The sequence below is a fragment of the Melanerpes formicivorus genome, unplaced genomic scaffold (genome assembly GCF_026170545.1).
Source record: "Melanerpes formicivorus ecotype bairdi unplaced genomic scaffold, bMelFor1.0.p_v2 SCAF_10, whole genome shotgun sequence".
NCBI lineage: Eukaryota > Metazoa > Chordata > Aves > Piciformes > Picidae > Melanerpes > Melanerpes formicivorus.
This window is the reverse complement of record NW_027142362.1, coordinates 12,710,852-12,921,449: the sequence shown is the minus strand read 5'-3', so window position 1 is coordinate 12,921,449 and position 210,598 is coordinate 12,710,852. Positions and strand designations below refer to the sequence as shown.

At 40.4% G+C, this 210,598-nt stretch overlaps 5 protein-coding genes across 15 annotated transcripts; 1 reads left to right on the top strand and 4 right to left on the bottom strand.

Moving 5' to 3' along the window:
• Window positions 1-11,737: 11,737 nt before the first annotated feature.
• On the bottom strand, window positions 11,738-36,655 carry CEP152 (centrosomal protein 152). 6 transcript variants are annotated; one of them, XM_068143771.1, is made up of 27 exons: window positions 36,573-36,655; window positions 35,239-35,358; window positions 34,988-35,088; window positions 34,684-34,750; window positions 34,124-34,465; window positions 33,522-33,690; window positions 32,611-32,751; window positions 31,559-31,698; window positions 31,041-31,241; window positions 29,540-29,687; window positions 28,685-28,776; window positions 27,686-27,849; window positions 26,907-27,114; window positions 25,985-26,089; window positions 25,718-25,848; window positions 25,407-25,535; window positions 25,147-25,282; window positions 24,180-24,359; window positions 23,399-23,671; window positions 22,746-22,877; window positions 21,828-22,478; window positions 19,907-20,081; window positions 15,223-15,304; window positions 15,020-15,126; window positions 14,095-14,251; window positions 13,496-13,599; window positions 11,738-13,228 (listed from the first exon to the last, which is right to left on the bottom strand). In XM_068143771.1, the coding sequence occupies exons 2-27, from the start codon at window positions 35,323-35,325 to the stop codon at window positions 12,267-12,269; spliced, it is 5,184 nt and encodes a 1,727-aa protein (XP_067999872.1). In that variant the 5' UTR covers window positions 35,326-35,358; window positions 36,573-36,655; the 3' UTR covers window positions 11,738-12,266. The 6 variants fall into 6 exon arrangements, with proteins under 6 accessions (XP_067999872.1, XP_067999873.1, XP_067999874.1 ...); XM_068143772.1 differs by having other exon boundaries at window positions 33,522-33,687; XM_068143773.1 differs by lacking the exon at window positions 22,746-22,877.
• A 1,357-nt stretch (window positions 36,656-38,012) lies between these two features.
• Window positions 38,013-72,401, bottom strand: SHC4 (SHC adaptor protein 4). 2 transcript variants are annotated; one of them, XM_068143779.1, is made up of 13 exons: window positions 72,233-72,401; window positions 71,093-71,715; window positions 63,931-64,001; window positions 55,970-56,033; window positions 54,937-55,056; window positions 53,254-53,307; window positions 50,861-50,912; window positions 47,884-48,010; window positions 45,789-45,966; window positions 44,546-44,606; window positions 42,962-43,141; window positions 41,106-41,359; window positions 38,013-40,408 (listed from the first exon to the last, which is right to left on the bottom strand). In XM_068143779.1, exons 2-13 carry the CDS (start codon window positions 71,669-71,671, stop codon window positions 40,253-40,255), a joined length of 1,896 nt encoding a protein of 631 aa, XP_067999880.1. In that variant the 5' UTR covers window positions 71,672-71,715; window positions 72,233-72,401; the 3' UTR covers window positions 38,013-40,252. The 2 variants fall into 2 exon arrangements, with proteins under 2 accessions (XP_067999880.1, XP_067999879.1); XM_068143778.1 differs by having other exon boundaries at window positions 71,093-71,855; window positions 72,233-72,251.
• Window positions 72,402-79,699: 7,298 nt separating this feature from the next.
• Window positions 79,700-111,356, bottom strand: SECISBP2L (SECIS binding protein 2 like). 2 transcript variants are annotated; one of them, XM_068143770.1, is made up of 18 exons: window positions 110,997-111,356; window positions 100,231-100,409; window positions 98,571-98,895; window positions 97,927-98,062; window positions 97,296-97,525; window positions 97,186-97,210; window positions 96,217-96,332; window positions 94,315-94,446; window positions 93,707-93,790; window positions 92,863-93,030; window positions 92,588-92,729; window positions 90,301-90,470; window positions 88,430-88,562; window positions 87,340-87,502; window positions 86,446-86,666; window positions 85,797-85,951; window positions 85,114-85,333; window positions 79,700-84,232 (listed from the first exon to the last, which is right to left on the bottom strand). In XM_068143770.1, exons 1-18 carry the CDS (start codon window positions 111,012-111,014, stop codon window positions 83,559-83,561), a joined length of 3,291 nt encoding a protein of 1,096 aa, XP_067999871.1. In that variant the 5' UTR covers window positions 111,015-111,356; the 3' UTR covers window positions 79,700-83,558. The 2 variants fall into 2 exon arrangements, with proteins under 2 accessions (XP_067999871.1, XP_067999870.1); XM_068143769.1 differs by lacking the exon at window positions 110,997-111,356 and adding an exon at window positions 110,231-110,453.
• Window positions 111,357-118,278: 6,922 nt separating this feature from the next.
• On the bottom strand, window positions 118,279-141,571 carry COPS2 (COP9 signalosome subunit 2). 2 transcript variants are annotated; one of them, XM_068143763.1, is made up of 13 exons: window positions 141,090-141,571; window positions 130,987-131,100; window positions 129,965-130,042; window positions 129,252-129,377; window positions 127,948-128,058; window positions 127,759-127,836; window positions 126,892-127,066; window positions 125,669-125,847; window positions 125,481-125,533; window positions 122,641-122,738; window positions 120,999-121,081; window positions 119,837-119,895; window positions 118,279-119,045 (listed from the first exon to the last, which is right to left on the bottom strand). In XM_068143763.1, the coding sequence occupies exons 1-13, from the start codon at window positions 141,141-141,143 to the stop codon at window positions 118,901-118,903; spliced, it is 1,353 nt and encodes a 450-aa protein (XP_067999864.1). In that variant the 5' UTR covers window positions 141,144-141,571; the 3' UTR covers window positions 118,279-118,900. The 2 variants fall into 2 exon arrangements, with proteins under 2 accessions (XP_067999864.1, XP_067999863.1); XM_068143762.1 differs by having other exon boundaries at window positions 127,948-128,037; window positions 141,090-141,197.
• A 1,150-nt stretch (window positions 141,572-142,721) lies between these two features.
• Window positions 142,722-194,668, top strand: GALK2 (galactokinase 2). Of its 3 annotated transcripts, none has more exons than XM_068143758.1 (10): window positions 142,722-142,883; window positions 145,419-145,507; window positions 147,180-147,303; window positions 151,499-151,589; window positions 154,419-154,565; window positions 167,513-167,611; window positions 170,794-170,946; window positions 177,336-177,546; window positions 186,787-186,988; window positions 194,176-194,668. In XM_068143758.1, the coding sequence occupies exons 1-10, from the start codon at window positions 142,831-142,833 to the stop codon at window positions 194,381-194,383; spliced, it is 1,377 nt and encodes a 458-aa protein (XP_067999859.1). In that variant the 5' UTR covers window positions 142,722-142,830; the 3' UTR covers window positions 194,384-194,668. The 3 variants fall into 3 exon arrangements, with proteins under 3 accessions (XP_067999859.1, XP_067999860.1, XP_067999862.1); XM_068143759.1 differs by lacking the exon at window positions 142,722-142,883 and adding an exon at window positions 144,931-145,115; XM_068143761.1 differs by lacking the exons at window positions 142,722-142,883; window positions 147,180-147,303 and having other exon boundaries at window positions 145,435-145,507; window positions 194,176-194,667.
• Window positions 194,669-210,598: the final 15,930 nt, after the last annotated feature.

The following is a 210,598-nucleotide window of genomic DNA, read 5'->3' as shown; positions in this document are numbered from 1 at the left end:
TAAGATCTGAATGAGACAGATGTTCTTACTCTTCTAAAACACATGAATTCCTCAGTATCAGTGCCAAAGTATGAGGAAACTCAAGAGATGCCCTGAATTCAGACAACTCCTTCTTAGTACTGTTTTTGGAAAGTTCTGTGCCACATTCACAGCTATTTTCTTCTCTAAAACTCGGTCTCATGTTAAATCAACCCTTGCCTAGTAAGAGTGAAACTGATACACTACATCTCCCATTACTAAAGACATACAAGATTGCATTGACAGAGTTACTCATGGAGGTCCTAAAGAAAGGATAACTAACCCAGAAGAAATCCTCTGACTTCTATTCTGTCTTACAGGAAGGGGAAGCACAGCCTATTTTTGTAAGGCTAGAGCTAAACAGAAATACAACTAAAGTAGCAGTGGAATGGATTATTTGGGTTTTTTATCCTAGCCTAATGCAGTATATACACTGACATACTTAACTCTATGCATACAGCTAAAAACCCCTAAAGTTTAACAGTGATTATTTGACTTCAAAAGAAAAAAACAAAAATCCATCTTTAGTAAAAAAAAAGGAAATATATACTACTACTTTCTGTCAGCTGTGGCCCTGCCAAATATAAAAGTAACTTTGCCAGAGTAACAGTTGCAAGCTGAATTTCCTCAATCTTACATTTGTCCCAAATGACATCTTAAATGCCACCTGTAAACTCAGGAGCAAAGTGGAACTAATTTCAGAGCTTAGAATGACATGCCAACAGCTGGGTGAATTTTTAGGCTAAGGCATTGAGGAAAACAGATATAGCTTTTTATTAGAATTAATGCATTCCAAGTGGGTGGAAATCAGTAACTAGGAGCCTCTTCTTGTAGTTCTCATTTATGCAGAACTCCCTACTGACTCAAACAAAGACAGCTGAATCAGGCCCTACATTCCTTCAAACATTGTGTCAGCAAGGGATTGGGTGTCTCTGCTTCTGTTTTCCATCCCAGTGTTCTTCTAGCTATGAGATCCCTTGGTTGATAGGGAGTTGCCCCATGATGTAGTTGAAATAATAAAATAGGTAATAAGAGACCAGGGATTAGACTCTAGACCCACCACATTCCTTGAAATAGAAGTATGAGAGCATTGCATACAACTTGCATAGAATCAATGGTGAATTTAGGTTGAAGGGACTGGCAGAGGTCATTTGGTCCACTCCTCTGCTCAGAGCAGGACCAACTTAAGAGTAGGCTGCTCAGGCCCTATCCAACTGAGTTCTGAATATCTCCAAAGATGGACACTTTGTTAGAGTAATCTCATCCATAGTTTTACGTCCCTCATTGTAACTATTTTTTCTTAACACTTGGCCAGAATTTCCCTTGTTAGAATTTGTGCCTGTGCCTCTCATCCTACCACTGCTCACCACCCAGAATAGACAGGCTCTACATTCTCTATGCCCTGAAGACAGCAGAATGATCCTCCTTAACTCTTGCTTCTTAAATCTGAATGAATCCTTTCCTCAATGAGCTCTGCTTTAGCCCCTAACCATTTTGATGGCCCTCTGCCAGGCTTGCTCCAGGTTACAATGTTGGGTTTTTTTGGTTTAGAGGTAGGGAGTGGGGATTTCATTTTGTTTTGTTTGTTTTCAACAGAGTGCACAGCACTGAATACAGTACTGCAGATGCAGATTCTCAAGTACTAAAGGAGGGGAAGAATCTCTTCGTTATGCTGCCCGGCTACACTCTGCACTAACACAGCCCCAGACGCAGTTGACCACCTTCATGGCAAGGGCACACTGCTGACTCACGAGTGATAATGATGAGTCTCTAGACAGTGAACAGCTCAGTACAGCTCTGATCTACACTTTCCTTTATTCAGTAACTTTCCAAAGGCTGACTTCATTTCCTCAAGTTTTCTAGATACCAGTAAATTGAGACACTCATCTAGAGTCTGAGATTTCTTACTGGGTATAAAAGCATTTGGGGATTTCCCCACCCACCACACCCCATGTCTGTTGAAAGTATTAAAGTTGACTTACTGAGAAGCACAGGGAGGCTGTGTTACCAGGTTCATAAGTTAAACAACCAGTCTTTATTGCCTTAAGATGTCCATCAGACGCAAGGTCTCATACACCACACTGGACAGAACATGACCCATTTAGTAATGCATACATTACTAATATATTTAATATATTGCATCTTACCCTTTCAGTATTGTTACCTGGGTGCATTCAGCCCACAGAAGGCAGGAGAAAATTTTCTTTTAGGATTATTTGGTTTCATTATTAGCCCCCTCTTATTCGTGTACTGGCTCAACTCACAGCAAGCCGTGTCCTTAAACAAATGGCTATAAAGCAAGCATATGAACGGTGCAAATAATCAGGTTGCCTTTCTTTATAAGGAAACAGGAAGTAATAATTGCAGTTACTTCAAAAATATATTGATTGTCTAAGTAACCAACTGAAGTTATGGAAGCTATTTGAATAGGTAGTTGCAGTAGATTCAAAGTTAGAATGAGAAGGGACAGGAAGAAAGCTCTGTTTTTTTTCCTTACAAGGAGGATTGAGATAACTTTAAATTTATTACTTAGAACACTTGAAACCTGAGTAACTTTTACCAGTGTTTCTAGTATAAATTATTCAGAGAACATAATTGGGGGGAAAAAAAAAATCATTAAACCTTTTTTCTTCCCCCCTTATAAAAAAACCCCAAAACCTAACAAAGGCCTGCCTCTAAAACATCCCTAGTGGTTTTCAAATTATCAGCATCAGATCCACCCAAAATTGTTGCTGTGATGAATGGGGTGGAGTTCAGAAGAAGTCTGCTGTGTTTCTCTAAAAGGGACAGGCTTTGCCACTTTACAAGTTTTAAATAAAAATGGTGAAAAGTGGTTTTAGCTTTGTGAACTCCCTTCAATACTAAAAGAAAAAAATACCACATAACTTCAGAGGAATAAGAACAGAGGTTGAACAGGCACACAGTCAAAGGAAATGTCATCTGACACCAGTTAAGGGAGAGCCAAGGAAAAATACTCATGAGCTGGAGATGCTTGGGAAAAAGGACATCTATATCTATCTATCTATAGATATATGGATATATACTAAGGCTGACTTTTCCAACTCCTGTTCATCATTAAAAGGAAGGAAGTCTAATTTTATGGATGAAACACTGAGTGATGTAAATAAGGAGATTCATGCTGCCTTTTCAAGATAAGGAAGTCTTTCAGAGGCTCCAGTCTGGACACATTTTATGATAAACTATTGGGAAAAGAGAGTTTCTCTGTACTGCAGTGATCTGGAGAAACTTCCTTTGGCATTACAAGCCTAGTCCAAAGCCTGAGATAATTCTGCCCCCCCCCCCAGCCCCCCCTCTCTTTTTTTTTTCCTTTCATTTCATTTCAGTGGACTTCAGAGCATGCCCTGACTTCAGTGCAGTGAACGCTATTCCATCAGTTAAACTAAGAGACTGGTGAAGTTTCTGGGAAAAAAAATAAAAGAAATTATGGATTCAACTGCATCATGGAGAACTGGAAACAATTCCTTCCATAAAATTAGCTACAAAGTCTTTCCTCCTTTTCAAAACACACAGCCCTCTGCATTGTTTGCCCCACGCACGAGGCTCCTCACCTCCCTCTCTGAGTTTTGGTCACAAACAGTAGGAGCAACAAGTCTATGCAGTCTTGATGAGTGAATATTCAGAGTCCTGCACAGTGAAAACACAAAGAGAACTCTTGGCAGTGTTGTCTAAAACAAGGAATTCATGTTTTTTGAATTTACTCCAACTTGTGAAAAAAATAAGCTTTTAGAATTCACATACATATCATGTTCTACTACACATGTTCAACAGTGACAAGTCCAGAGCTCAATGTGTTGTAGAAAGAACTGCACTGCTGTATCAGTTCCATAGATCACTGATATGCACGTGCTGACAATATTCATTCCCCATGGAATCCTGGAAAAAGTTGCCTTTTCTAGGTCATTTCAGCATTTTAAATCTTATTAGCCTTTTCTGTGTGGGCTTTTTTTGGCTTGGTTTCCACCTCTTCTCCTCTCGTCCAGTGGTATCATAAAACTGCATTTTAAGGGTAAGTTGATTTAACCAATCCTGGCAGCTACTTAACCTGCTTTGACAGGTTTGTTTCACAAGCTGTCCTTCCTCTTTCTGTGGACAAAGTCTGTATAAAACTATTTAGAAGAAGGAAAACAAAACAAAACAAAACCCAACCAACCAACACCACCACAAAACAAAACAAGAACAATTTAAATACATTAAAGAAACTGATTAAACCCCAAAGTATGGGAAAGGTTGGCCTTATGCTTAACCAAATCCTATCCTGGAGAAGGGAGGTCTTCTAACACATCTGTAACTAAATTCTATGTTCTGTTAACTGTGATCAAAGGACCTGAGTGGAAAGGAAATCTGAGGAACTCACACTTCTGCAGTACGCAGGTGGGATTTTAGCCTGGGAAGATGCTGGGAAATACAACAGTGTGTCAATCCCAGCTATAAACCTACCTGAGTCTCCTTTGTTCAGCCTTACTCCTGAGCTATCACAGCCAGCCATGTTTCAAGAAAATGTTGCCTGACAGCTGCAAGGTGTAGAAGTTGCTGTTCTTCAGATGATTGGTAAAACACACCCCAGTTACCAGCACTTCTGCAAGAAAGCATTCAGCAGACAGTGTGGTGACTTAATTTATAAGGTTGTCTATATTCCAGAAGCTCTCAGAAACCCCAAGTGACGCTGTGGTCCTATACTAAAAGCACAGAAAGAATGCTCCAGGCTCATGAGCTTCACATTGGGAACTATTCAATCACTTCCTCCCTGTTACTTCTACTGGGGCAGTGTTTCAATAGATTTATTTTTTCCTGTATTGGAGACCTAGAAACATTGCGTCTGGATCCACACTGGCCAAGTTCCTGTTCTCCTAAGCACAAACCCCCAGAAGGTCTACTTTGGCCTATATATTAAGCTGCAAAGCTTTTAAATAGCTACATCTACTTCTTGGAGGAATGTACTGGAGCATACATTTGCCAGAAACTGCAATGCTGTAAGGACTACTACTCAGATTTGATGCAGAGAGCTAATAAACTGAACCTGCAGAGAAGAATAACGGTAATACCACCAAAGGAATCAGGGAAACTTGTTTCATCTATTAAGCCCACGTGTCTGCATTGCAGTGCTGGAGTGGCAGAGCTGGGACAGGCCCACCTGGAGAAAGGTCAGGTGTCAGGCAGGATGCCCCATGGAGCAGAGGATCCTTCTCTACCCAGGCCCACACACTCCCTGCCGCATCATTTCAGTAACTACTGCACCAGCTGCCTATTGGTGTGCTTTTCACAGCTGTACAGATCATTTTATATCAACATTTTGTATCTTACCTGCTTCTTTCATGTGTACATTTGAATTATTTTGATTGTTTGATTGTTGACACCGTTGTTCAAGACAGGAGTTAAGGACAAGTTAAACTCCCTGGCTAATGAATTGGTCACAAATTCCCAAAGGAACTGCTCAGACATCCGCAGTGATAAGTAGAGTCAAAGCCTCTGCTCGCTCAACTCGTGTTTATTAGAGCTATCTGCTAACGACCTAAAAGGAACTGAGAAACATAGGAAATAGTTTCCCCAGATATTGGTTATTCTAACAGGCTTCACCAACACAGGAAAAGTCTCTTGCAAGAATATTGCAAGAAAAGAGTCACATTTTATGAAAGACTTTGCTCTACACATTTGATTTCCTTCCAGCTTGGAAGGAAACTGAGATACTTAAGTTTTCCACAAAAGACAGTATTGAAGAATAGAAGATGAGTTAGGATCTCCTAGGCTGTTGCTGTTTCAATTCAATCTTGACTTTTCAGAGTTACAAAAGTTTACAAATGAAGACTTGTTTTAAAACAAAAGGTTCCACTCAAATAGTGTTAAAATGTTTTGATTCTCAGGACATTTCATTTCTTTCATGGCTAAGTATGAAGATAACTGTCTTTTCAAATGGAAAATGGTCAACCTTTATTGACACTATACTCCTGTTAGCCCCCACTTCTTTCCTCCAAATATTAGTCCAAGGCACTCTAGATGAAAATGGAGAAGTCGTGAGTGAATAGTTGGAAAAACAGCAGCTAGCTTCTGATAAGAGTATCCTCTATCTACAAGGAAACAAGCACTATAAGGTACTCCATCTTCTCCAAGGACAGTATTAGGCAGTCATTTCAAAACTTTCAAAATGGACTACAGGAAGCAACTTAGCCAAGAACTTATTCATTAACTATTGTTAAATGAAGCCTGTGCTGCACTGTATACTCAGTGCCTGTATAGCACTGATTACAACATCAGTAGCTTGAGCAAAGTACCAGGGAGTTACTTGAAAAGTTCAAGTTTCCATTTTGTTTCTGTTCTCACCTGTTTGCTGGTTAGTGGAAGCCACATCCTACACAGAATGGTCACCTGGCAAGCCTGAAGGAGGAATCCAGTAATTTGGCAGCCTATGTCCCATAATTTGCACAGGCCCAAAGAGCATCAAACATGCACCAAAAGCAGCACATCCCACAGAACAAACATATAGCAGCATTAGAGATATGCCTGGGCTCTGCTGATGATTCTGCAGGCTTGGCTGCAGTCACCGTGGTGTTGACACCACCACCACTTGTGAACAGGTTTGAGGACACCAAAAAAAAATGTTTAGTACATGGTTTTAAGATTTTTCTGTACAAATGATTTGAAAGCTGTAGGTACAGTTTGACCTTTAATTAAAGACAATATCTAAAGCACAGTTCTCGTTCACAGAGTTACATTGGCAAGGATCCCAGTCACTGAAGTGGTTCCTCTATAAGGATGATGAGCAGAAGGAAGAAGTTACTAGCAGACTTCTGGATTTTACAGAATATTACCACCACCCTCAAATCTATTGTGATGAAGTGTTACATAAAAAAGCATGTATGATACAAGACCACTAGAGGGGAGTAAAGTAACTTACAAGTGAATGTTTCCTCTGCTTGGTTTTGATGTACAAATTGCATTTGCACATGTTAATTAACAGCTATAGTAAAACCAGAGTATTAAGGATTGCATTTGCTTAACATTCTAAGCAAAGCTGATTAGATAATTACAGTATTTCGGTACCATTGTCCCCTCTCACTAGGCTGCAGGCTGACAGGGAACATTCATCATCTGGTTGAAGCCAGAACACCAGGGATGGCATTCAGCCAAAACATTTGGCAATAGACATGGATTTCTTTACTTTAGATTCATAAAGAAGCAACACTACACGATGAAAACAGACTCATTTTATCAAGTGTGAAAAGGGAACTGGGCTTAAAAGCTTGCTTGGTAGGTAACCGCATGCAAGAGATAGGAAGGAACCTTAGTTCTCACATAGATCACTGCCTAAGTCTACACAACAGTGAAATACTTACCCAAGCAACAAGAACCCAGAGAGAAGCATGATTAATTTGGAAATGTGAAGTACTCTGCATCAAAATGCTGGGTGAAATCTCACTACAGCTGCAAGTAATGTGCTCCTGTATCACTGCCAGGTTGCCATCGTCTCCATTGTAACCCATCTACACTGTGGGAGACAAGGATGTGCGGGGAAATCTACACAAAAGAGCAAACATCTAAAATAAATTTCAATGGGAAATCTTAGCAACTCCCACAGAACAAAGGGAAACATGAAAACAGGGTTCCAACAGTAGAATGGCTTTGACAGCAACTTTTAAGGATAAATAACTTATATATGTGTGACTGTGTATCTAAATCCTTCTGAGGTTACTCAGCTTGAGATTGTATGGGAACAGGAATGCTATAGGGGGTAAGTGGACCTCCGAGCTTCAGTCAAAAGTACCAACTACAAAGTTAAGATAAGAGGTAGGGGGATAATGACATGCAAAGTTCCAAAGGTGTTAAGGAAACCCTGGGAATGCAAGCAAACTAGAGCTCTCCTCAATTGCATATCCACAGGTTACACTTAGAGAAGTTGGATTTAGTTATAGCAGTTGAGAAAGGCTTTCACAATCACAGACTGTGTTTGGCAAACATGGTAGGAATTCTGCAGAATGGACAACCAGTTGAACCAGTCTGAAAACTAGCAAGCATGGTAGGACCAAGACTACTGGATTTCAATTTTCTTCCACTTACCATTTGCAGTCCTTTAGAGTATTTCCACATTTGCATGCAACAATAGCTATATGCATCTTAAAAGGAATTAAAGAAATGGTGTTACCTCAGTAAAAGAAGACTGAGGAGGAAAATAACAGTTTTTAAGCAAGACAAAATAAACCTCTGTTCCATGTCCTTGATACACTGGAAAAGCAGTAATAAGTTTAACTTGCAGCAAGAGTTCAGGTAAGACAGAAAGGGAATGAAGGGACCACCCTCCAGCAGTCAGGGTAATAGTGGAAAGGATTTAGTTAGGCGAGTTGTACTCTCTCTTGAAGACATCAGACACACATCCACTAGGACCAACATCAGCACAGATGATTTTGCCTTGCAGCAGTGTAAACTGTAATTTCACAAAATCATGTAATATGATGGATTATAGCACAAGAAAATCATGGTGTCTGTCACTCTGGAGGGGAAGTACCTAAGAATAGAATAAACCAGGTTGGAAAAGACCTTCAAGATCATCGCGTCCAACCTGTTATCCAACCCACCTAATCAACTAAACCATGCAACCAAGCACCCTATTGAGTCTCCTCCTGAACACCTCCATGCAAAACCAAAAAGAGTCCAAGATCAAAATGGTATGAATAACAGCAGCAAATATTCAACTTCACCTATGACAGCTGCAAAGCCAGAGAAAAGAAGACTAACTGATATAAAGACATAAGGAAATTTTTTAAAAGCATAGTTGAAGTAATGTAGAAGCACAGTAAAGCCATGAAGTAGAAAGAAAAAGTAATTTAGTGGTCAAAGTACTGGCCTAGGACTTAAAAGACCTGGTTTTAATTCCATGTTAGGCTTCCTAACTTTCTGAACAAGCCACTTAAACTCCCATAGCCTCAGTTACTATTCATACAATTATTCTCGTCCACAGCAACTTGCTGTGATAGGAGAGAGTTTCAGATGTGCATATGTCCAACACAAGTAAAACCCATGGGAATTTAAACATGGTTTATGCAAAACCTGTTCTTTTTTTCCCATTACTCTATAGGTGTGGTTATGCCAGCTGAAAGAGGCCACAGAAGAACATAAGCTAAAACACTGGAATTAATGTATTCATTACTCAAAACATGCTGGAGTTGGAGAAATCCTGTGCATTCGTGTTATGTACATCTGTTGCAGTTTGAGCTGGGTGCCCCCCTGTAATGTTTACTTCCTGTGTCCAGAGGTCCAGCCCAGAGGGGTGGACACAGGAAATTATGTAGTATTTCATACCACAATCCTTTGCACCACTGTAAGATCCAGTGCAGAGTCTAGCACTGTCTCTTTTCTTCCTCCTCCGTCAGCCAGTAACTGGGGGAGATGTCTCCTGGCTTTGGGCCTGGCTAGGCCCAAGGCCACGGGGGGATGGGCAGTCTCAGATCTGCCCAGCTGAGACTAGCCTAGCAATGGGAGGGGGAAGAAGGAGCCCTGGGGGTCTCGGGTGTACCCTCAGGTGGGGATGGGATCTCTCTGGGTCTGTTTTGGGATTTTTTTATTTGTCACTGTGCTTTTGCTTTTCTGTAAAAGTTCACTGCTTTCTATTTAAACTTTCCATCACTTCTGCAATCCGTTTGTCTGAGTGTTTATTGTTGCCAGGGGTGGGGAAGGGGGCTGCCTCAACCCAGCACAACATCACATATAACCTAGCTTGGATGAAGGATTACTTGGAAAAGTAAAGTCCATACAAAAGGGATGATGGGCCTTCAGCTGCTCTGTCTGAATGGTCAGGGACATCCTACAGAACAGCTGCTTGTTTAGAGATGCAAGCTTTCTGCATCTGGGGAAGGTTTCTGGACTAGCCCAAGGAATGAAATCATCTGCTGTATTGGTTTAAACACTTGTACAAGCATCTCTCACAAAGGAAGAATTGTGCTTCTGCTTTGTGCAATTTGGGAAAATGTTTGAGCTCACCAAAAAAAGCCACTCATTGAAAAAAACAAAAAAATGAAAACCCAACCACCAGCAAGAAAAACCACAGCCCTCGGCATGGGGCTTACAGAACTAGTAAAAACTTTCCCCTGCAGACAAGGCCACAGCTATTTCCTCAGCTAAGAGGTCGGAATTTGGCCCTTGAACTTAACCACTACCCGTGTTTGTTTAGGCACAAGCTGTCTCATGCCCTCAGTTTGCTCCCACTGATGATGACAAACCCCCACCTTCACTAAAGAGGAAGTGGGGTTGGATTTATGGCCAACATTAAAGGCCACCAAGAAATTTAGAAGTCTCTTATTAGATCGCCCAAGAGCCTTAAGTCACAAACCAGTGCTGCATAGCTAGAGCTGTAATGTATTCTGCCTTGCCAGTTGGCCTGAAATATAAACAGGCAGGACGTTTGTGTAAAGGAAGTTAAATGCATTTTTTTCCCCAAAAGATCTCTGCTGAATCTTGTACTGTTTTCTTCTTAAAACTCAAAAGATTCTCAGACTATACTGTGCTGCCACCACTCTGAAAGACCAAAGGAGCATCCTTATAGCAGTTAAATATTGTTACATATGAAAGGTACCTACACCATCTTAGAGAATACTCAGTCTTTTTTCTCCTTATAGCAAACAAAACCTCATAGGATCACTAGAAATAAAACACCATCCCAAGGAAAGCAAAAAAAAAAGAGTCTAGGAAATAAGAAAAGGATACATTTCCTAATTCTCTTCAATATGTGAGCAAGCCTTTAAAATAGAAGCTTTCTAAGAGACAGGAGTATATTTGGTTTGGCTGAGCTGGAGCTAATTCTCCCCAGACCATCTTTTGTGGTGCTGTGTTTTGCAGTGGTGTAGCTGGGTGTTGATAACACACCAGTGTTCTGGATACTGGTGAGCCAAGCACCAAGGGGAGGTTCAGGTTGGATGTCAGGAAGAAGTTCTATACAGAAAGAGTGATTGCCCATTGGAATGGGCTGCCCAAGGAGGTGGTAGAGTCACCATCGTTGGAGGTTTTCAGGCAGAGACTTGATGGGGTGCTTGGTGCCATGGGTTAGTTGTTTAGGTGGGTTGGATTGGACGCAATGATCTTGAAGGTCTCTTCCAACCTGGTTTGGTTTATTCTAAATAAAGGTTTATTCTAAAGGCTGTGCCTTTGCAATATAGCCCCTCCACCAACAGTAGGCTGAGGGAGGTGACGCAGCTGGCCCAAACTGACCAAAGGGGTATTCCATGCCACATGACATCAGCTCAGCTATAAGAACTAAGGAAAAGAAGGAAGTCTGGGGACATTCATTGATGACATCTGTCCTCCAAAGCAACCACTACATGTATTGGAGCCCTGCTTCCTGGGAGTGACTCATCATCTGCAGATGGGAAATAGAAAATAATATCTTTGTTTGCTTTTACTTCCATGCACAGCCTTGGCTTTTGCTTTTCATGCTATTAAATGGCTTCTATCTTGACTCACAGGCCTTGGGTTACATTTTCCCCTCTCTCCTGTCCATCTAAGAATGGAAGTCGATAGAGTGGTTTTGGTGACCATTTGGCCCCCAACCAGGGCTAACCACCACATGGAGAAACACCAGGTCTTCAGATTACATTGGTAACCCATACTGTTTAAGGAACATCTGCAAAAAGAGGTATATATTAGAATATCCATTCTGATGCCCATCAAGTTTTTGCTGTACAAAAGGGAAGAATACTTCATACGTGATTTGTTTTAATAATTTAATAAAAAACCTGCAACTATTTCTGCTTTTATTATGGGGATAAACATAGAGGCTTACAAGGGGCCCTTTAAAGTGGAAAAGCCAATCAAAATACTTCAAAACAACTCTTAAAACACCTCTCATTGATCTCTGAAAAGAATGTTCATAACTATTTAAAGAGGTTATCTAAAACAAAGCTACTATAATTTGTGGTAAACACTGCACTCCAAGCTAAATTTAATATAAAAAATATATTCTATTTAATAAATTTGTATGTAATACAATATAAACAGTCATGAAAGTGTTAAACAAAACTTTGCATGAATATTTCAAGTAGCATTTATAGAATTCACATCACATTCAAATTGTGTCACACTGACCACGAGATGGACACAGTAGAACAGGTTTTCCCCAATCCTTAAACTTCTACTTAAAAATCAAGTTATGTCTTTATTTTTCCGTCAAATAAGGAATTGGTGGTATTGGTTCAAGTTAGAGTGGGCTTCCAAAACCACTACCTGCTGAAGAGACAGTGGATTCCACATCACTTCTTTTCCAAGCATTTGTTGCAGCATTTTCCTACATTTGAATCTGGTGATACATGCAGTTGTGCGACAGCAAGATCTGATCTGTCAGAGTTGAGGAATAAAGCATGCCCTGGGTTTGTCAGGTGGCCTCTACTACAAACTTTAGTGCTGCTTTTTGTGCTGAGATTTGTGCCATTGGAGGTGCTGCTCCAAGAGCCAACATTTTCATCTGCAGGGGAAAACAACCTGACGTGAAGAAACTCTTCACGGCGTGCAGCCTGTACTTGCACATCACCGCCACCTTTCTGTTCAGAACATAAAAGGGGCATGTCACTATGATCCAGACGGTGGCTTCCATTCACAGTGTTCCATTCACTGCAGCTTCCATCATCTCTCCCTGGAGTTTTTTGAAAATCAGATTCCTGAGTTGTTTTAGATTTAGTTTTCTGTTTCCCACATGACTGGATACACATATCCTCTTTTAAGATCATTCTTGCACTCTTGGTCTTAAGCAGATGATGAGTTGTCCCAGAGATGGCGCAGCCGGTTGTACAGCTGGGTGCATGCGTATTTTCTAATGCTGTTTGAAAAGCAGCCAGAGGAGCATTCTGAAGTGCCATACTACTAGCAGCATACAGGAGTCCTTTGTCTGCAGTTATGGTGGGGGTGTGTTTTCCTCCTCTTCCACTTTCATTTGGATAAAACTCTGGCAGAGCATCTCCTGAAGCACCACCCAGATTCTTAGAATTATTCCTGCTCTGAATATTTGAAGTAACTTTTTCATGAAGTGTGTGTTGAGTTTCAGCCTGCACTGCATCAAACTGCTGTCTCAAGTCACGTGCTACACCTTTTTCACTGGCTTTTTTGGCAATGCTTTCACCACATGATTTGCTTTCCACGTGGTTTGACCTAGTCTGAGGCATGCGATCTCTTTTTGAGTGCTCAGCGCCAGGCAGTAGATCAGAATTTAAGAGCAGAGCTAAGGGAAGAGGAAAGGAAATAGATTAATTGAAGGAAAGGTTAATGCTGGAAAACCCCCTAGGTTCTTCTGTTTGCTTGTTTGTTTTAATGCAGAACTGTATGCATTGTCAAAATAAGCAGCTCATATTCACATCACCATTAGCAAGCTTATAAATAAACAGTGGCTCACTTTCCTTCCCCAATTTCATAACTACATGCATTAGTAGTATTGCTATATTAAATCAACATGGTCAAGAAGAGAACACAACTACAGAATCCAACATACCTGAGCGAGCAGATTTGTTTTGGGGAATGTGTTGAAGAGGGGTTTCAAGTCCTTTAGCCATTGTAGCAAGCTTACTGGCAGCATTCATTATTTTCTTTTCAGCTCTGCCAAGAATTGCAGAACATGAACAAAACAACAACAAAACACCCCTCCCACCCCCACAAAGTTCAGGGGCAATTCCTCTTCAATTCCACATTTTTACTTCAAGGTAACATTATAGCTCTTGAGTAATTTTTATATACTCCCCAAGGTTCTCACAGCTTCCACTGGAAAGTTTGGGGGTTTATGACTCATTCCATCAATGTTTCCAATGGCACTTGACAGAAGAAACAGAGCTATTCCTACCTAGACATGGGCCAAGGTCAGACCTTTACCCTAGAACCCTTTTCTGAAGAAACAAAACACTTATAAAATTACCATGGTTATAAACATGCCAGGCAACAGAAGACCCCAAAGAATACTGCAAAGACAGTATGCCAGGCTGCTCAGCAGTGACCCCATGTCAGGCACCTTTTGCTCCAAAGTGGACAAACATCAGAACAGTGTCTACACACACTATTACAAACCCAGCAATCATTTCCAAACATACTTGAACTTACCCTTCCTGCTTCCCATTATCAGTAAGCAGTTGTTGAAGGCACGTCAAATAGTAGTTGCGCATTTTCCGTGCCGTTTCTTGGCGCTCTCTTAAAACCTCCACTTTAATCATTTCAGCAGCTCGCTCCTTACTTTCACGGATATAACAAAGCATGTCACCTACAAATAGACTTCATTAGTACCAGTTTTCCCCTAGGGGTCGAAGAAAGCCAATACAACAAATTGGGATTGTCTAGCAAACCTGGAGCAAGTCAGTCAGGGCCTGGATTTGCCTGCCAACATTCTGCCCAAATCCTTCTGCCAACTGTTACCTACTGCATAAGTGACACTGACAACCAGAGCAGGCTGGTGTGAAGGATCAGACAGGAATTCAGCTGTCCATTTCTGCATCTTCAGCAGCAACAGAAAACACTAGGCATAGGGACTTGGGAGGAAAGTTGGCTGGTAAAAGGCTGGTATAGGAATTCTGCAATGGCAGTGCAGCTGGTATTTGTGGGCCTGCTGTGCTCAAATAAGACCTGGCACTACACTTAAGCCTTGCTCCTCAGCCAGAAGGTTGTAGATTAAACCAGAAGGCAGGATACACCACAAAAGAGCAGATTGTCCCGTAGGAAAAGTCCTAAGGTATGCGGATTGTTTGCAGGAGATGAAACATCAGTTCCCCAAACACGCTTTACCACTTCTAAAGACATAATACAGTGCAACAAAGCAAGGATGGCACAACAAGGCTTCATCCATCACAATTAATGTTGTCCAAGACTATGGTGACAATACCATTTCTCACATTCACCCTAGTATGAGGGGAAAAATTTACTTCCCACGTGCTTCAGCTGTTAAGATTCCTGTGCAAGTTGGCTGGAGGAGGAGAAGGTGACAAAGTAAATTATTGTACTCTCCTAACTTTTCAGAAAAAGGTTTACTACTTACACTTAATCTTGTTCACAGCTTTAATGTACTGAGCACGCATTTCTTCCAGGCCTTTCACAGCATCACAGGACATACAAGGTTTTGAGATGCCTCCCTTTGACAGTGACCTGAAATGCACATAAGTCACACTCCAAAAGAAAAGCAGCTTGTATCTTACCAAAAAAAAAAAAGACACAAAGAGCTTGGTTAGATCTTTTAAATACCTTGGTGGTGTTCCCAGGTCTTTCAGTTTAGTCTTCATCTCAGAGTTGTCTACAGTTAAAGTTTCTGGAACCTTCTCATTTTCTGTTAAAACAAAGAAACAAACCCCAAAAAACCCCAAAACCCAAGGATGAACCATCATTTACTATGCTTCTCTCAATTTGAGTTGGACAGAAGTTATTACATAAACTGCTGTCTAAGAGCTCAATGTCAAAGCATCATCAGTAAACAAAGTTGTTGCAGTAATAAGCACATAGGAATCAATCACAATACACTTCAATGAAACTTATTCAAGACATAAAGCCATCTCATACAGTAATTAAAATAAACTTAAAGGCTTCCTGTATCATTACTAACACTGTGCTGGAGATGAAACTTCAGAGATACCAGGCATGTATGAGCATAAAATTTATTACAGCAGGCAACCAAGGCTTTTCATTAAAAGCCCACACACCAGAAAAAAACCAGTGTCTTTGGCAAGTAAGACTATTTAGCCACTCAGTACAACCTACTGCCTCCTATCTGCTTACTTCAAGCTGACCATTTGCCAAACCTCCTTACAGTGGCCAGTGACCTTTCCCTGAGACAAGCTCAAACAATTCTATTTGACCTCAGGATGCAGCCTGAGACCTCTCCTAAGCCAGAACCTTCACAGCAAGTTCAATTCCTGTCATACTCTAAGGAGAGCCTAAACCAAAACAATTTGCAAAAGAGCCCTGAACACTGTTATGTGCAGCTTCAACTGATTACCACGCTGCAGGGAGAACGATCCTCTTATTCAAATAACCAACATGTTTTCTTTCAGAGAAACCATCATTCTCTTTGTTCAGCTCCTCAAAACAAAGGCCTCTGCTGACTTGAATACAGCTGAACAACAGGATAGAGCTCCTCAGATACCAACTGAATGGGAACTCTGTTCCATATGGCACATCATGCTCAAGTAGGAAAGAAAAAGTTCTTGAGCACAGGAATGAAGCTAAACAGCCATTCCTCCAACAAATCTCTCAGAACTAAACTTAGACAAAAGGAATTCTTGTTGACAGATGAATCAGTATGACTTTCTCTGCAGGAGAAGCCTGTAATGGGAGACCCAGCAGCAGCAAACTTACAGGTACAGCGAGGGGGTTCGATATGCCAATGATTTTTCATCCTCATTAAGCCCTCACAGACTTCTACCAAGTTACATGAAATAATACAGGAGAGAGTCTATTATGCTGAAAGGATGACAGATGTACACACTGTAAGAGCACTATAATAAATGCACATGCCAAGTCAGATAATACTGCAACTGACTAAACCGATGGTCGAGTCTAAGGGAAGTTTTACCAGAGGGTGCTATCAGTTTGCCCACAGAAAGTGATACAGATATTGGAAACACCAAAAATAAGATGTTGGACAGCAAAGACAAGGCAATCACAACAAAGCAACATTATCTCACAAGCAATGTTGTGAGAAAGTACTGGATAACACTATTACTGAATGAAAGAATCTCAAGAAGTTACTTGATATAATCTTTTTCCATCAGAAATTGCTTCAGAAAAGCCTCATTTCCATACTACAGACAGAAGCCTTTCTTTCAGCAACTTCCAAAACCAGAGTAGGTATTTCATATCCATCATTGGAAGAGACAGTTGTCACACAGGAAAGAAAGAATTAAGAACTAAAGACCTTTTTTCACTCACTCGTATTTCTCTTTCAAAGTGACACAACAAAGAAAGGAGTTCTTGACTTAAGGCAAAGAGACTAAATAAAGCTTACTGAAGACCTCTTTAAGGTTTACCAATGAAAGAAAGTAAGCAGAACTATAGCTTCAAGCTATTATTAACTGCAGGAACGTACAAGAAATCTGGTCAATGGCTTACCACTACTGGTGCAAAGAACCACTAAGCAACATTTGGGGCCACTCTGCTCTTCATACTCCCACTATAGGGGGAGATGTATGCAGTAGCAGTAGAGACCCAAAGCAGGGAGTTAAAGAACTCCCTGACTCACAGATGTTTGTGTATGTGCATGTGTCCATTATCTGCACAACTCTCATCAGCAACAGGATCCACGTATGCACATACTTTAACATCTGCCATGTGTTGAGTTTTCCTCTAATCTTTTCCTGATACACATGAAAAAGTACTAAAGCAGCAAAGACAGGTTTGGAGCAGCGTGGATAGAAAGCTGCCCAGCAGTGAAAGACCTAGGGGTGCTGACCAACAGCAAACTGAAATGAGCCAGTAGTGTGCCCAGGCAGCCAAGAAGGCAGCAATGCCCTGGCTTGTATCAGGAATACTGTGACCAGCAGGACCAGGGAAGTGATTGTCCCCCTCTACTCAGCACTGGTGAGGCCACTGTTGAGTACTCTCCAGTTTCAGGGGCTTCACTACAAGAAAGACATGGAGGTGCTGGAACAGATCCAGGGGAGGGCAATGAACCTAGTGAAGGCTCTGGAGAACAGGTCTGGTGAGGAATGGCTGAGAGAACAGAGGTTGTTTAATCTAGGGAAAAAAGGGGGCTGAGGGGAGACCTCCTCGCTGTCTACAACTGCATGAAAGGAGGTTGTAGCAGGATCAGAGTTGGTCTGTTCTCCCTAGTACCAAGTGAAAGCACAAGAAGAAATGGCTTCAAGTTGCACCAGGGAAGGTTTAGATTGGATGTTAGAAGGAAGTTCTTCACTGAAGGGGTTATCGAACACTGAAACAAGCTCCCCAGGAAGGTGTTTAAACAACGCACAGATGTGGCGCTAAGGGACGTGGTTTAGCACTTGACTTGGTAGAGTTAGATAATGGTTGAACTCAATGACTTTAAAAGTCTTTTCCAACAACAAAAAAATATTGATAAGTACTGTTTAAAACAAAGAGGGTGGGGATGTGAGGCGTATGGGTGGTCAGTTTCTGGGTTTTTATGTCGGATGGGGCTGTTTGGTTTAAGTATGCACACACACTCCATTCTACCCGCTGAAAACTAAATCTTATATGACAGAATAAAGAAAATAATACAACAGATAAAAGAGCCTTATGCAGCCAACAAAGCAGAGCCAAAACTGTCCTTAGGTGATAAACAATCCTAACCTCAGATTTGATCTGACTTCACTTCATGTTCCCTCCTAGCAAGCTGTAGATGTTTGTTTCTAGTTTGGAACACCTACTCTCTTGTTTCAAGCTCTTGGCAACAGTGTTCACACGAAAAACATTCCTGAGACCCAAGGTTCCTTTTTGTACATTTTTGATCTGCAACAATAATTGCTAAAAGTTATATAATCAATCATGGGACCAAAAAAAAAAAAATACTGAAGTCCAACCTTACTATTTCCAGTGTTCTACTTCAGTCTTTCTGTTGCTGGAAAGCATACAACACATTAGTCTAATTAAAGTAATCACAAGAGGCTGGAACCCTGTCATGATAGATGCTGCTGCATCCAAGTCATTGAGCCCTCACAGTCTCAATCCACTCCCATCAGTGAAGATTTGGGTCTTCAGTCAGTGATATGAGACTTGTAGGTCGAGTATTTTTTAATGAAAAAACCCCACACCACACCAAAAGAAAAACAACAACAAATAAACAAAAAAAATCCAAACACCAAAAACCCAACAAACCCACAAAACAAAGAAAACAACCCCACATCAGCCAAGTAGGGTCTTTCAGAGTCAGCTGAAGGAGACTCTCCCAGCTGAGAAGCCTCACATGCAGCTGAGTCTAGTTAAGTTAGGAAACTCACAAAGACTGGGCTACTTCCAAGAGAGCCAGGGCTGCTCTCTATAGCCAGGACAGGGAGCTCTAGAGACAGAAGAACGGCACTGCTTGTATTGTTTTCATAGATGGTTTGTTGTTTTGGTGTTGAAGGAATTCAAGCCATGCTACAGGCATAAAGCCAAAAAGTCCCTTGTGTTTTCCTGCTTTATGTTTTTTGGTTGCACAAGAACTCAAACTAAACAGAAAGCCCCAAAGAGATTTCTGTGCCTCCCATGAAGTTTGTCATCAGCTACACTGCCTCCAGTTTTGCTGTACTACATGTGACAGCTCTGGGAAGAGCTACAAAGCTAAAGCCTATATTGAGGGCAGGAGGGAGGACAGAGGAAAGGAAGGAAAAAAAGAGAGAAACACTACTGAGGGATTCACGTTTTTTCAACTACTTGATCAAAAGAATCACAAAAAACTGCCACTCCAGGTCAATATTATACTTACAAAGATATTATGAAGAATTCCTTTTCTGAAAGAGCTGATTTGGTATATCATTTAGAAAACAGTTTAGACTATACCCTGCTTATTGTGATCAGCACTGGCTTACAAGCTGTTAAACACCACAAGCATTAATATTGATAACGATAACCACATCCTCCAAAACATTTATGTCCACAACCCCCACCTGAAACAAATTCAGCAGCTATTCTGAAGCATGGCTTTAAGCAGCTGAAACTACTAGCATTTAATAAAATCAAGCCTCAAAGCTTAGTAATATGTCAGTAAGCTGGAGACTAGTACCATTTGTTGCTCACTTTGTGATTTCAACACAGTACAACCTAGTGCAATATTAAACAACCTCAGTCAAAAAAGTGCATCTTTCTCTGGAACCCAAATATTTATGAGTTAACTAACTTCAAACTGCTGTCATCAATAGGACATCAGCTATGAAAGACTGTTACTAACAACCTTAACTTGATGATATAGAATTGGCCAGATGAAAAACAAACCAAATACCTTTCTCTGTTCCAGTTTCCTGCAAGGGGGGCTGTCTCCTCAGCCTCCTTTGTGCTTCTGCTTGGTGCTCAACATTGTACACAGGAGGTCTTGCCACAGTCCCAGTTTGTCCTTCATCACATTGCAGGCAAGAGCATGATTCTTTATTTACACTACTCACTAGCTCTTCATATTTCTGCAATTGAAAAATAACTTCCTGAAAACAAAAAAAGGTAAAAAACCCAAACCAAAACAAAAAACCCAACAAACCAAACCCAAACCAACCCCCAAAGTGTGCCACACTATCTTAAAGTGGGTAAGTAGTATGTTACTCATGAAAACAAGCTACCCTGGCCACCAAATGGCTTTAGTAATTGGAATGTAGGTGCTATGAATTTGCTATAGAACTGTACATTGCAGCTTAGATCATAAGATAAACGCATAGTCTAGCATGGAGAAATTTTACTTAGTGTAATGCACTGCAACACCAATACCTAGCTGTCTTTGAGTGTTATTTTGGAAATCTAAGTAGCCCTTAACGTTGCAGAACTATACAGTGTCTTTAAATAACTGACTCTAACATGTGGGATTTTTTTAAAGCATATACAGGAGTTGGAACCATTTAGAGTTCCTGAACAAATACTGGTAGTAGAAGGACAGGAAAATGATCTTGCAAAATGTAGCTCCTTTGTTTACTGTTATTATGGTAACATAAGAGAGGACATTACTAAGAAATTATGAAACTGGACTGGATGAGGTGGTTCAAGCCAACCAATATTTTGAAGTTCAAAGGCATATTAAAAACAGTTTACCAAGAGACATCCACTTCTATTAGAGAAGATACATCAGGCAGAGAAACTCCCAGTTCTCCTTACCATCGTGAAAGTAACACATAAAGGTACACTTTCTGAACAAAAATATATTATCACTAAATAAGTAATACTGTCATGAGAAATCACTTCATACTCCTTTTCATTTCCACCCATCATTTCTTGAAAAACAAACCAGTTTCTCCCATTGTCCTATTCTTGGATAATTCCCCAACTACTAAATGCTGGATGGCAATGGCATTTCCGGTGGGTTGCTCTCTGTAATCAAAAGCTTACTATAAGCATAAACACTGCAAAAGGAGGCATCTGCCAAAACAACAGAAACAGACACTTCTGGACAGAATTCTTCTTAGCTCCAAGCTCCTCTACAAGAGAGTAAAATGTCTTTCCTCATTTGGACAGGCACACTGAAATGTATTTCCTGGAGCCACAATAAAGTTAAGCAAGACTCTTAATCCTAAGATAAAGATCAGTTTATCGGTTATTCATTTCTACTACAAGTTATTTGCTCAAAGTATTTACTGCTGTCGTCTTTGTCTGTATCATAAGCAAGGAAGGAAGGGGACAAAAAGTGGCACGTTCTACAATTGTTATCTGATCAGCACTACAAATTGCTTTAAAAAATAAAAATTAAAAAGCTGCACAACAATCTCTAAAAATCCCAAAACACCCCAAAAAACACCACCACCAAAAGCCCCCAAAACCAAAACAAACCTCAGTGACAGAATCCATGTAACAGGTCACAAGGGACATTCAACAGGTTCCCAATCTGGGGTCGGAGTGGCTGGAGAGCTCCCAAACAGAGAGAGACCTGGGGGTGCTGATCGACAGCCACCTGAATATGAGCCAGCAGTGTGCCCAGGGGGCCAAGAGTGACACTCTCTTTGTTAAAGACTGCAGGGGTCAAAGCTACACCCATCCTTTCCCTTTCCACTTGCTAATGGTAGACTTAGCCCTCTTTTATGGTTAAGGACTGCTATCCATCAACTCAAGTTCAAGTGTTGGATTCTCCTCAGGATTACATAGATATTTTATAATGGGATAAAACTGTTATGAATCTAACTTCTCAAATCCCTTTCTTGGTTGGCAATTACAACTTACAGAATTATTACCTCTTTCCATTCTCGCTCATTCTGTTCCAGAATTGTGTACATGGTGGTCCTATAAGCCTTTCGTAAGCAAGCCTTCAGTTTGTCCTTGCATTGACTGTTTAATTGAACAGGAGTGTCAAAGCACTTATCCTTCCAAGACTGCTTATTATGTGTGCACTTGACTAGTTCTTCGTGGATTTCGCTCAACAAGTACTCAAGCTCAACCAAAATCTTCTCCTCATACTGATTAATTTCATCCTGCAGTCTCTTTGTTTCCTGTGCCTCCCACTCTTGCTGCTTTTGGTCTAGTAACATCTTTATTTCTGCCTCTTTCTGAATGGAGAGCTCATTCCTCTGCTTTGCAAGATCCTCCCTTGCTGTTTCAAGTACCTCTTTAATTCTGTTTCGATGATCATCCAAGAACACCCGATAGTCTCTTTCATTTTGCTCTTGTATCTGCAGGATTTCTTCTTGCTTTTCTTTGTTCCACTGAGCACGGGCTCTTGCTAGTTCTGCTTTAATAGCTACAGGAATTTCTTCTTTCTTGAGCTCCAACTCCTTCTTAAGAGAAATTACCTTTTCTTCAAGTTCTTTCACTTTTGGTCCAGATTTCTCTGCATTCTCATACTCCTTCTTCCACTTCTCTTCAGCAGCTGAGAGAATTAGAGCTAGCTGGTGAATATAGAATACAGTCATTATAAATATATATACATAAAATATAACCCTGGGTCATTATCATTCTATTAGAAAAGATTTTCAAATCATTTAATGAAAAATATAATCCTATATAGGCAAAAAAAATGGTTCAGAACCAGTGTACACTAGAAACATCTTTCTTGAACAATTCCCCACCCATGTCTACATTTATTCCTCAGTAATACGTGGACACGGAAGACTGAACCGTTTATCACTGCACACATAAGAAGTATTTTGGGCTACCTGCTTTGCTGCAGTCTCTTTGTGTTCTTTTTCCCACTTTTCTTGTTCTGCCTTTAGATTTATTCTGTACTCTTTGAGGTCTGTTAATTCTTGCAGCCACTTGGCACGGGCTTGGGCTAAAGCTGCATCTACCTACAAGCAGATTAAAAAACCTACTTCAGCCACCACCACTGACTAAATGTTTATTGTTACTTTCATATAGCACTGAAAGAACTGTCTTTGTTTTGAATTGCTTATGTTCACAGAAACTCAAGGAATCAGACCCAGCAGCATCTGATACGTTTTCCTAATGCAAAAATAAAAGCAAAACAAGGACTACTAAATTTATTTCTTAACAAGATGGTATAAAACCTAAGTCAGTGTTGCTCAGTTCTGCTCAAAACTCCTACAAAACCTGTTCAACTGTGTGAAAAAACTAAGAGCTAAAAAGAAAATAAGATAAAAAAACCTCACACATAAACAACAAAAAACCCCAAACCAAAACTAAACCCCAGCTTCTTCAGAACTTTTTTTTCCCCCCCAAAATGTGTATTTCTAATATACCCCATATCAACTACGGAGCTTAAGAGAAAGTAAGTGGACTAGTTTTTAGGTGACTTAGTCACAAGTGGCAGTTTCACAGGCACCAGGCAGACAGAACAGTTATTTATTACCTGTCTGGCAAGATTTCTATGGTATTTATTTTCCAGTTCTATTTTAAATTCTTTTAAGGCCTCTTCAGAGGCCATATTTTCTTTCAGAGACTTCTGGGTCTGCAGCCTTTGGTCTTCAACAATCCCTTCTAACTCTTTACTTGAGGCTTCGTCCACAATTGTGACTGGATCAGTTTGGCTGCTGCGGTCATTACACTTAACTACAGTTCTTCGCACTTCTTCCAGCCTACTTTGCCATTCTTTTTCTATTTTTGCAATGACTTGTTCTTTATTCTAAGGAAAAAAATATTTTTTTTTAAGAAAACCTTCCCAGTGTCCAAGTAATTCGAATTTTACTGTTATTTCACAAACAAAATTCTGTTTACATCAGTAATATTCCCTAACAGGAGAAAAATCAAAAACATGCTCCGAGAGGAGAGAGTTTGGGAACTCATCACAGCTTTCTTCTATGGGGCAGGATACACAAATGATAGCTGAATGGAACAATAGAAAGCATAATCAGGGTGGAAAAATCCAGCCTATTATCAGCTGTGACATTCACAACCTTCTGCATGTTACTCTACAAGGTTTTGTTTGGGGGTGGGTCTCTCCCCCAAAATCTGAGGCTCATGCAATACCTAATGACTTCTTCAGAAGCTCCTAAAACAACAGATCCTCAGAAGCCACTTCAAATGGCAACAACAGTGCATAAGTCTATATACACACAAGTTCTCCTTCTGAAAATAAGCAATGGGGAAAAAAATGGAAAGAAAACTTTAACCCCCTAGTCTAAACACCACACCTCTTTTTCTTCCTTCTCCCAGTGAACTTTGGCTAATGCAATTTCCTTTGCAATTTGATGTTCTTTCTCTTCCAGCCACTGCCTCTTGGTAGCCATCATAGAACTGCTGTGTTTCTCTTCAAGCTCAGTCCTCAAAAGGTTAAGAGAACATTCTTTTTCTTCTAGTAGCTGTTTCTTGAGCTGGGGAAAAAAAACCAACCAAACAAAAACTACATTTAAATTTCTTTTTTCTCCAAGGCACAGTGAACTGCTCTGGTACAAAGTGATGAAAATGCATGTGAGACATGAGTAATTCTTTAGAGTCTGTGCACTGATCTTACTCTTGACACCTGTACAAGAGATTCCAATCTCCACAGGAGATGTTTTATGGCATGATATCAAAGGTTATATTAGGCTATTGCTCTAAAGAAAGTTTTTTTCCCATCAAGCATCTTTATTTCTACTATACTTTGAATTGCACCTTGTAAAGGCATAGCCTAAAACTGCCACACACCTGTTTACTGTACTTGCTTAGCAAGGCAACTGACCAACTTTAGTCATTTCACAATGAAATCTTCAGAAAAGCAAAGTTTTTACTCAATACAGCAATACCAATTCATTATTAAGGTACATCAGTTCTACTTAGGCAAAAGAAAACCTGCATTATCATTTTGGGGGGGAGGAGGGGGGGAGCGTCTCACAAAGGGTAAATCTCACACTGCTGACTAAGCAGTTCTCAACAGCCAAAATTATGAAAGCTGTGTGAAAATGAAGAGCAATTGAGAAGGATTACTTCCACAATATTTAAGCCCAGGACACAACAGCAGATTAATTTAACAACCAATAGGTCGTATGTATTAATTTTTAAATACAGTTGCATCTTTCTAAGTATCTTCCTCAAACAATTACAAAGTGCAATACACTTTACAGACAGCGCATCTTAAAAACAGTCTGAAATTACATGGTTCATAGGTATTTCCATTAGTACCTTCTCTTCCTTCAGCCGCTGCTCTTGCTCAAATTTCTGCCTTAAAGTAGCTTCCAAGGTGTCCTTCTCCCCACAGACTCCGATGTAACATTCTTGCACTGCAGTCATCTCTCTGTTCAGCTCCTCTATATTAGCCCTTCACAGGTTAGATTAGTTATTATTAGTCTTTACACAAGTCTGTTTTAAAGAAAGCGTAACTAGCACTGAGGGCCAGACATGAAATGGGAAACTTCCAGTGGAAGTGGAAGAAATGGTCTTACTTCAACTGTGAAATGGTCTCTTCATAGGTTTGAACAAGCTGCTGCTTTTCTGCAGCACACCTCTCCAGCAGGTCTTTCTCAAAATGTGCTTTTGTATCCTCATGATGCTGCTGATAAGTTCTTTCACACCTACAGTTTCCAGAAAGAAAAAGCTATCTACAATTTTTCAACTCTTTTAAACGCAATTCAACTTTTTCTTAAGAAAGAAATTAGCTTTCTAATGCTGACTGTCCTTGTACCAGATAACTGCTGCAAGATTATAGATGCAGGCTAAAAGCTCACAAAATGGAACTAAATAGACTTAGGCTTACCTGTAAATTGCTTCTTGTTTATCCTGATCAAAATCCTGAACCATCTTTCTCATCTGACAACAGAGATCTTGATTTAAGCTCTTCAGTTTTTCCTCATTTGCTTTCAGTTCTTCAATAGTTGAAGTATGGCTCTGGGTGAACAAGAGTCAACTGGGTTGTATGGAAACTTTTCTAATTTCAGGTTTTATCATGGGGTGGGGGGTTGTGGGTGTTTTTTTGGTTGGTGGGGTTTTATTTTGGTAGGTATAAGCAGCATCTGTGTCTCACCTCAACTTCTTGCAGCAAATTTTCATTAGCAGTTTTAAGTCTCAGAATTTCTTCCCTAAGATTATCAGAAGTGGCCACTGACTGACCGTTCAGATTTGTGACAGGCTGAAAACAAATCAAATTAAAATGACATTCAGAAAATGTTATTAAAAAAAGTAAAATCTGTTAATTTTTTTTTTACTTAAGAGAAAAAAATTAAAAGGAAATCACTGGAGTGTAAGATCAGAGCAGTATCTCTCTTACTCTAGATGAATTCCTGAAACTTGGAGCACTATGAAGGTTTCAAGAAATACACACTCTTGTTTGCAAACTGAGTGACTATTCTCATCCAACAGAGAGCACAATTCTCAAGCGTATTATATTTCTATCCCACATCCAGGTCACAATGTACAGATTACAAGAGCAGATGTTAACAAGTCTGATGAGTTTATAAAGGGAAGTTAATAATGGGCTGAAGAGAGAGACACGATCAAAGAGTTTCTTTGTTAAGCAGAGCACACAGCAAAGGCCCTCTGAAGGCAATCTGTTTAATGTTCCATTTGTATAACCTGGTGATACTATCACCTTTCTCAGAGAAATGACAAGGCCTTTTTGGTAAAAGAAAACCTACTTTCTCCACTGAAGATTAGTTATGAAGAAAGGTGAGTGGCTTTTAAGTTCTATCAAGCAAGTAAGCCACTATATCAGAACTCACACTGCCCAAGTTGTGCTATTCAGTTTGTCTCTTATCTTTGGTGAAAAAGTAGCAAGGTATCATCTAAATGATGATACTTTCCTTAAGCTCAAGGACAGATTTATTTAGTTGTTACAAATACTCTGCTGCAAGTAAATTTTTTAGGCTGTTTCCATAAGTTTAAATATTGGTTCAGTTCACTAAAATCCAGTGTACCTTCACCTTTATAGAAGTGTAAACAGAACAAACCTCTGACTCTTTTGATGCTTTTTCTGCTTTCAACAACTGCTTGTATTCCTCTAATGTCTTCTGACAATCTTTAAGATCAGTTTGCAATCGAGTAATCTGGTTTCTCTTCATTTTATTACTGCTCAGTAAACGTTCCAGCTCAGCTTTTAATTCTGCAATAATTTCATCTTTAGACAGCGCTTTATCCACGCCTCTGTTCTGTATTGCACTATTAGGGAAAACAACCAGTTCAGTAGTTAAAAGATAAAAACCATTCAGCTGACAGGCAGCAGTAGCAAAGAGAAGAGCAACTAATGCTACCAGAAATATGGATGTTTGAGAGGTCACAGTAAATAGAATGAGAGCATGAGTACAGAAGCCATATGCTTTTTCACCAAATTGCAATCAATGCAGAGGAAGCTAATTTATTCTGCTGTTTGCCCCAAAAGATTCATTCTTGCATGACACAAGGTATTTTGAGACAACTCAGTTGGTTGTTTTAAAAAAACATCTGTGGAAATTTTGAGGGGGGGGGGGGGGCATGGTACCTATGTATATAATCCTTACAATCCAAGGAACAGCAATACAGTCCTTATAAAACCAGAAGATTTAAGCAGTAATTAGGCATCCAATTAACAGTATTAGTTCAGTTTTCTGTTTGACATATTCCCTGACAATACATGCAGTATTCCAAGTATCCACCAAAAAACAATATTGATCTGTAAGGCCACCTTTTACACATCACTGGTATAAGATCTTCAGCATTTTAAATTTTCCTTTCAAGAAGAATCTCTCAATACCTGCAGAGCACTGGTTTCTTCCCAGAGACTTTTTTAATTCCTAAATCTACATAGGAATCACTTAGGTTCATGTGCAGCTCTTCACTTGCATCATTCAAAAATACTCCAAGTTTTGCAGCAGATTCATATGAAGCTATTTCTTCCTTCAGTTCTGCTAATTCTTCCTTAAAGGAAAACACACACAAAAAATATTTTAAAACCACCACATTGAGAAGAAAATCTCAGCAAACACACTAGGCCCATGATAATTCTTCCAAAGAAAACAAAGCCACAGAGCTATTCCTTCTAAACATTGTTGTATTTAGCTGCATTTACACAAATCAACTAGAATGAGTTTTATTTATACTATCGTTTTTTATATCCCTAGCAAAGCATATGTTAAAAGAAATTAGGGATTATTTTTCTGTTGATCAGTATATTGTATTACTCTTACTACAGTTCATATAGGAAGTACTATTTCTTTTGCTCTTACTCCTTTCCTGCTACCCTCATACAGTGAAATAGACAACAGAAAAGCACCTTACTGAATAAACAGCCTATTAGTCTAGTACTTACTAAGTTTCCTAATTTCCAGGACAATATGTTTAAGTCAAAAATACAAACTGAGTTGCAAACACAAACCTCCACTCCTATTTTACAGGGAACACTGATACTCCCTTCGCTGGCAAAAGGTAAATTTCTGAATGTATTATCTCTGACTAATCCTCTGGCTTCCATGATGAGATTCCTAGCACACAGAATTTACATTCTTCTTCCACAAGCAGATTAGATAGATGTATCACATGAGATCTGTGCCAATACTATTTTTTAATTAGAACTCATCAGACACATGTAGTAAAAAAAAAGGTCCCAACATGCAACACTGAGAGGCAAAGTTGCTTTACTGAAATGAGATGTCCTTGTTTCCCCAGCATAGAAAGTTTCAGCCATCAATTCTCTTGTCTATAATGCACATCTCCTTAAAAGCAAACCAAGAAAATATTTTAAAAAGTTTACTACCTGCAAAGCTTTGTTCATGTTATTGCTTATCATGTGTGCAGACTGAGCTTGTTGCAATTGAAACCGTAACTGATTCATCTCCTGCATTGAGCCTGTCGCAGGAAAGAAGAGGGGGAGAGAGAGAGAGAAGGTCATGAATGTGCAGGAAAGACTGCAATCTGAAAATAGATCACTCTTAAAAACAGAGATGTTGGTTCTGGTAAGAAGCATTACTCTGTTTCCATTTTCTTGTGCTCACTAATGGCTACAATACACATTACTGGTGAAAGGCTTGGATGTGTAAGGGTAGGCACAAGTTAAATATACAAATCACACGCTAGTCCTACTAATAAAAGTTTCCAGGAACCAGCCTCCAGCCACAAACCCAATTAGTTTCTCATTGAGATTTGAATTTAGAATGACAACTCAAGTCAAATGCTTCAACACAAAAACAAGTAGCTTGTTCTTAAGGGCTGTTGTTTCATCCAAAACTAAAATTACATGCAGGCAGCACAAAGTGCATATAAACATATTTCCATCACTGCTGCACAGGGCTTTAGTGTGTGTTTGGTTGTGGTTTTGTTGTTTTGTTGTTGTTTGGTTTTCTTGAGGGGGGTGGGGGGATGCTTTGGTGGGTTTTTTTCTTTTTTTTTTTTGAGGAGGAGAAGGAACAGTGGTTTGGGTTTTATTTTTCTTGTTTTTTACACTTGAGTCCAGACTTCACTTCAGCCTGACTAATCCACTGGAAACAGTCTACTACAGTTAGCTAAATGTTGATTATTCCACTTCAATAGGAGCACAAAAGTGCACTTTCATACTTCTCAAAAATTAGAGCCATTTCTGGAAGGAAAGATAACGTATGAGTACAAGGCTGACCTGTTTGCAGTAAATTTGCACATTGCTTTTGGCTTTCTTCTAGGCTTCTTGTCAGTCTATTTATTATTTCAGTTTTTTCACATTTGGTTTCTTCCAGTGTTTTTTCAAGTTGCTTAACATGCTCTCCTAGATTTTTGCAAAGCTCTTTCTAGGAAGAAAGATGATGTTTATTAATGTTAAAAAGCATCTAGCCATCTAGGACAGGTCTGGATATAGAAAAACAATAATCATATATATATAAGACACAGAAGAAAAAGAATCAAGGGGTAGAGGCCAGCTAAATCTGTCACAGATCAAACACTGTCCTTGGCTGACAAGTGATGTCTTACAGTATCAGTTTTCACTAGGGGACAGTAAGCACACTCACATATAAACACATACATAGATGTGAATAATCACATTGTCCCCTGTAATTAATCACATTAAGTAGTTTACTGCAGAAAAACCAAGGTTTCACGTTATTTATAGTAAACCTGAGCTTAACTTGGTTTATTTTGACTGTGCTTCAGCCAAGCTAGCAAGTTCCAATGCTCTGTAAAGGTGGAACTGTAGATTATTTTCACATGATCTACAAAGCACACCTTCATGAGGCATTACTTGCAGTTACCTTCACAGAGCTGAGAAGCACAGTACCTCATCTTCATGGTTTCAGACTTCATGGTTTTTTTTCCCCAAACCCAGGAAATCTGTATCCCAGTACCATGAAAGCGTGGGGGGGAGTTGGTGGTGGTGGTGGTTTTGGTGGGGTTTTTTAAGTGCACTCTTGATTACACGTGAGTGATAGCTACCCTTTCAAATGTGCAAACCATGTATTTGTTCAGACAAGAATTATAGAACTAGAATTCAGGAAATTTAATTCTGGGTTTTTTTATGTGAAATAGGAGGAGAATTTATTGTGACCTGCCTAAACTACATTGCTTCAGTATTTCTAACAGTGTTATGGACTCTCATGACATGTCAGGTAAGATAATTTTAACAAGCTCTGTGACTATGTGACACAATTCATATCAAATGCCATCTTAAAGCAGGCTGCTTCTCCGTTCTTTTAAATCTGTACTTCAAAAATAAAGTCACTGTTCAGTGGTTAATTATCCTTGATCATTCTGAAACTAAAGCTTAGGAATAAACTGTTTATTAAACAGTTTTTCTTACAAAAATATCACTATTTATTTTCTTTCCCAGATTTATTTGCTAGTATTCTTGCAAAAAGGGTTTCACACAGAATGCAAGATCAGGAGAGAAGCTAAGACAATGAAGTCCCACCTCTCTGCATCTGCTATGTACAAACACGACTGGAGCTCACAACTGCCTGGATATGTTTATAGAAACATGACACACAGGCTTCATAACCCTGAGACTTATGCAGAATTTCCTTTCCATTTGCTTAGCACATTCCAGAAGCAGTTATTAAAATTATATGTCAAGAGCAGCCATTTAGGAAACATGAAGAGCTCTACAGCCTCTTCAGTATAGTACACAGCATCCTAAATTATCATCTCACCTGCTCACAGAGTGCAGACTTTGTAGCATCAAGATTCTGCTCTAATGATAATACTTGCTTTTCATACTTCTGCTTGAGTGCAGAAATAATGGTCTCATGTTGTTCTCTGGCTCGCTGAAGGGCATCTGATCGCTGGAGTTCCAACAGCTGCTTCTGCATGCTTTCCATGGCCACCTCTGCAACTTTGGATTGCTTCCGCATCTGTAGCAACGGTATTAGAGTAACACACAGTTACCTATATTTTACTTTAGCTCCAATATTCTGTACATCAGTTAAGGTTTCTCTGTGCAAGGGTTCCTCATATAATGCCTGGATTTTAATACTGCTTTGCACCAATGCATCCTATTCATTCATCATATATTCAGCTTCTGCAATGATCACAGACAGCGTTTCAAGAGGACAGCACTTCTGTTTAATGCAAATGCATCACAAACAACTGCAGGGATCTTCCACAATAAGCTGTTTAAAAAATATTTATAATTTAATTTATTAAAAAAACATGTAAGTAATATGTTTACCTGTTCCTCATTGGTAGTAAGAGTCTGAATTTGAGTTTCAAGGGCCTTTATTTGACCTTCAAGATGTGCTTCCCGTTCCTTTCCATTCTGATAGAGTTTTTGAGACTCACGAAGACTAACAGCCAAGCCATCCTTCTCATCTTAAGAGAGAGACATAACAATTGTGTGAGAAACATGGCCAGTCACCCACTGATTTCACAGAACGTGACTGTTCAGTATCCCTGTTCTACATAACTGTTCTGTAGAATAAGTCTTTGGTCTCATATTGCAGGCAGCACACAGATAACAGAACAAAAACACTCAGTCTCTATCCAGTAACCACTTTCTCCCTAGTAGCTCAAAGCACTCTGATATATTGTGCCTTCAGAACCCCAGTGGAAACAAGCCCCATTCTGTCAGCAATAGGAATTAGCATTACCCCTTACACCATTTACAGGGAAAACAAAATAATTCCCCAGAAGGAAAAGCCAAGACACAACAAAATGGTAAAATGGTTGAGAGCTGAAGTTTTCTCCCTCCTTTCACATTCTAACAATTATATGTTTAGTTCTTTAAACTCATTACTCTTTTTTGTCTGTTCCCATAAGAAAGGGAGAACAAAACAAGTACCAGTCTTTTTTGGAAGAGCTTCTCTCTGCATACAGTTCAGGAAGTGGATTGTTTAACCAGAGAGTTCAAAAAGGAAAAAAGTCAAAGATACACACTTCAAATAAGGTTTAGTTTTGTTTGTTTTTTTTTCCCCCCTACTTCTAACACACTATTTTAACAAACTTCTCACATTTCTGTACGTTTTTAATGCCTGGCACATGTAAACTCTGGAATACAATGGTGGTCTTGAGAACCCAGTAAAAGTTAAAGACAGTTCTGCAGTCAGGCACCAACCCACAGAATTTCTTCTAGAAGAGTGTTGGGAAAGAGGGTTAGGTCCACATAATCCCAAATCAAGTTTATAAATATGAACAATTCCTGCAGAGACACAGAGAAGTTTCAGAATAAAATAAAAAAGGTTCTATATATGAATAAAATTTAAGAATTAGTTGAAAACATTTTACCTCTGACCATTGAAAGCTGATGATCCAAATACCTAATCTGCTGTGCACTCTTTTCTAGCTTTTCATTAAGTTCTTCCAGTTGTCTTTCTCTGGCTTTATTTAGAACTTGAAGTTGAAGAATCTGCATATTTTCTGAAGAATCTGCCAAATTTCAGACAGTGTACAGACAAGTTAGCACAGTCAATCAACCAAGACAGTCATTGTCATAAGTAATTTCTGTCCCCAAAACACTTCTGTCATGCAGTGCCAAATTCACTGCTGCTTCACAAAATTGCATCATGTTTTAATCCATGTTTGATTCACATCACCTGGGTTGCTTTGGCAGCAGTGGCTGAAGAATTGTAGGTACTACTAACAAAACACAAACCTAACAGCAATGCCAGATAAAAGTTTACATGCTGTGAATTCACCCACAGTCTTGTGGCAACTATACATTTTCATATGATGCCTATCAAGCATGTTAGTCTGTCATTCAAAGTGTACCTAACAGTAAAAGCCCAATGTGGCACCAAGCAAAAGATGTTTCCTAAGGTACAGCAAGCCATTATTTTCTAATATTATAAACAAGACAAACTACCAGCAAGACTTCAAATCAAGCCATCAGAAATAATTTAGTTCAGTTTCACCAATCAAAACCGCATTTTTAAATAGCCTGAAATTCAAACCCTTTTTAATCAAAGGGATGATTTCTAGATAAAAAAAAACCCAAGAGACCACCAAAAAAAAAATCCTCACCAAAACTGGAGCTATCCCAACGTAAGCTTAAAAGCAAAATAAAAGATCATTATACATCACAAAGCTTTTAGATGTCCTCTTAACAAAAATCTGATGAAACTAAGAGGTTTTCTGCTGCTGATTTCCAGTGGACTTTTCATACAAGTTTATTTCAAGTCTACACAGTAAACACTTACTTTCATCATTGCCCAAGAACTCATGTTGCAAATCTTCAAACATCTCGTTTCTTCTGGGTCCTTCTTGGACTACAGGAATTTGTTGATGAATGCCATTTTGGTATGGTTTATAAGTCACTTTGTAAGACTCAGGTGATTGGCCACTGACAACATCAGATGTAACAAACTGCTGTTGTGACAGTATATACATAAGAGGAAATAAATTAAAACTACAACTGTAGCTTGGCTTAATTAAAATACATTTCATTTAACAGGTTGACTTTAAGAGGTCTAGCATGTACTCTTTCTCAGGCTCAAATTTAGCATGTTGTTTAAATATGACAGAAATTTGCATTACAGGGTAAGGGTGAAGCTTCATTTTTGACAGAGCAAACAAAGTGAATCACATTCACTCATTCTACCTCATGGAATTCTACCCAGCCAACAAACAAGAGAAAAAATAAAATCATAACATGCACATATGAAAATCCAGTTATTTAATGCTTTCACAGTTTAAACTGATAGCAAGAGACTGAAAACATGGAGTAACAGTATTACACATAATTAAAGACCTGTGACAGTTTTCTAAAAGAGAGAGGAAAATACATCAGTTTCTCAAATACCTTAAGATGTTCCTTTGGAGTATCTGGAAAATTTATTATTTTACTTTGCTGACTGTTAAATTCTGCTTTATGGCCATTTGTATATGGCCTGAAGTTTTCAGGAAGATGATAGACGTTGTTCTGTTGGTAACAACTTGGTGTATTAAACCCATCTCTACCAAGATACACATCATCAGGATCCTCCTGACCGTTCTGACCACAGTAATCTTTAACATCATACAAATGTTTCTTCTCTTCATCTTTATGTAGACCATTCCAATTCTTTCCATGGTTTTCAACATGATCGTTTTGCTGGTCACACAAAAACTGTTCAGGGTACAGATTTTGTCCTTGTTTATAATCCTATGAATGGATGGGTAAGAAGTTTAGAATTGGCCTCTCAAAACTAAGGCTCCACCCCACTCTTTCTGGGGATACCAGCCCTCAAGTTAGAACTACTTTCAAATTAATAGCAAAGCTGTCACCTACATGAAAACTAATGAATTTGAGTAATATTTAACATGTTTGTGTGAACAAGACTACATGAACTTCTGACTGCATCACTGCTCGTACAAGCTTACATTTTGAGGACCGCTTATCAACGGATGATCATTCCACCTTCCATCATGATTCCCAGGGTCATGTGATCTGTAGAAAGACAAGCAGCTGAGCTGTATGCTTAGAACTTCAGGGGAAAAAACAGAACAAAAGAAACCAAATGATCTCTTTGTTAAATTAAATGGCATCCAGTTTCTTGTGGAACACAAACCATATTGTAAGCTGCACGACAGTTCCCCCTTTACTTGGACTGCTTTCAGACACTTCATCAGCTGAGATTTTACTCTATTCTCAAGAGCTCAACATAAACAATAAAAAATTCCTTACTGCTCCTCAGTCTCATGAATGCTGCAGTCTGAATAGCTAGAGAGCTGGTCTCCACTGTCCTCCAGCATATCATGGGGAAGGTCTGTCAACAGTTTTTGCAACTAGAACAGAAGAATTATATGCTTTTCAGAAGAACACATAAAAGTTCAGTCCAGAGACAGACAAAATTGACCTTTTTTTAAAAGCAGAAGAGGTAAGAGAAAAAGCCACATGCACAAAGCCTTCAAATTACATGATTTAGGTTTTTTCACCTCTTGTTCTCTTGCATAATCCTCTTGGTCATAGTCTTCATCTTCATGTTGAGTTTGTAGAGCTCCACTGTCAAAGTCAAGTGACATTGTTTCCTAATGTTTCTCCGTGTTCAGTGAAACCTATCATGAGGCAGGAAAACATGACACATGAGTGTGAGGACTCAAAAGGTACCATCCCTCACATCCTGAATTAAGTGGACAAAACACATACAACCATGTATTTTTTAAAACAAACATTGCCCCTTACCTATATCATTCATTTGAGCTTTTGTTTCTCTACTTTTAAAAATATAGGCTTTTCACACGTTGACATTATTAAATTACTCAAGCCAAATTATGCCCAAACACTATTTTCTCCAAGTTGCAATGCTCTATGTTGTGCATATACTGTTTTGCATGTTGATAGGTATGTACACTTTTGTAACCCCACTGCATTTCTTTCTAGAGAATAACTGTATTTTGTACTTCTTGTGCATTTGGATAATAGCTCTAATAAGAAAAACAGGAAAAGTTAAGACAAGTGGAGTTAAGAAAAGTATGGTGTCAGTTCCAGATTTAACTGCGGAATGAAGAGACTCAAGGACTTGTCTGCACTGAGCAGTGAGTGCCACCTTTGGTTGTGAGTTACTTCATGAGGACTCTTGACAGGCAGTGATGAGCTACAGCTGATCAATTGAGGTTGTATAAAATGGCACGTTCTTTGGGCACGCAGGTGTGGCACATGCTTTAGTCTTAACTCAGTGTAAAATAAGCTTTACAAGAGCATTCTTCCTAGGTTAAAAGACATGTGTCACTTCATACTGTTTAAAGGACCTGCTCGCCCACTCCTATTCAGGGAAACACTATAACACAGGTAGCAGGAGTCTTAACAATGCAAGTACCCGTCTCTGTACAACCCTTAAAACACGAGCTTCCACACTGTGGCCGCCTGCAATCTTCACGTGTGATGCTGGAGCAGCTCAGCCATCTTACCCCGAATCCGCATCAGCTGTAAAAGCCCCGTGACCCTCAGCGCCCACCCCCTCCGCTTCCCTTGAAGCCCTTCCCACCCCCCTGAGCTGAGGTGGATGGACGGGAGCAGAGAACTCCGTTCCACTGTCTCAGGGCCTGGAAAAAGCTTAAGGGTGGGTCACGAAGGAGCAGACCGAGGTGCGGGGACGAGCTTGTTAGTCTCTCGGCCTGACGGCGCGGTGCGGCCAGCACACATGGACGACTACCACTGTTATCCACGGCACGGCCAAGGAAACACCTCCTACCGGGGCCTCCTTGGCCAAGTTCGCCCGGCGTAGGCGGGACAGAAGAAGAGAGAGCGGGGTCTGACCACCGAGACTCACCCGAGTCGCCGGCCGCCACAGTTACCCGCTTCCTCCGGGCACAACAAAGGCGCGACCGCCGCTCTTCCGCCTGACAACCGAACCTTCCGCCCGCCGCACTGACTGACAGCCACGAGTGCCAATCGACGGCCGAAACATCGCTTCGCCTTGCGCAGAAAGAGGCGGGCGAGCCAAGCTCGCTCCATTCCATTGGCTTTGGGCTGCGCTACAGGCCCGCCTCTGCCGGGGTTTGAAAGCAGGCGCGCGTGGCAGCGGGAAGCTGCCCTGCTAGCTGATTGGATAAGTGGCTGACCAATAGTGGTTTTGCGAAGCAGCGGGGTCTCCCCTGACGCTCGGTATGCGCGGGCCGGTGACGTCATGGCGCTACAGAACGTGGCAGTTGCTTGGCAACATGATATGCCCTCGTGAGGTCACAGCCCGAGGGGGTGGTGTTATGTGCAGGGCTGCACGGTAGTGATGGATGCTGGCAGTACGGCGCCAGCAGCTCTGACTGCAGAGCAGGGATGTCGCTCGGGCGGCTGTGACGAGTGACCGCCCTTCGCCTCACACGGGGGGGAGCTCCCCGCAGCCTCTCCCCTCGTCACCGCCCTGAGCGGCACAGGACACTGCTCCAGGGGTCTCAGGCTTTGGTTACTGAAGGCCACAGATCGCGACCACTTCGTTCCCCAGGAGGCAGCCTTCCCAAGGCAGCCGCCGTCATCAGGGTGCCCAGGGAGCCGCTCTGCTTAAAAAAGGATAGAAATTCGAAGTTTCTTCCACAGCAAGCATTTAAAAAAAAAAAAAAAAAAAAAAAAAAGGTGTATTTTCGAAGCGTGTTTGCTGGGAGCTGCGGAATGCTGGTAACAGCTCCACCTGGTGACACTGGCCCTCAGCACTAGCAACGCTAACTGCCTCCCTGGTAGCAGAAAATGGAAGTTGTGGTCGGAAAGAGGCGTTTTGGTTGTTACATTCTTATTGACGGAGGCAAACGGGTATGCGTGTTAATGTGCTGCTGTGACATTTATAGGAGCTCCGGAAAAGCACGAACATGCTCTGCCTTGTCAATGTGACATTACAGAAAAATGATCTGGTTTTCCCAGGGGTTCCTAGTAACCACTAGGAGAGATGAAACAATTCCTCGGCATTTTCACAGGCATGAAATAACTTAAAACAAAAACGCACAAAGTGGAAACATGCCTGACAATGCATATTGACTTCCTCAAGAACAATGTTTTTGATAATACTTTAAATTCAGGGTTTGTGGTTTGTTTTTTTTAGCATAGTCACTTCTTTTCTAGCTTGTACACAGGAGCTGACAGTGTCCATTACATGAGATGGTTGGTCCACAGAGGCTAAAACCAGTGTTACTAACTAAGGGAAGGCACATACATGTTAGAAATGAAAAGTTCCTAGATCCAGCTCCAGAAGAATTAATGTAATTTATTCTAGGAAAATGTCTGTTGTATGTAATACATAGATGTGTTGTGTTTGAATTTTATCTGTAATCAGTTGGATTCTTTGCTTTCTCACACATCAGATTCTGAGAAACTTGCTTATTGCAGTAGCACCTGATTATCTCCCCTTCTTTTCCTTTATCCTTCAAAGTTTTATTTCAGACACATACGAAAGAGGCAGGAGCAGTAAAACAAAGATCCTGGTCTTAGTTCTGTTTAAGTTAGTGATACTCGAAGAGAGAGAGCTGACTGTGTCACACTATGATCCAAACATCAGATGCTAGTTCTGGATGTTTTATGCATCGGTAAATGGGAAATTGCTGAAGTGAAGAAAGTCCCCAAGTCAGCATCTTGACTGGGACAGTCATACCACTTTGATCTTACACTATCACAGCTCCAAACACCCGAGTAACTTTTATTTGTGCTAAATAAGCTTCAATGCAAAAATAAAACTGGCCCTGTGAAAGTCTTTGTCCCCTTGACATGCCACAGGAGTAGCTGGTTTTGCTTCTCTGTCTGTTGAGCCTGAGGACTTGCTGGGGTTCCTCTTCACAGGTGAAAACCTTACACAGGATACAACATGCATAAAGGTGAGCTTCTAAGGTATCAATAATGCCTGACTATTAGCAAGGGAACAAACTACTAATGTGTTAAAGCTTCTCACTGCTTCAGTATATGTAATTGAGTATTTTAATCATTATCAAGGAATGAAATATATTTTATACCTATTAGTTGAGGATAAGAATAAAGATATTTTTAGGCAGCTTGAAGTGTGGCTTTTTTTACACCATATTTTCCCCACCAAGGAAACTTACGTCTTCAATTATTTTATGTGTGTATGACTACTCTTGTTTTCTAAGGGAAAGAGTTCCTACTATAGTGTCCAATTTAGAACAGAACAGAGGCAAAAGAGCAGAATGTATTTTTTTGTAGTCAAGTCTTCCAGCAATTGCTGAACTGTACAACAATTGTCTGCCTAATGGAACTGAGCTGGTGGGCTGGGATACAGAGAGAACGTCCCTGCTCGTGCCAGAAGACATTGCTTACCTAAAAGTGACAACTTTCTCAGGCTGTCACACAGACCACAGGTTCATTCCACAAATCCCCTCTGGAGAAATGCCCTTCTCCATTAGTTATTGAATCACTGTTCCTTCAACAAGAAGCCCAAGACATCACTGATCACTCTGAATATAGGATTGGCCATATTTAAGAGTATTTATTGTGGCAAAACAATTCATAGCTTTCCTTTAAAAGACTTTTTTCCATGTTTAAGACATGAAGAAAGGGAAAACCGTATCCTTGTTTTGGAAAGAATGGTGAATAAGGGCACATGCAAAGTTCAAACAGTCTTTTAAATAGTTTTCTCTCAAAATGTACCACTAGCTTTGATCAGCTTCTCTAGTTTGTAAACAACTACGTAATCAATGAAAATAGATTTAGCCTACCTTTAAAAAGAGATATCTCCAGTATTAATTGGTAATAATAGGAAAATCATATGCAAGACAAAAATATTAGGATCTAGCATGCTTGTCCTTTAACAAGTTCTATTCCAAAATTATATTACATATATTAATTTCAACTTTGTAAATGTTGCATCCTCACAAATCTTTGAGTAGTCAGACAGTGATAAAAAAATTATTAAGAAACCGGACAATCGTTCTGCAGTGTGAACTCTATTCACTTCCAACATTACTTGCTAGTAAAGTGCTGTTACAAGCAAAATGAAATTGTTAGTGTCTAACGAAAGCAGGTGACGTTTTAGTAATACTGAAATTTTGGCAAAGAGTTAAAAGCTTAGACGTGTTTGTTTAACCATCCCAAACTAATTCAGTATAAATATTGGTTTCCAATAATTCTATGCTAAAAGGCACATACTAATGTTCCAGCAGTTTGTTCAAGTGAGCTGTTGCATGTAGAGGTTTAATTGTGCTTTTAAATCGTTACTGATTCAGTATGACCTTGAAAGTGACATTTGTGCATGTCTAAAATACCTTCTCACAAATGAATCTCACACTCTGAAGGTGTAATTTCGTTAAGATTAGGATTATATATATCTACACAACTATGCTTGTTGATCTCTACAGATCTACACATATACATATACTCATACATACACACTCAAAAGGGAATCTTCTGGAACAGCAGCAGAAAGTGCAGTCTGTATGCTTTTTCAATTGTCTTCATAATAAAAGTTCTCAGTACAGTTTTCAGATATGAATTGTCTTGGGATTTGTGAGATCCAAGCGACTATTTGTGATACTGTATGTGTCCCATATTACTTTCTTTCCTTACAGGCTGCTTCAAGCTCACTTCACTTCCAGAAGAGATGATTGGCAAATTATTTTCCATGTGATACTGAATAAGATGACCCACGCTGTCAAATATACGGTCTTTGGTTCTCACCTAATGATAGAAGCAGAAAAATATACTTGCATTAGATGTGCTTGTAACTGGTTGGACATGAGCCTAGTGCATTAAAGTCAAAAGGTATTTAAGTCACTGAACTTACTGAAGCAGGAGCACTAGGCTGTAGACAGCAATTTAGACCTAACCTTTGACCTACCATTAGCTGACATGGAAAGCAAAGGGCCACGTTAAAGGTACTCTGTATAGAACAGGGCTGATTCTGATGGGAGAAGAGAGAATTTCTCTAAATTACACTGAGGATTACTTTTCTGATTTATTCTCTCATCTGGAGATGTCACTTGAGAGTGCTCTTCTAGCCCTTAGCAGAAGCTTGTAGAACTGAAGTGACAACAAACTAGCTCTACCTTTTCTGTATCCAGAAGTGTGTTATTAATCAAATTCATTCATGTTAGGGTTATTTTTCTAGCAAAATAATAACGAGTTAAAGGATGCATTAAGTGTACATGCTAATCATCAGCACCTGGACTAACAATATTTATGTACCTCACTTCTATTTCCGTGGTACTTCGGTGCTTATAAATTCTTGAACTGACTTTTCTAACCTAATGAAGTCACTGACTAAATTTAAATTAACCTGACTGGAATCAGGTCAGTTCCACTTCCTGGAATGCATCCAGGCATTCTGACTGAAATATCTGAGCACCTGAAATTTCAGTATATGAAATGTTCATACCTTGCCCTCGGGATCCACCAAGAGCAGATGCTTTGCTTGCCCTCCCTGAAGTCCACTGAGGACATACTGACCAGGTGACGTTGTGCTCTCTCGCACCAGAAAATCCCCATCATTGACTAAGAGGCTCTCTGCTGCTTTCCTGTTTAATTTGCCATGGTAACAATCTTCATTCTTTAGCTGTTGCTTTATTTGTGGCAGAACAGAGAGACCAGCTGTGTTGCTTGTGGGACTCTGCTGAACAGCTTCTGGTAACTCTGAAATAAAGTGAAAGGGAATATATTGGACGTTTCACCTAGAACTTCATCCTAAAAGGATGCAAGACACTATTTGTTTATAGTGTTCAAAAAATTCAAGTGCTTCATTCTTGAAGCTGTGATCAAAGCAGCCTGGCAGACTGTAATAATATGCACGCATGAATGCTCACAACCCTCCAGTGCATTAGGTAAAATTATCACACCATCACCTCCCATACCTTAGATGGGAAAGCTTTGAGTTGCTAGGCAATAGGGATTGGAAACAGGAAATTTTCTGATGCTCTACTGTTTTGGGACTGTATTTCTTTGTATTACCTTCACTGTAAAACCAAGATTTTTGTTGGGTTTTGGCTACTGGGATTTGTTTTTTTCTTTTTAAGATCTAGTTTTTCTTCTCCCTTAACAAGCTTTAAAGAGATTTTCACAGATCATTGTGAGAGTCATGTTGAGTGGCTCCAGCTATGTGCAGGAATGTAGGACAACATAGCCAATGTAGCCAGAAGGGAAGGATTACAGCATGATGCATCTGCTGTGAAAGAAACCCGAACAATTACTGAATGTACTAAGAGAGCTGGGTGGTTTGGGATATAGCCAGTCATACTGCAAATGATTCACAGGCAGGATTTTTCTAAGGAAAACAAGAGGATACCACTTCTTCAATGGAATTGTGCAACCTAAGGCTCCTCAGGATATAGCTAGTTCCTTTTAAAGCATAACACAGCCTGGGGTTGTTAATGTCTCAATGGTTACCGATTTCCTTTACTGTAATTCTGTCCAATCTTTTGCCCACTCCTTTGTGTGGAGCCACCTCTCACAGAGAAAACACTTGATGGGAAATCATAAAAGGCAATGCTAATAAATATGTTCAATTATGGGGACAATCAGTAGGAACTATATAGTCATTTAATGGATATTTTAGAATAAACCTTTATTTTTAGAATAAACCAAACCAGGCTGGAAGAGACCTTCAAGATCATCGCGTCCAACCCATCAACCAATCCAACCCACCCAAACAACCAACCCATGGCACCAAGCATCCAAGATATCCACCACTTTGAGTCTTTAAATCAAGACTTAATTTGATATACATTTAATAGCTACTACAAACAATTTGATTTAGAGATTACTGAAGAGACTCAATGGTCAGTTTTGCAAGAATTGGGAAAAGATGGACATAATGATCCCATGATGATCTTGCATGCTATTGCCTGTGAAGCAAAAGCATCTGAGACCAATTCCACCTTAGAGTGGTTAAGATCTTGATCACACACAGAACTCTCCTTCTTAAGGTATGGTGCATTCCCAAGCTTTCATATAATCTAAAAAGACTTATTACCTGTGGAACACTATTTATTGTCATCAGTCAGCTACAGAAGATGAAAGGTTACTCCTCTTGCTTACCACTACTACTTTTTCTCTTTAGTCTCCTTTATCTTGAATTTAACAAGCAAAACCAAGCAAACAAACAAACAAAACAACAAAACCCCCCTCCCTGTCTTTTCCACATTTTTTTCAGGGAAAACAAAATCTTTGTCCATGAATACAGTTGATAAGACTACTTCTCTATTCAAAGCTTAGAAAGGTATTGCAGTGGGAACCTACTGGCCTGGCGCAGTGGGCTGCCATGGATCTGTGTTGTTGCTGTACCACGGGCTGCACAGACTGCGGACGGCAGGGTCTGTGTGTTGATGTAACACGGATCATCAAACAGATCCGGTTTGTAGGCAGGCTTCAATAATGTTGCCTCTTTTTTTGTCTTCTGTGATCTTTCACCACAATTACCTGCAATTAGTATACAGTATGCATTGATTTCCTTCTTTTTCTCAAATGCAAGTAAAAATAACTCTAATGGCTGAAACAGGAACACTTGCTCTTATGTATCCCACAGAAGTCATTCAGAAGGAAAATAAAAATGAGCAGATAAACTCTTTTCCTTAGAAGACACAAGGTACATAATCCAAAATGAGTTAGAATGAAATTTTCAAGAATGTTGCACACTGGTTGTGTTCTGCTTCAATCAATTTAATCAGTAGACCCCTCATTGATTGAAAATAAATTAATACTTATGGCTGTACAGAGACACAAGCCATATATGGTGTTTGTTGCAAAACCCTTTCCTTCCCCTCTGCACCAGAAAAAAGAAGCTTATGGAAAGACAACCAATTCTCTTTCTTGCTATTCTGGTAGAACAGAGAAGATGGAGGAGCTTAGTCTTCTGTGGCTCTGCCTGGAGAGCCAAAGCCACATCTGTCAGGTTAGGATCCAAGCTTAGGATCAGGCTGACAGAATATCCCCTGCAGGATATGAAAATAATAGCACTTCAGCTAGCCAAATAACACACATATTTTTGCTCTTAGCAAACATTTTATTCATAGATCTGTTCATTCATTATTTGTTCACCCTCTCTTTGTAGAAAACCTCCTTTCCTTAAATCAGAACATAAATCCATAAATCTTCCTTTCCTTAAATCAGAACATAAAAAAAAATTAACTAGCCCCTGCACACAGCATCATGGACTGCTTCAGAGTAACACAGGTGGGAATTCAAACAGGACCTCATTGTGAAAGAGATGAGCTGGGGCAATGTGCTCAGGGCATCAGCTGTGGAAATGGATGTCCAGAAAGGGATGGAGATTGGTGACCTCCCTGCTCTCCCTTAGAGAGCCGGTTTTGCTAAAGGCAACTTGATCTCAGGCACAAAGCTGCCCAAGGCAAGGGAAAGAGCACAGTCGCACTAAGAAGCCAGTGATCCTCGATCCAAGGACACAGGCTTTGTTGGAATATTCACCTAATGCTGATAGTTTGGGTCTCATTAACCATTTGTAGAGGGAAAGGGTATTTTCAGAGACTGATGAGCAACAAAGTATCTTCCTTTGTACCCTTTGAAATTTTTTCAAAGGGTACAAAAGGGAATAAAACAACAAAAAGTATGAAAGACTAACAAAACCAAAAGAGCTACTGTACAGTATCATGACAATTAAATGGGCAAGTCTGCCAGCAGACATGAAGATAGATTAGTGGCCTTTGGAAAAGGTGTAAGGCTTTTTTTGTCTGCCCTTCATCTAGGGAACTTTAAATTACCCACGAAGTATAATACTTTTCAGTATGGTATCAAAAGCCAAAGGGTAGCTCTTCCAAGCAGTCTGCTTTGGTTAATTCTGCATGAGAAGGAAAACATAGTACATACCTACAGTTCTGTTATCTTCTGGACAATTCTGATATATATTGATGAATGTTGGGCTGCCTGTCTGTAGAAAAAAAAATAATGTAGAAACAATTGTGCAAAATAGTTCTTTAGGAACCTCAAGTAGCTTTAAAATATCTCATGCACCAGTTAATTGGAATACAGGTAACTAAACATGTCTTCTTCATCAAAAAATTCCTATCTCCTCAAATAATATTTTATGCTGATATTCTTCTTCCTACAGGGCATCATTGTCTGGACATGCTTACAGAGAACATTAACTGCCCAGTTACGTATCTAAGGTTTAGTACCTGCAGTAATAGAGTTCATATTTTCTTACAAATGTTCCTTGCAATAAAACCAAGGAGAAATAAGTAAAACATCATGTTTTGAAAGTGAAATGGTCCCAAACTCAGGATATAGTCAAACATCTTTACAGACAGTGACTGAGGAGGTGCAGGCCATCAGGCCCTCAGCTGAGATAGAGTACTGTAGCACAGCAGCATACAGGAACCTGAGTTCAGTTGCCACAAAAACCCAAACAAAACTTGGGAGCAGCAGCTTTTTAAACAGCACCAAGTGGATTTGAATGGCCACGTCCAAGGGTGTCCCCTCTGAGTGAAGTGGTGCTACCTGCTTCCCAGAGCAGGGAAAGGCAAGTCTTTCCAAGAACTAGCACACCAGCTTTGAAGTGCATGCAGCATCTGAACTGAGCTGGTTTTACTCCCTAACTGGTTTTTAATACCCACTATCCCAAGCAAGAGTCACAGATATATCCATCTTTTGTGCCTGTGGCTGATTTAACAAAGCTTGTTGAAACACTCCAGGGGTAATTACTGTTGTATATACATTGCAATCAGTTAATGTGGTATGCATAGCTTGTAGAGCATAATGGACAGATGAAATATTTATCAGATCACAGAATCAGGAGGTTCCAGATTTTGCAGATGTTCTCTCAGAAAAGCCATTTAAATCTCTGTGTATTTTCTTCTCACAGCTAATGAGTGAACAAGGGAATATTACTTGGTCTCCTAAAAGTACTCTAAGGACAAACCAGTTAATAACCAGCAAGTGCTTTGGGATTCAATTATGTACTAAGCATCATTAAATATAGCCTAAAAAAACCTTTCCTAGGATAATCAGACCTGGTTCAGATTTCAATGCCATGCTTTACACCACAGCAACACTTTGTTATCCCTTCCCATAATATGCCAAAACCAGTTATCCCAGAACATGATGTACTTACCAAGCAACACTGCTTCCTGCACTGCAGGAGGCAGTTAGCCCTTTGGTCTGTTTGCACTTGCATTCGCATGTCTAACACACCACCAGTGGGAGGCTCTTTCCCTGGAATTTCATTGTAATATTCATGATCATCCCTCTCCTGTGAATTCCCAGCTGATCCATTAGCATTTGCTGCCTCACTGAAAAAAGTATGGAGAAAACCAAAAATAATCCTGTAATCAACTGCTTTCCAGTGTAGGCAGTGTTTGTACACTGTACACTACACAGATGAACCATATGGAGGCTGTAAAGGGCTTTGGGCTCCATCTTTCAGAGCTGTTTTCCTTCTTCCTGAATTAGAAATGGAGTCATCACAGTTTGGGGTGCAGGGAGGTACAGTCATTTTCTTAGCACCAGATATCTTCTCTTTGACTTGTAAAAGTAAGAGCCATCAACTGAAGCTGAGACAAGAGTATCAATGTGTCATTCATTAAGGTAGACCATAAAAGTAACTCCTCTGGCTTTCCAACTGTATAAATCTAGAGATTGCTGTGGTGGAGGGGATGCAAATTAAAACCTCATGGCATTAGTTAGACAAGCCTTCAACTGTTTTAGAAAATAAAAGATTGTTTAAAAAAAAAAACAAAAGAAAGTAATTTTCTGGAGTGGAAATGTACCCTGATTTTAATAACCATAATCAACATAACTGTTCTGTTTCAGCTTGAAGTAAACACTAAATGACACAAAGGAGAGTACCCAATGTGTTTCTCAAGCTGAACCAGAACGATGCTAGTTTAAATGTACAGCTGATACACTGTAAAACAACAAGGTGCTTCCTGTATTGTCTCCGGTCTCAAAATAAAAAGCTCATCTCAAATCTTACTTCTCTGTTTAACAAGAATGTAATTGGATAAAAGGCCTCGTGCAGGAAAGAGATAAAGTTCAAGTAGTTGATTATGTGATAGGCAGTGCAAGGATTTGATTATGTGATTCATAGTAGTTTGGAAGTGAGTGACTCATTCACACACCAATATCCGACTTTTGTGCCTGAGGACTGTTCTCCAAGGCTGTCTGCAGGTTAGGCTCAGAGGAGGAAATCTGATTAGCCTCTTCTGTGTCTCCTTGCTCTGATTTACTTGTGGCATAACCCCTTGGAGTTTCCTACAGAAGGCTCTTCCTCAGATTACTGCCCCCAAGGAAAACAGACCAGTATAAGGGTAGAAAGGCAAAAGCCACTCTATGAAATGAATTAAATATAAACTGGAGCTGAGATTGCTGTTATGTAATAAAACCAGTTCTGTTGCATTGCATCAGGCACTGTACCAGTGACATCACCAGCACAGCAACTCGCAGGACACAGTTGAGCTGCATTATGGTTTTACCTTGTGGTAGAAGCTAACAAGCAATCAAATTTAGTATTACTGTAAAAGAAACACTGAGAAAAATAGGTTTGACTAACCTGTGAGGAGAGCTGTAAATTAGAGCAAGAATTGTGCCTCCCATGCAATGGAAAAAGGGTCATTGACACAGGGAATTGTGGCCCAGAAATGAATCTAGGCCCTGTATTTTGAGCAATGGGCTTCATACTTTAGAATGCTGAGCCGAGGCTGTGCTTGTTTTAGTATACAAGGCTGATGCAAGTCATGCCACGTGGAATCAGAGACTGCTGCCAGGACATGAGCACAGCAGCAAGGTGAATTAATGACTTCTCTCCCCACCACACTTTGCACAGCTGCAGCAAGCTTAAACTTGGCGTGGGTCAGGCCTGAGTTCAGCATGTGCATGCACAAAGTATTTATAGAGCTCAACTGACTTGGGCAGAGTAATTTGAACATTTCTTCTTCTTACTTGGGCCACTTAAAGCTGTTTTAGCTAAGGAACAATAGAGCTAAATTCTATGTTAAGTACAAATGTTACATAAATCCATGAAGGTTACTGGAAGAAGCTAATTTTGGTCTATTATACTGTGTATATTCAGCATATATTACAATTAGCATATGTCCAGAAAGCATATCCAAAGCATCTTTAGTTATGGATCACTCTTAGGAGTGATCTCTTTTCCTGAGAAGTAATGAAGAGAAGGTAGCTGCCAGTTAAGTCACAGAGAACATACTGACCTTTCATTAGTCGTAACCAGGCTAGATGGGTTCTTCAGGTACTGTTTGAACCGCAGCTCAAAAGCCTGCCCTATGCTGTTTATCACCTCTTGTGCCATCCCATTAGGACATTCCAGTATGTGGCATGCTGCAAAAAGACATATTACTTTTATTAAGTACACGTACTCTATACCATAAACCAGTGACACAAGCTATCCTGCTTACAGCAGAAAAGCTGGGCATGAAATCATGCATCTAGATAGCTTTAGGACATTACACAGACTGAGATTTTTGATGTGTTAAGGAAATTGATCCAGGTATTTTTTAATCATAGTATCAACTTTTACCTCAATAAAAATTTCTCAATTTATGCTTCCTGCACAGAATGCTCCTATATCTCATTTTCTTTCCCTGCCAGAAAGTAAGCAGAAGAAAATGAGAGAACCAACCCTGCCAGTGTGCAGATTTTGTATGAAACAGTTTGAAAACCCAAGTATGGGTGGCTCTGGCAGCCTGGGGCAGGGATGCCTCAGGGCAAGACCATGCTCCTGCCACCAGTCCTTGTTCTCATGCACAACCTCAGGAAACTCTCTCCAGTAGCAAGTGCCCTGTGCTCAGGTGCAGCTCTTCCCTCTGCATAGACACAATGAGATAGCATTCAGGAGTGATGTTGGGCCAGCAGCCAGCCCTGGCCCACATGCTGCCAGGCTACAGGACTTCTACACATCCCAGCATCAATGCTGGGACTTGCTGGTGAAGTCAAAGGGTACCCTAAGTTAGTCAAAACAGCAATGATGGAGCTACAGAGAGGTGGCAGGTCAGACTACAAGGCTCCACTCTCATCTTCTCCAGAAAACATCCTGATCTTCTGAGCCATCTATAGCACCTTAGAGTGAGCTTTCCACATCATAGCCCTCGGTAGTGTTTCATAGTTTCATTCAGGGTTGGAAGGGACCACAAGGATCATCTTTCCAACCTAAGTGATACTGTGATCTAGTTCCAACCCCCCTGCCATGGGCAGGGACATTCCACATTAGATCAGGCTGGACAGAGCCTCATCCAGCCTGCTCTTAAACACCCCCAGGGACGGGGCCTCGACCACCTCCCTGGACAACACATTCCAGGGTTTCACCACTCTCATGGTGAAGAACCTCCTCCTCACATCTAGCCTGAATCTCCCCACCTCCAGCTTCATTCCATTCCCCCTAGTCCTATCACTACCTGAGATCCTGAGAAGTCCTTCCCCAGCCTTCCTGTAGGCCCCCTTCAGATACTGGAAGGCCACAATTAGGTCACCTCGGAGCCTTCTCTTCTGCAGACTGAACAGCCCCAACTCCTTCAGTCTGTCCTCATAGGAGAGGTGCTCCAGCCCTCTGATCATCCTTGTGGCCCTTCTCTGGACACGCTCCAGCACCTCCACAACCCTCTTGTAATAGGGGCTCCAGAACTGGACACAGTACTCCAGGTGGGGTCTCACCAGGGCAGAGTAGAGGGGGAGGATCACCTCCCTCGACCTGCTGGCCACACTTCTCCTGATGCAGCCCAGGATCTGATTGGCTTTGCGGGCTGCAAGTGCACATTGAGAGCTCATGTTGAGCTTTTTGTCCACCAGCACCCCCAAGTCTCTCTCCTCAGGGCTACTTTCCAGCCAGTCACTGCCCAGCCTGGATTTGTGCCTGGGATTGCCTCGACCCAGATGCAGGACCCTGCACTTGCTCTTATTGAACTTCATGAGGTTGGCTTGTGCCCACCTCTCCAGCCTGTCAAGGTCCCTCTGGATGGCCTCCCTTCCCTCCAGCGTGTCTGCTGCACCACACAGCTTGGTGTCATCAGCAAACTTGTTGAGGGTGCACTCAATGCCACTGTTCATGTCACTGACAAAGATGTTGAACAAGACAGGTCCCAGGACTGATCCCTGAGGGACTCCGCTTGTCCCTGGCCTCCACTGGGACATGGAGCCATTGACAGCCACTCTTTGGGTGCGGCCATCAAGCCAGTTCCTTATCCATCTAGTGGTCCACCCATCAAACCCATGTGTCACCAGTTTGGAGACCAGGATGTGGTGCGGGACAGTGTCGAAGGCTTTGCTCAGGTCCAGGTAAATGACATCAGTTGCTCTCCCCTCATCTATTAATTTTGTCACCTGCTCATAGAAGGCCACCAGGTTGGTCAGGCAGGATTTGCCCTTGGCAAAGCCATGCTGACTGTTCCCAATCACCTCTTCACTATTCTTTTGAGCGAGTAGTGACTCCAGGAGGATCTGCTCCATGATCTTTCCAGGCACAGAGGTGAGACTAACTGGCCTGTAGTTCCCTGGTTCCTCCTTCTTACCCTTTTTGAAGATGGGGGCAATGTTTCCCCTTTTCCAGTCTGTGGGGACTTCACCAGATTGCCATGACTTTTGAAATATAATAGAGAGGGGTTTAGCAACCTCCTCTGCCAGTTCTCTCAGTACCCGTGTTGCTCTGATAACTGTCTGGCATGAAAGAAGCAGTAAAAGGCCAGTCTTTTCTTGTAGTGCAGGCAAATAATAAGTGATGAAAAGGGATTTTATCCCCTGGGTTAGCCTCCAGAGGGGAAAAGGTTGCATAAACCTGACTTCCAGAAACATGCACAAGAGTCTAGATTAGATGGGAGGCTTATTCACTAACCTTGCCTCATTTGTATGTTGTCCCAGAGCAAGGCAGCTGCTCACTTTGTGAGGCTCGGCCCTTCCTCCCCAGACAGAACCAGCTTGGGAATGTTCCTACCCCTGGATGGAGCCCACAGCTAGTACAGCTTTAGTCTGACCTGCAGAGTCTTGCTTTGCTGCACAAAGACTATGACATGCGAAGCCACAGCCTGCATATCATCATACATGTCCATACAGGGAAGTCAGAAACTGTAAAGAATATTAAGCTGTCCAGTAGCTTTCTTAATTGAAAACTTGAACAATCCCTTGGTACACAAGAAGCAAACATATAAAACATGCAGAGCAATCTGAAAATTGTTTCCATACCTCTCTGATTAACAGGATCTTTTGCTACATATGCAACATAGTCTGTAGTATCCTATAGGAAAGACAACAACAAATGTTTTTAAAATTATCATCATGAACAACCCTACCACCACAGCAAAGCAACTGAGTATAGAGATATACTCTTCTCTTTAAAAACTGTGATTCTTTCAGGGGAAAAAAAAAAACAGAGGTACAAGCAAATTGGGCTACAGGAAGGATCGGTGGCACACTGGTGGTTATCAATACACTTATTCTGGAATCTTTTCCTTATAATGAATGCACAAGAGCATTTGGCACTCTTTGGGTCTTCAATAAACTGTGTATTCAATTTCAAACTCTGCAACAGGAGCAGAAACACAACTGATGCCTCATCAGCAGGCAATGCTGCTCTCTGCTGTTGCTCCCATGGAGCTCAAAGCCTCTCCTGTGTAACACATCCGGGCTGTGTGATCCCCAGCCACAGCTTTTAGCTTTGACAGTCCTTATCAATATCAGTGGAAGACAAAATAGTGCAACTATCCTGCAAAGGACAAGTGAGACCATTCCAAATTGAGTTTTGAAAGCATCTTACAGAAAAGTTGGTCTTTAAAATACTGCAGAATAAAATGGGTATCTGATCTCCTTCCTGCTGCCTGATTTCAGTCTGGCTAAGATTAGGTTAAATTACCCTGGATCTCAAGGCTGCTGCTGAGATCAGACAGCCTCAGTATAATCAGTTGCCTGTTTCAGATTCTCTTTCCAGCCAGTGTTGAAATAATCCACACTTTTTCTAGTCAATCTAAAAAGGGAACTGGAATAGAAAAATTAATATTTCTAGTCATGCTGGCGAAAGCAAGGGCACTTGATAATTCAGTGCTGTAGTAAAAACGGTGAGGTAATGAATAACATTCTTTTAATTATTAAAGATGCATTTTGTTATTTTGGATCTTTAAGGTGGGATAGGGAAAATGCAATTCACAGCTTAAAGGCATGGCTCTCTTGAGGGAAGATGCAATCAGCTGGCAGGAAACAAGGCCTCCATTTGCAATACTCACAAGAACAGCCATTTAATAATTCACCATGAATGACAAGAGGCAGGTCTTAGGGCCAGCAGAACTTGTCCTAGATAGGGTTTTTTTTCCGAATCTCCAAAGTTAGCATCATTGAAACAAATAAAGCTAAATATTTCTTTTGCATTTAGTGAACTCAGTGTTTTCTTCCTTTTATTTTTTTTTTTAAAGCTTACAAATATTTTAGCATACATTTTTAAAATAAATTAGATCTAGGGAGCAACTAGAAACTAAAGTAACTGGAGCAGCACCTGCTATTTTTATATCTTTCTAATGTATATGTACATGCATGGATGACTTCGCTTTAAAATACAGCCAGAATAGGCTTTGTTCTTGGGCAGGATATTGCTGTTCCTTAACTATGCAGAGCAACACTGAACTGCACTTAAACCCTGAACATGGAGGCAGATGGAGAGATGTGTCCTGTGGAAGCTGCCTCCCATTTTAAATGTAAGGGGAATTCGGGAAAGATTACCTGAACAAGCAGCCTAAATTGTCGCTTATCACTACATTTATAGTTACCACTTCTGAGCAAGACCTCCATTTTATGTATCTTCCCAGCAAGAAAAGTGTCACCAGATGCACCACAAAGCCCATTTCCTGCTGCACATCTGTGCACAAGCATGTCATTTAGTGATCTTGCTATTAAGCACTGACTGAACCCAGCCCTGTAAATCCTCTGAGATCTGATGGGTTCTCTGTCCAGGACCATTGCAGGGTAGTAGCATTTAAGAAAAACCCCAACATTAAAAAGGTAATCAAGCTCTGAAGAATTATTCATCTAGTCCACTGAGCAGAGGTCTGAAAACACATCCTTGAATTTTCCAAGCTGTAAATGTTACACAAAGACAAACCTGACAACCTGCACCTAGGGCATGGTATATACTTCAAAACCAAGGCAGTTTAAGGACATATTCAAATTATTTAACTACCAAGAAAACTGGAGTTTGGAAGGGAAACACTACGATGCTCAGCACAACAGGGCACCAATGCTTGGAAGGAGCTGATTACAGGGACCACAGAACCAATGTGATTCCTATTTTCACGTGTTCTTATTTTTAGATCCTCAAGTCTGAGGGCTTTTGAATGAACTGAAGCTCATTGATGGGCAACAGGAAAGTTAACTATACACATCTATCAAAGATCCACTGAGTCTCTATTTTACATCTCCTTTGCAGTGTCAGTCCCTGAGTCTTCTTGTATTACCCTGAAGTGTGGTGTACTCTCTTAATGCTTGTGGATAGCGAGGGATGAAGCCAAGTATTTGCAGGTACTTGTATTGTTAAATTATTGTTAATAATTTCATTTTACCTGCAGAAGCACATCTTAGAAAGCAATACTTACTGGGTCACCTCCAGAAGCAAATGAGATGGACTGCATGTGATGGTTGGCAATAATCTGAAAAGCATGACAAACTAGTTAAACATGCTCCTGTGCCACATGTTCAGAAAACAGCAGAGTATATATATTCATACAGCAAGCAATTAAGTTCCTGACAGCCCCATCCATTAATACATGCACATATCATTTGTGAATGAAGGAGGTAAAAACAGGAGTATTTTTGAGACTACCCATTCATGTTTAGTAATGTCTAGATCCCCAAATAATCTCCCTTAAGGGGTTTTCAGAATGAGTTCAACTACCAACTTCCAACTTGGTCAATATGAAGCTAAATGAGAGTGTGAAATGGGAATAACTGGAGACCCTGGATATATTGCAGTCTTGAGTTATTAATTATTCTTAAAATTACCAACACATTTGTTTAAATTACTCATGTATAGAATGGTGGTGTTTTTACAAACAGGCTCCACTGATACTCTGATCATACTCTCTCACTGTTAGCACCAAACTGCTACCCGGTAGAAGCTACACTACCACATCAAGCATCAGTTTTTCTTGGTTTCAAAGACAGTCTCATCTCTGGAGTCAAACTGTTGTTTACTATAAAATCCAGGGCAACAGATCACGCAGGAATGAACACAGTGAAACATGGTGGTGGCGCAAGAATTGAATAAATAGGATTTTCCATTTGCAAAGGTCTAGTAACAAAAGACCAAGAAAAAAATTCAAGATAGTGCCCTGCACACCCATGTGTGCAGCAATTGGGCATTTGGAAGGATATCTGTCCAGCCAGCTTTTAGTCCTGTCATAAGAGACATCATCTTAAATGGGTCATACTTTAGCTGCCACCCCCCCAAGTTTCATCCGTTTTAGGGAAACCCTTTGCTGCTGTACCTGAAAGGAAGGTAAACCTGGTGCCATAAACCTTTCTTCTCCTAGAACAGAGGTCTAAGGAACAGAAGACCTCTGTGCTCCAGGCAAACCCCCAAGAGCTGCTGGATGTTCAGCATAGCACCAGCTCAGTGCAACAATTCCTCAGAGCCAGTGAGCCAAAACTACCTCCCCGATGTTCCCCTGCTCCATCTTGGAGTGAAGCCTGCTACTGGCCCCAGGCAAGATCTTTCTAGGAACTGAAGCCAAAGCTAACAGAGCAATTAAGTGGGTAGGATGAAGCTCCTCAACATATCTGCCAAGAAGGGAGCACACCCCAGTTCCAGTGCAGATCCAGGCCCTTGGGAACACATCTTAATGTAACCCAGAGACTTTGCATAGTGTAACTGATAATGCACATATATTACCCAGATGTAAAAGAGCTTTGAATGACACCAAAGCCAAGCTCTGACTCATCGTTTACATATGTTTTTTTCCCTTGTCAGAAACTCTGGTCAGAATTAGTGCCTTATTTTTCAGGCATTGTACAGTCAGAGAAACAGGTTGCCAAGTGCTTAAGGATGATGTCTCCTCACATTGAAGACCCCATCACAAACAGAAAGTGCATTTGCTGCATATCCAATCCCCCCCAAATGCTCTTCATTTTAAATTCAGAGGCATCATGTAATTTACTGGGCATGCAGAAGAATACTACAGGGTGCTGCTTTCCCTTTGAAGCATCCAGCCAGCTTCAGAAGCTATGAAAAGAGAATACAGTAGCATGGAGAAAACAACACTGATTTATATGTATCCTACCTGGTGCGTGTCCACATTAATCAAAGTAAGGCTGCTTGTAGAAATGGTCAGCTTTATATTCAGGCCAGAAAACTGAAGGTTACTTTTGCCAAGTACAGAAGACAGAAACTTCGCTGGAGGCTTTGAACAAAGAAATAAAGAGGCTGTCAGCTGAGTCTGTCAGAGGCAGAAACATATCAAAGTCAAGTAGATTTTATGATATCTTATTGAGCATTTCAGTGGAGCAAGGATAATGGCTTGATCAAACGCAAATAGTTCTTCTAACAAATACCAGCTAAGAATACAGTACTTGTAGACAAGGTTTTTATGTCAACATTGGGAAAAAATCTTTTAAAGCAAAATCCCAATGAGTTAAATATTACAGCTGTCTCAGTAATTCATGTATAATGTAGAACTTTCCTGCTGAACTCTGCTTTGTTTCCTGGGGATGAAGCATGTCTGAGTAAATAAAGAAATTCTCTCATGTTGTCATTTTTTCAGGAGTAAGTTCATTCCTCCCAAGACCCAAGTTGTGGAAAGGAATCAGTAAGTTTCACTGGACACATCCCAGCAGCAAGCACTGACAGTTGCACCCTTGTTGCACCCCAGTTATTCAATAAGTGATCAGCCCATTAGACTCTGCCCCTTCAGTTGTGTTTAATTCTTTTATATACGTAAATAAAGTCAGGTAATCCTCCAGTGAAGGACCATGGTTTTGCAATCCATAAAAACCAAGCAAGCAAACAACTCCACCCATCTCTGACATCTTACCAGCCAGAAACTAAAAGCTGTAAAGCACTGAGGACTGCAAAGGCTGGTGAGAGCAGGAACTCTGGACAAAACATTGATCCTGAAGAAAATAAGGTAGGGCATGGCCTAATCCCCAGATCAAGCAGGCTAAACAGCGTGTTACAAGCACTTTCATGTAAGACTGAATTCAGATGGATTAATGTGCACTAACTCCAGCACAGACTGAAGCCTGTTAGGGAATCATGTATCCAGCTTATCAAAATAAGATATAGAAAATTAATTGTTCAGCTAAGAGAGTATTTACCTTCCGCTTTTTTATAGCTCCATTTGTACCTGACACAGCTTCACACAGCCGGCTTATTGCTTCCCTGCAAGCAGAAAAATACAGCACAAAGTGTTGGATCATTCCACCTGCATCATCTGTAAGAGGGCCAGCAACTCCACAATTTATTGATATTGTCCCATTTATAAACACTTAAATATTCTGGAAGATCTTTCACAGTTATTTTTCTTTCTTCTTTCCTCCCACTGTTAAAACCCCACCTACTTCACAAGATACAGTTATTCAGTAGTCTGATCTGGGTTGATTTCTTTTTCTTCATAAAACACATCCCTTTCACCTAATGAAAATTTGTTATTAAAAAAACCCATCAAGTAACCACAGGAACTGCAAACAACCTAATACCTTCAAATCCTTTTTCTCAGTACAGTTGATCAGTCTCTTACCCAGCAGGAGGGGATCCTCCGTGCCTTAATCCTTCTTACTGAGAGCAGTTGAGACAGGCCAGCTGCCTGGCACCACTGCCTTTCTGGTGTTTGGAGCTTTTTTTTTTCCCCTTTCCTTTTATTTTTCCTCCTCCTTTTTTTTTTTTTTTTTCCCCCCAGGAGGTGTAATCAGCTTCTCAAATTCTTTTTGAAATTGGAGAGTTCTGTTTATATCTCTCCAACTCTGGCACGTATTCCCTAAACTAGATGTCCTTTCCAGCTACCCACTATTCTCTGCAGGCACCTCTCAGTTTAGGGAAGCAGAAGGGTAAGGTGTGAAGTACTTGGGTGTTTTGTGGTCTGTTTCAAAGACAGCTAAATTGCACACTTAAGAGAACACAGGCACACTTAAGATAACACAGTACTGCACTGCACTGCACCTATTTTCCACATTAGAACAAAGAAAATTCTGATCCGTGCTCCAGCAGGTTTGGACTTAACAGTGGAGCACGCAACTGCCCTGGTTGAGGTTAGCATGGCAGCAGAAAAGAAACCTTTTGCTGGCAAACACAGCTTTTCCCTGCCTGATACTGATTGTTCTGAAGTCAGTGGGAGACTTGCTGGGCTAGGTAATGCTTAGCAAATTTCCTTAACCTTGCCTGGATATACTGGTCCAAGCTGCAACTCCAACTTCTCCAGCTGCCCTGGTCCTCCATGTAGGGCTGCCAGCTGAGCTGAGCTGCCATCCCCAAACACCCACTCAAGTGTCCTGTCCCGTGGTAGAGAATTCCATTTTGAGGCTGTAGCCTTAGCCTTTCTCTCACAGCTGAATTTGGGCTTGGACTTTCAAGGGCTGGGATATTGTTTTGTTCTCAAGAGGAAGGGAATTAGTCTGTTTAGTTATTTGTTTATGTTATTGGATTATTATCCAAAGAGCTAATTAGAAAATGAGCCTTGTTAGGAAACTTTGTCTGTTTTCAAATCCCAGTGTGTGTGTGGGAGGAATATGCCACTGGGCTTCATTTCCTGAGAAAGCTTTAGTTCAGAAGGGCTAAAATATACCAGGAGGCCACACAATGGCAAGAAGCTCCAGCCATGCCCCACAAAGCAGAAGTTCCCCAGTGAGGAGTGTGGTCTCCTCAGGACCCTGTGTCACGCCCAGGGTACAGACTGGACCACAAGTAAAGCAAGCACAGCACCAATGAGCCACAGCATTGCTACTGTCTCCTGCTCAGTGCCCCATGGACAGTGCTATGCTGAAAGCACTGAAAATCAGAGATGCTATGTAGAAACTTCCTGTCAAGGAACATCCTGAGAAATTCAACCCGGAGACTGTTAAATGAATGAAGACCTCACTCACAGCAAAATAATAAAAGTACAATTAATATGTTCTGAGTGAAAAGAGCAGGGAAGAGGCAGAGCCTCATCATGGGCTACACAAGATTGGTCAGGAACAGAGCCTTTTAAACATTGCCTTTTTCTAGCCTTTTAAAGCAAAGCACTTCCCCCTACACAGCTGAAAATAAGTTTTTGAAGCAAATTTATCATATCCTTCTTGTTTAGCTCCTGTTTTAGTTAGCTGTTGCCAATAGAAAGGCTGAAACTGAAAAAAAAAAAAAGAAAAAAGAAATAAATGGGAAAGGCATCCTGCAGGATGATCTTGCAGATTCCAATAATCAGCTTGGAAAATGAGAGCTCATCTTCTCATTCAATATTAAAGGAAATTAAAATCAGAGCCAAAACATTAAAGGCAGCTTGGAGCCTTCAAGTCTAGCTCTACCTAGAAAGAAAACCAGATACAGAACAAATTGGAAAAATAGGGAAGTCATCTATTTTGGTGAGAAATGAGTTCTCATACACTTCAGGCAGCTCATATGGAATAAGGAGTTGTAGGCAAAGTTGCCAGCAACAGACCCTGTTCCTGTATAAGCCACTTCACCACTCTCTGGAGCACCCGTCCAGCAAACAGGAACCCATTCTACTTGACTTAATGCTATTACCTCTGTTTGGTAGGAGAAAACGTGTTCTCACAGACTTTTCTTGCTGATTATCTCTGGGTGGTTTTCCAGGTGATCTAACAAACTTCCTCAAATGTTACTTAAAAGGTATGAGAAGCAGCAGTTTCATAACAGCTCGCTACTACAACTAAACCCTTCTGTCATTTTTTTCCACAGGACAGGTGGACCTGAACTAGAAACTGCACTGTACATTAGGAAGTAAAGAAGCTCTGGATATGTCCACAATAAACTGAAGCAGGATTTACTGATCTGTGCCTTCATCCTGGAAGTCTGCTATTAATTCATGCTTAAAGCTGTTCCATTTTTAGTTGCTTGGGCAGTCTCTTCTTTTAGACCTTCTAGATGGCATATACCTGTGCAATTAATCACTTTGCTCCTGGGTAAATGTGCAACCTTTATGGGTTCAGGCATTTGCTTGTCTTGTTTGATATCTTCCAAATGTGAGGCAGTAACAGAAAACGTGGCCTTGTTATTCCGGTCATGATGATGCTTTTTGTTTCTTTCCTCCCTACCATTCACCCCAAAGCAAAACACTTTGGAGTTACCTTTTTGTTTTTTAAAAAAATAAATAAAAAAATCTCCTTTTAAAACAGCCTCAGTGAGGTAACTCCACTTGCATACTCTGCAGTAGCTCATCTCAACTCTGGGAGCCACAGAGAGAAATCAAGAGAGCTGTGAGGAATTTAAATTGTTCTTTTGTTTAAGGCAGAGAAAATCTTGATCCTTCAATCCTCAGGCATCTCCTGCCATTTGAAGTGGAGTGACTGTGTCAGTGCCCACACCGTTACATAAACTGATCATTGTTGCATTGACACGGTTTTCACTTTCTGCAGTGAATGGAAGAGATTTGGGTCAGCTCTTTTCACCATCCTGAAAAATATGACTCTGAAGCACTTTGGTCCCCTGGGCTGTCAGCAGCAGCAGGCCTACCACAGAAGCAGAGGTCCTGTTCAGAGCCCCAGCAGATCCATTACAGACAGAATTTCCCAGGTGTTATTCTATTGGGCAGTTGTAGGAAAGCAGAAAGTATCTATGGAAGGTTTCAGGAGAAGAAAGAACAACAGGCCACTGATACTGGAAGGACAGCTTGATGATAAAGAAGAGCTGACCTGGTAAACAACCTGAAGTGCCAGACAGAAGGACACTTGCCTCCATGCTGGAGAAGATCAACCTGATATGGGATGAAGATAACAATGGACAGCTGCATATCAAAGAAGAAAGCTCAATTAGCAGCAGTAGTGCAAGAATGTCAGGGAATTGCTTACCCTGCTCGATTTTTCCTGTATAAGCTGCTTGTTCTGTACCAATAAAGGATTCCTGCTTCACCAACAAGGGAGTCCGTGCATGCTTTCCGAAAGGCAGTAGTTCAGTGAGGATCAAGGCTGACACAGATCCCTACAGGGACCTCTGCAGAATCCAGGAGTTGGGATGGGGAAGCTTCTTTCTTTGCCTGGGACAACGAGCCTCCTGAGCACATAGCTGTAGGCAGCTCCCCACCTCCTGGATTGACATACACTTAACCAGGACAGTGCCACATCCCCAACACAGCTCAATTCTGTAGAAACTGGTGGCACAGGGAATTTCTGCTTCCTCACAAAAAATCTGGTGCAGCCCCCACCCCCCTGCTCCCTCTGACTGCTGGGTTAGCAGCCAGACACCTGACCAAGCTGCAGCCACTTGGTAAGGGCTCAGCAAGCACTGGAGCAGGAAGGAGTGAGAAAGACATCCCCATTTTAGGCTTCCATTAGCCTTTAGATCAACTCACCTGTACAGGTTTTCTCTGTGTCTGCCCATTTGGAGCAGAATCCACAGCAGACACTGAGGAGAGCACCGTGCTGGCAGTAACAGTGAGCCCCTTTGTTTATTGTTCCCCCAAATGAGAGTAAAAGACGAGAGAAGGGCTGATGTAAGCCTACAAGCATGCTGTTGAAGATTTGCTTTTAAGCATCTAGAGTTCTGCCTACACCATCTAACAGAAAGGGATTGTGTGGCTCAACAAAGTTGAAATTAATCTTCCAAACAAAGTCAGCTTTCTTCCACCAGCCCTCCCCAGCAGCACGACTCAGATGCCCTTTACTGCCTGACCATTTGAGAGTTTGCAAGTTAATGCCCCAATCTGAAATACTGAATTCTTTTTCCCATAAATGCCCAAATACAATGACTAATAACAAGCCTGATTTAAGAGACTTGTAAGAGAAAAAAAGGAAAGACAAGACCTGCCACAGCACAAGGGCAACAGCCTGAACACATCTTGTATTGCATGTTTATGGGTTCATGCAAAGCCTCTCAAGCAAAGAGTTTATTTCTTGGCATTACTCTTGTCATCTACATGGACTCTGGGATCACAAATTTCTGCAGAATGGCAGGGATAACCTAAGAGTGTGTGAACTGGGTCACAGGCAAGCAATGGCAGAAAGCTGGAAAAGAAACATGCTGTGACAAAGTCCCCTCTGCCTACATCCCCAAGCCGAGTCGTCAAGGGTAAAGAGCACTTCAGTGCCTGGCCCTTCCCTTGCTATGCTTGCGGTCATTCAACCTGATGGCCATACAACATCGCTGCACCCCATGGTCATTCCTAGCACTGGAGAGGCCACTTTCCGCCTTCCCCAACATTGCAGCTGGTAAACAACTGAAAATCTAAGTCCAGAAAGAAACTAGATAAAAATCATCCACAATCATCAGCTTTGACTCCTCACAGCACTTTTCCATATACAAGTTTGTTGATCTTTCTAACACTCATGTGAGATAGGTACAGAATATGTTTAATTTTAGAGACCAAGACACTGAGAATGCAAATATGCATAAAGCAGGGCAGGGAGCAGACATCATTAGGGACCTTCTCCACATCACTTTCAAACAGAAAATGCCTCTTTGTTAGTGAAATGTCACCGGAGTAATAAAAATATTTTTTCCCCCCAGTGCAAATGACAGAGATGATTAAAATGGGATCATTTCCAATAACTCCTTGGTTGGTGCACTGTATATGCCATCCATAAACTTACTCCCCCAGGAGAACAACAGGGGAATAATCAATGTTATCTCCGCTCCAGTCAGCATGTCATCGATCGAACTTTAACGTTTGTAGGCATGAGCTCAGCATTTCGGCACTGGGTTTGCAAACAGTTGAAGGTTTGAATTTCTCATGCACAAAAGAGCTCGTTCAGGTCAGCAGTGGCTTTTTTATTGTTTTGGGTTGGGTTTTTTAGGTGATGGAAACATCATGTAGTTCTGGTTACCAAAACCTTACTATTTAGGCCAAATTTAAGTTGGCAAGCTCTTGTCACAGTAATTCATCTTCATTGTTTTCCAGACAAACCATCCCAAGCTCCATGTTGTACATGCAGCACCATACATACTGCCTGTCTTGCAAACGGGGGATAACCTTGCTCCTTGGCAGAGGCTGCTGAACATAGCAGGTTGGTCTGAATGCCCCAGGCTGATTGCTTTGGGCTACGTGTCCTACATGGCTCTTTTTGATCAGTAAACCACTAGGCTGAGGGAAGAACTAGGGGCCCCCCTCCAAGCGCAAACTTGCATCTCCACATTATCACCCAGAACCAGATACACCCAACCTCCCACAAGGTGCCGTATCTCAGGCACTTCTTCAGGCAGACATGCAGGAACAGGGTAAGCATGCAGCTATGTTGATTGTAATGTGGCTGATTTTGAATATACAAAAAGGTAGCTTTTGAGTGTGGTATATAGGCATTTAAGGACTCAAGTTTTTCAGTTTCATGCTTTTAGCTAAGTGTAGAGCTAATAGATAGAAATGCAACACTTGTCTCCTCATGTGCCTTCCCTTTCTCTGGGATTTCTTTGACACAAACATCTGAGGAAGCAAAAGAGCATCTATAAATCACAGGAAGCTTTAACTGCACTCCTGGCATCCTCGGCATGAACCCATGACTGAAAAACAGTTGAGCAAAGGAGGGAACATGTCTTAAGGCCAGGCCAAAATACTCTGCACCCACCCATCCCTCCAAAAAGCCTTTGGAGGTGCTGGGATACTGGGTGGCTAAGGGGGCTGCCCAGCAGAGCACCGCCTCTGGCAGCTGGAACATAAGGAGCACTCAGCACTCTGAGCTGGGAAGAAGGTGCTTGTTTTCAAAACTCGAACATGCCTGCACCAACAGACTTGCAGAAGTAAATGTAAAAATAACACTGGGCTTTTCTAAACGTTCCTGACAGGACATTTCAGCAGCCCCACAGGTACATGTCTATCACTTTATCTACACCCTGCAACTGGCACTGATCTGCAACAGAAATTGCAAACGTCTCAAAAGACCACAAAATATTTCATGTTTAAACCACATTCAGTTGTATCTGAGAGCAAAATATTCCTCTTTTTTCTGATCTCCAGCCTAGAAACTTTGGCCTGCAGTACAGCTGGAAATAGCTGTATTTCAGTGTTTTCCTTCCACTTCCAGCTGAGCCTGTCCTCAATGCAGATGCTGATGGGGTCATACAATGTCATACCTTACAGAATCAGAGACTCACAGAATAACAGGAGTAGGAAGGGACCTCTGGAGATCATCTAGTTCAAATGCAGTGCCAGAGCAGGTTCATGTAGAGCAGGTTGCACAGGAATGTGTCCAGGTGGGTTTTGAATCTCTCTAGAGAAGGAGACTCCACAATCTCTCTGGGTGGCCTGTTCCAGTGCTCTACAACCCTCTATATAAAGAATTTCCTCCTCATGTTTACATGGAACTTCCTATGTTCCAGTTTGTGGCCATTAATGGGAAGGTCGTGAGTTCAAGCCTGCAGTGGGCAGTAGTGTCCTCCCTACTGTAGTCATGAGGTCTGTGGTGACAGGTTGGACTCAATGATCTTTGAGGTCTCTTCCAACCTTAGTGATACTGAAACCTTGGAACATACTGAAACCTTCCTGTCACTGGAGACCACTGAAACAAGATTGGCCCTATCCTCCTGACATTCACCCTTTAAGTATTTACAAGCAGTGCTAAGATCCTCCCTTGGTCTTCGCTTCTCTAAGCTAAAAAACCCCAAGAAAGTCTCTCAGCCTTTCCTCATAAGATGAAGTGATGATCAAAAACCATTAGATGACCTCACTCAGCTAAGGGACTGATGGCACTTTATGTGTCAGGTGTGAAGGAGGATTGCAGGGATCCCTGCAAGCACTCCTTGGCCATTCACCATTGTGGCAGCACTCAAGTGTCCACCCTGTGTCCTGGGAAAGCTGTGTGGGCAGCACTGAACCACCTGCATGGCCTGGCTGCTGCTGACACTCAGCTCACTGGGCATGTCCACATTGTGCCACCACTGCAGGGAGTAGGGGTCTCTGCATCCAGAACAGGAACTGGGAGAGATATTAGGTCTGTGGCTGAAACAATTCATTTCCCAACGCAAATAGCCTATTGTAATGATCAAATAACTTAAATCATCACTTGGGGAAAAACAAACCAGACCATACAAACTCCTATTCAAAATTGTGTCACAGCTTGGCATGCACCCTTGGCTTTATACAGAAATTAGCACTTGGGCTTTTCATTCTTGGGCTGAATTTCATTTGGATACCACCTACCTGGTGACTTGTGTTCGTGTGCCAAAGTCCAGGGACCTCATTGACTGCAGCACTTCAATACAGCCCATGTACTAGAGAAAAGAGAGACAGAGGGAAAGAAGGACTATGTTAATACTGACACACAGGTAAGAGGAGGATCATAAAAGGAAGCAAATATGATTTCAGTCCACTAAGTATATGCAGAACCATAGACTAAATGGAAAATCAAATCAGCCATTCTAAAGCTGCTTCCTAAATAGATCTTGTTTTACTGGAAAGTGAAGAGAAAAGCAATAAAGATACCAGTGGCTTCCACAACATGGAACACACAAAAACCAAAGCACTCTGGGGACACAAAATCCAATCATTCCTTTTTTCCAATTCACTTATTCCCACTGATTAGCCTGTGGCACTGAGCTGGGAGGAATACATGAACACTGCAGGGAGCAGAGGGTCTCTCAAAGCCCCACAGGACCAATGCACTCAGATCCCCTGTGCAGAAGAGCTGAATGTCCCCTCAGAGCAGTGGGAGGCATTACTAGGCATGAGCAAAACCACTGGCTCCATGCTGCTGCATGCCTGATGACAAATAACCTCTGCAGAAGATGAAGGAGATAGAGCAATTCCAGCTCATAGCAGCAGCTCTTTAAGAGCTGACCTGGTTTAAATTAGAGGCTGACTCCCACACTTCTGTTGCATGGGGCAGACACGGGGGCTTTGTCTATACTAGTTTAAGATTTGCATAGGTGTGATTTGAGGAACCATCAGGAGTGTGATGGCATTGTCAGCACATGGACTCCTCTGATGTTACACACAAACCTACAGAACATTTTAATCTCAATGAATTGTGCTATGCTAAGTCTATCCACTGAGTCTACCTCTCCCAAAGCATATCTTACTAATTCCTTCAGCATTTCTGTTGATATCCTGCTGTTGAAGCACTTTGATGTCTCCATTTCACAAGGCTGGCATAGATTCAGGTCTCTCAGTTTGATCCCCTCTTCTACAATGAATTCTCCAAGAGGGAAAACGCTTTCAGGAGCATCCTGCAGTGCTCACACAGTGCCTGTGGGTTGCAGTGACATCCTGCCTGCCTGCGCATAAAGTCAAAGCCTCTGGGATATAGCAGACAACCTGGAAATCCCAAGCAGGGACATGCATGCTCTGTCCTCTTCTGAATAAACAGAAGCAGCACTGTCTGTCCAGAGACAGGTATTGTACTTGCTTCCTGTTGACCACCTTGCCTGTGAATCAATTTTTCTGCTGGGCCATTCAGAGGGGGTCGGATTTAGGTATCTGTTTCAGCTTTGGAGACATTCAGAAGTGAACGTCTATTAAAAAGAGAACATTATGTGTGCAGTCCAGCAGGGATTCCACAACAATTGTATTATCTCTGTTTTGGTTTCTTTCCAGATAGCAATATAACCCTCTGGAGAGCTCCAGAATTAGGTCAGAGACCTGGAAGGACATCAATAAGAATATGAATGGTTAGCAGAACTGCTTCCCTAATGAACATTTAATGATTTTGTAAAAGAGCTATCTTACTTGGTAAAGATATCCCTGCTTAACAGGAACAAAGCAAACGTGGGAACTCTGTCTAGAGCCTCAGTTTGTAGCACAATGGCAACCTCTGATCCTATGGTATAAGGTCAGGCATTCTGTTAGTTGGTTGGCTGCTCCTCCATCCTTGAAAAAAAAGAAAGATTTAGAGGAGCAGGTGAGTCATCTGCTGATAAGTGAGTCCCCGCTGCATCCTGAACAGATGCGTGGGAGGCTACTCTAAGCAAAGATGAAAAATCAATATTAGGTTTTTGCATAAGTGACCCTGAGTGAAGCTGAACTTATCAATGATTTACAAAAGACCTGTTTTTTTTCTCCTTTAAAAGCCTGATCAGGGAAGTGCATTAACATGGCACCTCATTGCATCGCTCATTTCTATTAGCTGCCATTCGTTATCTAAACTAGCACAGTTAGTAATGCCTGAACCTTCGCATCTCAGTGGGAGAGTACAGAGATCTAGCAGAGCCCTGGGAAGGGTTATGCCTCAGGACAGGGGCAGAGGAAGTTGGGGTCATAGAGCTGGGAAAAAGCCCCTGGAGCACATAAAAGGACAATGGGATACCAGAAGCCTATTCAAGAAAACAAAAGACACACTCTGGGGAAGAAAGAGTAATTAACAAATAAACAAGGAAAAGATTAACTCCTTCATAGTTGAGTCCAAGCAAGCATGAGCAGAGTGCAAAAATAAGGTTTATCTCAGAGACTTCTCATGCATCCTAGATCCTAGTTCAGGTGGTGTCCCTCCTTCCCATCCTGTGTATCCCAAACGGCAGCTCCAACAAAAAGCTAGTGGACTTGTCCAGGAAAACAGGGTCAAGGCCAAATCCTGCTTTCCTGCTGCAAGGAAGGTTAAGCTAAAGCAGGGCAGCATCACCCCAGGAAAGGAACCTTGCCCCAGCCCAAGCAGTCTGACAGGTGATAGCAACACCGAGGTTTCAGAGATGGTGTCCAAGAAGGTGGTTCAGCTTCCAAAGCTCCACAAAGAGAAGCATGGTTCAGCTTCACTGAGCTGCTAAAGGAAGCTGGAGACAGGCACAAGGGTGCTGTAACCATTTACAGATAACAAGCACAGATATAACTGCAGGATTCAGCTACCTGTGTAAAAATAGAATGCCAACACTGAAACAATCTGAGTGTCAGCAGCAGGATGGAGAGCTCTTGCCAGCATGAGCAACAGCTCTCGGGAGCTCTCCCCTGCTGGAAAGGGAACGGCTGCTCTAACGGCAAGATGCACAAAGCTGTCCCCTGTGTCCCTGTGAAGAGCTGGAGAGAGCGTCAGCACCAGGGGACGCTTCATCTCTTGGTGTTTGAATCCAGAGGGTGGTGTGGACCTGGCTGCTGTTTCCCCACGCCAGTGGAATGGCAGAAGGTGGCAGGAAGAGACAGCAGTTGCTGAAGACGCACACATCTTTTCACATCTATTTACAAGAGATGATGGAGAGTGACTGCAAACAGGATGAGAGACTGTGTGGGAGGAGATGTGAAGGCACTAGGCAGAGCTCATGTGAATAAGCTTTTCAGGCACTCTCTAATCCAGACCCACGTCTTGATTCATTCCCTGCCATAACGCAGTTCGTGGCTGCAGCTCCAGCCTGAATGACAGCCAGTGATTCACCCGCAGAAATGATACCAGGAGCGGCACACCGAGCTCCTCATTCAACAATGCAGCTGCAGCCTTGCAATTTTACCTATTAATTAACTGGCAATCATTCATGTGTGATGCCAAGAGCAGCTCCCACAGACCCCATGGCCCACAAACAAAAAATCCAAGTGACAGCACTTGCTCACAGAGACAGCCAGGTAACATGCTGCCACTGAACGGTCTCTATCCAAACAGGTATGGGACCAGGTTCAAATTCCCTAAGAGTATAACCCTGCTGCCTGGGCAGAAACTGGCCCCAGGCAACAGTGCTCTATGTGCCCTGAACCACACACACACAGCGGAAGGAGCAGCTGCTCCAGGCTGACCTGTCACAACCTCCATGGACAACAGCAGGGGACAGGTGTCCACATATGCACATTCAGGGCACACTTCACATCAGGCTTCTTTCACTCTATAGACATGCAACTGATCTTATACATATATACACACACGTGATAGCATACATGCCATCAGTGCTAGCAGAGGATCAGCCTGTATATTGGTATCATTTCTCTATGATAAAGAATGCCACAAACAACCTCCACCATATTTCATTGTAATACCTTTGTACTTCAAAATACCTGGCAACAGCATTTCCTTTCCACGTTAGTTAACTAGAACAGCTTTAAGCCAAGCTGAACATCACCTCTCAAGGACTCATGCATTATTAATTTAAGTTCAGGCACAGAGCCTTACTCCACATTAGGTCCAGAAACACCATCTTGCTGATTCTCAAGGGTGTCAGAGGGGCCACTGGTGCAGGATAGTGCTGAAAGCCAGGTCATATCCTCCTGGTGTCCCTGGTATTCTCCAGTGAGCAAAAGCAAGGATGGCAATTGCCTCTTGGAATATTCCTGAGGCTCGTTACAGCCATAATGAATGCCAGCTGAAGACATGAGTGCTCTGGCCACTATGGGCACCATTTAGAGACAACCTTGGCTCCAGATGGGCAGCACTGTGGGAAGGCAAGTAGCAGGTAGAATGTGAACAAGGACAAGGTAAATACTCATCTTGTAAATCCTGCAGCAAACCACACAAAGCATGTTTGGAAAGATAACACTGTGAGAATCATAGCTCCCTGGGCTCCTATTAAAATATTCTTATCTGGGCTCTTTCTTATTCACACAAGCATTTTGGTAGAAGATCTCAGCTTCCTTACTGGAGCCAGGTGACACATGGCCATGACACAGGTGCTCTGTCACCACGAGTCTCACACAGCCACAGCTGCCTCCCAGGGAGATGCAAGGAGACCAGCACTGCCTCTTCTTAAATCAACCCCAAAAAGACAATTTTTGCCTCACTCCAGTCTGCAGGGGACAGCATATTGTTGCCTTTCTAAACTAACTGTGGAACCTTTCCAGATAAGTGCCAAATCCTCTGCAGACTCTGAGTAACCTTTTAAGGCCAAAGACTGCTGGCAACAGCAGTACCTGTAACACAGACCTGCCCTTCCTCCTGAAATGGTCTCTGGAGAGATCCAAACAATCACACACCCTAACAGGGAACGAGAAGCTGCACTGGGACAGCAGGTGTTCCCAAATATCACAGGAAGGAGAGCAAGGGCAAAGGGACCAGGAGAACTGGGGTAAGGATTGGAGCAGTTCCCACAGCTGCCCTCCCCCTCAGTCTCTCTAGGTGAGACCATCCCTCTGCACCACACTCCTGCCATGCTGCAGCCCTGTGCTCCTGGCTGCTTCCCAGCCTGTCTGAGGCTTCACCACCAGCTTCCTGGGGAAATGAGCACCTTGGCTGTGCTCTGATGCTGAAGCTACAAAACCTTCAGGCTACTTATTATTAAAGAGACTGGTTGAATAAACCACCAAGAGTTTGTTCAGAACACGTCAGCAATGCACTTGCAGCTCTCCTGGGGCTGGCTCCTGCAGACATATGGCAATGGGAGCAACGGTAGCAGGAAGATACAGAAAAGGTGCAGGGGAAAAAACATTCCCCTGTTGCATTAGGAGGTTCCTGCCAATTATTCCCTTTCAGAGATGTTCTCTGTGAAATAGAGTGATTTCCAGAAAGACCAGCAGAAAAGCATACTGGAAATACCACCTGGAGAGCAGCAGGAAGGTACAAGTCCTTCCCCATTTTGCAGGACATTCCCATCCCGCCAACCTCTTTTTTCCTCTTTCCTCCCCTTTTCTTCCTCATGTGCTCCCCAGCAGGTGACAGCCTCTGCTCTCAGCTCTGCACCACAATAGAAACCCGGGAAATACCCCCTGCTATTCACCATTTCCTCCCCTGGCCAGAAACTGAGGTCTTTACGTGTGCCTATAGCATTAGCACCTCAGCACAGGCTCCTCTGCGCGCTGGCCAAAAGCATAGCACCCAGAGCTGTGGCAGCCCCTGTGCTGTCACTGCAGGTCACACCCTACGTGCTCATTCATCCCCTTCAGAAACCTGCTCGAGTCAAAATCTCAGCAGTTCGTGTCATTACTAGAATTTGAAGACAAGCCAACATAAAGGACGTGTATCAGCATGATGACATAGCACATCCCCTCCCTCCACCTGCTGCACACCAGTGAACGTCCCACAGCTTCCTGCAGCTCTGCTCACAGCGCTGTGCTGGGACAGTGTTAGCTTGCAGCCAGTGTCCCATCAAACCAGCTGTGCTGCTGCTGTTGGACACCATGCAGGCATCTCATTCCTGCCTGGGGAAAGGTGAACAGTTATTTCCCCATCTCCTCTCTAACTTGTCTGTCCTCCTGCTACATTTGGATTGATTTTTCTTGGCCTTACTTCTTTCTTTAGATTTTCCTGCTTGCAAAACCTCACAAGAGAGACAAATTTTGCATGGCTTATGGCCTTTTTACTCCTCCTGGTGCATTTTGATACCTACTGTACACCAAACTGAGAGCTCACAAACACACACTCTCTTATGACCCTACCTGCAGCCCACCAGGAGGGACAGATGCTGATTAATAACCCCTTGCACAGCTTGTTCCTGTGGTCTCCCTTGCACATCAGAGATGGCTATGAGGGCTGTGAGAGCTTTCTTCTCCCTTGGCCAGCTCAGCCATTACAGGAGTATTTCTGAAGCAGGCTTAGACTGCCTTCTCTACCATTTCCCTGTGGTCTGCACTGGCTCCCTCCGTATAAGCAATAGGCTGTTTTTGCCTGGGAGTGCTTTTGACAGATGAATTGTGAGCACTAAAATGTGTAGGGTAAAAGGTTTGAAGAATAAAGCAATGGCAGGCAAATGGCAAGACCTGGTTACAGTAATATAAAGCCCAGAAAGGAAAAGAAAATCAGAAAGCTCCCTAGTGTGGCAGGGTTGGAGAGCAGAAAGTACTAAGCCCTGAAGGCATGGTGTCCTCTCAGACACTGACTGCTAATTACAAGGGGATACCTGCCAACACCAGTCCACAACATGAAGAACACCCAGAAAGGTTATTTCAGAGTATCTTTGGAGAAAATAGGCAGTTTCCCATATACTGTCATTATCAAAAAGACAAGACATAGCCCTATAGCATGAAGGGGGCCAGTCAGCTTTTGCATCCTCCTCACTCACCCTCCAGGGCAGGAAACACAGGTGAGAGGTGCTTCAGGCAGCAGCGGTAACCTCAGCACCTCTCATACACCCTTCACAATCAATACATCAGAGGCATGGGCCAGCATGCACCTCGTGCCCAAGAACTGCTCTGCAAAAGGATGGGAAGCCATGGCCTTCCTTCTCTCTCCTACATAATTTCCAGGCCAGAACAACCCCTGTCTGAACTGCAGCTCAGCTGCACTCTATCAGAGAGTTTGAAGATAGTCTTCTGGAAATGAATGTTGCGTAATGTGTGGGAAAAGCTGTGGTCCTTTTAATTCCCTCAGCTTGACACCACAGCCCCACATATATCAAGACACAGCAAACACATGGGAGAAGTCAGTGGTTTGGGGCACTGTTGTCATGAGAGTGAACACAAAGTCACCCTGCAACCACCTGAGCAGTTTGCTTGGTCAGAGAATGGAAACCCTGTGAAAAGTACTCACCCGCACGCTGTAGGTTGTAGCTGGCTCCCCCACACCTTCGCCGTTCTGCGCAAGGCTCCTGTCGTGCCTGCCCGCAGGAGCTGCCTCCTCAGCCCCTCGTGTGGTACAGTCGCCTGCTGGCTTTGGGTTTAGGGCCAGCTTGTCCAGGTCAGGCTGTGGATAAGAGGCCGAGAGGCAGCTGATCTCAGGTGAGGTTGGGCTGCTTGGGATGGTAAAACACTCTGTGAGTTTAATCCGTGGCACTTCTTTCATTCCCAGACAGAAGCTTTTCAGTCCCAGCAGATTTGATGGGTTGGCAAGTTTAATGTTAGCCATCCGGGGGATCAGCGTGCACAGGGTGGTGCATGTGTCCTGTGGCCCCAAGGAGACATCTTCTGTCAGTAAATTAGGTGTTGAAGAATGGGAAGAGGAGGAAGAGCCTTTGATATTTAAAGACGTATTTTGTGTACCTTCATCTAGGGATGTTATGGAATCATTCCTGAATCGGCTGTACTTAGCCCTGTGCAGCATTCCTGGATATCTGAATAACCCTACATACACGATGTGTCCAGCGAGGCTCTGCTGGCTGCGTTCTCTCATAGCCTTGGCGCTTCTGTAACTGGATACTCTTGCATAAATTTGCTCTTGGAGGTAAATTACATGGAGATCAAGAAAGTCAAATAGTAATAAATAAAAATACCTATTGGTATTTCTGGCGACTACCCCTCGAGTGGTTTGTTTTCCTCAACGGATGAGGCTTAAAACTGCATGGACATCTGGCATTCTGTAAGACGGAATAAAAGCAGCACACAGGAAAGCACAACAGTGGTACAGAAGCTTAAGCTGAAGAGCTGCTACCCAAACCTGCCTTCCTGGCTGCCTCAAACCAGGCATTAAATCCCACCCAGCTCTGAAGACTCACAGTTGTAGGAGCATCGCTAATCGCAGTCCTAGCCGCAGAGAAAGCTTAAGCATATTCCACACAAAGCAAAGCGAGAGAGCTACGGGCTCCAACATTTTTCAAGAGCGGCATGAACACCGTAAGGTGCCCAGCTCTCTGCATTTCCACCGCCGGCTGCCCCAGGGCGAAGAGCACCGCTACGCTGCAACGCTCCTGCCCCGCGGACAGGCACGGACCCAAGGTTTTAGGGAAACACTGACCAGCGCCGGCGGTTCTCGGCGTCAGTCTCTCTAATTCCTGCCGGAAAGTCCTTCAGCACCATAACCCAAAAAACAGCGGGCCACTGCCGCGCCTCCTCCGCCCTTTCCCGCAGGGCAGCAGCCCCGCAGCGCCCGGGCCGCCCCCGCCGCAGCCCCAGCCGCCGCCGGTTTTATGAATGAAGTTTTTGTGAATGAGGCTCGGCGCGTGCAGGCGAGCAGCGCCGTGAATGGCGCTCGGCGGGCGGCCGCGGCCAGGCGGCCCCCGGGGTGCGCCTGACAGCCAATCGCCGCCCGCTGCTGGCTCACGCGCCCTCAGCGCGTGGGGGCGGGCGGGACCCTCTGGACGGTGCTGAAAATCACGCAAAACCCCATTGCGGCGGCCAGCCCCGGCCCCCGCAGCCCCGGCTCCTTCGGCAGCGGTAGTGGCAGCGACAAGGGCCGGAGCGAGGACTGCCCGCCCGGTACCCAGGAAAGAACAGGCTGGGCCCAATCCCCAGCCCTGGAGAGGAAAGCCCGGCTCCATCTCGCTGGTCTCCGGCAGCGAACGCAGCCTGCCCGGGTCTCATTCCTCACCGAAACTATCTGGGCCCTCAGCACGAGTAAGCTCGGCTCCGTGTGGGGCTTCGACGCCTCGGTTTGCGCGGTGGGAATAGAAACGCAACGCCGCTGTAGTCAGACCGTCACAAGGGGCTCGGTTCTCTCCCCTAGCTGCGATCTTTCGTCTGACTAGGTTTTTGATACTAGGTTCACCTTCCTGACGCTGGCGGTGGTGCTGGACTCACTCCACGCCTTCAGTGCTGTAAATCAGTGCTGGTGGGTGAAGAGAGGCCGTGCTGGCCCCTCTCCTGATCATCACACAATGGTGAGATCCTCGGCAGAGAGAGAAAGATGGAGGGACAGAGAGAGCTCAACACAACCATTGAATTTTTTCTCTCTTTCATGAAAGCTGATATTAATCCAAAAGATGGCACAGTTGCTGCAATAAAGCAGCGAGAGAAAAAAAAAACCACACCACCAAACAAAACAGTCTAGACTCTCCTAGTGAAATATGGCTCAGAGGAAACGGCTGCTTTTGAATCAACCCATTTTGTGGAGGATGGCTCAGACTGCTCACAAAAATCCAACCCAAAGGCAAATTCTGGCCCAGCCACAAGTTACCAGGAGTGACTAATTTCTCATGAAGCTTTAATGATAGCTTTGAGCATAAAAGGACAGAAAATGTTCAGAAGTGATTAGCAGCACTATTGATTGTGCTTTATGTACAAAAACTCCCTTGGCTTAAACATCTTCCTTTCTTCATGCCTTCATTTTGATAGCACACCAGAACATGACATCATGATGGCTGGAAGAAACCTCCGGGATGAAGAGGCCACAATGCCCTCACTGGCACGAAGCAAGCATGGCGGGGGGGGGGGAGGGAGGGGTGAGCTGTGCTTACCATAAAGGGGAGAACAAGGACCAGTGTTCAGAGAGATGCTGATGCCCCAGATTTCTGACATAACCAGACAACCTGAATCTCCTCTTCCCACAAGATCAGCCTTTCCAGCCTTCCCTCCTCTTCGAGAGCCAAGCTGGGGTCTTTCAGCCTTAAGACTATCACCTTGTCATAGAGGATGGCACCAAGAAAAGATGGCTTTGTGACCAGGATGCTTGCCTAGGCCTCAGCTGAGGTAGAGACAAGGTTCTGCCATGGGCTGCCTCTGCTTGTGCTGGTCCTTATCTCCTGCAACCTGCCATCTGGTCCCTCCTCAGGAGGCAATTTCTGCGTTGCTTAGCAGTGTGAGAAAAGGGCCAGGCAGGGTCTCTGATGGCCCTGCAGGAAACAAAATCCTTGCTATGTCTACTACAGCTAACAGAGGTGGCAACTGAAAAGAATTAATGAGACTGGCTTTAAATGTGTGGAGAAAGAACATTTTTGAGAAAAATCAAAACTAAGGCAGTAGCCTGTCCTTCACTCATCACCCAAGAGCTGTACCTGGAGGCCTGCATGGCACCAGCACCTGCTGCCCCATGGCCAAAGTGTCCTTATCTCTGCAAGTGCTAGAAGGGCTTGGGGAGGCTTCTCCTGAGGGGTGAGGGAACCCAGGATGTTAACCATCACTTCTCATCTCACAGGCACCAGCAAGTGTGATCACAGTGTGGGAGGTGAAGAATAGCTGATGTTATACAGCAAGTTCCAGAGAAAAATGCAATTGTGACAAGCTGTGTTTTCAGCAGCAATCAAGAAATACAAGCTCAAGAGAGCAGAACCCAGCAAAGAGCAGCATTGTCCAAGGAATAGTAGCTATGGGGAGGAGGGGGAGGAGGGCAAAGAAAAATGCCATGCCTTTGTAAATGAAAAAGCTTTTTTCTTAAGGCTAAAAACAAGATTTCTGTTTAAGATACTGGGAAATCGGCCTCTAACCAGCACAGAGAACAAAGCGCCTTTAAGCACGAGTGAAATTGAGCCTATAGCCTTGTATGCTGCCTAAAAGGAGCCTGTGTTTCTTGCTCACAGCTTTGAGTTCCCAGGTGCTTGCAGTGCTCGGGGAACTGCCCCAGCTCGCTGCTCACCCGCCTGCCACTGCCCCAGCACGACACAGGAAAGAGTCATTGTGCCCCTCACGTGGTGCTGGCACATAGCAGCCAGGGCTCCTCCGTGCATGTTTTCTCAGGCTCCATGGGGATGCCCCTCTGATGCACAGCTATGGGTTGAATCCTCCCTCAGTCGCTATGTTACCAGCCCCATCACACCTTGTTTACAGCCCCAAACAATCTGTCAGTCTAAATAGGCTGCATGAAAGTGAGGAGAACACCCCCCCAGTCACATACGGTTATACAGGCCAGGAGCTTTGGCAGGTAGAACCATTCTTACACAATAGCACCATTACATAGGAGCAGGAGCAAGAAGTTGCCAGCTACACCCATCTCTAAAAGAGCTGCAGAAAGGGAGGTGAGCTAGCAGCAGCCACATCTCCAGCATCACCACGGGGAGCATTTGCAGCAGTGTCAGAGTCCCAGGAGCTCCCAGGAGCACTCAAGAGTGGCACCATTTCCGATCTGGAACTGTGAGATCACAGCTGTACCAGACAATTAATGGCACTGCTCCACCCTTCCTCTTGCAATGCAGGGGCCAGGGAAAGCAGATGCTGGACATGGCAAAGGTGGTACTCACTGGTCACAGAAGAGCTCAATGCAAGTTGAGGACCAGTTAAGGAAAGAGCAGCCACCGCAGTAATCCCACACTGGGAGCATGCGTGGGCAGCATGGGGAGGGAAGCTGCTGCCCACCTGCAGAGCACACCTGAAAGCAGTTCGACTCTTGCAGGAGCCTAGAGAAAGATGCTAATATGCTTCTTGCAACTGGTGCAACAGAGCTTGGCATTTCTGTTAGAATGGGGAGTAAACAGGGGAAATTTTTTTTCCCTTATATAAATAGCAACAGCAGAATTAATTCATGCTAAGGTGCACTGAGCTGATCTTCCTTCCTTCCTCATTGACATGCCTGGCTGATGCTGGCAGAAATGAGCAAATTATTACAGAACAGCAGGAAACCCCCGTGAGCAACAGTGTAGTGGCAGGTACCTTTGGGAAGTCCCAGTGCACAATTATTTGTACTGCTGGAAGTTACACACCACCACTGTTTTGTTTCAGTTGAGAGAAATTTCCCACATATTGAATCATTTGCACTGTTTTATCTCCTGGACTTTTCCCTTGTTCTGAATGAACTAAACCAGGCATATGTGGCAAGTGCAGCCCACCTTCTACTTCTCCGGAGAGTCAGAGGGGGTTTGCATGGGCTGAAGCCACAGAGCTGAGAGCTAATGGGCTTGAGAAAGAGAAAGGCACAGCCCTCCATATGGAAGCACAGGTCAGACTATCATTGTTTTTCTCATCTTCTAGCTATAAAGGATCCAAAAGTGCTAATCCCAGAAAACATGTCCTAGGGTGACATACAGACAAGTTGCAGTTTTTCTTCTTGGCCACCACACTGTGTTTTGCTCAGCCCAGTTTAACCATTCACAGCAACATCTCTTTGCCAAAGATCACAGCTACCAGACAGTAGCAGCATGCTGGGATAAGACAGCAGAAGGCAGGGCTGCTCTGCCTGGGCAAGAGGCACATTCTTGCAGCTGAGCATGAGTGTGAGGACCCTGTGTGGTCTCAGGACTTAACTGAACATGCTTCATGTCCTTCCTTTTCACCTCCTCTGCCTGGCAACACCACTGATGGGCTTTGTCTTTTCCACCCGGACAGTCCTATAGTATGGGTGAACAGGAATGAGCTGGTGACTTTTGTGCAAGAGCCCAAAATTCAGAGCCTGAAGGTTGCTCAACAGCTAGTGCAAACTCAGTCTCTGCAATTCTGAAGGAAAGCTGTCATCAAAAAGAAACCAAACATGCTCCAAGCTATCAACAGTATTTGAGAAAAGGTAAAAGCTGAACACTGGAAGAGAGCACAATACAGAGGATCCATGCCATGGCTGTCCCTTCTGCAAGGTGGATAAATGCCAGCAGCCTCTGCAGACTCAGCAAGGATGTACCAAACACATCAGAGCTAGTCAGAGCTGCTGCAAGCCATGAGAAAACAACATACTGCCCTAACCACTGCTTTCTGCAAAGAGAGCCGCACACTAATAGCTCAGACGTTCAGCAACATTTCCTGACCTGCCTTAGCACCACTTTCAAAGAGACCAAGTGACCATGAGCAAAACCCAGCATCATCCAGTGTCTGTTGTACCATAAAGTGCTGAAAGCATCAGCAGCTTAAGCCTCTAGTGCCTGTCTATGGTTTTGATTGCAGCCTGCAGTAGGAGGAACACAAAAACAAATTCCAGCCTGAAGTAGCCTAAAGCTCCGTCTCTGCAGAATCACCCACCACATAAAACAAGTTGCATCAACAGCACCACAAAACTACTGTCAGCTCAAAAGGCAGTTGGAAGCAGTCAAAAGGCTTGGTGTCTATGCAGCAGTGGGCAGGGAACATCCTTTCCTGTAGCTGAGCTTAAAACTGTGTTTTTGTAGGACAATCCACTAGTTCATACTTGAAAATAATAAATCCCACAACACAGCTGAACTTGTGTGTGCTCAGCTGTGCATAGAAGACCCCAGGAAACACTGAAGGTCACACTCTCACTCAGCACCTTCTGCTTCCATCTGTGGATGGCTACCTTTAACTCAGCTGTAGCAAATGAGAAAGGAAACCTTGACACTTGACATCATCCCAATTGCTTTATTTTAGCTAATTTACTCTTCCTCTGCAATCAACACTCCTCCACAGTGAAGGTTTACAAGAGCTGCTTCTAGTTGTTGCTACCTATGGCATTTTTGCCAGACATCCCTCTCCAGCACTCACCTACTCAAGATAGTTAGTGGCAGAAGAAGCACTTACCCAACCAGAGCTGGCAAATCCCTTAAGAGTTTGAAACAATTCTCTGAGGGGCAGAATCCATCTGAAAAGCACCTTTCCCTTGCAGGAAACACATGGTAGGTTGTTTACATTATCAAAATTTGTGGTTTCCCCTGAAAGATGCCACCCAACAGGACAACTCCTACAGCAGTTTGGTTTTTTTAGGCCACTCCAACACCACAGTCCCACCCCCCCAAGTTTACAGTGAATATTTAGTATTGCTTTGGATATCTGCAGGAAATGAGTAACCTACTATATAGGCACAAAGCCTTCTAGAAGCACAGAGGAGTTTTAAATTTAGCTTGGACACAACATTAACCTTTCTTAAAAATAAGAGCTGGACAGCTGCCTACCTGATGCTGCAGCATCTCTGAGCAGTCAGGCAGAAGCAGAGCTGCCACACAGGTAACTGAAGGAAATGCAGCTCACTCAGGGCCCCTCTCCTGATTACTGAATTCCTCTTTACTCATTAAAGGACTATCCTTGGAAAACAACAGTGCAAAAGGGAGCTGGCTTTCAGATCATGCCCAGAAGGACACCCACACACATCCGCCTTGCAGGAGCATGCTCACCCAGTGTCACTGGGAAAATGGCATTTAACAGCTACGAGTGAAGCGGCAACTGTGTAGCTGCTGCCAGCAAAAAGATTCCAGCTCAGGTTTCCCTGCATTTTATACTGTTTAACTCATGAAAGATCCCAAAAGATAAACAGTCTTAGGCTGCATCATCTCCTTTGGGGTTGGGTGTGGGGTTGATTAAGGTACCGCTGGGGAGAAAGGGAAATCCCTAACTTCATAGTGGTCCTAAAAAAATCTGAAAGCAAATCCAAAGAGAGCGTTATGGCACAAATAGTGCAATTGGGCTGACCAGAAGCTTACTGCATGGTACAGATGTGTACATTTGTGAACTCTCAGCCCAGTCAGTATGAAACTGAGCAAACCAAGAGCTCCAGTTCCGCTAGGATTCCTCGTAGGAACTTCAGTGCAAGAATGGCAGGAGCAATTTTTTTCTTTGTGGTGGTTCTTCCATGTGTGCAGTAATGCAAAGCACCATTAAAAAAAGATAAATCTCAATAGAGGCAAAGAACTTCCCTCAAGGGTACTACAAAATGGTGGTTCCTAAATGGTAATAAAATGGAGAGGAAGAAAATTCAGCTTGTAAGACTTTAGGGTAATTAATTTTCCTGTCATTTCCACAGCACAAATCACATGGTGCCACCTACTTTTTTTGTAGTTTTCAAGACTCCTCTCAGGTTGAGAAGAGGCAGGCAAACCCAGATGTAATTTTGACAGCAAGTGTTGGCACCTACAAAGTAAAACTTGTAACAGAAGTACTTTCAAGAAGACAACTGCAGTAGCAGACCTGAAATGTGAAGTTAATGTACATAAATAAAACACTCAAAATTACAGGATGAAGCTGTATCCTTTTTGAATTGCTGCAAATACTCTCGCACGTGGGAGTTGCAAAACCAGTTAATGACACTGTTACTAGAGCCAGGGAAGGGTGAGCAGCTACCAGTGAGTCACAGGAGAAGAGAGGACAACATACTGAGAACTCTGTGTCATTTTCCAAAGGTGACTTCACGCACCAGTGTAGAAACAATGGGAGGGCAACTTAAAGTCTCATTAGCAGCATTTGAGAAACCCTGGGTTTTAGGGATGCATGTAGTTATTCTTACTCATTTGTTCTTAAGTAAAATTTCCTCCTTAATATTCTGGGCCTAGTCCCACAGACTCTGAATGGTAAGTTTTCCTTGATAACATTTTTCTGATCATCAAGATGGTGCGTGGTAGCAGGGACCTGGACTCCTCAGTTAATCTAGTTTCTCACTACAGCCTTTCTCCCAGAGAGTATTTGGTCTAGGTGGCCAGAGGCAGGGCTCAGCTCCCTGCAGTGGCTGTCACCTCTGAGCTGGGGCTGGGCACCATCAGCCAGAGGTCAGGAACCACCACATGGCCTCTCCACCCTGTAGCCAACTAAGGTGTGACACAGACCTCTTCCATCTTCTGTGGCGCCAGGGCAGCCTTTGCAAACACAGAATAAAGTAGTTGTGAACAAACAGATCAGTGTAACAAAGCTGTAAATGTCTACAATCATTTTTATTAGTTATGGAAGAACCCCCACTAGTATTTACATAGTGCAAAAAAGCTGTTATTACTCCAAAAAGTACGACAGAACAATTATCCTTCATACAGCAAAAAAGAAATGGAACAAACCCCTTCATATTGTATTTCATTATGATTTTTCTACTGTTTTAACCTAAATATTACTATAAATTTTAAGACAATAAAGATTAAACAGCTTTCCTATTAGAATCTATTTTGAAGTAAAACATATGAACTAGTCATGAACATTTAGAGGGTGGGCTGTGCCAACTGGGTTTCTACTTTCAGTGTTACCATTCATCGGTGAGGAAGTTTAGAGTTAGATATTCTCACATTCCCTTGTGTGTGGCAGGGCAGGTAGAAACCCCACCTTACTGGTTTCTATGGCTTGCTTCTGCTGATTTTTGTTCCATTATCGAATCGTCATGTCTCCTTGTTAAATGGCTAACATTGAATTCAACTCAACAGCTCCATTAGTTGGCACAACTTCACAGGAAATACTTAATGACAGTTTCAGCAAACAGCAGCTTTTCAAACAAGAACACTTTTTAACATACGTATTTGAAGTAACAGTATTTAAGCTTGTGTTAAAGAACTGGACAGAATCACATTGTGTAAGCTCCCACCCACCCAAATGAGCATGAAGACACCTCTTATCTTTACCAGAAGAACACCAACAAGTGCATTACTGAACATTTTCTATAATGAACTCTTAAACACAGGTCAATACCCTCTGTCATGGTTTAGCTCCAACCCTAAAACTACCTGCACACCACCGAAGCAGATAAACAGGCCACTGATACAAGCCAGTGGAACTAACGCTCTTGAGTGCGTGCCGGCAGGATCAGGTCCTTCACCTTAGCCAGACATTGTTACTTGGTCCAACTAAGGACACAAAGTTCTCCAGAATTTTTCCCTTTGACATATTTATAATTAATTTTTTAAGATTATTTTGACAGAGATAAAGTATTTATATAAATAGGTTGTATACACAGCCACCTCTATCAGTTTTAAAGGACCCTATCCCTACCACAGATACATTATTTTTTTTGACTTTACCAGATAAATTAAGTGGTGAAATCATTTCTATAAAGAATGTCTTCAGAAAAGTAGATTAGTCTTCCAAATAATCATTTTCACAACAAAAATATCTATACACCTATAACTACAGAACCAACTTTTCTTGGGGACAGTAGCAACCTGTATAACAAACTGCATACTTTTGTACTGAAATAGAAATTCAGCTACCTCTTAAAAAAAACAAAAAACAGAAAAACCACTGTACTGGAAACATTTTTATGCTTGCTTTTAAAATTCTGGTGATAACAGAATCAAAATTACCACAGTGAGATACTCTCCTCAAGTGCTTCAAGTGGCAAGGAACTTCCCTAATTTCAGATGCAAATGGATCACTCCCAAAGGAATTGCAATTTCTTTCTCACAGTTATTGCTCATTCCCAGCTTACCAAAAAGGAAGCACTAAAACCAGTTTCCTTTGCTCAGTTTCAGTTTGCTCCTCCAAGGGTGATCTGCCACATTTAAAAGAGAGACTAGTTCCTTATTTGCTGGCAAATTGAGAGATATTAGAAGTGCTATATCACCTTCAAGAACTCTATTAAACCTGTAGCAAAACTGCAGTTACATATTGGGCTGAATATTACAAGACCTCTTTGATATAAATGTCAGAAAACTTTAAAATGACAGTCCAAGTTCAGAAAAGACATATAAAAAGATGCGCCTTTGATGTTAATACTTCAAGATCAAAAGTGATTTGAATCACTGGCACTGAAAAGGCAAAAGAAAAAGTTACAAACACTTTTTTGTTTTGATGTTCTGGTCAATTTCTGCCCTCAGTGTATACATAGGTCTCAGCTGGCATTGAGACGTGCTTACGCATCCAAGGGCAAGTTTCACTTGTCAGCAGTTCAAACACCTATCATTTCCTAAAGCAATAAACTCTTTCAAAACATACAGACAGTAAAAATCTGCCATATGTACAGTAAAAGGTTTAACATTCAGGAGGCATCATTCTTTAGTCTTTGTTTTCCTATAAAATGCCTGTTCTAACATCTACAAAGATTACATTAAGGAACTAAGCACGTGACAGAACAGCCAGGTGTCCTAGCAGCTCTTTATACTGCTTATCTACATAGCATTTGCTATGCTTATACCTAGCAGAACATTATTTACATAGTACACACAGTTTCTAGTATTCTCATTAGCATCCAAAACACCCAGGGGTAGATGATTTCTAAACCTGGAGTCATCTTTTCCCAGTGCAACTTAAAATGCCAGCTTCCCTAGTAAGCACTATAAGCCTTGGTCCCATATTAATAAGTGTGGGCTAAATACCCAAGTTATCAATTTCTTGTGGCTTTCAGCCTTCCCAGAGGGTTTTTAGGCATTCTGATAAAGTGATCAAGAAAAGTGAAGTGGAATTAAAAGAGCCATCTGTTTGCTGTAAAAGTGTTATTCCTGTGAGTTACTCTTTGGCTGCTCTTGTGATGAGACTCCTGTTGCTGGCAGTTTCAGTACACCCCTTGCTAGTATACGGCAAAGATGGAAAGCAGACTCGTCAGACACACCAGGTTTAGACATGTGCTCCATCTTCAGTTTGAAGTTAATTCTTCATTGGTTAGTGGATTTCACTTCAATATTCAGAACAAAGCACGGACCAGTCCTCTAAATGTGTATGTTTCAGGGGGGGAAATATTTCTTTTTCTTCTGCCTCTGAACCACTGAAATACTTCCCCATGCTCTGGGCACTTCCTCTTCACTTGCAGTAACTACCTCCTTTTCTACTCTAGAGGTCAACTTCTAAAGCTGCTACAACTGTAAGAATAGACAGAGAGGTCACGTTTTGAGCAAGAACTGTCAAGATACAGCTTGAACTCAGCACAAGGGTGGCCAGGATCAAAGTGCACAGATGAACATGTGATGCACTGAGCCACCATGGAATTCTTTAACTTGCTGTTAAAGGATATGCTTAGGGTTTTTTTTGCAATGTTACATAGATGACAATATGCAAAACAGCATTCCTGAGGTAAGTGACAGGAGAAAGAGCAAGTCATCTGTTTACTAGAAGCCCTGGATAGGGATTATGGTTAATGAATCATGTAGTGTGGTTTGGCAGACAGCAACTGGAGAGCATGGGGAATTTTTGTTTTCTTTCCTGTTAGTTAGGGTTTTTTTCCTGCAGTACTTCCCTCTGGTTTAAAGTTTTTCTGGAATCAAAGCTGTTATAGCTTATTGTAACCATCTCAACTATCAGCAGCTTTTTAACGATGCATTTGCTGAGACCAACTGAAAAGCATAAGAACCTCACAGATTTCTCTAGTACTTACTTATTAAGACTGCAAATGGGTTTCTCCAGCTTTTCTTTAAAGAGACACAAAATTCTACTTTTACCTCCAGAAAATTGTGGCTGGATATGCTGATGTGCCTGGCATAACACCACAACACCAACATAAAGAGCTGGTCATTTGTCAGCCTTAATGTAGATTATCTGTTTGAAAAAGAGCTCAATAGTCACATCCTAAGAGATTTTTTGCTTAAAGCTGGTCAGTTACAAGGTGTTTCCTTCTACAAAAGACCAAATGAATAATTACTAACAAAATTTTCCACAGTTTCTATTCTGGGAAATAGAAAATGACTGAAAGCTAAGCTAGGTTTTGAATCAAAGTAAGAGCTACAAAAATATTGTTGTGAATTAAATACATTAAATGTTTAACAGTGCAAAATGCTGAGATGAAACATAGGAAATAAGGGCTGCAAACCTTTACAACAGTTAGTTTTAGTACAATTGCTAAAAAGTTCCTGAGTTCCTGCTTTTTCTTACGGCATATAGATGGTGTCTGCGTGTTCTTTGTTCAAAGAACTGCAGATGGTGGGTTTATGTTGAGTGCTGCCTGCATGCTTATCATTTGTCCATTCCTCACCATCAGTGGCTGGATCGGCCTGCTCAGAAGTCTCCATTTCTTCCTCTTCGCTTTGTTCTGCATTGTCTTCTTCGGCACCACTAAGGGTCTTCCCAAGCTGAAGAGTCTCCATAGTTCTCTGTGTCTCTGAAACCCAAGACTCAATTCTGCTATTAAGCTGAACCTCTACAGAAATGGGTTCATGAGCATAATCCTCATCATCGTCATCATCCTCCTCCTCCTCCTCTTCTAACATTCCTGGTACAAGAGTACTTGTGGTACTGGTCATGGAGGAATTCAAGAGATCTCGGCAGCTGCCATCCAGTGACCCTGTTTCTGTACTCTGCTGTGAGGCCCACTCCAGATTGTCATCTGGTTTCACCTCATCTTTGTCACCTGGTGTGGATTTTCCATGATTTGTTGCTGAGGTAGTGCCAGTTGTAGCCAGAGGTGGTGGTTTATTAACAGTGGCTTTTTCTATCTGACCATTGCCAGCTTTTTCTGGTACTGCAGTCTTACATGAGGATTCTCTCTCATTTTCAGAGGTTTCTAACCCATCAGATGTTTCCACCATACTTCTCCAGTTTGTTTCTACAAATGGCAAAAGAAGTTTAAGTAGGAAATATTAATCTTTTCTATATAAAAATATTTCTTGTGAACATGCAAGAGCTGTTTAAATAGCAGTAAGACCCTAGTAATTTTAATACTCTGTGCTTGCTAGAAAATTTTCAATTAGAAAAAAGATGGGAGAGAGAGCTGGGAATAACCTTGGGCCTTCACAGTATCCTAAATCAGGTATTAGATGTAACAGTGAGTTCTAAGAGATTACTTTCAAGTATAACTTAAAAGCAGAAAATTGCCTCAATATTAACTTACTTGTTGAACATTTTTTGCAAAGTCCTTAAAACAAATGAGGCAAGTTCAAGACATCACAAACTAACTAAACAAAGACAACAATCTTTCATTCAGTAAGGGGGGAGGGGAAGAGAAGTCTTCTGACTTCTAATATGCATTTTCTCTTTTGTCCCCTCGGTAATCTGGGCTTAAGCTACCACAAATAAGTTTGCCTTTTGCTCATACTGGAACCATTCCCTGTCATCTCAAATTTCAAAATTTAAACTACATGTCTTATCTTCAGAGACCTCAATAAATGACTTCCTACCCTCTGTCATCAGTTCTTCCTCAATCATATAATCAGTTCTGTGTTTGGTACCAGTCCACTAAAACTGGAGATGCCACCTCCACTGATTGCAAATAATTAACACTTCTGAGGATCAGCAATCACTTTTGATACAATTTAGAGGAAGAAAAAACAAGTTACAAAACTACCTGAAGGCTAACTAATGTTCCCTTATCTCTGAAAAATGTAGAATACTGCAAGTTATGATGAAACACTGGGTTTAGCTACATTTTGCTATTATTGGCATTTGGAAAATTCCAGCTTCTAGTACAAAACTTATAAACACACTTACCATATTCCTTCTCATTCACTTCAGATATGGGTTCAGAAATAACACTACAGAATGAGATAGCACTTGCTGCAGAGGGGTTACGAGAATGACCCATATGATGGGGTGCCTTCTTGACATTCTTCAAGGCTTCTTCTGCCTGCTCCTGTTCCATTGCAGCAACCATATCTCTGTATGCTTTTCTGGCCTCTTCAGTAAGCGATACCAGCTTATTAAATAGGTCCTAAGTATGAAGGTAGTTTTTATAGTCAGTACTACTCAATTTTCACTTTAAACTACTCTTTTAGTCAAAATTACACCACACAGTGAGCCTTAAACTTATTAATACCAAATAACTTCACTTCCACAATAAAAGTTAATTCTTCTCTGCATTAATTAAAAATATCACCTTATTTACACAACTTGGAGATGCACTGACTTCCAGTTACTGTTTTTCCTCAGGATCTTAAGGCTTGCAGAGAATTTTAGACGGCATTTAAGTCCGTTGAAAAGCTACAGGGACGTTGCCCAAGTGTTTGGATGTAATTCTCTCAGTTCTGCAAATATTAACTGAAGTCTCACACCCTAATAAAGATCAGGTCAGGTCCTGATGCATATTAGTTAAGTGAGCTCTAATGCAAACCACCACTTAGCTACAAGGAACGTAACTGTTTACTTAGGCAGTTTAGGTGAATGGAATTGCTCACCTCAGCACCCGAGTAGTTGAAGATACCCACTACACTAACAGGAACCAGCTTGTTCACACAGCGGCCAAGAGCTTTACGCCCAAGTGCAAAGACAAAAGGGATTTCCTGCTCCCGTGCCATGGCTATGACATTATAAAGAGCCTCATCTAGTCCACCTTGAAGAAAGCAATGTTAAATAGATATTTAGTTATTTCAAGTCATGATACAGTGCAATGCAAGACTATCCCATTTTAATTGCAATTAGCCAGTAAAACATCCACACACACTCCTGCAGAAGAGGAAGCTACACATCTCAATTATGAGTGAGTATAGATCAAGGCAATGCTCTGCATTCTCTATTAGTCCTGCACACAAACTCAACCAGAACTTTTCACAGTACCTTTCTGGAACAGAGCTTTGTTCTTTTTGTACCTCAGGAAGCCTCTGCTAAAATTTGTTAGTTGGCCAACTAACCAGTTCACCCCTTGTGAACAAGACTGGAGCAGACTAGAAGAGAATCCTTGTGGAGTATCAGTTATCCTCCACATTCTGGAGCTGATTGTGGAAATACTACATCATGCATAGTAACTAAAATAAAGGCTTAACCTCGCTACCCAGCCCAAGAAAACTGTAAACAGTCGAAGTGCACCACTTGTTTTATCACTTATACCTTTTGACTGTATTTTCTCACAGTTGGGGGATATGATGACACACTTGATCTTGTTTAGTTTCATATGCTTAGTGACCTCACGCAAGCCCATCACCAGCCTTCTCCTTGCTTTAGCTCTCATGGGATCCTTTTGATAAATCCGTTCCTGGAAGCTGACGAGCTCTTGCAATAGAAGAGTCACACACTCATCTATTTCTTTACTTAGAACTTGGTTACAGTATCTGTCAATTTGGAAAATAAAATAATCAAAATACTGGCATTAAAACACAACCAACACTATTTCACAGTCCATTCTTTTACCGAAGAAAAGTAGTTCTACCTCCTTAGAACAGTTATGAAACTGATATTAAAAGGATTTTTAAGTAAGACTGTATACTCTAAGTTAAAAATACGCCTTGAAAATGATTATAGTTCCAGTAACATACCTCACCTCAAGTAGTCAGTCAAAAAGACTACTAAAAAACACAGAAGAAATATTCTAAGAGGTGCCACAAGCAACTATTACTTTTCTGTAATATAGTACTCCATAAGGACTTAGTAAGAAAACCTAACAATGTATTAAGGCAGTGACAGTATTTTCAGCATTTGTAAGTATTCTTTCTTTTCCATCCAAACTGTACGTGTCACTCATTTAAAAATCCAATTTCACAGAGTACTTCTACCTAGGTTATTTGTTGCAGGGACCGAAGAAAGTCCAAAGTGCATGTGTGTACATAAACACACACACATAGAGCAACTCATCTATGGCAAAAAACCCCAAACAAAACCAAACAACTTGCAGAAGCACCTATTAAGGAAAAGGTAGCTTATTTGTTAAGCTAAGTCCACTAAAACTATCCAATAGAGGGGACTTAAGGAGAAGCCTTGAATTTATATCAGTAATGCAGAACTTACTCTCTAAATCTCTTGCTGTGAATTTTTGTTATTGCAGAAGAAGCCATTGGACTGCCTATTCCAGAACTAGCAGGTGAACCTTGTGACACTGGGGTCATGCAGTATGGAGAATTCTGACTTGCTGGTGAAAGTGAAGTATCGCTAGGCATACTTAGGCCAGTTTCTGAAAGACAATTTTGAGACATTATAACATGCAAATACCTTTTCACATTAAAGAAACAGCACTTGTAATGTATCACTCTTACTTTTTCTAAGCCGAACTCAGAAAATACTAAACAGTATTCTTCCCTGGAGGAAAATTGAGGGACAAGAGAAAACAAGCACATACCCAACACTCAGTGTAGTTTGGGTAAAAACGCAGATTTGAATAGTCATAAACATGTATCCAAAGCTTCGTTTGGGAAAGAGAGAACAGAAAGGGAAAACATGTTTAACTGCTACAACTTCTTTCAGTATTCAACTAACTTATTCCTAGAATATTTAAGACTTTCACACTTCAGTCAAGGGAAGTCAGTCAAAAAAAGTTCTGATGCAGTACATCTGTCATCTTGATAGACACCTCTTTGCTTCCCACTCCCTCACCCCAAACACAAAGACACTGAAAGTTCTTTGGAGTTTCCCAATGGGTCAGGCCTGCACTGCAAATCAACAGTTCAGACACTGCAATTGACCTGAGTGTTTAACAAACTGGAAAACCTTATTTGCAGTTTGCAACTTCTGTGTTTGGAACATTTCCAATACCTTAATCTTCAAAAAGCACTATGGTGAACATGGAATGGGTTGGTAACATGTCACATTTTGTCTGCTAATCTAAAATGCTGTCAGCTCTGGCACGTGCTGGGAACATCCACTCAAGAGAAACCAATTAAAAGGCTGTATGGAGATTATGTACTTAGAACCCATACTGTCTGAGCCTTCTACAACTGAGGGACAGACAAGATGTTTTAGAAGGTTCCCATTTGCACTATTTCATAATGTTGAAAAAGTTAGAAGATAGCATGAATAAACTGTGCTGCATAGAAGGACAAAATATTAAAATAATCACATCAGTACAAACTTAAGAAGGAAGAGGGACTAGAGAGACACCAACCCTCTTGAGAGGCCAGCTCCTGAGACTGATCAGCAGTCAAGTTTATATGGACCTCTTTCTGTTCCTCAGATCCCAACAGGCTATGATCAGCTGATAAACGGCCTTTCTTCTCTTCTCTCTCTTTCAAAATAATCTGGGAACAAAACCAACAGTGATCAGCACCTGAACGTTACAGAGATGCTCATTAAAATGTCCATTTGATCGAAATAACACAATGCAAGTTAAACCGAGTTGTTTTGAACCTCCCTACTCATGCTAAGATAGAAAACTCTGAATTCATTTCAGGTTCCTCTTCAATCAGAAAGATTATTTCATTCCAGCATTTTACAGAGGGTATACTCAATACACTTCTACTTAACTAGAGCTTTAAAAAATTTAAGTATCAAGTACTACCATGGCTTCTTTGATACATAACAGTGATTCCTCATTGTCAGCCTTTAAAGAAAAAAAACTAACACAACACTTATATAAGAATACTAGTCACCTGTGTGAGGCATCACAACTAGAGAATGATGGCTATAAAGGTCAAAGGTAAGTACCCACAGATATATTGGTATCACTATGGTAAGAACAAAGCCATTGACAACAAATAGTTTAGAAAACTTTCCTGAACTGTGAAGCTGTGAATTTCTCTAACTCAAGCAGGTAAGTCAGAAGACAAATTCCTGGGAAAGAATGAAGTAAAGGAAAACAACACACCAACAAAACAGGCAGCTCAGTCAAGGCCAATCTCTGTACAAACACTGTACTCTGCACCAGTTTCTACCTGGTGGTTTTGCATTGAGTACAGGTGACTTGTGAAATTCTTGTTTTGAGAAGGGTTTCACACTACCTTTTCTAGGGCTTTGTAAAATTTACCCTCTGATTTCCATATATATCTCCTTTGGGTGCACATAGTTACATACAACCAGCAATGTCTAAATTTACTCTATTAATAATGGTGGCTTTACTTAAAGTTCTATATCTATCTGTCAAACAAAAAGCCATAAAATGAAAAGTTACCATACTACACTGCACCACTGACTAAGACTCAACAACATGAAAAACCATGCAAGTTTTCCCAAGAAAGGTGAGTCTAACAGGTATCAAGAAGGTCTCCTCCCCCTCTTCTCTGCCCTGGTGAGACCACACCTGGAATACTGTGTCCAGTTCTGGGCTCCCCAGTTCAAGAGTGAGGGATCTGCTGGATAGAGCTCAACAGACAGCTATGACTGTGATTTGAGTATCTCTCCTATGAAAACAGAGAGAGAGCTGTGTCTGTTTAGTCTTGAGAAAATAAGATCCCCTCTTCGCCTTCTTAATATCTATAAACATGTGAGGGGTGGGTGACACCATGAAGGTGGCAGTCTCTTTTCAGTGGTGCCCAGTGATAGGATAAGGAACAAGTACAAGCTAGAACACAGGCAGTTTCACCTCAACACCAGGGGGCACTTCTTTATGGTGAAGGTGATGGAGCACTGGAACTAGCTGTCCAGAGATGTTGTGGAACCTCCTATTCTGGAGACATTCAAAACCTGCCTGGATGCATTTCTGTGTGCTGTGCCCTAGGCTTTGGCAGGGAGTGGGACTCAATCTCTAGAGGTCCCTTCCAACCCCCAACGTTCTGTGATTCTAATGCTTATAGTTAAATATCTCAATACAGACTGCAAGGATTTATTTCTATCACCTTCAGCTAATGATAGGAGAACAGAAGCTATGTTACATGCCTAGATCCAAAGCACTAGACATCACTGTAACAGTAACTAGAGCCAGAAACTTTTGACTCTCACACTGTCTCACTCCATGCTCAGGCTCACTAGCCTTAAGTAAGAAATTACCAATTTGTGGAAGTCTGAGTATGGATCAAGAAACTCCAGGCTTGACATGTTTACCTTTTTAAGTGCTGTAGGGCGTTTCAGTTTTGCAATCTCTCTCTCTTTTCCTCTTTTCACTTTCGGGGCAGTTGAATCCAAAGGATTAAGGCAACCCATAGACGGCTGTCCCTTTGTTAAGGACTTTCTGTTGGCAGATTCTTTGGTATGAAAGGGAGCAGCACTGCCAACTAAATACAAGATAGATATTAATTTTACCAGAAGACATGTCAGCTGTATTACAACACTGTTTTCAGAATTTCCACTGATGAATTCTCAAAGTACATTCTCCTTCCTTGGAAAAAGAAACCAGTTCATAATGACAGGAAAAATCACATCATCAGATATTGTTGCTTCCAGATGTTTTTAAGCTTTCTTTAACTTAACCTCACATTTTAGGAAGCTATGGATTCCAGAAAACAAGTTATTTTAATACTCCTAAGGCATGTCTCCCAAATGACTGCATGCAGCTTTATCAGTAGGATGGTAACAGTAAAGTAAGTTGCAAATATTTATTCAAACGTTTTTAGTTGTCAAAGATTTGATTAATTGACAGGACAAAACAAATGAGAAAGTACCACATGTAGTTAAGTATCATCTGCAAGAAAGAATAATGCAGTCTCCAATGGAAATGGCAAGTATTCTTTGCTGAGCTGTGTTTGATATAACCTTGCCAACTTGAATTAATGTTTGAACACAGCTGAAACTCAAAGCAGGTAAATGAAACGCCACAGAAGCAGCAGAACGGTAACTATGTGCACAACAATGGACTCCAGGCTACATCCTACTGCTCAGGAATGAGACTTATGGGTTGTACCAGGTAACTACAAGAATGTCAGTTCTGTATTCAGCAGCAAGCATTAAAAAAAGCTGATTTAATGTTAAGTGTTGACAAAGAGAACAAAAGAAGAGTTAAGTCACTGCACACATTCATGATGGCACTAAGTACTGTCTGATCTTATTTTCAAAGAAGATACAGTAGAACTACAAGAAGGCACAGAGAACATGATACAGACTATTGGAAAAGACATGCTTCCACAATGGAATAACTAACTAGACTAAGACTCTTCAGACCAGAAAGGATGACAGACCTCTGAATGTTATAGAAGAAGAGAGAAGGGAATGATTGCTCAGTCTTTTGCAATATAAAAGCAATGAAAGCTAACAAAATATTGAGTAGGACCAAAAAAAAAATAAATCCACAAAACCCCCTAAACTCCTGACCCCATCCCCAAAAAAGCACAGGAGAAGGAAAAAGGTAAGTGGTTGTGCCACTGTAGTTAACACTGGTGAGGCCACACCTCAAATACTGTGTTCAGCCCCTCCCTACAAGACAGACATTGAGTTGCTGGAACATGTCCAGAGAAGGGCAACAAAGCTGGTGAAGGAACTAGAGAAAAAGTCTTACGAGGAGCAGCTGAGGGAACTGGGACTGTTTAGACTGGAGAAAAGGAGACTAAATGGAGACTTTATTACTCTCTAAAAGTCTTTGAAAGGAGGTTATAGTGAGGTGGAGACCCAGTCTCTTCTCGCAAGCAGCTAGTGATAGGACAAGAGGAAATGGCCTCAAGATGGGCTAAGGGAGGTTTAGATTAGGAACAGGCTACCCAGCAAAGCAGTGGAGTCACCATCCCTGGAGGGGTTCATAAAATATGTAGACAGTACTTCAGGATATGGTTTAGTGGGTCTAATAATGTCAGGTTGACTGTCAGACTGATCTTAGAGGTCTTTTCCAACCTTAATGAGCCTGTGAATCTGTAAGAGCTTCTCCACACAAGGCAGTAAGGTTAGAATTCAATGCCACTGGACCTTATGGACATTAAAAACATGATGGATGTGATAAATGGTGTAAGAAAAACTTAAGTATGAGAAACCCTTGGGTCAAGAAACCCCGAAATTGTATCGTCAGAGGCAGGAAGAATATCCCTCTGCATCATGGTCACAAACAACCTCTCTAAGCTTCCTTCAAAGAATTCTGTAAGATCTGTAGTAGGTTTGGTCGGACTTAGTACTGTTCTTTTCACATATTCATTCCAGCACTGAATTACTCTTAAGACAGGAATCCCAAGTTTTAAACAGTAGGCCTTTTAAGAGAAGTCTGATCTCAGTTCTGTGTGGACTTTCAATACTGTGTACTGCAGCTTGGAGAAAAATAGCACAGGTGAATTTTTGAGGAAATACCAGGTTATCATGTTTGTATTCAAAAACTAAAACTTGACAGAAAGCAAGCATGTTTAAGATGCTCGTAACACTCATATTTATAGTGCCGCAAAAGGCATTTAGTAATAATCAAGCAGGTGAGAGGTACCTGTGTACGAGAGAGGCCTGGTGTTGGTGATCTGCCGAGCTTTCATTGCTTGCTGTTGCTTTTCAAGAGCTGCTAACATGTCACCCAAATCTAACTGAACAGGGGTCTTGCTCTTCTTCCCAGCTGCTTTTGATAGAGCCTCCTATAACAGGAACATCACATGCCGATAAATGCAAAGAAACTGTGCAAAGAATGTTTTGCAGGCAAAGAGATTCTTGCCATTGCAAGGAGGAGCAACACCTCTTTACTGGGGGGTGGGGAGTTGTGCTACACACTTGAAGTTTTTTCTGTTCCATGCTTATCTCTGAATACTCTTGAGCTGTTGCAAGTGCTGCCGCCAGGGCCTTCTTCTTCTGACTTTTTGCACGCTTTGGTACAGAGGTGGTAATGGGAATGGGAGTTTGGACTATATTGATTGGAGAATTCTCTGGTAAGTCATCCAACTAGGATTTTAAGCAAAGTACAAAAAAAACCCCACAATTAAAGATCACTCCTGAGACCAAATGAACCATTACTTTGGTCAGTGTGACACCCCAATGAAATACAGCTAGATGACATATTACATCAATAAAACTAGAAGAACTTAGGTATTTTATGTTTGTACGGGAAACAATTCTGTTTATCTCCATCCATGATTTCAGAAGATTTTCCAGTCTGATTGCTACATAACGCAAAGCTATCAGATAGGGCTTTATTTCCTGGAAAGCAGTCAGATTAAGTAATACCATAAATACACAAAATTCATTTTTGTCTCAAAAGTCCTGTTTCATCTCCTGCTCACCCAAAACTTATCATGGAACTCCAAAAAGCACAGAGCCCATTGGAATCCATCAGTAAGACCGAAGTTTGGAGTTGGACTAAATCCCCAGAATTCTAATTTGGGATAGTCTATGATTTAAGTGTCTGTCCTAAGTATCTTACAATTTTACTTGCTAACAACCTCATTAGTGGGCAAAAATCCATCAGTCTTTGTTAAGATGGGTTCTTTGCACCACTTAATTGGCATTTCTTTAGCATCCAAAACTAGTAACACACATACCCTAAGAGAAAAAGACAGACCAAGTACTCTCAGGACAACTCAATTTATAAATGCTTTGCAAAAATGAAATAATTACTTACTACTTTGGGTGAAATCTTTTGCTGGATGTTATTATTTTTGCTACTGCTGTTGTCACTATTTAGCTCTGGAAATTCTTCTTCATCCTACACAATATACAAATTAAGATTGAACAGAACAGAACCAAAAGTCATAAAAGTACCACCAACTGAAATATCTGAAGCTAAAAGAATGAACTGAACTCTGAACTCCTACAAAAGCTAGAAGGGCTTAACAGTGACACAAAGAGAGAACAATGAAAGATTAACAAAGCCTTCCCTTATCCAAATAATCTTTTTCAAAAAAAGAACAATTTATTAATGTTTTATACTCATGAAATCCAGTTACAAATAGGCAAGAGAGAACACAGTATTTATTTGCACATGAGCAGAGCCAGTTACTGGAAATTTGCTCATCTAATTTGTCAGTCATGACTAGCTCTAAATTCTTACTTTCCACAACACCTAACAAGTCTTGGTACATACATAAAAGAAAACATCATACAGTAAAGGTAGTGCATTATGCTGCACGCCTCTGGAGTCAGATGTATTTCAACTCATGCCTGTTGAGTACATCACTTATTCCAACGACTTGAGTGACTATACAGAACCAAGTTTTCATGTAACATTACCTCAAAATACAGAGGCTCAGGACTCTGCTCTGTTCTGCTTGACTGACTTGTCGCTAAAGGTTTGTCATGTCGCTTCTGCAAATTCCGCCTCCTTTCCGAAGAAGTGCTGTGGTCTCTGCACCTGAAACTGGACTAAAAAGTACAAGTGTGATTGGCACTTTGCAATTCCAATTTTTCCAAGATGTGTGTGCACTCTCATGTCTGCTTACCAGCAACTGTGAAAGTACAGCTTTCACAGAATTAGATTTAATGAACTATATTTTGGTTTGTGCTGCTGGGAGCTGCTGGATGGTTGCAGGAGGGTGGTGTTTGAGGTTGTGGCTTTGTTTGGGTTGTTTCAAAAAACCTCTACAGAGGTATTCCACAGGCAGGATCAGATTATTCCCCCTCCAAGCCAAACACAGTATCTCTATATATTCACCCTTACATTTCTAATTTTAAAAAGTAGGATCCTTTTGGCTGAACACAAAGAGAACAAGAAAAGCTGCTGGGGACTGATACAAGCTGATACAAACCCTCAGGAACTATCTGTAACCATGATCAAAGAACTTTCTCTCACTATGTAATTTTCTGCAACCAGTTACTGCAATTATTTCAGTGTTTCATGACAATGCACAGAGCTCTACCAGAGACCTCAGTATACTGATAGAAACACTATGTGAATAATTAGTAGAAACCCATATGCAAGACTGGCTGTCTGAAAGCAAAGCACAATTTGAATCTGAAATTTGGATCTCTCACACTAATATATTTCTCAAGACAATTTCTTGCAGACCTGGTACAAATTTAGTTTCAAAGGAAAATAGTTTCTAGGACAATTCTGCCTTGAGGAACAGTGAATTTGGCTGGGAAAACCTCATTTAAAACTCCTTGTGCCAGCTTTGTTTTAAAATCTCTAAAATAATTGCCAAATTTAGTCTGAACTATGAAAGGAAATGTGGTTCTTCCTATTCTTTGAATGTCATAAACCACAGTGGCTTCTAAAAGCCTCCAATTTGCCTCAGAACTGCTACACCACCAGATACAAGGATCAATGACCTTCTTCATGTAATAAACCCATAGATACCAAAATGGGAAGACAAGATAACAGTTCCATTTAAACAGCTAAACAGGGCAAGCTAGCTCACATGTTATCTGTGCATACACATATGTCTAAGATAAAGCTCCCACTTCCAACTCAGCTGTTCTTGTCTGCAACAACTGACTTAAAGCAAAGCCTGTGTTAAAGCAAAAGGAGATGTTTCAGCCTCCTCTGCACCCCAATCTGCAACAGAATTAATAGGAAGGCCACCTTCCCCCCCCCATACTGATTACAGAAATCCTGTTCCACTTGAAGGAAGTTTCTGTGAAACTTCAAGAGTGTTCAAGATCCAGCATAAACCAAATTTAATTCATTTTATTAGTAAAAATGCTTTAAAAATGGTATGCAAATATGAATTTAAAAAAGAAACTTCCAAGGACATCAGGAGTGAGAACAGAGGGCTCTAGTTTACCATCACATCAGAATCTCTCTCTAGAAAGTTTGGTGGTGTTTTTTTTTTTCCCCCTGAAGTGTGAGTGGATCAAAAATTAAACTAACTTTTCTACAGCCATACTGTCTTCATTTCACAAGTTCCTTCATGTATCAAATGTTCTTCCTAGGTAGATAAAGAATAGGCTATAGGCAGAAGATTGCCAAAAACATGAATTTACATGAATAGATACACAGACACACACACTTTTATATGTATATACATGTATGATACAGTGCTAGCTCAGCTCAACACACAAGATAGAAATGTAAACTGACTTCTAGACTATGTCTCTACACTTCACATTCACTGTTTGAAATATTCATTAAATGTTATTTTCATATATTACAAGAACCAGAATACTTAAGTTTTAGAACCATTAACAACACACCTGTGAGCTATTTCTTTGTTCAGCTTGTCTTCCACCTCTAGAAAATGTCTGAGTTTTTTCAATCCAAGGTTTTTTTTGAGTTGCCTGAGAACTTACATTAGTCCAATTTACACCAGCTGAAAGAGAAGTGTCATATATGAAAAGATTAATTAGAACAAAATGTGTCATGATGATACCCATGCCACCAGAGCCAGGAACACAATTTTGGTAAAGTTCTCTGGGAAAGACTTTTTCTCTTCCTCTGACATTTACTTCTGCAGCTATTTCTACATTCTAGAACCACTGCCTTTATGAAAGAACCAGATGACAGACATTCAAATTACCAATAACTGGAAAAGCAGTCAACAGAAATCTCAGGTTCACATCCATACCAGTAAGTAACAGTCATTAATGGTATCCACCATTACCAGACTAATGAAAATACTTGTTCATATTACAGCACTCCTTAAAGCTTTTAAGAAAGTATCAGAGCTTCTCTTATTGAGAATGAGAACTGTTTGGCTCTATCACTACCCCGTTAGAAGCTCAGTCCAAAAGCGTAAGGAAGCTTGAGGACAAAATGTAACAGTCACGGCTTTGTCTGAATGCTTCCATTGGAGATTTGGGCCCTTCCAATCCTTTAAAGCAAGTCAGCTGTTGGTAAAACACACAGGATGAGGCTTTGAGCAGCCTGGTTTAGTAGGAGGTGTCCCTAACCATGGGCAGGTGGGTTGGAACAAGATGATCTCTAAAGGACCCTTCTTGACTTTAAGCCATGCCATGATTCTACGGAATCAATAGTGGTAGCTACTTATACACTTGTTCATTCAACAAGTAACAAGGGTGTTAGAAATCACATCACAGACATCTTGACAAGCATCTGATCTGCAGCATGCTGGAAGTAGATCAAGAGATGGTTCCCAGCACTATGTAAAGCAAAAACTACAGAAGCGATCCAGCCAAGAGCTCACCAGTTAAGACAATGCTTACTTGTATTTATCGACGGGTCTGCAACCTGAAAAGGAAAACCCAATGTTTAGTATCGTTTAGTAGTCTGTAGGGTACAAACAGAACTAACTTATTCAGTTATGTTTACATACATTCATTCCGCACGAATCTGTATTTCTTGAAGCCACAGCTGCGGCCTGGTTATTGCCATGCTTAGGACTACAGTAGCCACTGTCACTGTCAATGTCTGCTTCACTTGCCCCCTGTTCACTAGAGGACTCAGCAGCAGGGTGAGATGTTCTTCTGCGCCTGCCTTTTGATTTCCAAAGCATTGCAGAAGAGCTCTCAGAAAGTGACTTATTAGCTATATCTGAAGGAAAATCTGCAACAAAGAATACAAAATTATTTGTACAGAAATTGTTAAGAGATATGAAAAGACCACTACATATCATAATACCAAACAGAAACAGCCAAAAAGTTTTTGCACATGACAATTTCCTTTTGATAAAATTAAAAGCAGCAGTGAATTTAAACAAATTATGTCTAGGTACAACTATTAACAATAGTCAACTCCTTCAAAATGAGTCTGTTTTCAACATGGCAGTACCACCAAATCATTGCAATGTTCAATGTGACGTGTTGAGTAGGTCTCTCCAACCATCAACACCTTCCCTTCATTATGGTTTTGACCTGCAATCAAACCCAGGCCCACCTTCTTTCAGGAAGTATATTAAATGGCATGTAATTCTAGTTCTTTTGTACAGCCAGAACACAAGAAATTACCTGTTTGCTGTGAGGCATCAACCAACAAAACAATCTTTGATCTGTTCTCAGGACCTGATGAGCTGGTCTCCTTTTGGGTGGCGACATTTTTCACTGGAGGACGTTTATTTTTTATGTGCGTCTGTAACTGCTGTTGCTGTTTTACAAGATTAGCCACACAGACACGTAAGTTATATGAAGTGACTTCACAGTTGTAATCAAAGCAATTAAAAGTTCTAATGCTCTCTACAGAAGTTATATGTTTAAAGTAAAGAGATTAAGGGAAGTAGTCATAAAAGTATTTGACTTCTTAACCTCTTCGCAGTACTTTCTGCATGAACTGTTTGCCAGAATGTGAAAGTATCAAAAAAGCAAAGAAAACATAGGTATACTTTCCCTTGTTCTCTAATGAAACCACCTGAAGCTCAGACCAAACTGCAGAGAGGCAGTTGAAGGAAATTTCGCAAGTTAAAACTGCAGCCTTTAAAAACTCGTGAAGTATTCTACCACAAAATATCACAGCAGACAGTTTTACTACAATTTGACTAGCCTCTTTTTCTGACCTCCTCTCAATACTACTGGCATATGTATTCTTGCTCAAATGAGACGCATGCTTCCTGTGAAAAGATATTTTCTTTATACAGTTCTACTACAAACAGACTTACTTTTTGTGTGACTGGTCCCCTGTTACTGCTTCTGCTTCGCTGACTGGACAATGGAAAGACCTGGCCCGATGGGCTGGGACGCTCACTGCATTCTGTAGTAACTGTATTTACAGCATTTGCTGTTTGAAAGGGTGCAGAATAGGGGGTAGGGAAAGGATGATAGAAACCCATGACCTGAGCACATGGTGCTGGCATCAACTGATAGTATGTATATTCTGTAGAAACAGGCGGCTGCGCAGATATTATAGGATAAGCAAGGTATGGTCCTGCAGGATTTGGGTTGGGTTGCTGCCATCTGATGTCGTTGTTGTATAATGGAAACGGTCTGTAAAAATCCAAAGCAGAGATAACTGCTCAGAAAGCTTTTCCCTCTCAAGGAAATTCATGACTCTACCAAGCCCTTAAAAACAAACAACAAACCAAATAATTACAACTCATTTGTTTAATAAGCTCCCACCTTTTAATGACTGAATCCAAATGTACTAGGACTGTTTAGAGATGCCAGCTGAATATAATGTAAGCTTATGAATCATTTATGTGCACAATAAATATCTCTGTTGATTTTGTATTTTCATAAACTCTAAATTTCTAGTATTAAACATTGAACTAAAATGTAGGCATTTCCTTTGAGAAGTACTTCAGACCCATTATCATTTATTCACTTCAGAAAACATATAACCTAATCCTATATCCATGGAATCACAACCTTCGTTAGTTAACTCATGGCCAATTACAGGATTACATTAAACTCATCTGTGTGCAAAATTCCTGTGAAAGTGCATACATGAAATCTGGCATTTAGAAACTTACTAATGAAACCAAGTGTGGAGACGTCTGTGTTTGTGATACAGCACACTACAAGACGACCCCCTTGGAAACTATGAACCCAAAACTCCTCAAATCCCCAAGAGACCTGGAGGCCATCTACATAGAAAATGAGGAGGCACAAACACTAGAGAAATAATAGGAGAAGTAATGATTCAGGGTAACTTTAAATACCTGAAACAGACAGTTTCTAAAGGATTTTGTCTGTTCAAGTCCAGCAGTACTAAAGTGCTGTCCTAAGCAAACACTGGGTACATTTTCAGAAACAAACAGCAATAATAATTTGTGCCTTCAATAAAGAAAACAACACTGAAGTTGCACATTCAGTGAACACCACATTTAGGCTAGAATAAAGAATTCCAGAACTCAGTATCTTGTAACTCAATTGTATTGCATATTGTGAAATATGCAGAGGTAACTGGATACAGCGACATTCAGCACGAGTGTCAGCTGCACATAGTTTTGCCATGGCAGGATCCAATTAAAAACCTGGAGCTTTGCTTCAGTATCAGAGATTCAAACATAGACCTCTTGACTGTTCTGGATAATGCAAAAGCACAATGGGTGACTGTGAAGGATTTGTATTGACCTCTATAGTCAGGGAGAGAAAAGTAGCAAACACTACAAATAGAGAAAAGCAGAGGGGAGGGAAGGAAATGGGTAAAAAGACATCTGGGGGCAAATTAAGTTCATCCTCACACATTACGGGGTCAAAAGATTAAAGAGTGAACAAAAACATACAGCCAACAGTCGCTGAAACCTTTCAAGTCCATGAACAGTTTAAACTCATTCAACAAGTAGCTCATCTTCCATGAAGACCACAACCACTTATTACCTATTGGATTGGTTCTCCTGTACAAATGGATAGCAAGTGATCAAGTAGCTTGGGATAGGAGTTGGTTCCATGCCATTAATTCCTCCACTGTCGTTAGGAAGCGCCATTGGGATCATTAGTGTTTCTGGACCCTTCTTCTGAGGAATAAATGGTTCTACTTCAGCTGACAGCTTGACATTCTAAAGAAAAAGAAAAATGTCTTTGTTAAATACAATCATAAATTGCTTGGGAAAAATAAAGATTCATAAAGCTGCACGCTAATTACCACAATTAGCAGGCAAATGGATGACAAGACTAAAGGGTTTCTGCAGTAAACTGAAAGAGTTGAAAAACAGTTGGCAAGCGCTTGTTACATCCCTCCAATCAACACGGGGTGTAATACAGATCAACACATACCATTTGTATTAACCTTTACATTTGCAAAGTGCAATACAAACACTAATTAATTTTAAAGGAACTGAAGTTCAGATCTTGCAGAGAATATACACTAGTCTGAGCACAGAAAGAAATCAGATTAGCACAGCTAATTTGGAGCACAGCTGTGTAGGCTTCTGTAAGTGAAACCACCATATGGAAGATGTAGTAATGCCTGGTCTGCTCTACAAAACTGACTGTGTTCCTAGACAATTATAAACTAGATGGTGCATCACAGAACCACCACACACACCCATACCCTCTACACAATTTTAAAGTGTTGACTATGATTCAATTTTCCCCTGAAGATGGCATTAAAGATTGCTTACAAATAAGTTTTAAACTGTGCTTTCAGAAAAAAAGTATGTTCTCTGATCCTGCAGACACCCTCAACACTTTGTAAAGTGTTTTTACCCACGCTTTGGGACTTGAACAGAATAGCTGGACCTTAAACAATGACAAATGCTCTGCTCAAGACAATTGTAGAGCTGAAGTATCTTTAAATTCTGTATTCCATTACATTCAGGCAATACCTTTTTTTTTGTACAAAGATTCTAGCTCAATAATATTTCTCTCATAGAATACCACCTTCCAAGAAATTCTCTGTAAAGCAGGCAAAGATTCCAGAAGGCTTTCTGCCATTTTCTAATAAAACTCCAAAGACAAAACATAAGCTATACTAATACATCCTCTTCTTTTACAAAACCAGGAGTCTGATGGTTTGATGTGCTGAGGACTGACATATGTATTTGCCACTACCTGTCAAATATCTACATGATCAGAATACTTATCAGTGGGTGGTCTGAACACGTCACAGCAAGTAGTCCCACATATACTACACGCTTTTCAGTCCATGTCCTTCCTCTGTCAAACTCACAATGCATCCAGAGACAATCTTACTGTCCAACACCCAACTACAGACTCAGCTAAAAAAATTAAGTTTGAGGACTTCTATAATAAGATCCCATATTTGCTTAGCAGCATGGGGGCAGAGGAGGTGGGAGGGGCAAGTCCAAAAATGTTTTGAAAATACAATTGTTCCCACCACTAAAAGAAAACCAAACAAAACCAAACAACTCTTTGACTTAACAAGTAGGTACTATAATGTATCAGACTGAACAAGAAAAAGTGAGGTCAAGACCCACTCATGCAAAGTACTGCATCTTTGTTTAGTTAGTAGGACATTTTATGTACAAGAAAACTTAATTACTGATCAAAAAGTAAAATCATCAAGCAAATTACTAAGACCACAAGTTAAACTGTAACTCAAGTTGAAAATCAAGTGGTATTTAAGTACTTTGCTATCAGGTACTCTTTTTAAGAGAGGAGAAAAAGAGGGAAAAAAAAAAAACAAAGAAAACAACCACCAGTTGAGACATACGAAAGCTAGGGAACTTTTACAAGGTATTATATTCACCCTTAAATCACAACTATGAGCAACTGATACATTATGTTTTCATAACACAGAATTATTTTCAATGCATGTTACTTATGATTCTAGTATTAGAATTCCCTGCCAATTTAGAAAATTAAAATTTAGCATTCTTCTCAACTCCACATATGACATTCACACTAAGTAACTACAAACAGTCATTCTGTAACAGCTGTTTGGATGACTTGTACACGTAGAATCTAACTCTTCCTACAAAAAGTCATCTTACACATAAATTGGCTGCCTGTTTTTATTTTAACTTTCCATTATCAAATTTGCTCATACTACTTTCATGACATTTTATGCTGTGTTAGCTCAAATTTAAACTGTTAGCTGTTTCTGTAAACACAAGTTCACCAAATAATTTCTATTTAAACATTGCTTGCTTTTTCCAAATACTGTGCACCTCACAAACTTCATAAACACAGGAGGAAGCTTTCTGAGTAAAATGCTGCCTGCAGGACGTCTACAATTATTAACTTGAGATCAAAGTTACATCCTTAATACATTTGATGGCTGGTCATTCTGCAAGCCACAGTGACCAAGGCCAGAGCTTGTTTATAACTGAGCTGTGAATTAAAAAAAATATAAAATGGGTGTGGAAAAAAAGCAAAAATTGTGAAGTAGAGAGTCCAGGATTGTTTTCAATTGTATCTTGAAAACCTTGTCTTTGGACTTTTCAAAGCATGCTGGAAAAGTGGGAATGTCTCCATCATCAAAACAACACTCTGCTTCCATTCACTAATTCAGTAAGACCATCAGTCATTTACAGACAACACTGTCATATGAATGATCTGAAGTTTTAACAGCAACTGTAAGAGGAACACACATTTTTAAAAATTGAAGGACGAGGGCAGTAAGGGAGGGGAAAAAGTCCGCCTTAGCAAGTGATGATACACTAAGCTTGTCAAAGTGGTTATGAATGACTGTTCTGAAAATGCCTATGGCTAGAAACACCAAGTATCACTACCTGCTGCACATCTACATCTGCAGTACAGTGGAACAATCACCTCCGTATTAATGATATGTATTTCTTGATTAGGCAGTGAATAAGCATTCAGAGAATTATAGAATCGGTAAGGTTGGAAAAGACCTCACAGATCATCAAGTCCAACCTGTCACGCAACACCTCATGACTACTGAACCATGGCTTCAAGTGCCACATCCAATCCCTTTTTGAAAACCTCCAGGGATGGTGACTCCACCACCTCCCTGGGCAGCCTATTCTGATGGCTAACAACTCTCTGTGAAGAATTTTCTCCTTACCTCAAACTTAAACTTCCCCTGGTGCAGTGTAAGACTGTGTCCTCTTGTTCTGCCGCTGTTTGCTTGGGAGAAGAGACCAACGCCCACCTGTCTACAACAGGTAGTTGTGGAGAGCAATAAGGTCTCCCCTGAGCTTCCTCCTCTCCAGGCTAAACAATCCCAACTCCCTCAGCCTCTCTTCAGAGGGCTTGTGCTTGAGTCCTCTCACCAGCCTCATTGCCTTCTACACCCATTCCTTTTCAATATCTGAAATTTTAAAAGCTGTGATGCTGCTGCTGCAGCCACAGGACCAAACTTGTGCAACATAAATTCAGCACCCTACTCCAGCCAGAGCTTCAGCTGTGACTTCAAGCACATCTCTCAGCTGCCAGCTGACCCACCTACCCTCTGCAAAACAGAGACATTCTCCTCAGACAGCACCATAAGGATAAACACTACTGAAAAAAGTTAAGTCAAATGTTTATGTAATCACGTAATAACAGAAAAACTGACACTGGAATCCCTCCCTGAAAACTTGCCTTTTTCATGCTGTTTCAAGATTGCCAGGCAAAAATTTCTGCTTAAGAATAGATTCAGTTGTGGGCTGGCCTACAAAACTGGATGGTATAAATGTTAAAAGGAACACAACAAGGCTCACATCCATAGAATATTCAACAGTAAAATTAGGAAGAGTGCTTTACAAATATGCTATTTCTAAAGAATCACTGAAAGCTTCCAAACTGCTACTCCTAACCTGCTGGTCATTACCTCCCAGCAACACGCAATATCAACTTCAGCCAAGATGCTAATTATAAACCACTCTAGTACCGGATCAGAAACAGTCAAAACAATTTATTTGTGATTCATGTTGGGACAAGATTCCCTATTTTAAATGTCTTTCCTGTTTGGCACTCTGCTCTTATCCCTTTATTATCTCAGGAGACTGATGTAGCAATAATAAAAATTCCTGAATGGCAATTATTTGTATTCTTGCACTATATCATCATTCATTATGACTATTTAGACTGATCTAGACTGATCTCTAATTTCATGTCAAGTATGAAAAAGAACCTTGATATATAATGGATCAAACAGGAGCTGAATGATTCCCATCAGCAAGGCTGTCACAGCAAAGTATCTGTCAGTTTGGAAAGATAATCCCTGCCTTCCTTTTCCACCCAAGTGTTTTGGATAATTTTTTTCCCCCTCATTCTTTAGAGAAAAGATATTACATATAAAAAACCCAATCCCAAACACTAAAATATAATTTATTTTAAAATAAGCAAGCAAGCAAACTGTTACCATGTAATTCAACCAGTTTAGGAAAATTTCATTTGAATTATTTTCTCAATGTTTCTGGGAGATGCCCAAGGTAGAAAGGCAACTTTAATGCTTTCTTTCCTGTTGTCCACTCTCTTAGACAGGTAGTGATTAACTATGTCAGAGGAATTGGCTGATATATTTAATTACCACTTTCTGTACAGCTCATAACATAACTAGGTTACCCATAGTAGTAAAATAAAGACACAGCATATCCTGTAATCATAAAACACATAGAGGCGTACTTGAAAGTTAATTTCCTTTTTCGCCTACAGAACTTTGATAATGCCTGTTATTTAAAGGAATTAAAGCTGCATTTCAGAAATCTTTAACATGCATTATACCTTAAACAACATCGTCATGTGACACTTAATCTGTACCTACAGGTTTGGTTGGTTTGTGGAGGTTCTCTTAATGCTTCAAAGAAGCTTGTTTCAGCAAGAAGAACTCGGAAACCTCCACCTCTAAACATGGCATTTTGTTCTGTAGACTCTGCACAAATATGTCTCCCATCTTACCAGAGAGCAATTGAAAACTTAAAAACCTTATAGTGGGTGTTTCACAGTCATTCTACAAGCATAATACAAGCAATCCTTAGCACAACTAATACATCTCATTAGACGAGATGCCATTTCCCCTTCAGGCTAAACAGAAAGACAGCTCAAGTGTGTTATCAACTAAAAATTGTATTCAGCATGTTACTTCCTTCTAGCATTTTACCAGTCTCCAAAATACTTCAAAGTTCCTTTTCACATAGTATACATCTTCAGATGAGGGCAGTAAACTTCACTAAGGCAAAAGAGGGAAACAAATGTATTAAGTCAGATCCATCTACCAACTAAACAAAAATGAAGACAGAATTAACTCCCCCATGAGATTATCCAGATATCTCAGTACATTTCACAGATGGCTAGTGGTTTCATCTGACACAAGGGAAACAACAGCAACACTAAGTAATTTGTCCAAAGTTATCCAAGCTAATTTTTTTCATTGGACTGTTGTTTTGTCAGCTAGCAATAAGGGTAAGCAATGGAATTCCTCTTTTTAATAAATGGCACTTCAGGTCTCCCAGCATGTTGCCAGAACAACACAAATAATATTAGCTCAACATGACAAAGTGGGAAAAAAAAAAAAGGTCAGAGAAAATACTACTAAATTGGTGGTTAAGTACAGGTGATGTTAGCTTCTCATTGAGCTGAACAAGCAGCTCAGACTTAACAGGTTGTCTTTGTGCTTCTCTGGCCAAATAAACCAGTTTACCACAGGTTGGTTTTTTTGGAGGGTGGGGGGTTGTTGTTGTTTTGTTTTGGGGTGTTGTTTTTTTTGGTTGGTTTGTTGTTTGCTTGGTTTTGTGTGTTGTTGGGGGTTTTTTGTTGTTTTTTTTTTTTTTGGTGGGGGGAGGGCATTTTATTTGGCTTTTTTTGGTTGTTGTTTTTTGTTTGTAAATACCACATGACATAGTTGAGAGTCAGTGGAAAATGCAACCAATAACAACTGAACTCCAGAATAAGAGAGGAGATCCTTTTAAAAATAGCATTACATTTCAGAAGCAAATACAAATGGAATGCCAAGTGCAGATGAACAGAACTAGCAGAACTGATCATGCCACAAGATTTTTACCACGCATAAACCAAAAGAATTTGACAAGAAATATTTGTCAAATACTGAAGAATTGGAGAGAAGGTTCCTGTACTTTTCCTAATCCTTATAAAATATTATACTAATTTATACTCCCATTGCTCCTACAGTTTTGAGATTTATTCTAGCCTATATCCACTAAAACACTAGGACTTTGCCACTAAAATCAGACAAAGCAGGGTCGGACTACAAGCAGTCAATATAAAGTAATACATGTTTTTGACCAGGCAGTCTAAAGGCAAATATTGCCAATATTGCAAGACCAAACTTAATTTCAGAGTGCAACTTTTTCATGTTTATTCAACCTTTCACATCATAAAGTGAACAAACCTTTATTGAAATTGACCTTTGATAACCAACTCAGTTCTAAATATAAATCATGCTGAAATATCAGATCTTCAATCAGTTGCCTATAAATGGAAGCACATGCCTTCAAAAGCAACCAAGATTTATACAGAGGTCTCTTTGGTAGATATCCCTAGTTTCAACTTACAAAATGTTTTTCAGCAGCTCATTACATATTTCAGTCCAACAATTACAACTCTTTCAAGACAGCATATATACTGAAGTGATCCTTTGTTTCCTATATAAAAGCTACTGTAGTCATCAACAGCTGCAAAGACAGAGGATGACACAAGCAGGAACAGAATGGTAAACTTTGTCCTATAGTTATAGCACTGTATGTTTAATCTTAGAAAAGTTTTTGTTCACTGTAGCTTATTGTTATTCAGCATGCTGCATTAAATAGGGTCTCTGTTAGCTTGCATTCTTAGAACACTTGGTTATCAATCTTAGCATTTACAGAGTGAAAAAACAGACACAGATGTGACATTTCAGAGGGCTATAATAAAATCAGCTGGTTTACTGTCTCAGAGTCTGGAAACAAGAAGTCTCATCACAAATCTGCGATAAAACATAGCTCAAAAAAACCCCCACCCACCCTGCTTCTCCATTTTGGATTTCATCACTTAAAAGTAATGTTAGTAGTAAGACAGGTCACATTTCATCTATTTTAAGATAAACTTTACAAATATGGTAGTCATTGTTTCTATAATTAGTTGCTTGTAAGTGGCAGATACTTCAGGAATGGTAAATATGCAGTCCAACTGGAAACACCAGCAGCAGGCCATTAAAATGAAGCACAGAACTTTTTCCTCCCTGCTTAGATTAAACATAGTAATTTCAGTGTGACACTTAACTTCATAGTGTATTTGTTGTAAGTCTTTCCCTTTTTCCTCAGCTCATAATAAGGGAAACATAACTAATTCTCTTCCCTTTCACAGTAGAAAGTACCATGCTCAGAATGTAACAAATTTTTAGATATGTAGGAACTGAGCAGGTGACACAGAATGACAAGCTGGCATGTTTAACCTCACAACCACAGTTCTCTCTCACTCTCAGTAAAAAAAGGGTAAAAAAATGTTTACATTTCATACATCTTGACCAAAGATTAACAAAGCTACCAATGGGATCCCTCCTCACTTACTAGTTTACAGCACTTCACAGTACACACAAACTTCTTAACTCACACTACCTTCAATGTGAAATAGCGAAGTTTGAGTGTTCTGTAGCCTAGGCACTGAAAGCATTAATACAAACCAGTCATGTGAACCAAATTCCATCTTAACAAACAAGTCAATGATAAACATGATCAAAAAGATGTTCATATATCATATCAGTTAACATTTAAATTCACTGGACAACATTATGTAGCAACACAACACAAAACTCACAAACCTTAAATTCTTCTGCCCTTTTGAGATTTAAGAGACAGTAATGTTCAAAACAGTATGGGAAAACTGAACTTTTTTGAGTTCTGTCTCAGCTGAAAAATCTGCCCACCAAAGGAAATTGGATGAAGGGCACAAAACACTCCTTAGGATCTGCTTCTATGGTAAGCATATTATCCAGCCAACTGTTGAATGGTCAAGAATAGCAGAGGCAAGCAGAACAGTATGTTTTTAAGCAATACTAATACAAAACACAGGTCACTGATTTTGCAACTTCACATGATTTCTCAAGTGCACTAATGGAACCAATCATCTTAATCGTAGGGCAAGATATAAGTGTAACACTTAGAAAAATCAAAGCAGAGGGATATTTTTGAGAGAGAAAGTTGTTTCTTCCAAGTTTTTTATCACAATCAGCTTCAACAGAAAGCACACCAGAAGTCATGCACTGAGTTTTATCTCCCATAAGAAAACAACCCCCACTTAACTGCTGATACCATGAACTTTAAAATGGGAACAGTTTCAGCTCTGGCATACACAGAATTGAATTCTCACACCCACTGCAAAAAAATCACAGCATGTCCTGTCATAAAATAATTATTTTTTAACAGCTTCATTACATTCTCTTCTACGTGAGAGAGCTTCCAAAATGAACAGATGTTAGTAACAAAAGTCATACCACAATAACAGAACCCTCAAGGACAATCTACAAGTGACATCTCTATCATTCAGGTGTCCAAATGTTCTTGGTGCACAACTTATCCTATCCACATCCTGAGCCAGCATCACAAAACTCTGTTCAGACACATTCTCCATCAAAAGCATTTGTGATCCCCCTTTACTCTTAAAAAACTACACTTGAAACACTGATTACAAGGGAGTAGGAACATTGTGCTAATTCCATACTAGTTATTCCTATCAGTATGTACACTTAACATACTGGAACTGAGAAAATATTCTGGGGGAAAGAGGAGAAGAGGTTAAGTACTGCTAACACACATCTGCAGGCTTTAATATTCATTTATCAGGTGCCATGAAATACAAGTGCAGAAAGGAACCCAAATGAAAAGATGGAACAGTACCAAGACCTGATGCAACCTTACCAAACACACCGGCAAAAGAGATTACATTCAATTCTTACAGCACAAAAGGCTCAAACCCAAAGCATTCAGGGAGCTCCTAATCAAGATACTACCATATAATGAGAAGACAAAAGGAACGACATAGTTGCATCATTTTAGAAACTCATCAGGTATTAATTATTTGTCTGCCTAGAAGCCTTACTAGTGGATAAGGAACCAACAGGACTAGATACGCTGCAAAGAGAATAAACAAGATACAGCTCCGGCTTCTAAGAGCTAAACTGCACCTCCAAGCTGAAACACCATACTGAGTTAAAGTAGTCAGAGAGTCAACACTGAAAACTACAATGATCCTCAGTTTTCATGAGCTATTTGCAACAAATAAAGAGAGAATGGTTTGATAAGAGCATGTGTGTGAACTTCCAGTAATGGAGAGCTCAAACAACAGGGAATGAGTGTTTCACAAGTGTACTTCAGTGCTAATTACAGATGAACCAAAAGAGTTTAAGAAAACCTCACACCCCTCCCCAGGATTTTAATGCAAGATTTAGAGAATAAGACAAGTTTTTCTACATAACAGCAAATAATGAAGCATGAAAAAGGTGAATTTCAAATAATTTTCTTACTAGGCTTTCTGGTGTGACAAAGACAATGGGAGCAATATGGCAGCAAGATACACTGTTCACTAACTTCCTTAGACATGTACAAAAATAAAACCAATATATCTTTACAAAGTGCATTATTACTGTCTACTTTGCCACAGGTGAAGCCACAAAACCAAAAAAACACCCAAACAAAAAACCAAACCAAAACAACTAAAAAAGGCAAGAATTCATGACTTATCAACACACTCTGCTGAAACTGAGGATTAGAAACAAAATGAGATTGTTACAGATGTCAACATTTATTTCTTATGTCATGTACAGCTACCTCCTGGTGATGAAATATTTTATTGCATATATGTAACAAATCATACGAACTCTTAAGCCCTAGCCTAAGCTTCCCCACACCTACAGTGTGAAGGGCTTTCAAGAATAATGCACACCAATTATCTTGACAAGGCCAAGCTAAGGGGGGAAAAAAAAAGAGAAAAGGTAATATTTAGAATTAATCAGCTACACTCAACTCTTCCCACTCACCAGCTGAGAACATCGGCTTTCCTAACACTGAAAGCTTCAACTTAAACCCGGTATTTACAGTATTTCAACAAGAGTGACAGATCTCTCACGTTGCAAAGTTCCCATGAAACCTGTAGAATTCTCTTCGAGTAACCAGGCAGGCTTACATTAAGTGTCACTAAATGCAATTACTCCCAAGCGCGAAACAAAGCCTGCAGGAACAAAACAGAAGGCCACAACGGAGCTTTACATCCCTTTGCGAATGCAAGGGGGGACGCTCGCAGCTTTCCAGCTCTCCCAGAGAGAGTAAGCCGAAGATGGGCTGAACGTCTCTCGCAGGAGCCAGCGCCCAGCTTCCCGCACAGGGGGAGGAAGGACAGCGGACGCGGTACAACCCGTAAACACACGCCCAGCTCCCGCTTCCAGCCTTGAAAACGCCTCATCCAAAACCTCCTGAGAGCCCTTCTTTGGCGGGAACGTATAGGAGCTCCCCGTCACGACAGGTCCCCGTCGTCCCACCCTACGACACCGCCGGCCTCACAGGCCGCGGGCCGCACCCTGCCGCTCCGCTCGGCCGCTGCCTGATGGGCCGGGCCTGACAGACACGGGTCTGGCAGAGCGGAGCCGCCACCACCACCCTGCGCGGAGCAGCACTCAGCTCCGCTCGGCTTCTCTCTCCTCCTCTCCCGTCCCAGCCGCTCTCACCCCTCGCTCCCTCACCGCGCGTCGCAGACCCCTCCCGCCGCCACTGTTTACGGTCTCCTCAGAGCTGACCCGCCCCTCGCACCTTGTCGGCTTTGTCCATGGCTCCAGCTGGACTGGGCGGCGGCTCTAATAAAGACGGCGCAGAGTGGAGACTGCCTCCCCCATAGCGCAGGCTTCTCCTGACGAGCTCTCGCACACACCCGGAGCGACGCGGCCCTCGCTCGCAGCTATCACGGAAACGGAGCCCGGCTACGCCACGGCCGGGGGCGGGGAGGGGAAAAGGGAGCGGCGGCGGAGCGAGGGCGGTGGGGCGGGATCGTCTGGGACGGAAGCCGGGCGGGCCCACGCCGCAGCGAATGCCTTCGCCCGACGGCAGGCGGTCCTTTCCCCGTGTCTGCCCGGCTAGCGTTCCGACCACCCGAAAACAAGGGAGGCTGTGACTTAAGCCTTTGTTTTGTTAGGGAACTCGTCAGAGATAAACGGGGAGCAGGGCCGCGTCATTCACCCGATCCACGGGGCCTCTGCTTGTGGCGCTTCTGCCTGTGCGCGGGCAGCAGGTGCACGGCGGGGCCCGGTCTCCTCGGAGGCGGTCTCGGGGGACCCGCGGGCCGGAGGCGTCCTTGAAATTATCTGGAACGTGGAAATAGGGAAGAAAAAAAACAACCAAAACCAACAAAAACCCCGAGGTCTGTGATTCATTTAGACGCATAAATCTAAAAATGTCGCACAAGTGTCTTGAGTGCACCGCCGGGCTGTGAAGCAGATCACAGGCAGGTCCCCGCCGCTGTCCTCCGTCGGCGCCCCCGGCATCCGCGGCTAGAACCTCGTCCCTTAGTGCCCCAGGCCCAGCCCCTGCAGCTGACCTCCTCAGCTCGTGTCGTGACTAGGTCCCTAGCATTTGAAGAAGGAAGTTCTCAAACATGGGTGTTAGCACAACTGTATGTTGCTGCTCTGTTTTTAACTTGCCGTTAATGTAATGCCAGCAGTCTCTGAGACCACCCCTGGGACTGTGGAAGACAGGGAACGAGTGTAGAAGTCAGTGATGCAGCCCAGTGTGTGTTCCCAGATACGTGTCCCATATGTAACATTTGTACATTTCATGTGTGGTAACACATCTGTCGCCTGGGGTTTAATGGAAGTCAAGCACAGTATATTTACAACTTGGCTGATAATATTTTCTCAACATTCCTAAATCATGGCAAGGGAGAAGAGTGAAGTACCTTCGTAAAAGAGATGTGAAAAGGATAGTCTAGAGCAGACTCTTGAGCATCTCCAGGTAAAACACATTTATGAAACACATTAACACAAGAAGCAGGTTTCTGCTTGATAGAGACACTTGTGAGGAATAAATGACCAAGGGGAAAAGGAAGCAAGCCTGTATCTGAATTGGACAGAGATGGTACTACCAAAAATGTTTCTACAGTGCTCTGTTGCTAGATCTACCTAACATTTATTTTCTACTTGTTGACTCTTTACAGATTTCTGTTTATTATTCTATGTAGTAATTTGTTCTACTTTGTAAAAAAATTCACATGATCCCTTTGTATTGTCATAAGAGTTGCTTTTCACCATTAAACTTTGTATGTAAGGCATTATTGAAGATGGCTATTAGATTGCACAGCAAGATCTCATTTTGTGAACATGACAGAGAACTTGTGCAGACATCTCTGCTGTTTCTGCTAGTCCATCCACAGCAGCAGATCACCATGACGTGTAACTTCTAGCTCTAGGTCTGCAACATCTCTTACATTCTGTGACAAGTTTTCATGGGGTTGCTGCTATACAAATCATAGGTCCTGTGGACCATATGGGAAAGGGAGAGGGCGAAGTTACAAGCCCCATTAAGTTTAACTGGTATTTCTGTTAACTTCAGTGGGGACAGGAGAGCTGCTGCAGCACTTTAATTGATAAACCTTACCTTAACTGGAGAAGCTGTAGTTGTGTACTATATATGCACTTTCCTTATCCCAGCACTTTTCTTGACTAGATTAAAGGGTGAGCAGAACTGAAACAAGCGTTTGTAACCCTATGAAACCATTTCAAGGTAGCAACACAGATTAATTTGGTGTTATGATGTTCCCAGGGGCTTTTACACAATGACATTTGTTATTTCAACACAAGAACTCATGAAAGTAAAACTGAGGATTAAGCAGGTTCTATCAAGAGCTTTCAGCTGATGCAATGGAACAGCATTTCATCAGTCATTGATGAACTATAACGAGATGTAAATCTACAGATAAATGATTATGAAATATAAAATAAGCCACCTAAACTTAATCTCTGTAAATCAAACAACAAATCTGTACTGAGTGAAATGTATTTTATTCCCAATAGTTGAATGTCTTTTGCTTATTTGTGGAAAAGTAGGTTGAATTATATAAAACCTAGGCACTTTTAAACTCCAAGTAATGTGGGAGAACTTGCCCGAGTGGACAGAAAACAGTGAAAAAATCCCACTGAAATAACTACAACAATTGTCTTCTTGTATTAGCACACCAGCATTTTAGTGTGGAATGCAGCTTAATTTGTCCAAATCGGTGCTGACCATGGAATATATATTATGACATTTGTTTAAGAGAGTTGCTGTAGTTAAAAAAAATAATGACTCATTATGGCAAGGCTGTTCATTATGAAATCCTTCTTTTGTTCCCAAAATACATACCAACAGAAAGGTCACACTTGAAAGGGCTGTTATGCATACTTAAACAACAGTAACAAGACGTTCTAAGATCTAAATTGGGCAGTGATTGAATAGACATCAGATCTACATAAATCTATACAATGTACATAATACAGAAAGTCATGTTGGGTGACCCAAGTGGTCAGTCAGGTGAAAAGAACTCAAGTGTCCCATAAAATTTAATTCTGTTATCATCAAAAGAAAAACATACCAAAGCACTTGGAACCAGTTATGTTAGATCCACTATCCACAGCTATCACAACTGTGCCAGGGTATCTGGTTACATCAGCATCATCTTGATCGAGTGTTGTGTAAGAGAACTCAAAAATTCAAAAAAGAAAAAATTAAACCCTGTTCAGTTTGAACACACTGGTCACTGCAGTAGCTAGTTTTGAGGGTCCAGTTCTCAAGTCTCACAGTTTGTAAACAGTTACTGCTACCCTTTTTTCTTTATTATTGCAACACGGACTAAGTGAACAGCTTGGAAGAAAAAATGATGCTTGAGCATAGCAGAATCTGACTGCAGTTTGCTAGTAAGTTGGGTTTATTTCTACATCTGCTGGATAATGGAGATGTCCTCCTGAATAAAATGGAGGGCACCAAACAAAGAATGTAGGTCAACACAAAAATACCTCGGCAGTATGGAAAGGCACTCGGTAAGGACTGTATTCAGAATGAAATCCACAGGATTACAAACAAATTTAACAGCATACACATGGCTCCTCACACTCCCTACTTATATAGGCTCTATTTACATCTAGTGGGTATAAAGTCCTACAAAACATGTAAGGACATGTGATTAAGCAGATCTCACAGAAATCAAGGCAGCTTCTTACATTGAAAGCTGAAGATACGTATAAGCTTAAATCACCCTGGCATGGGAGGATGAAATAAGGGTAGCTCAGTAACACTGTTCTCCACCCCCAAGGATGAAGCAGACTGGGATGGAGCTCCATGGCAGTACAGCCCAACAGTGACAGTGCCAGCAGGTTTGCAGGTTGCCACAGCAAGCAAGTGGAAGAGGCACAGGAATGAAGCTGACTCCAAAATGTCAGTTTTACCGGACTGGGACTAAAATCATCAGCATAATTACCACAAAGGACAAGTACAGAAAGCAAACTGTATCTTGGCAAATAACATTTGTGTCTGATGATTAGACACATAGCACCCTGCACAAACAGCCAAGGGCAGACACAACAGGGAACACACAGCAACCAAAGTGGGAAGGTGAGCTGGGAACTAGTCCACAGATCTGAGAATCACGATTCTGATGCCACCATGTGAGTACTACCTGGCAGCACCCAGAGTGAGCCCAGCACTCCCACTGAGCAGTTCCAAAGAGGCAGTAGAGCCAACCAGGACAAGATCCTGCCTGGCAACTCTTTGTAAGATGGCCAGAAAGGGATTAAGCCTTTACTCTTGCTGTAATGCTTAGTTATTACACCTAAAATTCAGTGCTAAACATGCAATTATTGTAACACAGATGCAATTTCCAATCTACCTTTCCACACATTTAGCAGTGTTTAAGGCGGCAGATAATCCTTTCTTTCAATATCTTAATTAACACTTAACTATGACTGGCTGTAGTGTGATATTTTACCTAGTTCTCTAACCTCATTCAAAAAAATATCTTTTGCACTCTGAAAATAGTAAAGCACACCCTAAGTTTTATGTCAATATTAACATCTACATATGATTTTGTTCAAGCAAGTGCTATATTTTAGAGAACACAAGGAGTACTGCCAAGAGTGATGTCATTTTACTCTTCATATATATAGCTCCTGCTCAAGTAAATTAATTTACCACCTCAAAAAGTAAATGTGCAAATACAATCTTAAAATAAAGACATAATGTTTCACAGCTGACTTGTGTGTAATTACAAAAAACCACTGTTTATTTACAGACTACAATTCAAATACCATCTTTATATTATTCTGGCAGGTACATTCCAGCTGCCTAATCTTTTGCCCATTTTATTTTTTTTATTCAATATATTTCTAAGCATACTGAAAATGAAAAGAAAATTAAACCCTCACTACATAGTTTCATATCCAATCCATTAGAGATGGAGTGAGAAGAGATGAGAATGCATTCCTCCAAAGTATGTTTGATAAAGAATAGTAAAAAATTCTAAAACACATGCAGCATCCACATCCTCCTGGATTTCACCTGCTTGATGTTCAGTGTTCATGCACAAAGTGCTAGCAACTTGCAAGAAGTGTTTATAAATACACAGCTTAATTTGTTGTAATCTTATGCAGGATTACAATAGCCATTAAAATATTTTGTTGGGTTTGGTTTTGTTTGGTTGTGGGTTTTTTTTGCGGTGTTACTGGTGCTAGCTAAGGTGCCAGTTTTGCCTTGGTCCAGCAGCAAACAAAAAAAGATGTATCAAAAATATCCAAAAACTTGTGGAAAATGTGGCTCTGACAATTAATGACAACTGCAGAAACGTCATGATTGGAATTGAGATTAAAGAATGCAGTAAGGCTTAGCACATCTTGAACAAAATGCAGTGCAGCTGTGCTACTAGGGAAAAGAAATAATAAAAAAAACCCAAATCATTCACCCTCTTCCTTCAGCTGCTTGTTCACTTTTCCTGAGAAGGCAGAAGTGACATCACAGCCAGATCTACCAGGGACTAAGTAGGCTACAGCAACTATTAGCAGTTTTGCTGCAGTTGTATGACCACACAGCCCCTCTGTATTTCCCCAGAAAACCCTTGTCTTCCAGCTTACAAATTATGAGAACTCAGAAAAGGTGTAGAATCCCTCAGGGATTACGTAAACCTTCGCTGTGTGCCTACAGCACAGATACTAAGGCACTGCATGCATGAGCAAGAACTAAAATCTGCCAAAACATCCAACAATTTATTAGAGGTAGATGGGGTTTTTTGGCCTAAACCCACATTGCTAGCCCTCACTATTCAAACTAACAGTCCATCACTAGTTGGACTAGCCCTACTCCAGTTTGTCATAACAAAAAGATAAAACAAGGGAACCAAATAAATATGACAAAATTTACTGCACCATTCCCATTTCCTTCTTCAAAGACCCAAGCATGCCTCTAGACAAGGCATAGCTGGAATGGGAAAGGTTAACATCAGTTAAAACAGACAAAGTCATGAGGACTCTTTCTGTGAAGTGATACTAAGTTTACACACAGTTGTTCTTTTGCCCTCTTCTAGAAGAGGGTAGTTCCTGCACACAACAAGGGTGGTAGGAAATAGCTGAGAAAGGAAACATGCTGAGATAGCTGTCACAGTCCCCATGGAAAGTAACACCTTACAAGAGTGGCTATCCAAATTAAAGTCTCTGGACCTGGAGATAAGGGCTCCAATTACCATGCAATTTTTAAAGTTCAATTTCACATCATCAGATAGCAGTGGAAGTTTCAAAGTAAAAGCTATATTACATATCACAGCTCTGCAAGGAAACAAAACAGGAACAATGTGCTTTAGTAAATGTTATCTGCAGATTTTATGAAGGAAATAACTTTGCCCTTGCTTAAAAATTAAGTTCAATTTATATCCATATTTTGCAATTATTTTAGATGCACCTACCGGTAAAAAATATGTATTGGTGAAGGAGACATGCTTATTTGAGATGCAGCATTGTGCTACTCTTGCAACATACTAAGTTTTACTTAAATCTGTTTAAATGTTAGGAGAAAAAAATAATTTAAAATCACTTGCTTTGACAACTCCAGAGCAAAATCATTTTCTAAGGGACATAGCTATCCTTCAGATGAAAAGTCACTTTTATTCCATTTAATTACACAAATACCACTTAAAAACCTCTCCTAGAACACTGAGTGTAGCACGGTCTTGCATGTATGGGATAGACATGTAACTAATTAAGCTTTTTCATTATTTTGGGGGTTAATTGCTCTGTACACAATACTTTTCCTTCTGTTATAACAACTCTGTGTGACACTGCTTTGTGCACTGTGATACCATACTTTCAGCTTTAAGAAAGAGTACTTGCAGTTATACAAGAAGTGACCCTACAAAATTTCTCCTACATATCTGAAACCTGCAAGATTTTTTTCCTGTCAGCTCCAGATAAGCTGCTACAGGAAGAAAAGTCGTGGTCAACAAAGCAGCTCTGCATTTTAAATGGCTCTGATGATCCCAAAATCTCAAGACACAAAAGGCGTATGCCTACTATATAGCAGGACTTCAGGACTTGAATAGCAGCTCCGAAGGGACTACAACACAATCAAGCATTTCAGATCAGATTCCATAACCAGAGTTCACTGTACTTGGTCCCTACTCTACACAGTGTTGTTTTATGTACACTGAATCTAGTCAAGAAAGACCACAGATTAGTCAGAGAGTAGCAATCAGGGTCTGTATGTCTATTCTCAGGGTACTGCTTGGCAAACATGTATTCCTGAAGTACCAAAATAAAAAATGAGCACGTTCCTGAGCCAAATACCCACCACCATCAACTAGATGGGAATGATAAGTTTGGTATCCTGAAAAACCTAAGTCAGTTAGCAAGACTGCTAAACATCATCTTTTAAACTCTTTAGCATTTACATTTAACTGTTCCAAGGGAAAAGAAAAATCAGCAGCACGCATACCAAGGTTTAGACTCAAAATCTCCATATTGTCCTTCATAAGTGACGTGACGAGGAAGTAAAAATAGAGTATAATGAAAGCACATCAAGAAACAAACTGTACAATTTCTGAACTGCACTGTTTATTTTGCTGCTTGAAACCTAAGTGACAGTATGCCACTATAATTATGGGGTTTCTTCTAAACCTTTACTACACTGCAGGTACAGAAATATACGGACACATTTTTGGAGAACTGACATTTTGCAAAATGCAGCAAACATTTCAATTTATACATGAGAAAAGGAAGTGTTCAAAAGGGTATGCATTTCAAGTTATTGCAGGTTATTTCTGTGAGAGAATTTCTGCAGGTAAAACATGTTTAAATTTAACCAACAGTAACGTGTCAGTGTATTTAAAATCATGAAAAAAATCTTCTCTCTGGTCATTAATTGCCCTTCGACAATTTACTAGGATGTTGTATGTTTAGGGCAAGATGTCAACACAGCATAAATCCCATGGCATTTTGGTTTTCTTCTGGAGATTAAAGCTGTTTTGTTTTTGTTTTTTTCTTGGGATAAATGCAGCAGCAAAACACAAACCAGCTGATCAAAAAAGCACTTCTGCCATAACTCCAATAATTTCAGGGCACACCAACCGACAGCAGTTTTGCCATTCCCAGTTCTTTTAAGGTTTACATCACTGCACTGTTGCCGTAAGTACGTTTGTAAAAGCTTGTTTTCTGTTAGGCCAGTTTGCTGACTACAGCCTGGTTGAGAGAATTTAGTTGGTTGGTCCATTTATCTAATGCAGTATACCGTGCACCACCTCTCTTCTGATGATCCAGTTCTAGGAGCTGGTTGACTTGATCAATTCGGCCATGTATAGTGCTGGAAGTAAGTAAATAAATAATGATAAATCACTAAAGCACATGGAAATAGAAGCTAAGAATAAATTGCATATAAAATCAGAGGTTGTCTTATACTAGACAGGCACAACGTCCATTGTAGAATTCAGCAATTTTAGAATATATTGTCCTGAGCAGTGCTGCCTATTTAGTTGTCACTGTGACTGGAAATCAAATGAATTAATCTACTGTGCAAGGCAGATTTTATCTGCCTAGCTATGACCCACATATAAAGTCAGAAGCAATATGAGGTAAACACATTTTGAAAGCCAAGGAATCATAAAAATTTGAGATTTATGTAAAAAGACATGAAAACATAAATCCATGTTCAGATTACATTTTCCTAGTAGATATAATAAGCTACCCTCCAAAGAAAGATTTTACAAATTGCGGTTAAGTTTTTCCAGTCCAAAAGAGCAGACAACTGATTTGTGGATTTGAAAATGTACTTGCAAATATACATGGCTATAAGAAGCAATTACAAAGAATAGTAAGTTTAATAATTTCATAATAATTCAAGTAATTAATTATGTAATTCTAAATCAAAGTAAAAACATGTCACTCAATCTCTCTCTAATCTTCTTGGCTCCTGTCTTACAAATAGACTTTACTGCTCGTAAGCCAAGCAGTCCAAACAAAGTCAGCATTATTACATTTTGGCTCCCAAATCAACCAGTATTGCCATAATGAACAAAAACATTGCCTTGTTGCTTCTTATGTGTTTTGGTTGTTTCTAAATAAACAAAGATCAGTAATCAAGAATAAAGTACATACTTATCCAATATGCACTGCACAAGCAAGCTTTCCACATCGGCTACATCTATGTTTAACTCCTGAAAGAAAAAGAAAACTCATTATGCTGCTATTCTGTTTTGCAACAAAAAGTCTTTCCAATCTTTATCTTCATACATAGAATCTGGTTTAATGTCTGTTTCTTATTATTCAAAAGTATTGATTCAATAGTGATCTATCAAACAAAAGAGCTCCACTCCAAGTATATATGGCCAGGGGATCAAGAGATCTGTAGCCTGTCAGAAATGCCTCAATAGGCTAAAGTAAGATTTTGGAAGCTCCAGAAATTAGGTCCTTTGCAAACTTACTGAAAGAAAACCCCAAACACAATCACAAATGAAACAAAACCCAACAAAACAGAAGTAAAACAAAACAGAAATAAAACCCCACCCCTCCCAAACCCCTACCAACACAAAAACCCTCATGAAATAAAAGGAGACAATAATTATCAGGAAAGAATGAGTACACTCAAAGCCATTTAGAGGGATAATTATGTCTTCTGGCTCAAGCAGTTTCTATAAACATTAAGGCTAGCTTAAAAAATAAAAAAGCATACAGAGTTCTCAAGAGAATTTAAGCATCAGAAAATAGGCATCGCTAATAATTTGTGATATATTTTGGAATGCAGAGTATTTTTGCACGAAAAATTACATTCACATGAAATTAAAATAAGTTGTCTATTGTCACTGGGGTTTGACTTTTTTCTTTGCAGACTAGGGAATGAAATCAGTGACGCTAGTATAATAGTTGGATTGTTCTATTGCCACAGTTCTGTAACCCGTGTACCACAGACATCTGAAGATCTCTTTTGAACACAAGGAATTGAAATTTGCCTTTTTATTTTCATAAAACTTACATTTTGAATCACACAAATTTCAGTTATTCTCTTCAGAAAAGTGCTTTTCTACACCAAGCAGAAGTATATCCCACACCATTTAAAAAGGTGGGCATTAGAAGAAGCATTAAGATGATGCTTGACATTTGTACTTTGGCACTGCAAAGCTGGCAGCAGTGCCTCACTACTACGTGGTAGTTTAGATTGTATTGTAGGTGTTCTATTTCTAGAAGCACACTATTTATTTAAGCTCTTTTATCCACAATTAATCATTTGCTGAAGCAAATGGAAGGCTCTACTGACACATACCTTAGAAATAAAAGGAATATGTATTCTTGTGTAAGGCTTAATTAATTTTATAAGCACTTGTGTTCTGATGTTTCGCAATAGCTCTGTAAGAGAAGAAAAAATAAACAGTACAAACCCAACAGCATTGAAATAAAGATGCAATGAAGCTCCACACAGAAAAACAGCCTAAACACCATCATCTTTTAAGGTGGTAATCCAGCGAGGTAGGGAAGCACAGCAAAATAAAGGGGTTCTCATTTTTTAGGGATCCAAGCAACGTGTAACTCTGAAGATGGACATACAGAGTTGAAAAGTGTTTAAACATTGACCAGTGTGGGGGGGAGGGAAATAAAATCTTAAGGCTCTGAAACTGAAGTCTTGCATGCATTTAACTTCATGGGAAACAGTGGGGCCTAAAAGACTGGGGCCTAATGGTGTAACTATGCTGAAGAACAGAAGTAGCAGTATAACACAGTCTGCATGAAGGGGCTGATTTTGCTTAGATAAGACAGTACACCCACTGTTTTGGAAGTTAGAAGTTTTTACATCATGAAAGAAAATTTGGATGAAATTAAAATTCCAATTGTAAATGAACAGGAAAAAGAGTGAGGTCCAGTTTTACCTAACCAGTTACACAAGGACTGTTTACATGATGAAAAACAACACTGACGCTCAGATTACATATCTCCATAAAACTAAGGAGATTAAAACAATGAAGCAAGATACATAAACATTCTAACCACAAACACACATTCCATATCAGCAGAGAGTGAAAAAGATGACAGTGTGTTCATTTTTCCTGGACATGCCTAGCAGACTACTACTAATGAAGAGGTGAAAACCAAGTTGTCTTCAATCCTTTTATTCAACTGCTTTCCCTTGCTTTCCAGCTCTGTCATACTTTCTTCCCTAAACATCCATCTTTAGTTGTACAATCTCCCTACAAGACTTTAAAGCTTACCAGTAGATGACATGTAACAGCAGTAGCGGGGTTACATTTAATTTCCCCTGCTGTTTGCCATGTTCTCTTTTACAAACAAGAAGTGTCAGAAAACCAGGTCTCTGGATATAACTCTTTCATGTAATTAACCAACTAGATTACCTTGCAATGCCACAGTATTCCCTACTCTTGATGAAAACAGGAGTTATCCGAAAAACTGGACACTATATTCAATGAAGGGACTTTTAAAATTCTCAAGATACATGGCAAATGCACAGGGCAACTTTATTTTGTCATGTTAATGGAATGGAAAAGCACATGTTACTTTGTTCCCCTGTTCTATTAAGTGTAGGTATTATAAATCCAAACATTGCTTTCCACATACTTATCTCATTACAGATTTTATTACTACATGTTCATTAATGCAACCTTCATTACACTGCCTACATATGCCACCACAGAGATTATTTTAGAACATCCACCCTTGCTACAACTTTCTCCATCATTCCTGCCATTCTTTGCAGTCCTTCTGCATGCCTGGGTGCATGCTGACCATGACCAACTTCTAAAGAACTTAACAACCAAAAAAGGAATCATCCATGAGTAATTAGAAAGAACTCCCATCAAGAAGGAAAGCAGACCATGAGAAAAAACCAACCAACCAACCAAGAGAGTTTACCAAGCAGTGAAACCAGAAAGGATTAAAATAGCCTGCAAAAATACCTTCAATGTGCTCCCTTATGAAGGGATCGTCCATGATGTTGCTGTGATTTGTTTTCAGAATCTTCTCAAATTCAGTGATGTCATTATTCTGATAGGCACTTCAGAAAACACAAGATGGAATGGTTATTTTTGTAAGTTAAACTGATCCATAAGACTGTGTTCTACATCTTCTAAAACACCCTGTATCAAGTGTTGCTGGCAAACAATTATATTCAGAACCTTTGTCAGGAAAAAGTATTTCAAAATGAGATGCAACAGAAATGACCTTTCCCCTGTTTCAATTTTAATAGCATTTACAGAGGTTTAGCATGAGCATCCAGTTATTTCAGAGGTGCACTCTGGTTTCAGAACTTTTGTACTTGTGGAAGTTATTATTTAAAGAGGCCCAGACCCTAAAACCAGGCAGTTTGGTAAAGTATCATTACTTGAATTTTGGCTTCATGATGCAATAGGTAAGAGCTAAAACAGAGTCTAGAGAGCTGACGCAGTTTCTAGAACGTTCATCCTAAATTGATTTCTAAAAATACTGGAAGATGGAAGAAGTCCTGACTTCTACAATGAGGCATCAATAATTCTGGCATAAGATTACTGTTTAGGTTCTTCTTTGTAGCTCTTTCTTGTATATGTATCACTTAACTAGTAAATCGTGTTTTCTGAGAAAGTATTACACAAGGGACACAGACACCTATTGTTCCGTAGTGGCACCACAGCATCATTTAAAGATAAAAAGTTGTAACCACTGAAACAAGACATTTTCCTTGAAATACCATGGATTTAAAAACTCAAATCTATCTTATTTTCTTACAGGAACAGTCAGCTGTAGTTAGAACAATCTACCAAGGCCAAACTTACAAGAGTAATTTAGTTACATTAAGCTATAGGCTGTCGGTATTTACCTGAAATACACTATTTCAACTTCTTTTTAATACTAACATCAAAGACTTTTAAAACAACATCTGTTTGTCCATCACAGTCTCTGCACATTTGCAAATTGGTTTTAAACTGGTCAAAAAGTTGTCTTTTATTATCACATAAAATGGGCAGAAAAGAGATCTGTTACAGCCAAGGTGGAGCTGGAGGAGTTTCTAGATAGGAGTGAAGTGAACTGTATCATATGAAACCAGAAAATTTTACTTCCTAATTGAAAAGAATTTCAGTTATCTTACTGTTTATTCCAAGAGTCTCTTTTTATCATATATAAAGCTCTCAAGTTCCCAATCTAGTATATAGGAAGATTTTAAAATGCCATTGTAATCTTTGGAATTGATTTTATCTTCTGCATATTTGTCTATACCACTTTGATGGCATTATTAATTTTAAAGAAACAGTTATAGTCAAATGTCAAGATGAACTATATAAATCAGGAGTATGAATAAAATCAGACTGGGTAAGGCCATCTGGAGTTTCTTCTGCCTCAAATTCACATGAAACTATGACAGGGAAGTAGTAGCAAAGTGGAATTACTGGAAATAGTTCCTTAATAAACCACCAAATAATGTATTCATTATTATGTCAATAATGGATGAGCTTCCCCACTTTCAGGAACAATCTGTGTGCGTACAATGGTACAGCAGCACAGCAGTATCAGAACAAGGTTTGTTCCAACAGGAGATCAGCTGTGTATTTCAAGATGTGAGCAGACATGACTTCTTTTGCATAATGAAAAGGTGGAGAAAGTTTTCCTATGCATTGTTTGTGGGTTTTTTTTTCCACTTGGTAAAGCAAAAGCAGGATAGAGTGGATGGAATACACTAAAAGTTCTCACTTAACAGTTGCCTCAAGGAGGTAATGAAGCCTTTTGATTTTCACATATGTTTGAAGGATAGGGGACATGACTTGAGAGTTCAGTTTTGTATTCCTAAATTATGAAAGTCCAAGAATCACAGAATCAACCAGGTTGGAAAACACCTCAGAGATCATCAAGTCCAACCTATTACCTAATACCTAACACCTCATGACAACTAAACTATGGCTCCAAGTGCCACATCCAATCTTATTTTGAACACCTCCAGGGACAGTGACTCCACCACCTCCCTGGGCAGCCTAGTCCAATGGCCAATTACTCTTTCTGTGGAGAACTTTCTCTTCACCTCGAGCCTAAACTTCCCCTGGTGCAGCCTGAGATTGTGCCCTCTTGCTCTGCCACTGGTTGCCTGGGAGAAGAGCCCAACCCCCACCTGTCTACACCTGTCTAATTGTAGAGAGCAATAATGTCTCCCCTGAGCCTCCTCTTCTCTAGGCTAAACAACCCCAGGTCCCTCAACCTCTCCTCACAGGGCTTGTGCTTGAGACCTCCCACCAGCCCCATTGCCCTTCTCTGGGCACGTTCAAATATCTCAATATCCTTCTTAAATTCAGGAGCCCAGAACTGGACACAGTACTCAAGGTGTGGTCTAACCAGTGCTGAGTACAGGGGAAGAATGACTTCCCTGCTCCTGCTGGCCGCAGTATCTCTGATGCAGGCCAGGATGCCATTGGCCTGCTGGCTCATGACATGGTATGAGATGTCAGTCACCTCAGTTTCTTGTGTATAATCAGCCAAGCCCTAAAGACCAATTGTAGTACAAGACAGAACAACTTTACTTAAGGTAGGAAATGAGGGGTTTGCCACTGCATAAGAAATTCACTATAGCAGAAGATAAGAGCATGTTTCTTTACCCCTATCTGGTAAAGTATAGATACTTCGGTATTTCATAGAAAATAAAAGTTTCTTAAGAAAACACAAGTCCACAAGTATTTGCCCAATATTTATGTAGTAACTGTGGTGCCTGTACAGAGAAAAGCCATTTCTAAAACTATTCCATTTCTGGTTTGGATGCTACATCTTTGTATTTTCTTACCTTACTAAATTTGTCATTGCTAGAATCTCTGGATCGTTTTTGTACGGTTTAGCCTACACAGAAGAGAAAGCACAGAATGCATGTTTAAATATTTTGTTTCCATTTTTGTCTCTTAGGTATTTTGCATACCAATTCAGGAAGGGGAAGAGGGGGAAGAAAGGAAGAAATAACAATAATTAAAAAAGTACCTCCTGAGAGTCAAATGGATTTATTCCAGATTTCATAAGCATGTTTGCTAAGACCAAGTATTTTAAGCAAGTGGTTCTTCTGGGGCTCCCTGATTCATCATAATTCTTGAATGCTTCAAAAAAATCAGTATGTGCCTTTTCAAACTCTCCTTCTCTTAAGTGCATTTTGCCTCCACATTCTGAAAAGAAAACACAGATGAAGAGAAAAAGAACACTGTGTGCTTGTTGCTGACTACAATAATTGTACTCAGAAGTTCCACGTTATTTCTAAATAGATTATTGAAATAATTTGAAGAGTCTATTCATTCACTGAAATCACTAGGAAAAAATAAAAGAAAACAACCAAAAACCATTAGGGCTTTTGTATCCAGCCCTGTGATTCAAATAAACCCATTCCAAAGGAAAAAACAAAACTCAACCCACATCGTAACTCATGAGAACAACATTAATCCTTGTAGCCAATAATTATTTCAACCTTTTGTTAAAATACTGTGAAAAACTGAAATTTCCCATTTCAGAGGCAATGGACTTCCTGTATTGATTCTATCTGAGGAGCAAAACCACACAGAAGAATTGAGAAGCTCTGTAGCTTCTTTTATTTCTGATGTACACACGGCTGCCAGATTGTCTGTACAAGTGCCTACACGAGAGGAAGAGAGAAGAAAGGCACAACACTACTCTGGAGAAAGTTTTTTCCAGACATGCAGCACATTCCTACTGTAATCCATCCTTATGGATAACCAACAATATTTACTAACACGTCTTAGAGCCCTTCAGTTCCTGGTGAATTTTAGTGAAGTGAGACATCAAGCAGAAGTTTACAAAACAGGATTGCAGAAAATAGCAGTCCCTTCTGGTAGTAGTCCTGCTAAGCCTTTGCTCTTCTATCCTTTGCCTTTACATTTATTCCTTGCTGCCTGCCACACTGACAAACAGTTCAAGTTTTCCTCCTGTTTTTCTACTGTGTCTCTCCTACATTATATGCAGCCTACTGTCCTTCCCTTCTGACCAGTACTCGGGCACCAGAACAGCAATACTGTAAAGTCTCACAGGAGGCAGAGCCACTACATTTTTAGTCCTTTATTTGCATGCGGTTTGTCTGCCTCTGAATATACAGGATCCTCTATCTTTATAGAAGGAATTGGAAAAAAATTTAACTCCCAGGTTTTCATAGAACTACTCTCTGCAGTGGAAGTTAAATGAAAACTTCAAGCTTTACTTGCCTCTGATGACTCCCATGATCAGCGGATGAGGAATGGCTGACTTGATGTGCAATGACTGTTCGTATAGTGCTTTAAGTTTTTTGTTATTTTTCTGTGCTGTATACATTTGAATTTCCAAAGCATAGATTTCCAATAGTTGAGTACCTTTTTTTAGATCATCTTCCCCATCATCAGTCTAGGATAGATTAAGTAATAAATACTGTGAAATTTTAAGAGAACAGTGATTTCAGTTTTATACTAGTAAAACACTGATTACCAAATACTCTAATTTCCTGTCAGAAATAAGGATATTCCTAAAACTTTACAGTTTTAATATAACTATTAACACAAAACATAATACTCAAAGAACTTACAACTAACACATATGCATATAAATAAATAATACATACAACTTTTCTGCTTCCTATAACAAAACCATTTCCCAGATACTTATAACCCACTTTCCACACTGAAGGAACAAAAGGGGACACAAACAAGCACAGCAGGCTACATGGCTAATTTCCTCCCTCCTCCAAGTGAGAAAGTAACAACTGTACTTCCAGTTTTGAGTAAAGCTCACTTGGAATTTTCACTACATTTCTTTTAAAATGTCTATGCATTACAGATTATTTACATGTGCTTCTCATCCTTGCACCTGACTGAACTTCACTGCAAGTTGCGAACAATGTTTTTGAAAATCATCTTTAAGCAAGGAATAAAACATTCTCATTTTCTGTTCCATGTTGTCAGACAGATAAATTACAGCAGCCACAGTTTTTCTTACCCCTGTGCTTAAAGCTCAGAAGGCAAACAGATGCAAAAAAAACCCCAACCCCTAAGCAATCCATTTTGTTTACTAAGCTACAGTGACTTAGAGTATAAAGGTACCTGGCATGACTGATGCAGCTGACGCAAAATCTTTTGTAACTTTCCATATTCCTCTCGTTCTAAATATAATTTGCCAAGCTGTAATGAAAAAGAAGTTGAAGTACTAAGGTCTACTGAGATTTCACAATTATTGTTCATAAGTTAGCTGAAGGTGTCACAAACAAAACCCAATTAAGTTATATATTTTACCTTTGTGTTTGTCTTAAACCACAATCTATCATTCTTAGCATCCTTCAGAGCTTCGAGTGTTGTTTCATAGAATTCCTGAAGCAAATCCATCTGACATAAAAAATCAGAATTCTATAATTGTAAACAGCAAATTTGTACCTGTTAATGAAGTCAATCTGAACAAACTAAAAGTGCATGCTTGAACTTCAAAATAAAAAAGGTATCTGCATTATTGTCTGCTTTTAAATCGTAAAGAGCTTCTAAAGTAACAAAACTACATACACTTACTTTTCTTATACAAAACAGATAACATTTTAAAAGTATCCACATTCTGAGGTTTGCAACTATCTAGGATGCTACTGAAAAATGAAAGCTACATTATACAAGCCCATCTTATATAATCAAGTAATAAAATTCCTGTGTTGTGTAACAAAAGGCAAACACAGGCCACATTGCTCCTGCTTAAAAGAAGAAGAACAAAAATAATGTACATATCAAAAAGAAAACACAACCTACAAAAAGAAATAGTCAAAGGAAAAAAGTCTTTCTCCTTTCTATACTACTAATGCTGCCTTAAGCACATCAAACTTTTTCTTTGCATAAAACCCAAAAATGCAACATTCAAAGTAGAAATGAATGTGCCAAGTGTGCCCTTTAACAAACGTTCCACAGAGAACACATTAGTATTGTTTATGGCCATTGTTCTTTTGGGGGTGACACATCTGTGCCTATATATTAAGATTTCCAGACTGTCCCTCCAGGTCTGAGTCCAACTGCATTTATATCAAGCACACTGATTTATGCCAACAAGTTATAGCCTAAGACAATTCTTTAGATCTTGAGAGTAAACTGTCTTTCAGCTATTAAACTTTCATTTCATTTGAGTGGCAGGACAGGAATGGCTGTGATAATGACACAGGAGTCATCACTAAAGATGAGTGAGCCTCTATATGCAGGTGTTACTTCCAGACAGCCAGTTAGGGGAGCTTTCTACTCTGCATTTCACTGCAGTTTTTCAGAGGTTCCCCTCTCCCCTTAAAGTGAACAATTAAGAAAAAAAAAAAACACCCAATTACAATAATACTTGTTTGATTACAAATTACATTTGAGAAGACACTTATAATGAGCAACTACTATGCTAAAAAACTATTGCCAAACAAGACAAATGTATGAAAAGTTATCTGTTGACAGAATCCATTAAATAAGGGAAATGTATTTTAACATTTGACAGCTTCCTAAAACCAACAGACCACCATACACAAAAGTCCATCGCTTAAAAATGCAAAAAAGTAAGGCCATGAAAGTGAAAGAACTGATGATCTAACCTGCTTGGAAGTAGAGATATAATCAAGAATAGAATTGATGGATTTTTCAGAGTAATTCCTTGTAACTGCACTCCGTATGTAGGTCAATAGCTGTTTATATCTGTTCATCATTTCAGGAAAGTTAGTCTAAAAGAAAACCAAATTTAAATTACCATTTTTGTTTGAATGACTAAAACCTGAGTTGCATCTTGCAAGTACATACAGAAAAGAAAGCATAACAGAAAAGACTATGGAGTAGTGATTGCTATTAGGAGCTTCTTACATCACCTCTTTATTTATAAGCAGCAGAATCAGAAATAACTTCAGCAAGACTGCATGGAATAGACATTTATCTTAACAAAAAAATCCCAGGAGTTGGCTATACAACTATTTGCAATTTTTGCATGTACAGCATATACATTTTCCACTGGAAGCACACAGATACAGAAACATTACTGGTTTCAATGGTATGGTACCTCAAGATAGCAAGGACTGAGCTTCAAACTTTCAGACAGTATCGGCTGAGTACAGCAGCTATTTTGCATCCATTTTGCCTTTGACTTGCAACCATCACATAATTTCCCTGCCATGTCTGTAGCAGCCATTAAAGGCTGGAACAGACAGGTTCTGGCAGATTTAGTTGTTACAGTCATAAATTAAAATAACAGCTTAAGACCTCTGGATCAAATATATATTTATGCCATTTACTCTCAAGTGACAGCTGAAATTCCTACCAATTTAAAGTTTATTTTAATCATCTGTTTCAGGGCTTTGAATCCCCATTCTCCTTTTTCACCTTCAAGCTCCAAAACCTGAAACAGAAGAATTTAAAAAAAGATTATAAAAGCTTTATTCAAACTGAAACTGATTTGCATCTTGTTTAAAATGTACATATCCCATACACATCTTTTCCCCCTGACTCTTCTCCTCACAAAGTAATGCTTCACTCTCCCCAGTTCTTTCACTTTTACTCTTCCTTGATATTATTATTCTCTTGCAGGAAAGACATTTGTTCTAATATCCAATCTAAACTTCCCCTGGCACAATCTCAGGCTGTTTCCTCTTGTTGTATCATCTGTTAGTGGGGAGAAGAGACCGACCCCACCTCACTACAACCTCCTTTCAGGTAGTTGTGAAGCACAATAGTCTCCTCTCAACCTCATCTTCTCCAGACTAAACAATCCCAATTCACTCAGCCACTCCTCATAAGACTTGCTCTTTAGACCCTTCACCAGCTTTGCTGCCCTTCTCTGGACATGTTCCAGCACCTCAATGTCCTTTTGTAGTGAAGGGCCCAAAACTGAACACAGTATTCAAGGTGCAGCCCAGTGCTGAGCACAAGGGCACGCTCACTGGCGACACCATACCTGATGCAGGCCAGGATGCTGTTGGTGTTCTTGGCTACCTGAGCACACCACTGGCTCATGGAAACACACTTAAGCACATTTATTTAACTTAGTAAATCCTGAAGATTAAAAATTCAGTCCTGAGATAAAATAGGCATATTCCACACCCTATTTATGCTTCTTCAGAATTATCCTGAAAGGCAGTCAGCCACCAGTCTAAGTCATTCAATAATAAACATAGCACATTACTAAGTTAAAATACAAACACTACACTTAAAATTCCAGAACATAACTCCAATGGTAAGCACATCTTTTAAAATGTGAATAGAAAAATAAGAGAATGTGAATAGAAAAATAAGAGAATGTGAATAGAAAAATAAGAGAATGTGAATAGAAAAATAAGAGAAAACCTTCTGAAAGCTGCTTAATGCTGCTTTGGGATCATCTTCCTTCAAAGCTTTGGAATTGTAGTATTGATTTTCCAGATCCACATTTGGTTCAGAATTGCTGTCCTCAGAATATTCCTGCATTTTAAGGGGGAAAAAAAGTAAATCAGAAAAATAAAAAGAAGGGTTCAGAACATTCAACATTCTGCTGGAAATTGATAAAATATTGTAAGACTTATTGCTCAGACTGAAACAGAATGTTTGTATATTAACAGATAATCTTCAGTTTTAGAGTATGCAACTGTATGGACTCTTAGGATGATTTCCTCTCTCTCCCATTATAGGCTAGCCTCCCCATCCATCACCACTTGTCTGTCAACAGATTTCTTTTTGGACTAATGAACTCATAGCTCTACCAACGTCGCCTTTATGACAAGAACAGACTGCGTTATTAAAATTCTGCCCATTTTGGTGTTAAAGGACAGCTGTCTAATAACATCATGCCATTTCTGCATGGAGAAGAGAACACGCTGGTCACTCGTCTTCTACAAGGTGCTCAATTACGTGACCTTTGCTATCCACAGGAAAGACTGTGGCTGAGCTGTCACACAAGTAATGATTCAGCAATGAAACATAAAATGCTTCCATGAATCTCCCTCTAATCTGCCTTTTTATGCTGTAACGATTCATACTTGTCTAAGGAAATTAAAGGGAAAAAAAAAAGAGTAATGAGGATAACTCCAGCTGCTTCTCAGCACAGAAGCAGGGGATGATTGAGAAAATGCTAAAGATACTGCCAGAGACAGTGGGGTGGGGCACAGGCACAATGATTTAATCAAATAATTACCCATCGTGTATGGTAGTGCCAAACAAACTGAAGAACTTGCTTCTACTAATTACTATTTAATTTTTTTTTAAAGTATTCTGAGGCTTCTTCTGATGAGAAAAGTTGAGTGTTTTATCTTTTACTGAAGGACAATGTTGTGAGTTTGAATTACAAAACACTAACAAAACTGTTTATTTAAATAAGAATTTAGAGAAGACAAAAATATTTCACACCTCTGCGTTTTCATGCCACTGCTCAGCTATTAGGAGATGAACTGAATCTACTGAAACCTCAAAACTGCTGTTCTTGAGTAACTTCCCCTTGTATCAACACAAAGAATGCATAGTCAGATGCCCTTCCTTAAGCTGGAATTTCTTCTTTACTGTACTTCATCAGGCACATTTATTCTTCTGTCCATTCAACTATTGATGATGTTAATGGGATCCTTCAAAACCACAGGAATGAATAAGAGATGAAGCAAAAGAGAAGTTTTACATTAACTCTCTTCCCTACAGTGCAAGCAAATCTTTCAAAGTTTTAAGTTTTCTGACATCCTAATGGAAAAAAATAATTACAGAAGCTCACAACTGGCCCAAATTTTATTAAATATGGTCCTTGAGATATTTAGCCTTCAATGTTCCTGTAGGTTGCATGTAGGCATGCTGCTCATGTATGTACTTACACTCACATGATGCATTAGCATTGGTAAGAATGAACAGGCTTAAAAGCCCACTGAATTCCACACACCTGTTTTCTGAATTGCTTGAGAATTATAAAACTTAACATGGCAAACTGCAAGCAGAACAAGGTAGTCAGAGTCTTATTTCATTGGTTAGCTTATTTTCATAAGTTCTTTACCCTCTTGATCCAACAGGTGATGAAACACATGCACAATGTCACCTGCTGTAAGTCTATCAGGCACCTTATGATGCCACAGGCTGCCAAAGCTTAAACACTGTAGCATTTGAGACACATGCAATCAGCTGGTGTCTTGTTTATACTAAACTTGAACAATGGGGAATACTTTTGGCAGAACTACCTATCTGCAAAGATAAAAGGAGATCAAACTAAATTAATGTCTCTTAGGAAGCAATGAGCTTTGTTAGCCTAAAGCCAGAAACATCTCAATTTTCATCTTAACTCTGGCAGTGATTTGGGTTGTTGACTCATTCAGGAAGCCTGTTTTTTCAGCTAATTTTTTCCTCAATGCTGCTTAAATATCCCATAAAATAAATATACCATTACAAATAATATTAATACCTTATAAAGAACACGAGTCAAGACTAGAGATCATGTGTTTCTAATGGAAACACTTTTAAATGCATCACAGGTAGTATTTTATGTTTTCATAGCTGTATTTTTGTTTTGCTTCATGCCCATTTGCCTCACTTCAAATTCAGGATGTCAATATGGACTCACCATAGATAATCAAAGGGAAAAAAAAAAAAAGTCAGTCATGCAGATACTGCATCTTAATGTAAACATCAATGCTAACTATGCCAGTGCTACTTCAGAAGGACCAGCACTCTTCCCTTGATGCAGAGATGGCTTAGTGCAGTATGCTATGAATGTGAGAACATTTTGGGTTGTGCCAAAAGCAAACAAACAAAAAAAGAAAAAGGGGGGGGGGGGGGGGAAGAGAGAGAAGAGTGAAGTTGTATCCTCAAAGTTCAAGCTAACAAAACAATACATTTCCTTCTCAGTACTGAAAAGTTCTTTCAATGATAAATTCAGATACCAAATACTAAAAATTTCCTCATTTTTAACACCCGTGCTTCCTGCCTGAACAACTTCCTTAACCCAATCCTTTTATGTATAAAGTTTGTTGCCTCAAACAATGCACAACCAAAATAAAAGTGAACAAAAATTAGACCAAATATGAGGTTTACAAAAGCATTTCTACTTAACTCTCTAATGTACGCCATCTAGATTTAATATTGAAGAATAGCATAGCATAGCATAGAATAGACCAGGTTGGAAGAGACCTTCAAGATCATCACATCCCACTTATCATCCAACCCACCTAATCAACTAACGCATGACACCAAGCACCCCATCAAGTCTCCTCCTGAACACCTCCAATGATGGTGACTCCACCACCTCCCCGGGCAGCCCATTCCAATGGGCAATCACTCTCTCTGTGTCGAACCTATTTCTAACCTCCAGCCTAAGCCTCCCCTGGCACAGCTTGAGATTGTGTCCTCTTGTTTTGGTGCTGGTTGCCTGGGAGAAGAGACTAATCTCTGCCTGTCTACAACCCCCCTTCAGGTAGTTGTGAAGAGCAATAAGGTCACCCCTGAGTCTCCTCCTCTCCAGGCTAAGCAACCCCAGCTCCCTCAGTCTCTCCTCATAGGGCTTGTGTTCCAAACCCCTCACCAACTTTATTGCCCTTCTCTGGACACGTTCCAGCAAGTCAAAATCTTTCTTAAACTGAGGGGCCCAGAACTGGACATAGTACTCAATACCCATAACTACAACCTCAAGATTTAAAAGCACCTGTGTGATATACTTTACCTGCAGCTGATGTTAAAAAATAACAGGCCTACAAATTTTTTACTTAAGGTCTTGGTGACAATTTTTAAATGGACATCAATATGGCTATAAATGAAAACAACAGAAGTATGCAGAACTGATCTTTGAAACCCATTTAGTTCTCCCTTCATGAAAGAATCAAAACAAACACGTGAGTGTTTTTTATCATTACCCATGAAATCAGAAAGCCCTGACACAGGGCTTTTTAAACTATCTTTTTAAAAGAGAAAGTTAAGATATTATTTAATCATTGCTCCATTGTGTGCCTGTTCTAAATGTTGTCAGTTATGCAAAATCCAATCCCGTATCACTTTTGGGGGGAAGAAAGAATTGCTGTAATAGCTCAACTGTAACGGAGATACACATCTCTGATACAGCTTACTTTGCCTAGAACATAATTCTTTCAAATAATTTTAATAAAAGTTAATTAGTACCAAGGAACCCATTTATTTTACAAGTATTTATTATATTATGTATTAAGTTTTCACTAATTTCATTTCATCCAGTAAACAGCTTTGAAACATGAAGCCTCAGCTTCTGAAATGAACACACAGAAGACAATTCACCCCAGTCAGCTTTAATCATCCTTTTCAGGGCACAAATCCTTTTGAGTTTCTCCAGCAGCAAAGGCAGGTTAAGAGCATCCAGCATTCCAACTCTCCCTGTTCATTTCTGGTCCTAGTATCTCCTTTCACTGCAGTGACTCAACATTTTATGCTCGATGAGTACCTGATGATGGCTGATCCTGCCTGGTTTGGGAACAGGCCTGTCAGCCCTCACACAGATGCAGTCCTGAGGCTAGCGAGCTATGACAGAGGAGCAAGTGACCAGGGAGACTAAGAAAACCAGCTGTAGCAGGAGCCTGTCAAAGGGCTCTCCAGAGATTACACAGAGCTCTTGAAACCCAACACCACTCTTCAAAGACAGAATACAGTACATGAATTTGGAGACCAGAACACCATATGAGTGACATTTAAGGCTAGATTTGTTGTACTCTAGCAGATTAGAGTGGCACATTAACCTGCTAAACATGTGCAAAAACAAAGAGAAAGTATTTTTGAAAATTACTGTTGTCTCCTCTTTTGCCTGAAGCACTCCCCTAACCTCTACAGCAGAAGTGGAGAAATGATCTAAACTTCTATTTCTTTCTGCATCACTCACTAGTTGTACAGGAACCAAACTCCTACTTTGCTAACCTTTTAAAATAAAACCTAAAAAAAGGGAAAGCAGCTATACCAAGAATCACTTTCCAGACAAAGACACAATATGAAGAGCTCTATTTCTGTAGGAATATATCCTTCAAGGACGTTGTTAACAGTATTTATTAGTGTCAATTTTAAATTGCTGGTAGCTTCACCAAATTCCAACCACTGGGCTGACTCAAACCATTCTGGGTATTTTTATGCAGTGCAATTATTCCTGCGAATAAGTCTGGTACAAATTTGATTTTATTTCAGCTAACTTTGTTTCATAACCATGGCATAGAGGAGGTCTTCCCACTCTGGGGTTTGGAGCAAAAACCTGCTATTTTGCAAGAGCAGCAGTAATGTGAGGGTTGTGTGTTAGTGGGTTTTTAAAAACACAACGTAAAAATGCCCAGGTGAGGCCAACTGAAACAAAAACAAAACACAAAACCCACCAAGCAAATAACAAACAACCCCCCCCAACCATATCCCACATTTCTCAATACATTAATATATTAGGTTATCAGCTTGAACATTGCATCTGCAATGAACATGCACTATTTTCACACGCCTCATAGGCACGACTTACTGAACAGCATGCCACTGGTAAGTACAACTTTCTTTGCATTTCTCTTCCTGAACCACTGGCCCCCAGGCACCAAGACAAAAAGCAAGCAACAGTTTCTATGTGCATTTGCTACTGGTATCCAGGCAGATGAATATAAAGAAAGCAATCAGACTGGAATGCAAAAGACTGAGGAAAAGAACAGAGACAAACTGTGAGAGTAAAAAGCAAGAGAGTGATTTGTGTAAGAAGCCCTCAATCTCTCAACCATGAATTGGGAGTCTCAGTTTTCTTTTCCTCATTCCAGGTCTCTTTGCTCTCCTGCTCCTGTTGGCTAACTCTGCAAAGTCATTTAGTGCCTGCTGGCTAACACCAAGGCTGACACCAGGAATATGAAGTTTCTGAAGCCAACCATTCACAATGGGGTCAGTACACCTCCATAGAAAGACAGTGCTCTTGACTTCAGTTTTGTTTTTTACAAGCAGAAGTTGGAAGACACACAAAAATGAGACAAGAGACTGCAGAAAGAAAGGATAATATGACATGTAAGCTCTCCTGTAGTTCTTATGCATCCTTTCTAAAAGTTGAGTTTTTACTATAACTTAGATTGGATTTACTTGTGTTTAAGATCCAACTGCCTATCATATCCTAGCGAGATCTATTTTGAACAGAGTGCTAAGTAATTCTTTCTCAAAAAACCCAAAAAAACCCAGAAAAACAAAACCTACAACTTACTGACACTATTAATGTTCAGATGGAAAGAATTTACTAATTATTCTCATGCTTTTTGCCTCAGTACTTCTTTCCAAGATATTATGGCAATTAGAGAAATAAGTTCTAAATATATTAATTCTGTGCTAAAAAACAAGTCTGAAGAGAACACACAAAATATGAAGACACTGAATCCATATAAAATATGAAACAGTTATCAATTCAGAGAACAGTATATCCTGTGTCCTCTGTGAAGCTCTCAGATTTTAAGACACATGGTCATGCAATCAAACATAGCAAAGAAACAGAAGAGAGTAAAGTGGATCTGTTCAATCTGGTATTTCTCTAGTTCTCTTCTTGTTTTGGCAGCATTATCACTTTCTTGTTTGCAGTATGTATGTCTTTTTTTAGATGATGGCAATACTGAAACAGAGAATTGTGAAGAGGTGACAGTACTGGCACGAAATTTCAACTGTTTCTATTAAGAATGCATCAACATAAGGTAGGAAAATTTCCCTGTCTACTGGTAAGATCAAGTTTGGTAACATACAGAAATTCCTTTTGAAATGGAGTTTATTTCTCCCTGCTGGAACAAATGAGTAAACCAATTCAAATGTATAAGCTACCATTCTGATAGCTTGAAATAAAAAGTAAGGCCATTTCCTAATATCAGCACAGCCTGAAAAGGTAAATCCTCTTGTCATCTGAAGGCATGCTCCCCGAGTATCTAAGTGCTGCCTCTCACTAGGGTGCAAACTGCTGGCTGTCCACTGGAATTGTACACAGCTCTTCTACTAAAGTCACTTAGGTCACACAACTCCAGAACACATAAAGACAAGTAGCTCAGCAGACAGATTTGTCTATCTTGTCCCTAGATTAATTTTGAAGTTGAATTTTAGAATACAATGTCTCATTAAAAACAAATTCCTTATTTATTTAAAACAAAACAATCAAGTAGATCTATTAACAAAAAGCTGTTAATGTGTTGTCATTGTACCTGGATGAATCATGCTCTGGAAAAAGGCTGAGTTTAGACTCAAAGTCAATTCTAAACATAGCTTTCTGCCTGAGACTGAAAACAAAAATGGAATTTAGAGTGCTCCTCCCTTCTTTCTCCTTCTCCACCCTCAAGTTCAAACTAGTAAAAAGAACCTGGAAGGAAAACATACACAGCACTTAACAGCAACAAACCAGAAATTAAATCTGAGTGGTTTTCATAATGACCAGTAAACATTATTCTGCTCACTGAACCACAGAGTGGAATAATCCATGTTATGATCAAGGCTGTCACTGTAAATTACTAGCACATTGTGAATCTAGGTCCATCCACCCATGAATATAAATGGATTTTTTTCCTGGTATCAAGGCACCCATAAAGTTAACTTCTGTGGGAACTGCTGAGGTAATTTACATTCAAAACCTTGATTCTTAACCCAACAGTAAAACTAAGCAGAAACAGTCAACTATGATCTGTAAAGTGGGCAGTCTTCAAGTGTTTTGCAATGCAGTAATTAGTCTAATTATACAAAAATCAGTGATGAATCTGGGAAAGAGCTGGGCCTTTGGACTATCTGCTCACATTTCAGTTGAAGTGCGAAACATTTGACTGGTTCTACACAATCAGCAGGGCAAGAGCACATTAAAAAGGGACAGCCATAATCACTTCTGACTAATGAAAACATTTTTGAGAGTCTTCTTTTCATTATTTTTATGCTAGTAGCTACCATGGGAGAGCTGAGTATTGTCTCACTACACTGTATTTTGACAAAACAGTTACTTCTCCTTTCATTAACTGCTTCTGTAATTACTGCCCCTCCTAGGAAAGCACCAACACTCACATGTGCTCCTTTATTTTCAAACCTGTACCTATCTCTCAGTTTTTTGTCTTGTACTCACTTTGCCTCAAACTTTTCTGCAGCATTGAACTTTGGAATCATGCATCCTTTTATAGTCTTCTCTTAAATAAACTAGATTTGTTATCAAGATGAAAAGAAGTAGTCAGGCCCTTTCTTCAGAGCCTTTCAGTACTTTCCAAAACAGTTTTGTGGAACATTGCAGTTACAGTCTAGAGCACATCTGAAAACAAGATCCAGTCATGGTTTCTTAGTCCATGAATGCTGAAACTAGTGTAGCTGGAATATTTTTCTCCTTATATTATTTAGAATAAACCTTTATTTAGAATAAACCAAACCAGGTTGGAAGAGACCTTCAAGATCATCACGTCCAACCCATCAACCAACCCAACCCACCCAAACAGCTAACCCATGGCACCAAGTACCCCATCAAGTCTCCTCCTGAACACCTCCAATGACAGCGACTCCACCACCTGTAGGGTTCCTGCCCCCCCCCCATAAACTCAACAATTATAAAATCTGATTTAAGGATGTATCTTAAGTATTATTTGATGATTTAAATAGGGATTATGTACTGAAAAAAATAACTCATTATTGCAAACAATATTTTTCGATTTTGGGAAAGTCTGGGCTAGCAGTAATTAATGACTACGAAAACATTACAGGGAAAGTAACTACAGTCAGGGAGTCAAATGTGTCACATGCAAGAAATTTTAGGAAGGCTTTTCCAATGAGAAATAAGGAGAAAGAAGGAGAAAAAACAAACAAACAAACCCAAGAAGCCACACACACCAAACAAACAAAAACCAACCACACAGGAGAAAGCTTTAGATCACCATTCTTGGTGCAAACTGACATCACGAGCTCCGAGCTGCACTCTTGCTCAAATTTCTTCGTAGACAGTTGCATTTAAAGATTGAAAAATGTATTTACAGGGCTTTCCCTACACATCCACTTCTCAGTGTTATGGATAGTCACCATTAATTCTGCTATGTTTAGTACTCCTCTGATTGCTATACATAGGAAAATGAACACCACATTTCAAATCAGGACAGGGATTTCAGTGGTAATGGAAATTTATTTGGGAACAAACTGGACTAAAAGTATTTTTAACAGTCTCTGTACTGCATTCAGAAACCTTGTTTCTAGTAGTTTGTGAATTTAGTCATGGACTTGAGTAGAATACTAACAGCTCTTGGAATACTGACACAAGCAGCTCATAAGGTTAAGATGACAACACGTGTCAAACAAGCACTCTTACATGAATTTTAAAAACTCAAAACTAAACCCACACGCTTTTATTATGCATCCAATGTAATCCAGCCATTGTGAGCAGCTCATAACAAAAACTTCTCAAAAACTACTGCAAATAAAACTTGACAAGTCCTTTAAAGTGAATTTTTAACAAACAGTGATTATCAAATAATTAATTCGTTAAAAAGGAAATCTTGCCGATGCAAGTGTCTGGTTTGTCAGTGGAACTGGTTTAGCTGAAATGAATGAAACACAGCTTGTCGAGCCTGAACCATACCCAGCATTTTCAACAAATGGTTTTGTTTCAAATATGGGAGCTCTTTGGTTTACTACCCTTCCCCAAGATGTTTTTACTTATTATAAAACCTGGGGTCCAACAGCTTAAAGGAGACTCATTACAAACAATCTCATTATAAGCCACATAACCCCCTGGTAAGTTGATTACTGCTAGAAGCAGGTTTTTTTAACTATAAAAACTTAGAACAAAACCTGCCGTCAAGATGTAACTACATACAGGCAAAACACCAAAACTTGACATAATAAATAAATAAATCGTGCAAAAAGATCAGAAAGATTATAGAACCAAGAAGTTAAAAAAAGAGTACACCCTTGGCGTGTTGCATCAGAAACCGGCTCCGTGGCCGTTCCTCCTCACTCCCTTCTCTCTTGCCCCCACTCTTCCCTGAGTTTGATGCTCAAGCCAGCGCATGAATGACATCCACCCCCAGGGACCTCTCGCCGCCGCGGTGGGGATGACGGCAGGCAAGTTTGTCAATTTACTTAGTGCCCGGCACTTCGGCCAGATGCAGGAGGTGGAAGAGAAAGCAGTGAGCTCGCCCTGACACCCAGAGAAAGCAAACGGGGGCCGAGCTCGCTGAGCCCGAGGGGGCCTGCCTGGGGCCTAGCTAACTTCCCGGGGCCGGGGCTGGCCTGCTTTCCCGCGGAGAGGTTACAAAGTGCCTGGCGGTGCCTCCTCAGAAACCAGCACCCGCCCCTCACAGCCGCTGCCCGCTGCCACCATCCCTCCCCCGCAGGAGGGAAACTCATCCTTTCACCGCTCCCCCACGGGGCAGCACCCGTCGGGGCTGCTGCTGCTGTACGGCGGGGGACGCACGGCGGGGGACGCACGGCGCCGGCCCGCAGCGGCACCGCTCCCGCGAGGATCCCCGACCCCACCGCGCCGCAGGCCCACCGCGCCTTACCAGATCGTAGTCCTCTTCATCATCGCACATGAAATCATCCTCCATGTCAGACATCTTGGCCGGAGGACGGGCGGTGGGAGGGGGGAAGCAGTGGGCACAGCCCCTTCTCCCACAACCCCGCGCGGCGCTGCCCAATGTGGCTCTGCTCCGCCCGGAACCCGCTGCCGCCCGCTCCTCCCGCGCCCCCGGCTCGGCGTACACGGAGCCCAATCTGCGTTGCACCACCGCCGGCTTCCTGTCTCTGCTAGCAACCGGCCCGTAGCAACGGCAGCCTGCAAACAGAGCCCGCCTCCCGCCCGTCTCGCTGTTTGTGTCGGTTGCGCTTGTCTCCTGACGTCGGCGGCGCCGCGCCTCGGTGGGGTGCTGAGCCGCATCTCTGTCGCCCCCGCCCCACCCCGGTCGGGGCCCAGAGAGGCGCTGGCCGCCGTGTATGCAGGTGTGAGCGCCGCGAGCACGGCTCCTGTAGAGCTGCTGTGTCTGGGGATGGGAAATTCAAACAGCCTGGCTGCTCGCCGATACCAGCAACATCGCTTATCCCTTTGTGCGGTTTATCTGCCTCCCGCAGTGCTGGTCGGTTTACCGGCGCTGCATTTATGATGTGTAGATAACACCGCAGCAGCCGCGGGCGACCTAAGCTGTACAAAGCACGGACCTTGCAAAGCTCTGGCTTGCTAAAGATTCTTACGCACCAAGTTCTGCTGTCATCTTAACTGAGTAAAGCAAGAACCCCAGACAGGCAGGCTTTGCCTATGCACAGATTCCACAAGGCCCATGGCTCTCACAGGCTCCGAGGAGCATTTACAGTCTTCATCTGGGTCTCCAGGTTTTTATGTTGTTGGTCATTTTATGTCGTTACAGTTTCTGACATGTTTCATGTCTATTCCTCTCTGTCTGCAGCTAGGGCTTTTTTAAAATGGTGTTTCTATTCTGCCAATCATACCCATCAGGAGAAAAAAGTTTTACTCAGACATGTAAAACACAGTGAAACCTCAATGTTACCATGCTTCTCAATCCAAGCACTTAAAACTTCGTAAATGCAACATTCTGGGTTGTAAAACACACACCAAAATAGACAATGAGCGAGCGAGCTCGGAAATGCATTTGAAAGCTCAGGTCCCCAAAGTACTGCAGCCATTAATCTTGAGAGGTAAACAGGAGCCCTGAGCCTCTTTGAGGGAAGCTGACAGAACCATACACCAGCAAACGAAAACAAAGAAACAAAATCCCAAACAACTCACAAGGGGACAAAATAGCGCCACAGGGAACCACATTGCCAATGCGTTATTTCCATTACATGTGCGTGTTGCTGGAGAACCGGCTCTAGCCCAGCGCCTGGCGCTGAAGGGGACCCCAGCCCCACGCGGCAGACTGTGTCTGGCTCTGTGCACACAGCCGAAGGCACGTTCCAAAGTGTCCCTATTGCCAGCTCTATTCTGAGGGGAATAGAGGGAAAACAAAAACAAAAGCAAAACCCGTTTTTTTCACACGTCGCAGCAGCTTTCCTGTCGCGTCGGAACTGTGGTGGGCAGAGATGAAGGCATACCGGCCCTACAGTCGAGCGTGGGGGGTGCCTGCGAGACAGGCCTTGAGGCTGAGCACCGTCGCCTCAGCGGTACACTGCCACTGAGGCCGGGAGGAGCCGGGCTGCCAGCTCCGCCGCCCGGAAGGACGGAGTCTCCCTGTCCCGTGACAGGCCCGCCGGAGGCGCCGCACCCCGCTGCTGCCCGCACCGCGAGCCCCCATGGCGGCGGACGCCCCCAGTACCCTTTCGGTTCAGCTGGTGGAGCAGCCCAGGTGGGTGGGTTACTCCCCTCGACCCTGGCTCCGCAGCGGGAAGCCACATCCGCAGCCGGGAGGCGATGGCCCGTCTCCGTTCGTGCCAGGGTGGGTGGGCGGACTGGGGCGGTGGGCGGACAGGTGGGATGGTCTGTCGCCGTGCCCCTACGTCTGACTTGTGAGAGGGGTCGATTTGAGATCTTTTGGTTCTTCTCAACACAAATAGCGTGACACCGGCATTCCGTGCGGCTCCGGGAGCACCCTTGCCGCAGCCACGTTGGCCTGGGCGTAGCTGAATTTCCCGCTGGCAAGCGGGTCCGCTTGGCAGAGCGGCCTGTGGCCGGCCACGGGCCCCTCCCGCCCTTTCCCACCAACCAACTCCCTGCGGGCCGGGAGCTCCGGCTGCCTCTCCACAGTGCCAGTGTGGCTGGAGGGAGAACAATTTATTCGTCTTTCCTCATGATTATTATTTTTTTTAAACCACCCCCCCACCCCCGAGTGGCTAATACTGATTTTATCTTCTTGTCCTTTTGGCCATAACAAATGCCCACAAGGTTGTCTGGAACAGCATGGGCTTGGCTCTGCCGTTGTGTTCCCGCAGCTCATGCTAGCCCCTGCTCCTTCCCCTCGGTGTGTGCAAGTAGAAGGCGCTTTAACACTTAAAGCGAACCGTTTCACCTGTGTTAGCACTGCAGAAGGGTCATTTAAAAATCTTTTGTTACTTGTGTACTATTACACTGTTCCAGCATGTCACATGGAAAGGAAGGACCAGTCCAGCACTTCCAGGCTTGAATGTGTGAAGTTGTGAGGGATGCTTTTGTTTAACACTTCTGACAATCATCTTTGATGTAGGTGCTTAAAATGCAGCATGCGTGTTGTAACATCAAGGCCAAAGCCTATAAATAGTCTTTCATTAGGCCCGCTTGTAAAACCCTCATTAAAAAGAGAGATCAATCAGCACTTAGATAAACATGCCCCCATGACTGCTCTGTTTGTTCTCTGTCTCTTAGTACCAACACCACTATAAAAATATCTTTGAAACAAAGAAGCATTCCAGCTACTGACACGAAAAGGAAGAAAGTCGACTCCTAAAATTCTGCCAACAGATTCCCCCAAGGAGTATAATATTATTAATATGATCTAGAAAAGGGATTGTACAATGAAATGGCAGAAATTGCTTCTGCTAATTGGAAGAGTGATAAACTAATCAGTACTAGAGGAGATGATAAGAAGGGGAAGTTATAGAGGGACCTAATACATTTTTGTTACTGAACACCAAAATGGAAAAGTACTGGAAAAAAAAAATCACAACAAATAATATTTCCTAGTTTTTCATCTAAAGAAAACTTACCAAACATTTGGCTATTTGTAGTTGGGCAGTAACACAGCTTTTACAAAGTACAAACTAAATCATTGACTGTGAAATTTTTAACATCTGCTTCTCATTGATGTCTTCTTCCTTACACTTAGCATTAACTAGGTTTCCAGGTCTAGTTCTAGACTAGGAACCTTCACAGTGCTCGTGTTACTGGATTTTTGTTACTGGACTAAGATCCCTCGCCAAAAATTTAGTTGGTTACTTGCTTTAAAGCCAACAGCGTAAGGCAGAGAGATACTTTTAAGTCCCATTTTAAAGATTATTTTTCTTGTATTCCTACTGTTTTTTAATCATTTTAGTCTGTTTAGTACATTGATGGGTTAGTTAATGGGTTAGTGTGCAACTTAAATTGCTTTAAGGTAGTTTGGAAGTGAATCAATATTGAATTACTTACACTTCACTAAGATGATGATGTAATGTTTTCACAGTCTCTGTTTACCCATGGTTCCTGCATGTCATGCCAAAGCATCCCAAGTTTGCAAACACAAGAGGGAAGCTAGATACCTTTGCAGTCTTAAGAAATAAAGAAATATGCAAAATTTCTCTCTGTGTTGGAACTTTGAGTGGCATGTCTAGCACCTCCAGATGGAAAACCTGAAGAACTTTCTAGGAACTGTAAATAGTATCTAAGTCACAGGGATAACCTGAAGTTTGGAATTTTATTTCTCTGTATATGTATTTGTGCAGAAATTAGGTTGTATCTATTATGGGAACTGATTAAACCTAGAAGAAAATATGCTCAGTTCTGGTGTGGTCAGATCTGATTTTGAAGTGTGCATGTGACAAATCTCAGTGCCACAAGTGAGACATTGCTCCACACTGCTGGATTCTTCCTCAAAGGCGAAGAGCTACTGAGCTTTGGTTTGGAAGAGGTAGGTGAAGGCCATGGTATTTTGATACCCCAAGCAACTGCCCCTCCTGCTTTTGTCTAGAACCAACCTGGGCAGAGGACTTAAAGTTTCAAGTGAACATACATGTTTCTTACTATTTGGAATATTCTAAATAGAGGATCTTCTCATTATAATAACATCATGTGAGAAGCAAAATTAAGCAGCTTAATGTTGCTCCTGATGTAACAGAGAAAACAAACAATTGAATTTACTTCAAGAAACATAGAAAATGTTGCCCTTTTATGGAAATAGAGCCCTTTAAAATGTTTCTAACCTGCCTTTCAGATTGCAGAAGCTGAAGGAGATGTTTATATCCAAATTTGGATCGGTTCCCAAGTTTTATGTTCGTGCTCCAGGGCGAGTCAACTTAATAGGTAAAAGAGAAAAATTAATCTGCTATTTTATCTGCTATTATGGAAGCCCAATAGTTTAAAACATAGAGTCAAAACAATGTTGGTCTTGCTCTCTCTCTTTTTTTTCCCTTTTTCCCCTAGAGAAGCTGCTTGTGATAAATGGGAAAGATAATATAACACTTTATTAGCTTTTAATATGTCTTGTTATAAACAACTGCACACTCAAATACCAGTTTTGTGAAAAAAAACCAACATTTATAGAGCGTAGTGATGGTTTTAACTTGCCAGCTTTCTGTTGGATACTATTTTTTTTAAAGGCTTTGGAAAACCAGCCTGAAGTAGCTGATGAACAGTGCATACACAAATGAATGTATTTTTTATCTCTTCCATTATAATTTAAGTTACCAAATTAACCAGCCACACAGCAATGCACATGATAAAGCATAAAATGATTTTACCACCATCTCTTCTCTACTTTTCCATAGAGTTGTGTGCGCAGAATGCAGAACAGTTGGTTGTGATTCACTGGCAGACTGGAGAGACACAACTATTTTGTGTTTACTACTTACTTCTATTTCTGGTTTTGCCTCACTTTTGAGATGGTCTCTATCCATGGTTAGGTTTGTGTTCTCCCTAGATCTCAGTTTCTTCTATATTCATAAAGTAAGACTACTCATTTGAAGATACTATAAGTAAAAGGATCCTGCAGACCAGAGTGTTAGAAACTGATTAGTCCTTTGTGCAATTAATTATATTTTTTTATCTCTGTGTTGTGTGATCATGTAGATTAAGTAGACAGCATATGCTAACTGGGAGTTATTCCCACAAAAGAGGACGTTTACTACATATATTTTGTATTTGAATGTTAATTCATGTGTCATATGTAACTGTATTAATGATTACTTAAATATGATTATTATCTTAATGGAAAAAGATCCAGAAATTTTATGGAAAAAGAAGAAAATTTTCCACCACAAGCCCTAGCTCATAGCAAATGACTCACCCACATGAGCAGAGATCACTAAATGAGGAGTCACATGGTGCCTTTATCTCGTCCAGTCATCAATGTGAATGATTTGACTTAATTTTTTTTACCGCCACAACAGTGTACAAATAATGTGGCCATACTTACTGCTGAACAATACTCTCCATAGCATTTTTTAAAGTTTTATAAGCCAGCATTAAAACATGAAGAATTACAAACAGATGCAATAGATAAAATCATTGTGCAGGAATGTGAAATCACAGAATACATCCGGTTTGGAGAGACCTCCAAAATCAGTGGAGGTCCACATGCTGCTTAAACACCTCCAGGGACAGTGACTCTACCACTGCCCTGGGCAGACCATTCTAATGTTTGATAACCCCTTCTGTGAAGAAGTATTTTCTAACATCCAGCCTGAACATCCCCTGGTGCTGCTTGTAACCATTTCCTCTAGTCCTGTTCCTTGATACCAAGGAAAAGAGGCTGGCCCCCTCCTCAGTCCAACATCCCTCAGGTAGTTGTAGAGAGCAATGAGGTCTCTTCTTGGTCTCCTCCCAAATGGAGGAAATGCACTCCAAACTAAAATATAAGAGTTATAATCAGACATGTCTTGTACAGTAAACAACACTGAACCTCTGTAGAAGCTCTGTTACTACTATTCTGGGAAGAACTATTTCAAAACTTTTCACTTGTTGATTTCTTTGGTAGGAGAACATATAGACTACTGTGGTTATGCTGTGCTCCCTATGGCCATAGAACAAGATATACTGATTGCAGTAGAACCTGTAAAAACTCAAGTTGTCCAACTGGCAAATACCAATTCTTTGTACTTGTAAGTAATTACTTGGTTTATTCACTGATTTTTATGAACCTGTTTATGCAACAGGTTACTTTTCAGAAGTCTGACAAACTTCCATTGCAATATAAGGTTTGATTGTGTTAAATGAACAATACAAGCAGGTGAAATCCCATTTGACTCTACCCTGTGCATATTGGTTTAGAGTGGTAGGTTCACTGCTTTTGTCTCCCACCTGTTTTTTCAGATTTCTTGTGAGGCTTCTGATGTTTGTATTTTTCTAAAAGTGCAATCCTGTCTTCCCTTCTTCTGTCTCATCTTTCTTGATGTAATTCCCATAACTGGCAGCAGTTCAGTTTCTCCCGGAGAAGGGAGTGAAATGTTTTGTAATCAATTACTACACATGTAAGTTAACACTCCCCTGCTCTGGAGAACCTGGGGCTATATTTTCACAACACAACTTTAGCAACAATCCTGGCTCAAAGAATCTGTATTCTCTCTCTTCCACTTCCTCCACAGCTGCTTGTTTGTAGAATGAGACAATTTAGGTTGGAAGGGACCTCTAGAGAGCCCTTGTAACCATCCTGATGGCCTTCTGCTGGACTCCCTGCAGTTTGCCGATGCCTTTCTTGTATTGGGAAACCCCAAAACTGGACACAGTATTCCATCTATGGTCTCACAAGTGCTGAACACAGGGAAATAATCCTGTCATTCTTTTCAACTTCAGCCACATTTTCCTGCCCCCTTTCTTGTAACAGACTGATAGCTGTGTGATTGTGAGGCAGTTCAGATCAGGTCACTCATCCACATGGACATTTGTGGGCATTTTGCAAAAATCAGAATTAGCACAAGCTTACTTCAAGCCACTATTAAGCCACTGTAAATTACCCTCTGAAAGCACAGGGGCAGGAACATATTGCCAAAAGCACATATTCCTGCTTAAAGCTCAGTTTGTTATAAAAATATGTTCTGAGCTGCTGCCTACAACTAAGGCAGTTGAAAGAAATTTTTACTTCCATGGTAAGTGTAAGTACTCAATTATTTTTTACTCCATTTGTGGAATATGTATTCATATCATAGCTGAGCTGGTGAAGGGTTTACCACTGCCAAAAGGTGATGGCTTGCTTCTTTTACCCCTAGTCTCTCTTTCCCTGCTTCTAACATTGATGCACTCTCTGCCTTTTACCAGGTGCAGTACTTGTTTAATCTCAACGTAAAATGCACCATTCATCCATTTTTTGCCAGGTTAATTTTGTGCCATTTTAATGACTCAAACTGCCATGCACTCAGCAGTAAAGCTGACTTGGGGTAAACAGTGGGAACACCCAGTAGTGAGCAGGGAGAAGAGAAATGGAAGACGTGAGCAGGACCTTTTCCTGAGAGGGAAAATAGCAATCTCCAGCAGGACTTAAGCTGTAGTGTAAAAGCATTCTGCAAGGCATGATAGTCCCAGGATTAGAACAGCTTTGATTAGGAGAAGTTGTAATAATGGATATCAAACAAAACAGTAACCCAAAGATAAACATTTTTACTTGGTCTTTAAGCTTTGGCACAATACATTGCAATTCAAATGGCCTTCTCCTATGGTACATACAGTTCCTACCAACTCTAGAACTATAGCCACTGAATTGATACTGCATGAACAGTCACTGGTTTCACTGCCCTGGTTTCAGTTTGAATCATATGTTTTAAACCACGAACCAAGAGGAGGTCTCAGAGATGCTTAATACCACGTTCTGTTTTGTTGAGACACTGTTGCTTAAAAACAAAGCTAAAACACGGCCATAATTTCATAACAAAGAAATATTTTTCAACACTTTGAATGTTACACCACATAACAAAACTGTTGACAGTAAAACTTTTTTTCCCAGCCTGCTACACTGGTAGATTTATGCCTGTGGTGGATGCATATATATAGGCCTTTGGCAAACAAGGACTAGCCATAAGCCTCTCTAGAATCGCTGTTTGCTATTTCATTCCTACTTTGTGAACAGGTTTCCACCCAGAATAGTTCATGTTAACTTCTAAGAAAAACAGGGCAGAGAACAAGTTGCAAGCAAAACTCCCTGTGTGTTTTTCATCATAAATTATCCCAGCTGATGCCTTTTATGTTATTTTGGCTAAAACTGTATTCAAAATGTAAAGCCCTTTGAAGTTCTTCATACGTCACATAACATCTTTGCAGTCAAGAAGTATGCATACAGAAACCACCTGACAAACTTCTTCTCAAAATGCCTCGAGAAGTACCACAGGATGACACTTACCAATTGGCTTTCATCTTGTGGCAATACCTAAAGATCTTTTTTTTTAAATAAAAAAAAATCAGAGGGAAAGAGGACTTCAAATTTGCCTTCTGCTAATCACTTTTATGCATTGATTTCCATCAGCCCTGCTTTTATACAACAATAACTTTGGATTATTGTAGAAAACAAGCATAAGCAAACAGAGAATTTTTTAAAATCTTCATGACTTTTTGCAAGCATTTTCTATTTCCCAAATGCTTCTGTTTTTTAATATTCAAATGCCATAGGCCAAGCTATGTTGCTTTACTCCTTGGGCAATTGCTCTAAATACACATGACACGAATCACAAATTGAAAGAATTGACAGCGGTTCTCAAACTCTCCACGTATTGTAATCTCAGTACTCCCTTTCAGATACTTTGTGTTGCTCTGCAACCCCCAGTAATTTCTGACACTAACTCTCACACTACCATATTCTTTGATGCTGTATTGTTGCTAAAATCCTGTAAGTGGCACTGTTTTGAACAGGTCAGACTGAAAGACAGTAACTTACCCATTACACTTGACATCAGCCTCTGATGTTTCTGCATTGCATTAAATGTTGAAATGGAACGTATAACTGACAAAATCACGATTCTAAGCTGATACTTAAAGTGTAAGATCTGTTGTGTAATGTTGAGCTAGGAATACAAGCTGGAATAAAACAAGTGGAGCAGCTCACTAGTGCTTAGCTAGCATTAGACTAGATGAAGAAGAGGCAGAATTGTGGGTCCATTTTTCTACTGGTTGTCTGGTTTGGGGGCTGCATAACACAAAGATTGCAACTTTTAATTCCAGCAGAATACAGTAAAGTTTTCAGCCACCATTTCAAGACAGTTACATCGTTGTAAAGATGTTTTGAGTTAGTATAGCCGTTTCTCCATACCAGAATACTTTGCCAATAAAAAGGCCACCTTTACACCAGTATTCATTGCAGGTATTAACTAGCAATATTATTTTGGATAAAAATAATACCAGCACATCACCAACCTATACTTTACAGATAAAGAATGAGACCAGCCTAAGAACAACATAAAATATTCCCATTAAATATTTCCAGGGAATTCATCTGCTTCTCTGCCTGCATATAGTTTGCCAGACCTCATTTTTTCACAGGGCTCAACTTAGCCTGCAACTTCTGAATATTTTTTTCTTAGCTTTTCTTGACATTCTCAATGCCTTTCCTCTTTCCGTGTTGGACATCTGCTGTTATGACATCAGGTAGATCTAATTATTGGACATTCAACAGCATAGACTTGCAAACCAACTGCACTTCCTGGTGATGAATGCGTATTCCTCTGAGGCATCGCTTTATGCCCATTTTGATAGCAGCTCTCTTTAGCATTCAGTTTGACCATTCAGGCTGACCATTCTTATTATTTTGAAATGACAGTGGAGTAACAAAACCATTAATAGAATTACTGTGGAGGGACCAGATACACTATTTTAAACTACATTATCTTGATTATATTTTGTAACATACATACCATAATTTTGCAGCATTAGACCTGTTTTAGTGAAGTACCATTCAGAACAAAAGTAATGAAGATGAGTTCCTGAGCAGAGATTACCAGAGAGCCTGAAGTGTATTTTTTTCTAGTTTAGGATTGACATATGTGATTATTTAGATTTTTCATTCCTATGAGATCAAGAGAAAATAGACATAAGTGATGGCAGACATGCTGCCTTAATGAAAGATGCTAAAGACAGCTTAATTTCTGAATTCATTTACTAAATTCTGTAACTTAAACAAAAATTCTTGTGCTTCCTATTTAAAATACTCTCAAAGAACTGCTTAATAAAGATCTTCACAAAACTCCCTGAAAAACATGGCCCAGGAAAAAAACTTCACATTGAAATGTTGTTGTTCATCAGCAGGTGGCAGTAATAAGCCACGGGTTTTCAAACTACATTTAATGACAAAGCCTCAAGGTTTTTCTGTTTTTGCAGGGATTTCAGTGCTAGCGTTAATAACATTCAGATTAACAAAACCAAACCTCAGTGGCATAACTACTTCCTTTGTGGACTCAAAGGTATTCAGGTAAGAAAAATCCATCTAACTTACAAATGTAATGTAGAAGTAATACATGACAAACGTAACTATTCACCTTCAAAACACTACCTGCATTTGATAGCTTGTCTTAAGGTACACTTCTTTATCTTGAAGTTTGAAGAGGAGATACGAGTGGGTTTGTTTTAAAAGATTTGCAGAACACTCTATTATATAAATTACAATAGCAATTCCCTGTTTAGTAAAGACATGATCAAATTAATTATCAATATGATAGTTCTGTATTTTGAAGCTGAAAATAATGCTTTCCAGTGGAATAATCTAATTGTTAAAGTTTGCTTTTAAAAAGGCTTGGAGGATTGTCTGTCAGGACACACTAAGATCACATTCTAGTACTTTCCTTCCTGTGAAACACTAATTGCCAGTACCACAACTTGTGCACAACGTGAGTAGGCAAAGGAAAATGTGAAAAGTAAGTGAACAGCATAGAGAAGAAGTAGTCCAGTAAGAACCATTATTTATGCAGATTTTCTGTGTGTGGAACTTGAATGGGATTTTCAAAGTTTCCTGAGTTAAGAGTGCAGCTATGCAGGAAGTGGCACACTTGCAGTAAAGGCAGGAACACTGAACAGACAGACATTTTCTTGTCTGCTCCTTTGAGCTTTATCTTCTCCTTTGTGAGTTAGCTTGTCTGGAGACTGACTTGAAGACTGAACTGCACGTGAAACCAAGTGCTGATCAGCAGTGTTGTGCTGAGGGGCAGCTTGATCTCAACTGAAATTTGGTGACTTCTTAGCTTGATGTCAATTGAATGATGTATGTGGAAGGGCAGATGGGATAAACAGTAATGGCTAGGTCAGGAACAGGTCGCCACAGCAAGCCCAAATTATAGGTAAACTTTCTTCTTAAAGCACACAAAGCTTGCCTCAGGATAGGCCATCTAGGTCATCCCACAGGATGATGTGATCCTGTAGATAAGGACTGCAGACGGCCAACAAAGCTTGCCTCGAACCTGCCACTGTGGTCTTCAAAATACAATATTTGTAACAATCAGTGCCACAGATCACTTTATAATAATCCCCAGTTGCTAAACAGAGCTCCACCCCTGTGTTTAGACCCCAATAAATTACATAGGTTTGCCGTAACATGAGCATTTTCAATCTTGTATTGCGCAGTAACGCAGGCATGTAAATTGCATTGACTGTAGAGATATAGATTAGGTTTCTTTACAATATATCCTTTCATATATTAAGGCTAGCGTGACCAATTGACTTTATTTATTTTGCAGTCTGCTACTGAGATTTGTTTCCTAAGGACAAACCTTAGTATTTGAAGGTTAATTTGCAAAGCAGGTTTGCAGACTCTAGCACTGGCAGAAAATAAGCATAAATCTTACAGACTTAAGAAACACTGAAATACAAGTACTCAGAGGGTCCAGCAGGATAATCTGTTTATATTAAGTTGAACATGCTATCCTTTTGGGACAGAACTATTGCAGAACTTGGCAAAGCCCATTTTAATTTTTTAAACCAAAGTACGTTTTCTATTTAAACATTGCGTGATAAGTTTGCAATCCTGAGTCACATTCAAGGCAATCCTGAAACTATGGATCAGTTACTGGTTACTCAAGCATTTTCTGGTTTTGAGCAAGCCTCTCTAGTATTCCTCATGAAGGGGCATGGACACCAATGGTATTTTAGGTATAAATTCCCTTATATTTCAGTATTCAGTATCACTAAGGTTGGAAGAGACCTCAAAGATCAACCTGTCACCACCGACCTCATGACTAGAGTATGGAGGACACTACTGCCCACTGCAGGCTTGAACTCACGACCTTCCCATTAAGGGTTTTATGTGCTATTTGTAGAAAGAGAAATATAAAATAATTTTAAGTGATGGCAGAAGACATTAAAGGAAGCTTTTTGGTGATGTGTGCTATTGGTATTTATGGTTTAAGTTGTTTCAGGAAAAATGGTAGAAATCTCTTGAAGGTAGGCCTTTCTTTATGGAAACTGCCATTTTTCCTGATTACTGACACTGTAACATAGTTTACTGATTTAGAAATCTGTATCAGAATGTGGATATTCATATACCCCCCATGTACTTTCCATGATCTTCTAATAAGTACTGCATGTTTATTTTAAACAAACAACAGGGAAATTTATATTAAAAGTGTTTATAAATACAAAGATAAAGCAACTAAAGGGTGATTAAGTGAGTATGTACACAAGGGTTTATGACTTCTGGATTAAAAGTATTATCTGTGATACCTCTCATGGATGTAAAAATACTGTAAACTTTATTCTAAAAATGGCATGGCAGAGACCACCACCACTGGTACGTGACTTTGAATACAGCTGCATGGCAACTAGCTCCCTATCAGCGTGATCCAGCTCCCTAATGTCATATGTCAGCATTACATTAGAAGTGAAGCATAAAGTGGACCTTAAGCTCTTTGGGATGCCTTAAGTGAGGAGCTGTGGAGAAAAGAAGAGAGATAAGGTAGAAAATGGATGGTAACCCCTGGTACTGTCACCAGAGCAGCTCAGAGCAGAGCTAGTTGCTGCAAAGCCCACCCATGAAGCTCAGTAAATTCAGTCCATACTGAATTCTGCTCAGGGTACCGTTCTGTCAGCTCATACATGTATGTGTACAGGAATTGCAAACATACCTTTGGCTGAAGCCATTGGCTTTGTTCTTGAGGAATAGAATGAAAAATTTGCTTTATTTTGGAGATACCAGAAACAGGTCCTTGGTTCCAGCAACTCAACAGAAAGATTCTCTTTCTAAGTATCAGATAATTGCAAGCCTGAGCCTGTCTGTACTTGAAACTGAGATTGTTTATTTTTTCATTGTTAGGAACATTTTGGTCTTAATAACCCAACTGGAATGAATTGTCTGCTAGATGGAACCATCCCTCCAAGTTCTGGTCTCTCTAGCTCCAGTGCTTTGGTGTGCTGTGCAGGACTCGTGACACTAACAGCTAATGGAAAAACCCTCTCCAAGGTAATTTACTGTAAAACACGAGAGTGTCAGCAGTAAAATTCTACGTAAAATTAAATATTGTTAATGCCTGTAAACATTAAAAACACGATAAAATTGTTTTTGCAAAGAGTTGTTGGATATAAACTTAAGATATTGCACAACTGAGCAAACATCTTTGGCCAAATTTTGGCAGGATTTGAATTTGGCAAGAAAACAGGCTTACATTAAAGCTGAAAAAAGGAGCATTATTGTAAGCCTGTACTTTGGCTAACCATCAGGTCCATGCCTGGACCAGATGTGCTATCTGCAGGCCAGGACTGAGGATATATGTGCTGAAGCATGTGGACCACACCCCCGAGGCCTTTACCCTCTCCCTGAATGACTTTTCATGGCTTTAACAGCAGAGCATCTGTTGAAGGCCTGTGGAACAACTTCTTGATAAATTATATAATCAGCGCAAAGCAGAGATAAAATTCTTCCATCTGACTCTCCTTATTCTCTTCACAGTTTTTTTGGAATGAACATATTTACAATCCAAAATGTACTCCTCGCTTTTTAAAACAAACATTAGTCTAAAAACAAACCCCAAGTATGTGACCTGTTAGGAGTACAACTGTTAGTAGAATTTGGCTCATGTAATACACATTTCTGGAGGAGTCATGGTCCTTGAAGGTGCCATATGGGAATGAGGTTCTCCCCAGTAAAAATGTCTGGTTAAGTGAAACTAGGATCTTAAATTAGAACATTGTCAGGAAGAGAAAAGAACGGATCTAAATGTGACTGTTACGCATATTTGTCCCTATTGTCTAAGGCAGACATTCCCAACTTGTGGTACAAAGCCAACTTGAAGTGGTACATGATGATGGCAGCTGTTAACTCTGCTTGTATACAAGCACTTATCTGAGCCATGAGGTAAACAGATCCACACAGAAGTTGTGACTTGTAGCTGAAGCTGCAGCAAAGCACTCAGCAGTAATGCTCAGTCCCACATTGCACAGCTCATAGGGCTTGCTTCAGGAAGGAATCAAGTAGCATTAAGGCAGAAAGAAGCAGGGATGGTGTGGCAGGGCAGCATTTTAAAGTAGGAGAACGTGGCTACAGTCACTGTCATCCAGCTTTGTGTTGGTGAGATGGCATATAAGGGCTTGGACACTTAACAGAGGCTCTAGTTGGTGAGGTAAGATGTGTAATGCAATGGTAGATGAAAACATGGAATCGAGGATCCCATGTTGATGTTGAGACTTTGCAGTAAGAGGGGTAGAGATAACAGATCTGCATTTTTTTATACATATGATGAACCTAGCCTGGTAATAAGATTCTGGTTTTGCATAGATGATCTTGTCATAGATCAGCATCACCTCTGATGGTGGTAACCAAATAAGCTAAGCTTGGGAACTGCTGATGAAATCACTGGAGTGCACATGTTCAGAAACTGGGTATCTGCAAAACCCATAAAACTGACAGAGGTCAGAAAACCCAGGTTTTACTAGGTATTAGAAATCTGTATCTGGAAAACCAGAAGCCAGGTTTTCATTATTCCAAGAAATACTGCACAGCTTTCTTCTGAGAATAAATGATACAGTGTGTATCTTGAGCTGAATTTACACGTGGCTGGGGGGTACCAGCTGGCATTGTGCCAGACCTGTTCTGAACATAGGTGCAAAACTTCTTTTTGGCATTTTCATAGAAACTTGTGGAGGAACAGAAGGAAGACAGAGACTCCTCTGAGTGTCTTTGCTTCTCCTCATGTGTCCTTTTCAATCAGTCCAAAATCTCTTCTGCTTACTGGTTGGTAAATGTGCTGAAAGTTAATCTTTTGTCTCAGATATAGTTGAATGAACACAAGAGACACAACTACACATTTTTGTTAGGAAATTCTGCTGTCTGCAGCCAAATATTTTTCACTTGTTACGAAAAATGAACAATTAATGTATAGATGAGAATTCCCGTTAGCCAAAATAGAAGCAGTCAAAAAATGTCTAAGGTTTACTGTGCTTGCACAGACCAAGACACCTGGTTGTGGTGGTTGAGACAGAGGATGACAGCTCTGAAGACAGATTACTTTTGTCCAGGCTCTGAGATCTTACAGGACAGTAAAAAAACAAGTTCTGTGTTCTTGGCTAATTTATTATTCAGCATTAGAGACCTCTTATATCTGGCTAAATCCAGATTCTCTGTTGCACTGGATTTATGCATAGCCTCACAGAACTGCCTTGTATAAGGCAGAAAGAGTCTGAGTATAAATTAGAACAATCTAGATATGTGAGCCTTTAGAAGTATAAAACGTGCTCTGGCCACTTCTTTCCAGCTCCTAATGCATTCTGTGCTGGTGTCAAAGAGTATCTGTGCAGGATCCAGTGATGCTGGCTGTGTATCAGCTGTGAGCTCCCCCATGGCAGGGGAATTCTTAGCTGACCAGAAATAGGGGCTTTCCAGATCCTTTCTACTAGAAAGCAAACCAGGACCTTGCATTTTTAGGGCTCTGGATATTTCTGTGTTTGTTTATTTTTAAGGAAGAAGTCTCACTTTACCTCTCCCCTCTGTCTGTTTTTTTCTCCCCCCTCCTAAATGCTTAAGAGTTGCGAAAGCTGTAAATAGTAGTGTTTATAAGTAACAGTATTTGGTCATGGTGGCAATTTTATGAGAAAAGATTGACTTTTTGCCCCTAATTAGTCTGATGGACTTTGCAAAATCTTAATATGATGGTCTGCAGCAGCAAGACATAGAAACTTTTGGCTTTGGAATCAAATTTGGCTGAACTGTAGGGCTTCTGTAGCCAAAGTTATGAAAAATTGACCTTTTACTGAATGGAACATTTATCTGTTTTGTTTCTGTGAAACTATTTTTATGAGAATATTTCCGTTTATGCCCTTTTGCCTGATACATCTAAGTTTAAAATAGTAGCTGTAGAGTAAAAGTCATTGAAATTTCAAGCTTTTATGAGATAACACTTCCAGTGTGAAGTTTGAGCCTAGGAGATTAAAAGCCAACACAAAAAAAAAACCAAACCAAAAAACCAACAAAATGAAAAAACTATTGTAAAAGCATGGCTAGAATTTCATGGTGGCTTACTTCAGAAATAACACTTCTTTGATGTTCAAAACAAAATCAGGAAAAAAATCTGCTCTCACTAATTATTGTGTGTAGCAGTCTGCAATAGGGCATTGTTTCACTGTGCATACAGTGGTGTTTTTTTAAAACCCATCACACACATACACAATAGTTTAGGGAAAATACCAGTCCAAGACAATTCAGCCAGATGTGCAGTGCTAACCAGTTGCAGCAGTGCAATAGCATTCAAATAACAAGATGGAAAATTTAGAGTACGGTCTTTAGAAAGAATCCATTTGTCTCCTCCAAACAGGATACCAGTCTAAGACTGTGTTGGCATCACTCAAAGAGCAGCAATACTCAGTATTAGCTTTTGATTTTCAAGTGACTTTTAATTTACTGTTACAAAATCAATCTTTTGTACAACTTTTCATCAGGAGGAGATACTTTTTTCTAAAGGAAATAAAATAATGCTCTAAATTGTCCCAGCTTTGTGTTTCATAGTAGGAATTAATGACTACAGAAAATCACTTAGTACTTTTGAATAACTAGATCTACTTGAAAGATGTGATGATAGTGTTGCTGTCCAAATGTTAAATCTTGTTGTATTAAGCTCTGTTCAGCCACTCTTTGAACATTTTTTTCTGTTGCTCATGACTGGACAGCTGTGCACAAACTTACTGGGGAAAAGAGATGAAAAGTGAATAGGTTTTATTTATTTTCATGTGACAAGTTGAGCACAGGAAGTTGAATTACATTTGGCTCTATGCAGACTGAGAAATCTAAGTCAGACAGAATGATAAAAGACCTAAATCTAATCTTTAATTTCACAGTGTCCACTGGCTTCAATTTTCTCAAACTTTGGCTCAGATAGATTTGAGTTTGGGATTTTCAAAACCTGCAACATTGTCCTGTATTTAAACAGTTACAAGACCTGGTAATGCCATTGATTTCAGTGAGAGAATAGACAGCTGGGATCCTTTTTGAGTTTCTGAAGCCTGTATATAACAAGGAAAAGGCTTTACTTGAATGTGTTACTGCTCCCTAATAATTTTTCTGATGTGCAATAGGGCTTTGATATCTAGCAATCTGTCAGGAAAATGTGTGAGTATTCACACTGATACTGTGACTTGAAAATTGATAACGTGTTGATAATACAGGTTATTTTATAATCATGGTGCATCAGAAATGTTTGCTAGATGAATGCTCAGGTTATTGGTATGAGAAACTCAAATTACTTACACAAAAAGATGATACACAAATATTGCATTTTAAAATGCTGTTAATACTGTAAAACCTTGAAGTTCCTTTCTGCCTGTGGATTTAAAACCCAGGGTTCTTTAACTTGTTAAGTTTCATTATGTGTGTTTGTAATCAAGAGGAAAGAGAGTACTTTGGAGCAGTGGTAATCAAAGACCGTAATCTCTCATCAACCAAATTGATAACCTTCTATTTGAGCATGTTAGAGGGCAGACAAAGTCAAACTAAGATTACTGTGCTTATGAGCACATCCAGATACTATCTGACAAATATCTTCCCATTTGGGGGAAAAAAGTAAGCATAATTACTTTGCAAAACATATATGAAGGGATTTTGCTTGCAAACTGGAAGCAGATGGTAACTTTCAGTGATCCATTCATAGTCAAGACCAGATACTAAAAATAAGGACCTTCCTGGTGGTAAAAGCAACCTCAAAATTTGGGCATGATTTTATACCTTATCAGATGAACCATAGTGCCTTATATTTCAGAAATTATTTTCATACAGCTACATGTATGTATAAAACACCTACAGGCTGGAAAAAGATCACCATTTAACTAGACTTTAAATATGCTTTAAGTGATGGAGACTCTTTTCTTCTTACTGTAAATACTCATCCTTACCTAAAAATGGTTCTTTTCCTATTTCAGCCTTGTGTGCTGTGACTCAAACCCTGTAGAATCTCATAGAAAATCTTCACTAAATTCACCATAAAATCACCAGCGTTATTTGTTGTAAAGTGAAGCAGCAGCCTGAGTCTGGCTTTCCAGATTAAAGTGGCCAAAATTGTACATTGGGGAACCATTACCTTACTGCTGTCTGGAGAGCAAATGTACACGCAGGTCTTTTGGCTCAACAGATATTTCAGTACTCCAGATACTTAAATTTACATGCTGAAGAGACTGTTGGAGCACTGCAAAAGGCAGTCTAAAAATAATTCATATTAACAAATGTATTTTCTTTATGGTGCTTTCCTTCCTGAACAACATAATTTAAAGCAGGAAGTAATTTCTGTCATTGATATTTTAAAGATTAGCTATCACTACTCCTTCATTGTTAGTTGTAGAAAATCTATCACCTTTAACTTTGGGCAGTGTGAGCTTATATAAAACCACCAAGGAAGATGTAAATTAATACTATCATTTTATAGAGAAGGTTGCTTTAGTTTAGCTGCTGTCATTCTGGATTTGTCTATATCAAGTTTCTGGGTAATGCAGGGTGAGCTGTTCCAAAAAAATACTAAGCAACACTAATTCTGTTTTACTAACAAATACTTGCCTGTCTCCTACTCACTAATTGTCTTACTCTTTTAAGGGGTTTAATCTTACACAAGTTTATTTCTTTAAAGTTCTATGTGAGATTGAAAGGGATTGATCACTGGTATGAAACATATTGACAGTGACAGTTATATAGGGACAAATTCTGTCACAGTTTACATACTGTCCAGACCCACTGGATGAGTGAAAATCAGAGCAGTTGGCCCTTGGCCTCTTTGTGAACAAGGAGACTATTAAAGGTGAAACTCCCTTATCTCTTCTCACTCAGATAATTCTCTATGCTCCATTTTTAGGATTTTTTGATAAGTCATCCTCTGTTCATTATTCCTCAGAGGCCTAAATACTTCTGTACATTTAGGCTTTCATATTCATTATCAATAACATTGAACTGGGAGAAACTAAAATAAATGATGGGGTAACAGAGAATCAAATGAGCTGTATTGGGTGGCTCATAATTTACCGTGCCACTGAAGTATCAGGGTGTATGTGGCCAAATCTCATACAATATTGGATTGTGCCTGTAAATAGTCAGAAAAATATTCTTCCATCAGTTCTCCCAACGTCTTTGAAGTACCAAAAATACTCAGTTGAAAATCAAACCGGGAATTTTATGTGTTTTATACTGACACAAAAACAAGCAGAGAAAAATACTTACCAATGAAAAATACCATTTTACTGAAAACCCACTTTTTGTATTAAAAATCCCAAGCAAAGTAACATGACACAGAGATGTTGATGAGTTCTTATGACCAAAAATTTGTCCATCTAGAGTAACTATACATAAGGCAACTATACTAAAAAAATCAACCCCCTTTTTTTTGTGGGTCAGACTTAAATTTTATCTCCACTAATACCATTTCCCAGATTAGACTTTCTGCAAGCTGGATAGGAAATCTTGAGGCTCAAAGATAAAACAGATTTAAGTGGTAGTAATTTCTTTCTTTGTAACCTAAGATTGACTTGCTCCTTATCAGGGAGCACCTTAAATTGTTTCAAACAAAAAGCAGAGCAGGTTAATAGAGCTCTCAGATCAAAGGCTAACCTAGGCCTGCACATGGGGGCCAGTTGCCTAGTAGACAAACTGGTGAGTGCTGCCTCCTGCAATAGGAGACATTCTGAGGAGACTTTAGAAGTAAGCTTCTAAAAAGGAACAGTCTGATAAAAAACAAACAAAGTTTTGTACATTGTTTGGTTTTGATTTTCCCAAATGCTCCAACTGAAGTTGTCTAAGACCTAAGAGTTCAATTTTGAAATCCTTAGATGCAGCAGATTCCTTAAATAGGTTATTACTTCACATAGATGTCTTGTTTCTTAATTTCTTATTAGGCAAGGGAGTAAATTGTGCTGAGATTCTACTCTTAATTATGTTGCTTTGTATTGGTCTATGTCTTGTATCTTTTTTTTTGGCTAAACAACCAAAACCCAATACATCATGTAACTCACTGATATTAAACATCTTCCATAGAAGCACAGCCAACCTGGCACAGGTACTTGCCAGCAGCTATAAAAGTTCTGTTTGCCTTTGCATGTATTTGGTCTAGCTTTCAAGACTGCAATATTTAGTGTTTCTTGACAGACCACCAGGGAGACTTCAAGCTTTAATTCATCTACTAGCTACTACTACTGTCATGTTGTGCTTGTCCTTCTCCCACATTCAGAGGCTGAACAGACCAGTTGTACATACAAAATAGCTCCGGGTATTGTTGGTCTAACTAGGTTTTTGTTTCCATCTCAGCCTCCCTACTTGCTACCACTCATTTTTACAGACCTCACTACAGTCAGCAGAAGGGAACAGTTTGCTTCAGCCATGTCACTGCAAAGTAGGTTTAAACAAAGGGACTCTGCACAGGAGTGGCTGGCAATGTGGTCACAGTCTCTCCAGTTGACTGTGGTGTCAAGACAGTAACCTCAATGAAAGAAGTGGAACAGTGGTGCTGAAATGGATGAGGTCACATTACCATGTGTCTGTGTCAACACTAATTAACACACTTGTTATGTGGCTCACTTGCCACATAAAATTAGCAAAAGACACAGTGATATTTTCTCTAAGGTAGTTTAGGAAAAGCTGTAAACCTGCCTCTCTCCTTACCAACCAAGACAGTTAAACTGAAAAAGATTCAGGGAAAAGCCATATGGATGACCAGAGGTACAGAATGACCTCTGTAAAGTGAGATAGCAAAAAGGCACTTGAAGGAGGAAGTGATAGAGGTCCATAAACCAGTGAATGTTATTGGAGCGGATAGAAACCAGTTGTTCTTTGCTTCTCACACTATGAGAGCAAGAAGGCAAGAAGGTATTAAATAAAGTAAGATGCATGTTAACAACCAGCAGTTCTTCACCTGACAAGTTGCAGACATCCTTGTTACTGGATGTTCTGCATGTTAAAAGGGAGTCCAGAGAAGTTAATATATAAGAAATTACTGGTAACTAAAGTGTGCAGAATTCACATTCACCTCAGGAAACTCTTCATCACAAAATAACATTCTGGAGATATATTATCTATGCTTTGGTCCATACTAAGAGCTCCCTTTCAGGTATGAGATACAGAACTAGAAGGGGCATTGGTTTGACCCACAAAGGCTTCTTTTATATTAATACAGTCTATGCTTTTATGCTTACCCAAGTCTTTCTGTGAATGTTAGCTAGCTGACAACCCCTTACTTTTTTATAGGCATTACATGCACTTCCATGCACTTTCTTTCTTGCATAGGTTGTGTTTGTTTTGATTTTTGGGGAGAGGGGGCAGTGAAGGGATCAGAGGAAACATCTGATGTTTCAGCTTTACTAGTTCAATTGCTATGTTAAATATATCACTTTGGTTGTTTAACAGCATAGATAACAGCTTAGGACCTACTGTCTGCAATATGGTTATTATTTGCAAATGAAGACTTGGTCTAGCTGGTCCTGCTGGAACAACTTCCTGGAACAACAGTACAGAAATTCAGAGGGTAGTAGCACACCTACATCATGGAACAGTTAAGATATAGAAACTGTTTATTCATATCTCTTTTTTTGTTTTTTTCCCTAGAATCTCTACAGCTACCTGAAATTATGTTGTAGTGAGAACAGTGTTGGCCTCTTTTCCCAAGTAACTAGCAATAGGGCAAGAGGAAAAGGATTTAAGTTGTGCCAGGGGAGGTTTAGACTGGACATTAACAAAAGTTTCTTTACCGAGTGTTGAGGCATTGGAACAGGCTGCCCAGAGAGGTGGTGGAGCTGCCATCCCTGGAGGGGTTCAAGAAGCATGTAGATGTGGTGCTTCAGGATATAGTTTAGTGGTCATAGTAGTTGGGTTACAGTTAGTCCTGATGACATTAAAGGTCTTCCCCCGCCTTAGTGATTCTATGATTTTATTATGCTACTGCTCAGATCCATTTTTATTTTGATTTTTAGTGGCATTACCATAATCTTAAAAAGATTTTAAAATCACACTAAGGTCTCCCTGTGCTTTAGAGAAATAAGCCACAACACTGGAAATAGGGAGGGGTTTGTTCTCATTTCAGCATTGTGGCTGATTCACACGACTTTGAACAAATCATGTTAATATCTGTGTTGTCTCTGAATTGAAGATAAGAGCAGCCTTATAGGAGCACTTTGAAAGTGAAGTATGCAATACTCCATTAAGACAAATTATGATTTGTTAGTGTTTTTGAAATACTGCTTTGGGGAAGGAAAAAACATGCTAATGAGTCTTGGGTGTGTAGAACTAGTTATGTTTTGCGGTTGGCTTGAAGCGATCTCCCGTACAGATCAGAGCACGTGGGATGGAACTGTCTATGTACAGATGGGGTTTATGCTTTTGGCATATTTCTCATGGTGCTTCATGAAGAACAAATACCTGCTTTCACCTAGCTCTACAAGAAGGCCTATTTAGGACTTCTTCAGAACTCAGTAGGGGTGACATTGTTTATTTGATATGCATAACAGTTGTACTTAGAGGCCTACCAAGGAGTGGCTGGACCCCTCTGACCTACCTGCCTGGTGTAGGTAGTGCTGTGGTGTAGCCTGTGGTGTGGTCCCCCTAAATATGGCTATGAGAATGCTCCAAGTTACTTCTGTGCTGGAACTGCAGTGCAGCCAGGAGGAAGAAGGAGATGCATGCCTAAGTATTGTTCAGATATACATTTGAGATGTTGCCAAATTGTGCCATGAAATCTGAGACCTGAGAAGATCTGCATTTTTACAGGTGAGACATGCATCACAGAGAGATACAAGTAACAGATGACTCACGCAGTCCCTGCCCTAATGAGCTTCTGAATGTTGCAAATTGAATGGAAACAAGGCATTGCTCTGAGAGAAAAGTTATTTCCATTTACTACATGATTCTAGCTCTTTTTTTCCTTAGAGATACCTTCTGTGGAAGCCTAAAGTCAGAGGACTCAGGTAGCAAAATTAATGTTGTTTCATGTTCTAGTAATGAAGTCACACATAGTTACTGCATTAGCATTTAGGAATCCCAAGCAGCAGTTACAGTTACAAAGAAGGGGAAAATACTCCTCATTTTACTAAGGAAATGGAGAGATAATTAATTAAAGGGGCTTTCCCTGAATGGCAAATTTAATGTGGAGCTAGAAAGTGAGCCCAGGCCTCCTGACATTTGGTTCGCTGTTTCAGTCATCTAACCATCCTTACCCAAGTATCAACTATGTACACAAGGCTCTCCAGTTTAGTCTTCACATTAATTTCCAGTGCTACAATTTAGTCCCTCTGAACTTTGCCCTTTCACTGGTTTTAGCAGAAAGCAAACATTTGCCCATTTGTCTCAGTAGTAAGTACAAACTGCTTTCTATACAGATGACGATTTTCTCTCCATTCACATGCCTCTCATCCTAGTATTAGAAGGCCAGCCTGTGTCAGCAAGGGCCTGTTTAAATTAGAAACCAAATAATGTTTCAGGGATGCCTTGGGCTGTCTTGTGGAAAGGGTTCTTCTCAACCCTTGCCAGTTACTACTTGGTGGTCCTGCCAATCCTTGCTAAGTTTCAAAACAAAAGTTGCTCAAGCTCAAACAGCACTGTTAGCCCAGCATATGCAGTCGGACAGCTGGTGAGCTGGGACGAAGCAAGGCCCAATGCTTAACGAGGCACAATTCACCAGACCATGTAAAGGGACAGGGGAGTGGCAGTGTCCTAATTGTTAACATTCCTCCTCTGTAAGACGTCTCCTGATATTTATTTAATAAGCCCAGGCTCATAAAGTCTAAACGATTTAAGCAATCAAGCAGTAGCTGATGTGTATATTGAGATGACATGCAGCCAGACTAAGTGAAGGGTGAAATGCTTAATTTCTGACTTGGCAAAGCTTTATCTGGCAATTGCCGATGAAATAATACCTCAGGCAGCTGTGCCCAAGAGTAGAATATAGATTGCAAGTACCTCAGGAGTTATGCTTCAGGCCAGGTTTGCATAGCCACAGCTCCTATTTAAGTATGCATGACCAATGTACTAGTGTGGTCCTCTCAGCCAGTGGGGAGAAGTTTCTGTTGCTGCCAGTGAGTAATATTCATGAACTCCAGCCTGATGTCTTCTGTCAGTGGCTACAAAAATCAGGGATGCTGTATTGCTCTGTTCTCAGAGGGGTGAAAGGCAGGTTCAGCAGAGCTGGCTGAAACACAGCAGCATTTTCACACAGCAGCAGCAGCTGTGTGTAGATGGGCATGCCATATGTGTGGAAGGAGTGAGCATCTGGAGATGCTCTGTGTGGAGGCTTGTACTTTCTTTACTATGGAGCTATTGCTGAGTATTTCAGCATTAGATGGGTGGGGAAAAAACATCACTACCTTCCTTAGCATTTTATTCAGAGTTATTTCCAACTTGTAGTGGAGCAGGGGCATAGAGTTGGTGGATGCTAAAATGTCATGAAGAGGCCTAGGGTTCAAACTGGAAATAGGACTGCTTGGAGTGGCTGTGGGACAAGGAAGAAAAATTAATTTTGATGAACCTGATCTTCAGCAAAAGTCAGGCACTGGGACATGGCTTTTGTTGGAAAGGGAGAACATCAAAATTGGTGATGTGCCTGTGATTCTCAAGAAAAGCAAAAGCAGCATTATCTCCATTCCAGCTCGTCTTTAAAATGCACAAAGGCAGTACAGAAAGGGAGAGTATTTTTGCTGATCATACCTTCTGTGTTTTAATGGTTGTTTTCTTGTGAGTGATTATTTACCATGTTTCATCAAAGAGATGCAGTCTTCAGAGTTTTAGAGTTCTTTGATAACTTCTGCTTATCAGCCTAAGGTTTATTGGCCACAACTGCATCGTGAGTTGGGTAAATTGATTGGTGGTGCATTTGCAAACAGCTCAGCCTGATTACATTAATCTAAGCACCAATTTTACAACTTTGTGGTGCCATTACAGAAACTGAGCAGCAGGCACCCTGCACATGCCTCTCTTAGCAAGGTGATTTACTGCTGCTGTCTGCTGCCTTTTACAGTTGTGTGCTGGCTAATGTCCCTGCCTTGCTGGTTAGCTTGTTTCAATCCTGTGATGCTACACACTTGGTATGAAATCTGAATCTGCATTTGCCACCAGACTGAGAAACAGACTGTGGCTTTTCTAAAGTTCTTCTCCTATCTTCTCTGTGGTTACCCTGTGCTTAGAGAAACAAACTGGTAGGGGTTATAGTAGGTAGACATGGATGTTTTCTTTTTGACCTTTTCTTTTTTGACTAGTCTATGTTCTTCAACCATTCTCCAAGTTTTCTCTTGTGGTTTGTTTTTGCTTCATTTTACTTTTGTCTAATGGCTGAAAGCTTTAAATTATTATTTTTGGCAGTTACAATAGTGATATCCCACCCTCCCATAATGTCCCTTGACCTGCAGGTATCAGAATGCACAAAGATACGCTTAAAATGTCACAAAAGAATGTAGATCACATATAGTTACAAATTAGTTTAGATAAACACTGTAAGCAGAGTACAGTATATCAAGAAGAAACGACAGACACCACTGATTAGAATATTTACAGTGAGAAAGGGTTTCTAAGTTCAATACATAATTTTTTTTTATAGAGTCAGTAAATTGAGATAGTCCAAAGTAAAAACTTTCCATTTTGCTGTAAGCTATCAAGATGCATATATCAATTGAGTCAGCATGGAAGGAGGACAGCTACATGAGTTAAGCAGCTAAACAAGTATACTCTGAAACGCAGCTGGCTATAGTAAGTCCAGTACAGGCTGAATAGTTGATTCTATTGCTTCAGAACTAAAGGAAAAAGGGGTCATGTGGCATCCTGGTTGTTATCAGCTTACACTGCTTGGTGTATGAGAGACAATGGTTTCAAAGCTCTATCATTAATTCCTTTGTTTTGTCACTGGTCCATATGTTAGCAGAAAAAAAGTACCATTCTCAACCTTGGCTGGAGGTTCATGTTAATGTTCTTTTCAGGTGGAACTTGCAGAGATTTGCACAAGGAGTGAACGTTACATTGGCACAGAAGGTGGGGGAATGGACCAGTCCATCTCTTTTCTGGCAGAAGAAGGAACTGTATGTGGATCTTTGTAATGTAAACTAACAATGTAATATTAATTTATGCAAACAAAACATAACTTCCTATGACTCTAACAGAAAAATAAGAAATGAGTATACCTTAGCAAGCAGTATAAGAGCCACTGGTGTGCAAATGAAGCTGGAATCGAAACACTCAAAACAATCGAAACACTTGAATGTGTCCAGAGAAGGGTAACAAGGCTGGTGAGAGGCCTTGAACACAAGCCCTATGAGGAGAGGCTGAGGGAGCTGGGATTGTTTAGCCTGGAAAAGAGGAGGCTCAGGGGTGACCTCATTGCCCTGTACAACTACCTGAAGGGTGGCTGTAGCCAGGAAGGGGTTGGTCTCTTCTCCCAGGCAATCAGCACCAGAACAAGAGGACACAGTCTCAAGCTGCGCCAGGGGAGGTTTAGACTTGAGGTGAGGAGAAAGTTCTTCACCGAGCGAGTTGTTTGTCATTGGAATGTGCTGCCCAGGGAGGTGGTGGAGTCACTGTCCCTGGAGGCGTTCAAGAGGAGCTTGGATGTGGCACTTGATGCCATGGTCTAGTCATGAGGTCTGTGTTGATAGGTTGGACTTGATGATCCTCGAGGTCTCTTCCAACCTTAGTTATACTGTGATACTGTAATTACATGTATAGCTTGTGCATAGTTGAGTATGACAAGGTTGAAGGAGTAAGAGGATGAAAAAGAGCAATGGCAAGAAGGAAAGAAAAGATGTGGGGCAAGATACACTCTAGAAGAGTGTTTTGCTAATTACTGACTGAACTTACAATACTTCCCATATAATGAAATCTGAATGGCCTGTATGCCTTGTATTCAGTGCAAATGGGATAATTATTGCAAAAATGCTTTCTTGAAACTTCTTATAATCAAACAGTTCTAGAAAGTTTTGCCAGGTCCAGTTGCAAAGACAATGGAGATTTTTTCCCCCTGGTTTTGCTAATTCCAGACAATTCTGTGGCTGGCTTCTGATGGAGAAGACATTCGGCTGCCTTAAATGTAATGACAGAAGGTAGACTAACAGTGACAAACAGGACCTGCCAAGTTATGCATGAGTGCTAGCAGTGAAGTTTACAGTGGAATTCACCTGCTGTCCAAGAAGGTGCACAGGACTCCAGCTGTGCAAGTCTAAACACATCAAAATACTTTTATTGCAGTTAATGTACTAGTTCATGGCCACCTTTACTTTCCTTATAACTGTAAGGTCATACCTCTATAGCTTTTGTTCCTTAATGCTATATCTTAGATGAGCTTATACAGAAAATGAACTATTTCCCAGAATTATACCAAACATTTAATTCCATCATGAGACACATGTATTTTCAATTTCACATGATGTGTACTTACTCTACACCTTACCTTCACACTTCATACAGTTAGTAGTAAACACACAGCCACATGAATGCTGAAGGAGGAAGCATATTTTCCTGGCACACACAGAGATGATCACAAAGTGGAGGTCAGTCTGGTATACAGAGGTGATGATCAAAAAGGCGAAGAAAATGTTAGAAAAGAACAGAATAGACATTTTGAACAAACCAGAAAATATCCTTGCTGCTGTGTACTTGCAGCTGAGTGCAGCTCTGGCCTCCCATCTCAAAAAAATGTACCACAATGAGGAAAGTACAGTAAAGGACACAGAGGTTGAGCAAAGCTATTTTTTGGTATGAACACTGAATAGCTTACAACTTTTCACCTTGGAAAACAAGTATCTTCGAGAGTAACGTTTTGAAGCTCTGTAAAACCCCTTAATGGGTAAAAGAAGGTAAATTGAGAATTCAGTGGTTTTCATAACTGAAGAACTAATAGAAACACAATGACATTAGCAAGCTGCTTGTTAAAAACAAACAAGGAAGTTTGTTTGTTTTTTTCCAAAACATTCATTGTTAAATTGAGAAATACCGAACATTGTGGAAGGCAAAAGTTTATAAAGGGTTCACAAAAGAACTTCTTGGATACACTAATGGAGTATTAGCCCATTTGTGGCTATTAAACATAATAGCCTGATGTTTCTCCTAGTGCATGTATAACTGCTGTAATCTTAGCTTATGGGAAGCTAGGAAAATACACCCCAAAAAAGATTGCTTTGTATATGTCCTATTTTTATGTTCTCCCTAAATATCCATTTATGGCTAATGTCAGAAACAAGACAGTGGATCAGCTTAGTGGTACATTCTGATCTAATGTAGCAGTTCTTAAAGGGTCTATTGAAATGTAAGCAAGTTTCTCTGTCTTGATAGTAATTTTGTGATGTGGTCCAGAATCTCAATGGCAGGGAGTAACACACATGGTGTACATAATGTACAAGCAGATTTGTCATTGTTTATTTAGCACTCTAGCTGCTCAAGGAACTCTCTGGGGCTGAACAATGCCAAAACCAGTAAGACAACCCTGCTTACAGAGTTGCAGTCTATTCTAAAAAGCCAAAGCAGGGCACATGATTTACAACTTATCCCAATGAAAAACCAGATGTGAATTTAATCTCTTGATTACATTACATCCTGAATTATTTAATTAATGGATGCCTAGCTTATTCCATGAAAAGGTCACAAATATTGGGAACATCTTAGGCAGCCTGTGTCAGGCATCTGTGAAGCAAGGCAGCTTCATCTCAGAAAGAAGGAGACAGTAACTACATTCTTACATAGAGTGTTATTTCATTTCTCTCTGCTTGGTTGTCACTGTCTTCATTCAGTCCTAAAATTTTGGTGCTATTTTGTACCTCAGAAAAAAACCCCCTTGATTTAGTGGAAAATCAGAAAACTAAGGGGGAGATGGATATTAGTGAAGGGAAAGGGAATGTGAAGCCCCTTGTTTCTAGTGGCATGCACATCAGCTTCTGTCAGGGCCGGTACTTTTCGGTAGATCAAAGAAAAACGGTTGTCTTAAATAGGCAAGAAAAATAGTTCAGGTGGGGTTCTGTGAAATGCTGAAAAAAACCAAAGACATAATGGAAACATTTTTAAATGCAGCTACAAGGGAAAGGTTTGAAATGTATGTGTAACTTGGCCAATGAGGTTAAACCTTTCTTCACGCTGTTTCGTGTCAGTTTTCTTTCCTTAACTGTCCCTGGGTTTTCAAGAGTGAAAACATGCAAATTTGCATTTGATTTATAGAACTAAGTGCACTCTTAGCTAGCAGTAAATTAAAACTAACCATTAATTTTTCTTTCAATAGGCCAAGTTGATAGAGTTCAGTCCTCTGAGGGCAACTGACGTTAGACTTCCAAGTGGAGCAGCATTTGTTATTGCTAACAGTTGTGTTGAAATGAATAAAGCAGCCACTTCTCATTACAATATTAGGGTAATGGAGTGTCGTCTGGCTACAAAGGTAACGTATGGCTCATGTCAAACTCTTAACAAAACCTTCATCTAAATATGTGCTTTTCTCCACTTCTGACCAATCATGTCTTTAACACCTGGCTAGGTGCTACTCTTAAGTAGCATTTTTCTTTCCAGAACCATACACCTCCATTTCTGCAGAAACAAAACTCCTGCTGAGTTAAATGGAAGTGTAAAGACTGTGCCCTTATATAGAAGATTATGTGATTTAGTTCTATTCAATTTTGTATTATAATTCAATGGAGGAAATAAGTTATTTTTCAGCAAAAAAATACTCAGTTAATAAGATAGACTGTTTCTAATTAAAGCTGAATAATGACAAATAATGGAAAGCAACCAGTGTGGTCACATGTTTATATGTATAAATGGCAATAGATGTGTATTTTCGAGGATTTAGAGGACATCAAAGCTCCTCGTTGGAGGCCTGGAAGTAATACTGGAAATGCTGAATAGCAGCATGTATGTCAGTGCAAAGATTAAAACTGGCTTGCATCAAAGCCTAACATTTAGGCTGTGCTGCCAGTTTACAGCTTGGAATGATCTCTAAAATGGATGGAATTTGAATATGAAAAATCTAAGTTCCACTTGAATTCTGGCTTTTGTAGACCATACATTTGGGAATAGGTAGCTGTAGGGTTTGATTTGAGTTTGCCAGAATACAGTGGATTTTTTGTTGATTAGATTATACAAGGAGCAAGCAATTAACCCTCAGATAGCATGCTGTGTGAAAGAACAGAATTTCAGTCACAAAGTCTAGATGAAAGTTTATTAAACTGCAGTGTGAAGCCACTTACCCCATAACATTTGGCCAAAATCTGGGCAGAACTCAAAAGTACTTTGAGCATCTGTTGGAATCATAGTTCTATGAAAAATTTCCATAGCTAATGCTAATTAAAAAAAAAAGAGAGAAGCAGTCATACAATCATAGAATCACCTGGGTTGGAAGGGTCTGCTAGAAGTCGTCTAGTCCAGCCCCCTGCAGTGAGCAGATCAACTAGATCGAGTCACCCAGAGAGCCTGTCAAGCTTCACCTTGAATACCTCCAGAGCTGGGGCCTCAACCACCTCTGGACAACCTCTTCCAGTGCTCAACCACCCTCATTATAAAGAACTTTTTCCTAACATGATCAGATACTGACAAAATGTAATATAAAATGCAGTCTGATTGGGAAGCTGAACTTCAAATGACTTTTTACATTTAAACTTAAGTATAAAGATCATAGCTGCAGTTTTAGTCCTTTTAAGACACAGTAAAAATAATCAATGACCATAGTTAAAGCTGTGTCACTGAAGCTAATTAAATATTCTTGCACCATTAAGAAAATGAAGGACTTGTCTGCATGTTGGTTCTGGCATAACTACTAAACCTCTAATTTAGGATAGTTAATTATTAGGAAAAGCTTTTGGAAATGTTTTTGCCTAAGAAAGAGAGAGGCTTCACAGCTTACCTGCTCTAAAAGGCAAACTACAATGAGTTCATTGTTATAAGACCTTTCGAAGCACTGTTCTGCGTACCAGATTTTGTAAATTGAATCACACTTTTCTGTTTTGCTTTAATTATTGGTCCCATGCAGGAAACTGAAAAGATAGTGAGCAAAGACAATTTTTCTTTTACATTCCTGTTGGCTATGATGCAATCTCTGAAAAGGTACTTTCAGCAGATGCTTGATTTTTCAGGAGACTAACAACATACACCTGTCCATTTTTAAACATATGCTACCCACGTGGAAAGTTGCACACACTATAAAAAATCATTGAGCCAGGGAAAGTGTATCTTTAGGAACAGGGTACAGTGGGCTGAAGGAGACCAGGTATGTAAGTGGAAGCAGGGAAGCCTTTTAAGCACCATTAAGCTAATGAAACTAGGAAATAACATGCTGGGCCTGGCAATAATGCTTTAAAAGAACGTCCCCTTGTTAAAAGTGCCTTAGGGTAGGCTTTTTTTTCCTTTCTGCTTTAGGTCAGTCTAGAATTTATGCTCACAGGCTCTTGTCCTGCTGGGGGATTTCAGCCACCCCAGCATCTGCTGAAAATGCAACACATCAAGCTGTAGGCAATCCAGGAGGCTCCTGGAGTGCCTTGATAACTTCTTCAGACAGGAAATAGACAGCTCTACCCCAGAGAGTGTGGTACTGGATCTATTGGTCACCAGCACAGGTGAGCTCATCAGGGTTGTCAAGACTGGAGGTAACCTGGGCTGCAGTGATTACACATGGGTGGAGTTCACAGCCCTAAGGGATTTCAGTTAGACAAGGAGCATAGTCAGGACCCTGAATTTAGGAAAGCAAAATTGCATCTCTTCAAGTGAGTCAATAGGGCCCCTTGGAGAATAGTCCTCAGGGATAAGGGAGGAGAGCAAAGATCTATAAGGATGCTTTCCATAGAGCACAGGAGGTCTCAATTCCCAAGTGTAAGAAATCAAACAAGGAAGGAGACCAGCATGCCTGAGTCGAGACCTGCTGGTCAAAGTAAAACACAAGAAGGAATTGTACAGGCAGTTCAAGCAGGGACAGGTATCTTGGGAAGAGTATAGGGATACTGCCTGGTTGTGTAGGAATGAGGTCAGGAAAGCCATGGTGCAGCTGGAGCTGAACTTGGCAAGGGATGCAGTGAATAACAAGAAGGGTTTCTGGCAGCTACAGCAGCCAGAAAAGGAAAATTGAAGACAATGTATGCTCCCTGATGAGCAAGAATGGTGTGCTAGTAACAACAGACAAGGAGAAGGCTGAAGCTCTCCACAGCTTTTTTTGCTTTGGCCTTCACTGGCATACTCGCTCCTTATACCTCCTGAGTTAAAGGACCACAAGATGTGAACCAGGGAGACAAAGTACCTCTCACTGTAAGTGAAGACAGCAGGGTGAGAGAGGTGATTCTGCAACTCTGATCTGGTGAGACCTCACCTGCACCCAGCTTTACAGCCCTCAACACTGGAAACACATGGACTTGCAGTGATAGAGAAGGGTAAATTTAGATTAGATGTTAGGAAGAAGTTATTTACTATGAGGGTGGTGGAACACTGGAACAGGTTACCTGAGCACGTGGTGGAGTCCCCATCCCTAGAGATGTTCAAGGTCAATCTTGGTGGGGCTCTGAGCAACCTGATCTAGTTGGGGATGGCAACCCAATGCTTTCTATCCTTCTATGATTTGTATTATTTGCAGAAAGCTCCATGTAAATAAAGATGCCAACACAGCATATCCCTGCTGGTGTTAGCATAGGACATTGTAATGTCAGTCTGTTCTACAGCAAGTGAGCTCCTAATCATCCTCATAAAATTATCTTCCTCAGGTTCTTTTCCTTTCCCTTCCCTTCTGGAGAGTCAGTCTTTTACTCAGGGTTTGGGTGTTTGGGGTTTTTTTTGGTTTGGTTTGGGTTTTTTGTTTGTTTTCTTTGTTTACTTTTGTTGTAGCCTCCAAGGGCTTTCCTGTACTCTATTAAGCAGTATGTTTAAAGACACTTAGGTTCTACAGAACACACACAGTTCTAAGGCAAACTAATTTGTCCATTATACTGCAGGAAACTCACACAGTAGGTGCTACAGGATGGAGACAAAGATTCGGGAAGGCTATGCTCTCCACTGCTTCACTATGTGTGGTTTGCTTCACTGTCAGCTATAGAGTAGTGCCAAGAATGCTTGCAACTGGAATGCCATGCTGTTAAACAACTAATGTTTGTTAAATGTGGAAAGATGCTCAGATGACATTCTAGAAACGTGAAGCATAAGAAAGTGATGTTGCTATATAAGGGCTAAGTATTGCTGTACCTACTCCTAGTCAGACTTTATTTATATTTGCCCAGTCATTTACTAAGCATGTTTTCCTCCAAATTACTTATTTGTCCACTGCGCCTGTGATGAGCAATAAGGGACAATAAAGCCTACATGTACTATATCCTGGCAGTTATGAGCCAGCTGCATGATGTCCACGTGGCTCTGGCCGGCCTGATCTAGTGTGGGGTGTCCCTGCCCACGGCAGGGGGGTTGGAATTTAATGATCCTTGTGGTCTCTTCCAACCCTGACTGATACTATGATCTTTAATCTGTCTAGTCAGAGCTCATGAAGAAAATAACCAACTGTGGGATCAGTATTTGGATTTTACTTTTTTTACATTAAAGAGATAGGACTTCTCCCTATTTCTGGTCTGTGCCCATGACAATGTGAGCTGCTGCAGCTAGGCTGTTGTCAAAAAACATTCCTGTTTGCCCAAAACAGTGCTGCTGAATTGAAACTTTGCTATAAGCAGTACAGGCCTTTTGTACAAACCATTCCAACAATGTGTTGCCTACTGGCCTGATCGAGTCAGTTTCCAGGTGGAACATTTGAACTGTAAAACCCCAGTGTAGTCTCTTCTCAAATACAGCATCTTTGAAATACAGAAATGGGAACAGATGTGACAATGCACAGGACATATTTCTACAGGGGAACATTTATTTTAAAAGAAAGCAGAAAAATGCTTGTCTTATAGAGCATTATTTTTTGGTACATCATGATTCTGTTTAATTTTTGGTAATAAAGTCAGCAGCTAGAGGATGCTGACCATTAGGATTAAAGTATAAAGAGAAAAAATTTGATTCATTTAGCACCTTGAAGCAGATCCAAGAACAACATGAGAGAATGAGTATTTAAGTAAAACAAATGAAGTAATAATTGTTATTCTAACTTATCAATAAGTAGGCTAAATACAATTCCATAAAGGCTGTGGTTTGAAAAGCAGGCTAAAAGTGACTTAGTCTCTTACAAGAACATTTTCTCACCTTGGTTCTGCATTAGCCACCAGACAGTGCTGCTTCTTTCTCTGCCACTGAACATACAAAACTGTGTTTTAGATGGTCATATGATTAGGATTTTGTTTGTTCTGCTCTACAAAGCCTCACATAAATCATAGCAAGTCAGTAGGTGGCACCAAAAGTAGTTAATTTTTGTATACTGCAAACCTGGAAGAGCCCCTGCAAAAGCACAGTTGGAGGAGAGCAGGAGGGTGAGACTGAAGCATAGTTGGGCAGCAGATTGTCTGCTTAAATTTCACGCTGTAACATTGCACAAAGCAAAGCAGTTATTTTTCAGACATGTAAGTAAATCTAATGGCTTCTTTAGCACAGGAAGTTAAACGGCTGTGCTGTATTGAGAAGTGAATGGTTTCAAACCAATCGCACTCAAAACCAGCTTGTTAAAAAGAGTAACAAACACACTGGGTGAAATCCTTGGCCCTGTTGATTAGAGGTTTTAATGGTGATGTGAATAGGAAAAGATTTCATTCCCTGGTCTTGCTGCACTGGTTTAAATTTTCTGCAAACATACAGCCTGATCTGGTATATTTAGAAGCTTTAACCTCAAATGATGCAGAAGAAGAGGGATGCCAGGTACCTAAGGATACAGTAAAACAACATCAGTGTGTACCTGCTAATCTGTGTTTTACTCAGTAGTACTCTGTTAAAACTAAAGGTAGTATGTCAGTAGGATCCCATGATGGCCACTTACCATGCTTTTATAGCATAACATTAAAAAAAATGTCCACCTCATGAGAAAAGCTGCTCCACTCAACCATTTTCATTAGGTCCATGAGATCATCAACACATGTAGCAACCTTCCAGAGAAAAGCCACTTTGACATTTCTTTTTAGGATTCTGGTATGTTGAAGTAACTACGGTCAATTGCCAAACCATCACAAAGATACATAAAGCATGATATCATTGTCTGGAGCGGGAAAACCAGATACATCTATAACCAATTAGCATCATAGCAGTCATGTAGGACCAGAGCAGACTAACATGTCATAACCTTCCTGTAAGGCTCAATATTTCCTTTCAATTGCATAAGAGCGTACGTGAAATTTACTTTAAACTCCAGAGATTGAGAAAGCTTACAGTTAACTCTCCCACACAAATCTTATGGCCATGTTCAGATCTTTAAGATTGTTAGGAGAAAAGGTTTTAATGACAGCCTCAAATGCTGAATCAAAAAACTGCAGCAGCATATTGGGAAGGTCAAAATGCTAGTGCAAATTCTAACAGTACAGAAAGAAACTTCTTAGGGCTCACAGCATTTGTATTAAGCAATTGTCTGAATGTGATTGCAAAAGGTTTTGTAAGTGCTTGAGGGAAGAAAACCTACAGAAAAAGATAATTCACCAGTTTGATATCACCCAAATAATGCCAGTAGGACTTTTGCAAACAATGTCTGATTTGAGGGAAGAATAGCAGTCATTTACAGACCTCTCATAAATAAATGTCATTATTATCTGCTCTGTACTGATAGAAAGTATCTGATGGGTCCCGGTTAAGAAGGGAAAAGACCAAACAGGTCTTAAAGTAGCCTATGGACAATTAAATAGTTTTGAGCAGGAAGGCACAGTATTTTCTGTTCTATTTTTTGAATTTTAGCTTCTCTCAAAGTCAAAAGGCTTGGACTGGAGAAAAACATTGCGACTCCATGATGTGCAAACCAAGCTAGGAGTTAGCCTAGAGGAAATGCTGACCATTGTTGAGGAGGTATTACATCCTGAGCCTTACAGTACAGAGGAAATTTGTAAATGCCTGGGAATTAGCCTGGAGGAGCTCCGCTCTCAGATCCTCAGTCAGAACACGCAAGATGGTAAGTAGACATGAACTGGTGGGCTTTAGTGTACAATGTTTGTATTGCATAAAAAGTTCATGTATTAATAAGCAGTGCAAGCGAAAGTCTTGCCAGAATGCTTCCCTGGAATCTTGGGTGGCGAGTGAGAGAATTGATACCACAATTTTCATTGTAACTTTCAACTTAAAAGTAGTGCAGAGCTTTGATTTTGACTGAACTGTTTTAGCAATGGTAGAAGTATCAGATCACTTACTATTTTAGATTAGCCTGTGCTGTTTGAGAGGCAGCTCTAAATAACCCATCTTTTATGCTAGGGAAAAGTCTAAACAGGACTTCCTTTTTAGGCAATAGCTCTAACAAAACCAAATGTTTTGCATAGTTACAACATCATTGAAATTAATCCTGCTTGCTCTCCCTCAACTGGTGTTAAGCACCAGCATAGATGGAGCTTGTGTTTCTGGTTTTAAATGGATAAATTTGGGGGCATATGATAAAACATGCACTGGGCAGCAAGTCACTATCAATATTTTTTTCTTTTAGGAAAATGTTGGTGGAAGTGAACAATTTGCTATTTAAAGTACTCCCTATATGTTATTGCTTATGATTATTGTATGCAGTCATGAGCAGCAGCACACCTGGAACAGATCCTGGTGTATGTAGTGGGGTTACTAGTAATACTGAATAATAGAGCACTTATGAAACAATTAATTTATATTAATAACAAGTTTCCAATTGAGACCAGAATCTTTCTTTCAGAACTTTAAACAATCCTTACTTCCTTGTTTCCATTCAGTAACCTTAATAGCTCTACTGCTTTGTAGCTGAACAAAGACTGCTTTCAGGGACATACATATTTGATGTATATAAATCAGTAACATGTCTGTGTGCCTCTGTTTGAATAATCTGTACATCCCTAACGATTGTGAGTTTCATGTATTGACTGAGGACCAGGTCCTGAATCTGTATAACTTGTTCTGCACTCAAGTGCTGTTGGAAAGTGTGAAACTATCTTACCGTCTAATTACACTGCCAGAGGGTCCCAGGATGGAATATGATGTCTTAATCTGGGTCTTTATCTCCATAGGAAGAGTTAGGATAACTCTGTGCTGTATGTACATGGGGAATACACTGAGCCATGTACCTGCACTCTGCAACATTATCATGGGAAGCTACAAGGTTGTAAATCTTTTTTGCTGTCCCCTTGCTCTCCCCTTCATGAAGCAATGCCAGACTATGAACTTACAGATGTTTATACTCCTTATAGGTGGTTTGTAAAACAAAATTCTGCAGCTCTGTAAAACTGAATTGTTTATGCAGGTTATTTTGATTCTTTTTTTCCCCAAAATGAAAATCAGAATAGAAAATTTATACATAAATGCTAGAGAAGAAACTCAAAGGAAATGTTATACTGTGGCTCTGAATAGCATTTGCAGATGTTTGCTGAACAGGATCTCTTTGACTTACATGACCATGATTTCATTTGATAAGGCAAATTGAAATGGGTTATGCCGAAGGCCTCTTTGCATGTACAATAGAAAATTAAGTAACAGATTTCTGTAAAATTATATGCAAAGAAGAAAAAAGACAGACCCAGAAATAAGGACTCCAAATCCACTGTTTGTTTTTGTTACACGCTAAACAAATTACATTTTATGTTGGCTTTGGAAAACCAGAGGCTGTTTGACAAAAATATTTGTCTTGCTTCCCCTCTACTTTCCCACTGTATTTTAATGACAATGCCTGGCTTCTTCATGTGAGAGAAAACACACCAACAAATCAGTAATCTCTGCAGAGGATTTCAGAGTGCTGTTGGAACTTTTGTTCAACATGAGGAAAGGACCATAATGTCTAGGGTATCTTTCTTCCTTTGCACACATTTTACCCATTTTACCATCAACTTTTCTAATAAAATATTAGTGTTATGGGTGAATGGTTTACATTATAATTACTAATAACAATTTACTGCATTATGAATTTTCTCTGTGGTTGAACATAAATTGTCAGTAGGTTTAAGCGATAGCTGCAAATAACGTTTTGTACTGGTGTTGTATCTCATGTTTAGGGACCTGAAGTTGCTATGTAAGTATTATTTTAGTCTTAAGTCTAGCTTCCCCTCCTCTACTCCTCAACTCATGGTGCTGTATACTTACATAAAGTTTTATAAATACACGAGGCTGACTGGATAAAAGTTCTATACCTTAAAGAAAAATGGTATGAACAGGCCAGGGCGAGTCCTAGGCCAGGACAAATCCTAGACCAGGGCTACTACTGTGTGGAATTACACAGCAGCTTTGGATGTCTTTTATAGGCAGATACTCAAGGATTTCTGCAGATCCCCCCTGTACAGCCCACTTGCTCTCCAGGTTTGGAGAAGTACAGATGGTGCATAAATTTCTTGCAGTTGTTCCTTGGTCAATTCAGAATCCTGAGCTTAAATCTCCCTTGCAAATGTTTACAGATGGATTGAACTTGTGGCTTCTGAACATCTCTGGAAAAATATTTTTTATTACTTTCTAAGGTGCATGATGCCATAATTTTGGCTTGGACTTGAGTGTTACACAGAACATTTGGTGTGTGGTGATTGTGGGACATTAAGTATTTATAAGCTTCACCACAAAAGGATATTCTGCTGTAAAACAGTGTATTCTTTAACCATGAAATGTTGGGGGTTTTCCATCTTAAATGAGGTACTCTTAAACTCATTTTTCTTTTTCATGTATAAAATTTTAATTTCATTTTGACATTTAAACTGGGGAATGAAATTGCCACGGGAGAAGCAGACATCCCTTTGCTGTGTGGATTTGGCTGGTTAACTGTCCTCCGGAAGGAGCATTCTAGGTCTGTGCTGTAGCAAGTGCTGCCTGAGAAGCCTTTCCTTCCCACAGTCAAGTAATGTGTATTAATGGTGATCTCAGAGCAAGAAGAGTTTCAACTTGATTTGCATAGACAGGCATATGTGGAAGGGGACTCTCGGCTGTTCTGTCAGGCTGCTCTGGCATACATAAAGCTTTGTCACATGCATCAATAGATTGCCCTAGAAGTTGTCTCCATACTGATAGACTTAAGACCTTGAGGGACCAGATGCCTACTCTAGCCTTCCACAAAATGGTGGTTTACTTATGATGAGCCTCAGAGAGGTGGCTGCCCCAAGGAGATACCATACAGCTACCTGGAGGAGGCAGCACTCTGAGGTGTACCCCAGGTTAGGTACAGGGACTGAATGGTCTAGGTTAGTTGCAAAATCCTTGCTGAAGCTAGCATTCCTCTGGGGAAAAAATCACTTTAAACCAATAGTTACCATAATCTTGAAGCAGGTGTTTGCTAAATGGGTCACCGAATCCAGCAATGACTCGTCCCCTGGTTTATTTTCAGAAAGCCAGATTGCAAACAGTTACTTGAGCAGTCCCAGCAGAGTAACTGTTCCCCACTTTGAGTAGGGGGTTCACAATCTGGCTCAAATTAAAGCCATCTGGCAGCATTTTCTTATACACATTATAAGCCAGCAACCTTCACCCTCATCATGTTCAATCAGCAGGATGCCTAACAGAGAAGGGTACTATTCCATATGAGTAATGGTGGTAGAAACTGCCCCCTACATGATTTTGTGTTGGTGAGTTTTTCCTGTTGTAAATTTCTAACAGCCCCATCAGCCATGTGTAGTTTATTAATCTACAGTGAAACATATCTTAAGAAGTTGCCAAAGCAACTAGAAGGAAAAAAAAAAGAAAAGTATCACCTGAAGAGGTTGGTCCTGAGCTAAAGGTCAGCTAGAATTGTACAGGAAGTCTCTAAAGAAAGGAATCTGCTGAAACTGAAGTGGTAACAAATAGTATGAGTTGCTTAGAAGCCACAACATTTAATTAGAAAGGAAAGAAAAATTGCCTGTAAATGGAGTGGACAGCTTTGCGCTATTTTTGTAAAGCTCAAATTAAAACTACGACCATGCAACTGAAAACCCACAGTAGACTCGTACATTTAATTAGCCCACAGTTATTTGGGGCTAATAGTCCAAGGTGTTTTTTTTCTGTTGTTGGGGCGTTTTGTGTGTTTGGGGGGTTTTGGGGGGATTTTTGTTTTAGTTTTAAGATATTTTCTATGGAGGTTGGACAAATCTCAGTAATCTTAGTCTGCTGTGTCTTAATTTGGAAGGTTCTTGCTGCAATGTGAGCTATGAGTGCCCTGGAAAATGTCAGCGTTTCTTTCAAGCGCTTTTGGTGGTTTGTAAGTGAGTTGAATCTATCTACTACCTGTTCGTGGATGACGTTATTGAAGTGCTCTGCAGAGGACAAAGCCAGGGTGCAGAGAATCCACAAAGGGTCAGCAAGAGTTGCTGACGTTCTCTGAAAAAAATAGATGAGGACTGATAATGCAAAGCAGTTGACAGTGGAGACGATTCCTTGTAGAAGGTTCACTGTGTCTGCTTTGAAACTTCATAGACAAAGTTAGTGAGGCTATGAGAAAGAAGGTGGGTGAGCTGTTCCAATAGCAGGCTGAACACCAGTGAAATCTGTGTCCTGGTTTGAGTTAGAACAGAACTAATTCTGTTCAGGGATTTCACTTTTCAGCTTAATCTCTTCTGAGTTAATGCACTTTCTGATATTAGCAGCACGTTCTCACAGCAGTGTCTGCTTTTAGTAGTGATAGGCTCAATGTTTCTAGTTAGTACCGAGGATTGGTGTGCAGACCAAGGTCACTGCTAAATCTCGTGTGCTGTGTTGGGGGTGCAGAGTAAAAAGGCTGCACCTGCATGGAGGAGCAGACAGCTTAGGTGACCCTAAACTGACCTGTCTTGTTTGGTATAGAGCTGAGGGATCATGAAGGTCATGTTCTTTTTCTTCAATGGCTGACATCATAGGAAGACTCTGCCCATTCTGCCTGTGATCCTAATGCATGAGTTCCTGAATCTAGTTCTTGCCTGTCACTGAGTCCAGCCCAGGACTTCTACCAGAGCATCAGTGTCAATGGTGACTAATTGTCATCAATTTGGTTTTGTATACATTTGCATGTATTTAATATTATTATTATTTGCATTAGTTTTAGTTTTCCAGTTCCGGGCTCTCGATAATTCCTAAAGGGAAGAGAAAGAGAATAAAGAGAGGGGCTGTCAATTATTTAGTGGCCAGCCCACCTCTTACACTTGACAATGTGTTAAAAACTGACTGACACAATGTCACTAAGAACAGACCCAGGTATAGGATTCCTTGTCCTTCCTTGTCCAAACCTTTCTTTGGTTACATTTTGACTTCTCAGGTTTACTTTAATTTCTAGTGACTAGTATCTGTTTCAGTATTGCTTCACCTTCACTTGAATCCATAAGAAACCTTCTGTGCACAGCTGATGCCATACAAAATAAATCACAATCTCTATGCTGTCTTTTCAGAAAGGGACAGCAGAGACCCTGACATTCTGATCATGCAAAAGTGTGTCTAGGTCTGAAATGAAACAGTTCACTCATGCATGGCAGTGACCTACACAGTACATGGCAGAGTAGAAATGTGTAGTGATTTTCAAAGAAGAGTTTTTTAGAGCATGATTCTGGCCAGAGACCCCATCCTCACCTGATACCAACCTCTATCAGTCCCAGTGACACTATGCCACTTGGAACAAGCAGAACACCTGGACTGAGTATGGACTGAGTATTCCTCTTAGGAAAGAGTCTTTAGACATGCCCTAGACAGCATAGTATAGCAGCCAGCTAGTTTCCAGAGGTTTTATGTTCCTTTCTAGTCACCAGAGAAATGGGTACCACAGGGCAATCTGGGTGTTGGGTGGGATAAATGGTTCCCTAGCCTTCTGTTTTCACTGACAGAAGATGGTGCTGGGGACACTTACACATTTCATATGGAATATAAGCAGGAGAAATCAGGCCTATATAGTTTAGTGGACTAGGAAAGTATAGTTGCATTTTCAGTCTGATTAAGTACCTAATTTCCATGCACTGCAATAGATTTACAGAAAGAAGGTTTAGTTTGAGGGCTTCAGTTTTCCTTTTTCAGAGCACTCCAGCCCTAGATTGGATATAAACTAATCAGTTGTGCACACTTTGGTTTAATGTCTTTTAACCATGACAAAGGAAATCAGTCCTCTTTAATTGTAAAACACGTGGCTGCATGAAGCATGCAGATTCTGTTCAGTTTCTGCACTCTTCTAAAATCACAGCTTCCACAGCTCTTTGGCATGTCCTATTAATTCAGATTTTATCTATAGGGAGCTAATATACAGGCTGTGGTGTAACAAGGAGAGGTAATTTTTAGAAGTATGATGTGTGGCATACACATATCATGTGTGATACACCTGGTCTAGTGGAACTGGATGATCTTTGAGGTCCCTTCCAACCCTGACAATTCTGTGTGCTCTGCTATGTTTGATTATGTAGAGATAGGGAGTTGAACTTCTCATGCAAGCAAAAGGGACTCGAGAGACACAGAAGCATGGTGTTGAAAGATGAATACATTTTAGGATAGGACTTACAGAGTACAGAGGTGTTTGGTGTCCTGAGGATAATTTTACCTGAACAGTACACTGCCAGAGGGGAAAAGCAGACTATAAAAAAACCCTTTAAACACAAATAGAATTTTCTGAAATAAAATGCTGCCTATAACCAACCCATAGCTAAGACAGTAATGCCAGCCATTAACTGCTGCTAATCCAGTGAGCGCCCACAAAGGAGTCTGAAAATAGCACACAGCCACTCTCCTCATGTGAGAGCTGCCTGAAAGGATTGCTTTTGCATTGAGAGAAAGACAGTGTCAAGGTAGCAAATTCTTCCCTACACAGAGTGGCTGTTGGGGGAGCAAATGCTCTCAAGGACGCAGCTCTGATCTTTTGGCTGGCATCCAGCACCCATTCTGGTTGCCAGTTCATAACGTGATGAGCACAACACAACCCCAGAGATTTTGAAGGTAATCTAGCCAGTAGAGCATTGCTCTTCCAAAGGGTGGTCTCTGAATCAATCACAGCCTTTGGCAAGTCTGTTGCCTTACAATTGAAACCAGACATGTTTTCAGTTCATTCTTTGGGTTACTACTGTTCAATGGTGATTTACAAGAGAGTGTGAGCTATGGCAATCTCTCACGCAACTTTAGATATTCCCTAAACAAATGCACATTTAGAAATCTCCTTGCTTTAAAGCAATAGCTTATACAAAAAGAATATTTAAAGAGAAATCATCCTTAAAAATAGGCCAAGCTCCCTTTCTTCAACATTCAGTAATACTGAGATACTGCTCTGCAAAAACACCCCAGCAGCAACAAAATCCAGTGGGTTAAAACACACCTCTAAATGGGAAAACAAAATGGGCTTTTGCTTTGTGATACTCTCCAAGATGCTGTTTCTGGGGAACACTCCATTTTCTCATTTCTGTCCTAGAAAGAGGTGTTCAGAAGGCCTGTTCAAAAGAGAGCAACACAGGGTTTCTCAGTAGCAGACTCCATTGAATTACAAAATAACTATCACTCGAAGCTGTATCACCAGTAGCAGAACATTGCCATGTTCAATGTTTCTCTCTCAGCACTGTAATTTACAGCATTTACAGTTGTGATTTACACTTACTCTGGGGAAATACAACAGAATAACACAGGTGCTGATGAAGTTTTCAGTCTGTAAGGGTTACAAGCTGGAGCATACATGCAAGAGACTTAGTACTGGACACGATTTTCTTTCCAGTCTTTCAAGGAAGATTTCTGCATACACTTGCAAATGTAGATTGCTGAAATCATCAGAAGTGGTTCCAGAACTTGTCTGTCTCTGCAGAACAGCCAAGTAGGAACTCCATATGTCTGGGTCAGATAGCAAGTTCTGTTTTGAATACAGGGCTTGTCTCTCATCTCCTTTTGCCTCTATTTGAGTGTTTCATCAGCCATTTTAAAAAGATAGAGACTAGTAGCTGGAATGAGGAAAGAGACCTTGCTCTAAAGGAGAATTTACATGTAGACAGAAATGCTGTCACAGGAATGTGCTGAAGTTGTGGTAGAATAAGGAAACATACTGCAGTAGGTGCTCCACATAGAGAACAGAATTCACTTATCTGATATTTACCACCCAAATACCTCAAGTAAATTAATTTAATTCTAAATCAAGTTATGTCACATTTCAGACAATACTTCCTCAACAGTAGTCATGACATTAAAGCAGACAGAACTATACTGGGAGAGAAAAAACTATGTACTGTGAGATTAGGAAAGGCAGATCACTTTTCAGATATTAGTTGCAATCCAAGCCCTCCTGTAAAAAGGAGTAGCTTGAAGAACCTTTAACTACAGCCATCCCCTTAATTTTAAAGTCCCACTGCTGAAGTCTTTACCCCAACGGCCATGAAGTTTTGGACACCCTTCCCCCTCCCCCCCCCCCCCCGAGAAATTGCTCTTTAATGGCACAATAGAAAAACATTAGCCAAAATCCTTGCACTAGGCCTTGCCTGTCAGGCCTTGACATCTCTTCACAGAGGCAGCACTGACACTCTGGCTGGTAACACACATCAAAAATAAACCCTGAAACCCAAACCAAAAGCGCCTGTGATCTTCACTGTATCTTTAATCTAATATTATTTCCAGTCAGAGTGAGCCTGCATCATTGTGAAAATATTTGAGAGGATTTCCTTACCTATGCACCAGGAAATATGGATAACAGCAGTTTTATTAATCCCAGTTTCAAACCCACCAACCCCAAACCAACGACTAGTTGGCATTTTTTTGTGGTTTGGTGGTTGTTAGCTTGGTTGAGTTTATTTTCAAGAAAAGGTCTGTCTGCAGAGTTCTGTAACTGATGCAGATTTGGCCTGGAGCAGTCACACACAAGGCCCTGGGCCAGCAGGTGCTGGCTAATGACTGCCCACAGGGCACTGGGTTCCTTTCTGGTGTTCTCATGACTCAGTTTAGCTGGTATTTGAAAATGTGAGAGCTTTAGATTCATGCCCTAAAGCACATTGCTGCTAGCTCTTGAACTTGTGGCTTGCCTCTACAAAGTCAAAGGAGAGAGACTGGGTCTGTTCAGTGACGCAGCAAATAACCGGAGCATGTGCATGAAGTTATCAACATGAAGAAATATGTACATTGTATTTTGATAAACTCTAAATACTATTTTATTAAGGCTTTTAGAGAAGATGTAGGTGAGCTTTTGCAGAAGACTGCTAGCCTAGCAAATCCTAACATAAAATAGAATCACTAAAAAAGTAATTCTACTTGTGTTTATGTATGTTCCTGTTGTAGTGACTCTGGACCCATTACTGCAGTGCTTCATTTTCTACTTTGTTTTGTTTAGTTTCCAGCTTTAAGCTATACCAGCGTGCAAAGCATGTGTACAGTGAAGCTGCCAGAGTGATGGAATTTAAGAAGGTATGCAGCGAAGCACCTGCCAATGCAATCCAGCTGCTGGGAGAATTAATGAACCAGAGCTATATCAGCTGCAGGGAAATGTATGAGTGCAGCTGTCCTGAACTGGATCGCCTGGTAGACATCTGCCTGTAAGTTCTGACCACAAGGAAGAGTAATTGCCTGTGGAGAGTATTGCTTGGATTGATGAGAAAATATGACATCGCTGGCTATTGCAGTTTTAAAATGAAAGTATTCTTGTCTCTTATTACGAAATTCATCTCCTGCAGGGACATTACATGGTCAATTGTTTCTCTACTGACATCTGTGTAATACTTTTAGATGAAAGCTTCAGTTTATGGCTTTATTACAGACTTTGCTTTTGGACTGACTCATCATCACAAGTGTTACGTCAGGCTGTTGGCTAGTCTTTTAAGTCGTAGAAGTAGCCACAACTAGTTTTCTTAAAACATCATCTTGCTTGTTCTAACTGAATTCTGTTACTTTTTGTGTATTTCTTAACTATTTCAGAACTGCTGCCATAGGAATTCCAGGGCATAAGCAAGCTGTTCTGCAGACTTCAGTTGCCTTGAAATCATAATGGTATATTGTGAAACGCTGTTGCATTTCTTCAAATGTGAAAAAGATGTTGTTTAGGGTATCAGCAAGGTTGGACAGCATTTCACTGTTTAAAAGATGGGTGTGTTAACTGTTACAACAGTTAACACTGCTTCTCCTCCCTGCACTATGTCTTTGAACTTTCCCCACATTATTCTGCCCTAGCTTCATTATTTTAGCTGGGTTCCGTAACTCAGTTTGGCCATGATAAAACAAGGCCTCTCAGCTCCAAAATACATTCCCCTACTTAGGAGCATCTTGTCTCATCTCTCACTTCCTCTCCAGTTTCATATCCTCTAGCCAAAATAAACCAAGTTTGGGAAGTGGCATGAAGTAAGCTGGAAATCACAGGTTGTTGTGCATGGCAGGCTGTTATTTACATAAGTCTGCTACAGTATAACCATGTGTTAATGCAGAAAGTAAAAACAAATCCTTGGTACTCACATTCTACATGGTATTCACCCATACCACAGGATCAGCAGGAAAGGTTATACACATTTCAGTCCCTCTTAATTTCCATTGTTCTGGTATATTTAATCACAGGACACAGATTTTTCCTGACTTCAATCTTATTTCAGTTCCTATAGAAGGAATTCAGTGGTTGGTGATCATTTAAACACTGGCTAGGGGGTATAAACAGCTGCCCACCCAAGCTTTTCACTGCTCCATCCCTGCTTTGGCGCCAGCCATCTTCTCCCAGCTGCTTCCCTCATTCACTTCAACATGGGTTCTGGTGATGCTGCCTTCCAACTATTGCTCAGTGTGCTTAGTTTGGGAAAGTCTGCTCTAAGTCAGAGGGTTACTGCCCTGCCAGAAGGGAAGTGTAGGGTGCCATAAATGTTTGCAGGCCTGAGATCGAGAAAGGTTGTTGCACTGTATTTTAGAAGCAAATACCCCCTATGTATCTGTCAGTCTGGAAGAAAACAGAAACTGTTTCAGTTTGAAGCTAACAAGTTTTTAAAAGATCTCCCCCTAAAATTGGAAGTTACCAAAATAAGTTACAGAAGCACTTCTTTACCAGCAAATGCCTTTAAAACATTTGTTTAAAAACAAGGAAAGTAATCAGGCTTATAATGAAAATATGAATTTTACAAACGTGGGATTTGCCATGTGCTTGCTTTCTTGTGTTCTCATGTGGATTTTGTAAGTTGTAATACCCATTTACCAGGTTTGTAAATTGATAGAGTATGCTAGAGATGATTATTTAGGTTAGTTCAATTTCTTTTGCAGACAAGATGGAATGGCCTCTCAGCCATAAAACTACAAACTTACAAACTCAACATAAGACTTTTGGACATTCACAGATTATTTTGCATATGGGATACACATGTTGTTTTGTGATAAAACACAGAGAAGCCCTGATAGCCATTGGACAGTCTGATAGTAATTTAGCAGTACAATTTCTGATCCTTCTCTTGGGATCCAATCCAGTACGTAACTCACTGGCTATGTTCAGTTTATTGTGTCACGTAATGATCACATAATGGAATAAGCTACGACAGTCACTCCTCAGGGCAGTTGCACTGTGGTTATTCCCAGCTACTCAAAGGGAACTGCTGAGCTGTGTGCAAGAAGGGAGAACTGTCTCCAGAGTGTCTCTTTTCAGCTAATTATGCTCTACTGAGTTATCAAAAAACCTTGGGCTACAAAGTCTTGATCCAGAACAAGGTATCTGGGACATTTGACAGAGGAAACGCCTTAAAACTTAACATCCACATTATTTTCATGTGCAGTAACTACCTAGTCAGCAGCAGCTGATGACTGAGCTTGAGAGAAGTGACTAGCCATTTTAAGTGTCTTCCCTTAGCATATCCAGCTTGAATCATACTGATAGGGACTGCTCTCAGAAATGCTGGGAGGAAGTTGTCCTGTTTCAAGTAGGGGAAAACACACAGGTATGAAGTGAGAAGATCTGCACTACAGTATGGAGTACCTGTGCTCCATTTCAGTGAACTAGTATGGATGCTAGCAGCAGCCTATTGCAGCATGAAGCTCAGCACAGGGATGGAAATTCTGTTTCTCATTTATGCTGAGCCCTGTGCTTTCACAGCTAGGCAGCTGCTGCTCTCTGAGCTAGCTTGGGTATCGTGACACTGATTTGCAGGCAGTAGCATTGACACAGCCACAGAACCCAAAGGAAAGCAGCACGCAGTTAGGATTTTACTAAATTAAATTAAAATTAATCACAGCATTTCAGTTCCAGCAACCAGAATATAAATAGCAAAGGAAAAAAGCGTTCTGTGTTCCCATGTTACTTCAGATTTCTAACTTACCAGCAGAAGAGCCTACAGCTATTACCATGAGCACAGCTAAGCGCTGCAGTGGAGTGCCATTTGTCTGCAACCATTTCGAACTGCAGTAGTAAAGCTATTTAACCTGTTGGGGGTTTTATTACTGTCATTACACAGAAACAAGTAAATTATTTGTTAATTATTCTTTGCAATCTTATCAAGAGTATTTCCTAGGAAATATACCTTCTTTAGAAGCTTGATACACTGTTTTCCTGATCCCATGGTTAGATTTCTGGAAGTGTATAGCTATTCTAGGCACACACAGCCTAAACCAGCATCTAATTTTTGGAAACTATTGGAAAAGAGTCTCAGCTTTTCTTGAGTTGTACATTAAAAAAAATAAGGGACATAAACTCACTAGTCACTCTAGGAAAATATGGCTGATATGATTATAAAAATGGCCAAGAACTACCTAAATTGCATTCTTTGCTTAGAATGATATACAGCTGCCCTGTAACTTTAAAAAGCCTTTCCAAAAAATACATTCCACAGAATTGCCTGAGTCTACTGCTGCTCTCTCCTTACAAGGTTTAAACTGTGAAGAATAATCTGCATATCCAGATGTTTTCTGTTTTGCCTAGATCTTTATGTTTTAGTGTACAGCCTCTGCCAAGAAAAGAAAAAAAAAGGCATCCATGCTTGCTGTGGTCTGTAGTGCTGAAAACTGTAACCACTAGTTGGTCACTTGTTTTTTGTTTTGGTTTGGATTTTTTTTTCCCTTTTTGCAAAGACAGAAGAGTTGTGCTTTCTCTAACCTACCTCATGCTGTTAATAACTGTTTTACCTGTTAGCTTTTCAAAGTAAGTAACACAGAAGAATTACTGAACAATTACAAACAAAAAATTGAATCTGAGCTCCTGAATTCATTAGCTCCTTTTGAAAATCTCTCAGAATCTCTGAGTGTTGCAAAGAACTTACTTTCATTCTCTCATTCTCCATCAAATCCTAATAATTTGTGTTCCCAGCCATGCCCCTTTCCACTTGAAGATAGCTGAATCCTCTCCGATACAGTTTTTACATTACATCCAGGTGCATCATGGTAGCTGAAACAACTCTGCTTTCTGTCAGACTCTTATCACTGATGAGTTCCTTAAAGCTGCAAAGCCTGAAGTCATGGCAGAATTAGAAAAATTACAAAACAAACAAACAAATCACCCTACAAAAAGCAGTTTCCAGCTGTTTTAGAGCCAGAAAGGATCAGTACAGTATCTGCCTTCTCCATTTATATATTTAAATCTTATCATGTTAACTCCGTCCTTTCTGAATAGCTGGTTCACAACTTTGAGTATTTGGATTTAACAACATTGCTCTGTTTTTTTTCACCTCTCATAGCACAGTTGGTTTTTTCACTGAGTTACTGCAATATCTTACCTGTCATTTCCATATACCAAACTATGGGACACCCATTTTTAGCTTTCTTTGCTGCCATACTCAAAGTTTTTTTCCCTCTCGTTTACACACCCTCCTTTCCTCATGAGATAATTCTCTTTTTATCCAGTGAATATTGAAACAAGATATAGAACCTCTTCCAGAATCAAAGGCCAGAACCCAGCACTGGGAGCCAAGTGCCTGCCACACTAGACACAGACACTTTACCTTTCTTGTGTGCCCCATCTCTATCAGTTCTCCTCCTGGCTGCAGTATAGCCCAGGCAGTGCCCCCATACACTGAACCCATGTCACCCACAAGATTATTGTCTGCTCATACTCTTCATAAATGCATGATGTAGGTGCCAGTGAAGAGAGTGTCTGGCTATGAATCTCACTTTACAAGAGAAGTCTAGCTTGGGACTAAACTGATGTAGACTCAAAAAAGACAGTTTCAGACCTGTTCCAAAGTTAACTTTCTTGTGTTTGATCTAGATACCAACCATGCACAGCTTCTCCAGTAGATGCAGAATTAAGTGCTCTCTTCTGAATCTGTGTAATACCAGATACCTAGTTTTCCAGTCTTACAGCACTGTCCATCAAAGTGCCAAGTTTCTCAGTGTTAAGCCTCAAGTGTCTAATCACATCACCACATTTGAATCTGTTAGCCCTGGTGTTTTGAAACACAGTGACTGGAGCTCTGAAATGGGCATATTTTCTGTCTACGTTATGCTGTATTTCAACTAAGTATTTTAAAATGACTCAGTAAAAATGAGGCATGAGCATGACCACAGAGAATTATGAAATCAAGAAAAGGTTTAGAACAATTCTGAAGGGATTTCAGTTGCCTACCAAAATAAAAGCCAGATACCATCTGAAATATGAAGTTCTGACTGAGGTAACAGACCAAACGAGTACAGACAGTCGATTTCGCAGACTCAGAAAAGTGGATGAGATCGTATGAAGCTGATTGGAATTTCCCTATTGATTGCAATTGAGACTGGATTGGGTTCTGCTCATTTTAGGTTGCTCCATGGACCAGAAATGACAAAAATTGCATCAGAGAGTGAGTGGCTTACAGGAATAATAAGTAAAATAAAACACCAACAGGAAATAAAGAATGAACATAAAATTGAGTCAATATGAAGGGTGGCACCACACAGACACACTGAAGAAAGTGTTTCTGTTCAAGAAGAGATGTAAGCATGTTTAGAATCAAACACATATGTAAGTACTTGCTTGAAATATGACCTAAACCTCTAACCCAGCAGTATACCAGATTCATTTAACATAAAATGCACATATGAAAAATAATCATAGCCTACTCAGAATGAGCTGTCATTTTCCAATGATCTTCACATGATGCTGTCTTTCCTTCAAACACATTCTAGGACTGGGAAATCTCTCTGTGCATGGCTTTTGGAAGCATAGCAAAAGTATTTGGTTGCAAACCAGATTAGATCTCTTATTCTTACAAGATTTTAAATGAGTTTTCTAAATCATCCTGTGCTGACTAGGTTAGAAAAGCCCCCAAGAAATGCATTACATAGTAATTTCCTGCTCTTTCTGAATCTAAGTATAGGTCAGGAGCACAGGTAAGCAAACTAAGGAAAAAACATTTCTACTAAATCCTCATGACACAGCATCTGAATCGTGAAGAGAGTTGGCATAGGATTTGCTGCAGGACATTTCTAGCAGACCAGGATCTTGAGGCTAGGAATGGTTTATACTTTGGATGTCATTTATTTGTCATTATTCTTTTTATTCACTCTCCTTATTAAGAGCATTTTTTTTCCTTTGGGACTAAATTCTTATTTTACCTCTAGTGCTATAAATCTGCTTAAAGTTCATGAGGTTCTCCTGAAGAGAGATTCCCAACTCAAACAGATGTTTGAGTGCAACGACTCTGGGTGACTTTTTAAGACTTCCTGAACTCTCCTTTTCTTGACTGGCATGCTCAGCAATCCTGCAGAAGCCTGTGAATCTTCAGCATGTTTTAGATCTGTCCTGGAAGAATAGAGCTATTTGTCTTTGCCACATTAGAAAATGGCTTGCCTGCCTACATCCTGTGCAATTAGTTTATGAACCCTCTTTTGTTATTTTTGTCATGTATTTCTGTTTTCACTTCTGATGTCTTATGAATGTTGCTAACGATTCCTTTTTTTCTGCATTTTTTTTTTGTCCTCAGCTGTGCTGTGATCTTTCACACAGCTGATACTGAAGCAGTATAAAAGAGGGTGACTTTGGGGGATTGACAGAAATCACTATGTTGCAGTTTAAAGAATCACTGTACTCTTTTTTTTTTGTATCATAGTATCATTCAGGGTTGGAAGGGACCACAAGGATCATCTAGTTCCAACCCCACACTAGATCAGGCTGGCCAGGGCTTCATCCAGCCTGGTCTTAAACACCTCCAGGGACAGGGCCTCGACCACCTCCCTGGACAACACATTCCAGGGTTTCACCACTCTCATGGTGAAGAACCTCCTCCTCACATCTAGCCTGAATCTCCCCACCTCCAGCTTCATTCCATTCCCCCTAGTCCTATCACTACCTGAGATCCTGAGAAGTCCTTATCCAGCCTTCCTGTAGGCCCCCTTCAGATACTGGAAGGCCACAATTAGGTCACCTCGGAGCCTTCTCTTCTGCAGACTGAACAGCCCCAACTCCTTCAGTCTGTCCTCATAGGAGAGGTGCTCCAGCCCTCTGATCATCCTTGTGGCCCTTCTCTGGACACGTTCCAGCACCTCCACATCCCTCTTGTAATAGGGGCTCCAGAATTGGACACAGTACTCCAGGTGGGGTCTCACCAGGGCTGAGTAGAGGGGGAGGATCACCTCCCTTGACCTGCTGGCCACACTTCTCCTGATACAGCCCAGGATCTGTCTGAAATGGTAACTGCAAATTGCTGTCACGTTGCATAAACGAACCAAATGAACTTCAGAAAAATCAGACCACATCGATGTGTTTTGAGTGAAGTATTCACCAGTTTTCTATAGGTATTTTATATGTGACAAATTGCCTCTTTTCAGTCTATTTTACAGAATTTTCTTTTCTTTTTAGGCAGTCTGGGGCCATTGGGTCACGTCTGACTGGAGCTGGCTGGGGTGGCTGCACTGTGTCAATGGTGCCTACCGACAAGCTCGACGCTTTCCTAAAAAATGTAAAACAAGCTTACTACCAAACTGATGTCCAAAGGTTAGCGCTGGAGAATAATAGTCTGTTTGCTACCAAACCTGGAAGAGGAGCTTTGGTTTTTGTTGAGGCCTAAAGAACGTAAAAATCTTAAAGAAACTATGTAGGGCATTTAGAACTGGCTGTCCTTCCCGTGCCGCAGCAGGGGAATGCCTGTTCTGGTTTTTTACTGTAATGAGCAGTTGCTACTATCAAAATATATTTCTGAAAAAGTGCTTAAAACCCTGATTATAAAGCCTTTCCTTTTTTCATACTAAAACCATCTTTCAGTAGAAACATTGATTTACAACAAGCTATTGACAAGGAAAACAAATTGAAATAAAGATGATACTTTGCTACAGTGGCTCTCTCTTCTCTTTACTGTCATGAAAGTAAGGCCAGGTGGAGCAATGAACTGTTTCATTGTAGGGTTGTCTGGTGCTTTTTGGATGCTGGATATGCTTTTGTTTAGAGTGTCCTGTGAAAATGGAGGATTAAACAGCTATTCAGAAAATTGTAATGACCTTGCTAAACATTAGAAGTGTTTGTTATGTTCTCCTCAAATAGGATTATTACTGCTGCAGTTAACGATGATATTGGAGGAGCACCTGCAGGCCAAGTCAAACATTACGAATACATCACATTAAGAGGAAAACTTGCAAACTTTGGTTTCGAGTTATCCAAACTCCATATTCTATTTGTTGAGTCCTAGTTGTGCTTCTACAAGGCAGAACATTTGTATTTTAATGCAAGACTGTTTTAAAGGAATAGTTATAATCCAGTCACCATTTTAAGAAACCAATAAAAAAACTATAAGGAATAGTTAAGGAGATAATTCACTCAGCAAAAGAAAATAGGTATGACACATTATTGACAGACTCATATCTCACTCCCAGTTCATGCTCCTGACAATCATAGAATGCTTTGGGTTGAAAGGAGTCTTTAAAGGGTAATTTCAAGGTTGTAGCTGCAATGCATTGGAAGTACAGAATCCACAATTCATAACCCATCTTCTCAGTGGGACAAATGATTGTGACTGCAGAAGGGTGACTGTACAGCAAGATCCCCCAAAGATGTCCTAACCCTGCTTCCAAGTGGAAAACTAGGTTCCTCTGCCCTCTTTCCCGCAGCACACAAACGTCCACTTCTCTGATGTCTACAATGACAGCTCAAGAGGAGTTTTGCTAGTGTCATAACCCTTACAGCCAGAAACAACATAGCATCACAAAAGCACACACAGGGACAAATCTTGGTAACATCTAGCAGTCTGCATCAAATCAGAACTATCTCAGGAGAGATCCTCTGTATGATACCCATGCTAATTCAGGCTAAAAACTAATGGAGACTACTAATTCTGTGAGACGGCTCTGCCAAATCTGAACACAGTACATGAACAACAGCCAATGCAAACTGCCAGATCTTTTCAGGAACCTTAGAGGGGACACAGAACGGTAATGCTATCACTAGAGAAGATTTCTGGTTTTGGACAGCCAGGAAAAGTGGAACAAAATGCACTGTAGGTCAAGCAAATCAGACACTTTAGAGGAAAAGGATGGTGTCAGCATGATGGGGAGAGAGTGACAGAATTTGGAGGAGGACAGTGAAAAGGATGCATCAGACAAGGTAAAGGCAAGGGATAATGGAGACAGTTAAGAACAATAGACAGAATTATAGAAAGGTTTAATCTCAGAACATTGACTATTGCTGTGCATAGAAATAGAGTATCTTGTAACCTATTTGTAGTGTACAGCAGATGTGCTCGTACATTTGACTGAACTTGTAAATACAGGATTCCATAAATAAAAACCCAAAACCAAACACAAGGTAAATAGCTTCTAAAATCTCCAAGATAACCTTAGAAATATTGAAGAAAATCATACCATGGCTTTGTTACCAACTGCCTTATTAAATACGTAATCCTCAGTTTATTCAGCAGGTTCCTGTTTCTTACACTACCACAAAGATGGAATACACCACAGTAAACACCAGACCCTTCATTGATACATTTGCATCAAACTTCAGCTCCACTGGATTTGTGAAAGCACTAATGAGTGTATGAGCAGAAGGTAGATGTGTTAGGGTTGACTTTTTTTCCTGCTCCTTTTCAGGCTGCTCATGACGCAAAGTCATGGACTCTTACCAAAAAAACACGCAGGCAAGTTTTTGGGCTGCAGTGCCTTCAGTTTTTCTGTCAATGAATCTTAAATGATATTTTCATAAGCAAAGATGAGGAAAACAGAAAATTGGCACAGTATAAAAGAATGAAACTGAATGTTCTAAACTTCTGATTAATAGCTTGCTTTCCTTTTTTATTGCTTCAAGGTCTTCCCCAGAGTTTTGCTGAACTCTGCAAACAAAAAGGGGGCAACTTTCACTGAGGGACCTACAGCATTCATGCTATACACTTAAATATGGCACTCTGGCATTTTTATTTACTGTTTCTTTCTAAACAAACAAACCCCAACATTCAATTGAATCAGTGTTTTGAGGTTGTGGGGTTTTTTTGTTGTAAAATACTGAAGTACAGCAACACTATCTGGTGCTCTATTAATGCTCTGTGTCATCTTAATCCTACTAACATGCATCTTCATCACCATTATTTGCTGACTGCATATCTCACTCCAAAGCAGAACCACAGTAATTCAACCATTCACTTGATGGAAGGGAATCATGACTGTGTATTTGACATTTGCTCTCTTGGACACAGCACACACACAGAGGCACATACATATGGCAACCTAATATATAGTAATTACTTACATAACATCCTGAGGAATATTGGTTTCTAGTTAATACTCTCTGAATGCCAACTTTTATTTTAGTAGCTGCTGCGTACTTACTCCATATAATCCTTCTGAAATTCCTCTCTGAGTCCATGTGTCACTTTAATAACATCTTGATATGCTGGAGCAACTGCTGAGCTACAATTTCAGTCAAGTGAAAGATTTGTGTTTTCAGCTAACTACCAAGTTTGTGTGCTAAATCCCACTCAGACAGAGTTAAACAAAGACTTAGCCGGAACAACATTTACGAGAGCTATCTTGTTCTAAAAAGATACTTTGCAAACCATGGTTATTATGGGCAGGACTGAAGTAGTGTTTTCTGATCCTCATGATTATATGCTTCATCAAGAAAATTGAACTCTATAAAAGGACTTACACTGCAAAGGAACAATAGTATGAGAAACAGAATGGCAGGCTTAATGTTGCACACCCTGTGAATCACGCAGCATGTTACGTTATAGTTTAAATGCTGATTTTGAGATGAAAGGCTAAGTATTGATAAGAGACTGGTTCAGAGTGCAGAAGAGAGCACAATGAGGAATGTGGAATTGTAATGGAGCATTGCTCCCTGTGATACAGCCTTGTTTGACAGATTTTCCCACCACACACTGGAGTGGCAGAAAAAGTGCTGCCGAGCAATATTGCCCTCACATCTGTCCTGCCTCTTCACATTTCATTGAATGCTCTTCTGAGATTCATTATCCCGTAAAGAGAGACAAAAGATTAATTCTGTTCACAATCTTATTTCTTAAACTCTGCCCTCTGCTTTTGGACTCGTGTCAAAAGAAATTAACAACAAGATTCTGCAAGACACCACATCACAGCCTTGGAAAACAGCACCACGTTTGCTAGGAGACAATCTGCCATGATGCTGATGGTGGATGGTACCTAAGCTCTGCTGTGATCTCTCATGCTTCAGTGGGACTGCAGTACTGGCTATGGTAGTAGGACCAAGATGTAACAATATATTGGGAATTGCTGTTCCTAGGCAGACTTCCCCCCCCTCCCCCCCTCAGGTGAGCTACAACTGTTTTATTAGTAAAACCTGTAGATGAATGCCTTCTGAAGCCCCTGAACACTCTGCAGATTTGGTTACCGAGTTCAGCAGAAGATAGATTTATCCTAGCCCTTACTCCCTAGTGAACAGTTCACTCAGCAGGGTAACAGGTAGTGAGCATTTGCACATAACCTGACATGCCCAAAATCTCACATACAATTAGGGCACTTGTACCCAGTTCATCATATGTGTAAGACTTACTAATGGAAAATATGCAGAGGAGTAAAGACTGTTGAAGCTGATCAAATGAGAAGGAACTGAGAAGCTTTCAGAATTAATTGACCAATAAAACATTTGAGATGGATTTCCAACAGCAGTGGTTCCTGCAGAAGCAACAAACTGGATTAGGATTCATACAAAAGCATTTAGTATATTTATTGGATTTTAAGTCTAATGCATTTAGAGAATTCCTATTGTCTCCTAAGCACTGCTTTGTTGGCCAAAATTAGGCATTAATATTTAAAAAAAAAAGAAAAAAGGATAACTCAATAAAGATTAGATGTACTTAGAACTAAAACATACTAGTGCCCAAGCAGCTGTCTTCTTTCCAGACAAGCTGTGTGTGATTTGGGGTGGGAATAAAAGTATGTTCTATTAGCCAGTGATCAAGCCAGATGTGTGGGTTAGTTTGGGTTTTTTGAAGTCCAAATTAATCTTTCAAGGGGCACTGAAGCAGGTTTGTATGAAATCCTTACACCGCTTCCTAAGGAATATAAAGGCCTTACTTTGTCAGATTTCATAGAGCGGAGGGGATTTTTTTTACATTGTTTTGCATTTTCTGAGTTTTGTCCCTTGCAATTAATATTTATTTATTTATTTTCGTTGGCTTTGAGCAGGATTCTTTAGTTATATTTCTATGGATCAGTTATCAACAATTAAATCATTCTCATTAAATGCTGAGGACTTTTCTATTGGCTTTCTCCCAGTGAATGGCCTTTCTTGTAACTGTGTCCATTCTGCCTAGAGAAGAATTAAAAGAACAGTTTTACCAGAAGACTCAATCCATTGAGCCACTTTTTAAGCAGCAATAACAGCTGCCCAAATAATCATTTTTTTTTATGAAGGTCTGAGCCTAATTGTCTGTCAGAAACAAAGCTCCAACTTCCATGGCTGAATTAAAAGTCTAACAGAAAACAGGAACCAAAGCAAGAATGAACAAGAGTCTAGTAAGGATTTACAGAACTTTTGTCAGATAAAACTACACACTTGAATCTGAAACTTAAGCAGAGTCAAATGCTAACTATGAATGGAAAGATTTGGGGACAAAGGGTTAAAGATCAAGGCAAAAAAACCTAGTTGTTTTTAAAGCAAGTTATGATCAAACCTTGACTCCAAGAAGATATCCAGTTAAATTCCTGTAGAAGACTACAGCAAATCCAACTGCATTAACAGCAGAACAGATTATGAGCTTTGAAAAGCCTGATTGTTTGGGGCGTTTTATTTTCAGAAGACCATTTGAGAGAGTGAGAGGAGGCCTGGGCAGCTTTTGTTTCTGAAGATCTATAACCTGATGATAGCCAGTGGGGAGAGAGGGGAACTGTTGCAAAGGATTTTCAGTACTTCCTCTAGAGGGAATAGCATGGCTAGTGTGAGCTGCTTCAAGAGGCAGACTTAAAGGCCTCTTGCTATTGTTGTTGAAAAACTCCAAAATTTATTGGCTTGTCTGAAATTCATAAAATATCTAACTTTCTTGATTGTAGGATTTCAGAGGTTTGCCTGATTTCTGATTAAAATAACTAGTTAAATGAACATGATTTTATTGACAGAAAATCATAATGATTTGTAGGATTTCTTAGCACTATACTAAACTAGCAGCCAAGTGCACACAGTCTGCTCTTGGTGACCTTCTTTCTCCCATACTTAGCTGTATACTTTAGCAAAAAAAAATCTGGTCAGATCCACTGTGAGTGAGGGCACAGCTGTGTGAAGAAATGCACATCATCTCCTGCAGCACACTGGAGTCGGGGGTTTGAGACATTGGTGCACGTTTTGTGCTGCAGTTCCATCACCGAGAAAACAACAGCTACTTTGCAAGCTCTTTCAAGTGAGCCTAAGGGGTTGGGCTAGCAGAGTCTGCATCCCAACTATCTGCCTTAGTTCCACTAATGAGATTTATTTTATTTCTATGTAGGTGGTCTCTTATTTCTTAAATGCAATTAGCATACAGTTGTTGCCTGATGGTTTTATTTATTTTTGAAAGTGCCGACTACTGGACTTGCTTTCATAGTTCTAGAGTTTCCAGAATTGAGTTTTGTGCTTCACAAGACTATTTTCAGGAAATACTTTGTAAGAGGGATAATATTTTGAGTTCTGCTTTTATGGCTGCAAAGTTCTCCTTTTGTACTCCCTTTGTCTGTTCATTAGGGGCCATCTTTAATTCCTAGATGTGTTTTTTGGAGATAAGTTCCTTTCCTTTGAAATACATACCAATAAAAAACACCATTAAAAGTACTTTAAGCCTTTAGACAAATTTATGTGTTTATTTTATGAGATTCAGCGTTGTGAAATGCTCCGAGTGGTACACTGAAATTTAGTTATTTGCCCATTTTTAGGTTTTCTCTAGACAATTCCTGACGTGTTCATTAGCTGCCTTTTGTTCACTACATTAAATGCATGAAAAAAAACATCCCTCATGCTGTTTTAGCTGTAAAGTGAACCAGAGGCTTTTAGCTTTTAATCATCTAAGAAAAATTTCTACATCCTGCTTTTTTTGAGGGTGACATAGATGAGTGCTGCATAGTACTTCCAACTTCTAAGTTTTATTACAGCCTTGCTTTCTGTGATTCATTAATTTATAATTCATACACTCAAAAAAGGAAAAAAAAAAAGGAAAAAAAAAAAAAGGAAGAAAAATGGAACATTTTTGAAGATCACCATCATGCATGTTGCAAATTACAATAAACATGTCAGCAAAAGTGGATATACTAACAGTTTATGGTGGCTAATTTGCTAATTTGGTCTTTTTACATAAATGGACAAATTACGACTGCCCATTGTGGTCACATTAAAGGGAAAATGTGTGGAAATTTCTGTTCTCAATAAACCCCTAAAGTGGACAAGGCTCATTTTTAGACAGAATTCTGCTCATTATGTGTACAGTCACCTAAATTCTGCTGAGAAAAACAATCAGTTTCACAAGAAGTCTAAAATTTTCTTTTTATCCCATTAGTCAGCTTAATAAATAGTTCTACAGTTTTTCCATGTAAAGTTCATAAAACCAGTGTGACAAATATCACACTGAAAAGTTGGACAAAAGAAAAAGCTCTGGACTCTTCTATATGATGTTGTGAAATTTGTTGAAGCCTGTGGAGTTAAACTATTGTGACACAGAATCTTGTACCTAAATACACCGAAGAAGAGTTGTCCTGTTGGCACAGAAGCTGATGAGAGTTGAATATTCCTTATAAGCAAGCTGTGACTTCTCTATGCTGAATACATTGAAGACTAGTGGCTGGATAGTTTTTTTAAATGTGCTGTGTGAAAACTCTTGAGTATACAGAAGATCAGAATTTTAAGAATTCACATGAGAAAATATTTCAGGGAAACTTGAGTCATTCTTCATTAAATCCTCCAAAACCAGTCTAGCTAGAAGAATTTTATATACATCAGGAAAAGAACATAAATGTTTGCTTCTGTTTAAGAACTAAACACAAAGGGCTCTGAATATCTGTACTACACAGCAGATAAATGCTCTCTACTTTTGGAACAATCAGCATCAGAGAAAAAAACATGTCCAAATTCAGAAAAAGTCTAAAATTCCTCAATATTTATAGATGTTTGGCTGCAAAGTGTGTAGTTCAGGGCCATAACAGAACCAAGTCAATATTTAAAGCAAGAATCTGGATACAGTAAGAGTTCCAACCCTGACTGATACTATGATACTATGTTTTGTGAGGTTTGATTTATATATCTCATTCAGCCTTACTTCCCCAAAATCTAACAGGGATAAAGTAAGCAAGCTGGAGTGCACTCTCACTGACGACATTTTAAATCATGTTAGGTTAAAAGATAATGAGACAAAGGACCAATCAAATCCTTGTCTGTATTTGCAAGTTTCTCTCTTTTGGGTAAACCACTTGCTGAGATTGTCTGCATTACTGTGGTCTGTCTCAGTCTAGAAAAGAGAAAACTCTCCCAGCTATTGTGGATCATGGCAGAAAAAGGAAACAAAATAAATGGCTGAGACTTTAGCAATGCATTCTTCTCCTCCGTCCACCAGCTGGTTTAAACCATCGTGGCAAAAAGTCCTCAGGAAAGGATTTTAAACACAATACAGGTTGGAAGTAAAAAACTTGTGTGGTTTTTGTAAAAAAACCAAACCAAAACAAACACAAACCCCAAACCCGGTACAATTAGTCCTGAAGGTCAAGGAATATGATAGCAGCGTTGTCCATTTCATGGGTCTTAAGATAGGAGACCAAAGAACTTTTTACCCCTGAAGTCTGAGGAGTGCAGGATTGCATTCTGGATCTGACTGGGTAAATGGGAGAAGTGTCAGTAAAGGATATTATCAAGCTAAATGTCTTAACAACAGAGCAGACTATGAATTCCTACATCCATGTTTTCGAAAGCATTTATGCTGAGAATGTTTTGGTGGAAAAAACCCACCATGTGGTATGCTCTGTAATGGTGATATCATGATAAGAAAGGATCAGAATGTCTGACAGACTGATGGCCGTGATGTAATGTTATGGGAGATTGTTCTCCAGTTCAAACAGTAAAACTGCAGACTACAATAGGCACAAGACCAAGTCCTTGGCATGGATTATAAACACCTGCAAGTAAGCCTGAGTTATTTTAAAATCAATGCAATATTTTATGCACTGTAATAAAATAAAATGATTAAAAAAAAAGAATCAAAGTATGTGATAAAATTTGAGTTTCATCAAGAACAACCCTAGCGAATCTGAATTTAAACTTCAGTTTACTACCATCACATTCTTACCTTAATCTGGCCAATTAATTTTATCTAAGGCTAAAGAATTTTCCTTTTGCAGAAGACTGAAATCATGAAAACACAATAAAAAGGCGATGCAAAAACATCCCAGCACAAATGGAGGTTATGAAAGGAAGAGTCCAACATAGATGCAGAACTATTCAAAACTACTGACAGTATAATATACACAACAAACTTAAAGACTACAGTTATGTCTGACTTTTTGTCTACTTTTATTAAAAACAAACCAAAACACATCTAAATGTACTGCACCTGCAAATGAGTAGAGCAAAATCTTGTTTTCCAAATTTCTCCAGTTAGATGCACTGTAGCTTTCTCTCCAGAACTGTCTATGTTCTGTTATTGCCACTGTGTAGGCAACTTCGCTCTGCAGACTGTTTTAGCTGCACAGTTCATAAGGATCAACAGAGGCATGGCTTTTGTTTCTGAGGTGCCCACAGTAAGGTCCTTTTAAAGTACGTAAAACAAATGTCTACTATGGTTTGGCTTCGTTTGCCATATCACTTATATGATCACCACCTCCACTTGATGAGCCAAATATTTTCTATCTGCAAGCAGATCTTTGCAAATTATATCCTCTGCTAACAAAAATATAAAGATCATGCACCTGCACTTGCTAGCAACAGACAAATATTGCAGTCTTCCTATTTTTCTGACAATCCTTTTCATTATGTAGCCTTTTCCTGGTACTGTAGGATACACCTCACACTTTCAGGGGAGTGTTAATAAACTCGATTTCTCTTTAGTGCGTTTTCCACACACACAAAAAGCTATGCAAAGAGATTTCACAACTGATAATGACTCATTAATGAAAACTGGTTCTCAGAATGTTATTTAGTCCACTTTCTGTACCTTGAAAGATTAAACTGCATTATTGGGAACATACTGATCTGTCCATTCATTGGAAACTAGACAACACCTTACTAATGCCAGCAATAAAACACAGATCCTTAGCTCTGCCTATCTCTGATGTTTTTAGAAGACTATTATTAATAATCCTGAATTCCTGTGGTGGTAGGAAGTAGAGACTAAATATCCAGTCTCACAAGACAGAGGTCCTTCTGCTCACCTGTGCCCACCATGCCTGCCTACTGAAGTGAAAACAGGCTGTAAAATACAGGCATGGGAGTTTAAACAGGGAGCAGGCTGCTGGGATTTTGCCCAAACCCCATACAGAAACATTACACTTTATGCAGTGCACACATATGCCCACATGCAAGCCTTAGGTTCTGCAGAGCTCTGCTGTAATTCTTTGTTATTATTTGTAACAAATGAGTACAAGAATTACTGGACAAATGGAGTATGTAAGCATGACATGTAAATTTAGTTCTGAGAAGAGAAGACTGAGAGGGGATCTCATCTATGTGCATAAATATCTGAGGGGTGGGTGTCAGGTGGAGGGGGCCAAGCTCTTTTCAGTGGTGCACAGTAATAAGACAAGAAACAACGGGTTCAAACTTGAACATAGAAGATTTCACCTCAACATTAGGAGAAACTTCTTTACAGTGAGGGTGACAGAGCACTGGAACAGGCCGACCATGGAGGTTGTGGAGTCCCCTTCTCTGGAGACTTTCAAAACCCACCTGGATGCATTCCATGGACTACCCTACGTGATCCTGCTTTGGCAGGGGGGTTGAACCCAATGATATCTTGAGGTCCCTTCCAACCTCTAATATACTGTGATACTGAATTTTTTACCTAGATCTTCAGAGCCCTCAGAAAAGCTGTTAAAGGAAGTTGGTCACTTCTTGAAGGTCTTGAAATAAAAAAGCAAGAGTTCTAACTTGCAGTTTTACAGTAAGCTGTCAGGCATCTATGAAGACAAACCCAGATCTTAACTGGGCAAATACATCTTAGCCACAGGTCATAAAGCAGACACAGATGTACAAAAAAAAACTATCAAGACAGGAAAACAACAGTTTGGAAGAACAGTGAGAAAAGCTTTACATTTTTGCATAACAGGAAATCCACTGAACAAAAAGGAATTACAAATAACCACTAACATGCCTCATTTGCCTTAAAGAAATACAAAAGCTCCTAAAATGAGAAATAACATCATCAAATAAGAACCACAAAGTGAAGAATTCTATTTCAAAAATATGTCTTTGAACACAGCAGCTCAGTGCACAGAGAAGATGGTGGAGTTGAAGACAAAGAGCTGCTAAAACAGAACTGGAATGAAAGCCAACATGAAATAAACTCCTCAAGTTCTGATGCTTGCAGACAAATACCATTCAAAACCAATTTTCCAGTAATGACAATTATCCCATAGGACTTCAAAACAATTTATAGACTCACAGGAAGAATACATGTGAGAATAACATTCCAGACTGCTGAAAATCAGCAAAAAGGGGAAGGAGGTACCAAGCATTTCCAGATCAGTTAATCTGAATTCTTGGAAAGATGTTAATGGGAAGAAAGGTTCCCTCACACTGAGGTATGCTGGCTCACAGGAAAACTTCTACTCCAGTAGCCTGCATCTCAAGTTCTCTTTTTGCAGTACACATAGGGGATGTAGAGTCACCTTTCTCACACCCTACTATATGCACAGGGATACTCCGTTCTTCAGAGTTTCAGAAGCATTTAAAAGAGACCTGAAGAAGAAAGAAAGATCTGTGACAAAGACTACTCTTGCCTTTTTTTCACTTGTCCTTTTGTATGGCATGACTGAGGAGGCAGTACTCCCCTCCAGAAGCTCAAAAAAAATTCAAAACACATCTGAGAGTTGTCTTAGCAAAGCAATGATTCAAGGAGTGTGAGGAGTCATTGGAGGCAAGCACAGAGCTTCAGAAAAGCATGAATGCATCTCCAGGTATCTGCACTGCAGAGATGTGAGGTGGAACAATTCTTTGGTCACATCCTTGTTGTAGTAAACTCTTCCTGGAGTGGGTCTAATCACCAGTGAAGAATATTATTTTAATTGCCTCAGCAATTGTTTCCATGGCCCATCATTTCAGAGGTCATTCTCTCTACAGAGATGTGTATAGTCACGTCTCAGTAATAAAACCAAAGAAATACCTCATTGAAAAGGCCTGATTTTTTCAGCCATAGCTCAGGACTTTCTGAAACCATTGAGCACAGAAACACCTTTGTCTCAAGATGTGAATTTTAGCAAAAAAATAGATAATGTCCTCATTCAAACTGAATCACAGTCTAACCTCATTCACAACATGGTGTTCAGACATGTGCTATCTGGGAGTAACAATCGTGTGCTGTATGAAAATCTCCCACTGTGTGCAGAAGTGACAGGCACACACACACAAAAAATATCCTTCCATGGAAATGTGCAGCAGCAAGCAGGCAGACAAGTGCCTGACAGGCTGATCAGCAAAAGTAATCAATTTACATATCATTGGTGCAGGGTACCTCTGAGAGGAAACACCCACATGCCAGGAATGGGGAAGACAAAGAGCTCCTCTGATGGGCCAGTAAGGGCAGAAGTTATATTGCTTATTAAAACCAGGAGTGATCTCAAATCCTTGAAGTGTTCTGCAATGCAGTAATGTTCTCCTTTGAAAGACTAAAGTGGACAGAGTGGAACAGGATTGGTCATTGACAAGAGGGTGCTAAAGAAAAGCAGCTGCCATCAGAGACAATGCCAGATGATCAGAGAGTTAAAAAGGAGGAAAAGATGCCAAAGAATGTGAACACTTCCTCTTCCAACCTGCATCCCCCAGAAGATCCCCATGTCCCAGACTGAGCGAGACAGGGAGATAGTATCCAGCTCAGTTTGCCAGCTTTTTGAGAACAGCAGTGGAAAAAGTCACATGTCAGAAAATGTCTGAGCCGGGCAGCCTAACAAGGTGTTTGTTGACAAGACTGGAGTGTGATGTGAATCACTGGATACCTGTCAAACAGAGGCAGGAGCGCAGGGTTCCTACTGATACCTCTTTTTTCTTTTGCTGCACCACCAAGCTCAGTGTCACTGCTATGAAAGCACCATCAGAGACCACACTTCAGGGCATCTCAACATTTCCCAAATCACTGTCTCTGATGACTAAAACTGGATCTAAGAGAGGGCCTGCATGTCTGAAACCTAATGTTTTTCAGATTACATCATTTGGTTTAATTAAAATATGGCTTCTTCCCACAAACTTTTCTCATTTATGGTACACATGAACACTAGATGCTTAAATCCTTGAGAAATTTAAACTTAACAAGATAGTCACTATGTCAACAGGACTTCTTTTATAGCTCCCTATGACCTCACTCATCAATCCTTATGAGCAATTCAAAACAATAGCTCTGAGGTTTATTCCTCTTCCTTCCACATTCCTCCACAGTAGGTAAGTCCTGAAACTGTTTAAAAAGACACAGTATTAAAAAAAGATTAAAACATTTAAAAAAATTAAGGACTAGACAAATCCTGATTTTGACAAGCTTCCCATCAACAGGATCAACATTCATTTACAGTCCAGTGACAGTTTAACTAAAGGGAAACTATACCCTGAAGAACCTTTTTATTGCTGACAGTAATACTTGGATTAGAATTACCACAGCATGATTCTTAAATCCCAAATTGAGTCTGCAGAAAAGGCAGTTAAAAAAGGGTTGGAGTTTTACTTGCAAACTGAACAAACTTGATCTGGAAGTCATTAACAGATAATAAACATAACCTTCCCCCACTCAAACCCAAGATGTCATCTCTACAGTCACTTTTCAGAATACAGTTGTATTTTTACAACATGTCATCCTACAGAGAAAAGCCTCACAGGCTCTCATTTTATCTGATTTCTCCCTTACTGGTAAGGAATTAATGCCTTGTCTTCAACAGGACTCAGGTCCTAACAAGGAGAAAGAAATGGACTCAAAGGAGAAGAAAAAGTTGGATTGCTTAGTGAAATACAGTACTAAATTATCTTTAGGATGACAAAGCCATTCTGAAAAGAAAGCAAAACATTACAGCTGCAACAATCAGCCTTAAACAAATACCTAATATAGCTAGCCTGTGATCTAACAGACTCAGTGATAAGCAAAGGGACTATTTCCTATAAGACCATTTCTTAAAGAAATCTTTTAAAACAGCTTTGGATATTCTAAACTCCTCTTGTCACATGCAGTATTTGCATACTTTTGGTGTTCTAAAGCAACTGCTTTATTTTGCACGACAGTCCTGTAAGCTAAGTTATAGCCAGTCTTTCTGAATCAGGCAACAGATTTGGTGAACCACACACTGCTATGATCAGCCTACGCTTGGAGATGAGCCTTTTTTTACTTATTGCTTTTCAAATAAATAAATTGCCTTAAAAGTAATTTGAACCAGTAGCATTGGGGACCCAGTAAACACATTACATAACTAAAATTTAAATTATATATAATTAAGAATAATTACTCTGCTAGCTGATGCAAGATATCTAATCTAGTGTCTCAGTGAGCTCTTTACAACCGTGGCAACACAGGGAAAACTAGATCAACCTTTGACATTTAAATAAGAAACATTGTCCCTGATAATCTGAACAGAGAACAGCATTGCTATACAAAGTGCTCTAACTTTTCCAGATATACAAGAACTATGCTATACATTTCAAATCTTTACACAAGTACTATTGCCATCCTGGCTGAGATGTAACGTAAGGTTTCTGTGGAGGAGAACCTGTTTTACCACAATAAAATCCACAAGCTTCTGTTTTGCTAGTGAAGACAGATGAATAGCTTATCCTCTTCCCTCACTGTGTAAGGGATTCAAAATTAGACATGGTGCAAATATCATGCCACCTGCTTCTCCCATTTGAAATTAACTACATTACTAGTCCTATGGGCTTCAGAGAAAGACAGATTTGTTAAAAGAAGCAACAATTGGTGACCCAATAAAAATTAAAGGGAAAGATATTCAGTACCGAAGAGACTAAGTAGAGAATAAAATAAAGATGCACAAAATAAGACGTCAGACTCTGGACATTCAAAATTAGACATTCAAGAAGAGATCAGTGATATAAGGATATTTCAAAGCGTGGCAAATACATCATTCTAACACCAATACAGAAGAACAACTCTGACAACCGTGAGATACCAATTAATTTCTCTAAATCTTCTACAGTAATAAATAAGAAAAAGATGGTGTGCTAGGCAAGCCTGTGAACCTAAGGTGTGCGGACCCTGAGTGGAATTAGATAATTTAAAAATCAAGAAGATTTGCTATTGGTGCCTTCTTATGTAAACAGAGAATCTCTAGATCAGGTGTTCTACTCATCACTGGATGAGAACACTTTGAAAATCAAAATGAACATAATGAAAGTTTGCATGCCTAAAAGTCACCAGAGTGCTGATTGCTGCATCTGTTTTACCACACTTGAAAATCTGACTTCTCTCAGTGGACAAAAGAATAAGACATATCTGGATTGCTTCCTGTTATAACAGACAAATACAAGAATAGCCGTGCTCAGTCAAACCAAAGGTACGCAGAGCACAGTATCCAGTTTCAAGATCTGACCAACATAAGATGCCTAAGGAAGACCAAGAACAGGCCAAGCACATAGTGATATTTTCACATAAATCTCTCTTGCCCACAAGCATTCTGTGGCTCAGCAAACAGAGGTAGTTACTCTGTTTAATAGCTCTGTACAAGTTTTTTTTCTAACTAGTTCAGTAATCCTTGAAATGTTAAAAAATGTCATATCTACAGCATCCTTTGGTGTTTATCAATAGTGCATGAAGAGACATTTCTATTTTAATCTGATAATCTGCTAGTCTTCTTAAAATTAATAATCAGAGAACTTCTTGTAACATATAAAATCTTACTACAGACAGCTGAAGACTTTTGTATACTAAGACATCTTACAAACAGAAAACTCACATCCCAGAATGTCTTCTGGCAGGAGGAACTGAGGTTCATTTTCCTCATTTTGCTTAATTAATATTCCCAAACTGCTGGATAAGAATTTCTGCTTTCTTGATTCAATATTTTCAAGTTCTTATACTATAACCAAAACTTTTAATAGCAGTTTTGTCGAATATTTTAAAGTTAGGGTATATTTTTCTGATTATACAGCACTACTTAGTCAGATGAAGCTCAGCTGTTCTCCCTACTGTTTTGTAAATCATCGTGAAAATGCACTTGTTGGCAGACCAAGACACCAAGATGCACAATGTTAAAGCACACTTTGCTTACCTCAGTTCTTAAATAAAGCAATAACACCTCACTTAACTCAGTTCTTAAGCAAAACTAATAGCTTAGAGGTTAAAGTAAACAGCTTTCTTCAGCAGTTATTCACTCTGAGGCAGTCTCAGTACACAGCAGTTCAAATCCCAAACTTCTCAGTAGGTTTAGTGGATCAGAAGAGCAGAGCAGCTCTGATTCACAACAACTTTTCAGGATTCACCTAGCCCTAATTCACCTGTTCCTTTATTAGTATTGTTAGCTTTATGCAGACATTATTTCAGCAAAATATTGGAATATCATAATTCTGTCTAGGAAAACCGGAAGATAAATTATATAGCAATGCTTCATCCTGAAAACAAAGGCCACTTAACTGACTGACAAACTAGTCTGTTGCCTAAGATGTATAGACATGTTCA

What these genes read in the sequence shown, in the direction of transcription:
- CEP152 (XM_068143771.1), bottom strand. Translation starts at nt 35,325, where the DNA reads ATGTCACTTGACTTTGACAGTGGAGCTCTACAAACTCAACATGAAGAT. An exon ending in GACCTGGGAACACCACCAAG is followed by an intron (nt 15,127 to 15,222) that starts GTATTTAAAAGA and finishes TGTGCATTTCAG; the next exon opens with GTCACTGTCAAAGGGAGGCA. An exon ending in AGCTGTGAACAAGATTAAGT is followed by an intron (nt 14,252 to 15,019) that starts GTAAGTAGTAAA and finishes GTCTATTTGTAG; the next exon opens with GTGACATGCTTTGTTATATC.
- SHC4 (XM_068143779.1), bottom strand. Translation starts at nt 71,671, where the DNA reads ATGAGAGAACGCAGCCAGCAGAGCCTCGCTGGACACATCGTGTATGTA. An exon ending in TTGCTTCTGGAGGTGACCCA is followed by an intron (nt 50,913 to 53,253) that starts GTAAGTATTGCT and finishes TCTTTCCTATAG; the next exon opens with GATACTACAGACTATGTTGC. An exon ending in AGATCCTGTTAATCAGAGAG is followed by an intron (nt 48,011 to 50,860) that starts GTATGGAAACAA and finishes GTCTTTTTGCAG; the next exon opens with CATGCCACATACTGGAATGT.
- SECISBP2L (XM_068143770.1), bottom strand. An exon ending in CAGATTCGTGCGGAATGAAT is followed by an intron (nt 97,211 to 97,295) that starts GTATGTAAACAT and finishes TTTCCTTTTCAG; the next exon opens with GTTGCAGACCCGTCGATAAA. An exon ending in AACAAAGAAATAGCTCACAG is followed by an intron (nt 94,447 to 96,216) that starts GTGTGTTGTTAA and finishes TGTACTTTTTAG; the next exon opens with TCCAGTTTCAGGTGCAGAGA.
- COPS2 (XM_068143763.1), bottom strand. Translation starts at nt 141,143, where the DNA reads ATGTCTGACATGGAGGATGATTTCATGTGCGATGATGAAGAGGACTAC. An exon ending in CATTAAGCAGCTTTCAGAAG is followed by an intron (nt 130,043 to 130,986) that starts GTTTTCTCTTAT and finishes CTTCTGTTTCAG; the next exon opens with GTTTTGGAGCTTGAAGGTGA. An exon ending in GCAATGACAAATTTAGTAAG is followed by an intron (nt 122,739 to 125,480) that starts GTAAGAAAATAC and finishes TGTTTTCTGAAG; the next exon opens with TGCCTATCAGAATAATGACA.
- GALK2 (XM_068143758.1), top strand. Translation starts at nt 142,831, where the DNA reads ATGGCGGCGGACGCCCCCAGTACCCTTTCGGTTCAGCTGGTGGAGCAG. An exon ending in GTGGACTCAAAGGTATTCAG is followed by an intron (nt 151,590 to 154,418) that starts GTAAGAAAAATC and finishes TTTCATTGTTAG; the next exon opens with GAACATTTTGGTCTTAATAA. An exon ending in TTCTGGCAGAAGAAGGAACT is followed by an intron (nt 167,612 to 170,793) that starts GTATGTGGATCT and finishes TTCTTTCAATAG; the next exon opens with GCCAAGTTGATAGAGTTCAG.